Source organism: Archocentrus centrarchus, chromosome 15 (assembly GCF_007364275.1).
Source record: "Archocentrus centrarchus isolate MPI-CPG fArcCen1 chromosome 15, fArcCen1, whole genome shotgun sequence".
Taxonomy (NCBI): domain Eukaryota; kingdom Metazoa; phylum Chordata; class Actinopteri; order Cichliformes; family Cichlidae; genus Archocentrus; species Archocentrus centrarchus.
The window spans coordinates 27,252,920-27,541,277 of NC_044360.1; the positions used below are offsets into that span (position 1 = coordinate 27,252,920).

Consider the following 288,358-nt stretch of genomic DNA (forward strand, 5'->3'; position numbering starts at 1 on the left):
CAAAATGCTAAGGTAAGGCTTCAAAACAGATTTTCAAAAATCACCAGGTGATGTCACAGTGATGCCCATCTTTTATATACAGTCTCTGTTTAGCATTTTTCTTTCTTTCTTTTTTTTTTCCTTTGCCGGACACCAGAATATCTCACATACCTGTTTAATGATATGAAATAGGTGTTAAATATCTCTCACAATGTTGCCACCCTGCTGCCAGCCTCATTTTTTGGACATGGTCTGGTGCTCATTTATGAGGCTGAAATTTTCAAGCAAGCAGGCTTAATAACACCACAGTAAACAACAGCCTGGCCAGCAGTTTGTTCTCTTCCATCAATCACCAGACCTGCAAACTTGATAGCCCTCCAGCGCTGTCAGTCCACGTTGCACACACACTGTGACAGTGCCAGCACCATTACCCACTTAAACAATGACCCCCTTGTTCACTAACAGTCGCTCATTGGAGTTGATTAAATTTTTAAATGTCATTTAATAGAAGTGTAATGTACCTCCCGTGTATCTGTCAGCAACTGGGGGTGGGGGTGGGATGGGGTGAAAGGATACCTAGTTAACCTCCCGGTGTGTCGCAGTGCCTGCTAAATTCCTTGGTCATCACCCTTAGTGTTGGCAGTGCTGAGAGTAAATGAACCCCTCTGAACCTGAACCTGCAACCACTTTGTCTGACCTCACTCCTGGTTTTTCAAGGTGTTTGTGTTATACAGCAGGGAAGATGGAGCCCGGCTGAATCTCCAGTACTGCAGGGCGATTTTAGCTCAACACAATGTCAATGAATAAACAATGGCTGCACTGTTTGAGGGTTTATTTGTTTGGAGAACTCGAGCTGGGACTCAGGAAACCGATAATAAGTCCCACGCCGGTGCTGGATTAGAGTATTTTTAAGTAACCTCACATTCTTTGAAAATTCCAGTGGTCTGCCTTCGTCATCTCTCCGAAGCCGGGTCACATTTTCTCAGCATGTTGTCTAGTGTTAGCTGTTAATTTGACATCCTCGACTCTGGCCCAGCAGTGCAGCTGAGTAGCAGAGTCGAGTCTTGCTGTAAGCTGCCAAAAACACAGATTTATTCCAGACGTTCACCGATGTGCTACACTGCTTCCCAAATGTTGACCAGATCTCATTAAGCTGTTCCCAGAAAGAGGAGAAGATGTTTAGGCTGCTGGTACAACTTACCCTGACACCAGATGTTCTTGTGCCCTTTAAATGATAGGAGTCCACTGTGCCAGCGTAGCTCACATTTTAGATCATGCGTAAGTCATCTTTCCCACCACCCTTCACATGAAAAAACTAGCAGAAATTTTTTTTTTTTTTTTAAACAGGATAATGTGTGTGTGTGGTAGGGATTGCGGTGTTACTGTGGTCTTTAGTAATCATCTTTTCTGTGAGTTTTATTCATCTGAAAAAGCTATTCCAATCACTCATCCAAGTAAACTACATAAATTATACTGGAATATGCATTTGATGCCCAGTTAGTAGGCCACAGATCCTTTAAGAAATGTGTATGTGTGCACATGTTTGCAGGTTTGCGCATCAGCTCGCAAGTGCGTTTTTAAAAAGCAAAGGATCACAAGTGCATGTGCATTTGTTGCATTGCACGGATGCGTGAGTGTTTATTTTAATGCAACGTGTGTCTACGAGGGTGAGCTTGATTGACAACGGAAGAGTGGGTGCCTGGCCGTGCCTGTGGTCAAGGCAGGCTGTGGGAGATGGAGGGTGTTAAGTCGTCAGTATGAGGCATATGTCAGAGATCAGTGCTGGACTGTGGAGATCACTGAGATGAGAAGGGAGGAAGGGCACCAGGGGTTGAGAGAGTCAGAGATTACTGGCGGCTTGGTGCCTTGACCACAGGCCATTCTGGCTGTTTGTTACACACACACACACACACACACACACACACACACACACACACACACACACACACACACACACACAGATCTCTCCTACTGTATCTTCCTCACAAGCGCTAAATGCAGAGGTCCAGCTCTCCAGAGGGTGCATGCAAAGCCCCGTGTTAATAAGATTGTCTTCCACTCTGAGTGGTAGTGTATCCTCCTTTGTCTCTGGAATAATGATAGGGGGAATAAGAGACTGGCTCTTGAACCTCATCAAGCTTTTAAGTGTCAGCAACTGAAGGAAAACAGAATGGGGTGGGGTGGGGGGTGGGGGGGGGTTAACTGTTGGCTAAGTAGATGTGGAATGATAAGGCTGCAAATGGCTTCCATGAGTGCTGTCCCAAACAGTCATGTCAAGAAATAAAAGATTCAGTCAGATGCTTCAGAAGTAACCTCTCACACAGCAGCTGCTTGAATCGTCGGTGGTGTTTTTGTTACCTCACAGATGTTTACTGTCTGCTTGGAATGATAATGTGAAAAATCATTGTGGAAATCCTCCATTTTAACACACTGCACCAGACCTATTATATCACTCCCACCACATACTCTAGACTACAGCAGCGAAAAAATGCATTTCGATATTTTTTTTACCATTCAGTAAAACAATAAGCTGGAAACACTACATTTACATATAATCAGTTATATTAAGTTGAAATTTTAAGTGAGTAATAAACAGCTAGGTTTCATTTGGAGTTTTGCTTCTGGCCATCTAACCAGTGAAACTCTAAAATTTACCATCTGTTTTTGGTGTCCACCAACGCTTTATAGTTGCTTTTTGCCTGCTGAAGTCTTTGTTTGTTTGTCAGTCTGCTGTTTGGGCCTGCACATGTGGCACACGATGGTTCTTCACTGAAAAATTGATGATGAGAGCGGGAGACATTAAAAACCAAAACAAAGAGCTGAAAACCCACAAAAGACTTCACAGAACTGAAGGAAGACGAAATTGTGTGATTACACGAAGGCATTTGATCCACTGTGAACATCAAAAATATGAGTTGGTGCAGCTTTAATGTTTAACTAGCAAAGAAAAAGAGCTGAGGGGCGGACGTGTTTGGTGTTTATGCTTTGGAAAAGTACTGGTGCTCGGACCCGTGACGGGAGATTCCTGGATTCTAGTTGAATGTCTTCCACATAAGTTCAAAAAAGAGTCCAGGTCTTCTCTCATAATTTGTCTTATTTTCTGTGAAGCAGCTTTAACATTATTGTTAATGCCATTATGAAAAGTCCTATTACTGCATGTGTTGTTATTCATACTCGATACAACACTCAAATAGCTTAATAAAGTGGGCTTTAAACCTTGGCTTTCATTAGCAGAGTCCGGCTGGGCTGAAGAGATGAGTTTAACGCTGCTCCCTCAGCAGCTCGTCATACCACAAATATTGCCTCTCTACCTCTTTACACATGAAGCAGTGCACACATACTCAGCAAAACCCTTGTCTGGATAAATAACAGTGTCCAGATTCCTACAAATTTGTTTGTTATATCTGTACCTATTTCCTATTGCTCAGTGAGCTACACCAGCATTATGTTCACTTAGAGGTGATTCCTATCTGTGCCGTTCTCTGCGCCCCGACATTATTGGCTGTGCTTGTTTGTTTCGTTGAAAGAAAGAGCAAGTATGCGGAGTAGGTAGCGATAAGAATAGCTGTTTTATTGTGTGCCACTGCCTTGGCCTCTAATACCAAATGTGTTATCTGAGGGTGCAGCATGCCACACTAAGCTATGTGCATGTGACGCATGGCTGAGCAACATTCCTCCTCCTGAGTGCATCGCAGGGCAGAGATAGTAGGAAGGCAAAGCAGCCTGACTGCCAACAAAGAGGGAAAGAAGCGCGAGAGAGAAGAGAGATGAAGGGAGGGAGCAATACCGGGAACATGTAGTTAAGTGGAATGAAGTACCCTTTGTTGCAGATAAGATCATTCTGCTTCCCTGGCCGGCGTCACTAAAGCAATTTGATCACGACGAATGTAGCTGATTATGTTGTTGGCAGGCCACAAAATCCCTCACTGACATGCAGATAAACGTTGCTCCGAGTAATAAAAGACTGGAGGTTTTCCCTCTTTCATACAGCCATGATTTTACTTTTATTTTATGTTTAGAAAAAGAAAGAAAAACAGGCTTATGTGACTTCATTCTATAAGGTGACACAGTGAATAAATGTAGGGATCCTTGCATTATGGAAAATAAAGGCAGGCTAAAAGAGAGGTCCTTGACTGGTCCTGGAGTGTTCTGTGAAATACACAAATAACACACACACAGTGATGTTTGATATCTGTCAATTAAAACAAAGAGAAACATGTTTTTTTGGCTTTCAATTCATAATATATAATCAGATACTAAAATGTACTTAAAGAATATCTTACTATAATGAAGTCTATATGTACCCAGTCTGCTCCTTAACAGGTGGGACAGTCTGAATGAAACTTTGCACAAAAATTGTCACACATGCAGCAATTATTAACATCAAAATATTTATTTTAAATCCCAATCCTTTGATTTTCATGCCTATTATGTTAGTTTGACCATCTTCCTGCAAGTGCAATGTTTTGTTGTCTGTTTGCATTTGTTTCATGTCACGTTCAAAGTACGTTGCCCATACGTAACTTAACCGTCTACCTGCAGAGAGTTCTGTTGTTAATGGAGACAGTGTACAAAGAACACTATACAGCCAAAAATATTCACTCATCCATCCAAATCATTGATTTCAGGTGTTCCAATCACTTCCATGGCCACAGGTGTATAAACCAAGCACCTAGGCATGCAGACTGCTTCTACAAACATTAGTGGAAGAACGGGTCGCTCTCAGGAGCTCAGTGAATTCAAGCGTGGTACCGTGATAGGATGCCACCTGTGCAACAAGTCCACTCGTGAAATTTTCTCATTACTAAATATTCCACAGTCAGCTGTTAGTGGCATTATAACAGCAACTCAGCCACAAAGTGGTAGGCCATGTAAAATCACAGAGTGGAGTCAGCAGATGCTGAGGTGCATAATGCACAGAGGTCACCAACTTTCTACAGAGTCAGTCATTACAGACCTCCAAACTTCATGTGGTCTTCAGATTAGCTCAAGAACAGTGAACAGAGAGCTTTATGGGTTGGGTTTCCATGACTGAGCAGCTGCATCCAAGACTTACATCACCAAGCACAATGCAAAGCATCAGATGCAGTGGTGTGAAGCATGCCGCCACTAGAATCACACTTCTCCTTAATTCCAGAGAAAGGAACTCTTAATACTTCAGCATACCAAGACATTTTGGACAATTTCATGCTCCCAACTTTGTGGGAACAGTTTGGGGATGGCCCCTTCCTGTTCCAACATGACTGCTTATCAGTGCACAAAGCAGGTCCATAAAGACATGAATGAGGGAGTTTGGTGTGGAAGAACTTGACTGACCTCAACCTGACAGAACACCTTTGGGATGAATTAGAGTGGAGACTGTGAGCCAGGCCTTCTCATCCAACATCAGTGTGTGACCTCACAAATGCGCTTCTGGAGGAATGGTCAAAAATTCCCATAAACAACTGCTAAACCGTGTGGGAGTCCTTCCCAAAAGAGTTGAAGTTGTTATAGCTGCAAATTGTGGGCCGACAACATATTAAATACTACAGATTAAGAATGGGATATTACTCAGATTCATATGCATGTAAAGGCAGCTGAGCGAATACTTTTGGAAACATAGTGTATGTGGTACAACTAATCTGTGGGCTAATCTGTACAAAGAGCTGAAGTGAAACTGAGTGTTAAAGACAATTAAAAGTGTCCACTGCAGCCACTGTCTGTGCTTTTCATGCTGTATTTCTTGACCTTTGAAGTTTTTTCATGATTCTTCCTTTCCCTGTGAACTCCACTACCCCTCTCCCCCAGTCTTAGCAGAAACGTGTACGCTTGAACCGTCACTACTGTTTGTATCCGCGACAGAATTTTGTTCAACTAGCCACTAATGAAGAGCTTGAAATGCCGCAGGCCTGGCATTCTAGATGCTGAAACCTTTAAATGTCTACAGACAGGGGAGGAAAACAGAAGAAACCACCATGAAGTAATAAGGTACAAGCTTCAATGCATCTTAGTGTTGACTCTCCGAGTCTCTGCTACAGGAAGAAGGGAATGACATTCATTCAAAAGATATTTCCTCAGTTACCATGGCCATAGCATAGCATATGATTCACACCAAAACCTCAAAGATTCTTGAAAGAGTAGTTGTAAAACAGCTAAGTGATCATCTGCAGAGGAACGGTTTATTTGAAGAGTTTCAGTCAGGTTTCAGAATTCATCACAGTACAGAAACAGCATTAGTGAAGGTTACTAATGATCTTCTTACAGCCTCTGACAGTGGACTCATCTCTGTTCTTGTCCTGTTGGACCTCAGTGCAGCTTTTGATACTGTTGACCATAACATTTTATTACAGAGATTAGAGCATGCTATAGGTATTAAAGGTACTGCACTGCAGTGGTTTGAATCATATTTATCTAATAGACACCAATTTGTTTGTGTAAATGGGGAGGGTTCTGTGCTAGGATCAATTTTATTTACATTATAATACTGCCTAAGGGAATAAGGCAGTATTATTAGAAAGCATTGCATAAATTTTCATTGTTATGCAGATGATACTGAACTTTACCTATCAATGAAGCCAGATGACGCACATCAATTAGTTAAACTGCAGGAATGACTTAAAGACATAAAGGTATGCATGGCCTCTAATTTCCTGCTTCTAAATTCAGATAAAACTGAAATTCTTGTACTCGGCCCCACAAATCTTAGAAACATGGTGTCAAACCAGATACTTACTCTGGATGGCATTACTTTGGCCTCCAGTAACACTGTGAGAAATCTTGGAGTCATTTTTGAGCAGGATATGTCCTTCAATGCACATATTAAACAAATATGTAGGACCGCTTTTTTTTGTATTTGCGCAATATTTCTAAAATTAGAAACATCCTTTCTCAGACTGATGCTGAAAAGCTCATTCATGCATTTATTACTTCTCGGCTGGACTATTGTAATTCATTATTATCAGGCTGTCCTAAAAGCTCCCTGAAAAGCCTTCAGCTGATCCAAAATGCTGCAGCTAGAGTACTGACAGGGACTAGAAAGAGAGAGCATATTTCTCCCATATTGGCTTCTCTTCATTGGCTCCCTGTTAAATCCAGAATAGAATTTAAATTCCTTCTCCTCACATACAAGGTCATGAATAATCAGGTCTCATCTTATCTTAAGATGTCCCATTATGTCCCGTAATGCACTGTTTCTTTTTATTCACCTTTTTTATTCTGTTTTTATTATTGTTTATATTAATCTCTGTCTCTCTTCCACAGCATGTCTTTTGTCCTGTCTCTCTCCCCTCACCCCCATCCAGTCATGGCAGATGACTGCCCCTCCCTGAGCCTGGTTCTGCTGGAGGTTTAGAAAAACCTTGTACTGATTTGTAATACAATTTTACGTATTGAACCATAAGATCCCGTTCTCTGTAATAATTGATGGACTACAGTCAATGTTCTGATTAACAGTTACCTGAGAAAGGGTCACTCTTTTGTTTATCCTACAACTGCATCACACATTATGAACATTAAATCAGAGTTATTATATTTCTCCTTATGTTATGTTATATGTATACTGTTACAATGGCCCATACTCTTATTAAATATGATCAAAGTGTCAAATAATGAGGTCAGAATAAGTACAAGTAATCCCTGTGAGCCAAATCTTTGCTCAAAACGCTGCATTTCAGACAGTTTTTTCTACTATTGGCTCTGGCTGTGACTCAGTGAGAACAGATATCCCAAATATAGTCAGTTTCTGTTTGCAAGGAGCAGCAAATATGAAGAAAGCTTCCATTAAATCGTAGTCTGAGATAAATAATCCTGATTTGGAATTCTGAAACATGCAAAGGTCCTCTGGTGAGAGCAATAAAAATGTGGAGCTGGAAATTAGCAAATATGTCTCCCTTAAATATGCATTATTGAACATATTTTCTGATGTTTTTCTTATAGATCTAAATGCACTTTGTCATTTTGGGCACTTCTCCTACTGAAACACTAGAAAACTGACCACCCTTTACTAAAACCCTGCCGTCTGTGCCTCAACCCTCTCTAGAAGCTATTTAGAGCTTTTCCTCCTGAAGTTTTATGCACAGTTACAATCAGCTGGGCCTGCTACACTGGCTGTTCATTGTTTAGCTTTGCTGCCACTTTCTTCCCTTCACCGTTCTCTTTAAATTTGTCTCCTGTCTGTGGTTATGTCTTCCAATTCCATATGGATACATTTGATGTGTGCATGTTTTCTCTGCTGAATCCTGTTAGATAATCTTGTGATGTTATATTTTATTTACAGGAATTATCCAAATCCTGTTTTAATAACTAATCGCTTTAAAATCAGATGAATTTCTATTAAAAACATGTAAAAATATGATTATCATTTAATTTGATTTAATAAAGCACCTAATAATATATACTGGTTTTCAAAATTCTCTAATGCAGCTTAGATGTCAAAAAAAAATGTATGAATTCATAGTCTTAAATTAGTAATAATTAGTAATCATGATGCACTGGAAATGTTACAGGAGGATACAGAAAAACACAAGAAATGTAAATGAGGACTCACTGAGTGCACAGTGTGGAGCCGCGGCAACGTGGACTTGAAGCATTAAGTGATGCCTTTATCTGCTTTGGTCTGTGGGTTGTAGTGACATGGAGCAGGACCCTCTTTCTGAAGTAGTAAGAAATAGCAGCTAAGTACTCATGTATCTATCACTGTGATCAACCTCCAGGGTGGTACATACCATGACTAACACTAAATTACCATAGACTGTATATAAAGGATGGAGCCACTGTGACATCAGCCACTGATTCGTGGAATACCATGTTGAAGCCCCTGGTCTGATATTTTAAAAGCTGGACGTGACCATTTTTGTAGCAGGGACCCGCGCCAAGGAGTGAGTGCTTACTATTAGAACTAGTTAGCTAGCATCCACGTGACCCTTAGTAGCAGTGATGCTAGCCAGCTTCAAGTAGCCATTCAAGGAGCTGTGGTTTTTTGGCATCTTGGCTTCCTTTTTCAGGTAAGATAACTTTGGAGAAAACATTTTCATTCTAGTACTTTTGGTAATTCAAAACAGTACTCTTTTTCTGCACTTTATGAAAATTTCAGTGAGTGATAGCTTGTAGCATGAAGTTTCTTTATAGAATCAACAATCTAGCAGATTAAACTTAATTAATGTAACTAAACAGTTGCGCAACAGGTGTAGAATTTAGCCTAATTATTAATGTAACTATTATAATCCATTAAGCATTTTTCTTTACTCCAGTCCCCTTTTTGCAGTATTAGCAAATGCCAGTACTTTAGAAGTAAAGCAGACACAATCAACTAGTCATGATAGTAACTGATTTTCAGCAGTCATGGACACAAAACATCTATCTAACATTCATCTGGCAATAGGGGTTAAAATGGGATTTGGAAAGTGGGTTACAACCCAGTGTAGCAGTGCAACAGGCAGATATTATCCATCCATTCATCCTCTTCCACTTATCCTGATATTACTCAGCTTAAAATAAGAATTTGTACTGTGAGCTCTGGTGGACGTGCTTTCTTTGTGATCTCTGCTCTTTGTGCAATACAGCTGTATTCTGTAGTAATATATTAACAGATGTAACATGAGCTGCCAAACTATCCTGGCAGCTTTCCAAACCCTATAGTATGACACATCATTAGATTAAATTCAAACAAATGATTGTTGTCCTTGACAATGGTGTCCATGGTTTCTGAGTGTGGTGTCCAGTGAACACCACAGCCTGTTCTGTGCACCATAAAACCAGTTAATCCATTAATATAAACTTAACGCAAAACTGCGAAGTAGACAGTTTCATAGCCTGCCTTTGTTTACACTGTGCAGTAATATAGTTCTTTTATTGTCACACTATAAAACAACTTCAAGAACTCTTCAGTTAAAATATCCACAGTATGCTAAAAACAAATTATCCTAAAATGAATGATGACTGTACTTTCAGTAACACTTTAAAATATGTCTCACAACTAAAAGCATAACTCCCCTGTAATTAAATTAAATGTCAATGTGTTTTATTTAAAATTATAGTGTAATTATATTTGTCTACAAATACTTAAAGATAGGTACACTAGAACAAGGGGGTAACAAGACAGGAAACAAATAATTATACTGTAAGTAAATTTAAGTAGTGTGTAAGTAATTCAAGTAAGTAGACTCAATCAATATTTCCCCATCTTAAATTGTAAGTATGCTGAACATTTCAGAGTATGGGCTGTATCATGAAATGGCTTAACGTTGCCTGACTTCCAGGTATTCTATAGGAAAAGAGACACAAATTATACTATAAGTAATTTTAAGTACAGTTTAAGTAATTTTAAATAGTGTGTAATTACATGGTAATTTTGTGGAAAAATAAACAATATTTCCCCATCTTACACCATAAGTACACTATAATTTTGGGGCATGGGTCTCATTATGGAGTGGATTAATCTTGCCTTGATACATCTCTTTTTTTAGATCTTAATTTAATGTTCATTATGTTGATGTGCATGATAGATGTTCTATTATTCAACTGTAATTGTATTTTACCAGTTTAAATGTGATAAGGACTGTTCTCCCCCTTCCAATGTACAAGAAAAAAAATGTCCTTTTACTTTTATTTATAATCAAAACCAAAATTGAACACAACAGAATTAACAACAAACTCTTCTAAATTCCCACTAAATCCCTGCTATAAAGTAGGGGGATAATTATTTTATCCCCTGTTGAATTTTAGAAATAAGAAATAAACAGTTTCAATTTTTATGGTAGTTTCATTTTAATGGAGAGAGACAGAAAATCGTCCAGAAAAAAACACATTATATAAAAGTTATCAGACATTGAGGCTTTTTTCAATGCAGTGATTCTGAAAGAAATATAAATTAAGTTAAACTTGGCACCACAAAATTACCATGAAATTACACACTACTTAAAATTACTTAAGCTGTACTTTAAACTACTTACAATATCATTTGTGTAAGTAGTTTAAAGTACAGCTGGAAGTTGGGCAAGGTTAATAATACGGCCAATGCCCTGAAAAGTACAGCATACTTAGAATGAAAAATGGGGAAATATTGATTTTTTTTTTAGAACCAAAAAAATAACAAAGTATTTAAAATTACTTATGCAATACTTAGAATTACTTCTCTCAGTGGCTACATCCATCTTTTATATACAGTTAATTATGGTGTGAACATTCCCCGAGGCTAGTGTTACTATAAATTCAGATACTGCACACCATATCCTCTATCATTTTTAATTCCTTGACTCTTGGATGCATGCTCATGAAAACCTATTGTCGTACTACTCTGATACTCCAGTCATCTGAAGGATGCACTAACGATGTACACCAGTTCTATTTTGGGGTCTCATGTTCTTACATTTAAGACATACGATACATCATTTCACTCCTGTCTTTTTAACCTTTGCCAGCAGATGTGTGGTACAGCATTGTGGTGCAGAGATTCGCACTGTTGCGTCAGAGCAACAAGGTTCAAACTCTGACTGCAGCCTTTTTGTGTGGAGTTTGCGTGTCCCACCTGTGCCTGTGTGTGAATGTATGCCTAAATGTGGCTTGTAGTCTAAAGAACTTTGAGACTAGCATAATATAAATACTAGCCCGTTCCACTGCAGGTATGTTCATGGCTAGCTTCTGTCAAAACCCAGTCAGTCCTTCTCTCTCTCCTTGCCTTTCACTTCTCCTTTCCTGTTACCCACTAACACACATACTGGTCATCACCAGCGGCATGCCATGCAGAAATAGCTTCACCCCTCCTCCACTCTCCTCCCCAGACGTAAGGCTGTCGTCCTGTCCCTGAACACAGGATGAGCCTTTTTATTTTCCATCACTCTCTGATTCTGACAGAGGAAGACAGGATAGTACCTTTTCCTCGACTCTGCTCCTTGGAGCAATGGCAACTCCCATTGCGTGCTATTTGATCCCAGTTGCCAGCTCACTTGATCCTCGACAACCGGCCTGCCAGCCCCTCGGCGTGCCTGCCTGATACTAACAGAGGTGCTAATGCAGGTGTATTTCATGGGAGTCAGCGGGCAGCTGTGAAACTTGTGTGCATGTGTGTTTGGGCCAAAGCACTTGGCCTACTTTCCTACTGCAGCACAGTGTGTTAGAAACGTTCTCCTGGGTGGCGTAGGTCTGTGAAACCTTTGAACTTTGACCTCTTTTTCACTGGTTATTCAGTATTCCATTAAAGTTTGAAACCTTTATAGCATGAGGTGAAATCAGTTTGGCATATTCTGGGAGTGTTTCCTCCACTCTGCGTTTCTACATTCTTAATGTAATGGAGCACAGACACATGTGACTATCCCAGGTAACAGTTACAGTTCTGTCAAATTTTAATGTGCACAAGATTTCTCTCTTTTTTTTTTTAAATTAACAGCTTTTTTAAGGGACATTTTAATATAATTTTACTTCTGAAACAACTCCTCTTGTTTCAGAGCCGAATAGTTGAAGGTATCATTCACTACTGTGCATTAAAAGTGTAAATGGAAAGTAATAACAGTTCCGCCCACTGGGTAGATATTTCTCAAATATGTTCAGGGGATTAGCAAAGACATGAGATTTCCTCCTCTGGGGGTCCTAAATGAACGACACTGCCAGCTGTAGAGCAGGGACATTACAACTTTTGTGATCTACCACGACAGAACATTCACATAAACATTTATGCGATTTTTACTTTAATTCAGACGGGCTTAAATCTCAAGGCTTAAATCTCAGCTCGTGCAGTCGATATTGCAAAACAAAAGCACAACATATAAATCTAGGACACACGGTTGCCCCAGGAAGAAGAAATTAAATCAAATCAGGGTAAAAAAAAATGAATATACATCCTTTGTGTTGTGTTCCCAAACATCTGCAGCTTACTGGAGATTTTTTTTTTTTTTTCAATGTATGGAAATCAGATTAATTTTATTCTGAGCTATGAGCCCAGAGAAATGTCAACTTCGTGCACTGGGACAGACCAAGTTTTCTCAACACAGCCCATTAAGACACCTCAGCTTTGATCTGCTAATGTCTGCCACCTGTGGCTGCTTAACCTTTGACAAAAAAACTTGTCTTTTAGTCGCTGTGACACCAGCAACAGCACAAAACTGCTCCCAGCTCTGCAGCAATAACACCCTCGGGATTTCTTAGCGCCTTTCCTTCTCTATCAACACTTAGCAGCTGCCAGCACAGCTCAAATATCCATCCGCCACCAGCACAGACACTGCAATATGAACCAAAGGCGACTGGTCAACCGGTGCAGTGTCATAACAGGCCCTCAAATGGGGCAAATGATACAGTCAGACAGCCCCTGGGATCGGTTTTCATTTACCCTTGTGGTTGTCATAATTGTCTTGTGTACATACTGGTTCAACATTAGATCATCGCTTGTAATCAAAACCTATTGAAACTCTATTGTAAAGCAGCCTTTTTGTGGACAGTGGAAAGACTGAATGGTGTTAATAATTGGTCTTGGTGACCAGATCCTACTTACAGGCAGAAAGCTGATCCGCTGCACAGTCGACCGAAACATCACATGCCTGCGAGAACAGGAGATAAGAGGAGGAAGAGGGTGATTGGCTGTCAAAAAAATAAATAAAAGAGCAAATAACAATAAAGGGACAAGTGAGAGAAGAAAAGGATAAGGCAGTGTGTGATCAGAGGCAGAGAAAATGGGAGAGCAGATTGTTGGTTGCTCCTACATCTTTGAGCTGCGAGGAGATGAGAGAGGGAAGGAGAAGTCGGATGAGGAGGAAGGATTCTGCGATCAGGGGATGATTCATGGCTTGTCTGCTCCGCTGTGATCTGAAAGTTAAAGAGTGGCTGTTTGTCGAGTGCTTACTTGCAGGGAATCTTCTCCACTGGTTTCGCTGTCACACTGTAGTCACACGGCGAAGAGTTTATGTGCTGGCACAAGGAGAAAAAAGAAAGATAAAGAAGTGTTTAAATATATATGACAGTATCAGTATTGGTTGTTTTTTTTTTGTTTGTTTTATGAGTCTCATCCTGTTGCATTTTAAAGGGGAACTTACAGTACTTTAAGTAACTAGTTACACTGAAACAGACTTTCACAGTGGAACACTTAATAGTTCTTGCTGAGGTTAATAACACGTTAAGGCTACCAGAGGTCTATGATTTAAAGGTTTCTGCTCATAATGGTTGCCAGATTTGCCTTCAAGGTCTGAAACCTACACCAGCTAACCTAACTATTAAAAATTTGACCTTTGCTTTTTTTTGTAATTGTTTTGACAAGCAACCATTGATTCTTCTGCTTAGCTTCTACTCCAAGAAGTCACTGATCCCAGCTAAGGAATAGCTACAGTATCCAGCTCCAGTTAAAAGCAATACAGCTTGAGATATACTGCATCAATAACTTTGAGTTGGTGTATTTTTTTTTTTTACTTGCATAAGAGCCAGATTAGCTTGGTTTGATCCTATTTTTAGTGTTTGTGCTGAGCAACGTGAATTGTTTTCTGGTTTCAGCCATGCACAGTAAGTTTTCACAGTACTCTATGAAACCCTGTGAAAAGCTAATTACACCCTTACTGCTTCCACAGGAATCTACTCTAATCAAATACACTTGATCCTTAGCAAGTGTGAGCACCTCTATAAAAGCAGATGTTTTTGGCAGTTTGGCGGTCTGGAGCATTCAGGTGTGTGTTAACACAATGCTACAATTTACCCAAGAGTGGAGGGCCCAGGAAATTCACCCCGAGGTCAGACTGTGCAATACTCAGAGAAACTGAAAAAGAAAACCCAAGAGCTCCGTCAGTCTCTACAGGATTCACTAGGCAGGTTAAATGCTAAAGTTCATGACAGCACAGTTAGAAAAAGACTTGAACAACTATGGCTTATTTGTAAGTTTGGCAGGAAAACGCCTATTCTCTCTCAAAAGAACATGGCAGCATGGCTTAGGCTTGCAAATTGCATCTGAAAAAAACTACATGACTTCTGGAACAATGTGCTTTGGACAGACAAGACCAAAGTGGAGATGTTTGGTCATAATGGACAGCACCATGTTTGGTAAAACCAAACACAGCATATCAGCACAAACACCTCATGCCAGCTGTGAAGGACAATGGTGCAGGGTTGATGATTCAGGCTTGTTTTGCAGCCACATGGCCTGGGCACCCTGCAGCCATTGAGTTGACAATGAACTCCTCTGTATAACAAAGTATTCTAGAGTTAAATGTGAGGCCATCTGTCTAAAAGCTAAAGCTTAGCTCAAACTGGGTCATGCAACAGGACAGTGATCCCAAGCACAGCAGCAACTCTACAACAGAATGGCTGAAAAAGAAAAGAATGAAGGCGTTAAAATGGCCCAGAGTCCAGACTGTGGATGAATGTCCACAAACCTCAATGAACTGAAGCAACATTGTAAAGAAGAGCAGGCCAAAATTCCTCCGTAATGATGTGAGAGACTGATAACATCATCCAAGGAACAATTCAAAATGTTGCTGAAGTTGTACTTCAAGTTCTTGCTGCTGAAAGCAGTTCTACAAGCTAATGAGTCACGGGGTGTACTTTCTTTTTCACAACTGCACTTAAAGCAGGAGAATCAAACGTATGGTCCCGGGAAAGAACCGGCTCACCAAAGGATCCAGGGTGACCTAGTGGATGTCTTTTAGAAAAAAAAAAAAAATAGCAATAAAGGAAGACATAAAATGTGACCTTTAATTACATTTTTATCTCTTTCTTTAGTTACTCTTTTTGCGTTACATAATACTAGTTACATAATACTTCAGGATGTATTCACTGTTATTAACTTTTACTGTCTTTCAAGTAAAAGGAAAGCTAGAAAGCAAAGGTAGGTATAGTCAAAGTGGGCTTACTTTTCCTTTAAAATATAACAAAAGGAACAGTAAATTCAATTCAATTTTATTTATATAGCAAATCACAAACAGTTGCCCCATGGTGCTTTATATTTATCAGAAACCATGACCCTACAATAATTGCAGAGAAAACCCAACAATCAAAACAACCCGCTATTAGCAAACACTTGGCGACAGTGGGAAGGAAAAATGTCCTTTTAAAAGGAAGAAACCTTTTAACAGAACCAGGCTCAGGGAGGGGCAGTCATCTGGCTGGGGGGGGGGGGGGGGGGGGGTTAAATCAGTCTCAGTGCTGCCTTGTCTCTAATTCCAAGGGTGAAAATGTCAGGTCGCAGGCAGGATGCCTGGTACATCAGGACTTTCTGGGTGGAGTCAGTGTATTCATATGCTCCTGGTAGCAACATATCCCCCTTATGCACGCCCATGGTCTCGGTTTTTCTGCCTACACCTTTGAAGCCATATGTCTTTCTCACAGGGTTCAGTTCAGCCTCCTCGATGAAGTCTCGGATGTGGTAGGTTCCCAGGATGGGTGTGTTCTGGAAGAGTGGGAGAGTTTATAAGAATCTGTGACCACTGTTTCTTAATCTTGTAACTATTTTATAACAGTAAACATTAAAATTTTCATGTTTTACAACAAAATGTGTAACTAAGCATGTCTAACACACAAATGACATGATCAACCGTGGTGTCTAATACAATACCAGACAATATAGCGCTACTGCAGCTACCCATAAGTTCATGGATGCAGTAACCTTGTGAGGAACCCCTACTGAATTCCACTGTAGATCCCAATTTCAATATTTCCCCAGTATCCAGGACACTAGAAATCATTGATTAGTTGAAAAGACATAAAATTCTTAGGCAAATGGTACCAGCCCTTCAAAGGTACTAGTTTTCTACTATTACAGTCAACTGAAGATCTTTTGGTTTTCTGGTCAGATAATAAAACAACATAAAGTTCAAGGAATAAAAATAGAAATTATTATTATTTTCTGATATTGCATAGACTTAAAGGTCAATGTATTTTTAAATTAAATGATAATAATTTATAGCTGCAGCCTTATAGTACTTCAGTGATGGAATATTGCTGGCTTGCCTGGACAGAGATCCTGATATAGTTCATATTCTACTTGAATGATAAAAATTGCTCACAAATGTGCAGTTGATCCAGTTATAGGAAACCAAATGACATTCTGTTTGTGCTAAAATTACGTTCACATGTACACAAAAATTGTCCAAATCAACTTTGTTGCACAGTGGCATATTTTGCCCAGGTGGTAAGACACCCTTGCATAAACAAGAGTACACTACTTTAAGTATGCAAAGTTTGGAGAGTTTGAGAGTGTTTGGGCCTGCACTGAAGCCTGCACTTGGTTTCACAGACAGTCTGTGAAACCAAACGGCTGCACGACACCTACTTTCAGCGTTTCCAGCCACCAGCTCCCCCGGCCACACAGCTCCACCGTGTCATCCCCCTGCAGATAGAGACAAGTCACGGGTCACAGCAGACTGCTTCAGCCATGATGACATCGCTATGTCAACAATGTGTTGATTCGTCTCCCACCTTGTCCTCATGAAACCACACGCAGAGTTATGAGGGTTTTAAAGATAGAGCCTCACCTTATCTGTCCTGTGACCACTCCTGGACATGTCACCGACTTCAGAGATGACTTTGTTTCATCATCCTGCACTGCACTCACTGTTGTTCACTATCTGCTTAACAGGAGATCCAGTGACACCTGACCACCATTAAAACGATGACTGTTACTATGGCAGCAACTCCACTATCGATCAATTTTTCAACAAGCTGGCCTGGTAAGGAGCTAAGTTTAGACTCAGTTTGGCTGAGCGTAAGACACAACGGTAAACCAGCACCAAGGTACTGTAAATGCTGTTGGTAGTTGTCACTGTCAGCATCCATCCATCCATCCATCCATCCATTCATCCATCCATATTCGTCCACTTATTCAAAATTCATAGTCAGCGGGAAGCTTATCCCAGCTACACCCTGGACAGGTTGCCAACCTATCGTAGGGCTCGTCATATCTCATCATGTGATATATGGAGGAATACTGTGATATTAATAAAAATATACCGAAACTTTTGGTAATATGATAAAAAATTACAACAAAATAAAAGTGTCTTATTCATGAGTGTCTGCAGGCAAACTGTGTGTGTGTGTGTGTGTGTGTGTGTGTGTGTGTGTGTGTGTGTGTGTGTGTGTGTGTGTGTGTGTGTGTGTGTGTGTGTGTGTGTGTGTGCGCACGCGCTTACACCTGAGATTGTACTCCAGTTGAACTCTTCCTCCCTCTTTATTTCAGTACAGCAAAATCTGAGACCGCCAGCTGAAGTGAAAATCTCACTGTGGGAACAAAAGCGCTACATTCGGCCTTGTTGCCAGGCTACATGGAGCACATGGTTGGAAGGAGTCAAGAATTCATGTTTATGCCTCTTGTCAAGGAAGTCTCATGTGACCCGAGAGCGCACGAGGAGACACGCTCACAGAAAGCACATCTTCACCCTAATCCCTCATGTACAATCATCTCCAGTTTGGACCGAGGCATGAATGACAGACAGCTTCAGACTAGTGTTGCATGTGCAGCGTAATTAACAACTTTTTATAAGTAGGCTGTGATGACACTTCATCTGTGAGGTTTTTTTTTTTTTTTTTTTTTGAGTCTTGTGATAATTGGTTTTAACACGATGAGAGTTTCTTGTGTGATCGATTCACACCTGAGATCGCCGTGGCTCGTGGTGTTCCTTTTCGTTCTGTGCCTTGGAACTGAAGCTGGTGCTGCGTGAAAGTTAGAACCCACTCGTTTCTGTCGCTTCACATGACACAAGGAGAAGCAGAGTGAGATCAGGGCTAGTGCAGAATGATTACCTTTTCGGTGTACTAGTTGTTACTTCAGTGCATTTTGTAATGCTCTAAATGTTTAAATGTGCTTCCACAGGGAGCTCTGAGTATGCATGACTGACCAAGCCACAAACAACTGCAGCCTGCACAGCTCCCGAGGGACAGTCAAAACCATCACATAACTTCACACATTAAACAAGTTTCATCCAGTTCGGCATCATAATAAAAGTGGCACCAAATACAATCCCTGTAAAAAAGATTAAGGAAACGCCACATTTGGAGGATGTTCATTCAACTTTTACAGCAAATAAACAAATCACAGATGCAGTACTGTGCAAAGGTCTTGAGTCACCCTTTATTTCTTTATGTTTTGCTAAGAAAATGAGAAACAGGTGCAGCCAATTCATGACTCATAGTGTTTCATTGTGTGTTTTTCTATCAAGGTATGCTTTTACTGCATTGGCAGTGTGTTTGGGGTTATTGTCGTGCTGAAAAATTAAGCTGCTGCCAATCAGATGGTATTGCATGGTGGATCAAAATCTGATGCCACTTTTCTGCATTTGTGGTTTCAACAATTTTGTCAAGTTCTCCAACACTGCGGGCTGAAATGCAGCCCCAAACCATGACAGAGCCCCCACTGAGTTTTACAGATGGCTGTAGACACTCACTGCTGTACCTCTCCTCACCTCCTCCGTACATATTGACAACAATTTAAACCAAGAATTCCAAATTTGGATTCATCACTCCATCACACCTGTTACCAGAGAAAAGGCTGAGGTAATTTGGTTTACCTCAACCTTTTCTCCCTGTTTCTGTTCCTTAAGAACAGCTTCTCTTGCATCCCTCAGGTTTTGTGTTAGGATTTTTTCCTGTTTCTTAAGGGCATGACTTTCAGATACTGTTTATCTGCTCTAGATTTTACGCCCGCCACTTCTTCTTTTGACCTCCACTTGCCCTCAAATTTCTTAAGGACACACTGCACACCATGCCAAGAAATGTGAAGTGTTCAGCTAACCACTTTGGAAATCACCTTGTTGGTGCAAAAAACTATTTTATTTCTGTCAAACTGTGTATGTATCTTTGGCTTTTTTCATAGATGAAACTAAAGAAATGGGAATAAATGATGTGTTTTTGAACAGGCTGCTAGTAACAAAGTGAATCAAGATACAATTTGTCTGCTATGTACAGATAAAACACTGATTAATCCCTTGAGTTGGGTGCCTTTTTTATACTCGAATGAGTCATAGGTCAGTGTTAAATGGTGCAACAAGAAAACATTCCTCTGTAAACGGTCAGGTACAAGAACTGGACTGAAAATGAGTGAAAAAGCAGCCAATGTCCAAAGAAAAACTTTGAAAGGCTTCAGAAAGTCTGGAGAACTATTGCTCAAGACCACTTTTTTAAAAAACAAAACAAGGTCTGGATCCTTGGAAGCAAAACAAACGAATGAGGGATGGCTCGAGACTTTTGCACAGTACAGTATGTCATAAAACTGCTTTTAATACCTGAACATTCTGGCTTTGGGATGCATACATCAAGGTCAATATGTCATCAATACTTGTGAAACTAGTACTGAAAAAAAGACTATCAATTTCAAACCTTTATTCTATCTATGGAATGAGAAATGCTCCAAAATGTGACTGTTTTTTTTTTTTTTTAAAAACCTGACATGCATATTGCTTTCTGTCGTCTTCTCCCTGAATGTTTTCCTTTTATAACCTTCATTGGGAAGGTTATAAAAGGTTTGCACTTTCTCCAAATTTTAGACACAAAGCCGAGAACAACCAACATCTTCTCCTTCTCGAATAAGTAGTATGACCCTTTCCATCTGACAGCTCTCCTGCTGGGACCACAGAATATAAACCGGTTTATATTCTGTGGTTGGTACCATGCTTCCTTTCAATCAGCCAGGCGCAACAGCTCATAAAGGTCTGCAGACTCTCTTTTAAGCAAACTGTTTTGCATAGATTTGTGTAGGTATTTGTATTAGAAAGGCAAATCACAAGATGACCTCCCCCACCCCAAACGTGATCTGGAAATCAAACCATTTTCAATATGTTCAGCTATTAACATAATTAGTTCCGTGCAACATCTGTGGGTTACTTTCTGCAAAATAAAAAAAAATACATAAGCTGAAAACACAGCCTCCAAGTGTGGTGATTTCATCATTTTTGCCAGTGGCTGTAAAAGCAGCAGACAAAAATTTCACACAGGAGGCAGTGCAGAGGTCCACAATAGAGCTTTATTTTGTCATTCATCAAAATAACAAACTTAGTATCTCTGCAAGCTACTGTAACAAACTCATCTGAAATTAAAACGGGGGAAAAAAAAATCCCACAGTTACACCTCTATTTACACCATGGTTTCTGATATATGCTCAGTCACCCACACCTTATGATTGGGGGTAAATGCCACATAAGACACAAAGTAGTCAGTTCCTACATGGTGCTGTGCTGGCTCTAAAACACACAGCCTATGTAGTCAGATGGGTGAGCTGGACAGTACAAGGCTAATCTAATTTCAAGTACCATTGTGTGCACTTCAAAATAGAAGCCTTTGATCCCACTCAGTGCTTTTATTGTAATGACAATGCAGATCGATGTGAGCTTTTCTGAACATTAAGAGGCATTGGCTGATGCTCCTCAGTGCTGTGGGGGGGGAAGGGGGGGGGCAGGAGTTAACAGGGGGGGGGGGGGACACTTAATTGTTAAACATCTCATATATTCCAAGCAACAAGAAAAAGAAAACCTATCAAAACTGGAGCATCCTGTTTTCACTACAAAAATGGGAATTATTACAGGGTATACAAACTCAACAATCCATAACTGAGAAAACAAGACGATTTTCAAATATGGGTAGATTGTAAATTTTATTGGAAAACAAAAATATACAACTTGGAATGGATTATTTAAAAAAAAAAAAAGAAAAATTAATAGTGAGTAAAACATTAAAAAGCATGGTAAAATTAGTCATTTTTCTGGTATATAGAACAGCAGATACAAAAAGAGTTTGTACGAGTACCTAGGAGATACACCCGTGTCATTTTTTTTGCAGTAGTGCAATGCTGAGATTTCCATATATACTTTGTCCGTAGTCCATGCAGAGTTTCAACTCCTCTACATTGTTTCCATGCCAACAGTGTTGCCAAGTGCCAACCAGCTGACAGGTTTCCAATGTCACCATGCATGGAGGGGGCCCCGAGCACAAAACAGGAAGATACTAAGTTCTCCAGCTCCCGGGGGCCTCCACGGCATCTGGTTGTATGACCGTTCTGTCACTCCAAAACACCATGACAGCAAAAGAAAGGGACATGGGGACAAGAGCCTATGCAGTTTACATGCAGTTCCTTTGGACAGCAGAAGGGGCAGGGATGAATAGGGGCTATTAAGATTTTACAGATAAATTACACAAAGAAAAAAAGGCAAATTTATATACGAAATCTGTACAAGGCCTTCACTTCGCCGTCATCATTTGTACGAACTCTGCAGGGTGGAGGAGAAAAAAAAGAAAAAAAGTCAGCCCAAAAATGTATTAAATAAATGAAGCAAACACTGACAGAGCCATATACCAACCTTCATAGTTGACCTGTCCATCTCCATCAATGTCTGCTTCTCTGATCATCTCATCCACCTCTTCATCAGTCAGCTTCTCTCCAAGGTTTGTCATCACATGGCGCAGCTCAGCAGCACTGATGTAGCCATTCCCATCCTGAGAAATCAGGTCAGTCAATGAAAATTTATATAAAAAAAACAAACAAAACAAAAAAAAAAAAAAACAAACACACACACACACCACACCCTGTGTATGCTGTGGGAGCTGCAAGGAGCATTTACCTTGTCAAAGACACGGAATGCTTCTCTGATCTCCTCCTCACTGTCTGTGTCCTTCATCTTCCTGGCCATCATGGTGAGGAACTCTGGGAAGTCTATCGTTCCATTTCCTGAAGACAAAGGTTTAAAGAAAAAGAAAAAAAAAAGTGCACTGTGAGGTGCTGGCATCCAGCAGAGTGATTTTGTATAAGCAGCTGGAAGCTTTTGAGGTTGGACTGAGTTCTCACCATCAGCATCCACTTCATTGATCATGTCCTGCAGCTCTGCCTCTGTGGGATTCTGGCCCAGAGAGCGCATCACTGTACCCAGCTCTTTGGTGGTGATGGTGCCATCTCCATCCTTGTCAAAGAGTGAAAAGGCCTCCTTGAATTCTGATTGCAACAGAGAGAGTGGGCCTTTTAGTGAGAGAGAAATGCCACACCTGCAAGTCGATCCGGAAAAACTGGCAAGACAGTACAACAGTGAAACACCAGTTCACAAGACCTACTTTTGAAGAAATCTTCATTTTATCCTCAAGTGTCATTTAGCCAAAGCCTGAACTAACCCAAGCTTTGAAAGGCTATTGTATCACTCCTGTTTGAGTGATAAATCAACTCCAGCATACTGATGAGACCCCCTCTGTTTTGAGTTCCAATGCCAACAGTTTCTGGCTAAACAAGGTCAGTGACCACGAAGCTGAACAGCAGCAGAGGGCAGTCAGGCGACAAGTGACAGCCCTGTGCAGCTTTGGTGGAGCCGTGAGGGATGACGAACAATGACACACTCATCAAGCATGAAGACGCCAATGGGTGATGTGTAGTGGCATGCAACAGCTTGTCAGTGTCAGAGAAACCTATGAACCTGCCCTGCCATTTGCAGGGTCAAACACACAGGGCAACACCCTTTTATATTCTGACAAAAAAAAAAAAAAAGGCCTGCTGTGCGCACATGCATCAGCAAATAAAGATGAGTGAGGTGCTTGATTCCCATAAGCCAGGCCACTAAAACTCCTCATCACTGCGGTCACTTACAATGCCATTTGTACAAACTGACAAGCTAAAAACTGGCTGATGCGAGCAAATCTAAGGTTTCCCTATTAAAATCTGATGCCACGAAACAGCTACAGCAACTGACACATGAAACCTGGTAACAAAGCTGATTCAAGTCGTGCAGGAAGGTATGAGGAAACCACTACACTGGTACAACCATTATGTTTACACATTCCTAGACACTTATAAATCATTTACATTACACATTATTGTAGCACACCAGCAGCTCAAATTACTACCACAACTGTTCTTGTAGCACTCCATCTCATGAGCATATGCCTAGGGCAAGGGACATATACACAAGCAGTTTTTAAATTTAAAAAAAAAGAAAAAAAAATGGAGAGCACCAACACCTCACCAGAACATACAGTTCCTCTAGATTACATCATTTATTACATGGCAACCATGAAAATGCAAAGTTTTCCATGAGGGAGTCCTTTAGCGCTCTGGAGCCAGCTAGCAACAGCGGTTTCTTTCATTCCAGTTTTATGACCGGCAGGCCGCCCTGTGGACAGCCTTAAAAGGCAAAAGTATAAATCCACTGCAATGGGATGCAAGGATCCATGAGGCAGGCCACTTGCAGGTTATGAGGAAAAGTAGGAGACCAATGGAGCCATGTCTTACCAGCAATCTGCTCCTCTGTAAGTTGATCAGCCTGTAATATACAAGAGAAAACAGCTTTTAGTGTGCTAGATAGGGTGAAAAATATCAGTTAAATTTTTTCAGCTTGGTGGATGATCTGTTACAGCCACCTTTTAGCATGTCTCTCCATAGCTAATAAAATTGTGTAGTTACAACAGCAATAATAGATGCAATGGTAAAACTATGCATAGCGATAACACGCTTTTTTTGGACCCGTTATGGAAATCTTAGAGAGGACAACTTTGCGGTATGTAATGAATGGCGTACAATTTGGCGGTAAATGTTAGCTAGGCAGAGCTCCGCTTAGCTAGCTTCCATTACATGCCGGTTTATACACAATAGACAACACCATACGTTCAGCAGAATGACTGACTAACACAGCAACCTCCACAAGCAATGCAGCGTTTGACAAAGAGTCACAACACTGCTTTCTCAGTCAAAGCTTACTATAAGGCGGGACGCTAGCTAGAACGCAGTGCAACTACCATTAAAAGCAACGTTATTACAACACTCGCCGAACATGCAGCATTCTAAACCTAACTGCGCAAACGGCGCTCAAAAGACGTTAAGCTTTTGTTCAGACTAATCAGTAATTTTGTCTAACAAGTCAGCACTACCTAGCAACTGACAAGCAGACGTTCAGTCGGCTAGCACTGCGGTAGTTACAGCGGACAGGTTTCAGTTACGTTTTATTTCCGTTTGTTCGAACGGGAAAAACGTGACGGGTTAGAGGTCTATCAACTGAGCAAGACTGAAAATGAAAGCCAGCCTTCTTTCTCTTACCATTTCGATGTAGATGTAGCTGTAGCTGTTGGTTCACGATAAATTCGTAATAAGCCTATGTCGAATACACTTCCAGAAACCAACAATCTCTATGAACACACTGAGACAGAGGCAACTGGACTCGCCTTTAACGGCTACTCTAAACTCCTCCTCTTTTCAATATCAATCCGCCAACTTCCCTTTTATTCAGGTTCCAAATTTATAATTAAAAAAAATGTCACAATGACTGTCTAGACACCAAGAACAAGAAACAGCTGTAATACCCATGTATGGATGCTGTGTAGGTTTCGACTTTGATATTTGAAATCGAATCGCGTATCCTCCGCGGTCTACATAACAGCGGATGAATACTTTCTGCTACTGTGTGATGGGGTACAAGACGTAGCCGAAAGAAATCGCGCTTTCTGATTGGTGTGTTTGTACCTGCAATGCGTCACTCCCATGGTCTACGCTGCCGCTGCATCTTGTCCGTAGACATCCCAGTCAGTGCCACAGGCACAGCTCACAAGCTTGTTGCATAGTGTGTGTACATATGGGCAACATCCTCAGAGAGGCACAGTAACATAGTTCTAATAAGTAATTAGCTGCTAGTAACAAAAATTGTTGCTTGTAACTGAGCCAGCACTAACCCAGTTTGTGCTTTTATTTATTCTATTAATGCAGTTTTCTCATTTGTGATTGCATTACTTATGTTTTATTAGTATGTTGACATCCATGCTGTTTAAAATGGTTGTTACAAGGTTACCACAGACTGATCCTGTGTTCCTCCTTTCTGCTGTGCAAGTGTTCCTCACTTTGAATTTTATGCTTAATTAGATGCAGTGTCAGGGATGAAGTGTTTGAGTCTAATAGTTAGATGTTAAAGCTTGTGCATGTATGCAAGTGTGTGCACTGTGCACATTTAGATGTGTAATATGTGACTGGGTCTGCTGCTGTCAGATGATGCTCAGGACTAATTGTGCTGCTGCTGGTGTGGATGGGAGTATCTGATAGCCCGACTGCTTATGCCTGACTGCTCTCCTGTCTCCCAGTGACCACCTGTCTCTGCCCTGGCCCCGTGGGAGACGGTGAGGAAGAAGGTGGAGGATGATGGACAGACATGTGCAAGGAGAAATGTTTGAAGAACAACTCATAGAAAGTACTAGAATCTCCAATGTTCCTAAACAGCCTCAACCCTGTGCCTCCCTCCCAGTTCTTCTTCTTATTAGACACGGATGTCACACTATAAGCAGAGAGCAGGGTTTGTGAAAAGCTCAGTATCTCACACTTATGTGGAAGAAATGATGACCCAATGTGGTTCCAACTTCCATCGGGGCTGTTTACAGAGGTGCTGCTGCCTGTGCCGTGTGATCCGCCGAGCAGCCTCAGAACCAGACAAAAACAAACAAACTAATCTGGAGCGTTTTGGATTCTTTTAATTTAAATCTGTTTTTTTTTCTGCTATGAGCTTTTTGTCACTGTGCAGATTATGCAATGCCAGAGGTGACGGCACAAAAAGCCTAAATCTGTCACAAGAACCAGTTAAGCTGATGCACGTGCGAACGACTGTACACGGAGGTGTACGAATTAACTTTGCGACTCTCTGAAAATACTCGGCAAACAGTACAATGTGAACTTTGATGCACTTTTGTCAATGCCACAGACTTTTAACTGCACTTCTACTCGCACATTATCATGGACCGTCAATGGGGAATTACTGTAATAAAACCTTTTTAAACACAATGGTACACTGTTGGGCCATAAATATTTCAAAATTATAATAGCTTTCCACTTCGGCCTCCTGCCCGGTTTCTATAGCTACACTTTATCTAATATGCATAATCAGCTGTTTGATTGGTTGATGACACACCTTTCAATGATCCCCAGGTCTCAGAGGACCCGCGCTGGGTCAAAGGTATGTGTAGGCTGGATTTTAATAAGGATAGTGCATACTGGAACCAAAGAGGTGTTACCTAATGGTCTATAAAACTTGAAACCAGTCTCTATGATGTAAGCCAAGGAGGCTTTAAAATGAACTCTAGGCTTAACATGGAACACTATACAGTGCAGTGTTGTTTTGGCATTATGGGTGTCATGTTAACTCTGGGGTAATATTTTGATTATTATTATTATTTGCTCAGATTAATCACAATGCTCAAACCACTGCAGGGCACTAGCATATATTACTGTACGTCTCCCCTCTTCTTATCAGCTCTGTGAATATATAACTGCCTCACATATTGCTTCCTTATCAGACACTGCCCAGCCCGGAACATTTTTTTTTTTTTTTTATAACACTGCAGCTTTCATTTCTGCACCACAGGGGTCAAAGTTCGCTTTAGTTCGGCAGAGACGAGGTTCAAGTCAGCTCTCCATCTTCATTAATACATCGCCTCCCCCTGGCGCGTTAATGCTCTCTCCCGCTGACAGCAGTTAACATCTCCCCCCCATTCGCAGAGAAACCTACCATGTGGGTCAGCTCAATTTTTGGCAGTGGGGGCGGGCTGGCGCACGCAGCACGTGAGATACAGCATGCGGTGGTATCGCACAATCATGCTCTAAAATAAAGCAGCTTCCAAGCAAGTCTGAGCAACATGTGCGGACTTTTAAGGGACGCGGCGCAGGTGACAAATATGAGAAGATGTTTACCTGTGTAACTGAAAGACGTAGACGTCATGTTTAATGGATGAGGATTTGTAATGCACCTGCTGGTTCTGTGCCAAGTGGGAGGCTCGCCTTTCATGGGAGGGAACGGCTGTTATTTGTGCGTCAAGCCTCTAGTGAAAAGAGTTTCGCATTGTGTCAGTGTGCGCATTCAGAGCTACACCTGTTTGCTTTGGAGTGTGTGTTTGAACATCTGAATATAATGGCTTATGTATACATGCGGGGATGGTCAAACAGCAGGGGGAAGGGTGTGTTTGTGGATGCATTTTTTTTTTTTTTATACATGTGGCAAAGTCAAGGAAAATACAAGTATCTCAACAAGGTGTCTTAAATAGCTCCACTTGTCCCTTATATTGATTCTCACAGTCTGTGGTGCTGTGCTGGACGGATGCAGCTCCATTCTTCCATAAGACATCCCCTCTTTTAGTGTTTTGGTGAAGGCAGCAAAGAACACACTCTAACACCTCACTGGGTGTTCAGGCAGATCTGGTCCCTCTGAAGGTCATGACATATGATTCATATTGTTCAGTGTCCCCCTCATGCCCTGTTGTGGAACGGACCATCAGGTAGAAGCAGGATAAAGGTAATAGCTGTCTATTGATTTGCAGGGACCCTTCACTCTGAGGGGTGAAGTAAAACACCCCGCAGCATAGCATAGTCATTGCCCCCCCCCTACTTGTAGGCATCAAAGGTTTGGGTTTTTTCCTTTAATCTGTCACCTGTCTGTACATCTGACCAGCCTCTGTGAATAATTCCCGATTACTAGTAATAGTTCCCAGCACACACCGGCCAGACATCTGGTCCAGTCACTGGATAAAGCTGATGGCCTACAGCAAACCACTCCCAGTTAGCACGAATGGTTTTATAGCCATGCAATGAGGGTATTAGCCGTATAAGGTCCAACAACAGGCTAGCTGCTCATGAGCCAATCCCATGGGGCGCTCTGGCCTACCTGTTACTGAGAAAAGACTGGTTTTCCAAAATTACATCATGAGGCAGAAATGATTAATGGCTTCAAATCGTATAAGAGGATTTGGTCTGGGCCTGCTATTCCCTGCCTATTTCAATCATGTTGTGATGAAATGGATATAGTGTTAAGCATGCACTTAGTTTCCTACCCCCTGGCACTAAATCAAGTGTCCCCGAACCTGCACATGCTAGTTGTTTTATTTGATAGGATCTGAAGGACAAAACCACTTACTGGCTGTCAAATAAAGTCACTACTGTTTATCTTTACTCGCTGGCTTTTCATTTTCTCTCCTGCCCCCTCCTGACACAAACTCTTTTTTTTCTGACTCTATCTAACTCTGTCCTTCTCCCTTCCACCCTCTTCCCTTCATTGGCTTGCCTCCAGGTTGTCTGCTGCAGAGTTCAAACACTGCAGCCTTCAGCAGCACATGAAACAGTGTTACTTGGAACCATCCAGAAATGTGGCACTACAAAGCTCCCAATGCCAAGGTGATTTCATCCTCACCAGCTGTTTTTCTGCCACTGCTGGTCGAGCCTTTGCCTATCGCAGGGGTCAGTATCTCAGCTTGTCGTCGATGTTTAATTCTTTCCAGAAGTTCCTCCGTGCAATTGCTCTGTGTAGTGGTGTGGGTGTAATCTCAGTTTACTTTCTCATCCAATCCTGTAGAAAGTGAAACAAGAGGAATCGACAAGCACTGCAGAGGTTATGCAGGGGCATTTTTGTGCAAGAGCACGTACATTTAGTGTGTAAAGGAAGTGACGGGTCAGAGAGTTTCAGCAGCTATCTCGTCCTTGACCCTTGCAGGAGTGTAGGCCAAGTCTGTCTCCGCAGTGGCAGGGACCTGCAGGGGTGCCTCGCTCCGTGCCCCTCTCAGATGAGCTCATTCTGCAGGGGGTAGCTTTCTCCGCCGCATGCTGTGGCCACTTCCAGATGAAGGCTGCAGAGCAGGTGTCAGGCAGACGGTGTGTGTGTGTGTGTGTCTGTGTGTGTGGCTGTGAGAGTGCTGTTTCTGCTTAAACCCCACTCATAAACAAATGTGACTGAGCTGGTTTGCGTGAAAAGTCTCAGCTGTGACCCCTGGCGGCTGGAGCAGGAATTGCATGAAGCGGTGTGAAAGGAATACTAATTAGATGTGGTGGAAAATAACTGTGTATTTTGCCAAGTACTATATATAAATATGATTTTGAGATTCCACCAAACTTACATTTACTTACAGGTTTATAAAGATAAAAAGATAGTGAATAAATAAAATATAATTTCACTGAATTTAGATTTAAGCTGGAAAGGGAACCAATTACTTCTTTTATTCATAGTACAGTTTGTAGATGATACTTTGGAACTTTTACTAAAAAGTTTTAAAATATTTATAACAGAGTATGTTTACATTTATTTACATGCAGTGTTACAGATTATCTCTCCTCCTCCACATTAACTAACAAGCACAATTACTAATCTCTTAACTGGTGATTGGTTTAGTAGGTGTGGTTTATTGTTAGAGGCAGCAAAGATTAAAGAACTGCAGGGTACTTATGGCTAACCAGGGAACAACTGTCCACTCGCTTAAATTACATCAAACCAATGTCCCCAAAGACCGTCGTACTCAGTGGCATCCATGGCAGAAAATATATGATCAGTTAAAAATTACACTCTCCTGCTTACGTGCGGATGCGTTATGAGTTCTCTTACTTTGAAATTAGACTTAGAAAATTAAAACTTAACTTACTTCCATGAACACTATGAATGCAGAAAAGTTCATTTTAAAGAACTGCATCACCTCTCCTAATTGTGTACTTTAACACTGTGGTACTACTACCTTGACTTAAACGGACAGAGTACTTCTTCCACCACACTTTTAGATGCTTATTGATAAATAAGCATCTAGATTTGTAGCTTTAATTAACTGTGTAAACTGATCATTAATAAGGGAAAATGATGCATTAATTGTCATAAAAATCAAGATTTTATTTCAATCTCAGGTATATTTAACCACTATAATGGCTAATGTCCTGTTTCTCTTTGATTTGAGCTGGCAGGAAGATGCTTGCACATTTGTGTTGTATTTAGCCACACAATCATTCTGCACTCAGTTATAACAATGGTTGATACAATAGCAAATTCACTGCATTCTGCGTTTCTGCTCTTGAAATGATATCACTGCACCACATGGTCACTGTGGCCTTTTTATTTGCAATAAACTTACAAATGGTTATTACTTGCAGGCTCTGGGCAGTTTTACAACAGACAGCTTCCAGCCGCAACACTAAATTACTCTGGCTTTGTTAAATCTACAGGGACACAATCAAGTCATAAACAATAAATTAGGGTGTCACTTTCAAAGCAGATGAATGCTTTTTTAAAAACAGTGACACCTACTTTTTAATGGATTGAAGTCTTTGCAGAATAATAACACATCAATTAAATTCACTGCATTTTACAGGGTATGAGTGCTGCTGGTTTTCCCAGTATGAATATATCACTTAATTTATTGTTAATAGAGAGCAGGAGCCTGACATCAGGTATTCTGATAAATGCTAATGTTGCTACCAAACAGGCTGTTGGCCTGGTATCAGCTGGAAACCAAAGACCACTGCAGTGGTTTACTTTTCATCAGCGTCTCCAGCCAAGAGGTTGTCGAATTCTGCTGGGTAAGACTCAGACTCTGTTGCTCAGGTGGAAAAAAAAGCTTCCAGTTCAAACTTGGCACATCCGTCACTCAATGGAGAAGATTGGAAATAACTGTCTTTTAAAGTTACTCAGATTTAATTTACTTGTCTGTTACAGGACAAATGAAAATCAGTTATCTGACCACAATTAAACATATAGATGTTAGATTCAACTCATTGTCACTGTGCGCACAAGGCACACAATGAAATGATCGTTCCAGATCACTCATCCAGAGACTAGCATCTGCGGTCATGCAGCCAGAGACCGGCGCTACCATTAGGCAATGTGGTTTAAGTGTCTTGCCCAAGGACACAACGCACCGGCAACCCTCCAGCTGCAAGGCAAACACCTACCCACTGCGCCACTGCTACTATTATATATTATATTATTACTATTATATTATATTATATTATATAGGGATTAGCCACAACATTAAAACCACTGATAGGGGAAGTGACAGCCCGTTCTCATCCCTGAGATGTGAATTAATGCTGTTTTATCAAATCTGGCGTGGCACAGTTACACACAAGGTTTCCTTTGGCGTGGACACCTTGACACATGTAACATAAGAGACCCTGAGCAGGCACCCTCCCCCACCCCCACCCGTCATGTATCAGCGAACACCGCAATCTTTTCCCAAACCAAAGTTGCTTTTAGAGCCTAAAGTGAGTGGAAGTGAAAGTAAAAAGCCAGAAGAAAAAAATAAATTAAATGGAAAACATTAAGATCCCAACTCTAGAAATGATGCTACCAGAGCATCTGAGCACCAGCGCTAAAGGACACCTTGTGCACAATAGAAAAATGAAGGAGGGATCTGACAAAGCATCAGGATGAGAACTCTGTATCAGTATCATCCACCTAAACATTATTGCACCCCCAGCACCCCACTGATGGCAGCCTCGTCCCCAGAAGAAAAATATGCCATAACTTCACAGTAACGTCTTAAAGATCACAACAAAAAGATATACTCCTATACTCCTCTCACCCCAACCTGATTAAGAGTCCACAGGATGCCCTAAAACAGCCCAAATCCCAACAGCCTTAATGATCCACTGCCAAAGTCCCAGCGCCCGACATCACTGGACACCTCCAAAGGTCCCATGTCGATGCACTGATGGGTGAGAGGTGAGAGGTGATTCGGGGCATGAGAGCGACATACACATTTGTGTATGTGGATTTAATGTTGTGGCCGACTAGCTACAAAAGTGTGTGTGATGTATGCAGCTGTTAGTGTGTGCTATCTAAGGCGCTGCCTGGGTATGTAGTGGTCCAGGATCCGGGGGCTACAGTGGGTCATGTAGTGCAGGGCGGGGTCAGAATAGTTGAAGGGTGGAGGGTTGTACTGCTCCGGGATGTAGTTCTGATACAGGTGAGGGATTCTGGAAGGAAACACAGGAGACGGTCATATTGCGGAAGAAAACATGAAATCCCAGCAGTCGAGATTCTGTGTCCATATGTGTGCAGCTGCTGCTTAGACTCCTTAATAAGGAGATGATGCCAGTATCTTGGATCAAATGGGTCATTATTTAGTGCAGCATGGTTGCAATATCTACCTCTATGAATGCCAGGTGTTACATTTCTGTAAAGTCTGTGCTTTTTGTTTTCTCAGAAATTCTGGATCTGATTAGTCCTGTCTATGTTTCTCCATGCAACAGACAATAATTTCAGTCAAATTTATGGAAATGTTTGGATGGGCAGCAGTTGTTGTAGAATACTCAGTGACTCATGCATATTCATGCACGCTCTAGCCCAGATATCCCGAGTGCTGAAAGAGGTTGAAATCTGGGGAAAGCTGATTAAAAACATGAAACATGCATTCCGAATGCCTCTGTAAATTCACTGTTGTCTGATTAGCCATTCAGATGTTTCTGATGGTATATAATTACAGTTGTTCTTTGTACAAATATGTATATCCTCACTGATAATGAGGTGCAGGCTGTGGAACCTGCTGTACCATGAGTCATTCTGTGAATAACAGACCCAAAACAAAAACTCATATCTTGCCAAGCGATTCTTTGTAATGCTGCCAATTGAATGTGCAAACCTCCTCGGACCCTTTGTTTGGTTCTTTATTAGAGTTAATGTTGTGATGCTGCTCAGTTCAAACTGTAGTCAGAGCTCTGAAATTTTATATCCAAAAGCTGATTTTATAGGACATTTGATGCAACCTAATGGAAAGAGTGGAAAGAAGGAAACGCATGGTGCTAACTGTAGTGCCAATTCTACCAGAAAAAAAAAAAGAAAAAAATTCCAATTCACTGTGGTGAAAAAACTGAAGTCTGTCATTTAGTTTTAAGGGGATATCACATCTGCCTCCATCTCACCCTATCAGTAGCATCCTCCTCTGTCACACCAGCCCTTTGCATATCCTCCTTCACTACATCCATGAATCTTCCCCATGGTTTTCCCCTTCTTATCCCACCAGGCAGCTACATCTTCAACATCCTTTCCTCAGTATATCCCTCCTCTGGACAAGTCCAAAACATCTCAGCCTTGCCTCTCTAACATTCAAACCACTCAAGCTGAGCTGTCCCTCTGATGGACTCCTTGTCCATTCTGGTCACTCCCCGTGAAAATCTTAGCATCCTCAGCTCTGCCACCTCCAGCTTGGCCTCCTTTTTTTTTATCAGTGTCTACAAACCATACATCAGAGCAGGTCTCACTACCATCTTGTAAACCTTTCACTCTTGCTTCTACCCTTCTGTCATAAATCACCCCTGACACTCGTCCCCACCCACTCCACCCTGCCTGCACTCTCTTCTTCACCTCTCTTGTACACTGCCCATTGCATCCACCTTCATTACCTCTACTCCGTGCATCCTCACCCTCACACCTGCCTCATTCTGTCTTGCTCCTAATGACCTTTATTCCTCTTCTCTCCAGCGCATACCTCCACCTCTCCAGGCTCTCTTCCACCTGCTGCCTACTCTCACTACAGATCGCAATGTCATCTGCAAACATCACAGCCCAGAGCAGGGCTCTTCAACTCCAGGCCTCGAGAGCCGGTGTCCTGCAGGTTTTAGATGTGTCTCTGCTTCAACACACCTGAGTCAAATATAGAAGTCATTAGCAGGACTCTGGAGAACTTGACTGCATACTGAGGAGGTAATTCAGCCATTTGATTCAGGTGTGTTGGATCAGTGACACATCTAAAACCTGCAGGACACTGGCTCTCGAGGCCTGGAGTTGAAGACCCCTGGCCCAGAGACTCCTGCCTGAACTCATGCCTTTCTTATATAGGCTATAAGTGGCCACTCTAAAGCTTGTGGCCCCAGTCCCCAGCAGCTACATCTTACATCAATATGTAACATACATCAGAACTAATTACTGCATTTTACTTTATTATAATATGTACACGCTTCTACTTTAACGACAACATTTTGGCACCGACAGACACCAAACAACATCGCAACACATGTAACCTCAAAGCCTGATAAAACTCTGCCATTGTAAGATAGCCAACTAGCATTAGCGACTGACTATCCTCCTACTGCCTCCTAGTGACTGAAAATGGGCTGGTGGTCTCTCTTCTTTTGCTACAAAGAAAAGATGGCAAGCAGTGAGGGCAACAAGTGTGCTCTAACGTTTTAACCATTCCACGTATATCATCTGGATACACACTGAGAACTGCGTGCAGTTACACTGTGTAAATGAAAGCGCTGTTTTTGCCATTTTGCTTCAAGCAAATATGAAATATTTGTTCCACTGATGGATGCGTTCCCCTCATCAGTTCATTGGTTTACTGTATCTGTAATTATTTCTCAGTGTTACCGAAGTGCAGTTTCATAACTCAGACCAAAGCTGTTAGTAGGAAGTGTCTTTGTTTAATATAGCAGGAGAGTGGGCAGTCTGTGCTCCAACTGAGAAGTTAAATAGGAGGACGACAGTGCTGCAGCAGCAGAACAGCAGACGGGATTTAAAGCCTTCAAGTTGCTGCAGAAGATTGTCTCTGGGCAGACCTACTTGACTACTGTACCTTGAAATGCACAGTGTGTAACTGTGTATATGCGTGCAAGTAGTGTTTGTGTGTCTGGTCATTCTCTGCAGAAATAAATCTTGTACATCTTGTGATGACCTGTAATGAACCTTGCTTCACCCTGCCCAAAGGAGCCGCTGACCCACCTGAAAGCATGTTTTATATTTATTCATTAGAGTTTTAGTGCCCCGTGAAGGTCTAGCTAATTTGTGGGCTTTGTCCCAGCATGGCTTTTGTGAGGCTGTAAAGCTCATTACAGACCAGAACACATGACGTCTGATGCTTGGTGCTCACTGTGCAGCAGGAGACAACAGTGTCATGTGGGTAAAAAAAAAAAAACACACACACACATACTAGAAATTAACACTGGTACTGCAGGAGGGTTGTACTAAAAGAAAATGTAATAATACCATAAATGGTCCCACGGTGGGACTCCCACCTGAGGACCATTTATGGCACATCAGTTCCCAGGTATTAAAATATGGTATTAGCTGTTGAAAACATTAACCTTTTCAGTTTGCATACATGTTATGTCTAAATTGAAAACTGTACGTAAGCTCGTGTCACTCACTCTCCGGTGACAGTCTTCTTGCGGCAGCAGCAGAAGCAGGCCAGTGCAGCCAGGAGCAGCAGTAAGAGCAGAGGGATGCCGATGCCCAGAACCAGACCCAGGACCAAGTCTACCTCTGTATCGTTCACTTTGCCTCTGTCTGTAACACAACAGTCATTATTGAGCCAAACGACAAACTTTATCTTCAAAACAAGTCAAGAATGTTTAACAAAGTGAGAAACGCCAGAATAAATCTTATGGAGGCAAGATGCTACAACACTAAGGACTAATTTGATAACTGGATGGTTTATTATATCTTAGAGCCAGGACGGACACAAGCTGAATACAGAATATGCTCACCTACGACACAGGACTGGTTTTTATCCACTTCAGTCCCATTGCAAATACACCTGTAGCCACCGTAGGTGTTGATGCACAGGGCAGTGTGCCGACACTCGGCCTCATTAGTCTTACACTCATCCAGGTCTGTAGGAAGGGAAACAGTCTTACTAATACTTTAAAGGGAGCTTTAGCCCCAGATTTCAAAACACACACACACACACACACAGACACACACACGCATACACGCATGCATGCATGCACGCACATATCCACCCATGCATCCATCCACTCTCCTCTCTACTGCTTATCCGGGTCACAAGGGTCACAGGGAGGCCGGGGCTGTCATAGGAGAGAAAACACACACAGTGGGGCTTCTGTGCTTACCGACATATTAGGGATATCCTCTCTCTTTGACATCATACAGAGCCAAGTGTGGAAAAAAGATGACAGAAAATAAGGAAGAATAGGTCTACTTATATTGTTACATATAACAAATAAAGAGTATGTTACCATTAACGTCTACAGCACCGATGCCATAGTGGCTGCTGGCTCTGGTCAGGTAGTCTGTGATGTACCAGTGGGGGGTGTCACTGGACACGTTGAGTCGATATTCAAGCACTTCTGGTCTGGATTCCTGATTTTTCTTAGTGATGTTATAGAACTTGTTTTTGAAACCTTTGGTTAAAATATCAACCAGCTGAGAAAGAAATGGATTATCACTGTAAATTATTGATAAAGCTACATCATTTTTGCTAAACATTACAGATGAACATGTTACATGACGAACCTGCTGGACTCCATCCGCTTTGCTCTTTTTCCAGACCACAGAGACGTTGAACATGTTATACCCTGCCGACAGCAAAGACAAGCCATAAGTGTCCGTGCTATAATACAAGCACATGCTTACCATGAAACATCAGAGGAAGATGTGAGCTGTGATGAAGCTACAGGTGAAACCATATGGGAGCTCTTACCTGGGGGATTGGACCCACCTGCAGAGAAACAGGGAACAGAGAAGGAAACTGAGAAACTGGTGACACACTAAACATTTATGCTCTGCTGAAAGCACAATTACAGTTTTCACAAATGCGGAGACTACATCAACTTCAATTTGTGTTTTTTTTTTCAAAGTGTATTTTACAACAAACAGTTGCTCACAGGTAAACAGTTAATGTGAGATGCAACATTTTGTATCCTGAAGAAGGTACATTTGAAAAAATGTGGGGCTACCAAACAACAGCCAAAAGTATCCACACACCTATTCATAGTTCATCATAGATAAAATGATAGATTAGCACACGTGGAATTATCCATATAGTATAAACAAGGCAAAAGATGTTTTAATTATCATAGCCAGAGACATCCTAGTGGTTTAGGTTGCAAATGCTAGTGATGTAACTGCAGACAATAGTCTGTTTATGCTCATCAATGCTGCATTTGTGATGTTTACTGTTTACACAAATAATAAAAATAATCACACAAATAGAGGGGCTGTAAGTCAGCAGCCGTTTCTGGTGCTTGCTAATCATGCAGAATATTTTTTTTAATCCCTCACATTACATAACTCTGCAATTACACAGCTGTCTAGAGCTACATGAGTATTTGCAACCTGAAAACTGACTCATATGTATTTATAGATATCTAGACTTTGGCTGGCACAATAGTCCACTATATGTGAGGGTGTACATACCACATTCGTTTGTGTCCGTTTGTGATTTTGTATATCTACAGGTGCATTTATAAGAACCCTGCGTGTTCTTACACTCAAGCATGGCATTCTCACAGGCCATGAAATCCACACACTCGTCCATATCTGCAATACAGATACAAAGAATACAGTGAAATCATTCTTGAAAGACGTGTTATTATTCCCACTCAGGTGTTGAGCGCTCAGTACCTGTGCAGTTGTGTCCATCTCCAATAAAGCCTTTCATGCATGTGCAGGTGTAGCTTTGTTTTGTGCTGTTGCAATATGCATATTTGTGGCAAGGGAAGGGGAAAGGAGGGGTGCACATGTCTGGGAAGATACACGAAAGTATGAAGTCAGTTGTGGTGTTTTTTTTTTTAAATGCTGATAATGTGATGTGGCAAATAAAAAAAAAAAACTCCAAGTGTGACATACTCTGCTCAAAGCACTTGTATCCTTCTTTTCCTGTAGCAAAAGTGTTATCAGGACACGCGTCGCAGGTGAACTGGTCAGACTCTGACCGGCACCGCACTCCTTGGAAACAGGGTTTGCCTCGACATAAATCGGTGGTTTTCTCACAGAACTTCCCACTAAATCTCTTTGGACACAGGCACCCCACCACCTGGAAGGATGTGCACAGATTTACATATTCAATTTGTTAAAAGTACATTAAAAACACATCACACCTGTGGACTATCACACATAACCTTCCTATTTCTCCACAAACACTTGAATGCTGTTTCAAATGCCATGCATATAAAATTTGTAAAGGCCCTATAATAACAGTAACCACAATATGAGTGTTATAAGGCCGTATCTTTAGTCCGCTGTTTGCCTCAGCTGTTAATATGTGTTTACGTCTATTTACTCTGGACGAGGCTGTAAAACTTTGTGAAAGGAGTCCAATATGAGTGGATGAGGCAGTGAAGCTCACTTCTGTCCAATGACAGCGATACTGAGGTGAGCTGAACCTTCCTGTCAGTAAGTGCTGCTGTTTTTGCTGCTGTTAGCCAGCATTAGTGAAACCTTCTTTGAAGTGGATCTAACACTGTTGGACTCAGACAGTGAATAAACTCTAATATGATGTGAGAATGTAATCAAGCTGTTTATCGGACGGAAAGTGTGACTTTTAGGACGCTCGAGCCTAACATTAGCTGGTATAATGTTAGCTTATAACCAGCTGTTATTGTTGTTTAGCTCACTGTCAGCTGTCCGGAGGTGAGACGGTCACGTCTAATTGCAAAAATCTCAGTAATAAATACGTGTTTATGGATGTTTTCATGTGTTAGAGCCCTGGCTTCGGTTTAGGACATGAGGCTTGAGGTGAGGAGGATATTTTATCCAGATTCCGGTCCCGCTGTTTCTTTCCTTCCCATTTTTGTTTCTTTGGTGAAGCGGACCACTTCTCAGATGATAAAACAGATGATGCTTCATGTCTTGAGTCTGAAGGTGCAGACATGAATTAAAATTTGCCTTAATGGCACACAAATGCCTACGGGTTCCCTTCTCCTCCCCTTCGGTGTACTATATATATGGCAGGTCTCTAGCCACATACATAACATGTGCGTGTGAATTTATGATGGTGGAACAACATGGCGGCTTCCACAAGCCGACGCCCACTCCTATGTATTTTTGATGGATTCGTTCTGAGATATGAGAAAGCATCAATTTGTTGGAAGACGTAATTACATCGATGTATGAGTACAACACTGTACTTTTTTCTATTAAATAAACTCAAACAACTTTTAGAATACAGTGAGCTCTTGTCATGGCTGTCACTACGTCAGCTTCGGTTAAGTTCACTTAGGTAGAAAAACAAAAATTGGCTTTTGTCTACTTTAAATCTGCTTATCGCTGTTCAGGGTCAGCACTGGCGCAAAGCTGCAGTTTTATAAATAGAAATCATAAATGCCGTGACGAGAACTGCTGCAGTAGATAAAAGCATCAGCTCAACTCAAACAATAAAGCACCTGGAACCTTCCCTGCAGATGGTTTTCAGCGATGCTGTCATATTGGCAGGTCCCTCCATTGAGGCAGTTGCAGACACGCAGGATGGGAGTAAACAGCGAGCTGCTGACTCTGTTGCTGACCTTGATGATCAGCTGGACAGGCTGGGTGCTAAGAGGGGTCCAAGTCAGGTAGCCATTGCCTGGAGAGGTGAGCACAACAGACTGTAAAACTTGCACAACGCAAATTTTGGGTTCATATACAATACGCCATAACAGAACATCAAGAAGCAACTTAGTGGTCCTGGTGAGATTTAATTAAGACACTGTTTAATAATCACACATTTTAAACAGTATTTCATATTTATCAGGTTTTGGTGTATTTTGTGTCTTTGTGAATGTCTGTTTCAACATTACAGTCTACTGACTCAACTCTGAAATGTCCCATCTGCTGAAAGACTGCACTGCTGGCTACAGCAGCAGCCTCTCCATCCCACTAACAAATGTCAACAGTAACGTCATTCGTAACAGTGACGAATGGAGCGAGTTGGGATCTGTTTGGCAGGAAGTGTGTGTGTGCCTCACCGCTGCCGATCGAAGCTTGCGGAGGCCTGGGTAAGAGCAGTGAATAAGTGATGCTGTCTCTGCTGGCGTCCTCAGCCACGATCTGAACGCTGACCTGGGATCTGACCTCACAGCGGATCACTGTGGGCTCTGTCACTATGGGAGGCATGTTACCTGCCAGACCACATCTAATTATTACAGCTCAGTTATAAAAACACACAAATATTTTTTTTAAGACGAGCATAGACAAGTTTACCTTTGGTCAGGGCCAGATTTTGAAATTGTGTCTCAGCCCTGAGAGTCCACTGGCCCAGTTCAGGAATGCTGGATGCTAGTGTATCGTGGACACACTGGGTGCTGTTTTTACAGGTTCTTCTCACCTCTTCGGTCTCAGCAGGACTCGTGTTTTTCAGCAGGTTCTCAATGGGGGTGGACTGCAGTGGATCCTTTGGAGCTGAAGAGAACAGCAGGCTCTCTGGGCCTGGAACTGCCCCTAGAAACACACACACACACACATGCAGCAGTAAATAAATGGGTGCAGATGTGTGTGGAGACAGCCATAAGATTGTGTCCATCATACTGCATGATAATGGTAATTCAAATTAAATATTTTTTATTCTGTAGCAATTATCCAAGTAGGCTTTGGGGACCACCAACATAATTTGCTTTAAGTTGTAAAATTACACTGCATGGTTTAAAAGTGCATTCATACTTCCACTAATAAAACAAACATATTGTGTTCATTGTTTCCTCTTATGCTATCTTTGGGCCAACTATCTTTCTGAGATTAATGCGACACATCACTTCAACTTTTTTAGAACAGCTTATCGTCCACTCACAGGACAAACCGAAGAGATGCAGTCTTTCCTCTGCAGGGACGTTGACGTCCCTCCAGGGAATGACCTTGCCGTCAGACATAAGGAAATCATCAGAGCGGCTGGTGCTCCAGAGACCCATGAGTCCCACAGTGCGGTTGTAGAAGGTCTCAGGAACCTCCACTATGGCAGACAGCTGATTGCTGCCTACAGTTCGCAACACCACCACATGGAGGCCACCAGCATACACAGCTGCACAGCGTTTCAGTTCGGTGCAGCGCACAACAAAGTCCTTCTTACCAGTGTGCACAAGACCTGAACAGACAGTAAACAGATATGTGTCATATATTTAAGACTGTAGATAGTTTTGTTTATAATAGCATATAATAATATATTAGCTGTTTATACTTGCTTAGGTTAAAATTTTAAGATTTACTGTTCTTGTTATTTATTTGGTATGATTGTTACATAATTTTAAATGAGACCCATTATTACTGCTTCTCCGCATTTCCTTTCACTTACAGTGATGAATGCTTATATTAAACATGGTGAAAATGTTAAATAATGAGGTAATAACGAGCCAACAGGTTCAAACTGCTCAAACACTCCATTTCAGTCAGTGAGCATTAACCCTTGTGGTCATCTCAGGCACACAGCTCTGGCAGACTGCTCACCCACCAGCAGTCGATGCATAGCTAATCTATAATACTTCAAGAACAAAAACATACAGTTGGAATTGAGCCTCTTAGGTCCCCTTTAAGTCTGGTTAGATGTGTGTTTGATGATCATTACCAACTGTGACAGGGACCTCAACATCATCCACCAAAACTCGTAGCCCACTGTCCTTCTTTGAGCAACTCCATTCAATCTGAAAATAATACAGGGTTATGTAGAGCTGGGTTCATCCATACAGTATCAACAGTATCATCTAATGTCTATTTAAGCCTGCATGAATCTGTTATTGAAAGAAATTGTAGGAAAATGTGGATTTATTATTTGAGTAAAAGCATTCCCATCTAAAGACCCAACTCTCAGAAGTGAAAATGTATACTTCCCTAAACTGAAATATTCCTTTAGTACACACAGACTGTCTCCCTCTTATCCTGACCTTGCCGATGCCTTGGTAGAAGGCAGCTATGCGCACCACCACTGGGACTTCAGTGATCCCATTTGCGTCTGTGAGTAGCTTGTCAATCTGTCCTTGCAGGGTGAAGATATTAGAGCCGGTGGCAGATGAGAGACGCAAGATCACAAACTCTCCCAGGGACTTGAAGGAGTACGTCGTCCCATCGAAGGTGATGAAATGGAGGCTTCCGTACACCATTGCTGCAGGGGGAACATTTTTTCCATTTTACTCTACAGATAGAGCATCAGTATTAGTTTTTCTTTAAGTGGAGGAGTCCCTCACCTATACCCTGCGTCTCCTTCTTGGATCGGGTGGAGCCGTCAGGTCTGGTCCAGCTGTAACCTTGGCAGCGGTCCAGCGGCCTCTTGTTGAGGTAAAGGTGGCACAGCGGAGACTCAATACAACACCACTGGAAGGGCAGGAGATCTTCATCTGAACAGAGAAGTTTGATAACATAACAAAGACAAGAATGCTATGGCAAGGTTGCACGTTATTAGAGAGACACTAATCTTACTAAAACTTGGTGAGTAGTTGTACTAGTCCTATTTTTGTGGATGGTATGACCAAAAATCAAAATCTGTTGTATTACCAATATATTTCTGCATGCTGTGTCCGTAGAAGTAGCGTTCATTGTATCCAGCCAGCAGGGCACCATCAGGTTCATACACACACCTCTTCCCTGAGCCATATTTATTGGAGAGGACTGAGCGGAACATCCGACCCTGTGCACTCCCCCACCGCTGACCCCTCAGCCTCACCACAGTTGGACTAGGCTCAGATGTATCCAGCATAAATGACAGATCCTCCACAACCTGATTGTGGGTGCAGGGACAGGTAGGCAGCCCTATTGTCCACTCAGCAGGATAAGGCTCCTTCGTAGCCCATGCCTGGCACCTGAAGCCGGGATCTGCGTCTGATCCCGTTGGTCCGGTCAAGTCATAAACCAGCTGGCCTAAATTCCCCAAGGTTCCTTTCACTTCCTGAGGCTTATATCTGCCCCCGGGCCCATAGAGGTTTCCAGGAGGGACGGTGCTCTCCTTGATGGACACGTTCCCATTTGTGTAGCCGATAAGAGCATCATGGTATTTTCTCTGACCTGGAACCCATCTCATCTCTCCGTATCGAAGGAGGGCAAAGGAACGCGTTCCATCAGTGGTCAGGATACACTGGAAAGTGTTGCTCTGAAAATAACAAACATTAACTTTTTTTTTTTGTTGAGGCCCACTCAAGCTCAACATGTTGCCAGACATGGATCCTAATGAATTTAATCACGTATTCAAAGTGGCTAAATGATTTACATTTTTGTTTTAATGTACTTTTAATACTGTCAGTGCAAAAGAGCAACAATACCTCAGATACAGTGCAAAAATGATATAGGATGGAGACAGGTGGCAGCAGATATCACTGCACTCTGCATTCAAAGCCTTGAGGGTAGCACAGCCCCAAGGTGGCACCAAAGCTAAACAAAACAGCAGTTCCAGGAATCACGGCTGAATCCCTGCCTCCCATCGGCCCACAGTTCAAAAGGCTCACGTTGCATAAAAGACTGACATGTCAACGAGGTCAAGCTGGCACGTAACCAGTTACACAACTTTCATATAAGTTTTAAATCATAAAGGTGAAGCTCTTTAACTGTCCTTACAGAGCATTTTATCCAGTAAACACTATGAGTATGAACTGTTATCCATCACATGCATATTTAGTCCACTATTTGCAGGAAAAATGTATTACTGCATTTCTGTGAGAGGGAGTTTGGTGGTTTTGACAGCAACATAATAAATCTAAACTTTTACAAACATCAAAACCTAAACTGCCCGAACAGCTTTTCCTCTTTTCATATTGCTTTCATTATAAAACCACCGTTGCTGACCATCCAGTGCATTTGTGTGACGTGTCCATGTAAAATAAGAATGCAACTAATGCTGGCTGAAACCAACCTCTAAGGAGCTCATCTTCTGGAAGCAGACAGGCAGCACATTGTCCCACGTGATTTTGAGGATCCAGGCGGGGGTAAAATCCGGCTTGTTTTTCAGATGCTCAAATTTTGTCACTTCCTCCACTGTACGATTAAATATTACCTGGGAGTAAACATCTGACATATCCAGCATGTGATATTCCTGAGATATTTAACAAGAAAATGAGTGAGATAAAGGACAAGTCACACATTGTGGTCAGTTTGCTTTGTAAACTGCATCTCTGATAAAAACTAGGCTATTCTTTGTCTTGGTCTCTGGTTTTACGTTTTTCTTTCAACAAAACAAAATGATGAAAACGAACTCCAAAAGTCACGTTGATCCTAGCCAGACCATAGCATCTGATGACATCTAACCTGATAGAACAGCCGTCCGTTCCCTTGGGTGAGGTCGGCATCATCCCAGAACACAGCTAACAAAGTCAAGTTCATGTCATCAGGGAAACCACTGGCGAAAGGAGACGGGAGGAGATACTGCTCATTCTCAACAACAGACTGAAACTGGACAAGCCCATTATCAGAAAACTAAGAAAACAAAAGGGAGAGACAATGTCAGGCATACATTAAAATACCAATCTTTTGCCACTGAACCAGACATTTATGACTAATTTTACTGTATAAAAACATGCCATCCGCTGTGTATTTACTTCATTATGAAGAGCTGAACTGCATGAACTCCTGCTGCTGTAAACCCTTCATTAAAATCAACATTATTCGCATATTCTGTGGTTAATACTCTCCTGAAATTACTACATTGTATATGTAATTCAACAAATGTGTAAGTCAACAAATGTCACTCTCATTCCTGAAATGAAATGTGCTACATCTATTATATGGTATTGTCAGTGTTATCATTGGTAAAATATGTAATTAAATTAAATAGAACATGTTGAACCAAAGTACAAGGAATTAGTTTACCGGTGAACCAGATTCAAACATTTCTCAATATTTGCTGCTTTTTTTCACCGTTTAACCACATTATATTAAACTGTGCTGCATTTTCTTTCTAGTATTTAAAGATAAGTGTACTAAGAACTTACATAAATCCTGTCGTACAGTTTCCCCATGAAGGGGAAGCCCACTGGCGGTGTGATATATGGAGAATTTCCATCTTCTGCGTCTATCTTTACTTCATTATCCCCAACATCGTCTCCATAGGGGAACAAATTGCTCTCTGTGGGGAGGGGGATTACAGAAAATTAATCAGCTGCAAATTAAGGAGAGCAATGTTTCACCATCAATTAATCAGTTTGCAATTATTCTTTTGGTTGTCACATTTATTTAAATATTTGATGTGCAATTATCAGTAATCCAATGGGGTCACTGAGTTTTACTGCTACTTTCACTGCCTGTGAGCCAGACTGTTGCCCTTGCTGCTAATGCAACATGCTGAAAACTAGCAGCCTAAGCTACACTGTGACAGATAAATATGACTTTGAACCACGTCAGATTGAAACAGCAGAAATATAGTTAAACATTTCGGATGCAACACCATCAGTGGAAAATGCGTAAATGAAGGTAAGTTTTTGTTTGTTTGCTTTGCAGCAACATTAGCTTCATCAGTGAGGCATCACATGCATGCTAACAACCTTCCTAATGATACAAAGTATTTTCATTAAGTTACTTGGATAGCCTTCAAACTAATTTCAAGAAGCTTTGCTTTCTTTTCAGAGGGTATTTTAAGTGATAATGCCAGTTTTAAATGGTATTTGCAAATGTCTTGCTATAAGGGCTCGCTAACAGATGCTTGTAGCACTGTGAAAACCTTTCATTTTGATAATCACCCTGCACAATTTGATGAAAAAAAATAATAAATTCTGAGACCACGAGATTAGAAAATATGTACAATGTAAAGACAAGTGACAAAAGTAACTAAGATATAGCCAACCCGTCAACTTATTGCAAAATGTGTTGTTTCTTGGACAGGAGCAGGCATAAGACCCTGGTAGGTTAGTACAGGACGATTCCCCGGGACATGGTTGGAGTGACACACACTCATTCACGTCCACACACCCTTCTTTTCCATGACCGTTGTCACTGGTAGCCTTCCATCCATCATTGCACGAACATTTAAAACCTCCTACATAGTTGATACAGGTGGCTGCAGAGTGACATTCCCTGTTAGCCTGCTGGCATTCATCGATGTCAACGCACAATGGCCCCAGACTCATATAGCCCGGCATACATATACAAACAAATGACCCTGGGGTGTTGTGACACTGAGCGAGAGGGTGGCATGGTTTGCTCATCGCAGCACATTCATCCACATCTCTGCACCAGGAGCCATTTCCAGTGAAACCTGTTGGGCAGTGGCATGAAAATGAGCCGGGTGTGTTCCAGCAACGTGCCAGTGGGTGGCAAGGTGAATTTTTGCATTCATCAGTGTCAACACATGTCTGGTTCTCCTCGTGATACCCCAGCAGGCAAGAGCATTTGTACGATCCAGGCTGGTTTGTGCACACTTGGTCAAAGCGGCAGGCGGTCTTGTTTTTGCATTCGTCTATGTCCTCACAGCCCGAGTCGAGGGGTTTGTACCCAGGAGAGCACTGACAGAAAAAGGACCCAATGGTGTTGTTGCAAAATGAGTGCTCGGGACACGGGGTGTCATCTGGGTCATGACACTCATTCACATCCTGACACTCAGTACTATTCCATATAAACCCTTCATGGCAGAGGCAGTCATAAGACCCGTGGATGTTGATGCATACAGAATGCGGCGGGCACAGCGAAGAGTTTGAGCATTCGTCCACATCTACACATTCTGTGTTGTTGCTCCAGAATCCTTTGAGACATTTACAGTAATATGAGCCAAGAGCATTCACACATGTTCCACTGGAGCAAAGCTCCCCTAAATCTGTGTTACTGCATTCATCAATGTCCACACACATGTCATCGACGCTGGAAAATCCCGTGTCACAAAGGCAGAGGTAGCTCCCGTTAGTGTTGATGCACCTGCTATGTTCAGGGCAGGTAGAGTTATCAAGGCATTCATTGATATCCTCACAGTCAGTGCTGTTGCCTTGGTAACCTTCCCAGCACTCACAAAAGGAAGATCCTATTGTATTGAAGCATTTGGAGTAATTAGGGCACTGGATAAGTCCAAGGGAACACTCGTTTATGTCCACACACAGAGAGCCGTTGCCTGTAAAGCCGGGGTCACAGGTACATTTGTAGCTCCCTTCTAGGTTAGTACAGGTGCTGTTGTCAGGGCAAGTGAAATTTCCTGTTGCACATTCATCTATGTCCAGACAGTGTGTCCCATTGTTTTTAAAACCATTCCAACAGGTGCAGATGAAGGAGCCTTTTGTGTTGTAACAATAGGAGAAGGCAGGGCAGATTTGCCCTTGGAATTTGTCACATTCATCCACATCCCAGCAGTCAGTACCGCTTCCTTCATAACCATCTGCGCATTGACAGTAGAAGGAACCCTGGTATGGGAGACATTTGGCGAGTGGGTGGCAGTTGGCAGTAGCATTCAGGCAGGTGGTTTCATTCACGCATGTGCCCCTGTTGTACTTCACTCCCAAGATACATGAACAGGTGTAGGATCCGGGAATGTTGCTACACGTCATGTTCCTGCTACAAGCCGTGGCCAGCCGGCATTCATCCACATCATCACAAGTAAACCCATCCCCCTGATATCCATCCTTGCATCGGCAGCGGTAGGAACCATTGGTGTTGAGGCACAAAGCCAAGGCACTGCAGTTGTGCGGCAGGGTACTATTCTTCTCGCATTCGTTCACATCCAGGCAGTCAAAGCCATTTCCTTTCATGCCAGGCGGGCAGACGCAGGAGAATGATCCAGGTGTGTTAATGCAGCTGGCAGCTGGGTGGCATCGTCCGTTTTGGTCTTGGCACTCATCAAAGTCTATAATTTATCCAAAATGGGACAGTGTCAGCTAAACAGCTCCAAATCGTGCTAAAAGAAAGCTCACAAGAAAGTCCGCTGACTGGGGCAAAAGGACCAATAATTTTCACAATGGGCATTTAAAAATGAGGAATTGTTACTCACCAGAGCAGTTTTTCCCATCGCCCTTAAAACCGCTTAAACAGAAACAGGAATGGCTGCCCACTGTGTTGACACACTTAGCAAACTCGCTGCATGCTTGCTGTCCTGTCTCACACTCGTTCACATCTAGAAAGGTAACAGGCAAATGAGGAGGAAGGTAGGGAGAAAAAAAAGGAAGATAATTTAGATTACACAGTGAGGTAAATATAGTTCAAAACAAAGATTATGGAATAAATACATTCCCTAATAAATGCGTTATTGAGAATCTGGTTTATTTAACTGCATAATGAAAAGACATTTTGACAGAATAAATGTGAAACATATGAGGTTTGTTTTACCGTCACACTGCGTTCCATAGAGAGTGTAACCCTGTTTGCAGATGCAGGAAAATGATCCTGGGCTATTTTTACACTCCATTTCACTTTGAGGACAAACATTTTCCCTCTGGCACTCATCTATGTCGGAGCAAGTCAGTCCATTACCGGTGTAGCCCAAGTCGCAAACACACTGATATCCAGTCGGTGAACGGTGGCACAGGCCGCGACTGTGGCAGGCGGGGGCGCAGAGTGAACTGGGTTCCACACAGGTGTTATTCAAGGCCACTGTACGATTCAAACATGAGCAGACGTGAGCGCCAGCAGAGTTGATACACTTTGAGAAGGTGGGGCAGGTGGTATTGGAGAGGGAGCATTCATCCACATCTTCACAGAAAAAGCCATCACCTTTGAAACCCTCCTGACAAGCGCACATGAAGTCCCCTATCAAGTTAGTGCATATGCCCCATGTGTGGCACGTGTCCTTCTGCGAACACTCATCTATATCCACGCATTGAGTGCCGTTTCCTGCAAAGCCTCGCTTACAGGTGCAAGTGTACGAGCCTAATGTGTTGATACACACGGCATTGACATGACATGGTTTGTCTTCACACTCATCAACATCAATACAATTCAGGTTGCTGCCAGGGCGGTAGTACCCAGCCTGGCAGGGGCACTGGTATGACCCGTCTGTGTTTTTGCACTCTTCATTCACACCACAGGGATTTTTCAGTTCCTTGCACTCATTTATATCTTGGCAAAGAGTAAGGTTAATCAAGATGTAGCCAGACTGACACAGGCATGAGAAGGAGCCCTGATTGTTGACACACGTAGCTTTGTTTCTGCAACCCCCATTATCCACGAGGCACTCATTTATATCCCTGCACTGTTTTATCCCATCTCCAGAATAACCCACCTGACAGGTACAGTTGTAGGAGCCTGGAAGGTTAATGCAAAGGGCATTGGTGTGGCACGGCTTAGTCAGTGAGCATTCGTCCACATCTTCGCAGGTGAAACCGTTCCCCCTGTATCCTTCCATGCACTGACAAGAGAAGGACCCAGGTGAATTTGTGCAGGTTGCGTAGGAGCTGCAGTGGCTAGACACACACTCATCCAGGTCGCTGCACTTGGAGTTATTGAAGATGAAACCAGGGCCACAGTCACAGTAGTATGAGCCAGCTGTGTTCACACAGATAGTGGTAGAGGGACAGATGCTAGGTCTTCCACACTCATTTATGTCTTCACACTGTGTTCCATTTCCTGAAAAACCTTCTGGACAAGAGCACTCATAACTGCCCATCCTGTTGATACACACAGCCCTGGGGTCACACTTATTGTTTCCAATGCATTCATTTATATCTACACATGTCAGCCCATTTCCAGCGAAGCCACTGCTGCAGGTACACTTGTATGACCCTATGCTGTTTTCACAATTCGCAAACCGACTGCAGATGCCGGTTGCACATTCGTCAATGTCCGCACAAACTCTTCCATTACTTTCGAAGCCACTGCTGCATGTGCAACGGTAGGATCCAGGCAGATTTATACAACCTCTATAGCCAAGTCCAGACACACACACATTAGGAGTCTCTGAACATTCATCTATATCGAGGCACAGGTACTTCCCATTACCCTTATAGCCAGGATTGCAGTTACAAATGTGAGACCCTGGGGTGTTGATGCAGGTGGCGTTCCAGTGGCAGATACTTTGTCTTGTGCATTCGTTAATATCAGTACACTCGAAGCCGTTGCCAGTGAAGCCAGTTTTACACTCGCACTTTCGCCCGCCCTCGGTGTTAGTACAGAGGGCATATTCATGGCAACCCCCATTGTCTGTTTGGCACTCATCTATGTCCTGGCAGTTTATACCATTTCCAGTGTACCCACTGCGGCAGATGCAATTATAGCTGCCTAAGGTATTTTCACAGTTTGCCTGTTTGTGACACTTGTGCATGCCACTGCCACATTCGTCGATGTCACTGCACACCAGACCATCACCCTGGTAGCCCATTTTGCACGCACAGGTAAAGGTGTTTCTGATCTTCAGACAGTCAGCGTTAGGGTGGCATTTGCTGCCTGCTTCCTCGCAATCCGTCAGCTCAGCTGCAAAGAAATGAGCTTGTGAAAAAAATGCACCTGATTATGTGTCATGAAAGTATTATGGATGTATCTATTATCTCTGTGTTTGTTCACTGGATGGCTGATACCTGCACTGCAGTATTCCAGCACTGCAAATAGACTGAGCAGCCTCAGGAGAGAAAACCTGCAAAGGCAAAGAAAAGAAAACAATGAGATCTGCCCAGAACTATTTAAAGTGATACATCTAACAATGTACTTTTTACAGAAACATTGTAAGCACCCTATATACTTCGTGTATATGCTATGTACTTTTACTATATGTATTTGATCTTCATTGCTACTTATGAGGTATGGATATAAAAAAGAAGTTCATTCAGTTCATGCAAAGGTAATGACAGGTAAACAGGTTGTTTATGAAAGAAGACACCTGAAACACTTTATTTTAATTAATAAATTTAATAATTAATAAATCACACGTGCATATGCGGGGGACTCGGAGGACACAGCAGGCCTGTGTGTGCTCTCTCTCTTTGAGCCCGTGTTCCTGTCTAGCCATAACATCTTTATACTTCCTCTCATCTAAACATAAACGATCTCTGGGCGCTACGAGTTGACCTTCGTCATTCAGTCTTGTTCAACTGTGGTGAGTTACAGGGTTACAGTGTCTTTAGTGAAGACCTAAAAGAATTTCTGTTGACAGCGTTATAATATTTGGACATTAAGATGATAAGATTTTCAGCTTTTAGAGAATTTCAAGGAAGGAATATGAAATTAAGTTCACTACAAAGTTCAGTTCTGATAAACCAGATTTACTGGACACAAAAAAAAGTGAAATTCTTTACAGAGTTTTCCTGTTTTTTTTTTTGTTTTATTTATAGTTTTCCTGCCCTACGTGTCAGATTAATATGAAAACTTGTTTCCACCAATGAAAAAATATTTTTTTTTGCTATCCATAACTCAAAATTTTTGCTTATTAACTGAGAAAAAGAAGAAATGAAGTAGCAACATTATCAGTGAGCTAGCAGTGTATAGCAAACGTGGACAAATTTTGTCAGGTTTTTGACCTTTGAATCCCTTCTAGTGAATAAGGACTCCATAAAAGGTAAGGAATCAATGTTAAGCAGCTGATGCCCAATGCCTTCAGCCTTACCTTCCAGGTAATGACGTACCTTCAGATGCTTTTACTTTTTGAATTTTTATTTATTGGCGGTCGTAAGTGCTGCACCGATATCGGCCAATACCTAACAGTGGCTGATGATACTGACAGTGCTTTTATCCTGGGCCTTGGTGCAGATTATATTAGGGATATCTACTCTCACTAACAGAACCAAGAGTGGAAAACAATGTTTGAAAAATATTTGAGTGTTTAGGTCAGACTGATGTCTGTTTGGATCACAGGGATCAGTTGAGCACACACTGGCCTCATGGCACCATTATTTGAAACTTTGTCCCAGTTTAATGTGAGCATCTATTGCTGTAACAGACAGAACATAAGGAAAAATAATTGTCAATTATTTCCCATAATTCAATACCAATATATTGTATGTAGCATACAGTATATTGTATTGAGATGCTTGAATGAAATGAAAATATTGGCATAGAGTTTTGGCTTTCAGAAGTTTTGAATTATTAATGTTTAAACTATAGGGGGACCTGATTTAAAAACTTTTCCCAGCAAAGCCACAGTTTTAAAAGTCCCCAAAGTTTTTACTGGAAATGACTCAAGGCAGAGTTGATCTAAATTATGAGAATAATAACTGCAATCTTCTGTTTCTTCTGCTCAGATTACTATCGAAATGTTAACGCTATCTCCAGGGCATGCAGCATTATTGTCTGTCTCAGGAGAAGGCTCTGGATGGACAGTCAGTACTCAGGATGACTCCAATTACAGCCATACGGGAACACCGGGTGTAAATCAATATTAATCGTCTTTAAAGGAGATCAGCTCTGGGACAGATGACAGCTTCCATCAAGCCCATTGCCATGAGCAGATTTTTTTAATTCTTTCTTTGTTTTCTGTTCAGCCATTTATTACTCCAACTCTCTACACTTCAAAGAAATACCAGTCTCATGTTCATCGAAGCCATGGTGGATAGCCCCCGAGGGTCCAGGCCCAACCAAATAGTGCCCCCTCAGCCCAGTTCTGTTGACATACTATTCCAACTATACATAATTAAGTCGCATGATTCGGTTATGAAATGTTAAATACCAACATTATTTAGTTAATAGTAGCTTGTTGCACAGCCCAAAAAGAAAAGAAAAGAAAAGAAAAGAAAAGAAAAGAAAAGAAAAGAAAAGAAAAGAAAAGAAAAGGAAAAAGAAGAAATTAAGTTTTCATGGTGATTTCTTAAAGTGCAGCCTGCCAAGAAAAAGTCCAACATAAAGCCCTCTGTAAAAGCCAGAGCTGGCAAAAGTGTGCACATTTGTCACTTAGGTGTAAGTACAGATACTTGTGTTAAAAACTACTCTGGTAAAAGTTGAACTACTCCTTCAACCTCTTTAATCAAAGAGGCTCTGAAACGTAAAAACAGTAAAAACGGCTCTTTGAGGACATTAGCACAAAGCTAACTGAACCTCATGTCATAGTAATAATATGATAATAAAATATTAAGAGTCCTGTCCTCTGTTACATTTTTCTCCATATCTATATGTGAACATATAGATATTATCCTCTTTTTTTTTCCTCTCTCTCCCTGAGATGACTGTACCATTCGATATCGGACATGTTGTGTGACAAACTGCATGGAAAGAGTTTGTGGGTTTGCTGATATTTGCTGAGCTGGTTGAAATGTTGCACTGAAATAACCTGTCTCTTAATGAATATTGCTCCCTTTGCTCCTCTTCAGTAGCCCTAGCTAGATGCTGAATACCAAAACCATAACTTGACATCTGCACCTCAAACACCAGATCACTTTATCTTTATCTTTCTAAACATTCTGCAGTAATTTATATCCAGGCATTCACAACAGAAGCTTGACTAAAGTCAATATTCAAATAAAAAATCATGGCTTTAACACTTATTTGCACCTGTTTTTTCTTTTCTTTTCAAACAGTAAGAAATTTCTACCAGGTCAAAGATCGCGTCCAGTTACGACAAAAGTGTGTCGCGAAATGATCCATTTGAAGCAGGAGGGAACAGCCCGATCATCCTAATGAAGCTTTTGTGCTTTAATGATATTCAGTCTGACTGTCAATAGAAATATCAAGGGGTAAAGGTAACGGGAAATGCATGAATGATAATTTCATAAAGAATAATTGGTAACTCGGAGTCAAAATGGTGTCTTGCAACCACCAAAACATCTAAATAAGTGCAGAATACAGCAGCGGAGATCTTTCCTCACCTCATGTTTCTGAGTCCCCTGGTCCTGTTTGAGTCTGAAATGGGTTAAAGAGTGTGGACCTGCCACCTCTGGATCCCTCAGTTTTTCTATTCCTTTCTCCACAGGGTTGAACTTTAGTGCTCAAGAAGCTTCTTTAGCTTTCTTCTCCTCTACCTCTGCCTGGATTTCAACACCCGTCTGGGGACAATAGCTCATCGCACCGTCCTGCGCACTGCCCTGATATCTTAAACCCCTGGGAAGGGGAACACCCATATTACCCTGATGTGTCAGCTCATACACAATAAGTGGAACAGACCCTGGGGCCCTGGTTTGTCCTCTTCATTGTAGAGAAAAGACGACAAAATTATTTCTATTCACTTGTTCATCACAGGAAAAAGGGATCTGAAGCCTTCTGGTGATACCTTAGAGGTTTGATTGGATTACTCTCAGCAGAAGAAAGACATTTAAAGGCATTTTTCTTGGTTTATATATATATATATGAATTCTTAATACTGGAATTGTTTCATAAAACTGTGAAAGGACGTCATCGTGGGATTAATGACTCGAGCGGCAAAGACGATAAAAGAGAAAAAGCATGATGATTAAATTACACATTTCTATGAGTTAACAGATGTCCACAGTCTTTCAGAGGGATGTGCTGAATACCTGCAGAAATGTCAGGTAATAATGTTACATCCCATTTATCTAGAAATCAAAGACCTGTATTTACACAGTTTTTGCGATGGATGGCTAAACAAACCCCTGAAACAGTCTGGAGATCATATCCAAAAAATTCAAAAGGTTCTTCAGTTTTGATGCGTTTGATGTCACAATATTAGTCTGAAGAGCCTGAAGAAAAAAACAAAATGAAATATTTTTATTTATTTCACATATTTATTTACAGTGATTTCTTTGATACAGTGGGGATTTTTTTTTTTTTTACTTCTTTAACTTTATCCCCAACGGTGACAAAATATTCCAGCAACATAAACTCCTCAAAAAATTAAAGGAACACTTCAATAGGGTTTAGATAAAGTCATTTAAACTTCTGGGATATTGATCTAGTCAGGTAAGCAGCAGAGAGGGTTGTTAATAAGTTTCAGCTGCTTTGGTGTTTATGAAATCAACAGCAGGTGCACTAGAGGGTCAACAATGAGACAACCCCCAAAACAGGAATGGTTTTACAGGTGGAGGTTTGATGTGGGATGAATTTTCAGGGAAGCTGGGATTCTCTACAGGTGATGCTGGACTGAGGGAACAGCCAAGTCTTGCTCCAATGCAGGGAACATGGAGGTCAGGTACCCAGAAGAAGCTTCAAAAGGAGAAAGTCCTGTAGTGGAATAAGTTAGTGCATTGTGCTTTCTACTCACACACTGATGAACACACCAGAAGAAATGTGAGGTTCAGTATCTTGACCAAGGATACTTTGGCACACACCAGCCACCAGCCTCCAATTAGCAGATGACCTGTTCTACCTCCTGAGCCGCAGCCACCCCACAGTGTGATGCAGTTTGTCATCATAATCCTGTAAAATCAAAACTCAGTTCTACCTGGCCTTCATTATTCTCTGATCTCAGGTCAGCCATGAGCATGCTCAAAAGCATCACAGAAGATATGTGATATTGTAATTTGTGCAAGATAACAAGATAAGCATTTTTAAGGTCATTTGGAAGGAGGATCATCTCAATCACTTTTTCTCCCCAGCTGTTGAGCCAGGACTTCTGCCCACATTGTGAATTTTAATAAGTAGACAAATGGGTCATATATACAAGCAAGGACTCCATAGATGTGACACATAGTTGTGGTGTGATGTTTCTATATTCACTCAGAACTGAATCATCTCCTGGAACCAAACCATCTTTAAGCAACTTATCAGCAGGTTCCCCAATGCAACAACAACACGAGGTTCTCAGTAATGAACCCATCAACCTTTGGGTCATCCTCTTGTCTGCCACAGGTTAACCACCATCCTGGTTCTGTTTCTGCTGCCAGGCCCCTGATTACAAAAACATTAAATATTTTTACTTTATTTGAATTATGAAAATGACCACAAAAAAAATTAAAGTTGTATTAACATTTTGTTTGAATGTATTACATTAGAAGGCACTGATTTAAAGGAGATCCAGTATTTGGTTATTCAAACATGTTGAAAAACCCTCACGCGTTGTAGGTTCTGACTTCCAAAAACACTAGATGGACTCAAACATGCACATTACAATTTAAAAAAAATGAAATCCATCATCTGTTTTTTTTAATCTGTAAATATGAGAAAATGCAAGGAAAAGTGTCTCATTATAAAAATGTGACCCACACCGGCTGTTTATTGGCCAGTACTACAATTCTGGAACCAGTCACATGGTGGCGCCATCTATGAGCCATCTTGTTTACGGCACAGCATGACATGGCAATAAATCCTTGGCAGTAAATACTAAACTGATAAACAGCCACATATACTGAGCAGGTTTATTCACCCCGTCCACTGGTGGGAACACTGGGACAATTTTATGGACTCTCATAAAGATCTGATCACTTTAGACTGCACAGATTTAGATGTAACCCTGGTTACATCTAGTGTTGACAGGCTCAGTGTCTATATGTGTTTCTATACAACATTGCTGACCATCAGAGCCAAATTTAGCCGTCAGCTAATTACTACCAGCTCACTTAAACATCAGCTCAAAGGTTTGAGTTACTTTTATTTAACTTAAACTCGATCGGTACTTCTTTGTCTTGTTGGTAAGATAAGCGTGTATTTCCCAAATGTGAAACTATTCCCAAAAGAAAAAGTAATCAAATGATTGTAAAATGAGCCATCGGTGCAACTCGGAGTGAGATTCACACACACATTTCCACCTACTATAAATCAAAAATGGATAATGAATGTCAAGAAAAACCTCTTTGCTCATGAGAACTATCTGCCAATCAACACTATTGATGCTATTAACCCCAGCAATGCAATTCAAGCCATGACTTGAGCGATGGTGAAATCGTATATGGCTGCCAAACTGAGCTGGAAGAAAAAAGTAGGTCTGATAAAAATTGTTATAGTTTTCAGGCATGCCTGTGCCTGATGTTAATGTGTGTTCACACTAGAAAATACAATCAACCATTCCCTTTCCGATTTCTAAAGGAAATATGCACCTGTTAGCCACTTCATTAGGTACACGTTCAACTGTTTGTGAATACAAATATCTAATCAGTTCAATTTTGGCATCAATTAAATGGCAGCAACTTTAGACATGTATTTAGACACGTAGACTTGGTCAAGATGACCTCCTGAAGGTCAAACCAAGCATCAGAATTGGCACAAAATGTGATTTGAGTAAATTTGAATGTGGCGTGGCTGTCAGTGTCTAATGGGCTGGTCTAAGTATTCCGGAAACTGCTCATCTACTGGGATTTTCCCACACGGCCATCTCAAAGAGAATGGTCCGAATGAAAGAAAAGTTCTCTAGGTGATAGTGCTTTGTTGATGTCAGAGGTTAGAGGAAAACAGCCAGACTGCTTTGAGCTGATAGGAAGGAAACAGCTACTCAAATAGCCACTCGTTACAACCGAGGTTTGCAGAAGAGCATCTCTGAATGCACAAGATTTCAAACCTCGAAGCAGATGGGCTACAGCAGCAGAAGAACACAGGTGGTGACACTCCTGTCGGCTAAGAACAGGAAACCGAGGGTACAGGAAAAACATTGTCTTGTCTGATGAGTCACGATTTCTGCTGCGGCATTCAGATGGCAGGGCGAATTTGGCGTAAATAACATGGAAGCCTTGTGTCAATAGTTAAGGCTGCTGCTGGGGGTGTAATCATGTGAGGGATATTTTCTTGGCACGCTTTGGGCCCCTTAGTTGAGCATTGTTTAAACACCACAGCCTATTGTCTCTTCCCATCTCCTGATGGCTGCTTCCAGCAGGATAACACACCATGTAACAAAACTCAGATCATCTCAGACTGGTTTCTTAAGCACGACAGTCAATCCACTGCCCTCAAATGGTCTCCACTCAGCACCTTTGAGATTTGGTGGAATGGGAGATTCACATCCTGGAGGTGCAGCTGACAAATCTGCAGCAACTGTGTGATGCTGTCACATCAACATGGTACAAAATCTCTGAGGAATGTTTCCAGAGGCCTTGTTGAATCTCTGCCACCAAGAATGAAGCAATTCTGAAAGCGAAAGGGGGGGTTCAACACAGTACTAGCAAGGTGTACCTCATGGAGCTAGCAGTGAGTGTATGAATATTTCTGTTGTTAATGAAAATAACTACAATTTGAGAAAATAAACACAATATTAAACCTCTTGGGGGCAGCAAAAATCATCTTTGCAGGTTTTACTTGAAAGGTAAAGAAATTTTGGACATATTTTAGGTACAATAGAATCGATGAAAAGCTCACAGTTGTCTTAATTACAGGCTCAAGCCAGCAGTCATTCATGTTATTAGTTACATCTGTGTAACTAATAACATGTCATCTTTGTGAGCTGTTCTTTTGTTCTTGGTTTCAGTGTTATTTCCGTAATTACTCAGACTGTCGCTCCTTACACAACAACTATTGTTACCTGTGTGCTGCTCCTGCTGTGACAGGTGTGAATGTCTGCCACGAGCTGGAAATACGGCTCAGAGTTTATCAAACTGTAACGAGAGTCACGAGGTTACAGCTGATATGTAGAGACATGAAAAGCTTTGAAATTGATGTATTTATTATGAACAATGTGGATATGAATTTTTGTTTGTTTGTTTATGAATCTGCCTCTTGGCAAACAGCTATGTCCCCATCAATTTAGTCAGTAATGCAAAATATCTCATTTTTATTGTAGCTACTGTGACTTTCCTCATTAGTGTGAGCCATATTCTGAAGCCTTGTTTTTTTAAGCCACATGTGACCAAAAGGAGATGAAATCCATCCATCCATCCATCCATCCATCCATCCATCCATCCATCCATCCATTCAGTTCTTGAAAACAATGCAGCTTTATCTGAACCAAATTGTCTCTGTGACAGTCACTGAAATGAGTATTGATTTGTTTTTAATAAAGCATTTCTAAACATGTTTCAGTGAAACAGCAAAAGCTAAGTTACAACCTGACAGCACGTGAACATCCAGTTGGTGTCAAATGATCGCACATCATGCAGCGCACGCTCACACAGGGGAAGAGTCAGCGAAGTGACTTATGCATGCTTTTCTAGTGTTTCTAATATGAGGTCATATCCATGAGAGAGGGAGAGGCCTTGGCCAAGGTGGAATCGAACCCAGACCTTTCAGATGTTATTCTAACTGTGAGGCACCAACGCCACCGTGCTGCCCATGAGGTCATATAATTGCTTATATAATTCAGACCCCTGCTGCCTCAGAGCTACGATCCCTTTTGAGAGGAGTCTGCATGTTCTCTCTGTGCCTGTGTTAGGTAGGTGTGGATGCACGTTAGATTTAGCGCTTAAATTCATAGAATAAAGTTCTGTATGAATATACATGAAAAGGTGAGTGTGGCGTGGTTTCCGTGTCAGGCCTCACAACATGGTATGTAGTCTATAGCCTAATCAGTGCATTTTGATGCTTGTTGCATTAAAAAAAATCTGAATAAGAGTTGCCCCTCTTCTCCACTCTTGAGAGACCGCTTACCCCCTCAGCCTTGCTCAGATGGGATGGGGCAATAGTACTCGCACCACAAGCAGACTTTATCCAGAAATCACCAAACCTCTTCTTCCCTGCCTGCAGATTTTCTGTATTTAATTGCAGGAATCTGTTTCTGTGTCTAAAAGTACAGCGAGTGCACCTGTTAGTGTTTCTAAAGCGCTTGTTTGTTTGTTGTGGACTTAAAAAACATGGTGTGGTGTGATGGAGAAATATAAGCTGTCGGTCACTAGTGAGGACAACAAGCAGATTAAAAAAGGAAACGTACAGCTATATATCTGTGTTTGTGGCTTTTTACTGTCCCAGAAGTGACATAAATGAATCTGTAAACATGCTCAGGGAAAAGAGAAAAATCAGTGTGTGAAGTCTGAGTAAGACCTTTTCCCAACTTAACTCCTACTTTAAAAGTGTAACCTTGTAAAATGACACTTTTTTTTAGCTCACTGGATCATAGATTGGCATCAGCTGAGAAAGAATTTGTGCATTTTAAGAATATTTCTCGGACAGAAACGCGAGGCGGTGACTCAGCTGTGAGAATATGACTCACAACACTCTCTAGTTTCTGTTGTGTTACCTGCTGGTGACGTCATCGCGTCGTAGCGTTTCACAAACAGAAGTACAGTACCTGCAAGTATTTCTATGTATGTGTTTTAAAGTGAAACACAAGCAGATAGCTTCAAAGCGGCAACACAGGATTTCCAGTTAACTGCTGCAAAGTACTGCGGGAATGTTATGATGGCAGTCCACAATATAATAAACTGGGAATAAAAACAATGATGTGTTTATTTGTTTAAAGACAAGTATGAGGTACGAACCAATGCCTCACAATATGGTATGTAGTCTATAGCCTACTTTGCTTGTTCTTACATGAAACGCATGTAGCAACCAGTACAGGAAATACTAAAACGGAAAACAGGGGGAAAAAACCCCAAAACTTAACGGCACCTGCTGAACAAAAAACTCTAACAGGAGCTGAGCAGCTAAGGTTAGTTTATATAAGTATTCATAGGTGAATTAAATGAAGTGACCAAAATTTAAAGCAAACACTTCTTTTGGGTCATGTTAGAGGAATATTACACGGTATTTAGAATACATCCCCCTGAGAAAGCGAGGGGGAAAGTATCTGAAAGGACGTGAAACTGTAAAGTTTGTTTTTATGTTGTGAAAGAATAAAAACAATGAGACAGGGAGGACAAATATGGTCATATCCGAAACAGGTGCGCCTATGCAAATTAGACTGACGTCATGAGAGTAGTTCTCTTATAAATTTGACTTGTGAACCTTTACTCTGTCAGTTGGACAACAACAAGCAAAGGGAGTACCATCGAGGATAAGCGCTGCTTTGAATTCAGCTTGAAAGCGTGTGCTCGCGCTCTTTTGGTTCCTAACCTCACCTCTGAGTGCGCGCGCTTGAGTTCCTCTCTCAAACAGGTTTGACCGGGACACACCTGTGCCAGGTAGAGGAGTCTTGTTGGGTTCGTCGACGGTACTCATTCTGCCTTTGACCTCTGCTTACGACGGACGGATAAGAAGCGGACAAAGAAAAAAAAACTTTTTTTATTAATTAGTTTTCGGTTTTACGAGTTTCACCATGAAAATGTGGATTGTTGCTGTTCTCGCCGCTCTCGCGGTCGGAGCCTCAGCTCAGAACTGTAAGTAGCTTAAATTTGATTTAAAAACTTTATTCCGCTGAAAAATGTGCAGCTCAGTTTGACATGGACTTATTGGAGAATTGTAGTGTGTGGGGTTTTTTTTTTTTTTTTTAAACATTTTAAGAATTTGGGGCAGCTTTAGTTGCACAAAAATATTATCCTTACGCGGTGTGTAGCTTTGCTTGTTTTATTTGATAAAATAATGTAATTAGCCGTGAGAATCTGACAAAGTGGGGGCAAAAAGCTGCGTTTAATGTCAACACCCAGCGGGTTTTGTTGAGTGGGGGATGGGGAGTTTTGCTGCGCTCTGTGGGGACTAGACTGGAGAAACCAACGCCCAGGTGCTCGATAAACCTGCCGGCCTACCTGTTGGACTGAACCCTCCGTTTATTGCTATCAAACAGACAGAAGAATAAATGCTTTAATGAAACACAATCACACCAAGCAGAGGGAAAATTAATATTTAAATTATATTGCAGTTTTGTTTAACACCAGGAAGCCGCAGTGCAGTAATATCATCTAATCGCTCCTGTTTTGTGAATCACTTTGTTTTGTTTTTCTCTAGGTCCAAATTCATGTGACACTATGAAGTGGGCCACCTGTGATGGACCCCCGTGTTCGTGTTACCTTTTGGTTGGTGACAATCAAAAACAGCAACTGAACTGCGCAGCACGTAAGTTTAGAGTGTGTGTGTTTCCTTCCTGTTCATGTCCTCTGTTTGCCAGTCTAACCTGCTCATGGTGTCTTTTGCTTCACCCTCAGTGATCCCCAAGTGCTTCTTGATGAAGGCTGAAATGTACAGAGCTAAAAAGGGTCTGGATACTCGTACTGTCGGAGGGAAGCCAGTGGAGACGGCCTTTGTGGACAATGACGGCATCTATGACCCTGAATGCGAAGCTGATGGTAAATTCAAGGCCAAGCAGTGCAACAACACCGAGGAGTGCTGGTGCGTTAACAGCGCTGGCGTTCGTCGCTCTGACAAGGGAGACAAGAACATCAAGTGTGAGAAGCTGGTGGAGACCTAGTAAGTCATTTCACTGCTGTGGAGGACTGACATGAGGGTGATTAGCTCAAGTATTCAACACTTTTTTTTCTTTTTTTTTTTCCCCCTCTTTCTTCCAGCTGGGTTCGTCTTCAGCTGACACATAAGGATGGAGCCCCTAAGTCTTTGGATGAATTAAAATTGAAGAAGTGAGTATATTTCCACAGCCCTTATTAAAAGTTAAAGAATCCTGAGGCTGACATTTCCATATTCATTTTTTTTTTCTTTTTTTCTGAAAACAGTGCCATTGCAGATGCACTCAACAGTCGTTACCAACTTGACAAGCAACTGATAGACAAAGTTCAGGTGAGTAAGAGTCCCAACTTGGAGCCAAATAAAACTGCTTTTAATTTACAACAAAGCAAAACACACTATCAGATGGGTCAAGTGTCCTGTGTTTGCAGTATGACCCAGCTGCTCGCCTGATCGTGGTGGATGTGAAGAAGCCAATGGGAGACCGCACAACTGATCTATCCAGAACAGCCTACTACATGGAGAAAGATGTATGTGGAAGATGTATTTTATTTATTTATTTTTTTTAAAGTTAAAAATCAGGCCCTTTTCCTAACCTTATTCCATGTGACTGTCTGCAGGTGAAGGTGCTGCCACTGTTCAGGGCCCAGTCAAAGTTTGAACCTGTTGCCGATGGCCACAAGCTGGAGATGGAGAACATCCTGGTCTACTACGTGGACGAGGAGCCCCCGACTTTCACCATGAAGCACCTGACAGGCGGGATCATCGCTGTCATCGTGGTGGTGGTGCTGGCTGTGGTCGCCGGCTTGCTGGCTGTGGTCAGTTCATTTGCATGTCAGTGACGTGTTGGTGGTTGTGTTTTGACATTTGCAAGTCCTAATTTTTTGTTGTTGTTTTTTTTTTTTTTTTTTTGTTTTTTTTTTTTTTTTAGTTCTTTGTCCAGAAGCGACAGAGGCGGTACAAAAAAACTCAGGTGAGATAAACTTCCTGTTCTTTTGGTGTCGTCTTTCTAAACAAAAACATTGACAACATTTAAACTTTTCTTTTTTTTTTTTTTTGTCTTTCCCACCAATTCAGCAAAGGGAGATGGACAACATGTAAAGCAGAGGGAGTGTGAGAGGAGTCGGCGCATAAATGATCTTTTTGGATTACCTTTTCATCTTTGCTTTGGGAGTGTGCCATTTTTATCTTTGACAATTGCAGATTGTAAAGCATCAATTTTTGCTTTTTGTCACTTCTGCTACAGTTTATTTATAAATCATGTAAATTCTTAAAGCATCATTCTGCTCTACATGCCATAAAGTACTGTGCTTTTTAAAGTGTGCCTGACATGCGTCATTTTAATGTTAGTTTGACCTTAAATTCCACATTATAGATTGTACAGTTTCTTACTTTCAAATGTTTGGATTGTTTTTAATAAAATGTTTCAAAAGACTGTGTGAAGCAGGTTTCTTGATGTGTGGGTTTGTCAGTGTTTACTGAGCCTTTGTCACAGTGGAAAAATACAGCAGGGGGGATGGGTTCAAGATGGAGGAAACCACTCAAATTATTTCACATTATGTGGCTTTGATCAGGTTGTGTGTGTGTGTGTGTGTGTGTGTAAATTTTTTTTTTTTTTTTTTTTTTTTCTCTCCTCCTTTCCCGCCGACACATTTTCTCAGAAGCATAACGCTTCCTTTACCTTTTCATAAGATGGTTCCTGTGAAAATGGTGGATTGTAAATGGGCACCTGGTTTAGTGGGGGGGCAGGTCCAGTGGAGGTTTTCTCTTTGCATGGGTGTGGCACATACTTGATTGTCCTTGTCCTTTCTGAGGGAAGGCTTTCTTGGATTTTCAGCAATAAAGAGCTTGTGACAGTAATGCCACAATATGGCTAAGATGGTGGAAACTGAGTGGACTGTTTTGGTCGTACTACCTGAGACGGATACGCAGGGTGACAACACCTGTTAATGTGGGAGGACGTAGGTTTTTCTAGCTGTCCTCAGGAGCCATTTAGCTTTGTGTTCGACCTGTCCTTCAGGTTCTGTCTCATAAATGCGTGTTTGTCCCTTTAGTTTGAAGTGACAGCAGGTTGACTGGAACATTTTACTTGACTTATGAACAGTCAAAGGTCCAAGTGGACTAAAGCAGCAGACGTTTCATGAAACAGAAACCACAAGGTGGGCAGTATCAGTTAATCTGGTACCACAAAAAAAAAAAAAAAAACTGGTTTCCTGTTGCAACATGTTTGCAATGCAGTAATCGTGGTTTTATTCAGCTGTGCTTCTTGAAGGTGGATGCTGTCCTTGTGTACGCTTTGTCAGAGCGATGAAACTCATTTTAAAGTATATTGACAAAAAAATTGACTGTTCATCCTACATATTTACATTTATTTTGAAAGTATTAACAGTTGACTTCCTTTATCACAGTTGTAATAAAGTACATATTGTCTGCTCTACCTTAGTTCCCTCTGACCTCACCCAGTTTGAGTCCCTGTGAGCCCCCCCCCCCTTTCTATCTCCATAGCAATAGGAGCACAAAAGCAGCTCCCTAACCTGTTCAGCCAGGTTAGGTATCATATATCTTCCTCTGATGCCCCTCCCCCAGCCCTCACCTCTGTGAAACACTGCAGGAATGAAGGTGTGCCACTTGCTGTGAGGTACCTGCTGCAGGTATCAGCATGTCAGTTTTGGTTTGCGCCAATGAGAACAGAAACCAAGAATAACAGTTTCTATAGATCTGGATAGTTTCCCACACAGCAAGCATATTTCTGTGAATGACAGGGATTTCACAGCAGTGACTCAAGAAACGTTTATTTCCAGGATGATTTAAATACAATGTATTTCATATCACAAATAAATAGAACCTGACTTTTCTCTCTGTATACAGGATCAAGATGATACTAGGAGGGAAAATGATCTATTTTAAAGTACCTTATATTAAAAAAAAGTCATATTTTTCCAGTTTATCCTTTAGTCACTGTGTCAGATTAGGTTTCATTTTCTCTTACAGCAGGTAACAAAGAAAACAGAACATTAAATTTCTCTGGAACCTGTTCAACGGTCAACTTTCCAGCAACATGTCCGAACAACATTTCCTATATCCTCTTAACCACACCTTTCACAACTCAGACTGTTTTCTCATTTAAACTTGACAGCCATCAAAACTCTGTACACATCCAAAATGGAGCAACATGACAGCTGTGTGTCACCGGCCGCTGTCTTCCAGTTTGACAGGTTTACAGCACTTTTTCTTCTGCCTTTGCTCTTATTCCTCACCTGCACTGAGGAGCTCTTTTCTCCATGGAGGTGGAAAGTTAATGATCCAATGAAGGTTGCATGCCAAGGCTGGAAAAAACAGGAACCTCCAGGGCAGAAAAATGAATCCCACCTGAGGCTGGATGCAAAAGCGAGTCAATCCCCACTGACTCCTGTGTTAAAATGCCCACCTTCTCGATAGTAACTGCCCCCTTCACAACAGCTAAACAAGGAGGAATTTTTTTTTTTAAAATAACTGGCACATGTAGATTTTGTTAATACCTAATTATAAGCGAGGCAGGTGTAGCCGATGGCCACTAATCTGAGTCAATGAACTGGTCCCCTGGACAGCGTTCGTGATCTTGGTGCCTCGTTTAGTATTTTTAAGGCATTATCTGCTTGCTGCTGGGTGCAGTCTGTGAAATTAATCAGATACCTGGTGCACTACTCACCAGGTATCTGTGTCTGTGCAGTGCACACATACAGTCTATAGATGCAGCTTGCTAACCAGGTTTCCTAGCCTTAGCTCAAGAATCAACATGACACCCTGTTGCCCAAATACAGTTACTTCTGGCTGAAAACAAAAGAAAACGTGACACTGGCACTAATGTTGAGGCTTTGACATAACCAGAAACCAAAAAGGTAGCTACGCCCTGTTAATGTACAGGCTATGAGGTGTGATCTTTCTAAATAACTGTAGTATATATATGTGTATGCCTAAAGAACATGTGTAGTTTTTTATTACATTATCTGAACAATGCAAAACCACTCCACTGTGGCTCATCAACTGACACGGCAGAGATGCCCTTCTTTTTCTTCTAACAGTTCCTGTTTCTGCTAAATACAGAAATAATCCACACAGAGATCCATACTGTCACATTGTTTTTTAGGTCCCTGCGTAATGAGTGCCAGTTAGTGTTTGTTGTGTAGTCTGAATGTGCGTGAATCTTGCGTGTTGATATAGAGAACAGTTTTTAAACAGTTTTTAAACAGTTTTTAAAACATGAACTCAATACAGAGGACTGTATGTCATTATATTAAAAAAAAAGTGTACATTAAAGCACATACTTCCCCAAAAGCTGTCATGTACCATGCTGAGTGGAACTCCCCTGCTGATTCTAGTCATTCACTTCACTAAAAAAGGCCTCGTGCATGATTAAAGTTTTACCACTCTCCTGGCTGTTCAGTAACCAGGAGCACAAAAGGGCCAACCTGGGTCCTTCTTATAACACAGCTCACTAAAGCCGCAGCTCTTCTCTCACATGCACTGCGACAAGGTGCGTCCAGCCCTGGATGAGTTGCCTTAAACACATTTTAAGCAGCTGTGCTCCACTGCCATCTGGTTACCTGTTATTGCCTCCCGCTTTCATCATAATGTCCTTCATTATACATGACTGTAGCACTAAGAGTTGCACTTCCTGCTGGAACCACTCTGCCCTACAGGAAGGCAGGAAAAAAAAAAAAAAGGTATCCTCTAAATGATTTGTTAACAAAGCATCATTACTGCCTCTGTACTGTGCATTAATTTTTAAGGCAGGACTACAAAAATTAAACTTAACAAAAATGGCAATGTACCAGGTAACACTGATTGATGAGACATTTCAGACCATTTGCTCAGTCTGTCAGTAGACACTGCTGACTTTTCTCCTTGGATATGAAAGCAACACAATCATCAGGGAGACTAAAATGTTCTTAAGCAAAGCCCCTCAGTTGTTTCTAGACCAAAGCTTATAGCTCCAGTCTCAGCCACAAATCTCATGAAGTGTTCTCTGAGGAAGGTACAAAGGCACTGCATGGTGATACCTGCAAATTGCTGCAACCTCAGCTGGTCTGCGATATTGAACTACACTCAACAGATAAGTTTTTGTTAGTGCCCAGCTTGTCACAGAGAGGTGACCGGTCCACTATTCAGAATTTAGTCTGGCTAAATGAGGCAGATGGAATCATGCAGCTGTAAATAAATCCTAAAATCCTACATTTTCTAATGTAAATAAGATCAGGATGTATATTTTTGTGCCATCACAGCAGTGTGGGGGCCTTGCTGGGGCGTCCCAGAGCTGGTGGGGATTTGCTCCTCAACTCTTTGCTCTTCAGGCTGACGGGCTGGGCCACCATCAGGGCCGGGGCAGAGAGATGGTGGGCGGCGGCCTTTTGCTGATGTGCGCTGTTGATGTAACTGGAAATGAGGAGGGTGATCTCCCTGATCTGTTCACAAAACAAAAACAGGGATTCAACTCTGCTTATTCACAACTCTGAATTCATTTTTTATTATTTGTTACATTTCTGTCTCTCTTCCACAGTGTGTCTTTTGTCCTGTCTCCCTCCCCTCACCCCCAACCAGTCGCAGCAGATGGCTGCCCCTCCCTCAGCCTGGTTGTGCTGCAGGTTTCTTCCTGCTAAAAGGGAGTTTTTCCTTCCCACTGTTGTCAGGTGCTTGCTCATAGGGGTCTACTGATTGTTGGGTTTTCTCTGTATTATTATATGGCCTTTACAATAAAGCATCTTGAGGCAACAGTTTGTTGTGATTTGGCACTATATAAATAAAACTGAACTGAACTTTATTTTCAAGTTGAAATCCATGTTAAATTTTGTTTCAGATGATCTTTTTATGCCAGTTCCACTCGTAGTTTCATGCTGAAGTCATGTCCCGTGGCAGTGATGTTACATACTGATTGCTATGGAATGAAAGGCAGCCGTGTACCATAATGTTAACTTAGATAAAAATCTCTCATTTACTGCTACTGTTACAGCAAATGTAGCCTCCATTGTAAGAATACAGTCCAACCATACACTAGTAAAATCTCCTCGCCTGTCTGAATAGTCACCCATTAGACCCCAGGGCTCAGGCACAACCACAGCCTGCTCTCACTGACCTTGGAGGAGTCCATAGCAAACAGATGTTTCTCTGTAGGTTTGTCTTTGCTGGCATTAGCACTGATGCTCTGACCCATCACCAGCATGAAGTCCTGCTTGCAGCCTCCAAATGTCATCAGATTCTTGTAGGAGTGGGACACCAACAGTTTCTAAACACACACACACACACACACACACACACACACACACACACACACACACACACACACACACACACACACAAAATGCAATAACAAAAATCTGATAAAGGCACAGAAAGCAAGTTTTTTCCAGATAAAAGCATCAAATGTTACAGCCTTCATTTTTACATTCTTCACAAGATTTGGATGTCAAAAATTGGTTAAAGCTATGTGCACCACATTCTATTTAAAATAATTTTAGGCCATATACAAATACTTCCAGCGACAGAAGAAACACAAGCTGACTAAAATAACTGTTATATAGAAACAAGGCAGCAGAGCAAATGAATCTTTTCTGTACAGGTTTCCGTGTGACACAGAGCTGCTTACAATCGAGTTGTGCTCCAGAACGCTGATACCATCTTCGTGAACAGCCAGCCAAACACGTACACTTGGCTCCGGAGAGGGAGTGATGGACTAACAACAGAGAAAAACAGCATTTTCAAAGCTGTATATGGCAGGAAAAATGGGACTCTTGTTAAAGCGCTCATGCAATCAGATATTGTTTGCACTAAAAAAAAAATGTCAATAAAACATAAGCGAAACCTACTTTGAGGTTTTTATTCATTTTTTTCCTCTTTCCATTATTTTGAGCACACTGACAGTTTATTATTTTATACGTTGGCCTCCATTTGTTCAGCAGTGCCACTGGTTTTTAATCTGAGCGCTAATTATCATACTTTGTAACATCCAGTCGGTATCTGAGCAGATGAGAGGATAACCTTTATTTCCACATACTCACCTCTGCTTCAAACAGTTTGGCACCAAAGAAGGGCCACTTCCTGGCTACGGTCAGGTAGATCCTGACGCACTCTGACGAACTTCGACCCCTGAGCGAGGCCCAGCGGGCAGAGAGACGCTGCAGCAGTTGCCTGAGGGGAAAGAGAGGGCCAAACATCTGCCATGTTACACAGCAATCTATCTTTAACACAGAGTCTAATGGTCAAAAAGGGACTTCCAAAAGTGTAAAGACCTAAAAAAACAAAACAAAAAACACTTCACAGTTTTAGAGATCTGCTAGGACCCAGTTAATATGACTCCTGAGAGAACACCTAAAAAGGCTAGCAGTCACAAAGCAATTTCCTGGGATGAAAACCTTGAGGTTACAACTGTAATAAAAGACTATAAAAGCATAAAACTTACCAAACACATAAGGCCCATGCATTAGAAAGCAGGACATGTGAGTTCAGAATTACCTGAGCTGCTCCTCAGATGTGCTCCTGCGGTAATGTTTAGGGTAGAATCTGTCCAGCACCTGCTTCAGGGTCTGATTGGACTTAGTCTGCGCTGATCCAGAAGTGGAGAAGGGACGCTCAAAATCTCCGAATTCCACCTGAACACAGACGTGCAGTGAAGACAGTAAATATTCAGAAACGTACACGTTGCATATTCTTCATGCTCTGTTACTCAAACTTAAATAAAACAATGGATACTACATATGTGCCACATTTCAGCTATAAATTGAGTCAGTGCACATCTATATAAAAAGAAAAGCGTGGCAGATATAAGTGTTTAGAGACGAGGGTCTGAACTACCAAAATAACACATGAAACTTTACAGACTGCAGTTTCATCCATTAAAGTCGGGGCACATTACACATGGCATAAAAGAAATATGAAACGCAAGTAGTAAGTAAAATGAGCAACCTGGGCGAGCAGGGCGGCCATTTCCAGAGCCAGTTCCTTGTTGACAGGAAAGTGTCCCGCTACAATGGCTTCATTGGTCTGATATGCCAGCAGTAACCTCTCCCTCTCTGATTCCCCCCTCACTTGGAGAGAGAAGTACAGTCTGGGGACGGAGAAGAAAAGTTAAAGGCGGCCAGGGGATAAAGTGATGGGAATATTCACAATCCCCTTGAGGGAATTTCAGGGAAACATGTAATCCAGACAGTAACCCGAATCCAAATTACCCCCCTTTGAGGTGTGACAACAAAACCTGATCTTTATATGGAGTCTGTCCTCTGAGCTGCCATCTTATCTTTGCTCATTCACTGTGTCCCATTTTAACTTACAGACCATCAAACATTAACAAAGTATTTTTAACACTCAGTTTCATTACGAAGAAGTGAAATATTATGACTTCCTTCTTAAGCTGAAGGACCAAGAGCAGTGGAAACATAAACAGGAGCTGCCCACATTAACGGCTGCCCTACATATTTCTGCCACAGGAGACGACACGCGGTGACATGTTGGTAGCCACACAGATGTTTGTAGACTCATGTCTACACCCTCGATATGGAGAATGCAGCCAATAATTCTGAATCTGAAAAAGGTCAGACAGTGTTGGTTTCCCAAACATTCACTGCTGAAACTCCATGAGCCTGATAAGCCGTAATAACCATACGGACTGCTGAACCTGATGTTTGAACACATGTATGGTGTGACAGCGTCCTCCTCTACCTGTTCCTGTAGGTGAGGCGGACAGTCCTGGTGTTTTCCGACTTGCCGGTGTGATCCTTAGAGGCCTGCTCCCATTTGGAGATGATGTCGCAAATCTGCGCACGAGACGAGATGAGATTTGAGTTGGAAATCTTCAATCTTCCAAAAGTAATCATCACATGAATAAAAGATGCACCTTGAGGCCTCCCTGCAGACAGTGTTCCAGGGACCGTCCAGTGGGGTCATCGGTGTACAAGCTGAAACCAGAAAGTCCGGTTTTTCTCATGCCGGTGTCCTGGTTGAGACGACACTGGAACTCGTCCACTGTGGTTGAGGCGTCGAAGCTGACCACCTGCAAACCAGGAGTTGAATGCACAAGTGAGAAATGGGAGAAAAGGCAGGGATGCTTCAGAGATTTCAACATAAAACTTGAGCCCGAAACAGCGACACATCTAGCCCAAAACATTTGCACATTGTTAAACTGTTAATGCTACATATAGAAACTGTAACATATTAACAGTTAATGTTTGACAGCTATTGTGACCGCCTGATGTGGAAAGATGAATTTGTGTATGGCATGTGAGAGAATGCATCTACTTCCTGTCACAGCTATGGGTTTCTTCCCATTATTAGCGCTGTGAGAGCAATCATCAGGTTTTTTTGCTCTCTGAGGACAAACTTCACAAAAAGAAGTTTATTTTTGTGATGCTTAAAAAAATAAACAAGCGCTATCTTCTATTCTATTATACTATTATATTCCAAAACAAGAAAATGTGTAATAATAAAAAAAAATCTTCCATTTCATAACTAGTAAAACAACAAATAAGATTTTATTTTAATCCTACATTTTACTGTAAATTGCTTTGATGTACTTATTATTTAGTTTTGATGGAAAAAAGTGTGACATCAGTTCAAGCTTTCTTTTATGAATTTATGAGAAAAATAACATGCACAGCTTTGTTAGGGAAGTACTGGAAAGTGTCTGATTAACCACAGCAGTAATAATTCCAGGACACGGGGGATCATCATGATCAGTTTGTGTCTTTGGGGCTTCCTCTTTTTGGAAGCAGTGGTCATAAAGCAAAATGCTGGTTAAAACTAAATGAGGAGCTTAAAAAGGAAGCTGGACAAAAAAAAAAAAAAAAAGTTTAGGGTTCAAGAAAACTGTTCCATTTCAGTCTGAGGGGAACATGAAGATCTGGACCAAAAATGATGTCAGTGCATACTAGAGCTGTTCAGACATGTCACTAAAACCCAAACAAGGCAACCTCGGCAAACCTGTTAGTCGAGAAGTTAGGAAAGATCCTGCACGGTTATTAGTTAAGTTAGTGGTGTTTATGATCCACAGAGGATCATAAACACCTTTGTGGCAACTATCACGTAAAGACGTCACAGTTACAGATGCGACATCAAAACAAAGGTGGCACTTTGACCATAATGATAACGGCAAATAATTATCTTAATCTTGAAATGATTTTCTATAATGTGAAGTATTTGTGTTTTGAGGTGTTTACGTTAGTCTCTCACACAATATGGCCGACATGGACTTCAGACAGAAAGCAAACAGATTCTTGTAGTTAATACCTGTTAGGATAATGATCTCATCACTTCCTGTATGTGTAGGCTGAGCGAGCCAAGCAGCAGGTAGAAACAAAAAGGAAACACCCACCGAGGGAAAACATGCCGGGTTAGGTTGATACTGGGTGGAGCAGCGGCGCCATGACCGTGAGCAGGGTAGGATACAAATGTTTGTGTGACTCGATGGCACAAAGAAATATTCAAATCGTTGGCATGAATGCTGCAATTGAAGGTTTTTTTATCGTATCGTAGCCTTTTTGTGAGAACAGAGCAGCATGGGAGAGTTAGTCAGGAAGAATCAGGAAGCTAGCATTTCACTCAATCATCATGTAAAGTAGGAACAACAACGGGATGTGCTGGGCTGAAAACAAGCGGAATTAGGGCACCAGTTCCTATTTGGACCACAATGTGACATTTTGAACAACACTTCAGTATACAGCAGGGCCATCTTATAACCACAGCAAACTGGATCTACATACGTACACAAGTCTGTATGGAATATAAGAGCTGACAGTGACCACAAATGCATGCTTTACGCTGTACAAAGTGCTTCATAGATAAGGAAACAAAGGAAAAAAAGGGAAGAACCAGTTGAAATGAAGCACTAACCAACTAAAAAGAACATAGCTGCGGAAAAGTGACGTTCAATAGCATACATCATACTCTGATCATGTGGGGTTAAACAGTCTATCCTGGTACAAAACATCCTTCAATAGAGTGTCTGTCAGTGGGGCGAGGCAGGAAAACTCTGTTGCCTCTGTTGTGGTTTACAAAAAAATGCAAAAGCAGTCAAGGACTGAGACTTCAAAAGATAATCACAATCCTACACAGCTGTAAAGTATATTCTTGTAATGGAAGATCTGGACCAAATAAAACTGGTCCAGATCAGTTTTATGGGATCATCTAACATATGCTTCAAGTCATATGACTTGAAGCATATGATTTAAGATGGCATATATGTTTGATTGTCAGGTGAAGAGCAGCGGTGCAGCTCCTGATCTTTTAAGCCGTCTTCCTGTGCGGTGTGTGGCTATGATCACCTGGTATGTACTGTTGAGGAAGTGAACGGGAACGCTGAAGGGCAGGGAGTGGTGATAGGGATTCCTCAGAAGAATAGACAAGATCTCCATACGAGAAGGCCTGGCCTGCCTCTCGCCCTTCTGCTGGGTCCTCTCCATGGAGCGCTGGCAGTAGATGGCATACTTACCCACCTCTGTCCTGAGGACAAAAGGGAGCTGCTCTTTAGTTACGCATACCTGTATGTTTTCACATCCAGAATTCACTCAGAGCAGCTCAGATCTCAAAGAAAATCAAATCAAAGAGCCAGAGAAGAAATATGTGCTGTTTTAATGGCACAACTCTCTTTAACAACTCTGAAATATATTAACTGAGTTGATTTCCTCCTGGATAGAAGTGGTCCAATGCAAAGACTGGATCCATGCACAGTACACTTGCTTTGTTTTGTGCCTCATTTCTTTGTGTCAGGTGTTTCCTCACCTGGCGTCTGCATGTCTTTTGAGGTGAACCTGGAGCAGCCACAGGAAAGGGTGCTGAGGCAGAAACAGTCCCACACACAAGGCTAGAAACTGCCAGCCCTGGAGGACGACATGCAAACAGTCACCACAACCTTAACAAACCACCGCACACATGAGTCAGTGAATTTGGATGTACCGCTGAAAATTGCTTCCTTGTTTCATATGAATCATAAAGCAAGTGGCCATATTGGACCGTGTTAATCAGCTACACTGAGTTCATTGGTCTACATAAATGATTGAGCTGTGACACATTGTGTTTGTTTTTTTCTAGCTGGTTGAGACATCAAACCTAGTTGGAATCTAAGCTCTCTTTTGACACGCTTTTCTTTCTGCCCTCTGCTGGTTTCTGGTATATCTATTTACTAGTTATGGAAAATCACTACAGTGTGACGGTGAATATTTCCTATTTCTGCTCTTTTGTTTTTCATACCAGCATAAGGGAGGCGAGACTCTTCAAAGTTTGGTTCTAAACGCTACGATACAGTGATAGACACTCAAAGAGCTGATCTTGTCTAAGCAGTTTCGGTATTCAGGAAGTCGGTGAACCCTGATGATACCACACCTTTTTTTTTTTTTTTTAAAGACAAACTGTCGTTCAAATTTCAAATGGCAGCCTTTCCACCTAATGCTGCAGACAGCTGCTGCCACAGTGTGGTGAGAAAGCAAACCTGCAGGGGTCCCGGGTGGCCGTGCGGCTGCCTCTTGCGGGTCTGCTTGATGAGCTGGGAGAAAAACTCGTTCTGAAGCTCGGGATGGGCCAGGCACACCTGCAGGGCACTCTGGGCCAGGGAGACGTGGTAGTCAATGGCTGGAGCATCGATGGCCACGTTGATGAAGAGCTGACAAGTCTGAGAGGAGGTGATGGACGGAGTTTAAAAGAAAAAAAATGTGTGCAGAGTTGCGGCCCTTTGTGATATAATTCCCTACTTAAACCAATCAGTTATTTCATAGAGGAAACCTTCAGTTATGAGGTTTTTTTGTGTGTACCTTGAAGAGTTTCACTGCCTCAGTCTGCAGCGCCTGTGAGGGCAGGGTGGTGAGAGGAGATGACAGGGCTTCTTTGCTGAAACACAACATGGGGTGTCTCCAAATCTGAGAGTCTGAAAGGCAGATAGACAGGCTGCTAAGTAACAAGCAGAGTGGGTCATGAGAATAAAAGATGAGAGGAGCAGCTAAAACAAAACAAAACAAAAAAGACCAAAATAAAACAGCTAGACAAATAAAACTTAAAAAGGACACACACAGATTTCCATAATTTGTCTACTGTGGGCTTGCAGCTGTTGTGCTGTGACATCCATGCAAAATAAGGTGCCTTTAAAGTCACAATAAAATGACCCGCGGATGACAAAAAGATGAAACAAAACTGTAAAACACAACAGAAGAGAAAATAGTTTGTACTCACTTGGATCTCCATCCAGCTGGAAGAGTTTTCCCACCAGTTGTTCGAATTCAGTGCCAACTTTGCCCACCGTGGTGCCTGCTGCCACCGACAGATGGTACAGCCATGAATCCTACAGAAGCACGCACATTAACATTAACGTCATATCAGAGACACGTGAAAATATCACAACAGGAAACAAGTTTTCACTTTCTCACAGACAACTTCAACTTCACAGCTCTACTAATACACAGGAGCTTAACAGAGCCCCTGTCAGTCTTCATGTCTGGATCTTTAATTTAAAAAAAAAGAGCTCAGGAGTAGCAGATTTCTCACAGCACAGGACAGATGGGCACCGCACACACACACACACACACACACACACACACACACACACACGCACACACACATACACACACACACACACACACACACAAACTCAAACCTCATGAACAGAAAATATAAGTCCTGCCTGCTGGTCTCCTTGACTCACAGAAAAACTTCCAGCTTTCAGTCTGATGCTGACCTTTTCATGGCGGGATTCAATGAGCAAGTAGGTTGGCCCTTGCTCCTGTGGGTGGACGGCGATGGTGAAGGGTGCTGCCTGTAAGCCTCGCCCACATGCCTTTAGGTCGTCATCTGAATCTCTTGACCTGTCCACCTCCTCCACCCGAGCCTCCCACAGCTTAATCTGACCCAGTGGGAACTGGAAACAAAAACAGACATGCGCTCCACCTTCAGATACAGAAGTAACAGCTGAAGTCAGTTTTATGTTTATCTTCCTTTCACCTGCTGATGATAAAGGTTACAAATTTAGTTCTATTGGCACACACCTTGTCCTCTTGGCCGCGAAAGTAGTACAACGTTTTGCCTATCAGCGCACACCAAACCCGCTTAGAGTAGCCGTGCTTCACCTGCAACAGAGAAAGTACAACTCAAAGAGGAAAACGCATAACTGCAGAAAACATTTTGTTTTCTTTACAGTTTTAGAAACTGAATAAAAGTTTTATTTAGCTCGTGCACAGTTTAATCTGTAAGCTGTGGCGACCTTGATGAGCAGTCCCTTCATGCCAGGGCGGATATCTGGCTGAGTGAAGAGAGGACTGGCCGCTTTCACCCTCAGCACGCTCTGCAGCACCCGAAGCCACTCCTCGAGCAGGTTGGGAGAGTCAGCCTTCAGGTAGTAAACGTGCTTTCCTGTCACTATCTACAAACAAGGATTAAAAAAAGAAAAGCCCCGGCAGAAGGGAAGATGGGACAGGAAATGATTTAAAATCAAATAAATGAATGTCTTTAATAGGTGTAGATATGTTAGATGATTGTGGCTGTTTATGGAGGACTGAATACCTGGAGAACTTGTTTCCCCTCTCCACGGGAAATGCTGGTGCTGGCGCTGACCTCGATCTGACCCTGAGGTTTCCTGATCACATCGCTCTGTGGAACAATGATAAATACAAATAATAAGCATTAAATTTAAATTCCGTGATAACAAATAAAGGATAAGTTCATGAATCCCATCAGGGGTTGTGTCAGGAAGGATATCTGAAATAAAAGCTGCCAAATCAAACATGCGGAGCGACCCGCTGAGGCGACCCCTTGTGACTAAGGGAGCAGCCGAAAGTAGGTGAACAAACATACCGGTGATTTATAGTAGAGCAGCTCTCCATCTTTGAGGACAAACCAGTGTCTCTTCCAGGTCTTCTTCCAGGTCTTCACCATTTTCAACAGGTAACCCGACTTCTCCATTGGCTCCTAAAGGTCATGACACTGTTCAGTTTTATGCAGTACTAAGTACAAGACAGAGTACCAAAGACAACCTCTAATGAAACAGGTGTGAGAAAAACAAACATCTTGTTATTGATTCAAGGTTGGCTAATGAGCCTCAGTTTCATTTAATAGCAGTGGACCAAAGTGATGAGCGTGAGAGCGATGAAGTGAGCTGTGACTCACACTCTTGCCGTTGTCACTGGGTGAAGAGCAGGTCTTGGGCAGTTTCTGCTCAGGTTCAGAGCACTCCGTGTCAGTGGAGTAGGCATCAGGAGGGATGGCATAGTCACTCTCTGATGTCATCGAAGCCACAGACACAGCTTGGAGAATGCAAGAACAGCAAGTTCACACATAAACGAGAAAAGATCTCGAACATTACAGGAGAGAAACTGCAAAGCCGCCCCCTTTGCTAGCAGCTGAAGTAGCTGATGTGCACAACGCTGAACAACAGGTCAGAGTGAAGCTCATTAACATGGAAGTATTGAAGTTCTCATCAATGTCAACCTGCTTCAGACAAAAAGCCTAAAAACTTATAAACTATGTGTATTGCTGACATAGAGAAAGTGCCGTATTAAGATTTAAAATATCATGTCACATGTGACCTTTGACCTCTCCTTCAAGGTCAATAGATTGATCTGAAGATAAAAGTGAAATGCTATATAGAGCTATTTAAAACTATGTTTCTTACTGCCATTGTTTTTATTGACAACATGTATGCATTTAGGAAATGATATATGGGGATTCTAAATATTACATTATAGTTTGCATCCAAATATCATGTCACATTTGACCTCTGGCCTCACTTTTACAGTGAAATTATTAACATGTTACTAATCCATGTCTGTGTGACGCACTCAGGCAGTCTATGGATGCACCTTGCTAATTAAGGCTGCTAGCTTTATCTGGTTACTTTGCACCTTCTCATCCAAATATAATCAGCTTGGGTGCTAAAAAAAACAAAATGGGGAAAGTCATAATACAAAACTAGAAGCTATGTCCATCTTCTGCATTCAGGAGTTGTTTGTACCTCTCTTGAGAGAGCGTGGGCTGCCCGGGCTGCTGTCTTTTCTGGAGCTTGAGGAGGTGTGGGAGCTGCAGAGGGAGCCGTCCTCGTCTCCTGAACTGGATGACTCCTCGGAGCTCGATGACTCATCTGAGACGGGACTGCTGCTCAGCAGAGTGGCTTTCTGCAAATTGAAAATGGCACACACTCATAGCCATATACCACATATTAAAATGCACTTTGCTGGCACGGCTGCAATTAATTTAAACTATGGCACAGAGCAGGTGTTTTCTTGAAGTTCACAGAGTGATCAAATGCACAGTAGGACCATGCACAGCTGTTGTAACACTTGCACTTACCCCCTTCAGAGTAGTGTAAACTGGTGTGGTCATATTTTTATAGATGAGCGACGTGTACATTACAAAGGCTGGATAGGAAGACTGCAGGGAGGGGTCTGTGTCACAAAATAGACTTTGGTTAGTAGAACTCATTACAGCAGACTGAGGCAGCAGCCTGTTTTCTTTCCCACTTTCTCACCTTTGCTGGACAGGTCTGTGCATGACGTGTCAGACAGTCTGATTCCTGATTTAGCCACAGCATAAATGCGACTTTCCTGGAAAGAAAATGTGCTGCATCATTGCTCAGCTTCAAAGACACATGAATGCCATTGAGCAAATACGTTTCAGTAAGCAAATGTCCAAAAGTTGATTGTTGTATGTATTTATTTTTGCATGAAAACACTTCAGGACATGAAGGCAACTCCTGCTCTGAGCAGCAGCTCATCTTACAGTTTAACAGTTCGCTGACTCTCTCAACTGTTTAGCCACAATGATTAGCTAATATTTCAACAACCTGCCCATTACTTTTATTATCGTACTTTATTACCTTTAGTGAGCACGTAGTTATTTTCAGTTAAAGCAAAAATGTTCTCATATTGTTAGCTAGCAATTTCAACTGCATACTATTAGCAGTTTAACTGTTTCTACGCTATTATCTAACAATTTTACCCATTCAGTCAGCCATTTGAACTTTTTGTTTATTTAATTATTATTTATCCAACCATCTATTTTTACTGTTTAGCTTTAGGTTTGTGTTCATTTTGGGTCTAAACATGCGCAATATAGTTTTAATTTGCTGGTGCCCTCCTGTCTTCTATCCGAAACTTTTCTGTTTCTGCACATCAACAGCAGATGGCAGCGCGACCAACAGAATTACAAACTGAGACGTTCCTGAACTCAATCCAATATTTGTAGAAGAAAACAAGGTGTTAAAATGGGAATTTGAATGTTTTTAGATGAAGTGCTTCATTTGTGTTTTATGGCAATATTGTTTCAGTAATCTAGTAAAGCCAAATTTAGAAAAAAATAAATAGCATCAAATGTCAGAAGCTTTCCAATGTATTGAAGATAAAGTTCTGTGAGAAACAAATGATTGACTTTTGATTCCTTCATTCAGACTTAGCTTAACAGAGCTTAGCATTTCCCTGGTTTGCTGTAATGGAAGAAGACATGTTTCAGTGCAGAGTGGCTCACTTATGACCTAATCGGATTTGGCTAAACAGAGAATGCCTGTTTTGGGATTTGCTGCAAATCTGGAATTTACTAATTTTTCAAAAAGAAAAAAAAAAAACAAACCCAACATGAACTCTGGACAGTCTTACCCAGGAGGGGAGCCTGTGTAAAGGTGGAGTAGGAGGTTTGTTGCCAGGTGTGGAACTGTCACAGTCTGACCTCTCTGAGCCCGTCTCTGTCCCAGGTTCAGATGAAGTCGGTGTGGACGAAATGGTGGGTGCTCTTCGTGAGCTGGGAAGGATTTCGGGAAGTGTGCCCCTGCCCATTTCCATGCCAACCTCCTCCTGTGGCTCAGTTTCCTGTGGCTGGAGGGGGCGCAGCATGCTGAGTGCATTGCGTGTTTGGCCGTGTGTTGTCTCACTGCTGATTGGCGGCTGGCTTAGGTGTTTCTTGGCCAGAGACACACTCATCAACCCGAAGCCTGTGGGAGTCCTCAGGCGGGGCTGTTTGGGTGAAGCGGGGTTGTCCTTTGGATCCTGGGGTGGGTTGGGTCGTTTAGGGGTGAGAGCTGGTGTAAGGATGGGGCTAGGGGTGTTAGGCTCGCTGGAAGAAGATGAGGAGTCAAGACTGTGTGACTGGAATCGTTTGTTGAGCTCCTCGGAGGTGGAGTCCTCCAACTTAGCCCCGCGTTCCTCTTCCTCCCCATTCTTACACCCTGTTAGTGTTCCATCTGATGACTCCAGCAGGCTAAAAGTGGGGCGCTCCGCACGCTGCATGTCATCATCAAACAGAGAGCTGCTGTCATCAGAAGCTGTCAGGTAGGTCTCACTACTGGGCCGGCTAAACTCCAGACCACACACTCCACCTCTGCCCTCACACACTCCTCCTTCCTCCACTGATGCAGCACTGGAGAGCCCAGACAATACGCCGTGGGACTCGGGTCCACGCGCATCATTAACAGAGCTCTTGGGTGCACCGTCATCCTCCAGCGGAGGACACAGAAGTCCAGTTTGGCTTGGTTTATGGATTTCTCCATCTGTTACTGATGAGACTGTCTTCTTATTACTCTTATCTGCCAAAGCAAACATAAAAACATGCATGGCACCAATTCAGTAATACCTGTATAATTTCACAGCAGGTGAGTAATATGAAACAATTTCACTGCTTTCTAGAGTACGCTTCCCTTTAAGTGGTTTTTCATTATTTCAAAAGTGTCTGCATTGTAGATTAAGGTCATCCAAACTTTTATATTTTAGATTCTTCAAAGGAGGCACCTCTTGCTTAGATGACAGCTTTGCACATCTTGGCTTTTTCTCAGTCAGCTTTATGAGGCAGTCACCTGGAATGGCTTTCAGTTAACAGCTGTGCCTCATCAAGAGTTAATTTCTTGAATTTCTTGACCTCTTAATGTGTTTGAGACCATCAGTTGTGTTGTGAAGAGGCAGAGTTGGTATATAGTGAACAGCTCTATTTGAGTAGTGTTCTAAATCATATTACGGCAAGAACTACGCAACTAAGTAAAGAAAAACAACAGTCCATCATTACTTTAAGAAATGAAGGTCAGTCAATCTGAAAAATTTGAAGAGCTTTGAAAGTATTCTCAAGTGCAGTCGCAAAGACCATCAAACCTTCTGATGAAGCTGGCTCTCATCAGCACCGCCCCAGGAAAGGAAGACCTGAAGTTACCTCTGCTGAACAGGATAAGGTCTTCAGAGTTACCAGCTTGGACCAAGGAACACAAGGAACGGACATTAGATCAGTGGAAATCTGTCCTTTGGTCTGATGAGTCCAAATTTGCAATTTTTGGTTCCAAACACCAAGAAAAGGTGAGCAGATGTTTCCTACATGTGTAGTTCCCACAGTGAAGTATAGAGGAGGGAGGTGATGGTATTGGGGTGCTTTGCTGGTGACACTGTTGGTGATTTATTCAAAATCCAAGGCACACTTAACCAGCATGCTGAGCACAGCATTCTGCAGCAACATGCCATCCCATCTGCTTTGTGCTTAGTGGGACCATCACTTGTTTTTCAACAGGACAATGACCCCAAACACACCTCCAGGCTGCGTAAGGGCTATTTGACCAAGACAGAGGGTGATGGAGTGTTGCATCAGATGACCTGGCCTCCACAGTCACCTGATCTAAATCTCAGTGGAGATGGTTTGGGACGAGTTGGACCGCAGAGCAAAGGCAAAGCGGCCAACAAGTGTTCAGCACATCCGTGAACTCCTTCAAGACTGTTGGGAAACCATTTCAGGTGATGACCTCATGAAGCTGACAGAGAATGCTGAGAGCGTGCAAAGCTGTGATCAAAGCAAAAGGAGCCGACTTTGATGAATCTAAAACATATTTAGTTTTAAGTTCACGACATGATTCCTTGTGTTCTTCATAGTCTGGATGACTTCAGTATTAATTTACAATATAGGAAAAAAAAATAAACATTGAATGAGAAGGTGTGTCCAAACTTCTGACTGGTACTGTATGTAGTTATATAAAATAATGTCTGACTGACCATCTTCATCAGCTCTCACATGCAGCTCTCTCCCTGGATGTGTCTTCTCGTTCCTGCCAGTGGGATAGTTTCCTGCTCTCTCTCTAACTTTGATGCCATCTCTCTCTCTCTCTCTCTCTCTCTCACCTATTTTCTGGTGAATTTTGAATCCTACGCTTTTCACAGAGATAAGGTCACAGTTGCAGATATATCTGACTGCTCAGGTGGAGGCAGGATTCATCCAGAGGAGAGCTGCTTTATGACAAACTATTCCACCATGTATACCTGAAATCTGTGTTACAGCTGACCTGTACAAAACATCCTTTACTGTCAGGTCCTGACACATACTGAAATACTGAAATGAGACCGTAACTGTGTCGTGTCCATAAATGCCCACAATGCTGTTCTTTTTCTTTGAGTCTTTGAGTCCTGTTAATTGCAGCATTTTGACAGACATTTTAATGTTGTATAATAAAGACCGGAGAGAATCCATCGGCTCATTTTAAACAAATATCTCTGCATGCGTTTTGCTTTACGGCTCCCTTGCAGACTCTGAAAGTGAATCTAAACACATATTTAATGAGGTTATTGCCAGTAAACACTATGTTCACGAGCCAGATTTACTAACGCTGCACCAAAAGAGCAAAACCCTCTTTTGACATTAAAAAGCTGCAGTCAGGATTTAATGAAGAGACGTAGTGTCAGTTTTGTGACTGAAAGGGGGGGGGGGGGCAGATATTCCCTGTCAGCGCAAAATGAAACTTTGGGAGGAGACTATTTAAATGAAACGCACATGTGATCGGTTTATTGCACGTACTTTAATGCTAATTATAATGCTGATAACAGCATGTGTTATTTTGATTATGGGATTTGTGATAGCTGGAGCGTTCATACATTTTCAACGAGAGGAGGAAATTTGATCAGGAAGAGTGTAACTGTTGCGGGCGGATGGCTCAAAGTTGGGAGCACAGTGCTAAAACTTTGGCTCGGTCCTGTAGCTCCTCAGTCCTCACGCTGCGTGTTTAGAGCTGAGTCCCTTTCTGCCACTCAGTAATGATACTAGGATTGTATGGAAACCAAGCATAACTGAAGTGTTTCAGATATTTTTGTTGCATTTCTGCACGGAGATCAGTACATAATCTGCAGGTCTTTTCTCAGTACTACACACACAGAGCCGCATCTAAAACCTGTAATTACACTGTGTTACTTAGGTTAGGTTTGTGGATTACTCAATCATTGGCTCTGCTTGTTTTTAAACCGCTAAATCTGTGCTGGTCTCGGTAGAATGCTGGTCATTATAATGTGCTGGCTGTGTCTTTGTCTATAGACATTATTAGTAGATTACCTGCAGAAGTCTTCAGCCCCACTGGTGATATTCTGCAATTGTGGCATCATACTAATTTGCCCTGGTTAGTAAATCCGGCCCTATGTGTGAATGCCTTGGCCCGTGGCTTCTAGTATATTAACCCCAGCTCTTCAACCCACTTTTAGTGCACTCTGTTCAGGCTTCTCTCCAGTGTTCCAGCTCTCAAATTGTAATCTGCAGTAGCTCACTCTTTGTGCTTTTTCTCCTGCCTGGGAACGACATCTCTCAATCTGAATAAAGCTTTTAGCTCTCTCTCCCTCTGCACAGTACTTGGTTTATGATCAGACACCAGGAAAAGTGAATGCTGTTCTCATCGTCCTCTGTTATGCTTTGTGTTTATAACTAATCAGTGACTGTTAGCTTTCTAACACGCTAAACCAGTATGGCAAACAATGTAAATATGATTTGTGCTAAACATAATCAGCACCACGTTAAATAACCCTGCAGAATTATGACCCAAGAATATGATTCTGTCTATAATCTTAGTGTCTCAGACCAATAAAGATATTGTTTGTTTACATTCTTACTCTAACAGTCAGTGATGTTAGTGTGTTGTAAATCCATCGCACACCTTTTCATTCAGGCTTTCAGTGAAAAGTCTCTAAGTATCTCATAAAATACTCCAGTGGTAAATAGTTTCCCTAATACAGCATGCCTATGATCTCACTAAGAAAGTCACCGTTCTGCATCCAGCTCTGTCCTCAGTACCATTTAACCACTCACAGACGCTGTTTTCATTATCCGTGACGTAGTGGGGACTTACCAGCTTTGTCCCGGCCTTCTGTCTCTCCTTGGGTGCTCAGGGTTTTCTGAGATGGTGCTGGTCCAGTCAGGACCTGCGGGCTTTTCCCTCTCACCTGAAAACAGCCAAACGTCAGGCTGCTAAGACGCTGGGCCTCACCTGGCCTACACAGGACTCCTGGTCCAACTCTGCACTTCTGCTCAAAGGCTGCAAAAGCAGTGAACAGTGTCATGCCTGCAGCATGTGCTCATATGTTATTAGTGTTTAAATCCATATTTGCTAGTAGCAAACTGGAGTTTTAACCTGCTGTACATCCTGCAGGTACACGTGTCCCAACAAACAACTCAAGGTACAAAGATTTTTACCTTGTATTTGTTTCTGGAGCTCCAAAATCTGAGCCTCCTGTTGCTTGTTGGTTTCTCTTAATGCTGCGTTCTCTACCTCAAACTGAAGCACAAACATGTTCTCACATAAAACAACAACTTGGTGCACGGAGGGCTGACATATTAAATACTTTAACTCGTCTTCCAGCTTTCACTCTCTTCCTGATCTGTGTTGTTTTAGGATCCTTTACAGCCGATTTACATATAAATTTACCTCTGACAACTTCAGCATCACCCATTCTTTGATCTTAGCTGCCTTCTCCTCCACCGCTTTGGCATCTTGAAGGCGGAGCTGTTTCTGTTGAAAGAGACAAAGTTGAGCCATCTCTCTCTCTCTGAGTTAATATATTTTGGAACAAAAAGAGCAGATAGAGGCAAATGGAAACTGGAGGAGATACAGAGAACAACACAGGAAAACACAAGTGAACAGAAGGTGAAAAACACCTTCTTACTCTATTAAATGTCTATTTAAAAGACATTTAATAGAGATGCCTATGTCTGTGCCATTAAACAAAAAAAAATGGATTATGAATTATTCTGCTGGCACCACATCTGTTGAAATTCTTTGTGTGCATGTATTTTTACCTGCTCCTCCAGCTGCTGCTCCAGCTGTGCGATTACGTCCTCCTTCTCCTGCACTAACGCCTGCAGCTCCTGGCACCGTTGAAACAGACGCACCTCTGAGTCTCCAGACTGGCCGTCTGCAGCCTTGAGCTTCTCCTCCATCCACTGCACCTGCAATCATCAGCCATGCACACACATGAAGACACTCAGAGAATGCCACCCACCCTGAAAGGTAAGGTAAACAACTCGTGTTTCTGGTCCTTACCTGCTGGTGAGCAGTGAATGCCCGTTTTTCTGCATCGATCACCTGCGTCTCCAGTTGTTGAATCTGGAAAAGCAAATATTTTATTTCAACTGGACCTTTTCTTTTGAAATCCTAATCCATGCATACATAAAGCATACAGTAATGCTAAAATTAGCCTTCAGTTTCCCTTCAGTGTTTCAGACTGGAAATGTTTGCAAATGCATGGAGATGAAATATCCACTCCACTTGAGTCTGAAGCCAAACACAACAGCACCAAATAAAGACAAAGAAAGTCTTGCATGCTTAATGAGAACTCCACTCAAGATAATGCTGCTACGCTGGAAAGGAGCAGATGCTGTTCGGAGGGTTCTGGGATCTCTTACTTGAAAGAATGCTTCTGTTCACATAGATTCAGTCATCTGCAGCCATTTTTACCACAGTCCCGGGAGATTCCTGTTGTTAATTCACTCTTTTTCTATTTTAAATAAAATACTCACAGTAATGCAAAGTGAACTATAAACCCTAAAATATATTTTTAAAATAAAAACATAAAATCATATTTTACAGTTTTTCAAAGGCAATGAAATTAATTTTTCAGTCTTTGTGATTTAGTCATTTATGATGGAGTATCACAACACTGGGTGGCATCTATAGCAGTGTACGCAGTATCGTCACTCTGCTGAGTGCCTTTCTAGTTTAACTCTGTGAGGTGCTCTAACCTTAACCCCAAACCATAACTGTCCTGCCAATTAGGGGAAAAACATTAACATTATGTATTTTTAAAAAGAAATGCATAAAAAAATGTTATTCTGTAAAACACAGAGCAAGGGTTGAAGTCCTTAGAGTTAGTGAAGTATTATCAGTTTAATCATTTTATTTATTATTGTGAAATTAACATAATTAGCTCATCAGCCGAAAGTCCAGCTTTGTTTCTCTCACATCCTCCTGTGTGAGGCACCTGTGTGGAAGTCTTTGTTGGAAATCTCTGAAACCTTCAGTTCTTCGGGTGATAGAAAAAAAATATTAAAGAACACCTTTAAGCTTTACATAATGATGATGAGGTGCCAAAGTTACAAGCAGCCCTTTGTGTGCTGAGATCACAGCTGAACATGTGGAAGCTAGCAGGAGTGCGGTAAAACAACACCAAAAGGTCACAGAGACTAAACACACAGACAAAAGCAGGGATACGCACACTACACACCGACATGGGATAAAAAAATTTTTAAAAAACCTGTGGGAATCGAGGGGAGAGAGATGACTTTATGAACAGCATTCCTCTGAAATTCCTCAGCTCAAAGCGGCGGAAGAAGCGGAGGAACCGCTGTCTTCTGAGAAAGCGCTCTCAAACCCCAGAAGCTTTGAGAAGGAAAATATGCAGGAATGCAGATGGAAAATCTGTGTGTTTTTACCACCATGGCAAAAATATTCTTCTGCATGTGCACATTACACATATGTTCAAAATGGACTGCATAAAAGGAAACTTTCAAGAACTAATCTGTGAATAGCATATAGTGTACAGCATATACATCACTGGTATTTTTATTAACAGTAACTAAGAGAACTAAATGTCATGTGGCCATCAATTTAGGTTACATACACAAGTATACTGACTCATTAAAACAAAGCTTTTTATTACAGTAAAGTCTGGCCTAAACATTTGCTTTTTTTTGTGGGGAAAAGGGGATTCTTGGCTGGGAAAATCCTGATATTGCACAGAAGTGGGTGCAAAACTTTGAAAAGGAATGGGGTTTCTGCTTCTGATACTGAACACAATGCAATAAAACATCTGCTTCACAATCAGGGAATTCTGGAGTTTTACTGCATGAAAGAATTTTAGGCTTAGCTTGAAGATGTCTCTCTCAATCAGATGCAAAAATAGGTTTTACTAATATTACTCTTTTTATAGCTTCATGACGGGAAACAAATTAGTTGTTTTTATGTATTTTAAAAATTATTTCTTCCTTCAAAAGGCTAATTAGTTATTTTGACAGAGTATAATTATATTTACAGCCAGCACACACACTTGTGTGTCACATCATGGTGTCAGCTACTTGTTGTGAATAGTTCCTTGTGTTATATTACGCTGTAGAAATCAACAAATTGGCACTTAAATTAGTAGCTGCCATATCCAAACTGCATGGAAACCACTGTGAAGAGCAACATCTGTATTTAGCCTGACTGCGGATGCAGCCGTTGCAGACAGGCATGGCTGAGCTCCATTTTTCCCCTTCTTCTGTCAGAGAGCAGAAAAAGTGGACCAAGCTCCGGCCAAAGGGAGCCACACCCTGCCAGACACCAACAATGTTTCCACTGCACATTTTCTGGACCAAAGTGGAAGCAAGGCCTTTCCGCAGCCGCTGTTCCACTTGACATTTTAACAACATTTCAGAGAACTGGATTCTAGGAAGAAGAATTTATAGGATTATGTCACTGCGTGTCCGCGGCTGGCCTGGAAACGGACTGTGGGTGTACTCGGTTCAGTGTTTGGACAGTTCAGGTTGAGCTTTTGCACATCTGGTTTTGTGCTGGTAAAATGACAAACTGGGACAAATCCAACGATGACACAGATGCAGCAAACTCTCTTCACCTACTACTGTAGTTCCTTTGAACCTCAGAAACATCCACAAATGACTTTTACTAAAGGAAAAAACATGTGCTGATGAAAACCAGACACGGAAAAGGTCAATGCATATCGCACACAAACACACAGCCTCTCTCGTCCCTATATAGATTCTCTGCTGTACCACAAAAGGCCGACCGCAATAACAGATATAGCATCTGGCAGAAAACAGCATGTTAATTACAGGGCATGTATAGCGCAGGCTACAGCTGGAGACAACACACACAAACTCTTATACACACACCAGACATAATCGCGTATGAGAAGACCTAAACACATGATCTCCTGCATATCACAGTACGCCAGCAAGTGTGTGTTTGCCTCAATCTGTTATATATAGGATGACCCAAGCCTGCGTGTGTGTGTCATATCCTGTACAGCTCACATAGGATGGGATAAGAGCAACGCCTTCTTACTGTCTTTGTCCTGACACACAATATGAGCACTGGTCTTGCTGCTTCGCTGCGTCTGGCCCTGATACACACATACACATGATCTCTGTCCTCTCCCTCAGCCGCCACAGTGCTCTATCACCTCTGCAGTCAGTTTCCTGTTCACATCCAAAATCCAAAATCCAAAATCCAGTTCAACTTCCATTCCTGGAATTCCACAACTGACGCCCTGTGGCCAACCTCCCCCTGAACTCGCTGCATCCATCCCTCCCCCACCACTCCATCCGCAGGCCAGACAGCCAGCTCACAAAGCCTCTTTCTGCAGGCTGTGACCCACAGTGCTTACCTTACAGTTTAATGCCAGCGATGGGCTCTTAATATGGTAACTTGCAGTGGGGACTAATTCTCAGGCACAGAGTTTCATCAGCACACTACAAGTATATTGTTGTATTTAAAGGGGGTGTATTATGTTCACTTCCAGATCTATATTTTTATTCTCGGACTCTACTACAGTAGATTCGCACGATACACAGTTCAAAAGGTTCAAAAGGTTTCAGCTTCTGCTTCCACTTTGAGCTATTTTGTTCTGACGAGGCGGGTGGGGGGCTGTGTGTATGAGATGGCCATATCAGCTCTCGGTGACCTCAAACAGATCCAAGAGTAGGAAAAACTTCTGAAAACAGAGCTTTTAGAGGAGTCTGAAGCCTGAGCTTTTGGCTCACAGGGATTATTTATACACAGACTGACCTCATTATTTGAAACTTTCTCTACTTTCTGTCAAATATCTACTAGATATTTGACAGAAAGTAGAGAAATGCATAATAGGTGAGCCTTAGGTGGAGACAATCTGAGCAACAAACTCACTAAAGAAACAAGGTTCCTTTGGCACAGGCATGCAGGCACATACCATAGCTGTGCAAATAAAAACACAGACATTTGCAAAGTGGAGATGGACACGCAAACATGTGTCTGAATATGTTAAGGTTAGCCGTAGGCATCTATGTGGTTGTGATCGGGCAGCTGGAGAGCAAAATTGCAAGCGGATGTTTGTGTGCAGCAGAGGGCGAGTGGATAGCTGAGACTCCCTTATATCACACCATTGACTGGTTTCCCGAACGTGTATTTTGAAGAATCAAAATGAGCATTTTGGCCACCGCGATGTTTTTATCTTTGAAGCCAGAAGTGAGACTTCATTCATACCAGAGGCTCAGAGGGTGGTGTGCTAAGTTACCAGCTAACATTAGCAAGCTTGATTACTGCAGACACACACACACACCTGCTAATTAGCGCCAAGCAACAGACTGATTAATAAAATACTCGAATTTCACACACCAAAATCTAAGCATAAACTTCTTTGAGGGGCTGTACTTAGGGTGACCAGAGGTCCCATGTGGGACTGCACAGCCTTTTTTTCCCCTTCTGCTCCCATCCCATATATCGAGACAGTGTCCATATTTTCACTGGCTCAGGTTTATAAACTATAACACACGTGAGTTTCACAAGAAACATGGCACAAAAAAAGAGATGGGCAGATATAACCATTAATCCAAAAGGACAGAGTTTCACCTCCTGTGCGTTTGTTTTAAAGTTGTATTTTAACATTTTTTGCTGTTAGCTCTAATGCATTTTAACATGGGAGTCTATAGGCATCGGCTCTTGCTGCTTTTTAGCCTCTTTCCATGTAATTTTATTTTACTAAATTTTTTAAGGGAAGTTCACAATTTTTCCTGACAGACACACATGCAGATGGACAGAACAGAAAAAGTGAGTGAATGTGAATGTATTAGTTCAAAAAAGGGGCAGGCTGAGTCACAGAAAATGTAACACACACAATCTCTTTGTCTTCACATTGAGAAGTGTAGCCTACTGTTTGAGCTGGAGGCCCTGCTGGCCAAAACTAACATGCTTCCCAAATATCAGTGCCACACGCACAACATCAGTTTTCACTTTTGTGACAACAAGGTTGAGACGTAAATTTGACTCGACCTGGCATTGCACGGAGGTTCACACACAGACTAACTGAACATTTCAGCTTGCAGACCCCCACCCCCCCCCCCCCCCCCCCCCCCCCCCCCCCCACACACACCACACACACACACAACACTATTTACTAAACTGGGTATTTCCCTCCCCTGGGCAAGTCAATCCTTATACAAGGAATCATTTCTCTTTCTTTCTTCTTTCTTTCTTTCTTTCTCTTTCTTTCTTTCTTTCTTTCTTTCTTTCTTCTTTCTTTCTTTCTTTCTTTCTTTCTTCTTTCTTTCTTTCTTCTTTCTTTCTTTCTTTCTTTTCTCCCCCATTTTCTCTCTCAGATCACCTCATACAGGCTTTCTAGGATTTCAGTTATGTGCCAAGTTGGCCCAGATTCCTGTCAATTGCTTTACAAGTGTCTCAGTCTGAAAAACCTTCCTGTTTCAGTGTTGAAGAAAGACAAGTTCAAAATCTTTGTGATCCACTTTTAGGGTAATTCCTCAAAGAAGGTACAAACGTTTAAGAAACACAAGAAATTATTGCTGGTTGTGTGATATAAAGCCCTCCAACACAGCGTGTGCACTGATAAAGGCTTGAAAGTGCTGCAGCTGTGCTGCAGCTGGAAACTCCGCCAGCTGACTGACACTCGCTTTTATTTCCTCATTCATTAAGTTGCTGTCAAAGTGCATTAATTTGCAAAATTTTAAGTTTTTACAAAGACTAAAATCCCAGTTAGACATCAGTTATTTTTCAGTTTAACATGATCAGTTTTATAACCAGTAAGTTGTGAATATTTGAATGAAACTGAGGCTAAAATGACTTTAAAACAGGAATAAACGTGTGTTAAAGTGACTTTTTAAAAGCAGGCTGCAGACACTCATTCTGAGGGCATTTTATGTTGAAATATGTTCACATGCTGAAACACAGTCACTGCATGAACAGACGGTCTAACTAACATCACAGGTACATAAGTGAACTGCGTCTGATCTGTTACTCCATATTTTTATCCTCAGTTTCTGTCACCTACATTTTGTTGTGGTCAGATCACAAGTGAATGATTAGATTTAAAAATCATGTGTAAAATTAGGATTCCAGATTCATCTAATGATTCAAATTCAAGTTGGATAAAAGAATTATATATTTTATTGTCTATGATGATGACAGAGAGAGTGATTCCTTTCTCCCCTCCAGGTTTTAACATAAATATGACAGTCAGCATGGACACACACATTCTCTGGTCCACTGGATTAAAATTGAGACTCTGCTCTTTATTTATCCATGGCCATGGTGAATCGCACACGCTTAGCTCAGACTGAACTAATGCTGATCAGTTGCCCTTCAAAGTCAGAGCGTCCCATCTCAGAGGTAATCAACTCAGAGCTCAGGGGATAGACTCAGAGTTTGTTGAACCTGCTTTCTGGAAAAGCAAGGCAGAAACGTTTTTGTGATCTTATAGTATTACCACTTCACTTCAGCTCGAGCTATATCACACAGACTACCGTTTAGACTATGAACTGCAGAATGAATCTCTTCTCAGAAAGACTTCTTTTAACCCAGTCCAAACTGCTTTATGAGTCCACCTCCATGGAGCGATATTAGGGGGATTTTGCAGTGACGTACATCCGCCCCCACGCAGCTTTAAAACAACAAGCTTTCGCTGAGGCGGTGGGAGCCACTGCAGAGAAAAACATATCAGCAGGGGTCTGGATGTTAACACGATGAGCTCAGAGCATTACGAGGTCGGTGAAAACACGATGACCGGTCATTATACAACAAAGCCACACGAGTAAAGTCACTACATGTTACATTAGACAACTGCAGTAGTACAGTCCACATACTGTGATAGTGCTTCCAGGCTGTGCTTAAACTTTCTATCAAATAAGTGATTAAAGGGTATCTGAATGAGGCCGGGAATGTCATGGATATGGGTGCTTCTTTTAAAAATTGAATACTGGTCATAAAGAATTATGTTAGCATGTTAAGATTAAACTTGCTTGGGTTTACTGGAATATTGCCATATGCTTTTTTCAAATGATTGTTTGTATTGGTCTTTGAGAAAGACTGCTGACCTCTGACTGAACTCTGGATCCTTGGGAAATTACATCAGTGATCTTTGGTATGCAGTCAAGACTAAAGGATTACTGCTATTCTTCATCAGATTTAGAGCAGTCATAATGACCAAATGTTACAGGGTGCTGAGGAAAACAGTGTGCTGCAGGATAAGGGCTTCATAGATGGGTACCCCACGTTGCCTCTGCCGTCCCCACGAAGACCAGGAAGCTCTGCTTCTGTTCTCAGATTGCTGTACTGACATCTTAAGAGAACTGACGCTGAAGAGGGCCTATTATGAACATGTGAAGCTCAGCATTTGATTCTATTACACCATTATAACAGTATATGACAAAGAATAAGAAAAGGCATAAAGGATCCCCTTTAAAATCCCTCTGGTTATGCAGTAGAGCCCTTTCATTGGAAAAAAAAAATCGAACTTAAAAAAAACCCAGCTGCGACAAACCGCCGACCTGTCCACGGTGTACCCCGCCTCTAGGTCTATGAGAGCAGGGGTAGGCTCCAGCCCTCCCGTGACCCTGACTTAGATAAACAGTTAAGAAAACTGATGGGTAGGCCTATTTATTTCTAACTTTACTGTAATTTCCTCTAGTTTTTAAAATTTTCTGTCACCTTATATTTTGTTTTACAAAGCATGTAACCTCCAAATAGCAAAGCTTGGACTGAGCAAACACACTAAAGAAGAAAAACACACTGGGTGTTATCCTGTGTTTAACAGTGTGTTTTAAACTGCTGAGTGGAAAAATCCTTTAAACCTGTCAAATAGGATGGATGGAGCCAAAAATACACAGCAGAAACTTTCACATGTGCTACGTGGGCTGCAAAAACCCACCGAAGCCAATCTTTCTTCCAAGTCTCTCCGGGAGTTTGTTTTGCTGTCCAGCTGAGCTTACTTTGACTCTGTAATTGACTGGAGCTGGGTCAATCCCATCATGCAGTTCGTGCCGGAGCCCTGTGGTCAGACTGCTGTTTACATTAGAGCTCTAATCAGCATCCCTGGAGAGCCGCTTTAGATCTAGGCCACTGAACAGTTTGGGCCGGCCCAGTGTCGGCCAGCTGGGAGGGACGGCCTGTTCTGTGCCCACCAGACACACCACGACTTTCTGTGTGAAAATGCCCATCTTCCTATACATATGAGGACCTTGTTTGGTGCATGTGGACAAATCTTCCCACAGAGCATTTGTTTTAAACACTATGTCCAAAGGTTTTGTAAGCAGCACCAATTCCTTTGTCTGTGACATTGAACTCGAGTTTATTTGGCTAATCTTTGATACTCAAAGAACCAATTTTCATTGTTTCCATCATTCAAGTTCACAGTGTTTTATACCTGGGCAGCTTCCTGTCTAGGAACATATTGTGCATGAGTCGGAAATGGAAAAAAACATAACATTAAAAATGTGCACTAAGTATTGTTGACACAGCATTGACTGTAAAGTCCACAGGATAAACAAACCACCCATGGAAACAGGATCATCAGTGGCTCCGGTGCCTATTAGTAATGTGTGTTTTGATTTTGCAGCACTGTTTTCAAAAGAGTACCAGTTGGGTTGGGCAACGGAACAAATATGTTGGCTGTAGGCGAGTGGCTGTGTCCACTGACAGTTGTTTCTTGGGTCAGTTTGTCTTTTATTTATTTATTTATTTTTTTTTGGGGGGGGTATCTTGGAGAAGTCAACACTATAAATAATTAACCTGTAAAGTGCACTTCAAAGATGTTCTTAATGCTGATTTTTGTTTTGCACAGAACAGGGCGATGCCTAAATGACATCTAAACCTTCTTTGGTGGATGCTGTCTAGCTGATTCCCTGAAAAGCACCCTGATCATAGGCTATATGTAAAGGATGTACAGTTGTTGTCAGAAGTTTACACGCTCTCATCATGGGCATGAATGTCATGGTAATTTTAAGCTTTCAATGATTTCTTTGAACTGTTCTTTTCACAGGGTGGAACGATTGTACAGCATACATCTTAAATGACTTCATAAACAAGAATTAGATGCACAAGTTTGAATTTATTTTGGATTTTGCCTAATCCACACAGGACAAGTGTACATTCACCCCCACTACTATTTGGTTAAATGTCCCTTAACAAGTTGCACCTTGACCAGATGCTTTTGGTAGCCATCAACAAGCTTCTGGCTGGATATTTGACCAATCGTCATGGCGGAATTGGTAGAATTCTTCTAAATTGGTTGGTTTCCTGCATGAACCCGGCTTTTAAGCTCAGTCCACAAGTTTCAATATGGTTGTGGTCTGGGCTTTGGGAAGGCCATTCCAGAAGCTTAAAGCTTAAAGATTAAAGATCATCAGTTCAAACAACTGTATGTAAGTACAAGTTATTCAGATGTGTCACCAATGTCCCATGGTCTGAAAGGAGACCCAAACTGTCACCCTAGGATGAGAGGAAATTGGTTAGGATGTTCAAGAGCAACCCAGGAGCCACCAAGGCTCAAGCCTGCCATAAAATGGACCACCAGCATCACTGTCCACAGTGAAGTGAGTTTTACATCACCTTAGACTGAGAGGTTGCCAACTAAGAAAGAAGCCCCTGCTCCAAAATCAACATCTTCAAGCTCAACTGAAATTTGCAGCTGCCCACATGGACGAGCCAAATCCCTAGACAGGTAGACAGTTGAAATTCAGACACAATTTAGACAATGATCCCAAACACATATCAAAACTGGTTTTGGATAAATTAGGCTAACGTTAAGCTTCTGCAATGGCCTTCCCAAAGCCCCAACCTCAACCCAATTGAAAATTTGTGGACTATGCTTAAAAGCCAGGTCCATGCCCCAAATTACCATGACATTCATGCCCGTGATGAGTGGATGTAAACTTCTAACCATAACTGTCGCTTGCTGGTCTGAAAAGTGAAAGTGAAAGTGCCTTAAACCTGCACTCTTTCAGGCCCTCGGCTCCTTTGCTCCATAACACTTTTCTCATGAGTTCATGGTCTCGCTCACTCGTCAGTCTCCTGGTTTTTCAGTCAGATCCACCTCTTGCTCGTCCAGTTTCAAAACACCAAGATAGTGAAAATACTCAACTCGTGGCTTAACCACCAATGGACGACTTTATAATTGCCTGATTGTATTCTTTGAAAATGTCACGCACGTGCTGCATACACATCTACTATTAAGGAGGCAGTCGCTGCTTGTTGGACTGATGATGGCCAGCTGGAATATATTAACATATCATTTCCATATAACAGACTTTGAAGCGTTGCCATTATTCAGCTTTCCCCTCACATCTGTTCCACTCTTTCAGATAACAAACTGTATCTGTCTGATGGTCGTCAGCTAGCCAGTTGTGCATGGTTTTTCTTTAAAACTCATAAATATTTGTAGCCATCAAACATGGGAGATTCTCAGTTTCATCAGAGATTTTGCAAGTGAAGATATTCCATTCATAAATCAGTTTACAAACCTCTGTAAGTGTGCAGACCTCACAGGAGCGTGAGACAAGCTTCAAACTGGCACCAAATAAAAGACGAACCTGTTTCTTTGACCTTTTGGCCACAACACATTTACAAAGATGAATTCGCTCGAGCCAACCTTGTCTGCTGTGAGTTCTCGGATCTTGATGATCTGCACTCTGAACTTCATGAGCAGTGCTTCCAGAACCATACACTTCTCCTTCCAGTCCTCCTGGCTCATCGCCTCCTCCACCTCCGCCATATCGCGCTGAAAAATACACAATGCGTCATAGTAAAGTGTGTGTCTGGTGAATGACAGCACAAAACATCTTTGTGCAGGTATTTAACAGGTTTTGTTTTTGAACATTTTGCATTATAGCAGATGAAGAAACAGACACGAAAAAAAAAAAAAAAGAGCCTGAAGGCTTGCTGTTGACCAGATGTTTTGGCACGAGCCATCCAGCACCTGAAACATTCCAGGGTGGAGCCCGGCTGGACCAGTGTGGGCAGTGGGCGTATCACTCACAAACAGGAAAACACCTCTATTGGTCCAAAACGCTTCTACACCCTCTCTAAGAGAGGCTTGCATCACATTTTCCAGGACTAATGTAGGAAAACAGGCAGTAAACTCAAAGAGGGAACGAGAGAGAGAGAGAGAGAGAGGAGAAACGCAGATGAGGATCTCTGATGTTGGAGACGATGAAGATAGAAAGCCTGGGTTTCTCTCTTCCTAGTAATAGCCTCTCATTACCAGCCTGGCCTCCTCACAAAGAGACTGCAAACATGTGTGGAGGAAGGCCATAAACTAGTTTCCACTGGCTTATTTCTGCTGCTTGTTTGCTGTGGTAAACACTGACGAGGCTACAGGAATAAAAGAACTCTCACCCCACAAAACCAAACAGCACAAGGGACCCGAGGATGGAGTTTAATATGACCAACTGGTTTTAGAAAAAACACACAAATACTTAATATCAAATATTGCCATTAATGCTAAAGAAATTCTAATTTTACACTCAACATTTCATACATTAGGCTCTGTTAACACTTTAAGCTACAAGTATCTCTTTAAACATGCTGGAGTTTGATGTCAATAACGGGAATTGTGTGACATTTAGTGTTTTTATTGCAGTTACAACATTAAGAATGTTTTTCCATGGTTTGCTGCAACACTACCCTTCAGTCTGCCAAATGTTGACTGAAGTTAAATAAATAAGATCCAATTAGAATATTAGTCATTTTTCTATAGAGATGATGAAAGGATGTGGTTATTTGACCCTGTAACCCTGGCTCCCAGCATGTTCCTTTTTAATCTTTCTCTCTGACTTCTGCACACACACACACACACACACACACACACACACACACACACACACACACACACACACACACAATAGGGGCTCTTTTGAAAGCTCGTTTGGATGTGGCCTGCTGGTGAAGTGAGCCATTATGTGCCATAAAAATAGTTTTACTATGTAAAATTGACTCCGATTGAACAAAATCTTAGGGAACTACTGAGAAATAATTTAGGAACTCACTGAGCATTTCAAATTTCAGTGGTATATACACTGATGGGTCACTTCATTAGGTACACCTTGCTAGTACCAGCTTGGACCACCTCTTTCCTTCAGAACTGCCTTAATTCTTAGTGGCACAGCTTCAACAAGGTGCTGGAAACATTCCTCAGAGATTTTGATCCTTAATGGCATGATAGCATCACACAGTTGCTGCAGATTTGTCGGCTGTACAGCCACTATGCCAGTCTCCTGTTCCGCTACATCCCAAAGGTGCTCTATTGATTGTGGAGGCCATTTGAGTACAGTGAAGTTATTGTTATGCTCAATAAACCAGTTTGAGCTTTGTGACATGGCACATTACCCTCCTGGAAGCACCCATCAGAAGATGGGATGGACATGGTCAGCAACAATACAATAGTGGTGTTTAAACAAAGTTGGAGCGTTTCAAGAAAATATCCCCCGCACATTACACCAGCACCCTGAACCGCTGATACAAGGATGGACGGAGCCATGCGCTCACGAGTTCCTGGTATTTACACCAAATTCTGACCCTACCACAGCAGAAATCAAGACTAATTGGTTTCCTGTTCTTAGCTGACAGGAGTGGCACCCGGTGTGGTCTTCTGCTGCTGTAGCCCATCTGCTTCGAGGTTCGATGTGATGCACACTCAGAGATGATCTTCTGCAGACCTTGGTTGTAACGAGCAGTTATTTGAGCTACTGTCGCCTTTCTGTCATCTTGATGCAGTCTTGCCATTTTCCTCTGACTTCTGGCATCAACAAGGCATTTTCGCCAGGAGAACTCCCTCTCACTGGATATTTTCAGGTTCTGAAATGCTCAGACCTCAGACCAGTCCATCTGGCACCAATTAACATGCCTCATTTAAATTACCATTCTTCCCCATTCTGATGCTCAGTTTGAACTTCAGCACATCATCTTGAGCGTATCTACATGCCTAAATACATTGGGCTGCTTCCATGTGATTAGATTAGGCTTCCATGTAATTGGATGAGATATTTGCATTAATGAACAGCTGAAGAGGTGTACCTAATGAAATGACCAGTGAATTATGTCATACCAAAGGACATACAAAAAAGCCTTGGGTATTTGTCTCATGTTAATTTACAGCAAAGCTGTAATGTTCAAATACAGTTAATGTCGTCAGATTGATCAACAACAACACGAAAATTAACCTATTTGAATATTTATTTATTTGTTGTTCTCAAATTAAAAACCAAATTCAAAGTCACTATAGAATTAAAAAAAAAAAAAAAGACCATATTTAACTAATAACAAACAACATCCTTAACTGAGTCATCGTGCCAATCCTTCCATCCATGCCTTAGATTCTTTCACCAGGAGTTTCTTTCCTTTTTTCTTACTTTTTGGAAAATACCACTAAAAAGATTTCAAAAATTATTACAGTGTTTTTGTTTGTTTTAGCATACTATGTTCACCCTATATAGTGTCATTGAGACAACTTGCCCCCAACTGACAAATGTAATATTAGTTAAATCTCAAAGTTACCTCAACATAGTACTGGAGTTCACATGCCACCTTATTAAACAAAAGTTTATTACATCAAATGCAACTTTTGTTTTACTTCTGAAGATCAAAGATAAACTCTGACCATGAGAACACAAAACTGAACAATATGATTTCTCACAAAGTGCCTGTTGACTTGCCTAGTCCTCCTGACTAACAAGAATCATCTACTTTCCCCAGTATTTCTAAAGACTCTAAAGACTCAAATCAGTTTGTAGCAGTCAAGAAAACTGATGAGGTGTCTATGGTGGCATGCTTCATCTTAATCTATAGGATGTGGCATAGGAATATTTTAAACATTTGGTATGTGAACGCATTAACAGGAGAATAACTTTCCAACTCAGTGATATTTATTAGCAAAAAAACACACAAATAGCACTACTTCTGTTGCCTACAAACAGATTTTATTAGTAATGCTAAACAGTGCAGACTATTCCAATTCATTAGTCCATTTAAGTTAATTATCAATTTTACATTACTGTTAACGTAACCGTTATTTAAATACAGAATTCATTTCCTAATAATTAAAACCAGTCATTTTCATCGACTTACCCTTGGGAATATTGATCTAAAGAGACTTTGCGGGGGACTTCACGCCATGTCGATTCCAGCGCTTCGTTATCTGCTGTTATTCCTGTAGAGAAAACGCTAATTGATTACTTAAAACGATGAATTTCTGTCTTTCCCAGAGGTTTTCATTGCATTTCTCGGGCAAAAGTTGGTGACGGGCTGCCTTTTTTTTAAGGGTGTGGCTTCATCAAATACGTCCAATCACAATCTAGGTAGGCGTTTCTCAGCCGAGCTAAAACGGTACGTCTGTCTTTGATTGACGTGTATGATTCACCAATAAAAACCCGGAGCGCCACTTCACGGACAGACCCGTTTCTGAGGGCGGTCTGAAACAATTTGTCGGAAGTGACGTCTCATTATGTGCGGCATGGCCCCATGGGTGCGTCAAGTTTGCGCAACAACACAGAAAGCGGAAAAGATTTGGTGTCATAGTAAAAAAAAAAAAAAAAATGGCATAAAAAATAAACATGTGAAATCAAATAAACTGTAATTCTTAATCTTGAAGTGAAATAAAAATAAATTAATTAATTAAAACATGGATACAGTTTACATATGAGCCGTACATTTTGTTTTATTCTGAAAAACCGTTTCGGAAGTAGTAGGTTTCAGTCAGCGCTTGCAGCTACCGGCTGAAACAGAAGGGCTCAGGTGAGTAAACCACATGCTGAATTGAGCTGAATGCTTCTCACATTTTTTCTGCGCGTGTATTAAGCTGCTAGTCTTTGCGGTTTGTTGTTTTGTTGTTTCAGGGTGTGTTGTGTCTCTCTGGCCGTTTATTTTGTACGTGTAGTCAATCTCGGGCAGCTAGCAGTAGTTGGCTAACGTTAGTCTAGCAGCAGTACTTTAGTTTATTCAAGCTAAAATGAAATAAATAGTCCCTACATACAGCTTCTGTGTGTATTAGTGTGTGTCTGTCAGACAGAGAGAAAGTGCGGTGTATAAACAACAACAAATAAAAAACATATTTTGCATGTCCAAGTGTGTCTTTATGCCATAGACTGTATTAAAGCCACACAGAATATAGTCTATGCTTTAACCCAAAGGGACTAGTGATGTGATGAAGACTCATTTCCGGGTTCAGTTTTGGTGTGTGAGACAGTGTTTCACAGCATCAGATTTTTATTTCTTTTAAGGATGTTTGTATTGTTGGTCCTCACACAGAGGCAGAGCCATGGTGGTGAAGAAGAAGACTTCCAAAGTAGAGGCTGTGTCGTTGGGTGAGGAGAAACTGCACAAGCTGTTAGGTAAGGGAGCCAAAGCACTAGTAACTGTATCTAATGATGTAATAGGATAATATAAATAATACTGTACAGAAAATAAGTCCTAACATGCATTGCAGGTACAGCAATCAGTGTGTGTGCACCCCCAACTATATGTTTTTTGTTTATTTGTTTTTTTAACCTGCTCCCAGCATCCCTCTCGGTTGATGATGGAGAAGATGGAGTCAGGCAGGTTGCCCAGACCCTGCAGTCTTGTCTGGAGATGACAGAGCCGGTGCAGCAGATCCAGCTGGTTAAAAAGGTGTGTTTAGTATAGAGCAGAGTATTTTGTAGTCCGTATATAGAGAGGCTAGGATAGATTAAATATTATTATTGTATAATGTACTTGAATCTACCACAGCATTAAAAACACCTGTTTGATATTCTGTCAGCTGCCTTTGTGCTGCCAAAACATCGACACATTGAATCTGATGCCCTCTGTGGTTTTAGCAATAAAAATGTGAGCAGCAGATTGTTTCAGTCTTTTCATAGGTGGGAGATCAATGTATGATCTGAAACCTCTGTATCTGGCAGTTTGAACTAGGGTAGCTCTTTTGTGGATTTGAACCACCGGAACCAGCTTTTGCTCAATGAGCCTTAAGTACCATGACCCTGTTGCAGATTCACTGGCTGTGGGCACTAACCATTGCACTTCAAGAACACCTCAAGAAACTTGTTATTTTGGTGATGCTCTGACTCGCTTCTAGCCAGCACACTTAGACTTCTGTCAGTCTCTCAGATCCTTATGCCCACATTACTGCTTTCGAGACATCGCTTCCAACAACCATGTGTTCATTCACTGCCTGGTATATCCCACCCTTTGACAGGTACCTCTGTAAATGAGATGATGAACATTGTTCACTTTTCCTGTCAGTGGTTTTAGTGTTTTTTTTTTACTTCATCAGGCAGGGTCCCAGCTAGAAGCACTGAGTGAAAAGCAGCAGGCCGGAGTCCTTTTAGATGCTTGTCTACACACCCTAGCTGTGGTCTACACCTCCCTGCAGGCCAAGAACCCCCTGCGAAGAGCTGTTGCAAGGTACACATATCCATCATATTGTTTTATTTCTATTCTTGGACAAGCCTGAGCTTAACTTCTGAAAAGCTGTTTGTTTGTGCTTTTAAGGGAGAAGCTAAAAAGTCTTTACAAGTGGCTAATTTAGCTCTCACCTGTGTGTTTGTTTGCTCCCAGCAAGCTCTAAAGCTCTCAGATAAATAACTTGTCTGTGTTGCACTTCTCAGTGCCTTAGGTTCAGTACCAGCCTGGCTTCAGGAGCAGACTGTGAGCTGCTTGTCTGCTGGCTTGTCTGAGTGTCTGTCCAGCCTGTCTTCAGATCAGTATCCCCACATCGTAGACACCATCACTGCCTGTCTGGATGGCTTCCCGCTCGGTGAGTGGTTACTTTTGCTCTTTGTGCGATGACTACCAATATGAAACTAGTCACAGTTCCACCAATCATGGCAACATTGTTCATCTACAGGTGAGAGGTGCATTAGCAAACTACTACATGAAGGTTAGTGTCCACCTTACTTTAACCTTCTTTAAGTTAATGTATAATTTTGAGGAAAGCTTCTGTTTTCTGCCTCGATCTCATTGAGTCCTCTTCTTCTGTGTGTAGTACTGGAGTTCCTTCACAGGGTACTGAGTGAATACTTACAACAAAACAGGTATGGAGGCATACTATTATTCCTTCTTTCTACGCATTACATGTCAGAGCTGCTCAAAAACACCTGCTGTCTCTTTCATTGATTGGAGTCCACTTGGTGTTCAATGATGTTAATAACACGTAGGTTTACATCCTGTGTATGAAGAAATCCTCATCTTTTCATTAAATTGTGTGCCTTTGTCGCCCTCTGCTGTTCTCCAAGTGATCTCGTGGGCCGTCACATTGCCCAGGCTCAGCTGATGCAGTCCTGTCTAGGTGCGGTAAAGACCTCCATGCTGGTGGTCCAGAGGTCTCAGGACACCATAAGCGTGGCTTTGCAGGTTCAACAGGATTCCTGCAAGCTGGAGGACACACTGAGCAACCTACTGGGCTGCTACGTACACATCCTCACTGATGGTAAGAAAGTTAGGAGCTAAAAAGATGGAAGGAAATGGATGCACATCCACTGTTTCACTGGAAAACAAGCAGCTGTCCTTAGCAGTCACTGACTCTAACGCTTTTTCACAGAAGTATTAGAGAAAGCCATTCTCTGTGTGTCAGAGATGTCGATTTCAGGGGAGATGCAGGACACCGAGACCCTTCTAATATTTAGAACACAGTCATGTCAACTCAAAACGTTTTTTTTTTTTTTTTAGCACATCAATTCAGAATATTTGAAAGTTTTGATAATTGTCTTCCATAACATCATCTCACCGACATCAGTTGTGCCTTCTAGCTTTGACCACACATAATCCAGTGACCATGTGCCTCCTCTCCCTCATTCAATATGGCAACTTTTCCCCATGATATTGTCAGGATTTGATATAACCAATGACCCAGGGCCACTAATAAAAGTATTTTGGGTAAGTTTATTGACCGAGTTGATTAATCCGCTTACAATGCTGATAATGTTTCCACCAATCCCTGAAATAAGTTCAGCTGTGATGCAAACTGGCTGAAGTGAACTCTCAGTGGGAAGTCTTTTCAAAGGGAAAGTAGTACTGACATAAAGAGGGTGTTATTAGAGGAATTCAGAGCAATGTAAGAAGGTGTGTGTGTGTGTGTGTGTGTGTGTGTGTGTGTGTGTGTGTGTGTGTGTGTGTGTGTGTGTGTGTGTGTGTGTGTGTGTGTGTATTCAGGGGCATGCGTACAAATAAAAAACATTGCTGGATTATGTAACATTCAGCTCAAGCAGCCTCTGTTTTTCTCTACAAAGATAACGGAACAGCAGTGAAGATGTCATCACTGTTATAGTTTATGGCAAAGCTAGCCTCTCTTCCCTGACACACACACACACACACACACACACGTGTGCACGCGCGCGATGGATTGGCTGAGACAGTGTTACCAGGTGGATTGACGCTTTGCAGGCAAAGAGTTAATCCACCTGTTCAAAAAACTGAAATGTTTATTAAAAGGGATTTTTCACCTGCTTCCATCCACCTCTGATTTATTTTCCATACCCTAAAGAGCTGGATAAAATAAAAGCTGTCTGTATAAAGACAGACTTCTAGCCTAGTCTGGTTCTTCAGGGCTGCCTGATGGCTGTAAACTTATCTGCAGGCTGACAGCAGCCACCTCCTCTACCCTCTGTAGCAACAGCATGCATGAGGCTACAGGGTCGACTGCACTACATATGTTTAAAGCTTTAGTTACAAATTGTTTTGTGTATTAAGATTATTATTATAGAATTTAAATAGTAAGGTATGCTGCATTATAACTATGGATAAGCCAGCCAGCTATACTTAAAGTAATTAAAATTCCACTTTTTTTCCCCCAGGCCTGTGAAAATTATACAGGGAGCCCAAAGAGCTCTGATTTACTGACCTGTGGGTGAAAAATATGAAGCTGGTCTCTGATTTTGCAATCAGTTAGACACTCCACTATCACAACAATACCACTTACTGTATAAGAAATAGAGAGTGACTCTCAGTGATTAATGGGAGACATACTGTTAAATTCATCATCATCTGCTTTTTTTTTTATTTTTAAAATGTGAACTTGTTTCTTCAGTTGGATTTTATAAAACCCAATGAAAAGTATTCAGTTTCCAAATAGAACGGCCCAACATAGAAACGTGGGTGATAAAGTTGCTTATATTATAAACTTCGTTAATGAGTTTTGTTTCCAGTCATTTCAGCACGTTCATATTTTCAGGTGAAATAAGGTTCACAAACATTTTCCTTGGTGATGTTGGAGGAGTACATGTTTTTTTAGGATGAGTAACATTTATAGGAAGCTTGAAAATAATCAACATGAAATGAATATAGCCATGGAGCTTTTTTTTTCCTTCACTGATTTTACTCTTCTGTTCCTCTCTGCATCTTTAGAGGAGTTCATCCAGTCTGTGCAGAGTACAGCTGGCATGGCTGTTGTGTTATTGATCAGGTCTGTTATGGGCTCTGGAGACAATGTTGCTTCAGTGGTGAGTGAAATGGACTAACTTCTATCAATGTATGTCTACCGTATTACACTGATAGACCAAAATTGTATTGTTTATTCATGTGCAAAGCTAAACTTAAGTACCTCACAGTGATTTGTACAGTAAAATCCATATTTAGCTGCTATATGACCTGATTATTAGAGACTCAGTAAATCATAATGGACTTCAATGGGACCTTTTTATACTTGTAGGTGTGCAGTTTGCTGCGTAGGTCAGTGCAAGATTTGGATTCGGCCCCTCAGTGGCTCAAGCAGAGGTGTGAGGGTCTGTGTGCCAGTGGATGCCCACCGGGTGTCTCTCTGTATCTGTGTCACGGTGCCCTTGCTATGTTGAGTTGGAAGGCTGCCCTACCAGGACCACAGTGGGAACAGCTGCTGCTACTGGTCCCAAACACGCTGCTGGATCTAGATGTTAGGTACCTCTGCTCTGATACCCTATCTGTATCCTGAATGTATGTTTTTTAGATTGTGATAAAGTATAATGTGTTGTGGTGCAGTTTGCAACTTTTATATTTAACAGCCATTTCAAGTTTTTTTTTTTTTTTCTCTCTGTACAACAGTATAAAGGAGTCGAGCACAGCCATGGTGGTGGCTCGGGTGCTGACCCTGTGGAGTGGTGCTGCCCTGGACTGCCTGCAGGGGCAGACACAGTTGTGTCCTCCCAGCCTCCAGCAGTCCCTGAGTGGAGGCTCTGAGCTACAGCAACACCTGCTGGAGCACATCTATTCCCACTGGGAGCATCCGCTGGATGGTGTCCGCCACCAAACCCGCTCCCTGTTCCGCAACCTCCTCCTCATCCATCAGCACACCAACCCATCTGTCTCTGAAATGTCTAAGGATCCTTACATCACAGACCTGACTCATAATCTACTAAGGCTTGAGTGGCATATGAGGGGGAAGTACGGCTCCTTGGGCTGCCTGGTGGAGCTCTACGGGGCAGGGTACCTGCTTGACATCCAACCTCAACTGCCTTCATGTCTCCTGGGTTTGATGGGTGACCAGACCTTGGCTCCTTATGCCAGTGACCTGCTGGAAAGGCTGTTTGTCAGCCACAAGGCACAGCTGGCGAGTGAGGCTGGTGCTGCAGCAGGAGAGACAGAGACTTGGATGGAGTGCTGGCACCAGACGTGGGTAACTCCTCTGCTGCATGTGTTGTGCCGATCCAGGGTGAACCAAACGACGTACATCCTGGACTATTTTCTGCCCAAGCTGCTTCGCTGTAGCCCATCCAGTCTGGCACACATGGTGCAGGCCCTGCAGGACACATCACCCACAGGTAAAGACACACATGCAAAGCCTTATATACACCATACATTTACAATTACTTTCACTTACCTCTTATTTGTCAGATGCATATTAATGTCCCTCAACTTGTCAAAGTGTTATGAATGCCGTCAAAGAGTATATGCTGTCACAGTCACAACTAATAATGAAGAATTATCTACTATTTTGCTGTTCTGAATAGGTCCTGCAGGCAGCAGGGGAGCTCTGGGTGCGCTGATGACGTGCCTACGGGCAGCCAGGGCCCAGGGAGTACTACCGTCCTCAGAGGGCGGTCTGTGGGGAGGACTGGTGCCGCTGTCCCTGCTCCAACAAGCTCTGATACACAAACATGATCAAGTATGTCTGTATCCTCAAAGCATGTAAAAGTCCTGTAAATATTTTTCTGTTTTTATACATTCATGTCTCACTGCTCAGGTGAGGATGGATGCTTTGGGCTTGGTGTGTGAGAGTCACCGCAGCACCGAGGTTCTGACCTCACAGGAAATGGACCTGATCTGCTACTTCCTCCTGCCCAATCTTAACAGCCAGTCACCGGGAATCAGACAGCAAACCGTCAGCCTGCTAAAGAAGGTGAGCCTTTCACCTGACTCTGTATTCACTGTTTGATGTTTTATACTGAACATAGCAGCTTGTGGGTTCTTATGGAGGAAAACATCAAAATCAGCACCTGAATGACTCTTTGAATCTTCTGCTACACAGTTGCTCTGCAGAGTGAAGGACAGCACTCAGCTGCTGCAAAAGAGGCTGACCCAGAGGAAAGACCAGGAGGAGGGAGACAGAGACCAACAGACTCTACATCAGTACAAGGTATACACTCAGTCGTCCCTAAATTTGTGTTGATAAATTTAGTTAAAGTCTTTTTCATGGTATTTGCTTCATTGCAGGAGTTCCTGCACTGGCTGTGTGAGAGGCTGCTGGAGGTTCTGCTCCCCGGAGCCTCCTTCTCTAAATGCCTCATGTCTCTCCACCTGCTGGGTCTGCTGGGTCAGCTCTTCACCTTCAGCACTGGTACATCTGCTGCTCACTGCTTGCAGTTTTGACTAAATTGCTAACTACACTTAACAAAACATCACTGATATGTAAATATATTGTATCGTACAACATGGATTACCGGGATTTTAATCTCAAAAAAGGGAAAATGTTAGTACAATGGCCAAAGACTATGTATACATAAATTTTGAAAACATTTTAGTAACTCATCAGTTGACTTCCATGGTAGTCATTATTTTAAAAGAAAATTGTCTTGCTCTTTTCCTGCTCCATATTTTTATTCAAGGACCCTACTAGTATAGCTTTGCATGATTCACAGTTCAAAAATAAGCCTTATTATTCTGATACTGGACTGTGGTGCACCTCTGTCTGAAACCAGCTCATCTTCCCTTTAACTCAGCCTTCTTTACAGACAGACAGAAAGTGGATGCTGTGCTTAGAGAGTGAACTGTGTGCCTGAGAGGACCATATAGAGACTCAGTGGTATCACACAGAGCCAAGACTGGAGAAAAAAAAATGTCTGAAAAGGAGTGCTTAGAGCAGGCTGAAGCATGGGCTTGTGATTCATGGAGATTACTTTCTCATGCATTGACCTCATTTGAAACTGTGGCCATGTTTATTATGGGCGTCCATCATTGTAACAGTATAAATATGAGAGAAATGAATGAAAAGCAGAATAAGGCTCCTTTAAGTTCAACTTTTAATCTACTTTTTTAGGCAGTGAAACAGAAAGGTTGTCTTCTGGTCAGAAAGGATGTGCATAAGTGTTGCTTCAGAACATGGTGTCGGATTCTCACATACTCAAAGCAGTTTGGAGTCCAGAGCTGTTTTCAAGGACACCGTAACAGTGATTCTTGGCATAATGCATGCATGTATGTGCCTGAGCCAGCAGCCTGTTTGGCACTGGCCATCCTCTTTATTTTGATGCCAGCCTGATGCTCCAGCTGTGCCAGCTGTATACGCTGCCTCTTGTCACCAACTGTCCACTCCTGTGTTTTCTCACCTCTACCTCTCTGTGTTTCTCAGGGCCTGATGTTTTTGCCCTCGGCGAAGTTGTGACCTCTGCATACGCTCAGAACGTCCTCTACTGTGTCGCCAGCAATTTCCTGGAAGTCAAGCAGCTTGCCTCATCGTTAATACAGCAGCTCCCTCCTTCAGCTGTTGGACTTCAGGTTAATATGAGACCAAACTTTGGCACTCACCTGAATAAAAGCTTCTGTTATGTAATTTCAATTACTGTTTGTTTTCTTTGATTTAGTAATTATTTTTGTTTAGTGCAGACATTGAACTCTGGCCTCTGTGTTTCCAGGTGCCTGAGAGGATGCACTCCATTCTTCAGGCTGCTCTGGACCTTAGTACAAGCACCAAACCTTTTGACAGTGTTACAGCTGCCCACCTGCTCAACCTGCTGCTCCACCAGCCACACCTGATCCAGGCTTTACTGCACTGTGCTCAGGAACAAGGCTTCGACTTCCAGCCTCCCTGCCTACCAGCCAAGGCTTCTGATACGCTCATTTTGGAGCTCAACACTCTGGCAGGTGCGATCTACATCTAAAGGCCACCCTCAGAATTTTGTGTCTGTATTCCATGTATTAAAATGTGTTGCTTTCTGTCCTCAGTGATTCAGTTCTTGCTGCGCTGCCTGCAGTCGGAGGTGTCGAGGGCAGAGGCTTCTCTGTTGCAGGCAGCTGCTTCCTGTCCTCTCTACGGCAGAGCCCACTGCATCACTGCCGTCCTGCAGCATCTAAACACAGAGTGAGCGCATGAATCGCAACAAGACAACACTCAAATCAGCCATTCCCTCTTTTAAAGTTGCAGTGTGTTAAATCTCACCACTAGATGTTGTAGATTACAGATTGCAGTCAATTGGATTCTTTTCTTACCACTCTAAATTCAAGTGCATAATCCTAGCTACGGTGGCTGCTGTAGGACAAACAACTCTGGCTGCTGTTCATCTGTAGTGAGTGTAGGCTGTCAATCCACTGTTTACCTCAGCTGTCAATATGTGTCCACGTCTATTTACTCTGGAGGTGGCTGTAAAACTTATGAAAGGAGTCTAATATGAGTCGTTGAGTCAGTGAAGCTCACTTCTGTGCGATGACAGCGATACTGAGGCGAGTTGTTGAGGATATCCTGAACTTTTCTGTCTGTAAGGGCTGCTACTTTTGCCGCTGTTAGCTGCTGCTAACCGGCGCTAGTGAAACTTTCTCTGAAGTGGATCTAACACTCTGAAGCTTAGCTAATAAACTCTCCCTGACTTCAAGTTCAGGACATGAGGCTTAAGGTGAGGAGGAAGAAGATGACATTTCATCCTGATGCCGGTCACGTTGTCTCTTTTTGTGTTTTCACTTCTTTGGTCATGTGATAAAACATAGGTATGGACCTTTATATCTTGTGTTTGATGTTTTGCATGTATTGCATGTATATGTGTGTGTTTTTAGGAGCTTGAGTCAGACTGAGCAGTTTCTGGTGTCAGAGCTGATTGCTGTGTGCTACAGGATGTCTGACGTGGTTTCCCCTGTAGTCCAGAGCTCCTCTCCAGAAGGACTCATCCCTATGGACAGTGACTCAGGTCTTCTACTTTCTCTGTGTGGTATAAGTACAACTATATACACAATATAATTCAACAGGAAAACAGGTGCTGAAATTACAAGAACCCTGAAATGCAAACCAGTAAACTTACTGTGAAAAGCAGGGATCCGGGAAAGCCCTTCAGCAAAAACACATTGTTCACACATTTGTTGAATAGTTCAGGCTTGTGGAACATTTTGTCCCTGTTGCACAAGCACAAACACAAGGTAACACGAAAGTGACATTGAACTTGGCTATAAAAAAATCCAACATGCTTTCTGTGTGTTTGAGACAGACACGTGCGCAGGCCTGCAGAAGATCCTGCAGGAGATTCAGCCCAGGGACACCAATGACTTCTTCACCAGTGCCAGAGAGCTGGACACACAGCAGGGGGACGATCACACGCACACACCGTCAACAGGAACAGGTGAAGGTGAAGTCTCTGGCATCTTGGCTGTTACGTGTGCAGTACCTGTGATCTCCTGGTGGGGGAAGTGTTTCCTGTGGTAAATGTACATAATGCACAGTCTGGGCCCTTCTAAGAAAATTCTGTAATGATTACCTAAACAAATGCAATTTCACTGTGATACGGAAAATCTAATGGCCTGGTGTAATGTGTATTTATGTATAATGTGTAACAGATGTGACCAAACATAAACAATGAAACTCTGCACTTTGTGAGACTTCTCTACTGCATACAAAGGCTTTAGTTTGATGCATTACATAATAAGACAACTAAACCAGTGGGTGATCAAACCTTTCCCATGTCCCCCCGCCCCCCGTGTGTAATGTGCTGCCTGCAGGTGGTGAGGGCTACAGGGTGACAGCCCAGATGGTGCTGGTGTGCTGCTGGCGGAGCATGAAGGAAGTGGCCATGCTGCTCGGACAGCTGTGTCAGAGCCTGCCTCTGCACTACACCAATGACAACGTGCACACGCACACTGGTCTCATCACGGAGCAACAGGTGAGACCCCGGAGTACTAAACACACAAATGCATACATCACTCACTTTCTCTCTCTCTGTTTGTCTCATGCACAGCAGAGGGTGGTTAGATTACAAGCTGAGCAGACTCTCAGATTGATAATCTCAGAGTACCTGTCAGGTTCATTATGCTTGTCCTAACTATGAAAGGAAAATTGTTACTCTTGGCTGGTAAAAGTTTTTGATAATATTTTAGTTTGCAGGTTATGTATCAGGGTCAGTGATGTTGAAAAAAATCAGGTGATTGTCAATCCAAAGCTATAAGTATTAATCAAGCTAGTTACATTTCTTAAGTGTTAATTATTTTCAAAGTTACATTACAAACCATTCAGAGATTGGCAATAAAAAGAGACCTCTCAATTGCATCCCTGTGGAGTGATTTATATTGTATGTCCCAGGTAGAGTGTTCACATAAATTAAAAGGATGTGAGGCTTGTGCTCGTTCCTGAGTGATTTCCCTTAATATACCTCTTTCTGTTATTAGCAGCAGCAATGAGGAACACTAGCTAATAGTAGCTTAGAAACTAGTCAGAACACATATTCCTCCAATCCAAACTTTGCATAACAAACTGTGGGTTAGATAGCAGTTCGCTAGCACCAGCATTGGTGGCAAAATAAGATAAGGTCTGCGTTAGCAGGCAAGCTAATGTTAGCTAGCATTGGTCAGAAGCCTGTCTGGTAAAACTGGAATTTGACTGACATCAGCGGAGCATCCATGGAGGAATGAGTGGGTTTTCGGGATCAAATCCGACCCTGAGTTGATGCTATTCTGCCTGATGTTGGCTAGTGTTACATTGCCTGCTAACACTGATGAACTGGAGGATGTCTGATGTAGAAAAATACTCTCCACAAGGTCGACTAATACTTCCAAAGCCCCCTCAGGCTAGTCTGGTAATTTAGTTGTTCATAATTATTTTATGACCATCACGTGTTTGTGCAGTATAGCAAACTTACAGCTACTTTGCTCACCGTTGTCATGCAAGATACATGACATGCAGTACACACAGTAGTGTAACACAGTCATAGAAGGCAGTCTTGTATATATCTCAGCACTCTCTCTTGAGTATGAGCATAAACGGCGAGCAACACATTGCGAGCTGGAGTTCACTTAATAGCCACAGGTATTATTACTAGCAGTGGTTTTCTGGGAGTTACTGTGAAACACTAAGCTGGTAGTATTCTGTACTTTCCTAATAAACAGTCTCCTTAAAAAAAAAAAATAAGACAGAAACCTGACCCTGTGTTTATCCAAAGCCACACATATCTCATTCATCTTTGTTAATATAATGCTACATTATTGTTCAAAACTACGTGAAACATTGAGTCGGACTGTTGCATCATCATCACGTGCACACGCTCACTAACATTTTTGTGCCATTTTAGTTCGTGACCCATTTTAAAGATGTGAAATGTCAGTTAGACAGAAACAGGCTACAAGCTCGGAAGTGGGAAAGTATTAAGAGTCAGACAGACTATCACTATTTCTCAGACATGGATTAATTGTAGTCCTAGACTTAAAGAAAAATTGAGTGAAGGTCTCCACTGCAAAAGTTTATAGTCTAAGACGAGGCTTAAGGCACGTCTGGGAAACCAAGCATGCGAGTTTCAGCTTTTTCATCTGCTTTCTTGCCAATTAATATTTCATATGAACTTTTCCCTTAAAAATGAACACTATAGGTTGAAAGTTGTTTTTTTGCAAAGTGCTTGTGGCATAATGTTTTAGAAATATAAATGGTGCTTGATGTTGGATTTTCAGTACTATCAGGCCAAAGTAAACTGCTGACTCATATCAGTAGTGATGCCCTGAACAACTGGATTTTACTGGTGCCGCTTGAGAAACCTTAGAAACCGTGTGGTGGCAGTCAGGTGCTAATTTGTTTAAAAAGTTGAGTTGAATGGAAAAGGGAATCAAAGTGGAAGAGAAAAAGAAGGCTACACAGCTGCAACATGTAGATGCTGGTATGCAAAGCTCTGGGCAGCACCTACCACGAAAGTTATCTTGGCAAAGCCTTCAGTTTTTAGTGTCACAGTGATTGAAGATCCTCATGTTCAGCCAGACTGTGAATGCAGTGAAAGATGAGCACTGATATTAGTCAGTGCACCCCTACATGTCAGTATGAATTGTATAAACCTCTTAATCCATCTGCTGTGGTTAACCAGTACAAGAAGTGGAGGGAGCAGCCATTTAAAATAGCTTAGGTTATTTTAAATGGCTGCTTCCTCCAGCGTATTTATTGTATGTCAGGACCTATGATGCACATGTGACAGAACGTCCTCAAACATCTGCTGCCATGTCCCAGCTCTGTCACTGTTCTTAATACTTTACATTTTAAAAATATGGGGTGACTAACGAGGCTAACCAAGCTATAACAGATAAGCTATGGTAGTGTAGTGTTGAGCACAGGCCAGCCCCCTCTGTAGATACTGATTTCATACAATGACACTCAGGCAATCTAAAAACAGACAAATGCCTGACACTAATGTGGACTCTGATGGTGCGTCATCTGGGCTCTAGAAAGCTATTTACACCCTGCGATCCCAGTTTGAGTTCCTTGCAAAAGAAGTGTGTGTGTGTGTGTGTTTGTGCTTTTTCAATTTTATGTGTATTTACTGTGCATGGTGTAACAAAGAATGATGTGCATGTCCGTGTGTGTGTGTCCATGTGTGTGTGTGTGTGTGTGTGTGAGACCCCGCGGCAGGAGGCTCTTCAATTAGCATCCGCCCTCGTTAGCATCGTGCTTTCATTTGAGTCCCAACCCTGCTGGTTTAACGGCTGCGACGCCTCTCCCTTTCCACTGCATTCTTTCCAAATCACTTCCACCACCAGCAGGAAAAGACAGAGAGCACTACACACACACACACACACACACACACACACACACACACACACACACACACACACACACACACACACAAACTCATACAGGAATAGTTGTCTGAGTGTTTCAGCATGTGAGCGTCCATAATAACAACAGTACCAGACATGGGCTGTGTTTGTCTGCGTAGGGGGTAATGAGTGTGTGTGTGTTTGTGTTTGCTTGTTGACAGTGTATTTACACTGAGAGAGAAAGCAGGAAGGATCAGAGGCTATTATGTGCTGAATGGGTGGTTTTTCTTTGTTTTGGACCACAGGCTACCTGCAACATCTTGAGCAGTGTTGACTAGCAATTACATGCAATCTGTGGCAAACTGTGTGTTCTAAAGCAGCTTGTGGATTTCACATTTTGGTTCTAGTTGTACATTAAAAAAAAAGAAAAAAAAAAAAAAAAATATATATATATATATTTTTTCCCTTTTTTATATATATATATATATATATATATATATATATATATATATATATATATATATATATATATATATATATATATATATAATCAGCTACTCTGGCATTCAATGTACCGGTTGTTATTGGGGCTTTGTGCCTAATTACGGAGTGTGGGAATGATGATACCCCCCCCCCCCCCCTTCCCCCGACCTGACGTTCTGGCTCCCCCTTGCCGTAGCATTTGTGTTGTACCTCATCAATCTGTAGTTGCGATGGCAGTTGCTTCCATGTGATTTTGGAACACTGAGCTATGAGTTGTTTTGACGTTTGTCTAGATGTTTGGTGTCAAAGAATCCACAGATCCCACATCCTCTTCATGGAACCCCCTTCACATAGATGTATAGATGTTACATGTATAGTCGCATCGCAACAGTTTCCTATTCTTGGCACACTCTGGGCCCTTTAGTACCAACTGAGCATTGTTCAAACACCACAGCCTACTGGAGTGTTGTTGCTGACCATGTCCATGCCCTTAATGAGCTGAGTATACCCATCTTCTGATGGGTGCTTCACAAAACTCAAATCATCTCAATCTGGTTTCTTGAACATGACAGAGTTCACTGTACTCAAATGGCCTCCACAGTCACCAGATCTCAATCCCAATAGAGCACCTCCGGGATGTGGTGGAACAGGAGATTCGTATCCTGATGTGTGGCCAGCAAATCTGCATCAGCTGCATGATGCTGTCATATTAACATGGACCAAAACCCCAGAGGAGTGTTTCCAGTGCTTTGTTGAATCTATGTAATGAGGAGGTAAGGCAGTTCTAAATACATACTATAATTCTATTATAAGCATATTAATTTTTGCTCTATGTGGTAACTATGGCAGTGAGGCATAGTTAGTACCTTGGAATCCAAAAGGTAATTGGGAACCATGAAGAAGCCACAAATTCTGTTTTAAGTTTATACATTTTTGGTGTGTGTGGTAACTATGGCAGTGAGGCTTATTACATAACCAGTGATTTACCAAACTCATGCTGAGGAACAGGCAGAGAGGAGGAAAATCTGAACTTGTGCCCTTTATCTTCATTCATTTGTCATCAGTTCCATATTCTGTGTGTACGCACATGAATAGTGCGTATGTAAACACTGGCAGTCAGTGGGGTGATTCTAATCGTGTTTGGAAATTTGGACCCGCTGAAGTCTTTGCGTACAAAGTCATTCTGCCCTACCGCAGCGATGACATGCATGTGTGTAATGTTTGTGTGACCAAAACACATCTCCTTCCAAAACGTTTGTGAGCTCAACACCTCGTGTGGTCCTCAACCAGCATCCGGTGTGACATCCCTGTCGGCCTGGCTCGCAGCTCTGTACCTGTTTTTGTCAGTGGATGGAACCATGGCAACAGTGTAATTTCTTTTTATTCCTTTCTAGTTTAGGCTTAGACTTTTTTTTTTTTTTTTAGCTTTTTGACTGTTTCTGTTTTTGATGATTACAAGAAGTAAAGGAACAATGAAGGTGGCTGGCTGTACTGAAACAGCATCGGTCTCTGTACCTCATAGTATTTTTAGATTGATAAAGTTGACATTTTAACATCTCTCTCAGCTAGGGATAGCCATAATTTTCAGGTATTTTAATATTTTGTGTCTTAAAATATATTTAAAAATAGTTTCCCTTGTTTTTATGGCTCCCTTGTGGTATGTAATGCATCTCTGCTGCCAGGAGGTGGGTGTAATTTAACCTAGAAGCTGTTTGCCAATCAACCTTAGAGAGCTAAAATAGAAGAACACATTACCCACCATCAGACCAAAAAGGAGAAACATGCAAAGTCAAAGACCAACACAGCTGATCTTTGAAAAAGTCAATGTAAAATTGGCATGTTATATCTACCACAGCCATGCGCAGTCATTTGACCCCAGAACGATCTTCACAGAATAGCTGAACAGGTTTGAGTGATCTCATCTTTGCTTGAATGGCCCAGCCTTAATCTCCACCAAAACTCCATCCATTATTCAGACCTTTAATTCTGATTAAAGAGCTGCTGAGATAGTCGTGCTTTTGGTGCGTTTGCTATAATAGTGACGTCTTCCCCAGTAACCAAGATCCTGCTTGCTTACTTTGTCCAGAGAGGCGACTTTAGCTAAAGCTAAACTGATAGTTTTGTACATTTATCCTGATTTATAGCCAATTTTCTCGCGGAGGTCTATAGAGAATTCACTGGATGTGATGGCTTGCGTTTTGTATTAACATCCAGTGTGAACTGTGAGACTTTGTATACACACAATTTTCCCTTTTCTAAACTGTGTCCAATCAATTGTGTTTGCCACAGGTGGCCTCCAGTCAGGTTATTAAATCAAACAGGATATGTCTGGCCACAACTTGGAGCCACATCAGAGGGTCTGAATGCTTGTGTAAATGAGAGATTTCAGATTTTTATTAGGTTTTCCAAAAAAAAAAAAAAAATATCCCTCTGGATTACTGAGTGTACACTGATGACAAAAATGTCATCCTTATCCATTCAAAATGAAATCTACAACACTTGAAACTTTGCAATAAGTGGAGCAGTGTGTGTGTGTGTGTGTGTGTGTGTGTGTGTGTGTGTGTGTGTGTGTGTGTGTGTGTGTGTGTGTGTGTGTGTGTGTGTGTGTGTGTTTGACAGACCACCAAAGTAGCTGGTCAGCTGGAGTTTGACAGCCTTGGTGTTTATTTGGCATAGCTCGGCGTGGATCGGTTGGTGCACTGGTTACACAGAGCAGGCAGACCATTTGTTTGGCCTGCTCTGCAGCTAAGAGGGAAACACACCCACATCCCTAGACACACATACACACACTGCTAGTATCACATTAGGAATGCATTGTCTCCCTATATTTGCCCTCTAGTGCATAATATTTACTTTGCACTGCTTTATTTGAAAGTCTAAATTCTAAAAATAAATCAGAGTTCCTCCTCAAAGTTTCACACAGTGGAATAAAAATATACTCTTTAAAATCCCCTTTACCTGTCAAAGGTTGTGTGGTTTCAGTTTAGGGCTATCTACAGAGCAAACTCCACTGAGGTCGCAAATGTGGACTCAGCACTTTAACAAAGTAGCAGATATGAGGAGATTCCAGAGAGCTTTTTACCAAAGGAATAAAACCGCTAATTTTCAATAAACTGAATCTTTCTGCTTTTCCTTATCTTGTCAGATATATACTGTAGCGATGACATGATATCAGAAATGTAGTAGTCAGTGCCAAAACCAGTAAAATGATATGATTCTTGATACCCAATTTGATATCATGGTTAAAAAAAAAAAAAAAAAAAAAATCATCCCATGTACTTAAACTCCTTCATTAAAAATATTTGAGCATTGCAAAAATGGCTTTTCTGTAAAAAGAAGCAACAACAGTGCAGAAAATGTCAACATCATATTTTTGTTGAAAGGATACAGACTGAAGTGCTAGGATAGTTGCTGAGTTACTACAAGGTATGACATTAGTTACATCGTTTTAGCGTAAGCATTTATAGAACGTTATCCATTTCAGATATTTTGGCCTGTGGAGCATACTGTAGCTGATTTCACAACAGCAACCTGCCAGCTGTCTCAGACAGAATGGTAACAGGTCTTCATAACATGAGAAGGATAAGACTCTGGAAGAACGTCCTCCCTGAAAAGCATGATCGCATGATTTGCAAATCAGTTATCAACTCTCAACCTTGCATGCAAAGTACTTCCATACCTGGCTCTTATTACCTTTAGGGTCCTGTATAGTAGTTATGTGGGAGATTGGTATAGGGACTTCCTAACAAATGTAGTAAAGACTAAGATTAAGAAAAATGTGGAAGAGGAGAAAATTACATGTCTCAAAATCAAGCAGGGGGTGTGTCCTGGTTGCAGAAATATTTGATTGTAGAGAAGAATGAAATATGCTCGTGGTTAAATTCAGCTAGGCAATATAGAGGATAACAGGGTTCGTGTTAAGGTTGGCCCACAGTGTGACTGACAAATTCCTGCAGTGTGCACTGTGCTTGTTCCAGATTTAAAAAAAAACAAAGACTGCAGGAGCCAAAATGCTCAAAATGCCTTAAATGTAAATGTGTGTTCAGTCTGTGGTCATGACAGTGGCAACATGCAGAAAACTAAAGTGTGTGCTTTTGGTTCAGCAGTCACACCTAACAGCGTTACACCCTTTTATATATTTCTTTTGCAATAATATAGCAAAAAAAACCAAAAACAAAACATAAATGTCACTTAATGACTTTTTTTTTTTATTACCTGTGTCATTTATAAATCACTGCTTCACAGTTCCTCCTGATGCTTGCAGCTGCAGCAGCAGCAGCAAACATGGCCAGAGTGCTCTCTAACCCTGGGCCATCAGGGGAGAAGTTGGCTATTTGGGTCACTGTCACGGCCCCGAGCCATACGTGTAATTAGACTTGGGAAACTTCTCTCTCCACACATGGAAGTTTTTCTGGGAAAATGGGCAGGTTTGCAAACAGGAAGTTGACATCTAAATACAGTGCACCCCCCCCTACCCCCCTTCCTGCCCCACGCAGGAAGCTTGCTTAGCGCTTTTAAACAGTTACACAGACGGGAGCCTTTGAGAGGGAAGCTTTAAATAGGCGAAGCCACGGCCCGGCTCGGCCCAGCTCAGCACCGCAGCGGTCTGGGCGCCGGCAGCCGGGGACCATCTAACGGTGACTGCTGCTGCCATTTTTACCCCGGTGAGGTCAGGCCTGTCCTAGGAGTCCACTCTGGCCACCAGTGTGATAAGTCATTGGGCTTGGTACGGCTGTGGTTTACACAGTCCGTACTTTGGTGTTCAAGTTAGTCCACTTTAGGTCTCCAGGGTCAGTTGAGTTTATTGACCAGTCATGTGGTCAGAAACGGGCTGTCTAAGCCTTCCATCTTTGCTGCCTTTATTCTCTTTGTATGGTTTTCATGTTGCACACGTTTTTCATGCATGTGCATCTTTTGTTTCATCACAGCCTCCTGCTGTTTTTCTCTACCAAACCATCTTCATGCATCATTTTCTCTTCCTTCAGTGACATCAGGGCTTGTAACTGAAGTTTACAGTGACTGGCATATTTCTGGTTCATGTGTGGGTCTGAGTCTGTGTTAGTTTAGATGTTGTGTCTAACCCTACATCCCCTAAGGGGCTGTTGCCCCCCCCCCCCTTTTCACACAGGGTATTTTCTTTCTTTTTTTCTTCTTTGTGCTTTGGGCCCTTGCCACTCCTCCCTGTGCCCTCCGTGCCACCCCTGACTAAGTCGGGGCCTGGCTGCCTCTGTGGTGGCGGTGATACCACAGCCTTAATGACAGGGCTCTGGAGCTCTGCGTCCGCCTCGCCCTGCCGCCTCACCTGCAACACAGTCACCAGTTTACACTCTGCCACAGAAACAGCACTGACTTGTGTGTGTATGTGTATAGTTAGAATAATGCTGCTAACACTATTACTAACTGGATGGTTTTACTGACAGTGGCCATTATGTGGATGTCTCAGCATCCTTATTTGAACACACTTGTCACGCTACTGACATGCCGCTCTCACGCTTGACGAGCTCTGTGCTCACTGGCTGAAATCTAAGTGGTGTCTCTAAAACAAGAGTGTAGCCAGTGTTGCAGCTTTGCCAAGTGAAGAAAATTCTAGAGTGGGATTAGGTAATGTAGCAGAGAACCAGCTTTTGTATACCATGCTGCTTTTCTTTTAGCTGGAAGCTGTGAGACACTGAATGCTTGTCTAATGCTGGTATGCTGGTTAGGCAAATGGTTCATTTTACCGTGATGTCCCTGCATGTGATGAGACATGAGCAGAACTGTGTCGTTTTGAGGGGTGGAGTATGGTGGGTGGGTAATTGTTTTGAGATTGTATTGAGTTTATTGCATGTATTTAGACATAATTACTTGACTTTACAAAGTGATTCATGCGCTAAAACAAAGAAAACAAAGAACATCTAAATGCGTTACTGTTTTATTTTTGTTGTTCCAATGAAAGATAAAAGTAGGACACTAGAAAAAAACATTAAGACCTTCTTCTGCAAGGCTTCAGTGTGGACACCTCCAACTGCAGGTGAATCTGTTAGTAAGAAGTTGATCATTTTTGAATTTATTTTTTTTCTTGCACACATGCAGCAGCTCTTTAAGTTCCACGTTGATATTTAACTGATCAGTTGATTCCTCTCTCCAGTAATGATGAATATTGCTACCAAGGACAGTCTAAGACTGCGCAGCTCCTTCAAGGCTGAAAATGCCACGGCAGTCATTAATTGAGTGTCTCGATTTGGTTTAGTTTACGATATTTTCTTGAACATCAAGACGGTTTCTACCACTGTTTCTAATTTCACTTTGAAAGGACACAAAATGGCCAAGTTTGTTCTGTCCTACAACAGTCAAGAATCCCAAAATTCCTGGATTTTGGATGTATTCCAAAAGTTCCTATATTGGACTCAGTCACGGATCTGCTCATTTTTTAATGCAGAGTCATCCATAGCTTTTTCAGTGATCTTGCTAACAAACCAACCAAAGAAAAAAGAAAGAATGGAAGACATTTAACCTCCTTGACAGAAGCAATAAAAGTTCTCCTTCTGTTCTCAGTAAATGATGGCACCTTACATGCAATACTGTCTACAGTCAAAATACGAAACAATTGTAGTCAAACTGATGCTGCAGTCACTGAAGCTGATGCGTAAACTTGTTGGCTGGCTGTAGTTTTTAATGATATGGTACCATGGCGTATAAGCAAGAGATGAAATGGTAATTGATGAAACTGATGCTTCTCCATGTCACAAGATCCCACCTTGACACAACAGTTGTTTTGTGAATGAAGGTTTTTAATAAAATGTTTCATGTCAAGACATTTCCATGTAGACCTTTTTACTGATTTTTGTAACATGAAGAAGAAAGGCGAAATATTAACATATGAAGCAATCATGAATAGATGAGAAGACCCAGGCTTACAATTTATGATTGAAACTCATCCAAATAATATACATGGGTATAAATGTAAAAATAAGAGTATGTGACTAAAAGCTAATGCTCTTTGTTATATGTGAAGGAAACTCTGCCTCCTCATTGTTCAGTCGGTCTTGACTGATGCACTGATTCATGGTCTGTGCTGCATTGTTAAAGCTTCAGGTTGCATGACTGGGAGCGCATAATTGTTCTGACTCGTTATGTCATTTTGACTCTTTCCAGCAGGAGGCTTGAAAGTTATGTGAACATAACACACACTCACACACACCTGCAGCAGAAAGCACCGCTGCTCCTGTTACAGTTCAGCTGCTGATTCCCTCTCTTCTCTCTGTGTGTTACAGGTGGAGGGGGTTGGCCTGTACTTCCGTCAGCAGCTCCTGCAGTCCCGTCATCGTGGCGCCTTTGAACTGGCTTATGTCGGCTTTGTACGCCTCACAGACATGTTGTGCAGGTGTGTATGTGTGTTCACGTTGAACATAAAGGGCCTGAAAGGTAATGCTGCCGGACGGCCACGGGCATTAGCTTCTATCATGACAGTGAGCGTCCGTGCGCCTTGTAATTAGCAGTAGGCGAGTCCCCTCCGTATCATTCCTCAGGTATAACACACCACAATTACATCAAGGCTGGATAATTGGATCTATTCAGAATCTGGTGCCCCTGGACGGCCAGCAGAAAGGCTTGGGTGTGAAAGGATCGAACTGGTTCTGACAGAGTAAGGCGGTGTTTCACAGGAAGCCCTCGCAGGCGCAGGGAGGCGCATGCAAGTTCTATCCAGAAAGGCCCAGACGTTCTATGGTACAATAATAATATCATTAAAATAAAGGTGGAGCTCATTTAAAGTGGACTAAGGCTATTAAATACTCATATCAACAAACAAATCAACATTTCGTATATATATGTCACAGAAAATATGATAAAGGAGGCCCTGAAGTCTTACATTAAGCAATAACAGAAAACGCTGGTCTCTTCAGCTTCAGTTTACAAATGCTGTGAACTGGTAAATACAGCTGACAGATCAAAGGCTCAATAATTAACATATCATCTTGATTAATGAATCTCAGACACAATCAGTAAAAACATAACCCATAACATTTTCAGACTTTTTCTTGGAAAACAACATTTTATCCATCTGCAAATCCCTTCTTTGCAGTATGGGGAAAGGAAATTATAGTTTTCCTACACTTAAATTGCACACTGAATGGTGATGGACTGGTCGGGCCTCAGTGCCAGCGTGCTGCCAGGAGCAGCGTTAAACTTGGCCGGAGTGTCGTGCGACACCAAACTCCTCTTCACCTGTGCTATTCATAGAAATAATCTCTCTATTATTCTCCTGAGGGGAAGAAAATATTTGTTTTAATTCTAAGCGACATGAAAGAATTTCTCACTTTCATGTACCTCCCAGTTTTCCTCAATGGTGGGTTGTGGAAAACGTCTTTAGCCCCGCGGCAGGTCACCAACCACAAAACCGTCACAGCAGTGTTGACTTTGAACCACCCAGTGCTGAGCAGTTAAAACAAAACTCACTTGTTTTGTTCTTGTGTAGAACGCAGCCTCTCTGTGTTGTGTAACATTTTAGTGGTTGTGTGTGGGAGTACTGGGAGTGTGTGTGTGTGTGTGTGTGTTCTCCTCTTAGGCTGTGTGGATGCAAATGTGTGTTTTCAGGAGGGAAAGAGCAATGTGTGGATGGTATGCAGGCCGTGTGCTGGGTTATGGGGTGTTGATTGCGGGGTGCTTAACCACGGCCTTTTGATGCTCTGCCTCAGGATCTGGCTTTGGTGTGTTTCACTGTGTTTGCACTCTTTCGCTGTCTCTTTGTCTCTCTCCATTCTTCTCAATTTTCACTTTCATTTACTCTTTCCATTTATCATCACTTTCTCTTTTCTTGTTTCTCTTTGGCTAAATTCTTTGGTTAGACAAGTGCATTTATATCTGCAATTGTTTATAGGAGTGGTTCCCAGTTTTTCTTTGTTTTTCTGAGGCATGCCCCCCAGCAGTACTGTCAGATGAACTCCTTTACCCCTTCATCAACACAACCCACCATGCTCCAAGTGTCTTCATTTCAATAGTTTTTAATCAACGTGTTATCTAACTATTAATCATATTAAATCCGGTGTTCTTACCATTTAAGTTAACTGTTCATTTTTACTGAGACTGATTAAGTTTGCATTCATTTAGCTAAAATTTAATGTAGCAAAAGCTGGATCCTTATCCACTGCTTTTTAAATGTAAGTCATTATTATGTCTTATAGCTATTTCATTCATTTATCCCCACTTTTAACTGCTGATTTCATAATTTATTCACTGCTTTTTACTATTTCAATCATGTACTATGCTGCAGCTGCATTTTAATCCATCACTCATAGGTAACCCAGTATACTTTAAAAATGCATCTGTCCTATGTTCTGTTAAAACAAATATTTAGATTGTCAGTTCATGTCAAATGTCATGTCTAAATAGCAGGAGTGGAGTGTTTTTAATTTCCATGAGTATACAGTACTGGGTAGAAGTATCCCTCATGTCTTTATATTTTCTAGGAAAATGGAAACTAAGTGCAGTGAACATACATGGAAACAGTATGTAAGGCAAAAACAGTGTTTTTACAGTTCTAACAAGCTTGAAAGTCGATATTTGGTATCATCTCCTTTATTCTTCAGCACCGCCCAAACTCTCTTTGGAAAACTCTCTTTGGAAAACTCTAACTTTTTAAAGCAGTCTTCAGGATAGTTCTCTTCAAAGCTCTTCTTTTGATGTTGGCTCTCTTTCGTTCTGCTCTCTGTCAAGATGATCAATCAACGTGGTAATGGCCGGGTCGCTCGCTAACTGTTATGATAGCGATCTGTTCTGCTAGCTAAATGCTGAAACTCAGCCCGGCGTGATGGTATCTCAGCAAGGTGCAGCACCAGCTCTGCAACATGACTAAAGATCCAATTTAAACTTGGTTCTTGCAAAGTGTCTTTTTTTTTATGCTTGAATGATTTATCGGTCAGTGTGAAGAGGCTTAACAAACAAAAATGGTGGATTGCTACAATGACTGAACTGAAAATGAGTGAAAAAGTAGAAAATGGTCAAAGTAAAACTTTGAAAGAACTTCAGAAATTCTGGAGGACTGTTGCTCAGGAACTTGGAACTAAAATATAAAGAAATGAGGGGTGGTGTAAAAGTTTTGCACAGTATTATAGCCTCAGCATTTGATTCATTGTCTAAGCTTTTAATATTTTACTTATTAATGTTAGTTCAATGATTGCATTTACCCATTACTTTAAAAATTTTCAACCGTTATCATTGCTTTTAGCTATTTTAATATTTATTTTATACTTTCTGCTATTTCAGACCATTTATTGAATAATTGTGGCCACCTTTATTAACATTTGTCTATCATTTTAGTAATTTTCACTATTTATTTTTGCTTTCGGCTGTTTTATTCCTCACTTTTGTAATTTAGTTATTTTTGTACTGATCTTAGCTAGCATTTCAGCCATCTACTACTATCACTACTCATGGAGCCACTTGGGCTAACCATTACAACCATGTTCCTCTTACTTTTAGCCATTTTATCTATCTTTGTGTTTTGAGCTATTTTATTGTTTCTTTACTGCTTTTTTTTACTTTTCTAATCACTTTTTCTCAGCTAGTCTTATTTTTGACCATTTCCTTTCAGCTGTTTTACATTAGACATTTTTGAGCTGTGCATTTTAACCTTTATTCACAACTTTTTACTATTTTAGTAATTTATCCATTGCTTACAGCTACCTGTGTTTAATAAATAAATGAATAAATAGATAAAATGTGTCTGTTAGCTTGTTGTTTCAGCTAGCCAGTGATTTTAGCAGACTGTTCAGTGTGACTTGCAGCAGGTGGTGTTGCTGTGTTATACTCTGTTCAACATGTGCATGTTTTTAAATTCAAATTTAATATTTTTATTTTATTTTCATTGAGCTCTGTAATGTTTTCCCCACAGCACCAGTAAACTGTATGAGAACCTCTGGATCTTCCAGTACCCTGAACAGAGAACTGGATTGCAGCATGCACTCACTGTGTGATGTTTGCATCCTCATTGAGAGGCTGCATTATGCAGCAGTGATGTTGTTGTTGTTGTTGTTTTAATTTGGCCTCTCTTTTGTCAAACAGCTGTGACAGATCAGTGTGTGTCCACCAGATCTGCCTCAGAAATGACAGTTTTTTTTTTTTTAGCTGCCAGTTTTGGCACTTTTTCAAAAAAGGAAACTCTACTGTGAGATCTTTCTGATTGTCAAAGCAGATATTAACATGCTAAAATGTGTTTACAGACATTATGTGATCCAGGTTTGATGAGAGTGGAGTCTTTGGTGTATTTGGACACGGATGCAACACTGTGCAGTATGACTTTACTAATAGGTGCACTACTGTACACAGGGACTCTCAAATGATTTTACCATTGCTGCTTATTAACATGCTTGTTTGTGTGTGCGCGTGTTTGTGTGTGTGTGTGTGTGTGTGTATGTGCAAGGAGTGGAAGTGTGGCCCTGCAGCAGCTTCCTGCCCGCTGGCTTTCTGAGGTTCTGGAAGAGGTCAAATCCAGTGACCCATCGTCTAAGCTGTGCGCCACACGGCGAAGCGCTGGAATACCTTTCTACATCCAGGTGTGTGAGCAATATTTTGAAAGATATAAACAGAACAAATGGTCTAAAAAAGGATCCAAATGGTGCTTGTAATGTTTTCGTTGTGTTGCTGACTTCAATTTTGGCAAGAGCTTAATGTTTAAATTTCAGACACTTCAGAACCCACAGGGCCTTTTCAGTAAACAGCACATTCCTCCGATTTAGCTTCTTCAGAGTGTGTGGTGGAGCAGCGGTCACACCAATTTCTTCCTGAGTATATCCCTGTCAGGACACAGTGACCCTTTGTTGCTGTTAATTGCTTCTCTTGCTTCATCTGATAACAGAACAGAAACGTGTCGCTGCCAATTTCAGTGATCGTCCTGAAGATGAGAAGTGAAGACCATGAGCAGTTTCCATTTGGTCAGAATTAAGGTTTTGCAATAGAAATCTTGTGTTTTTGTGTTCCTGATTACTCCCAAAAGTAGTGCAATAAGCAGTTCTTGGCATAACAGTGAAGCACTCATGCTGGAAGAACACTGCGTCCCCCCCCCCCATGCACATAACACCCTGACATCATAATCACACACACACAAACACACACTGTCTTCTGGTTGTCCCTCCAATCACGAATTGCACAAACAGCTAACAGTGTGTTAGTCTTTGACTGCTTCACACTGTATTCAGCCTCAGCTCGCCCCTTCACTTCCTTTGATTCCTGATATTGAAACTAGACATGACTGAGGTGATGTGTTATCAGCAGTAATTTGGAAGTGGGTTGCTCTTTCTTGTGGTTTTGGTCAGACAGCCGCACCGCTGATGTCGCTGACTCTGTTTTGTTTTCATGTGATTGTATGCCAGGCACGTGTGCTGCCTGAAAAAGGTAGCTGGATTGAATTGGATTCTTCACATTAGTTTTAAATGAATTTCCATGTTTCAAAAGCATAGCACAGTCTGAGCATTTTCTGTGAGCATCCCTCATGAATAAGAAAGGAACAGAAGTGTAACGGGGCAGGACAGAGCATGACAAGTAACAAGGCTGGGTGACTAAAGCTGAGGATGAAGGGGGATGGAGAGACAGAGAAGATAAGATAATGGTGAAAAAGGCAGAGGATGTCTGAGGAGAAGCAGAGGTTGCCACCTTGGCAGAGCTCCGGACTGCATTCCTCCACACAGACATCCGGGAAGGCTGGCTCCTGCTCTCACCTCATGCTGGTCCTGACGAGTTCATAGGAACCAGGCTAGCCCTCCTTTTCCTCTTGCCTTTCTGTACTTCTAACCTCAAAGAGTTCATAAGAGCCAGGCAGACCCCCCCCCCCCTACCTCGCTCCATCTCGTCCTTCAAGGTCTCAGTCTTTACCATAAGCCAGTTCAAGACACAGCTGGCTCCCATCAGCTCCAGCAGCGAGATGACTTTTTTCTCACACAGCAAAGTGCCGTCACCTCCACACTCCACAACACTGCACACATTCCCATTTCCCACTACAAGGTCATACAAATGATCTCATCCAGCCAGCCTGTCAGAGTAGACAAACTTATGTAATTTTATATCTGTCTTTTTTTATTATTACCATACCAGCCTGGCTCAGTGTAGAGGTCAACAATAAAAACAAGAAACAGACCGTTTAGTAGATGGATATAGCCATTGTGAGATCACCCATTGGTTCAAGGTCCTTTTGAAGGCTAGTGCTGACTGTTTTCCCCTTCACAAATCTGTGTTTGGAAACCGGACCTTAAGAGAAACTATGGGATACTGTAAGTTAGCAACTTGTCAATCATAAAGTAAGCCCACCCTAAAGCATAACTTTCTTTATCCTCCTTTTTTATTATAATTATAGTCTCTTAATGTTGTGTTATGTATGACTTGAAAGTAGCATTGGAGTATAAGCTCATCACAGGAAAGTATTTAGGTCATAAGTCAAGTGAGCAGTGGGGATGCTTTCCCATGGACTTCTTTCAGAAGAGCCAGCACCTGCTGGCCATTGGAATGAATGCAGGTTTCAAACACTTAAAGCTACAGCCATCTTTTATATTTAGTTTATGGTAAGAAGTAACCTGCATCAGTTTCCTTTATTTAATAATTAGTATAAGTTGTGTACCATAAACTGTATTATTGCAACTGATAATTTAAGGTGTGATATCAGTTAAAGGTGTCAATTGATGGTTTTTCATTATTTTTGCAGCTGCACAGAAAGAAACACTTAAAGCTTCTGAAATTTAACAAATTCCCAAACTTCTTAAAGTAAGAAGGATTGTAATTTCTTTTTATCCACTTGAGTTTCTTACTATAATATGGATTGATGCAGTAGCTGGAAAAGGCTGTTTGCTGTGCAGCAACAACCACAGCACATCACACTTGCAGTGATAATGTGATCTTGTCTTTTGACAAGTCTCATCAGGAAAAACAGAAAACCAATACAGGTGAGGTCCTCATGAAACTTTGTAAAAATGGACTAATTATGTCCATTTCCAGCTCCATAGTTTCCTACTAGAGTAGCTTTGAATCGATTCTGTTCGTAATTTTATGGACAGAATTTCTAGGCGTAGCCAGGTGGTGCAATCTCATTTCTGCTCTTTGTGGGTGATGCGTTGTTGGCTTCATCAGGTGTCCTCCAGCTCGCAGTGGAACGGTTCGCAGCCGAGTGTGAAGCGGCTGGCATGACAGTTAGAATCTCTATGTCTGAGGCCATGGTCCTCAGTCGGAACAGGGTGGAGTGCCCACTCTGTCTCAGGGATGAGTTGCTGCCCTAAGTAGAGGAGTTTAAGTGTCTCGGGGTCTTGTTCACGAGTCACGGGAGATGGGAGCGAGAAGTTGACAGACAGATCGGGGCTGCATCCATAGTGATGCGGATGCTGCACCGGTCTATGGTGGTGAAGAGGGAGCTGAGTGTGAATGCAAAGCTGTCGATTTACTGGGCAATCTACATCCCCACCCTCACCTATGGTCATGAGCTTTGGGTAGTGACCAAAAGAATGAGATCGCGAGTACAAGCGGGAGAAATGAGCGTCCTCTGGAGGGTGGCTGGCCTCTACTTTAGAGAGAGGGTGAGGAGTGCAGCCATTTGGGAGGGGCTCAAAGTAGAGCTGCTGGTCCACCACATCGATAGGAGCCAGTTGAGGTGGTTCAGGCATCTGACTAGGATGGGTGCCTCTTGGGTGAGGTGTTTCGGGCATGTCCTACTAGGAGGAGGCCCGGGGGCAGGCCAGGACACACTGGAGAGATTATATCTCTCAGCTGGCCTGGGAACTCCTTGGTGTTCCCACAGATGAGCTGGAGGAGGTGGCTGGAGAGATAGAAGTCTGGTCTTCTCTGCTTAGGCTGCTGCCCACCGACCTGGCCCCCACGTAAGCAGAAGAAAATGATGGATGGGTGGATGGATGGCTTTCAAGCCTCACAGTTCAATAATAATCTTTATTGAGCTCATACTGAGTCTTTGTAGCCCATCAGTTCATACCCTGTTGGAAAGAAGCAGTTTAGCCTCCCTATAAGCCAACTGTCTTTCTGATTGGCTGTTCCTCACAACCAGAAGGTTGGAACAGAAGGTGGGTGGGGCTTCTGTGATCACAGCTTGATAGTTAGATGACCATATAAGGATATCCACTCTTACTGTCATTATAAGTTTGTTGATTTTTCAGTTGTCAGTGCCACAAGTTAAAATATTTTTTTATTGGTTTATTTTTGTGTACATAGGTCAAAGATTTGTGTAATTTGTTGTAATTTTCTACCTGTATGTATGTTTTTCCCCAGGCTCTGCTCTCCTCTGAGCCCAAGTCCTCCAGCTGCAGTCTGTTGAAGATGACCATGAGAGAGCTGATCGCGTTAGCCATGCCCTCTGCTGACAGGAACACTGACACCTCCACTGTGCCTCAGGTTTCACCACCTAGCGCCTCAAATCATACCTGTAGTCAGATCTTACTTGGAAGTGAGATTTCCTAAACACAATGATATAGCATAACTGCACAGAGGGTAATTTTTATGATCACCTTAATGTTTCTGATGCTGTATTCGAGGCTGAATTTTATCTCTGGCCCTCAACCATAGGTCCATGCCCTGAACATCCTCAGGGCTCTGTACAGGGACACTCGTCTGGGGGAAAACATCGTTCCTTTCGTCTCAGAAGGAATGCAGGCTGCAGTGCTGGGCTTCACCTCTCCTGTCTGGGCGGTGAGTTCATGCCTTTTGCCTCATCATTACCTGCATCATCCTGTCATGTTGATAATTTGCTCATAAATATTCTCTCTCTTTGTATTTGATTTTCTTAACTTCCCTTTGTTTTTGTTTCCCAGGTGAGGAACTCCTCCACACTTCTTTTCAGCACTCTGATCACAAGGATTTTTGGAGTGAAGAAAGGGAAGGACGAACACTCGAAAAAGAACAGGTCTGCTGATTCTCCTGCTCTTGAGCTCATCTGCCCAGTTCTAGTTTAAAGTCCTGTGCATCATTGAATGTAAAGTCCAAAAAGTTACAATTATTGATATAAAAAAGAAACTTGTTTAACACTGTGCATTATGTAAAACAAACAAAAATCGGTGGAATTTTTCACATAATTCAACAGATATACACTAAGACATATAAATCAGATATTTATCCTACTAGACTTAAAGGTTGTGTTTCATGGAATGTAATTAATACAGATTAACATTATGTTTTTACTACAACAATAGTAAAACTATCAAAATAAACATTTAATATTCTTAAAGCCAAGGTAATAAAAGAGGCACCTTTAAACACTTGTTATATTACACCACAAGGGGGTGCTGTTGTAACACCATCTTGGCGAAGGGGAGTTTTTCACTCTGCTCAGACTTGCTGGCTGTAAATTATTGCTGTGGAGATGCAGGTTTTCCTCTGTTCCTGGATTATCAATAAGGAAATGACACGGGAAGCACAGAAAAGGGGACGTCTCGCTTAAAAATGTGAAACGCAAACACCAACTCTAAATTATAAGTTAGGCTTCTCAGAGGAGGTCAGCAAAATAACAGAAAAGGTGCAAAAAGGTATCATTCTGGTGCTTTTGGGGGGGGGGGGGGGGGTGCTTATAGTTATACATAGTGAACAGTGTGGTGAATGATTAAACACACAGAGACAATGCAGGTCACTAAAAGTGATACTTGAAGCTTGAAACTTGATTTACTAAAACTGAAAGGGATGGATCACATGAGTATGAGTCACACCTTAGTTATACTGCTTTAGGCTTAGACTGCTGGGGGGGGGGGCTTATTCCCCTTCTTTCACTCTCCATATATATTATTGTCTCTCTTCTCTTCTGTGGTTTTGTGTTTTGTCCTGTTTCTTGTTTGCCGTCTCTCTGTGCTCATCATGTCTGTCTTCTCTCTCTCTTTTTTTTTTTTTTCTCAGCACCAAGCCAGTGTTGGCAGTTGGTTTCTGTTCTTGTTGGTCTCTTCCTATTAAAAGGAAGCTCTTTCTCCCCGCTGTCACCAAGTGCTGCTCATAGCAAATTATCTGATGTCTGGTTCTCTCTCTCTGTCTAATATTGTAAAACTAGCAGTCCCAACAACACAGGTGATGAGCTGTTAGCTGTTCAGTGTTTATATACTATGATATATTTATATGCTGGGTTTTGGGTTGTGCAGATGATGGATCTGTTCGTTATTTTAGCTGGAAGGTTATCAGCTCCGCTGTCAAAGATTGTTTGAAAGATTGTGGATTGTTCTTGGGGTTTCAGAAAGAGTCTTAAATTTTAACAGGCTCCCAAAGCCTTGTCAAACCACCATCCAAGTGTTTGGAAACCTTGGAATTAAAAATTATAGCCTGCGCTCATCAAGTGTTCTTTCTAAGTATGTTTTATAATCTGTTGTCTCCAACTTGAGTGCAGAATAACAGGATAGACTCACTCAACAGAGTGTATATAAAAGGTAGATGTTGCCACTGTGATGCCACCCACTGGTTTGTGAAGCCATGTTGAAACCTCGGTTTTAACATTTTGTCTCTGGCCGTCTTGGATTTTGGGAGGCAGAAGTGACAATATTTGAATGCGAGGAGTGCTAACACTAGCAAGCTTGGCTAACTGTCTGTTGTCTGTTGTGGTGAAGCTCCCTGGAGTTGTTAAAAAAAAAATGGAGATTTTTTTTTTGTCATAAAGCCACAAGTTGTAAACTTGTATCTCCTTGTATCACACTGTGTCATTATTTATTTAACAAAAACTAAGCCAAAATGCAGAATGTTTAAGTAGCTTCTAGAACCACCTTTAGCAGCAACAACTTGAAGTAATCATTTTCTGTATGACTATCAGTCTCTCACATTGTTGTGGATGAATTTTGGTCCACTCTTCTTTACAACATAGCTTTATTTTATCAAGGTTTGCGGGCATTCATTCATCCACAGCTCTCTTAAGGGTCTGCCACAGAATTTCAGTCAGGTTGAGGACGTTGATCGGGCCGTGTTTTTCTTTTTCGGTCATTCTGCTGCAGATTTGCTGCTGTGCTTTGGATCATTGCTGAATAGCAGAGTTTTACTAGAGCTTCAGCTGTCATGCAGATTGCCTCATATTTGACTCTAGAATACTTTGGCATTCAGAGGAGTGGTCGACTCAGTGACTGCAAGGTGTGCAGGTCCTGTGGCTGCAACACAAGCCTAAATCATCACCCCTCCACCACCACGCTGATAGCTGGTAGCTGGTATGAGGTGTTGGTGCTCATCTGCTGTTTTTGGGGTTCCCCAGATGAGATGCTGTGCTATAGGGCCAAACATCACTTTGGTCTTTTCTGTCCAAAGGACATTCTCTTGTTTTTTTCAGATGCTGCTTTACAAACCCAAGCCATGCTGCCACGTTCTTTTCACAGAGAAGAGGCTTTCTCCTTGAAACACTTCCAAACAAGCCACACTTCTTAAGTTTTTTTTTCTAATTGTACCACCATGAACTTTAACATTTAACATGCTAACTGAGGCCTGTAGAGTCTGAGATTTAGCTCTTGGTTTTTTTGCACTTTCTCTGAGCATTGCACGGTCTGACCTTTAGCTGCTGATCTTCTTAGGAGTGGGCATCCTGTCTTGAATACTTTCCATAATAATCTTTCTCTCTGCTCCAGGCAAACTACCAAACTTCTGCTTTTATAGAGGTGCACACACTTGCTGTTGATAATCGACTGCCTTTGATTCCCACCACCTGGCTGCTAGTTACTCTCTTCATGCCTATAGAAGCAGGAAGGGTGAACTTTTTCAAACACTGCTTCTGCATTTTGGATTAATTTTGGTTAAATAAATAATGACAGTGTAATGTGTCATGTGGTGTTGTTCATCTGTGGTTGTATTTATTTTATTTTAAGACCTGCTGAGGGCCAGTTATTTTTATTATATCCTGATATGTGAATCCTTAGAAGGTGTGTTTTTGTAAACCATGACTGCATGAACATTTGGGAGGTTTCCATTATTCAGTGGCTGCAGGCTTTTCATTGTTACTGTGTAAGCAAAATCAGCCTGTCAGCAATAGTAGCATGCTAGCATTAGCGTTCAAAGCTAGTATGGGTAGCCAGTATAGACTCTGCGTCTTGTTAAGCCTGTTACTTCACTGCTGTTTGGAGCCTGCAGAGTGGCCTTGTACAACTTGAATCTGCAGTAAATCGCTCACATGACTGATGGCTTACGTTCCACTGGTGAAACTGATACACTGATCCATCTAATATTCAGAGCACATTAAAACAAACATGGTAATAATATGCTTGCACTGTTTTGGTTGGTTATGTGACAGTTATGGTCAGGGTCTATATTCAGCTCCGAAAAGATTTGTTACTCCATGTATAATGCAGAGTGAAGTTTCCCAGGGTTTTGGGTCATGCTCAGTCTGGTTTCTTGTGCTGTGTTTCTACTGTCTGCTTTACTGAAGCCTCTGAACACCATAAACCAGCCAAAGCTGCTGCTTTTTATCTTGTCTGTTTTTGCTTGTGTTTTTAGTCTAACCCTTTGTATATGCTCTCAGTTAGTCACTTCTGCTTTATCTTTTTTCTTATTATTAATGTGTGGGATTGTTTTTATGTGCCTGTGGGAGTGTGTGCATGCTGTTAAAAAAAATATGAAGTAATGGGTAAAAAAAAATTAGCATTTGAACTCTTTAATTTTTTCTTTAGTTTGTCTTTAAGAGGTTTGCACATGTTTCTCTTTTAGTCACTGATTATTTTTCTGTTCTTGTAGCACGTCAGTCTCAATATTTGCAGGTCAGGTTGGATTGAGCTGAGATTGTTAAAGAGCTGTGCGTGTAAGCACCAGAAAGCTGCATCTCATTTCTAATTGTGTCTTTGAGAATTGGAGTGTTTTCCAAAGTCTGGTCTCTGTTATTACCATGATTTTACAGTTGTGATGTGTGGCAGCAGAAAATGTATTGTGACAGCTTGTCCACTCTAATATTTGGCTGTGTGTGTTGCTTGGTTGACTGAAACTGGAGCTTAAATGCATCTCCCTTTCTCACACAAACCAGTTTATTTACAGTATTATGTGTATTTGTGTGTTCAGAAGGACCGCACTTCTTGGTGTCTGTGGGAATTTCAGCTGTGTATTTTCCAGTTACTCACATTCAGACGCTGTGTTTGCTTGCCGATCATCGTTCCTCTAAGCTCCGGACTCGGGCCTCTCGCCTCTCCCTGACCGCACATTGATGCTGATCCGATACAGTTTGTTGAGATAAATGCAACCATAAACAAAACTGACAGAGTGAAGATTGCTTTCTGCATTCCAAGCAAAAACCCTACCAGCTGTACCAGGCTGTGGGGTAGAACCTATTGTCACAGTTTTAAATTTAAATGAAAGTTTAAAATGTTAAGGATAAAAGTACCTGATATGAGGTGCAGCCACAACATTTTATGAGTCTGCCCCTAAAAATCAAACCCCATGCCTGAGTTATTTCTGGTCACTCTCCCCTTCAGGGTCATCTACTCGTGCAAACTCCAGAGAGACTTTTTTTCCCCCCGGCCCCTCTTGAAGTTGTGCATCTACTGTTTCACCAACTTTAGCAAAGAGCAGGCATCAAGTTTTCTATCGAACTATTCCAGCAAACAGCAGGTTTCAATGGAGGAGGCCGTATTCACTCAGCCTCAAGTCACGAGTACGATCTGGAGCACGCTGTTTTTCTTTCAGAGAACATTCACCACAGAGGACCTGGACTGTGTGGCGTGCCATTGCGCCCCAGGAAACAGTGCTTTTAAACTCCACCTACAAAATGACCTGTTTACCACTCACCCTACTTAGTAGATTTCATCCTCTTCCTCAAAATGTAATTTAAGATGAAGGGTCACCATCTAGGCTCACTGAAGGAGAGCCAGTGTACGTTGCAAATATACAAGTGCAAGCGGTCAGAATGGGAAGTCGTGCAGAGTTGCAAAAGGAAACTACCTATTAGGCGAGCTATATTTAAATTAGGTATGGTTTTTATAGGCGGATGTGTGGAACTAGTGCATAAATGTCAATGTATCATTGTGCAAAAAGTGTTGTGCTATTGTAGCTGGTCAATTGGTCAGAGTCCAATGGTTCCCAACCTAAGGCTCCTACAAATGGCCAAAGGATCATTCTGAGGCACTGTGTCATCAATTTGGCATAAGAAGCCATTTTTACTTCTTTGTGAGATGTTGGAAAAAAAACTCCACCTCTTTGGGTGTCCAACACTTCTTTGAATTACAGCGTGGCAGCAGTTTAGTGTCAATTTAGTTTAGATCAAATCTTGTTTATAAAAGGAACTGATTCATATCTCATAGTTAAGTGGGATGTAACTGATAAAACAATATTCTGCTGTGAAACGTAGTGAAGAAGAATAAAAAACTACTATAAAACTGGTATTTATAGCATATGTACTCAGTTACTTTTTTCCATCACCTGTTAGTGTAACAGCTTTTCAGGTTTGTGTAGCGTACGAGTGTGGGCACACAGCCATGAGCCCACAAACGGGACCAGGCCTTTTCACTTACACCTCTGCCTTTCTCCTCGCTCCTCCTTTGTGACCCTCACATCCTTTTATCCCATGTAATCTGCTCCGACACAGCCTTTGACCTGGATCCTCCAGGCGGCACAGTCCTGTCAGACTGAGAGACTCTTGTTAGGGAAAGTAGAGGAGGAAGGGGGGGCACACGCACACACTTATATAATACAACCATTCGTGTTTTTTGCACAGCATCCAGTAGACATGCTAATCAGGTCAAAAGGTGTGTGTGTATATTTGTGGTCCATAATCTGTGCCAGTTGTGACTGAAGCAGTATGCGATCTCTCCGGTCTTGTGATCGAGTACTTGGCAGAGCAGACCTCTTCCCTTTAGGATCGACTTTATTTAGATGGGCAGAGTTAAATAAAAACTTTATTGGCCCTGAGGCTGAATGGTGGTTGCAGCAGAGAGACCGCCTTCATTAAATATAAAGTTTGTCATTTTATTGACAGACCTCTCTCTCTCTCTCTCTCTCTCTCTCTCTCTCTCTCTCGCTCTCTCGCTCTCTCTGTGTTTGTACATAAGCAGAAACATGTGACAGGGTGCATTATATGTGGATCTACAGACAAATTGGGACTGTTTATTTCTAGGCGTAGCAGGGTATGCATACATTAAGGCTTGATTTGTTTAGAGTATTTGGCATGAGAAGATCTCCTTATCAGAGCTTCACAATATTTGACAGGAGACACACACTCACACACACACACACAGACGGCCTATGGCTGTTTCTTGGTGCTGTTTGCCACTTTTATAGAAGGGGAGTGTCTAGGACATGGGAATTTAATCACAACTAAAAGTAATTTAAGTAACTGAAACCCAAATTAGAACAAAATAAAACTACCAGTTTCCTTTTTTTTTTATTTTTAAATTTCTCCTCTAGTTTAATTGTTGAGACATTATACTTGATTTTTTATGAATCTGTTTTTAGTTTTAAAACAACCTCCTGTTTTGCTTTCCAGCTGCTTCTTATCTTTGACTTTAGCTTAGTGGTATCTCTTTAATGGTATATGGTAAAGTCTTTTTTCCATTGGGGCTACTTTTCTTTAAATTCTCTTTTACATTATGTTCCTTTACTCTAGATCCAGCATCTTTTTGGACCTTAATATTTCAAACCTCATAGAAGTAGACAAGTATTCCAAGCATGAATAAACTTTCTAGCTTTATTCCTTCTTTCTGTTTTAGGTTTGTTGCAATAATGTTTCCCGGTCTACTGTAAAAGGTGGACTCCACATACACTATATTGCCAAAGTATTTGCTCGTCTGCCTTCACACACATATGAACTTGAGTAACATCCCATTCTTAATTAATAGGGTTTAATATGATGTCGGCCCACCCTTTGCAGCAATAACAGCTTCAACTCTTCTGGGAAGGCTTTCCACAAGGTTTAGGAGTGTTTATGGGAATTTTTGACCTTTCTTCCAGAAGCATATTTGTGAGGTCAGACACTGATGTTGGATGAGAAGGCCTGGCTCACAGTCTCCACTCTAATTCATCCCAAAGGTTGAGGTCAGGACTCTGTGCAGGCCAGTCAAGTTCTTCCACACCAAACTGGCTCATCCATGTCTTTAAGGACCTGCTTTGTGCACTGGTGTGCAGTCATGTTGGAACAGGAAGGGACCATCCCCAAACTGTTCCCACAAAGTGTTGGGAGCATGAAATTGTCCAAAATGTCTTGGTATGCTGAAGCATTAAGAGTTCCATTCACTGGAACTAAGGGGCCGAAAAACAACCTCACACCATAATCCCCCCTCCACCAAACTTTACAGAAGTACTGTTCTCCTGGCAACCGCAAAACCCAGACTCATCCATTAGATTACCAGATGGAGAAACATGATTTGTCACTTCAGAGAACACGTCTACATTGCTCTAGAGTCTAGTGGTGGTGTGCTTTACGCCACTGCATCTGACGCTTTACATTGCTCTTGCTCGGCCATGGAAATCCATTCTATGAACTGTTCTTGAGCTAATCTGAAGGCCACATGAAGTTTGGAGGTCCGTAGTGATTGATTCTGCAGAAAGTTGGTGACCTCTGTGCACCTCAGCATCCATTGACCCCGCTCTGTAATTTTGGGGTGGCTGTGGCTCAGGAGGTAGAGCAGGTCATCTACTAATTGGAAAGTTGGCGGGTCTGCATGCCAAAGTATCCTTGGGCAATACTGAATGATACTGAATCCCAAGCTCCTCTGTGATGCAACCGTCAGAATACGAATGTGTGTGAATGTTAGATAGTAAGCGCTTAGCTGTAAAAGAAAGTGCTTGTATCACTGGGTGTGAATGGGTAAATGCAAACGTGTTGAATAAAGCGCTTTGAGTGCTCAGCTAGAGTAGAAAAGCGCTCCATAAGAATTAGTCCATTTACCATTTATGCGGTCTACCACTTCAATAGCTAAGTTGCTGTCGTTCCCAATCACTTCCACTTTGTTGTAATACCACCAACAGCTGACTGTGGAATATTTAGTAGTGAGGAAATTTCACAACTGGACTTGTTGTACAGGTGGCATCCTGTTCCAGTATTATGCTCAAATTCAGTGAGCTCTTTAGAAAGACCCATTCTTTCATAAATGTTTGTAAAGGCAGACTGCCTTGACATACTTGTGGCCATTCAAAGTTTAAGAGGTTTAGCTCAGTACTTTTGTCCATGTACTGTATGTGATAGTACAGTAAATAGAAGGTCCTTAAACAATCAATGGGGTTAAGGACAGGATGGGTATCTGCTACTTTGTACAAAGAAGAACAGGATGAACACTGCCAGAGCTACAAAATGACCAGCCACTGGTGTGAATGACTCTGACCAAACAATCAGAAACAGACTTCTAGTGGGCCCTGTGCTCACTGCCCGGCACCGTGGAGCCCCATTGGCGTTTGCCATAGAATATCAGAATTGGCAGATCCACCACTGGTGCCCTGTGCTTTTCAAAGGTGAGAGCAAGTTCACCCTGAGCACACGTGACAGACTTGAAAGTGTCTGGAGAAGCTGTGGAGAACATTATGCTGCCTGTAACATCGTTCAGTATGATTGGTTTGGTCGTGGGTCAGTGATTGTCTGAGGAGGCATATCCATGGAGGGACGCACAGACCTCTACAGGTTAGGCAACAGCACCCTGACTGCCATTAGGTATCAGGAGGAACCCAGGACCCATTGTCAGACTCTAAACTCTACGCTGGTGCAGTGGGTCCTGGGTTCCTCCTGGTGTACAACAATGCTCGGCCTCATCTGGCGTATGTATGTAGGCAGTTCCTGGAGGATGAAGGAATTAATACCATTGACTGATCCCCAACACCTCTGGGTCATTATGTTTCAGTCCATTGGACACCATCAGGTTGCACCTCAGACTGTCCAGGAGCTCAGTGATGACCTGGTCCAGATCTGGGAGGAGATCCCCCAGGACATCATTTGTAGGTTGATAATTTTCGTTTCCGTGAACCGATGTGGCATCCTTTCATTCTTAACACATTACCCAGTCCATATCAGTATAGATATCCAGCATGATTTGTTTCCCCATTGAGATCTGATGTGTTTTCAAAGTGTTCCTTTTCATTTTTTTTTGAGCACTTTAGGTCTTAAATAGCAGCAAATCCTTACATTTCAGCACTTGGAACAATAAAGTGTTTTGCATTTAATCAAATTATTTTCTGTGTATGACAAATCATGCCAGAGTATCTTTAGGTTTCTGTCAAGGCATCATATTTCAGAGCTTGCAAATAAAAAAATACTGTGCTATAAATACCTGAAATTTGCACTTATGGTATTCACTTGGTTAAATCTGTCTTGTTACATTCAAGCTGTGTAATCAGATCTTTACATTTCTGCATGACTGAATGGCATTCCCATCAGTCTCAGCTGTACTTCGCGCTTAAATGTGATGTTAAAAATGATAAAGATAACATCTGCTAAATAGCATTTCACTGTGACAAACACTGAGCTTAGAGCACAGCCTCACAGAGCTGCAGGCAAATTAGTAAAACTAAGTTTTTTTTTTTTTAAAAAATCTTAAAACTATATATACTGACCTTCTACTTTATTAGGTACACCCTGCTGTTACCAGGTTGGACCACCGTTTGGCTTCAAAACTGCCTTAATTCATCTTGGCAAAGATTCAACAAGTTGCTGGAAACATTTCTTAGAGGTTTTGGTCCTCATATCACACAGTTGCTGCAGATTTGTCAACTGTACATTCATGATGTAAATCTCCCATTTTACCTCATCCCAAAGGTGCTCTATTAGACTGAGACCTGGTGATTGTGGAGGTCATTTGAGTACAGTGAACTCCTTGCCATTCTCAAGAAACCAATTTCCAGCCAATTTTTTGATGGCTGGAAACAGCCATCAAAAGATGGGCACACTGTGGTCACAATACTCAGGTGTGCTGTGGCATTTAAATGGATTAGTTCTTATATAGCGCTTTTCTACTCTGTCTGAGCACTCAAAGCGCTTATACAACAGGTTTACATTTACCACATTCACACCCATTCATATAAGCACTTCCATGATTAACTAAGCTAAGTGCTTTTATAATCTAACATTCACACTGCAACGCTTGTGTCGGAGAGCAACTTGGGGTTAAGTATCTTGCCCAAGGATACACTGGCATGCGGCCTGGAGTAGCCAGGAATCGAACCGCTGACCTTCCGATCAGTAGGTGACCTGGTCTACCTCCTACAGCCACCCCTATAAAAAATATGCTCGATTGGTACTAAGGGATCCAGAGTGTGCCACCAGCCTGAATCGTTAATACAAGGCAGGATAGATCCATGTTTTTATTTCGTTCATGCCAAATGCGGACCACATCTGAATATCACAGCAGAAATCAAGATTCATCAGTCCAGCCAATGTTTTTCTAATATTCTGTTGCCCAGTTGGTGACCCATGTGAATTCTAGCCTCTATTTCCTGTTCTTAGCAGACATTAGTGGCATGCAGTGTGGTCTTCTGCTGCTGCAGCCCATGTGCTTCAGGGTTCAACATGTTGTACGTTCAGAGATGCTCTTCTGCATACCTTGGCTGTAACGGGTGGTTATTTGAGTTACTGTTTCCTTCCTATCAGTTCGAGGCAGTCTGGTCATTCTCTTCTGACCTCTGACATCAACAAGGCAGTTTCACCCAGAGAACTGCTGCTGGCTGGATATTTTCTCCTTTTCAGACCATTCTCTGTAAACCTCAGAGATGGTTGTGTTGGAAAATCCCAGCAGATCAGCTACTTCAGAAATACTCAGACTGGCCTGTCTGACACTGACAAGCATGCCACATTCAGAGTCACTGAAATCACTTTTCTTCCCTCTCTAATGGTGAGTTTGAATTTCAGTGGGTTATCTTGACCACGTCTACATGCCTATACGCATTGAGTTGCTGCTGTGTGACTGGCTGATTATTAGGCATCTGCATTAATGAGTGCTCTAACAGGTGTACCTAATGAAGTGACTGAGTGTGTTTTATATACAACAACTACTCTAAACTTCAGTGAATATATCAAAGATGCCATTGCATTGCTGGTTTGGGAATCATTATTTCTGTGATTAAGTGCCCTCCTCTGCTTCTGCCTGCAGGATGACGGGTCGAGAGTTTTTCACCCGCTTTCCAGCTCTCTATCCATTCCTTCTGAACCAGCTGGAGGAGGCTGCAGCCACAGTGGAAAGGTAAGGTGGAACTCTTGAATCCACACACATGCACCTCGCCGTGGCTTTTCACACATCCTTGATCCTATTATAGGTTTAATTTGACTTGCATTTAAGCTGTACGAGACAGCCTTTTTGTTTTCTTAAGCTGATTAAGCAGTGGTGCTTTTGCACTGGCAGGCTTCCTGGAGTAACATGGTGGAAGAAGTGAGGTTAGTGCAACTTTTCATCAGTCCAGAACTGAGGGTTTTCTCAAGATGGAGCTCAGCTATTTTCCTCTGCACTGAATTCTCGTGTGGGCCTTTCGAAATTGCTTAGTTGACAGACTATTTGCTCAAAGCACAGAGCTTTACAACTGAATAAAATGAATGTCTTGTTGAGATTTTTCTATGGCTTTTGGAGTGGAGAGTTGGGTCCACTTGGGGTCATTGCTCTTATCTTTGTCAGCTCACTCCAGACTCCCTTTTTAAAAGCGTATGACTCATCCAACAGCTGCTCAGGCGGCCTTATCTTAATATGGATCCAATTAATCGAAAGCTCTCTCAAGCCAGCTCTTTCACAATTCCCCTCACTCCCTGTGACCCTTGTTAAAACATTTGCAAATTTCCCACGGAACCAGATCCCGGCTGTCTGACTTCCCACATCATCTCAGCGTATCGCACCACCCAAACAGACCGACCGCACCAAACTGTAGCCATACGCTGCAGGACGGGAGGTAAGAGGGCTGCTGTTAGTGGTTTTAAATAGACGTGAAGGAGTAACAGTGGAAGTACATTTCCAAAATAGGCCATGGTATAGGAAAGATTATAGAAGTAGGATTTGGACCTGTGTTAAGACTGTATTTTTGTGGATTATGCAATCCACCCTTCTTGCAGAAATCCCTCTTGAATTAAAGCTATAGAGAAGGGAAAACAGCTCTGTGCCCAGAGGTGTGCAGTGATTCACCAGCTGACATACATAAGCACAGGACAAACAAAAATACATGTAGTAATACATGTAGTTCGAGTATATACACTATATTGCCAAAAGTATTCACTCATCCACCCAAATCATTGAATTCAGGTGTTCCAATCACTTCCATAGTCACAGGTGTATAAACCGAGCACGCAGGCATGCAGACTGCTTCTACAAACAGGTTAGAAAACAAACCATTGAATCTATTTCACGCATTTACAAAACAACCTCCAGCGGGCTACTCATGCACATGTTTCCCATTAACCTGTAAGAAACAGACGAGCAGCAAATGAGGTTCCAACATCCGTTAATGAGACACATGCTCACAGCCCAGCACCATGTAGTCCAATTGCCCGGAAACACCAGAACTGGCAGATGCATCATTTACACCCCATTCTCTGCACAAATAAGAGCAGGTACACACTGAGGACATGATGCTGTGGTGAACATTAGAAGAATGCACAGTAGTACCCTGACTGCTGTTAGGTGTGGGGTTTAAATCCTCAGATCCACTCTCAGATCTTATCCTGTTGCAGTGGGTCCAGGTTCCTCCTAGTGCAGGACAGCGCCTGGCCTCACAAGTTGGCCTGTGATTTCCTTTCTTTCTTTCTTTTTTTTTTTAGCCCCCCAAGGGTTGATTACTCGGGGTGCCACTGGTCACTGTTGCGTCATTTTGTTCCCAACAGATTACAAAGTGTATGCCAGTAAAGATTTCCAGTTTGAATATTTCGTTCAGCGTGATGCAAAGTATTCCTTTAATTATCAGTGAACAGACCACAAGATTCCTTAATCCAAAAACACAATCCACTGTAGTCTGCACCATACTGTAAACAAATATGTGCAGATATGAAGCAACATACATCAACTTAAATCTTTTAATAAGTGGTGCTGAATGCTCTACAGTGCCAAGGCCTATTAACTTCTCGTTAGTGATCATGATTGACTACAGCTGTTAGTTTCTCCTTTCCAGCATAAAAAGGATTTATTTTACAGCGCTCAGTGGGCTGACCAATACTCAGAACAATGGGAAAGTCCAACAAACTCAGTGAAGATCAAAGGAGAAATGCAGATTTACACAAGTTTAGAAGGTCTCTTGGAGCCATTTCTAAACAGCTGCAGACTCCAGGATCATCGGTTCAAGCAACTGTCTTAAGAATAAACTGTTCAGATGTCGCCACTTTGCCAGGTCTGAAAGAAGACCAAAGCGTCACCTTCAAATGAGAGGAAATTGATTGAGGGTCAAGCCTGCCATGAACCAGAAACTGCTGGAACACCAGCATCACTGTTCACAGTAAAGGGAGTTTTACATCACCATGGACTGAGAGGGTGCTGACCAAGAAAGAAGCTCCTGCTCCAAAACCGACACCTTCACGCTCGATGGATGGAATAATAGAAAAGGAGAACTACCTCCAAATTCTTCAACTTCATCTCAAATCTACAGCTAGATGGTTGAAACTTAAACACAATCGGGTGTTCCACCAGGACAATAATCTGAAGCACACATCAAAATTGGGTTTTGGAATGAATAAAGGAGGATAACATTAAGCTTCTGGAATGGCCTTCCCAAAGCCCCAACCTCAACCCTGTTACAATTTGTGGACTAAGCTTAAAAGCCGGGTCCATGCAGGAAACCAACCAATTTAAATGAGTCTTGCCAATTCTGCCAAGACCAGTGGTCAAATATCCAGCCAGCATTATTTCCAAAGCTTCCAAAACATGCTAAAGGACATTTACCAAAACATTAGTGGGGGTGTATGTAAATATATGGGTCTGTATATATATATCATTTTGACCCTGTGTGGATCCACAATAAATTCAAACTTGTGCACCTACTTTTTTTTTGAAGTCATCAAAGATGTACAATCATTCCACCCTGGAAAAACAAGAGTTCAAAAAATCATTAAAAGCCCCAAATTACATTCAAACCTGTGAGTGTATGTAAACTTCTGACCACAGCTGCATCATTAGAATTAGGAGCAAATCAGAAGTAAGTGCCCAAACAGAAAAGACTACCCTGTGTTAGGAGGAATCTGTTGTACTCATTTCAGCCTCTTTTTATTTTTACTGATTTTCTGTACAATCTGAGTCGTTTTGCATGATTAACAGTCCTCATTCACCCACTGTTGGCCGGAGCTGGCAGCCTGGGACTGCCATATTAGGGATATCCCCTCTCCATGGCATCATTAATATCCGAGAGTACACTAACTTAAGTTTTAGCTCAAGTGTTGTAAGTTTTTCTTCACTTATTTGTTATTTTTAATGACCTGTGAGTACATTTTGTGTAGTATTTGTTCTCGGTATCCTGTCTTTTGCCTCAGCCTTTCTATAGTCTGCACAGATGGTCCTCCAGTCACACAGTGTCTGCGCCCACTCTAAACACACGAAATTTAATTTTGAAAAGAATATCTTGGGGGCCCAAGCATGCTCTCATACATGCTCCGAGACTGACCTGTTGTTTCACATTTCTAATTTTATTGTCTCAGTGTAGCAAACCAGGTTTATCTGAAGTATCTCAGGTCACCACCCATATTTTAATCTGCTCTGATTTGCAGCAGTACTTCATCTTATCTGCCTCTGCCTGCACTTCCAAAGAAAACAGTTTTCGTATCATATTCCAAGTCATTTTCTAAACAGAACGGATGATTTATTTGTCTGAGAGTGGAATAAATTATAAGCTGCAGCTTGAGTTTACTTTAGAGCTTCTTTTGTGTCTCTTTGCTACTGTGTCCCCTTTACTCCTTTCTAAATGAAGAATTTAAATACTTAAGGTCAGCGCTCTGTTTCCACTCTCTTTAAAAGATGTAAAACAAAAATAGTCTTTCCGTCAAACACCCGGCTGCTGGGGATGATTGAGGAGTTTGGGGAGAGAGGGCAGACGTTCACGGAGGAATCTGAGCGCTCCTTTAAATGCCACAGTGTTTCTTTTTCATCCTGTCAAATGTTTCTGCCTCCAGCTGTGTCCCAACGAGGCCTCATATGCCTGCAATTCCCCTCAAGCTGCCCCCCTCCTGTGTGTATGTGACATCACATCCTGTCCTGTTGTGCTTGACTGAACTGTGACATTAAACACATTAGACCAGTTACTAATTGGGCCGCTATTACGTTTCCCATCTTGCCGATCTATGGCAGTCCCACTGGACGGTTCTCTGTGAGTGTTTTGTTTAACGAAGTAATGAAAAGCATACGCTGTTTTCTCGAGGGGTGGGGTGGGGGGGGGTCTCTTTTCTATGAGATCCTCATGACTAATGACAGGGCCCAAAGGACATACTGCTCTCCTGATGCATGCAGGCATATAAGCAGACCTTACACACTCGCAGACCTTCACAAAGTTCAGCTGTAAGCACTCCCTCCATTGTGAACACTTTCCTCTCATGTTTCCATATTCTAACACAACAACTGCACGACAGGAAAAATAAAACTGTTGTGAAGGCAAAGCATGGCTGTATTTCATTTTAGATACTGCGTACAATTAATTTAGTTCTCCAAGTCCGTGTCTGTTTCTTTCCCTTTCTCCATTTTCCTCCCTCCTTCCTTCGCTGCGAGTGTGTCAGAGTGAAACTGTGAAACCGCTGGCAGAGAGAGACAGTTTCCACTCTGACTCAGCTGGCAGTGATGAGATTTGGATGGAGAAGAAGAGGGAGGTGAAAAGCTTGGTTCAAGGACGGATTGAGGAGATGACTGTTTCAGAGCGTGGGTGGTTTTTAGACATGCAGAGTCTATTAAAAAAGCAAGAGGAATTTAGACCAGTTAAATTTTGCACAGTAACTTTGGTTATTTGTGCTTTTCAGGTGACTTATTACTGTCAGGAGCTTCACCAGACTGTCGCCTGTGTGATGAGCTCCAGGTTGCTGTCAGAAGCTTCTGTCACTGCAGTTGCACCTTAGTAGTTGCTTCATATCAAACATTAAAGCTCCAAATAACAACTAGTCAAGGGGATCGTGTAAAGTAGCTATATGTTGAAAATGTAGTAATAAAAGAGCTGAAAATGCTTTTCCTTGTTTTTCTGTCATATCAGCTGCTACAATGTTATTCAGATGCCATGAATGTCATGTTATTATTGATCATAACAAGTACTGTTAAAGCTAGTTGTTAGCTTTGTCTTCCTGTCTCTATGCTAAGCTTAGCTAATCATGTGTGTGCCTTTAACTTTATAGTTAGTCTATAGACATGAGTGATATTGCTCTTCTCATTTAACTCTTAGCAAGAAAGTGAAGTCAACAAAACGTCTTCGTAGAGTGGGTAATGTTTATTCAGGACAATCAAGACTGCTGAAGTTCAGCTTCATAGAGTTTGACAGTAAACTCCACAGAGGTGTTCAACAACCCCTCACTGGAGAACTGGTTATTCATTATTCTGGTTATTCATATAGCCTATGTTTCAGGCCCCTTTGTTTGCTAACAACTTTATTTGTATATATACAAAGTCCCACATGAAGAAGGTTATCCAGAACTTTATCACATCTCACCCCTTCCTGTGACAGCAGGCATGTTGCCTTGCGGTCGGGTGTGGCCGCCCTTTTGCTTCTCTCTGAATCTTTGCATGTTAAGAATCCTAAAGTAGCATTAAAGCCGATCCAGTATTCATTCATTTAACAGCTTCACCATTGATTATTTACTACATTTACATTTTAGATAACATTAAATGTGTGTGTGTGTCTGTGTGTACATGTTCAGTGACAGCGGTCAGGTGAAGCTGCATCCCAGTCTGTTCTTACTGCTGCTGGTTCTTAGTCGGCTCTATCCTTCTCCCATGGATGGATCCTCTTCTCCTTTGGGGCTTGCGCCTTTCATGCCCTTCATCATGAGGTAGGTGTTACACACACACACACACACACACACACACACACACACTGGAAACAGTGGAGTCAAAGTGTCTGAGACCATTGCTCAAGATCTTTTACAAATGTGGGTTAATTTCATGAACAGCAGCAGTCAAGCTGCATGGATTCTACAGGTTTGGCCAAACCGCAGAGATGCAAACCAGAGGGGCTGGCAGCTGTTTGTTGGGCCAAAATGTTGCAAGTGTCCAACTTGAGAGAAGCAAAACCCCTCCAGACTCAAATAATCCCACCATGTTGGTTTGATACACCCCAGTCTTATTTCCCTCCCCTGTTTGGCTTCTTACATACACCATAAATGTGATCCTCTGGTAGACTTTTTTCTGTGAAGTGGAGAACGCAGGGGAAAAACAGTTTTGCCTGAGACATGGTTTAGAGACTCTTCGTCCTCTGAGATCAACACTAGACAGCATTCCTTTGATGTGATAATCAGTTCAATGATGTTTTTAGGTCATTGTGTTAGGTCACACACGTAGCTTTGTACGCCATAAAGAGTCTGCATGCAGTGCACATACATACAGGGCCAATGGATGTTAACTGTGATAAAGAGCAGTTGGCCCCTGGTGGCCAAACCCATTAATTTTTTTAAATGCTGTATTAATTTTTGTTTAAAATGATCCACATGTGAATTGAAAAAGGTTCCTGATGCTGTCACAGGATGCAATATGATGATTTTTACCAACCTTAACAGGGTCTTATGCTCATTTCCAGCTCCAGATTTTATTCTTGGAATGTGATTGAATAGATGTGCACAATTGACAGTTTTCACAGTCAGAGCTGTGTGTTTGAGATGGCAGTATTAGGGACATCAGGTGATGCCAATAATAGAGAAAACTGTCAGAAACTGAGTGTTTCGAGCAGTCTAAAGCCTGTGATTTTGGCTCACAGACACACAAGGCTGTCATAGAATATATTGTAAAAACTCGTACAAGCTCCTTTATATCATTCCTGTTTTCCCTGTCTTGTGATGTTGTGCTTAGAAACGAACCTTTTAGCATCTCGCTCATTCTGTCCTGCTATTCATCTGTCTGCTCATAAAAGTGTGCTTGTACCAGAATTTCTCCTGCAATTCATCATTACTGATGATGCTTTTCCAGTCACTTATGTAAAGTTTGGGGAAAAAGTAACCAAGGGAATTCTGTCAGACCCAAGAGTCACACACCTGCTCTCTCAGCCACGATAAACCTCTCAAACAGCGTTTATCTCAACTGCAGTTCTTTCGATTCACAATCAGCAAGACAGAACAGCTAAAGTCTAAACATTAATGTGATACGATCTAATGTTTCAATATAGCTACGAAAAAGATTTTGTGTTTATCTGCTTGATTTTGTGTCTTTGCACACTTAGACAAAACACCCATCTAGTGTGAGTTTGTCCCCGCAGTGAGCGTGTCTGCTTGTGTTGTCTTTGTGTGTGGCAGCGGTAGCTTTAGATTGTGCCTGAGCTTATCTGAATGTTTACCGGGGAGTAAACCTCCAAGGCGAATGGGAAACTTTGGTCACAGCCTTCATTTTTTTTACATTCCTCACATGGAGAAATCGACAAATATTATTGGAACATGTTCATCGGCTGCACCTGCAAATAGAACCGTGAGCTTCAAACCTTCTGCACACGTGTGGCTAAATGCGTTCCATATCCACAAGATTTAGCATCCCAAGCAAATACCTGATCTCAACATTTAACTCGCAGTCTAAAGCCTAAAAGTCTACGCCCTCCAACCCTCAAAAAGGTGTATAAAATAAAACCAGGACAGCCTAGGTGGTGGAGACTAAAGCTCATTTTTATAAATGTTGTTTTCAGCGCAGCCTGGAATGCCAACACACACAGCTGGTGATGCTTTGTGGAGTGGAAAAGCTGGCAATGAATAGGTGGGTGTGAAGGCTTTTCATTTTGCAGAGCAAATCACTATTGTGTTGTGTGTACAGGGGAGATCCTTCTGATTACATTTCTTTAAAATATGCTGTCACTATACCTGAATAGTTTATCTGATGTGTAAATTGTCCAGTCAGATGATTGATGCAGTATTTTTACAGCTGGATAGCGTGTGCGCGTGTGTGTGTGTGTGTGTGTGTGTGTGTGTTTGGGAGGATATAGGGAGTTAGGCTTTGACCTTGAGGTTGGAATGCACTACTGATGGTTTAGATAACAGCACTTGAGTGTGGGCGCTGGGCGCTGCATGTTTGTTGGTAGTGGTTGGTATATTGGGGTGTTGTAGCATGCCTTATTTTAGTGTTAGTGCATATGCCATTCAAAAAGAGCGTAACTCAGGCTTTTTGTAATAGCTACAGTTTACAGATTTCCCCCGAATGTATCACATGCACATCTGATACCTGTTTGGTTTTTATGAAAAAAGAGAAAAAAAAGACTGCTATGAGGCGGAAATACTCGGTGATGACGTGTGTGTGTGTGTCATTGTCACAGTGCGTATGTATGTATTTTCTCTACCGTCACAAATGTAACCAAGAGGCAGCTTGCAGGCTGTAGCTCTCTTGAGAACTGCCGATGCAAACTGCTAATGGGTGATTGAACGTCTTGATCCACGCTCAGTCATCCAGGTAAGGAAATCCCAGAGAGTCGATTCTGTCCTAATTCTTGATTCTGTTCACACTGAGGAAGGCACTCAGATCATCATCTGATGAGTGACAAAACTCAAATTATAATCTGAGTTTTGTCACTCATCCAATGTCAAAGTTGGCCTTTACAAAGATAACCAAAAAATGTGTGTGTGTGCGTGTGCGTGTGTGTGCGTGTGCGTGCGTGCGTGTGCGTGTGTGTGCGTGTGCGTGTGTGTGCGTGTGCGTGCGTGTGTGTGTGTGTGTGTGTGTGTGTGTGTGTGTGTGTCTCTCCAGTGCCAGCGTGGGATTGGCACTGAAGTAACAGGGTTTTGTGTGAAAATGCTGTGAAGTTTTGTTTAGATGTTCATCAGTTACAGCTTTTGGAAGTGTCAGAGCGTGCTACGCCAACATGGTGAACACTACAACATCGCCATGTTAGCACCTTTGATTAGCATTTAGCTTTGTCTGTACTGGTAACAAGCATGTCTGCAGATTCGTAGTCTTGCATATATGACTTTGGGTTTACTTTGGGTGACTTAGGAACTCATGGACCAACATTATTTATTATAAGAACTAGCTGTACATATCGTTACACTTAAGAGAGGCTGCTTTGGTGCATCTGTTACTAATCCTTTGGTTTTCCAGTGATGTTTCCGGATTACAGTTTAGTATAGTAAGTAGTAATGTGTGTAAATCCTGCAAATCTCCCTTTAAAACAGAGAGAGGGGTTGTTTATACTCTAGTCAATTTTAACCCTGTTTTATGATTAATGCTCATATAGTAGGTGTTTGTACATAATATTTGTAGTTCAAGCTTATATGAATATATATGCTTATATTTTTGGCATGTTTTTGTTTTCAGATTCACAAGTTGGCTTCATTAAACAGTACTTGCAATAAATTTTAGCATTTCCTGCTGGCAGTGTACCCTCATTGTAGAGACGTTTGTTACTGGACTGCAGATACATGTCAGAAAGCTTAGAAATGTGTGGATTCTTTGGTGAAGTCTGAGCTGACAGGAGCGTCTAATTGTGGGTATTGGACAGTAACTGAAGACCTCCTGACTGTTACCCTTTTGTTGGTCAACCCTTCTTGATTCGCTCCTTCCTTCGTTCGGTCTTTCCTCCATCTGCACGCTCTGACTGACAAAGGCTAAGCTGTTGAGGGGTGGTTCTGTAAATGTTTCTAGTCTGATTCACATCCTCAGTCATATGTTGCGAAACACTTGGATAGATCCCTGTTCTCGTAATAAAAACAGGGCGCTAACTCACATCTGATAATAACTCTGTTGAATGAATAATTTCATTCCCATATTTATCCACAAATGTAGACAATTTTAAAGGTTTCATAAACTTCTGAGCACCATCAAGTTGTTGCCAAAATTACGGCTGGGTCATAAACCTGAGCAGTTACCATTCGGACTTGCAGATGTGCAGAGTTGCCCTTATTGAATGCATTCTTCAAATAGTAGTTAAGACATGTTTAAAAAAAGAACTTCTGTATCTTAGTGAGACCCTTCAGTTATACCTTTAGAACTCTCTTGTGGGTGAATTTAAAAGGGCTTTAGGCCGAGTCTGTTACTGTCAGAGAAGGTATGCAGCACACACATCATGCCAAATGAAGCCCACATGTTGAAGATGTTAAATATAGCCCAGCCACAACTTCTTTGGCTCCAGCCATGTTTCTCGGCACTACTCCCCCCTTTTCCATCCCCCAACCCATCTGCCCCAGGCGTGTGCAGGACGTGTCTGATGAGGCCGATGACTGTCACTCCCCCCGCCTCCAAGGGTCAAATGTTGTTTTGGCTTTGCCTGTTGACAGGATAGAGCACCATACTCAAATGCTGTAACTCATTTACACCACGTAGCATTTTTTTTTTTTTTTTTTTAAATCTTCATAACGTACCACCTCCCCTCACTAGATTTGGAACATTCCCTCGCTGTATGGCCTCTGCAAGCATCACACCTGCGTGCATGATGACGGAGTAAATGATGATGATGATGATGATGGTGATGACGAGAACAGAGGGGAGGATGACGAGAAGTAGACATTTGTTATGATAATTAATGGCTTCATTCCCATCCGCAATGTCTTCAAAACTGTTTGTCTTATCTCCTTGGAGCTTCTCTCTTTTTCTCTCTCTCTGTCTTAACAGTAAACCCTGCGAGTGTTGCAGTAGTGATTTATATCCCGTGATATCCAGGCCAGGCATTACTCCTCACCCTGCCTGCATGCACCACTCCCTTCCTTTACTTTTTGGCACGCACTGTCTCGTATCTCATTTCTTTTGAAAGGGCACAGAAATGCCTATAAACTGACTTCAAAAGGAACTACTATCAGTTTTTCCCCCCAAGATGCTGCACATTTCCCCATGATGACAGTGACGAACAGTGAACAAATGCCCTGAGAAAACCAAGCTCGCCATCAGTGCCTGAACCCCGAGCAACATAAAAAGGACGTGCTTTACTGACATGTTGCATGATTAAATTTCATTATGTAAACTGAGCCTGTACCTTGTGTGGTAATCGGTCCTGCTAAGAGCAGCAAGAAGTTCATTAACAGTTCATTAACAGTTCATTAACAGATGATACAAATAAAAATATTGTTTAATCAATTCACTTGTGACCAGTTTTTAAACGCTTTAAACCTGCTAGTATAGATTATATATATATATATATACACACACACACACACACACACACACGATGTACTACAAACTGACAGAAGCATAAACAGCAGTGCGAACATGATTATGTTTACATGATTATGTTTACATTACACTGGCTGTCTGCCTAACCAGACATGTACAGATATGTGCAGACATGATTGTGCATGGTTGGGTTCATACCGCACGTTTTCAAATTCTGCACACATTCTAGTGGTTTTCCATACAGCATCACAGTCAGGACAAAAAAAACAGAGTTTTGGTGGTAAAGTAAATGAAGGGTTGTTTTTAGACAGCTACATTGTGTCCAAATGAATAAGTAAAGGAAGCAAAATTGTTTAACTGCCGCTCTTTGCTTCCTAATTTTCTTACAGTATATTCTTCGCTGATCGGCTTTGACTCTGAGGCCTGTTGAGCCAACAGGCTCGAGTCTCTGTGGAGGAAGCGGTTCTCCCAGCTGTCTAAAATGAGGCCCAGATGAGCCTCATCCAGGCCAGTCAACAGTCTGCCTACTGACCCCCACAGGGGACGTCCCTGTTCCTAAAATTACACCCTTCCAAACTGTCATTTCCTTTTGCAAAAGACTTTCAATGGGACAAATTAGCACAGATAGTTAACATATGGGCCCCAAATGGGGGCTTGGGAGCTGTGGAAAGTGAGGACTTGGCATGAATTTTGGTGGGTTTGTGTGTGGGACGTTTTTGCTCATAAATTCACGTGTATGGGCGTGTAGAGCTCAGGAATGCAAACTGTTGTCTGTGTTTGATGCAGGGCCTTTGGGTGTCTGTCTGGCTGTGTGTGTGTGTGTGTGTGTGTGTGTGTGTGTGTGTGTGTGTTCACAGCAGGTGGAATAGCATTTGTTGACAGTTGGTCTGTTGCTCCAAACAGCCCTCATTTAGTTTCAGTGTGTCCTGATTGGAAGTTTCTCGTCCCTCATTGTCTCCGTCTCTCAGTCAAATCACCAGGAGATTCAGCATTTATTGGCTTTGCTGCTTCCTCTTCACACACGCTGTTTATTATTAACATGTGCTATCTCAGTATCTACTAACATATTTCGCCTGCACTCAGAACCAAAGCCAAAAAGACAAGCTTCTTTTTCATCTCCACATGCCTCTGCAGCAGGATAGGTGTTTCACATTTCTCTGGAACCTTCTCTGAATTTTCCAGAGCGGAGCCGAGCTGCTTTTTTTGGCCTCGGGAGCCAGTTTTAATGCCACGACTGGCCCTAAACAGCCTGCATTATAAACACATCATTGTGTGTGACTTTTTACTTTTGTTTTACATGTAAATGAGTGTGCATGCTTGGCGCAGACACCATGACCTCACCTATTGGTTTCTGGACTCCACATTTTGAAGCCTCGGCATCAGCATTTTGGCTGGTGCCATATTAGTTTATCAGAGCCAATAAAGTGACCATAGTTGGATTAGTGGGTAGAAGGGGTAAGCTGTCAGCTAGCTTGGAAGGAAAGCTACATCCATGAACTGTATGGGTGCAATGCAAAGACAGGTTTATTACATTGAAGTAACAAGTGATTACTCCTCAAAACTTGTGATTATTGCTAATAATAATAAAAAGTTCTCTTTACTGTCACCTTAACAGCTGTGCTGCTTGCTGTTTCTATCATGCTCCAGGGTTTGTTTGGTTTTTTTGTATGTAGTATGATAAATAGTGTATCTATATATCCGTTTGCTTTTTCCTCCTTATCTGCTGAAGGCAGCCTGTTTAAAAATTATCAGTTTTCTTGCAGACTGGTTTTCATGGAAGTGTGTTACATCATGTTTTTGTTTTCTTTTGAAGAAGTGTCCTCAGCTATCTGTGTCTGTAAGTAGCTGAACTCTTACTCTGCTCCTTTTGAGCCGTCTCACCCCTCCCCCTTTTATCTCATTCAGGTCTTGGTCATGTCCTTCCCTCATGCAATGACTCTGTTATGACATTGGAGAAGGAAAGATTATCAGCATGTAAACAAGGTTAATTTTAGCATGCACTCAGGGGGACTGGCTGAAGCCTCCATCACCGATGAACACTGTAGCTGACCGTGGGTTGGAGGCGTCTGCGTCTGTGTGTGGGCGAAAACAAAATGTAGTAGACCGTTTCCTGGCTGGTTAGGTAATGATTCTAAAATATTTGATTCAGGGTTTATCGGTCATCTGCTGACCTGGGAGCAGTTTGTTTTTCTCTTTGCAATAAAGGAGGGAAACAGGAGAAAAAGATGTTACGTAACCCACGCAATAAAATAGCATCCGACTGTCCAAACCAAATAACTCACAGGTCATCATTGAGAATCTGTCCGTGACTTAATGTGGTCGGAGAGCAAAATAATGATACTTCATAATGATAATATACATGGTAATTACCTTATTTGTTATAGAAGAGTTACAGTAGCAACCTTTGACTTGTAATAGTGGGGAAACATCACAACTTTGTCCACTAAATCAAATAATATATTACATAATGCAAGATTGAAAGATTATCATAACAATGCAGCCATCCATTTCCACAGTTTTAGTTTTTCCATGATGCTAATGTTGTTTCTTCGCTCCACAGATGCGGCCACTCGGCTGTGTATCGGACCAGAGAAATGGCAGCTCGTGCTCTCGTCCCCTTTGTGCTGGTCACGCAAGTCCCGTCCACTGTCCAGTCCTTACTGCAGGAACTTCCCCTAGAACCAGGACCCAAAATCCAACAGAACCACGTCCATGGGACTCTGCTGCAGGTGTGCTCCTATACACACTTTAGTATAAACCAGCACGCACATACTGTGTATAGATAACACTCAGTAGGGGAGTACTTTTAATGACCACAAGTGTTCCTTTAGAGTTGGATTTGAAACCTCAGTCATACAGCTGTCAGTGCAGGGCTCCAGTGTGTTCACACGTTCTTGTTGTTCTCCTTACAAATCAGCAGATCCACACAGTTCTAACATCACAGTCTTAGACGGTGTTGTTTTCTTGGACAGATGAAAATGAGTTGTTAGCCAATGAGCGTGCCCGGGATAATCCTCTTTCTGAAACTTAAAATGAGCAAAATTCACAAAATGGAGTCAAGGTTGTATTCAGTGTGACCTGAAATGATCACTGAGCCCATAAACTCATTGGGAAAGTGTTTTCAGAGTTCAAGCTCAGCCTCAGTAAACTCGTTCCAAGTGATCATTAAACAAATGCAACTTTAAGGCATCGTCAAAACTCGCATTGTAGTCATAAGTGAGTTTTTTGTTAATCTGACCTGTCACACTTATTGTTGCTGCACAGAACACAGCAGTTTATAGTGAGATGTGTGAAACTGTGGAGCAAAGGCAGTGATGGAAAACGCCTGCATGGAAGGCTTTTGATGATTTTGGAAAGGTCACTGTGTGTGCTTCCAGTTTTTGAGCTCGGTGATGTTTATGGATCAGAGTTGGTCCTGAAATGTGCCAAAAAGCTTCATGTTCAGACTGTGTGTAAAAAGCATGTTTAACACGAAGAAGGCACTTTAAGGCTTCCTCTTTAACTGGCTTTGTGGTTTTGGGCATTCTCCAAAACAATCGTGTAGGTGAACAATGTTGCAGAATATATGCACACGCACACACACACACACGCTGTTTTAATCTTGTGTGTGTGCCTTTTGTCTAATGTGACTGAATTCTTTCAGACGTTTGCTGCGTTAAAAGACCCACAAAGGTTATTAGGGTCGGCCTTTTTAAAGAAAAGTGACATGAAGCCGACATGTTCACATGCCAGAGTGATTATAATGTATGTAGTTTACAGATTGAGTTTGTTGCTGGGCTTTTGTAGCTCTAAAGCTGTTATTATTTGTTTCAGTTACTGTCACTGGTTTGTGAATGAGAAGGTTTCCATGTTCACCCGTGCATGTGGTTATGTCAGCTGTGTCCGTGGATTACCAATCAGTAATGGCGGTAGTGGGATATGCAGCTGTATGCTGCAGAAAATAAAAAAGAAACTTGACTCCAAGTTAAGTAAACACGGATGTCAACACTGTCGGATTTAAATATTTCACAAAAAATGAGCTTTTCAATTATTTTATGAGGGAGGAAATGTGTTCATCACAGTTTTTTGGCCTTCAAGGACACACAGTGGATCTCCATAACATAAACTTTATTCCAAATGAAAACATGACTATCATCACCGCTCGACTCCAGCTGTGATTTGTGTCTCCACTCAGCAAAGAAAAGGGGCAGAATGCAATTACCAAAGCAGTTATCCCAACGGGTGTGTGTGTGTGCACGCCAGCGGAGAGGTTAGAGATGCGATGCATCACACCTTAGCAAACGCACACATTATCTGTCAGTCCCACACAGTCAGTTACCACACAGAGCCTGTCCAGACAAGGCGGTTATCGCAGAGTAAATACCAGTGTTTAGTTCTGTCATCACACTCTGACAAACACAACCAAACAGTCTGCCGGTAATATCAACACACACGGGGAAAGGGGTGGAGGGAAGGGAGTGGGAGTTTCCCCGGCCTTTTTATTGAACGCCGCTGATGGGGTCGGCGAAGGAGCCGGTGGGCGTGGAGCGGTCAGAACCTGGGGTCGAGACAAAAGAATGAAAAACGGCACGGTTTTCTTCTGGATGAGATGGAGCACTTATGGTTTGATAGCGGTCTGGACTGCAGGGAGGTCCGCTGTGGGATGAAGGCATGGATGGAGGAGGGGAGGTGGGCCTCTTAAAAGCTTAGGAGATTTCAGGAGGAGAGTGGTTTACTTTGCTTTCCTGTCATGGCTGCCACATGTGGAGCTTCCCCAGATGTCTCCTGATCTAGCCTCATCTATCTTCATCTATGTTCCCTCTGTTTTTGCTCATCTTCTCTTTATTCTTTTTTAAAATGTCTCTTTTCCCCTCATTTCACCTCACATTTCCCTCCAATAGGAAAGATCTTATTGGAAGACTTGAGTGTGATGTAATAGAAGTTACCATCTTTACATATATCACCAGCAAACCGTTTTGTAACACACAAACATAGGTCAAGCCTCTTTGTACACAGCATGCTTTATACAAGCAGCAGCTTCTGAGGCTGAAAATTAGGCCAACACACAAGTGCCAGAAACTGCAGTTCCCCCAAATGGCCACAAAACTGCTTTGATTGACTAGTTGATCCTAATGCAGAAGACTGTGGTCACTACCTGTCCACCAGGTTTGACCTCACATGAATTCTTGTTCACCTGCGCTAACTAAAAGGCCTTATTGTAACTAAAACAGCTTCTTCCTACACTTTGTTTCCTTGAGCATTAGCTGTAGTATAGTGGTTTCTACAGTTACACCAAGAAATTAAGAGATTTGTGTCTCACGGCACCCCTATGGCTGTTCTCAACTGCTGCTATGTGAGACTGCTTTTAGTCAACACGGTAGTAACGTCTACATCTTTTTGTATAAGTGGGATAAACGGCTCTAACACACACTTTTCCAGCTCTGTAGCTTTATTTTTTGTGGGCATGGGCAGTAAAGCAGGGGCTTGGAGATCGGGGAAGGCCCCTTTGGCACCTTTTTACTCACACTCCTGCATCAGAGCCGACAGTTTGGATTTAACTGTGGAGAAAAACGGTTTAGAACTTGGGACTGGTTCATTCACGCTTACGCTTATTTGGCTGTTTGGGTCAGTTTCAACCCTGTTTCTCTCCTTCCTTCTTTCTCTTGCATTTTTTGGTACCCATCCTTAACCCTACAGCACTAACGTGAGTTTTGTAACACTCACTTTCACGTGGGTGAAAATCAGCCGATGTTTGTGTTCTTGGGTTAAGAGAGATTTCAGATGTACCCTATGTCGCGTTCGCACAGACACAGAAATCTCTGTATGGGATATAGTACAGCCAAAGCCTGCAGGCTTCCTTAGACGTTTAATTTCCTTTTTCCTTCCACTGAAAGCACACCAGGCCATTGTACCTCACACACTGTCTGCTCAGCTGCACCGCATCCACACTATGAATACATATTACAATAACCCATTGCAGCACATATGCAAAATTTTTCCTATTTTTAACTTACGCTTGTGTTGAAAATCAGCTGTTTTACGTTTAAATTGTTAGAAATTTGCATTAACTTCTTAAAAGTCCATTTCTTTGTAATAATGCTGTTATTACTATGCCTGCTTCTTTTTGCTACACAGTTACCCCACCAGTGTTATTGTGTTACTCGTACTTGTGGTAGTAATCTTATTTATCCTAATTAATGCTAGGATGGTGTATTATAAGCTCAAGTGGGCCACAAACTCTTCCTACTTGAATCCCTCCATTGCTCATTCAATAATTCTCTTCTGTGTTAATGAGTCGTTCCAGTAGCTGTGGTGTCTCCTGTGCTTCAGGAGTTCACTGAAATGATCAAATGAGTTCAGTAACACTGAATCACCGATCAAGGTGGGGATTGAATCTATATCTAGGCTGTAGATCGCAGGTGAGTAGGTGTACGCTAATGTGAGAGCACAATGAGGGCTTTGTGGAGATGATGGAGGCAGATATGCAAAGAGCTGCAGAGCTGAATGCAGGTGAAGTGGTCTAAACTTAGTAAGACAGAGATAGAGGTCTCAGTGTACGTGTGGAAAGGAGCATCTCTCACACACACACACACACACACACACACACACGAGTCAGTGATAGAGGAGATGGTAGCCTCCCTGCTCCGTGTGTGAGAAATGAGGATGTGTTTAGACTTGAGCTGGAGAGGCAGAATGAGTGTGTATACTTGCATGAAGATGCATGAACGTGTGCATGTACACCACACTGTGGAACTGTGTTTACACGGAGCTGATGAGGACGCTGTGTTTGGCCTCGGGACCTGTCTGATGTATGTTAATGTGCTTCGTTGTGTGTGTTTGTGTATAACAGGTAGCAGATGTTTTTGCTCGAGGGAGAAATGACTTCCTCTGTTATTGTCAAAGAACAACTGTTAGTGGGCCAAGTGTGGAGCTGGGAACCGTCACCGCTACTGAGGCCGGCTCTACCACCCCACTGACTTGAGTGGAAATGTGTAAAATTTTAAAGAAAAGCACATGAATGAAATATTTATTGATAAAAGACAATTATGGTAAAAACCCTCTTCATCTGCAGCTCTTTGAATGGCACCTGAATGGAGCATTAGCTGCACCAGCTTCTAATTTTCATCAGGTAACTCTTAGTGCTCACAGTGATGAATAGAAAGAACATTATTTATTCTTTTATTCTTTTTGTGCATTTTTTTTTTTCCATAAATTAAGTTGAAATCTGTGCTTGACTGGAATCTGGCTTTAGCTACGCTGCATACAGTTAAATCTAGTCCCAGCAGAAGGTGACAAAGTAAATTAATGTACATGTGACACAGCGTGCGAAAAGTCAAATACACACACCGAGAATTACAGCTGCGCACAGAAGCAGCAAAGCTGTGACGCAACCAGTAGATTCCAGTATGTCATGGCCGGGGAGGAAACGGGCGAGGACGGGCAAACACAAAGGACTCCAGAGGTAAACATAACTTAAAGGAGGTTTATTAAGGCTGGGAGGAGAATGAACACCAAAATCCTACGGAGGGGTGACGAAGGGAAAACACAGGGAACACTGGAACATGCGGGCACAAAACATCAACGACGCGACAAAGAACAGATAGAAACAGAGGGCTTAAATACACACTGGGTAATCAGGGCAAGAGAAAACAGCAGGGAACAACAGGTGAGGCAAATGAAACTAATTACACAGGGGAAGCAAAGCTAAACACAAAGCACAGGGAAACTAGACTGCCAAAATAACACAGGAAGTAACAAACCAAGGTACATGACGACTTAACATGGGGAACTGGCACACAGACTCAGGACAGAGACGCAGACCTTAAAATACAGGGGAAGACAGGGACAAAGGGAACAAGGATCAAAACGTGCTGGGAAGACAGACTCGGAAAACACGAACCAAACACAAAACGCTGGGCAAACAGCCCAGGACATGACACAGTAGTTCCAGTGTTTATCTTAACTTCACTTTCTGCAAATATCTTTCAAAACCATGTCCAAAAATAGTAGTTTATTGAACAGTTTCTGCATAAACTGCAAATAAACAGCTCACTAATTTGCCCCAGATCCTCGTCCAGTAAACCTCTCTGCTATGAGGGGGAAACCCCTTCTCAGCTTAGCCACATACGTCTGGGGTGCGACCTGACCAGTCAGCCAGCGAAATATGCAACTTGGTGGTGGCGACTTTTCCGTCTTTAGCCTGCAGCGATAACGCTGCGTGGATTGTGCCTGATCAGCGGTTTCTTGTAGGCCCAGTGGAGATTTTATCAGAAGTTTAAACATTTGTGAATGTGCGATAAATAACTATTTATCTACAGTCGTGGCCAAACGTTTTGAGAATGACACAAGTACTGGTTTTCACAAAGTTTGCTGCTTCAGTTTTTAATGATGGCAATTAGCAAATATTTCAGAAAATGAAACCTATTCTTGGACTTAAAGTGACTACAGGCAGACTAATGGCTGGCAACGCAAAGTGGGTGAGACGCGAGGGGAATTTATCTCAGCTTCCTGGCAACCAGTTAAAGCAACTACCAATGAGAGCACCTGGTACTGTTGATTGACACATGACCTGGTCGCAAATACATTAGAGGGTCTCCTAGAAAACCAACCAGCGTCAGCTTCAAAGCGATGCACGAGGAGTGATTTGCCTCCAGTGTGGACGCAGCTTTAGATTCTCTTAACTGGTGAGATTACAATGATTACAAAGAGCTGCCAGGATCGTTTTGGTTAGCAAGCTATCTCATTTACTCCCTTAAATAATAATAAATGTAAAATTGCATTTTTCATAAATGCGTGCTAACTGTTGGAGCAAAATGACTGTGCAGCTGTGTCAGCTTCCTGCATTTTGATGTCTCAGTTCCCTCAAAAGCATAGACAGAATATAAAGACGGATGTAGTTAATATAACGTCACCCACTGGATTGTTGACTCGGCATTTTCAAGACCCAACATTAGCATTTTGGCTGCTGCTGTGTTAGTTTTTCACGGGCAGAAGTCCCCATATTTGAAAGGGAGGTCAGAGTGCTAAATAGGTAACAGTCTAGATTAACCAGCTGCATCCTGCTGCCTCGTGCTCAGTAACAGATTAAATTACTGGTTCATTCACCAAATCTGAAGCAAAAACTTCTCGAATGGTCTGAAGCACTAAGAAGGCATCAAAACGTGCTATCAGCACAAATGCATATTCACTTCCACGTGCATTATAATTATTGCAACATATCTTAAAGTAGCCTAACAGTAATATCAGTGTCTGTATATAGTCAACAACTGGGTGTTAAATAAAACAAAGAACAATTCAACAGTATTTCAGCAATGTTATATTACTATTTTTTACAGTGAACTGGAGGGTACTGTAATTATAAAATGATAATGAAATGTTTTTTTCTCATTTCAAGCAAAATAAGGTTTGCATTAAAAAAATAGAAAAATAAAGTTTTCTTCGAATAAAGCTTCATTTAAAATAATGAAAAGGTTTCGTTTGAGCTTCCCTCTTTTCTCCTTTTTCCTTAAGTTTCACATGGAAACCCTCTCAGTGTTAACCCTTCTGTTCTCCCCATCTGGATGAGTCACATGGGATGAGTTACACAACACGCAATTGGTCTGTGTGTTTCCTGTGGACATACACTGACTACCGTGAAGACAAAGGAAAAGTTGCACAGAGTAAAATAGAAGCAGTCTGTCAAAATCTGGTAAGAAGTCTGGATCGGGGCCACGGTCTGCCTAATGATCCGGGATTTATAGCACTGATATTTGAACACGGGAGTCTGAGGGATTTGTTTTTGGAGCCAGCCAGTGGCAACTGGAGAAACTGCGGTTTCTGGCATTTTGTATTTGTTTTGTTTTTTTTCCCAGGAGGAAAAGCTTATTTGACTAAAAGATACATGCCACAGTCTGCTCTCAGTTTATAGTTAGGATGTTGATATTAACATATCAAAGTAACATGATCAAGCAAGATCAAATTAAGAGATCAGAAATGGGCCTTTTTCACACATGCACTGCAAGCCCTCAGCTTTTCTAGATATACCCCAACATATCTGTGTGTGTGAAAATGTACCCGGTCTCTCCGCATGTCAGGACTGAGGCAGAATTTTCCTGCTGTGTGCTACATGTAAAAAAAAAAAGGACAGCTTCAGCGTCCTGGCCTGGTTCTCCCAACGGCGTCTGGACTTGGTGTGTAAAAGCTGCTTTGGACTTGGTCAGCCTCATTAACTGGTTGAACTCGAGGCAGCGCTGTCCTCTGCGTGGCCTGGGTAAGACCCTTCTCTGTGATAAAACATCTCTGAGAAACGCTGGAATCACTTCAGTCACCCCGTCTCGCCCCAAACCTCTGTTGATACAGTCTGAACCAAGCTTAACAAGCCCACCGGACAGACCGGCACTAACCCAGTCCGACACTGGACTCCGCTCTCGACACGCGCCAGCAGCAGCCCTGGCCCACAGTGCCGGGTACAGGCCAGACATATAAAGCTGCGGCCTGTGGTGGTTTGAGAAGGGCCAACTCGACAGATGTAATCCTTTGTGTATTTTCACAACAGAGGCTAAATGAGACTGAGTAGGCTCTTGAATTTGGAGTATCGTCGTATCCTTGTCTCTGGCAGCAGTTGCGTTGGTGTAGCTTTCCTCAGCGCATTCTTCTTTGCTGTCTTCAAATAATTTTCTTCTGGCCTGCTGACTGCTGCCTGTAGCCAGTGATCTGCTGGGCTTTCTGAGAAAATCCTCTGGGCTGAACCAGAGAAAGAATGTGTGGGCCTGAGTACACAGCCAGCATGCTTTTAAAATGCCAGGAGATATATCTGCCCCAGTGGGAATCCCAGGTGTTCTCACAGTGGTGTCAGACATTTTATGCTATTTGAACAATTTATAGGTTCCAACTGGGCAAAATGGACAACTGCCCAAAAACACTTAGTCTACATAACATTTGATTTATTGCACATTTCTGACAGTGGCAAATTTAATCTACGGTAGGTTTAAGTCCTGAATTACATTAGTTGATACTGAATCCATGTGTCAACACACACGAACCCTCAGGAGTTTGTGTGTTGATTACTTGAACTCTTGCCATGGCAAGGCATCAATCGGTCCACAATTCACAAGAGTCACTTCTCAGTAGAGCTTCTATCAGCCGCTCCCTTATTCACAAGGTGTCGTCATAAAGGATGGATCCTCACACATTTTTATGCCAGATTCCCTTCCTGACATGACACGACACACAGTGATCACCTAGTGGGTCTTCACCCAAAATGTGCATGACGTCAGTGGCATTTTATGGCCACCAACCTGTGAATTGTGATGGCTTGTGACCCAGATGAGTTCCTGTTATTGATGTTGACATTTTAGTCGGCTTCATTGTTTTATTTTGTTTACTCAAGAACCCAGAAAGCAGCAAATATTAATCCAGAGTTTGGGACATTTTCATTTGAGTTCAAAATTGTGCCCATTAGCTCTGGGCCTGCAAGCCTGCATGACTGAAAAAATTAATGACAAAAGGTGGACTTGAAGAAAGTCTTTTTGTCTGGGGCCTCTTAAATAAAAAGGTCTGTTATGCAGTGTGGTTACAGGCAAAGATTAGGCAAGCGGTAACACAACTTTAGGTGTGCTTATTCTGTGCAGAGGATTCTTCTTTAGTGCTTAAACAGCTTCCTGTTACCTGGTATATGAACGCTACCCGAGCCACCTTCTGTCCTCCCATTGCATCATTTAATATCGTCAATGTTCACATTTATCTAGTACTGGTTCGAAAGTACTTGTAATCTGTATTTAGTTTCATCAAACATTTGTCTGCAAACCCCTTAATTAGGAAATTTGTGTTCCCGTCATGATTCATCAGGATGTCCTGCCTTAGTGTTGTCTCCAGCATCTGGAAAATTTCACTCGCAAACTTCTTATATTTACAGCTACAATTTCAATTCAGTCATTTTAAGTTGATCAGTTTTTCCCACGTATTGTTTCAGCGTGATCGAAAGCTGTTCATTTGATATTTGTTATAAGGACATTAAAAAAAACAGGGCTTAATTATATTTTCTCTTCTGTTATGTACAAAGTAAACTCAGCCCTTCATTGTTACTGCTCTTTTTGGAGCTCACGCTTTACTGCTGCAGGATACTTGAGCAGCAGTGATGATAGGGGACAGTTGAGTGTCAGTCTTTCACACATACACACCTCCTATGCTGCTAGTACCAATATATATACCCGCCTCTGGACATAATAAAAAAAAATAAACCGCTCCTTCGGGGCTAGCTGAGATGCTCTGTAATAACTCTAACAGCAGTGTAGTCATGCAGGTCTTGTTTATACCACACAGATATGCACATAGTGCACTTATGAGCTTTGTTTATGCAAAAATATGGCTGCACAGGGCGAAAGAATGTTTGTGTTTTTTATATTTAGCTCATCTTTATTGGGATCTCTTTTTGTCTAATTGGGCGCGTCCACACTCTGCCCAGCCTCTATCTGCTTTTATGTGAATGCCGATTTATGTGTTTCTTTGTGGATGTGTTTTACTAGACGGAGCACTGGATTGCTGTGCAATTATTTGCACTTGCTATGTGTGCGTCTGTGCGTGTGCGTGTGTGCGCATGTGCTTGCAACAACATGTGGTCAGTCTGTGGTTGCGGCAGTGGGAGGGACAGCAGAGCAGGCTGATAACAGAGTCTGAAGGGACCTCACATGCACCACCACTATTTTTACCAGACCCAAAACTGGAGTAAGGCTTGTTGCAACACACACACACACAAAAAGGACACACACACAAGCAGTTAAACGACTTCTTAGAGAACAGGGCATACAATTTTCATATTTAGCAGGTTTTTTTGTTCTGTTTGTAGCACATTTAAACACTGTGTCAGGTACTGGGTGCTGGTATTACCCCTATTTTTCAATGATATAGTCAGTGGGAAATATCCAAGGTCTTACACACAACTTAAAGTTTATATATATATATATATATATATATATATATATATATATATATATATATATATATAAAATATTCTTAAAATTATTCAGTTGATGCAAAAGTCCATCCATTTTGTTTTGAACTGCTTATCCAGTTCAGGGTCAGGAGCAGAGTGGGGGTTGAGCTGGTGCCTCTCCCAGCTGTCACAGGGCAAGAGAAACACCCTGGACAGGTCGCCTGTCCGTCACAGGACTAAAGCATTGATTATACTTTTTGCATCCTTGAGTCCACTCCGCTCAGGTCCAAGTGATGTCAATTTCGTCATCAGACGGTGAGCGGGAGGGTCTGTGCGAATGTCCACGTGCCTGCGTGTGTTTTGTGACCAAATGGAGTCCTCTGCAGAGAATCTGCACCACAATGCACAAACTATGCATGCTCCCCAGTCAGCAGACTAAAGAGAAGTGTAGCAGGAATGACTTATCTGCCAGTGTCCGCAACGAGTATAATCATGGCTTAAGACAGAGCGAGAGACAACCATTCACTCTCACATTCACACCAGTGGATTATTTAATCTGACATGGATGCCTTTGGACTGTGGGAGGAAGCTGGAGTACCCGGAGAGAAACCCACATCGGCACAGGGAGAACATGCAGACCCACAACTAAGTCAAAAACTGGTCGGCCTGGTATAACCTAACATTTACTTTCCACATTAATAGCTAACATAGGGCGGTAAACCAGCTAGCTGTAACTACAGACAGTATAAAAGATGGATGTAGACATCAGCCATTGGTTTCTGAAAACAAGATTAGTGTTTTCACCATCGCCATCTCGGTTTAAAAAATGAAAAAAAAAACGGATGTGGCAAGGAAGGGCGGGTCTGACTGTGAAACTGCTCGCTCATTGGCTCAGCTCTTGTCAGTCACAAACTCAGCAGGAAAGTGTTGCAGAGGTCAAGACAAGCAGCCATTTTCCCACAGACTTCTATAGGACCGGATGTCTTTTTTGCAACCACAGCTCTCACCATCTTCAGATAAAACGCAGGTTTAAAACACTCCAAACTAGCTTCATTTTTCCAGCCAGGAAGGACGTGTGTGTGCTGTGCTGTCTGTGGCTGCGACTTTCAGCTCTTTTTGTTGCTGCAGCGTTCAGCTCTTTGACATTTGCTGCTTCATCACATCCAAGTTAACTTTGACGTCATTGTATACAGTGTATACACTCTTAGTTGTTTTAAAAGATTTGTGGAATCCAGGATATACAAAAGTGCAAGCTCCTTTAAGCACTTTATATACAGTACACTATACAGTACCATACAGTACACAGAGCTGATGTTCTTTGTTTTCACATTAAAACCGGTTTAGTTGATGATAATTTTCTTACAAATGTGGAAGTAGTAGCAAGAAAGCAGGAAATCCACATTTAGACATTCAAGGAAAAAAAAAAATTCTGAAAAAATAAGCCTGCAGAAGGTCTCTGTGCTGCACTCTTATCGTCTCCCATTCATTTACGCTTGATCCGGTCCCAGCATCTCCTCCCACATGGGGTGTAGTTCTGGTCTTTGGGAGGAGGAATTCTATAAATATTTCGGTTTTCTCCGTGCCGGGCTGGATTGAGCCGGTTGAGTCTCCCATGCAGGGACTTCCCAACCCGGTGGATGAGGTGTAACTGTGGAGTGCAGCAAGAGAGGGAGAAAAGAGAGAGCACTCTGCCATGGACACTGGAACCAGTGCTGGAACTGGTGATGCTGCTTAAGCAAACTTTTAATGAGCAGATGTGTGCCTCCCAGTGTGTCGTCCTAATTTCCTGACTGGATGTAACAGACCGCAAAGCATATCAGCCGCCTTCTGGAGTACTTTTTTTGAACTGCAAGTTTTTAACAAAGTAAAGTTTAAGTTTAAATGTTTAACCACCCTTATATCAGTATACCACTCAAGGCCACATTTGACTTTTTCTTAAAATGAAACCCACAACCTTTCTTTAGAACTCAGCTATTTTGTAATATCCTGTGTGGCTGTGCACCAGAAAGTTTTAAAAGCCAAACACTTGCTGAATTTTCTAGATTAACCCCACCACCACCACCAGAATAGATTTGACATTTCATCATCCATTCAGGTAGACAAGATTATTTTAGTCTGGCATCTTTGCTTTGAGCAAACTAGGTGATGGGTTTCTGTTACAATAATTTCCTTTGGTAAATATCATTTGTACCTAACTTGTTGGAATTGGCACTGAAACTGAAGACATATTCTTGTATATGTCAGTCACTTGATAATAGGAAATGAATACGCTCTGGGAATATTTTCAGAGACTGCTTCACGTGCGACTTATTCTCCAGAGCCAGTGAAATCACTTGGAAATGTTCAATATTTGGTTTGGGAATCGTCTCCAATGCTGGCTCGCCGTAGGTGGAAAAGCCCTGAGAGAGTTGACAGTGAGAGGAAGAAGGACCTGGAGGTGTGGAAGCTGTTTGTGTGAGCCAGTGGGTGTTGCCTGGGCGTGGAGACTGCAGGAGATGAGATGGGGCAGGCCAGAGCTCAGTGGCCAGGCTTGGTGCTACGTGGTCGGCCTGGTTTTCCCCACGTTGCCTTCCCTGCATAGCGTAATGAATGGCTTCCTACTGGTCTGTGGCCGTGGCCCCAGCTTAAAGAGTATACTTACCAAGGCCCAGAATACACACCCCAGTCAGCCAGCCAGCCAGCCAGCCTGTGTCCTGGCCTCTGAATACTCCCAACCACCAGTCCACCTGCTGCAGACTGGCTCAGTCTCTCATTGGCAAATCAGCCAAAGTGAAAAGAATGATTTAATCTTCACTGGGAAACTTCTTGTTTTCCAGTCCAGAGACCAGAGGTCACGTGCCAGGAAGGACGCTCCTCCAGAGTAAGCAGCATGTTGACCTGTTAAAGGATTCTTTGGATCTTTACTGGAGAAGTAGCAACATCAAAAGGGACAACGCTGACCATCTTCTTGTCATTTAGGTTGAGCAACTAGTGGTTGGTGGAATTGCTGTGCACGATTAACATGTTCACATCCCTGGCTGGTTGACTCAGGCCCCGTTTACACGACAGTGTTTCCAGTGGAAACTGTGTCGTTTTGATGCGTTTCGGCCTCCCATTTACATGAGAATGGAGTGAAAGCAATACTTTTTTGAAAACTGCCTCCAGAGTGGAGCGTTTCTGAAACGCTCCGGCCTCCATCTCCGTTTAAAAGGACGAATACGATGCTTTTTGGAAACCATAGTGCGCATGTGCGAGTGCCCCCGTTTCCAAAAAGCATCGTAGTCATCTGTTTACATGGAGATGGAGGCCGGAGCGTTTCCTCCAGAGAATTTGTTTGTGTTATCTTGCAATGACTGATGATGCAAGACTGATTTGTGAATACAAAACTAGACAGTTTATACACAATACACTTCATTTATACTTCGTTTATGAAGGAAGTGAAAGCCTGCCTGGTTTTGTCTCACCACTGAGTGCTTTCTTATGCATCAGCACCAGATTGTGGTTATCTATCTCACCCTTTATTCCAACATTTAGAAGCTCAGTCTCCCACCAAATGCAGTCGGATAGCAAACAGTAATTTCATGATCCACAGCATAGTGGTTTTGATGCTTCATTTAATAACACATGAAGCAGAGGCATTTGTGTCATTGTTGTCCTCTGAACTCATTAAGACTAGATGCAACATGTTTGCTTTTGCAGTATCTCTTTAGGGTGTGATTTCACTGTGTGCTTCATCCTTTAGAGCCTGAGGCAAATCAAGCTTATTTTCACTGGTAGCATATCATGCTAGTGGCAACGTCCAGGGCTGACAAATGAAGCCAACACCAAATGTCAACAACTGTTCCTCTAGGGACCCATTGAGCCTCTTTTCCAAAAGCGAATCAATCCCCAAAGATGAGACCGAACTTTATAGCTTTAAAAAGCGTGTTTATAGCCTGGTACCAAAAACAGTTTTGGCCTCAGTCGATAGCCCCCCCTCCCCCCCAATAGCAGCTGTAAAGTGGGGGAACTTTTTATAACTCATCCATCTGGATGAGTTATCTTAGAAGTCTGTTTGACCCTCAGATCCTGTGATCTATGACCTTGGAAAACACTTTTCTGATGACTTTATGTTTCAAGTCTTATTGAACACAGCATGATGTTCAGTTTGAAAGTTATGGTGCCCATTAGTATTCAGAAGGACGATAAAGAAGCGTATGCTTTGGGGCGGGCTTATCTTGTGATTGACCATGAGCACAGTGTTTCAGTCAGAACCACTGCATGTTCATGATGTCTGCTTTCAAAAAGCTAAGATGGTGATAGTGCATATACTCAGGTTGGGGCTTCAGAAACAGGACTTTGCAACACAGTGGGGAGAGCACAGTGGCTGTGTCCATCTTTTTATACAGTCTGTCTGAGGAGCATGGAAACAAAAAGCAGAGAATTTACTGCTCTGCATCGTAGCTTGTGATTCGGTAGGTACAGTCTGCATATATCAGCCTTCATGTCAGCTTTATTAGAGCCATGCTACACAATGTAGATTACAAAAAAAAAACAAAACAAAGGAACTTCCAGAAATCTCAGTTGCAGGCACTTTTATACTTATACATTTTACACTCATATGCTGTTCAGGGCAAAAGATGTTGGAGCCTTTCCCAGAATCTATTATACAACTGAGCATCAGTATATATCACACTGTCAAGCTGTAAAGACGGGTGGAGTTCAGTTTCTGGTTCACTCTACTGTTGGGCTGTTCCACTTCCAGTTTCCTGGATGATTCTCTTTGACTCTGACTCATGCATAAAGTAATACATACTAGTCCTGTGTTTTTGAATCCGTGTGTGTGTGTGTGTGTGTGTGTGTGTGTGTGTGTGTTGGTCTGCAGGTGCTGTTTCTGCTGCGCTCCTACCAGACTGACTCACATAGACCCCTGCCAGCAGGAAGTGGCATTGACGAGGCTCTCTGTCAGCGCATGTGGCTCGCTTCTCGGTAATCCTAAACACACACACACACACACACACACACACAAAACACAGACACGCACGCACAGATAAGCATCCATCCCTCTCTTCAACTGCCTCACCAGAAGAATAGCTCCTTGTCTCACCGTACATCCCCTCCCTGGCCCGTGTCCGCTTCGTGTCCTGCCCAGGCTTCCATTTCAAAGAGACCGCCTGCTGACCCGTCTGTATGCAGCCCTCCCTTCCTTCTACCTCTTGCCCTCCCACTAAAAATCCAGGCCTCAAGTTGGGGCACAGTTACCCGGCACCTTGCCCCCCACCGCCCAACTCCTCCTCCTCTGCCTGAGGTCAGATTTAGGTCTCCTGTGCACAGGCCCTACAGCAGATAACACAGGTTAGCAACACTAGCCCTACTAGCTCCGCTTGGTTACACTGATGAGACTTTATTAAGATGACGAGGTGAATTCTTGCTCACTAGAGCGCACCTAGCGTCTGTCTGTTTGATCACCCAGCGCCGGATCTAAGGACATCACAGGTCAGAGTATCTTTGTTTTTGGGAAAAGAAAGCCTTCCTAACTCATCCAGAACACCACTAATTTGAAGCAGCCGCCTTCCAAAAAGGACGGAATGCATTGTTCGTCTGGTCTGAGTCAGTGTTGGTTTTTGGCCTCACACCGATCCTCGTGTTGTGTCATTTTGGACTTTCTCTGGCTCCACGAGGGTGTCAGCGCTGAAACGATGACACTGGCTTTGTGAAGAAGAAGAAGAAGAAGAAGAAGAAACAGCCTTTATTGTCCCACAGAGGGGAAATTTGGGTGTAACAGCAGCCGCAGTTATTATAAATATAAATAAAGATATAATAATTCACACTATTAAGAAAAGAATATATATAAAATCAACAAACAATATTAACCTTAATACTACTACTAATAATAATAACACTATATACAATGTACATGATGTGCCTGTGTGTTGAACCTTAACAGGCCGGACTATTTACAGTATATTATATATTATCCTACATTGTGTAGGCTATTGTGGTTTTTGTTGGGAGCAGTGATGGTTATAAAGTCTTACAGCTGCTGGGAGGAAGGATCTGCGGTAACGCTCCTTTGTGCATTTAGGATGCAGCAGTCTGTCACTGAAGGAGCTCTCCAGTTCAGCAACAGTTTCATGCATGGGATGGGAGACCTTGTCCATCAGTGATGTTATTTTGGTCAGAGTCCTTCTGTCTCCCACCACTTGCACTGAGTCGAGAGGACATCCTAGGACAGAGCTGGCTTTCCTGATGAGCTTGTCTATCCTCTTCCTCTCAGCTGTAGACAAGCTGCTGCTCCAACATACTGCTGCATAGAAGATGGCTGATGCCACCACAGAGTCATAGAAGGTCTTCAGGAGTGTCCCCTGCACTCCAAAAGACCTCAGCCTTCTCAGCAGGTAGAGTCTGCTCTGACCCTTCCTGTAGAGCGCATCAGTGTTATGAGTCCAGTCCAGTTTATTGTTTAGGTGAACACCCAGGTACTTATAAGAGTCCACTATCTCAATGTCCACTCCCTGGATGTTCACCGGTGTCCGTGTGGTGGGTCTGCGCCTGCGGAAATCCACCACCAGCTCCTTGGTTTTAGCGGCGTTGATCAGGAGGTGGTTCCGCTGGCACCAGTCCACAAAGTCCTGAGTCCACTGTCTGTACTCTGAGTCATCCTCACCTGTGATGAGGCCAACTATGGCAGAGTCGTCAGAGAACTTCTGCAGATGGCAGCGTGGGGAGTTGATGGAGAAGTCTGCAGTGTAGAGGGTGAAGAGGAACGGTGCCAGCACAGTTCCCTGTGGGGCCCCCGTACTGCAGACCAGCCTGTCAGAGACACAGCCCTGTGTCCTCACGTACTGTGGGCGGTCAGTGAGGTAGTCCAGTATCCACTCGGAGATGTGGTGGTCCACTCCTGACAGTTCCAGCTTGTCTCTCAGAAGTCCTGGCTGGATGGTGTTAAAAGCACTGGAGAAATCAAAGAACATGATCCTCACAGTGCTTCCAGGCTTCTCCAGGTGGGTCAGAGCTCGGTGCAGGAGGTAGATGATGGTGTCATCCACCCCGATGCCAGGCCGGTAGGCGAACTGCAGCGGGTCCAACGAAGACGACACCATGAGGCGTAGATGGTTGAGGACCAGCCTCTCGAGGGTCTTCATTAGATGCGATGTCAGGGCTACCGGCCTGTAGCTGCTAAGATCCTTTGGATGTTTGGTCTTTGGTACCGGTACCACACAGGAGGTCTTCCACAGTTGTGGTACTTTCCCCAGCTTCAAGCTCAGGTTGAACATGTATCCCATGATGCCACACAGCTGATCTGCGCAGCACCTCAGGAGCCTGGAGCTGATGCCGTCTGGACCAGCAGCCTTTCGCACCTTGATCTTACGTAGCTCCTTCCTCACATGATGAGTTGAGAGGGACAAGATGGAGGTGGGGGATGGGGGTTGTGAGATGGAGTCCTCAGAAGTGAAGGGGGTGGGTGATGGCTGAGAGCTGAGAGGTGTGAGGTCCCAAGAAGAAGAAAGGTTGGCAGTCATTAAAGATGGTGGGGCTGACAGCAGGGGGGACTGGGCTGGGGGAGGGGTGGGTGGCTGGTCAAACCTGTTAAAGAACCCACTCTAAGTCTCCCACAACCCTAGGGCTTGGTTTGTGGCCTGAAATTGAGTTCAAACTCCTCCAAACCCCACTGATGTTGCTCTGCTGTAGCTGGTCCTCCATCTTCTTCCTGTAGATGTTTTTTCCATCCCTGATTTTCCTTCTCAGATCCTTCTGCACGGCTCTCAGCTCCTCCTTATTTCCTGATCTAAAGGCTCTCTTCTTCTCCTTCAGGAGAGCCTTTATTTCAGAGTTGATCCAGGGTTTGTTGTTTGAAAAACACCGTACCCTCCTGGTGGGCACAGTGTTTTCCACGCAGAAATTGATGTAATCAGTGATGCAGTCCGTGATGCTGTCGATGTCCTCCCCATGAGGGGCACAAAGCTCTTCCCACACAGTGGAGCTAAAGCAGTCTCTCAGAGCTTCTTCAGTCTCCTCAGACCATTTCTTCACTGTGTGTGTCACAACTGGTTCTCTGTGTACCAAGGGTTTGTACGCAGGCTGGAGATGAACCAGGTTGTGATCTGAGCCCCCCAGGGGAGGCAGAGGTGATGAGCTGTATGCCTCCTTGATGTTGGCATACAGTAGATCCAGTGTGTTGGTATTCCTGGTGTGGCAGGTGACATACTGGGTGAAGGTGGGGAGAGTGGAGGACAGGGAGACGTGGTTAAAGTCCCCTGAGATCAGAAAGAGGGCCTGTGGGTGCTGTGTTTGGAGTCTGCTGGTAGTAGCATGGAGGACATCGCAGGCTGCAGCAGCGTTAGCAGAGGGCGGCACATACACAGTTATCACAATAACATGTGAAAACTCCCGAGGAAGATAGTGCGGTCTCATACCAACAGCGAGCAGTTCAATGTCCTTACTGCAGAGCGTCTCTTTGATGGTTAGATGTCTGGAGTTGCACCATCTATCGTTTACAAACACAGCCAGACCCCCGCCCCTCTTCTTACCACTCTCCTTGGTTCTGTCGGCACGTTCTGAAGGCCCAGCATCAGCCTGTTAGGGCCTTCTCCAGTGTATAGTTTGGATTGTGTACTAATATTTCAACTCCTTACAATGTGTTTTATGATGTTACCTCACATTCCGACACACATAAAAACACACAGCCTTCTTCACAGGACTCATTCTTGCCCAAACTCACACACAAGCACACACACTTCCCCTGCCATCTTTCCCATGCTCCATCTCGGGTATTGTGGATGTATGCGTGTGTGAAGCATGCAGACTGGTGATGTGGGGGCATGTGCGTGTTATTAATATCTGAGTGATGAAAACATGACGTCAAGCTTGCACACTGTCTCTGTTGTTCCCTCGCGCACACACTTGTGGTCTCTCCCAGCGCTGTGGTCACAATCTTGATGGAACGCACACACTTGGCAGCGGCCACACAGGGAGATATAGAATTATGTCAGCGTTCACAAATAATATAACAGCAGCAAGAGCTTTACAGTGTAGACCACTGTGCAGGGCAGGTTGAACTAGTTATCGAGTGTTTTTATGAATGAGAAGGAAAATAACAAGAAGTCGTTCGTGTTTTGAAGCCTTCAGTAAATGAATCCAGTTTAGGATGACAGAGCTGGGGGCAACTCATATGATGCTCGCCTATTCTCAGCCATCAGGATTCATCAAAAAAGAAAACACACATCAATGTCCCATTCATCATCTTATCCCGTGAGCTGCTGACCTAGTAATAACAGTAACTTTTTGTCTGTGTTAGCACACTTAAGTGGCTTATGTATCATCCCGTGAAAATGTTAATTTCTGTTTTGCTTCTTGTATTGCTGAATTGTGTTTTGCCTTGTTTTGAATCAGAAAGCTTCACACAGAGATCGTTACATTTTTAAAACAGCTTTTCCACAAAAACCTTGGTCATAATTTGAGAACGATGTGACCTGGGATGTTCAAATTCACACCATAGATGTATCTAGTAAAAATCTCGGACGAGTTAGAATCTCCGCAACCTTGACCTGATGGTAAAGGTCAGAGGTCAAGTTTTCTGAAAATCTTTTGAGTGCAATAACTCGATAATGATGTCCTCTAGGATTTTCAGATTCATCACACAGAGCAGGAGAAATGCTTCATTTAAGTTTCATATGTTAAATAAATGGTGGCTGCAGCTCAGGAGGTAGATGTGTCTGTAGGTTCTCAGTCATCCAGGTCATAGCAGTCTTTGGAGCTTGAAAAAAAACTGGTGAAAAGGCAGAGAACTGAAGAAGCCTTTCGGATGAGAAGTGAAACGTGTTCAAGAAACTCAGGAGGGTAGAGCAGGTCACCTACTAATCGGGAGGTTGGTGGTTCAATCTCTGGCTGCTTCAGTCTGCGTGCTCTCCGATGCAACTGTCGGAGTATGAATGTGTGTGAATGTTAGATAGAAAGCACTTAGGCGTAGAAATAAGTGCTTGTATGAATGTGTGTGAATGGGTGAATGAGGCATGTTGTATTAAGTGTTCTGAGTGCTCACAGTAGAATAGAAAAGTGCTATATAAGAACTAGGGATGGCACGATACCACTTTTTTATGTCCGATACCGATATTTTAAATTTGGCTATCGCCGATACCGATACAAATCCGATCTTTTTTGTATTATTATTTTTAAAAATTGTTTTTAAATGCCTGGATCAATTTTAGGTAAGTCAACAGTCTCTCACACAACAAAATCAAAATCTTTTAGTTGTCCCACATACAAGACTAAGGACCGGGGGGCAGAGCTTTTCAGGCAGTGGCACCAAAGCTCTGGAACTGTTTACCACTCCATCTCCATTTAGCTGACTCTGTGGAGTCTTTTAAAAAACAGCTGAAAACTTTTCTGTTTAACCAGACTTTCTGTTGACTTTATTTTTATTCTTTTTCTTTTAATATGGTAATGTTACATTTTAACATGGTGTTTTATCTGTTTTTTGGGGGGGTTTTGGACATTGTGTTTTAATTATTGTACAGCACTTTGTGACTTTTTGTCTGTGTAAAGCACTATATAATTAAACTTTACTTACTTACAACAATCGCTCTATCACCTGAATCCTGTTGCTCCTATGTGAGAAGGTGATGCATTGGCTTATGGTAGGTTGCAAATTTCATTAGGGCTGCAACTATTGATTATTTTAGCAATCGAGTATTTTATTGATTATTCCATCGATTACCCGAGTAACTGGATAAGAAATACTTTTTTCGTATTAACAGTTCATCTGCATATTTTAACTTCCATACTGCAGTTTTTCCCTGTGTGAAACAGGGTGGATGGAGCAGCTACAAAGTTCTCTTTTCTTCAATTACTGATCAGGTGGTTGATGAAGGACCTCCAGCAGTTTCACAGTAAAGGTTTAATGGAGGTTACAGGGAGAAAAGCTTCATTTGGACACTAGAAAAACATTTAGTCCACTCCATCTGAGCTCACCGGCTCCGCCTCTTTGCTTGTGCAGACAGACTGCACGTAAATCAGCTGACTGCTGCTGTTGCGTCATCAGTGTTTATGTTGAAAAACTAGGGGCTGCATGAGCGCAATCTTGTAATACTTTATAAGCATTCTCCTAAATACGTTTCTACTGCAGGTCTATATTTAGTCACTAATCAGGGATTAAAGTATAAAAAATATTTTGACGGAGAAGAGGTCCTTCCGGTACCGGACGGTCACCAGTGCTAATAGCTGCGCTCGCTAGCTGTATGTCCGGGAGCTGAAGTACAGAAAGAAATAACAGCTGATTCTCAGCACAGCGAGCACAACACACAAACACGCAGAGAGCGGTGGAGGCGTGGAAAAACATGTCAGCGATGATCCACTCAGTGTCAAAGGGAATCCGTCGCAGCGACGGAGAACTTCATAGAATCTGAGGGTTTTTTCTAACTCATGATCCACTCCATTCCAGTAGGTGGCGGTAATGCAGCTCTAAGCTGGTTTGTTCAACCGCAGACAAGAAGAAGAAGACGACCGAAAACTGCAATGCAGCTAATGTGGGTCGGCTCAGATTGCATTTTTTATTACTGTGAATGCTGCAAAGCATTCACAGTATTGTTCTTGTACTCCGAAAACCTTCGGTCACTAAAAACTTGAGCGGCGTTTGGGCTACGGACACCGTTCTGGTGTCAAAACGTTCGGCCTGTTCTGGAGATGTGTGCTATTACTTTTCTTTTTTGTAACCTTTATACTTTTTAAGATATTGAACTTTTTATAATCTTCATTTTTGCCATTCAAAATGAATGGGGAAGTTTCAAATCCTTTTCAAATCCTCTCCTGCTTTCAAATCTAATAACTTCAGCATACTTTCAGCTAGAGACACCATTTAAGATTTAAAATAAACCCAAGCCTTCCAGCTATTCAGCTATTACTTTTTGTGTTAATATCTTTTATGGTTTTTGAACAGTTACAGTTTAAGTTTAAGAAGGTTTTTTGCTCTTTTCAGCGTTTATAATGGGTGTGTATTGGGCCGTCTAGAGTGCGCATTCCAACCGTTAGAGTGGGAGACTTCAAATTCTTCAGCTGAAAAATTTCTCTCTAAACTGCTGCTGTGTCCACACTCTTCGCGCTACAGCCATCATTTTGTGATCAAAACGTAGAGCCGCTTCTCTACTTTAAACAATGTGTCTCTCAGCCCTGAGAAATGTAAACTTTTTAAACTGTGAGGCTTCAAGCAGAGGGAGCACCCTCCAACTCCTCCATTAGCCTCCATAGTAATTTTTGGGAGGTGGTGTTCTCAAAACCAGAAAAGAGCCCTTTTTTAAACTGCTCCCATGACCACATCTTTAAACACAGGAAAATAAAAATTACACCACTGTTTAGAGCAGGTTCTTGTGACGCTCACAGTTTGAAAATAATTTTGATAGGAGCTACGGTTTTTGATTTAGAAGCAGTTGTTCGGGAGGTGCTCCAAGACAAATTCAACAGGGCTTTGCAGCAAAGTGTCTGCACTTACACAGGTGTTTCGAGTTGGCAGAATTAAGTGTGTAGCAGCATTCTGTCATTTGTCTTCTGCATGCACGTGGTTCAAAGTTGGGCTGCTGGTTTTGCTTTAATAACTCCAGCACCGTTCATGGTACAGAAACCGTTCTGGTATCAAAACGTTCAGCTTCTTCTACAGAATACTGCTATTACATTCAAATGACTGAGAAAACCTTCGAATAATCTTCAAATCCATTCCTACTTTCAAGTCTAATAACTTAAGCATACTTTAAGCTAGAGACACCATTTAAGCTTTAAAACAAAGCCAAGCCTTTCAGCTGTTCAGCTGTTTAACAGCTGTTCAGCAGTTTAACATTTCTTGGCGTTTCAGCTGATATCTTTCAGCATGCAGCATTCACAGTGCATTTTCTTCAGGAAATGCTTTTTCTAGTTGCTTTCCGATATCCGATCCAGTAATTTAGGCCAGTATCGGACCCGATACTGAATATCGGATTGGCGCATCCCTAATAAGAACCACTCCATATACCATTCTGTACATGCAGATTTTACAACTATGCTAGCACTGATTTTCATTTTACAGTGTGTACACAACCTTGAATAATCTTGAATGTAAATTGGTTGTAAATTGTGGCTGTCTAATGGCAGCTTATCTCGCCTTTTTAAACCCACAGTTGCCAAACTATTTTTTGCTGTGGTGATCAAAACTTATTAAAAGTCATGTATACACTTTTGATGATAGCTTATTAACCCTGGCCATTTCTCAATACACAAGTTTGCACGGGAGTCCAGACCTCCCGAGGACGCAGCACGATCATGCTACACTCGATAACATTACAGCTGAGCTCAGTTCCAGTGGTTTTTACCGCCTTCTTAATTTCACTCTGATTAATATTTACAGTGGAAGTTGCCCACGGACGGAATGCATTGTTCGTCTGGTCTGAGTCAGTGTTTTTGTGTCATTTTGGACGTTCTCTGGCTCCACGAGGGTGTCAGCGCTGAAACGATGACACTGGCTTTGTGAAGGAGTTCTTTAAAAAATACATTATCTAAAAAAGTGTTTTAAGCACTTTGGCAAAATACTTGGCTATAAAAAGACCATCAGTGTGAAATAATTTGGAAAGATTGGGCTAATTATTAGCTAATGATTCACAAATACAGTACCTGCCAGCTGCTCCCCAGTCTTTCTTTAGTAACTTAGTATGTTTTTGTCTGCTTTCTTGTAAAGTACCAACTAAGTCCTATCAAAATGTGTGAGAGCCTTATGTCCATAATTATCCTTTGCTGTCACAGAGCTGCTCAGTTTGGTCTGCAGATGCTGCACATGCTGTGATCTTTAACCACAGCCTAATCCAGGAGCGTTTGGCTGCTTCCAGAATCTGAACAGCAGAAAAAAGCACTTAGATAACTACCACTGCTTCCCATCTCTCTACTATTTACAATGTACAAAATTACCAGTTTATTAGGAACACCTAGCTCACACTGATGCAGTGCTGTAAATCGTCCATTCGTGGAGTTTTGAATGTTCACTTTTCCTGAAACCTCGTTCACAGAGGCGCTGACTCAGCTGTGTGGTTGTTTTAGCTCCTTGTTTTCGTTGCTGTGATTTCCTTTATCTGGTGTATTTTTATACGTTTAGCTAATATGACTCATGAACTCGAGATCTCGGGGTGTGTTTTGTCTTTAGCTTATCTTTTAATTTTATGGTATTTTGTGTATTTTTATGTTATATTTATGTGGCAGGTTTGTTAGTTTGCTCATCTAAAATGAAAGCTTAAATCTTGGACACACTACAAACTCAATGTAAACACTTTGTGTTGCATGCATTCGTCTATGAAATAAACTCGATCTCAAAACATATCGTGGTTGTTAAAGGTGGGAATAAGGGCAACTTAAGTTAAACTGATTTTTATCTACAGTACCTTCTGGTTAGGAGATCTTACAGTACTGCGTAAGTGCAGCATGAGCCATGGAGACCACACTCAGAGAACATGAAGATTCTCACAAGCAATAAATTCACTGAGTTACCCATGCCCATTGCCCTAATTCAGCAGTTTGTGGTGAGACATCAGCCGGTTTGTGAAGAAAATCTTCGTCTGTGATCTTAATGGAAAGCAGATGATCAGTGACTGGAGGCAGCGGTGTTATCTCTCTAAATCGATAAGCGGTTTAAAAACATTTAAGCAGCCTCCTTAATAAAAGAGATCCTTCATTATTAAAAGTTCTTAAGCACAAACTGTGTTTTTTCCCAGCATATCCAAATGTTTCTACAGCTTTTCTGAGGTTAAACCGATTTTAGTCAATTTTCTGCGCTAGATCAAAGACGGGCTCATGTTTCTCTCTCCTCAGACAGAATAGCTGTGTGGTGACCAGAGGAGCCTTTCTGGATGTGTTGGTGTGCCTGTGTGGGCCTAAGATCAGCATTCTGGAAGGTGAGTAGTAATTGTGGGATCGCTACTTTTCACCAAAGTTTTAATGAAGACCTGCAGAAATATGCTCTGCATATTTCTGCAGGTCCTGTCCACTACCCACAACCACGTGGTGACACAGACACAGTGACGTGTAAAAGTTCTGTCCAAATGTGCTCGTTTTAGGTACTGTGAGTAAGCGAGTAAAATATGGGCTGATTGAATCCAGTTTTTCCTCTATCGGTGAAGTGTTCACCATGCCACTGGCTAAATCATGACCCCCATGCTGAATAGTTGGAGAGGGTTTCTATTCATGGGATTCTAAAACCATTTTACACCAAACATACAATTGTTCAACTGTTCGTTAATGTACGTATCTAATCAGCCAATCACATGACAGCAGCACAGTACATTTAAGTATGTAGGCAAGGTCAGGATGACCTGCTGAAGTTCAAACTGAGCATCAGAATGGGGAAGAAAGGTGATTTAAGTGACTTTGAACGTGGCGTGGTTGTTGGTGCCAGACCAGCTGGTCTGGTTATTTCAGGAACTGCTGATCTACTGGGACTTTCCCCCACAGTCATCTCTGGGGATTAAAGAGGATGGAAAAGAGAAAATATCCAGTTAGCAGCAGTTCTCTGGGTGAAAGTGCCTTGTTGATGTCAGAGGTCACAGGAGAATGGCCTTTGTGCTTTGAGCTGACAGGAAGGCAACAGCAACTCAAATAACCACTTGTTGCAACCAAGGTATGAAGAAGAGTGTTGCTGAATGCACAACATGTCGAACCCTGAAGCAAATGGGCTACAGCAGCAGAACACCACACCAAGTGCCACTCCTGTCAGCTAAGAACAGGAAACTGAAGCTACAATTCACATGGGCTCACCTAAATTGGACCTGAAAAACCTGGTCTGATGAGTCTTGATTTCTGGTGTTATATTCAGGTGGTAGAGTTAGCATTTTGCGTAAACATCATGAAAGCGTAGATCTATCCTGCCTTGTATCAATGGTTCAGGTTGCTGCTGCTGGTGCAATGGTGTGGGAGATGTATTCTTGGTACACTCTGGACCCATTAGTACCACTTGAGCATCATTTGAATGACAGCCTACCTGAGCATTGTTGCTGACCCTGTCCATCTCTTTATGACCACAGTGTACCAGTCTTCTTATGCAAACTCCACACAGGAAGGCCTCGGCCAAGGTGGATTTGAACCTAGGACCTTCTTGCTGTGAGGCAGCAGTGCTAACCACCACGCTGCCCTTTTGTATCACCTTGTCCCTAAAGAGGACTGTGAATAGGCTATAGCCCTGACAAACTCGTTAAGCTCTGACACTCCTGGAAAAGTTACCTTATCTTAGAGCTCAAAGCTATTTCACATGAGGCTCCTTTACTTTTATTCACTCTAAAATTGTGCAAAATAAAACATACCACCCTTTCATAAAATGCTGAAAATAATTCATCTTTAACTTCATGCCTTTTGGATATCTGCTACTTTTCTGTGTACTTGAAGAGTTCACAACAGATTTAATAGAAGTTGAGTTTTTAAATTTGTGTTGTAGTGACTCTCACTTAAAATCACAGCAGAAATCAAGGTGCTGAACTTTTAGCATCTAAAGACAGATATTCCTTCAGCATAATCTATTTCTCTATTGTCCTGTTGTTTCAAATGCTCTGTGTGCCAATGATTAAACTACGGAAACAAATCCCCACTTTAACAACCTTAATTGAATTGATCTAGTAGCGCCCCGTTTACACAAGAACGTTTTCAGTGGAAACAGTATTGTTTTACCGTTTTCGTTTACGAAAAGTGACGCGTTCAGATGGAAATGGTTCAAAAACGATCCCCGTTTACATGGAAACTCAAGACGTTGAAAGCGCTGCAGTTCCCATTGCCAGGCCACAAGTTGGCGGTGTGGATGTATAGTCGCAACCATTGCGCCATTACCCCCATTTTCAAAAAGTAGCATTTTTGCCCGTTTACATGGAAATGGAGATCGGAGTGTTTTGAAAATGCTCCACTCTGGAGCCCGTTTTCAAAACGTATCGTTTTCATGCCGTTCTTGTGTAAACGAGAGGCCGAAACGCATCAAAACTTTACCGTTTTCATCTGAAAGCATTCTTGTGTAAATTAAATGAGGTCTTCATATTTGGCCTACCTGTTCACCAAGTTTCATAAACTTTCCATTGTAGTTACAAATAGTCAAATATCATTCAAAAAACTTTTTTCACTGCCAGTCTGTACATTCTAGTTCTATAAAATGAGTATTTGAGGTTTGCTGCTTGTCACACTGTTGCCTGACATTTCACCAGCTCAGTAAGCAGCAACTGTGTTCAGTCCATTTGCTTTGAGTTTGACTTTGGAACTTTCATCATCTGAATGGACAACCGTGCAGCTTTTGTTAGCGAGGCTGTGCACTGCTGCGCTCTCCATTTAGACTTATCGCTGACAGGAGTCAGCTTCATGTATCGGGTAGTTCAGAGAAGCCCCCTGGTGGGTGGGTGTTAGTGTGTGTGTGTGTGTGTGTGTGTGTGTGTGTGTGTGTGTGTGTGTGTACGTACGTGTGTGCGGTCATGTGCACATGCATGCAGACCTGTGGGGGTCTCCACAGTGGAGGAATGTGAAACCAAAGGCGGGCGATCTCTGACAGATGGTGGGGTTGTGCCTATGACCCAGTTTATGGAGGAGCACTGTACAGAGAGGAACGAGGGAAAGGGGAGGAGGGCACTTGTTTTCAGTGGGCCATGTGCTGAACACATGTTGGTCCTGACAGTGGAAATACCGAGGATTTCTCCAAACAAGCCTGTAGATTGGCCTGACTTGGCTCTCCTCCTTACATAACTAAATAAGCAGCCTCTAGCTTACACACCTCTAATGCCTCGATTATTATCATAAGTCTGTCTTTGGCTTCACCTTCTCCGGTGGTGGTTGAGCCACCATCGGAGAAGGTGGTCTTTTTATTTCTTCTTTTTTTTTTCCTGCTCCCTGCCTCTAATCACTCGCCCTGTTCCTGTTGTGTAATTGCACTTCTCGAATCGGATTTTGAATTAAAAAGCCACAGGTTGTGGAAGTTCATTTGAAAGCAGGAGGCTCTTAAGAGTGCCTGCACCAGGGGAAAAGAAGGTGAACAATTCCCTTTTTCAATATTAACACCCACCCACCCCTGCAAAAAACTGGCTCCCAGCATTAAGTAGGAACTTTGCGTTTACCAGCCAATTCCTTCCAGCTCTGAACACGGGTCTTTGTTCCTGAGTGTGTATATGTAAGTGCACACACACTTCTCTGCCCTGGCTCTTTGATCCATGCTGACTCATAAAAAAACCCTCTGTCCATTGCTTCATCTCCACCTCTGCCAGTCTGCTGTTTCTTTGCTTTCCAGCCATGCCAGTAAAATAAGCTGAAAGGTTTGGCTAGAGAGAGAGAGGGGAGGGTGAGCAAAAGAAGCCTGACACTAACAGAGGGTAACATCAAACAAAAATGAGCATGTTTCCATTCGTGTGCTTTCTGATGATGATGATGATGATGGTAAAACAGCCACTGTTGCTCTGACTTGAGGCAGGATCCTGGAGTTGGCCTTAATTTGTTCTGTTCTGGTAAATTGCAACAAATACTTTAATTGTTTTCAACCCCATTAGTACTCATGCTGTATGCAGACATGAGGTTCCTTTGAGTTTTCTAGTTTGTTAAGATAAAAAGAGGAAAAAATAGACTCATCGATTAGTCAAAAAGTAAGAAAACAGCCCAAATTGAGCACAGTTTTATAGACAGGGTTAAAGATTGTCCATATAAATGTTGCATGTTTAGTTAAGAGTGGCAGAAATGAGCTTACTCCGAAGGGTGGCTGGCCTCTCCCTTAGAGATAGGGTGAGGAGTGCAGCCATTCAGGAGGGACTCAAAGTAAAGCCATTGCTCCTCCACATCGAAAGGAGCTAGTTGAGATGGTTCGGGCATCTGACTAGGAGCGTCGTCACCCCGCCAGGCGGCTGAGCGGACGGCCAACTTTCAACTTTGTGAACATGATACCTCGAGATTGATGTCATTTAGGACTTTCAAATTAATACCAGAAATGCATCTACTAAAAATCTCGCATGAGTTCAAATCTCGGTGGCCCTTATCTGAAGGTCAAGGTCAGAGGTTAAGTTTTCGGAAAATCTTGTGAATGCAGTAACCCAAGAAAGATGTGACCTAGGATATTCAAATTGATGCCATAGATGCATCTACTGATACTCTCAGACGATTAAGTTCTTACCATAATAATGCCAATCACAGAAAGTGACAGTGCTCTCAGTGGTTTATATTTATTATGGTTTTAGAATTTCTTATTCCTGGTTCTTACTTACATGACAAGTCACTAAAGTTCATATGCACGCCATTAAAATCTACTGAGACCCAGTAATTATGCGTCCTAGAACTTGTGCTTCCAGGGAATTTGTGCTACCTAAAGACTCTACTGCCAGCAGGCTGAGGGATAGCACTTTCTTGAAGTGGTATTAAACAATAGTTCTCCAGGCTTTCTGAAGGTCTTCCCAGAGCCCGGACCTGAACATTATTGAAGCAGTGTGGGATCATCTTGATAGAAAATCGAACAAAAGGCAGCCAACAATCAAAAGCTTGCCTAAGAGAGTTCAGACTATGTTGAAGAATAAAGGTGGGCATACCAAATATTAACTTTCTGCCTCATATACTGTATATCCATGTGTGTTTGGATGTTTCAATAAATTACTGCACTTATTTCCCATTTTCATAGCAAAATATAAAGAATTTAGTCAACTAGCACACATCCTTACTACTACACTGACTGCAGTACTCATTGCTGTTTCTTTGGTTGGTGCAGTTGTTGTTTTGTGCAAAAATGCATTCCTGACTTTAGCTCAAAACTGTGGAGTTTAGAGTTTGGCTACTAGCAGTGTTCCTAAGCATTGAGGACTCTATGAAGCACAGTAAGCAAGCAAAGAACTTGGTGTTTAAACTGTTTAAATCAGCTGTGCAGATGTTCTGTGAGGAAGGAAAAGTTTAAAATGTAAGAGACAATCAGTGTGTTTCAGTCAGAAACACCGAGTCTAAATAGAAATGTTTGTTTTCAAGAAAACTCCTGGTGCAGCTTTGAGCTAATGAAGCTTCATCAGTGTGAGTGTGGGGGGCAAGCAAATGATTATCTTCATCCTGGTCTTTCCAGACTGTTGGCTAATTGCATTTTTCTTCTGAATGCAACCAGCCGAACACATCCCAAATCTGGAAAAAATGAAGGGACCTACCAATAAGATAGTAACTTTACAAAGTACCCATTTTTCAGAATTAGACAGCTGCAGATTATGGATATCCTGCAGTGCCGTTACAAAGGGATCTCTTCCCAGTCATTATGGAGAAGAGGAATCATTATAGCATCCTGTCACACTTGGTGTACATGTTTTACATGTGTGGTGTGTGAGTCTTGTATTAAAAAGAAAAAAAAATCCAAACTCATCCTTGAAGTTTATTCTTAGCGCTTCCAAAAAAACACGTTGTCATAATTAGGCTTCCAGAAGGTTTAGCACATCTGATTGATGTTCATCTGTGACAGCTTGGTAAGCCATGTGGCTCCATATTTGGATACTTGCACTCATTTAGCTTTACGATGTTCTTTTTTTTTCTGGGGAATTGGGCACCATCTGAAATCTAGTGTCAAGAGAAGAACTTCTTGTTTGTCCTCCTCCTTCATAATATAACAACAAGGTTATCAACTAGTGCTCTACAAGATTCGGGGAACGAAGATTGAGCATTTTAAACCTGTCAGATGAACACACTAAATATTTAAACAGTGGTTGTTTCATCCTGTGGATGGACTAGCACCACCACTGTGGACTGTAGCTGGCGGCTATAGTTCTTGTTTTGTTCACTGAGCTCCGCGTAGCAGCATGTGAACCAATTATCCACCTCCTGCAGTTTTTGGTCAAAGTACACCCCCCCCCCAGCAGAAGATGGACTACTGACTCCAGCTGCATTCAAGACAGTGAAGTTAGGAAAATTCCGAATAAGCAGCCGAATGATCTCCAGGATCACGACAACAGTGACCTGGGATGCATTCGGTGTCCTCTGCCTTTTAATACAGGCATGGTTTATATACGTGTTACTGCTGATTGGGTAACATTTCTGACCCACCCACCAAATGAGAGAAAGTGTACCTGGTTCATTATGGATGAACCTGTCTAGAACAGGTAACCATTATTTACCACCTGTGGGGAAGAAGAAACTCACAAGATAGTTAACTTATGTTAATTTAATAATAAATCCTTTGATAAGGGTCACTAGTTGTGCCTTAATGTTTTAATAAAATATTTGCATTTGGCTCTAGTGTACTAATTATTATTTGCAATAGGAAGCAGCATTTTATTTTGTCCTTCTCTAACTAAAAATACAAATTTTAAGTGGTTTTAACCTGTTGTAATGTGCTAAAAATGTATCATTTGTTTTCTCTTTTGTGGGTGTTTTTCATTTGTATTATTTAACAGTTAAGTCATTTATTTTATGTTGCTTTAATTTTTTTTTAGGACAGATGTATATGCAGGGCCTGAGCTTTAGGCTAATTTGAGGGAGGGCCTGTAACAAACTATATAGCTTCATCAGCATAAGAAGGTCAGCTCTCTCTCACTTGTCAGACACACACACACACACACACACACACACACACACACACACACGTAGCGTCTGGGGTTTGTTTTTCACAGTTTGGGTAATGATGGTGGAGGCTGATGTGAAATCCAGCTGTGTGCTTGCGTGTGAGAGCACGTGCATGCATCTTGCCAGAGTTCTAGCTCGACGCAGCAAAGTGTCTTTATGGCCAGCTTTTAGTGGGCTATGGGAAATGCTAATAGAGCAGCAGCACGCTTTTTTCAGTTTTTATGGTCCTGCTCTTAAATGACTGTATAGAACACTCAGCCATCCCTTCATCATATGAGCTCAAGCATTGCATAATAGACTAAGTCAGTATATTTCCCTGTGACACATCCTAAATGAGCTCTGTTTAAAGTGGTGTTGGAGTGGATGTAGCTGTTGAGTTAACCCTCTGCCCCAATCAGTACCTGTCCTCCCACAAACTGCAAGGTTGGCCCAGGTTTACCTAAACCAGATGTTGTGGTTATATTTAGTTCAAATATTTGACCTTTACTGTAAAACAGACCTGCGTGCACACAGGATAAGCAGTGTCTTGCCCTGAGACCATATGAACTCAGTGTTCTCTACAGCATTGCTTAATGGTGAGTCTTCATTTTCCTGCATGTGTAATTACTCTGCTGTTTTCATGGACTGCCAAATTTTGAACTATATTAGCACACAGAGCATTTGTACTCTTTGAAATTTGGGTGTCTTCAATGAAAAGCTAATACCACCAGGGTAAAACTGGATTTTTCAAGTCTTCAGTTTCATGTACTAAAACATGACGGCTATGCAGGGGAAAACAGCCTAACCACAGACCTTGATCGATGTTTGCTTTACTGTGGCTAGTATTCTCTTTATTCTTATGTCTTTTCATGGTTTGATCCCAGAAATTGAACTGTTCTGGTGGTCCTGCTCAGACAGAAGTGATGGTGAGCCATTTCCCCACTGTTTCCCTCCCCTTGAGGTGGTGCTTTAAGCTGAATGTTAATGTTTAACAGGAGAACCATCTTGATTTTGCATGCTAATATTTATTGGTTAGTTAAAGATGGACATTGCCACTATGATGTCACCCGGTGATTAGTGAAGTCGTGTTATGAAACCTGGAGTTGAGCGTTTTCACCGCTGCCATCTTGGTGTTTTGGAGCTGGATGTGACAAGTGAAGGAGGGCTCTGTCTGACAAACCACTGACACCACACACTTACTGACAAACACCGTGGGACTGACAGATCCTTAGCCAGTCGTCCTTCCTGTCTCTCAGAATGATGATGATCGCAAAATGAGCTTCACATTTTATTCAGTAGGATCTGAAACTAGTGCTGGATCAGTTACAAAGGTGGCTGCATGGTGTAGTGGTTAACACATTCAGCTAAAGATTCCCGGTTTAAGACGAGGAACAGACAAACGCAGCATGTTCTCAGTGACGGTCTCAAGCCTGGAGAAATGGGAAGGTTGTGTCAGGAAAAAGCATCCGTGTATATGCAGGTCCATCCGCTGTGACAACCCTGTTGAAAATAAGGGAGCAGCTAAAAGTACCTTTAATGCTGGATCACTTACTTAATCTTAGTCAATAAACAGAAAACTAATGTAACTTTTTTGTCTGATAACAACTTGGCTTGGCTAGTTTACCTCACTAAAGGGAACTCTAGACTGTAAGAGCCCTGGAAAAAAAAACCACAAGTTCATTTATTTCCACCAGCTTTGTCAGTTTACTTATTTACAGGTGTGTTATTTGCACCATTCATGCAAGATATGATGTAACTGAATCATTAGCTTATTAAATAGCCCTCTCTTGTGGAGAGGCTTGTGTCAAAAAGGGTTAAAAAGTTTAAATAAACATACCCACTCAAAGGTAAGTTTAATCACTTCAGCACAGGAAGTGTGATTTAATGATTAATAATACCTATCATAGGGTTCAGCCCGTCCCAAAGTAATGGACATATTCAAACCTGGTCATTCAGGGCGTGCTCGACCTTCAGAGTTCATAGTCTGACAAACCTGCAAATTCATTTAATAGTTCTTAATATTTCAGACTTGAACCAACCTGAAACACGCTGCTAAATGTGCTAAAGTTCACATTCTTTTAGGTCTTCTTAGTCTGTAAATGTGTGAAATCCACCTTCACTTTGCACTAAAGCGCTCCGCTAAGACCTGCATCTACATAACATTTATTAACACGCTGCTCTAACATGAGCCTCATCCCAGAGCATCCCGAAATATCAAATGGTAATCGCGGCTTAATGGAGTTTGGGTACAGTCCAGCTGCAGGTTTGCACACGAGCGCCATAAAGAGACACAAGTGCTGCAGACACCGATTTAAATAAACACAGCTGTGGGAGAACAATGGCTATTTATGATCAGCCATGAAAAATCACAGTGAAATGGCCCTCACAGGAACGCCTTTCATTTACTGGAGGAACGCTTGGCTGCTCTCGCCTCCTGCACCACTCTAGTTTTAATAAAGACCGTCATAAAAAAGCAGCTTTGCATCCTGACTAATGATGTTTTTCCTCTCTTACTCTCTATCCTTTCCTCCCTCATTTGGGACTTTTTACTTCTGGACTATTTTTTTTTTCCTTCCCTTACTCTGCCTTTCTGTTTCTCTCCTCTCGCTTTCAGCGCTTTGAGTTCAAAGTATTTTTGCGCTTTCTTGCTTCTCAAGTTGCTCTCCTTCATCGCGTGTAGTGTTCTTGTGTGTCTCGGATCAGAGCATCATACTTGACTATATCAGCATGTGACAAGCAAATGGCAACGTGCTGTTTCTAAAACCCTTTGACACACACGCACACACAGATGTTCACACACACCATGTTTCTCTTGGTTCCACCATGACAGAGAGCTGTTTTCTCTTTGACACGCTCTCATCTCCTTCAGTCATACTCCTCTTTTTCCTCCCTTCATCATCGGTGTCATTGCTGTGCCCCTACCCCCCATTATAACCATCAGACTACGCTTATTTGGCCTCAGACCCCCCTTTGAGGATCAGGTTCCATAGTAACCTAGGGGAGGATGGGCCCGTCTCTGCGGTAACCCGGCCTATCTCTGGAGGAATGCGGCATTTCCCGCTCTTTTGTCAAGCCGCATTTTGAGCAGCGCTGAGGGGCCAGATTGAGTTGCACTGGGTTTCATAAGCTTTCCGTGTGTGTGTGTGTGTGTGTGTGTGTGTTTTAAACTAATTGAGTTGGCTGTCAAAGCAGGGCCTGTGTGGAGTCTTGAAGCAGTACTGTAGGGAGGAGCACAGTTTTAGAATGGCGTTGGGTTACTATATTGCTGCCCCGCCTCTGGATTATTCTTATATTTCACAGGAAGTCCGCATGTATGTGTGCACATGTGTGTACATGTGTGTCCATCACTCCCCAAGAGTGTATGTTCACAGGTGGCCGAGCTGGCACAGCCACGGGCTTTTCCAAACAGACACTGACGCAGCCTTTCCAATAAAAGTCAAAATAGAAAGGAACAGAAGACACTTCAGCTCCGTCTGTTGTTTGCATCTGTTCACATCACAAAGGGTGTGTGTGTGTGTGTTTAGCTTGTCGAGAGGTTGAACTGTAATGAAGCTGCTAAAGAATTGCAGTAAGCCTGACAATAATGAGTGTGTCTCCGCGGCAATATTTCCCAGCTCCTCCTGGGGTGGTGGTTTCAAGGTATTCCCAGGCCAGTGTTCTGGGTCTACCCTGGGGTAGATATGCCCAGAAAAGTAACGGTAAGGCCAGACACCTTATAGAGGAAACATATCAGTTGCTTTTTTCAGAGGTTTTGTGTTGTTTTGTTTTCCTTCAGTCTCATTCTTTCAGCCGTGATCCAAAGTTTATGACCACAGCAGGTAAGAATCACAATCTAGATAGAGAGATACACTGAATAATTTGACTTCCAGTTCAGTTTCTTCTTCACAGCAACAGCCCAGTACAGCCCCTGTATGACTGCTGAGGCCTGATGCTTCTTTCTCATGTAATCAACCCTGTACACTGTGTCTGTCTGAAAAGATGTGCCAAATGAGTTCATAGCCTTCACAGACAAACACAGACTAGTAGGGCATTAGTGTGTTCTCCCTGTGCCTGCGAGGGTTCTCGCCGGTTACTCTGGCTTCTTCCCGCAGTCCAAAGACATGCTTCGTTTAATTGGGGATTCAATATTGGTTTTAAGTGTTAATGTGAGCATGAGTGGTTGTCTGTTTCTCTGTGTTTACCCTGTAATGGATTGGCATCCTGTCCAGGGTGTACCCCGGCCGGCTCTCTACCTATGACATCTGGAATAAACTCCAGCTTCCAGCAACCCTCGACTGGATTGGATTGGATTGGGATGGATGGATGGATGGATGGATGGATGTCCAATAAACTCCTCTAAGTCTACACTCCTATTACACATGCATACAGTTTCACAATACTAAAGCTTCTGAAATGTTCGTGAACCTCTGATTTGTGCATGGATCAGCGTTGTTAACACCTTGCATTAACAGTGCTGGTTGTTGTGCCATTGGATGCAATGGCACAACAACCAGCATTTCAGGGTTTCAGAATTCTAGGTGTCTATCCAGGATACTTTTAGTGCCACATCTCCTCCTTATATGTTTTCTCTGACGTCTCCCTTGAAAGGAGAGTACAAGCATCAACTACCAGGAACAAGAATGTCAACAAACAGCACTATGAAAAATATTGGCTCCAAAAAAGACCAAGATAATGACTATGGACTCTACCAATAGGTTGTTTTAACCAATAGGTTGTGTGCAGTGGGGCAGGTCCATAAGTACCATGAGATTTTGTGACAACCAAACATTATTTTTGCAACTGCATAAAAAGTTATAAATTAATTGTTCATTTTTACTATATAAGTACTGAAAACCCAAAATAGCCACTCATATGAATGTGTTTAGCTTGACTGGTGATCGTAAAATTGTATGTTGGTTGAAAATGGCTAATGCTAACTTGGTGCCAATCAAGATAAAGAGGCTCTTGGAAACCAGATATCCCTTCTGACGGAAACTTTTCAAATGAACGCTGGATCTGAACCTGAGGCATCAAGACCATTTGTTATTATATTATAAAAAACATTATTATAGTTTGTGTGAGTCTATCTGGTTGGGCTATTTTTGTATCACTATTGTGTCATTTTAAGGTGTGACAGACTTCTGCAGGCCTAATTAAAACTGGTATTTCCAGTCATTTGTATCTCTCATCTGGTTCCTGTTTGGACACACATCATACTGTTTGTTAAATGCTCGCTGGGTAGTCATTTAGGAGCCAGCTGGCATTATTAATAGGTTGCTCTGGGTGGGATTGTGGCACCAAACCAAAGCTTTGTGGTATGATATCATCACACGAACAATGAAATAAGATAACATTGCCAGTTTTATTTTACATGGCAGTGTTTCTAAAAGGTTCCTCTTCATAATAGTCTTGATGTATATGTAAGCCTTTCAAATTTCAAATTTAATATAGCTGACAAACTTTGTTACCATAGCTTGGAATAGAAATGGGTTTTAAATGACTTCTCTGATGTGTGTCTGTTGCTATCAGCTAATATTAAGTTTCATGTGTTTGTTAGATTCAGAAGCCAGCACACTCCGTCAGAAGACTCTGTCCATCCTCACGGCCTCAGAACTGGTCACCTCTGACACTTCCTCTGCCACCTTTGAGCCTGGCAGCACCCAATACCTCCGCAGCCTGGCTCGGGTGGGCCTCAGCGCCAGTGTAGAGTTCCCTGAGCTCTGGAATGGGCCCCAACTGATGACCCAGCTCCTGGAGCATCTGCTGCAGTGCCCGCAGTACGAGGTGAGGGAGCTAGCAGTTGAGGGGCTCCTGAGGACGCTGGAGGAGGAACAGAAGAGGAGGCCTCAGTGGCTGGATGAGACCACCTTGTCTAACCTGACCAGTCTTGCTTTTCATGAGACTCACCCCCAGTGTCTGGCCAAGGTAAGACACAGATTTACACAAAATCATTATAGGAATTGCAGTTGTTTGTTGTGTGTCTTTGTTTGAGAGACTGTATATATGTCTTGTTGGTATATAGATGTGTGTGGGATCCCTGCCGCCAGGAGCAGCATAATCCTAAAGCTCCGGCATCACACAATGTTGAACTCCTTCCAAAAATATATATTTTTCCTATCTGACACAATTTCACTGAACCACAGTGATACTGGCTGCAAACTGATTCGATGCCCAAATCCATCTTTCAGAGGCTTGCGTGAGAAGCTAATCGGCCACAAGGGGAAACGCCAAGCACACGGCAGTATGAGCTGTCTCACTTACTCGCTCACTTACAGACACTCTTGAGAGTCTTGGTAGGCTTCCACTCTAACAAGCTTTGGAGAGGAAAATGCAACCTATTTCCTGTTTGGGGACATGAGGTTGTATTTCTTCCCAAAGCGAGGACAGGCTGCCAGCAGAACTGCTCTGTTACTTCTGCACGTTTCTATGCTGCTGCTGCTGCAGACTGGCATGTGTCTGTTTGGGTGTTCATTCTTCACCAGGCTCTGCTTTACAGGCCAGCAGTTAATGTTTAATGTGTCGGGCCCGTTAAGTGGAACCTCCTCTGCGCCAAGGACGCACCAACCCAATGGGCCACTTGCCATAGCTTGCCCTGGGCTCCAGTGAAGCATTATGAGAAAGCTGCTGAGAGAAGGTCTGAAGGGAAAAAGCCTGTTCTCTTCAGTACTTATGAATATACATGGACTCTAGTCCAGTTTCTTGGACCTGGAGAACAGATTATAGGCACAATCAGCTGGAAACTACAATAAAAAAATCAAATGATATGTGAAAGGGCACATAGATGTGGACGCTGATGCTGGCCCATGATACAAAAGCCTAAGAAATGAAAAATCTTTTTGGCCCAAGATGTCAATATGGCTATTGGGAGCATCAGTGGAGGGGCTCCTAAGGAAGCTGGAGGAAAACAAGAGCTGGACAGCACTGCAGTGGTGGCAGGGTCGAGTGCATGTGCCTGTTCACACAGGGTGGGCGTCACTGTTTATTTGCATGTTACAGCTATGAATGTCTGTTCGCCTGACCTGGCATGTTTTCCTGTGACTGTGTATATTTGAGTATGTGGGCAGCCGAGTGTGTCACAAGACGGGAGCTCGTTAAAGCGGGCTGTAAAAGTCTGAGGCAGCAGAGATGGTCGGAGCAGCTGTGTCGGGGCCAGCAGACAGATGGGTGGATGAACGGTGAAAAACACACGCAGGCGATGGCTGCCATTACAACTAAAATGTTATATTAATGAAGAGAAATGCTGCGGCCAAATGGATAATGGCACTGTTGTCTTGGCATTCCCAGCCCAGTGATTTACTGGCTTTCATTGGAATTGAAAGGAACCAATGGACTCAGTGAAATATTGTCTAAGAAATAGGCTACACCCCCCACAACCTCCCTGACAAGTGAAACCGCTATCGCAGCAAGAACTTTTCCACAAAGCCAGTGAGGACAGTGATGCTGCAGCTGAAGCAGGTTACGTGGTCAGTGGTCAGCCAAAGCGGGAAAGCCATTCGCTGAAGGATTGCATGTTGAGAGTTGCTGATATCCTATGTCCCAAAAAGAAGAGTTTATTCAACAACATTGCTCTGTCGGCAAACACTGTGACTGACCGGATTAATGCATTATATCTCCACTCGTCACAGTGTTTGCCGACAGAGCAACACTGTCAAATAAACCCGTCTTTTTTATATATATATATTTATATATATATATATACACACACACACCTACACATATATATATATATGTGGGTGTGTGTGTACACACACACAACTCAAACAATAAAGTGTCCCTCAATGTGATGACAGTGCCAGCAGTGGCCCCCTGGTCATTTGAGTTTGAGAGTTAAAGTCTGATACTGGCTCTGATTTAGTTTCAAATGATCTGCTTCTTCAGGTAAAAACTGCACAGTGTTCACCATTAGGCTAGCTCCCAGTGCTAACTTAGCAAGCTTAGCTGTGTTTTTACCTGCTACAGCTCAAAATAAAGTTAACAAAATCTATTACTCTGGGCAGCACAGTGGTTAGCACTGTTGCCTCACAGCAAGAAGGTCCTGGGTTCGAATCCACCATCTGTGTTCACTCCAGGTACTCCAGCTTCCTCCCACAGTCCAAAGACATGCAGTCAGTGGGTTAATTGGCGATTCTAAATTTCTCACAGGTGTGAATGGTTGTCTTTCTCTCTGCTGGTGACCTGTCCAGGGTGTACCTCTTGTGCTATGGCAGCTGGAATAGGCCCAGCACCCCCTGTGACCCTGAAAAGAACAAGTCGAAGAGGGTGGATGGATCTGTTAATGTAACATTAAGTAAACTGCATGAATGAAAGCTCAAGAAAGTTTGCTTGTATGCGTAATGAGTAGATGTTAAAAGTCCAAAAACAAAAGCTAAAACAAGCTTCACAAACTGCAGAGTTGGTCAGTTCTTTATTTATTTGTTGTTTTATATTAAAAAAGCACTTGTTGACCTTTAAAATTTCATAAATGGTAGAATAAGAATAATTCAATGATGTCTCATCAGCTTTTTGTGTACAAGTTGTGTACAGTACATGGATATATGTAGCTGAAAAAAGGCTAATAAAATCTGTTAATGGAGCTAACTATCAGCCCCATGATCGTTAGAGTATAATTGCAAATGAAACAAAGAGCAGAAAAATGCTTCACAGAGTTGATGGAAGAAGCAGAGTTGGCTGATAATGATCTGTGAGTTTCACTATTATCAACTCTTCTTGCACCACACAGTGTTTTTATTTCTAGTTTATATTAAAAACGATTTGGGCCGCTTTAAGTGCTCACAGCTATAAAGTGCAGCATAAAGGCAGATGTTTACGCACAGACACTGCATGCACCCGCTCGCCCTGGCCTCCGCCCACACAGATTCTATAAAGTAAGCTTTATTTTAAAGCTCTAATAACAGGTTGGAGCCTTGAAAGAAATAATAATCATTGAGATATGCAGCTGGAATGTCAACACGGGTTCTCGTCTGGATGTGTGCGATTTAACAGGGGTCTAACAGGTCTTCTCCGCCTCGCGCTCAGTGAGCTGCCTCCCTCTCTGGATGAGTGACTGGGCACAGGAAACAGCAAGAGGTTAAGATGCAAAGAGTAGACACAAGACCTCTCAGTGCCTGCTGTGCTCACCCATACCCTTGAAGATATTTGTGTGTGAGTGTGTGAAAGTGTGTGAGGCAGCTGTGTACCCATGGTTAGGGTGTGCATAGGGAGGATCTGACTACAAGAGTAAAAATACCCTTGGGGCAGCTTGCCAGCAGCACTGCAGAGAGGACACCAAAGCTGTGCTGATGGATGGCACTGAGCAACGTCCCCTACCAGTAGCTCTGATAATGTGTGTGTGTTTGGGAGAAGCAGAGAGAGAGGTGAAAAAGGAGTGACTGCATTAGTGTGTTATAAAGTATCTGTTTACTTACTCGCTCTTCCTCCTGGCTCCGCCTTCTCATCCCTCTTCTCAGGTCCTGCAGGTGTTGTGTGTGCTGAGCTCCAGCGAGGAGCTTCTGTGGAGGGATGAAGCAAAGGTTTTGTCCCAGGAGGTGGTTTTGGTGCACCTCCTAACTTTGGCTCAGAGCTCTGCGCACAGGTCAGTAAAACTCAAAGGCTGTATATAAAAGATGGATGTAGCCCCATGATGTCACCTGCTGGTTTTTGTGGAGCCCCATTTGAAAACTTCAGAGGTGACTGTATTTCATAGTAATAATACATTTATTTATAGGCACATTTTGAGACACTCAAGGATACCTTATAAGCAATTAAATAACAAAATTACAGTAGGCATAAGATAAGAATTAGAGTAAAAGTCAACCCATCATAGAATTAAAAAGTCAACAATACAAAATCAAAAAAAATAGGCTTTAAAGATAGGAAGAGGATGCTAGTTTGTACTGCAGATGTTAACAACGGTAATAATCAGTCTGTATTAAAATCCTCATTGATGGGATCTTAAGCTCATGTGGTCCTCTGTTGCTACTAGAACAAAGAGAGAGAGCCTCAAGTCCAATATTTATTTCACTGCTTATGATCTGACTTCAGCTCTTATCTATTTTTCTTAAATCTGTTCAATCTGAATAAAGACTCAGCTTTGAATCTTGAACTTAGACATGATGACATGTCCTCTGGTTCTTGTGGCTTTCATCGCCCTGGCATCCATCTATAACATGGGTACAGTGAGACTTCAGTAGAGAGACTGCATGAAAAACTGGAGCCCTGTGATCACGCGCAAACCTCATTGTTTTTCCAGAGTTTACAGCTGTTTACACTGTGTGAAGTCTGCATCCTGTAACTGAAAGTACTTATAGCCTCATCCAGCCCTGAGGGGCTGGGAGTGAACTGCCAAGCTTCTTGACTGTGTGAAATTCCAGATAAGTTCCCGGCAGTTCCAAGCAAGTTTTCTGTACTGCATTCAAATTTCCCTGAACAGCCATGAACCACAGAAATTTACACTGCTGCTAACCCTTAAAATCCCACTTTTAATGCACCGAAATACAATGTTTCTCATTCTTTAGTTGAGCTATGTTCGTACATGGTATCGAGACAGTGAGGTTAAGCTTCCCGCTGTCTGCAGATCTTCACTTTCCACATTCATACAGGAGCTGCCGGGTCCCTCTCAAACTTATGTGTGTTGGCAGCTGTGTGACTCCCAGCTGAAAACCTGCTGTCTAAACAGTTCCCAGGTAATCCCAGGGCAGCTTTTAAATGTGATGGATGGAGACTTCTACTATAGGGCAAGATGTAACCACACACTCGTCCTCCTCCATTTTCTGTTGTTTTTTTTTTCCCCTCTCTGGGTTGTGAAAGAGCCCTCACTGCTGTCGCTGTCAGGACTCATTCAGAATCAGACTCCATGAAAGAGTGACACACAGGTTCACTGGCTGCACCTTAACCCTGCACCTGGGCACACCAGAAGTGTACTTTCTGCAGGATGTTTGCATGGTTACCTACGTGTTGCTGCAGTATTATGATAACTTAAGTGTCCCCCAGCTAGAGAGACCGGTAGTTTAAAGTAAAAAAAAAGTGGATGAAAGCTGATATCTGTACTCTCAAAGACCTTCATCACACCATTATTCCTGCATTAGATTATTCACACCTGTCAGGCTAAAAGCATTATTTTTGTCAAAGATTATGAGTCATCAAGCCTCTCTGTCTTTGACCACAAACCGATTTGGCACATGCTCTTGCAATTATTTGTGTGTGTGTGCGTGCATGTGCGCTCATACTCTAAGCCCCTTTGACATGCATTGGCATACACACACACATCCCTTCCTTGACAAGCCACTGCTGTACTTTTCTCACCCCTGACAAGAGAATACAGGCTTGAATAAGGATTGGATTACAAAGGGTTTTAGTCCTGTAAAGCCTTTTCCTGGCCACAATCTCTGGACCTGAGGATCCACTTTCCCTTCGGAGTGGCCCCAGGGTTATGATTAGAGCCGGGGAGGGATGAGATTGGGTTGCCGGCTGCCCTTGTCTGCCGTGTGATTGAATGGCACTCAGGCTATTGTGACTCATAATGTAGTGGTGAGTACCAGCACACTTCTTTTGTGTATTGTAAGTCAATACAGTTGAGAGATATGCGTGTGTATAGCTGACGGCGCCGTAGCGTTGGCTAATGATTTCCACAGAATAACCTGAGGAGCACGTTATCATTTACAGATGCTGTCAGTGTGCAAGTATGTACAATTAAAGGGTTGTTTCACTCAAATTAAGAACAAAAACTCTTACTTCTGTATCTATAGTGTTAAAGTAAAAGCTGCAAACTGTTTATGGTTTTGTATTTTCAAGTGTGGAGCTCCACTGTGCTGCCCTGATGCTGGTCTCACAACTGGTGATTCAGCTGGTGAATGCTGACCCGCAGGTAAAGACCAATTCTTCATCATCCACTCCGTAGTAATGATTTCTGATCCTGCAAAGAATCTGATAGTTGCCTTTGGTTAAACAGAAAGGGGTGGAGGTTGTTGCCACCCTTCAGCCTAGTCTTGGTCAATTTTAGCTGCAACTAACAGCTACTTCAGTGCTTAATGCTTTTACTACAGAGCAGTGGCTCCAATATTGGGGTGGTACTGGTAACATTCAACCGCTACGTTGTATTGCTTCATAGATTTAAAATGGAACACACATAAGAGTTGGGGTGCTGTTGAATTTAAATATCCATGATGCTTCCTCAAGCTGTGCACACGTTAAATTTGATCCCTGCAGCATGTTTCATTAAAGTTATGTTTACATGTGGAATACCTCTTCTTCACCTCTTCTTTTACCAGCAGTCTGTTTGGGAAGTGAGCAGATGAATTGTTTTTTGGTTATAGAGGATGTTTTTCCATTCTTGCTTACAACGCAGTCCTTATGTTGTAGCGCCAAATGTGTTCAGTGGGTGGAAGTTTGGATTGCAATCAGACTAGTTGAAAACTTGGCCTCTTTTTCTATGAAGCCATGATATTGGAACACATTCAGAATGTGGTTTGGCATTGTCTTGCTGAGATAAGCAAGGCCTTCCAAGAAAACGATGTCATCTAGCAGCATAACCTTTATGTTGTTAAGCATTAATGGTGCCTTTGCAGATGTGCAGGTTAACCATGCCATGCGCACTGATGGCTGCCTCTATCATTACGGATGCTGGCTTTTGAACCGTACTATGGCTACCATTCTGGTTCCTCTGTGAGACTTTGGCTCTCTGGGAAACTTGTTTTTATGCTCCGACATGCTATTAAAAAGCCTCGTTAGCTGTGAGATCTTTCATCAGACGTTGTGTGTTTTTAGCACTGCACAGCCACTTCATCCTTTCTTTATTAGTGTCCCAAAGTGTTGCTGGCATCAAATTTACAGTGAGCACTAAAGTTTCTGTTTCAACATTTGATCCGTTCACCTGCAACTTTATTAGGTACACCTTGCTAATACCGGGTTTGTCTCCCTACACTCTGTCACGTGACTGGTTGATTAGATATTTGTATTAACAAGCGGCTGAACAGGTGTAGCAAAGAGTGTAACAAATAGTCCAGTGAGTGTATGTTGTCTTGTGTTGTCTGTTTTGTGTTGTTTGTGGGGGCCAGAGCTTTGTCATTTTCCACCATGTCCAAACTTATCTGGGTTGCAGCAAAATTCAGCTTAGATCAGCGTTCCTAACTTAATCTTTTCAGGGCCACAGGGGGGCTGAAGCCTATCTCAGCTGTTATTAGTTATAGTTTGTGAGTCAAGCTACAGAAAAATAAAAGGATGAAAATATTTGAATTAACAAGTTTGCAGTCAGCATTTTTTCTTGACTGTAGATTTTCCCTTTAAAAGATTACTTTCACCTGTAAAATAATGGGAATAAACTGGAAGAAGTGGGCTAAAATTCCAAATTCACATATAGATGAAGTGTGTATTTTTCCAATGAATCTATCGTCTAGAGTTTGAGTGCAGTGGCTCGTTTCGCTCAGTGGGGGGCGTTGGTGTGTTCATGCTGCAGCGAGGAGCGACCAGTGGAGGTCAAGCTGACGGCCGCCAAGGTGCTTGTCAAATGTACATCCACCCTGCTGACCAGCCCTCATCTACCACTGGGTGAGCCTCAATGATGCCACAACTTAACGTTTATCTTTGATGTGGTGGGCTGCTTCTGGCTAAAGAGCTCGTGTGTGTGTGTGTGTGTGTGTGTGTGTGTGTGTGTGTGTGTGTGTGTGTGTGTGTGTGTTGTGATAGGTCTGTCCACGACAGTTTCCCTGTGGAGGAGTCTGTTCACGTTGCTGCAGGATGAAGACCACGAAGTCCGAGATTCAGCGTCTGACTTCATCTGTAATGTGCCGGCTCACCTGTTCAGTACAGGTACACGTTAACGGCGATGCATAAGCATGCCCCTGCAGACTAACTAATATAGCATCTCTGCTCTGCACATGTACCCAGCACTATTTAAAAACATTTAAAAAAAAAAAAGGCCCAGAGACTGGAATGGAGGTGGGTGGATTTTGTTATTACCTGCAGTGCTTAGTGACTTTAATATCATGCAGAGTGAGCATGTGGGTTATTTTTAACTCCCTGGCCAGTAATAATTACAGCCACATTTAACTGCTGTTATTCTGTAACCTATCCGGCCCTCCTGTAATTTAAAACCCATCCCGGGTCACGGCCTGCTTCTTTAAAATAAATCTTTGAGCTCTTTATCTACTTTTTCTAAATCACCTCACGGTGAAATTTAACTTATGTAAAAACAGTGGAAATGAAAAGCAGGTGTAGCTGCTGCAGGTAAATACTACTGTTCACTTTGAGCCTTTTTTTTAAGCTGGTTTGTGTTTACATTTTGTCAAACCGATGTTGTAATTGAGCTGAATTAGCTGGTTCCAGTGTACTAATGAATGCAGAGACACTTTCAGAAGGTTCTTGTGATACTGAAGAAAACTCAATGATCAAATGATCCTCGGTCAAGTTCTCAAGTGTATTTTTTTTCTATGATTTCTTCATTGATTTATAGACATTTATCACAATTGCCATTAGAAATATTTATATCCACAGGAAGTGTACATCACTCTGAGTATCATTATGTGTTTCTGTGTTGGTGTTCAGATTGGATCTTTTCCTTAATTTCTGTTATCATGGTGAGCACGCACCATACTTAAAACCTCAGTTTTAAGTACTGAGATTATTTCTAGTACAAACACCTGTGAGCCAAAAGTTCAGACTGTTCTGAACTGTGTTTCAGACAGTTTTTTTTTTCCTACTCCTGACTCTGTACGCTGTCACTAAGAGGAACATCTCAGACACAGAAGCCTTCCCACCTGATATTCAGATGTTTGGGAGCCCAAACAGCTCATTTCAAACAGTAGGTGAAATGAGGCTGCATCGAGGCCCTTTATGAGATAAATAAGGATCATTTTGAACTGTGAATTATGCAAAGCTACTCTAGTCCAAGAACAAAAATAACTCAAATCCACCTCATAGCTGTCACCCACATTTCTCTTACGGTCCAGGCTTCTCCATGTTGGCTTCAGACTGTATCTAATAAAAGTTAAATTACTGGGCCCTAACACCAAAACAACAATAATACATAATGCATGTGTGTATATATATGTGTATATATATAAACAGGCACACACTAACAAAAGTACCACAGACACATGCTAATGTTAAAAAGGGTTGGCATGACATCATTTTATGCTAAGGGTTGGGAAGCATTCCTGAAGTGACGGGCGCTAATTCTAGATTGAGAGACTTAGAAGTGCGTGTGCGCGTGTGTGCGCGTGTGTGTGTGCGTGTGTGTGTGTGTATGTGTGGTCATGTGTCACTGTTGCTGGAATGTCTGAGGTCTGTGTTCTCAAGAACTGCATGACGGTGGCCTTACTGAACAGATTCGCTCCCAAATTAAACGGACTGGTTCTTATAGAGCGCTTTTCTACTCGACTTTATACAAAGTGCCTCATTCACCCGTTCACACAAGTGTTTTCTGTCTAACATTCACGCACATTCACACTCCGATGACTGCATCGGGAGCACCTTAGGTTTCAGCATCTTGCCCAAGGATACTTTGGCATACAGACTGGAGCAGCCAGGGATTGAACCACCAACCAAACTTCCTGAGCTACAGCCACCCTCACATACACCCCCCCACCCCCAAATGCCACTCTTATCCTCACTCATCTAAGAGTACTGACAGCTGCCTGCTCTGAAGTGCTCCCTCACAAACAGCCTTACTGTGACTTCCTGTCCTCACAACACTCACTTCCTGTATTTTCCCAGCTTCCCTGCAGGAGCCACCCTTATTGTGTCTTTCCCCACTGATAGCATCTCATAACACAAGACAGCAAAAACATCTCCTGAAACAGAAAAAAAGAAAAGAAAAGGTCTCATGGCAACACTGTTTGTGGATTTGAGGGGAGGGGGGGGTATAGTCATGGGGGAAGACTCAACTCAAGCTGCGGTTTAGCTGAAGGCTGAATAGTGACGAGTTTCTCTTTTTTTTTTTTTCCCAGGTTGTGGCCACCGTTTGATTTCATTTGGTGGCCATAAAAGAAAACTAAGTAAAATATTTTTAATTTTCCCTTAAAGGCAGAGTCTGTTTCATGATCTCAAGACCCTGGAAAAATCCTTGGAAATGTTTTGATACCAGTATTTATCCAAAGGGTGAGTGTGTATGTGCGTGCGTGTGTGTGTGCCTGCGCGCTATAAGTGTTTATGTACATAAGGCCAGACAGGGTCAGATAAGCTGTCAGCTAAAAATCAGATAGGAGGTCAACAACATGACTAAGATGGAGAGGTTTTCTTTCTCTGCCACAGGAAGAGAACACAATAGGCATAATTACAGAGTGGGTGTCCCAATGTGTGTGTGGAGGAAAGAGTGGGACATTCTCCTCTGTCCATCCATATTCCCCGTCATTTGGAGAATGACAGCTTTTGCATGTGGGGGAGGCACTGAGTGTCACGCTTACCGTAAAATACCTTACATTTCCTCATGGACGATGGGGAAGGGAAAAAAAAAAAAAAAACAAGCATCAGTGTCTGCCTCTTCTTCTGTGTGACCTTTCAAGCTCCAGCAAAACCATTAAAAAAAATCTACTCTGGCCGCCAAGATGATCATAAAAAATTCCACAGAATTCCTAGTTTATTTAAGCACGTGTCGTACACGCTGCAGGAATGCAGCGCACAGCGCAGAAAGGGAAGAAATGAGACGGTAAATTGGTAATCTTGTACCAAATGATTGAGAGACTTGGCCAGGAAAGTCAAATTCCTCATGTAAATGAAAAACGACAGAAAACCCTGAAAGGAGTCACATCCCATTGATTATAATAATATAAAAAAAAAGACCTTACTTGGGAAAATATGTCATCTTTCTTCTTTTAAAGCTTAGCAATTTTCTAAAATTATATCCGCAGCAGTTAGCTTGAAGGACCTTTGGCAGTACCAAGGCAAATTTAATGAAGTCATCATGACTGGAAGAGCACATGCACTGCTTTTCTGTGTGTTTGATTGTGTGCCATTGTTAAAGCAAAATAAAAGTTGTTTTTTTTTTCTCACTGTTTTAATGCATCGACACTCAGCAACATTTGCAGCTGCGTGTCGAAGGCGATGCACTCAGGGTTATCTAAACTATGTTCAGCTCACAGGGGAAAAAAGTGGAAAAGTCTTTACTGTTGCTTTGTGTTCTTGTAGCATTTTCAATATTGCTCCATCTTGTTCACTTAATCGTGGGAAGCTGAAATTGCGATTGAGCTTAAAATTCAATTGATTGTGCAGCCCTTCAAATTATCCATGTTATCCACACCAAGCATAACCCCTGCCTTACACTCAGCTGGTAAACTCCTGTAGCTGGTGAGCAACAAAGAGGAACCTCTAAAGCTCACTGAGAAATTTGAAAATAACTATTTGTAGTTTCCTAAGCCAATTTGTGCTTTGGTGTCATTTTGGCCAGTCATGCACCTCTTACTGTTGGTTTTTACTGCAATTTGAATCAGTACAGAAGCTTTCTTTGCTTCAGGCTTTGACTTCTTCTCCTCCTGTAGCAGCGCTGCTGTGGAGGTTCTGTCTGAGTGGGGACACCGATCATTGAGGAGAGTGCTGCAGCCAGTACTCATGCCCTCATTGCTGGTATAAATGGTGCAGAGCTGCGGCGACATCACTGTTTGTGTGCAACACGACCAATGCGGGAAGCATAATGGGCTCTTAAGGCAGCTTTCAAAGTCACTGCTGAAGTGGTGAAGTTCTCAGCCACCGCTCCAGAGACCTCATGCTGGTAGGTGATACCTTTGGCTCGGTGACTGATATATAATAATGTCTCAGGCCAGCAGAGTTAGCCCTGCAGTAAGAGTGCCAAGGAAATAGAAGTGGGTTAGTGCAGCATGCTACTCCACACCGAGACACAGTATATAGTGCACTTCTGTGCCAGTGGAAAACAACTTCACTTTGTGTCTGTGTGTCCACACACCGTGAGAGTGTGTGTTTGTTTGTACCTTTCCCATTGCCTTCAGGCCAGCCCATCTTACATGAAGGGCAGCATGTGTGTGTTTTTACGGCCTGCCATTGCAGAGTCAAGTATCTGAGGTGTTAGCTGCTTCAGATGGAGGCGGTGACTCCTGGGCCTTTGATATGGAGGAGGGGCAGAAATGTGGGAACAGAGGGTTCAACAACACACATGAAATGACTACATGCTAAAAGTGCTTTCCCTGTTTATAGAAGCAGTTTCAAGATTGCAAATGGGCATATTTACTGTGTATCTCAGTTATAAACGCTGTCAGAGTAGTTGTAGAGTGTCACTTTTAATAACATATATTATTTTATTGGTAGGTAAGATTAGGGTTTTCACTCAGAAAATGATTTTGTTTCCACTCTGATTTTAGACCATTAAAAGATAAACCTGTGGAAATGCGTGTAGATTCACTCTAAGTAAATTGAAGTGCCTCGTCCCTGAGCTGTGACCCACAGGGGAGCCATTGTCCTGGACAAGAAGAGCAAATCTCATTGAGACCCCCACACCCCCCCTGGCATCCACCGCCACCACCACCTTCCAAATACCTCCAGACTAATTAGGTCTGAAATCAAACTCTGCTTGTCCTCGCTGGACCTCCAGCACTGTGACAGGCTCATGGCAGGAACAGAGGGATGACTTTATATATAGAGCATCGAGGGGTTTGGATTATAAGAGGGCTTTGATTAGAGTTCTGATCAGCAGGCAGGTCAATCTAGACATCAGATATTTCATATAAGTTTCCTTATTTTTAATATAAAAATGTGCTGATTTTCTAAAATTTCTTACCAGGGTTAGTCATGATTTTTGAATAGTCATTAAAAAAAAGTTTCTGTGACTGTAGCTTGTCTTAAAATAAACCTGGATTCTTTGTAATGGCCACCAGGGGGCGATAGCTGTGGTTGCAGAAAGGCTATAGAAGTCTGTGGGAAAACGGCTCTCTGCCTTGACTTCTGTAAACACTTTCCTGAGGAGTTTATGGGCTCAGTCACTCATTTAGGATTATATGAAATAAAACATAACGTGGATTTTGTAAATTTTGGTCAATCTGCAGTCAGTAAGAAGGATTGTCGATTTCACAGTCTGATCCGTCCCCTGCTCGTCACATCTGGCAGACACGCTGATCCCAAGAGTCCATAACGGGACTCCACTGAACAGTGGGTGATGTTGCAGAGCCCACATCCATAGATGCTGCTGCACAGACAGGGGAAACAAAGATTACTACAGCTGTCAAACATTTGTAAAAACTAAACAAAAAAATGGTCCAGTACAAAGTCTAACAGGTAAAGTTAACATATTACAGGTCTACCACAAATATCTTCACAGAATAGTCAAATAGTATTTTGCTGAAATACCCGTACAGAGTTCTGAGTTGCGTTTATTTGTAATGAATGAAACAGACCTCAGCCAAGGCCGGCACCGTGCCTTACAGCTTTTTAAAAGATTTAGAGGTGTTTCCTTTTACCTAAGCTCCACCAAGTTTCAGAGAATTTGGCTTGGTAGTTTTTAAAACCTATAATGCTACTAAAGGGGTCCAAAGTGTGCGAAGAAAATATCCCCCACACTGTTAAACCTCCAGCAGCAGTCTGAGCTGTCGCTACACGGCAGGTTGGATCTGTGCTTTCATGTTGTTTACACCAGATTCTGACCCTGCCGTCGACATGTTTAAGTAGAAATCGAAACTCCAATCTTCTGTTGTCCAACCCATGCAAATTGCAGTCTCAGTTTCCTGTTAGCTCACAGGAGTGTCTTCTGCTCCTGTAGCTCATCTTCTTCAAGGTTCACCGAGTCGTGCATTCAGAGATGCTCTTCTGCACACCTTGGGTGTAACGAGTGGTTATTTAAGTCACTGCTGCCTTCATATCAGCTCTAAGCACAGAGGCCATTCTCCTCTGAAGGTATTTTCACCCAAAGAATGGACGCTCACTGCATATTTTCTCTTTTTTGGACCATTCTCTGTGAACTCTAGAGATGATTGTGTGGGAAAATCCGAGTAGATCAGCAGTTTCTGAAATACAACAACCGTTCCACCTTCAAAGTCACTTAAATCACCTTTCTTAATCATTCTGATGCTCATTTTGAACTTCAGCAGGTCATCTTTACCATGTCTACATGCCTGAATGCGTAGAGTTGCTACCATGCAGTTTAGATATTTCTGATTAGATGGGTACTGGTCAGCAGAAGGATTTTCTTACCAGACTAGCATTTTCTGCCGACCGTAATTCTTTGCACTAAGGTAACCTGATGCTGGCGTCTTGTTTGCATTAAAGATATCAGGTTGGTATCACTCATGCTGCTCTGCACCAGAAAATGACTGAGCATTTTTCCCAAAACATCATCGTCATGATGCAAACTTTCCACCTCTATATAAGTCCTCTTTTAACCCTTTATTGCCCCTTCCTTCCTTATACTGTACACTCCAGTGACATGCTCGTTCTCCTGGCCATTCTCAGTGAACTGTATTCAAACAACTAACCTGGAGTAACCTATTTTGCTTACTGTAAAGACAGCAAAGGGCTGTTCAGAATAATGCCATTCATGCATTCCCTCCCCCGCAGTTCATTTATTTACATTGGATGATGCAGTTGATTGGACGTGAACGACCTGACTGAGCCAAAGGACGCTCGCTCATTAAACAGGCCTCGTCCTATTTTAGCAGAGCACTCACTCGGGCCGTTAAACCCGGGGTTTGTGTCATTCAGCAGACGTCGTAAAGCGCACAGAAAGTAGAGGAGAATTACCCAACGTTGGATTTGTAGCGCTGCTCTTTACATTTGGAATAAACAGGCAGTTATTTCACCCTCCAGTGGAAGCACACAGACAGAATTGGTGTTTTCGCTGCTTTCACTCCAAACAGCAGCACGGGGAATGAGATTTTAATCATTTGGTGGGTGGTGTGAAATAAAGTCACATGTCTGCAGTAATGACTAGTGTCTGCAGACTCAGTTGCAGTGTGTGTACAGTGTGTTCTTACTGCAGTATACGGCAGTGGTTGTGATGTGCTCTTAAGATAAAACAGCAGTGCACTGTGTCAAATATAGGTATTTCACAATCTAACCTTATCAGACAGAATCGGCCTCATTACGCATCCTCCTCTAGTGTGAAACATTTGTAATCAGACCTAGATCTGAGAGTGGTTATGGGTCAGTGTTTACATCAACTCCTAAGGGAGTATCTGTGGCTGTGTTTACTCAGAGCATGATATGCTCATTTTGTTTGATTTTAAGGCCCAAATAGAATAAATAAAAATAGAATTTTTCATGGTTACAAGGGAGAGAGTGAACCTTTTTCATAAACCAGAAAAAGAAAACTCAGCTGATTTTTATTTGTGGTGTTCACGGCTTCATTGGCTCTAAAGCTTCTTTTTGAAGGTTTCTTTATTTAATATAACTCCTGATGTTGTCTTATAAAAGGTGCTAATGAATTGCATTATGGAAATCTTTTGAGTTTGGCCCATACTGGAGGCAGTGAAGCTGTTGCTTCCTTTGCTACTTTGTTTTTTTTTTTTCTGTCTTATGAGAGTTTCAAAGTAATTAAAGTGCAGTACTGTTTCAGTTCTCTTTGCCCTCACCTCCCAATACATCCGTTCCTCTTTAAAGGTCAACTGCTGTTCATAGATCACTGATCGTTGGCTGTTACATTGTAGGGTCTTTACCTTATAATAGATGATTGTTGAGAACTAAAACCTGAAAGACTGCTGAAGCACCCCCTCCCTATTGTACTGAAATAGGACTATAGCCTCCTCCCATACCCCCACCCCCACTCCCACCCCACCCAAACAGTCACAGAGCAGAATATAAAATCATCTTTAGAGGGCCTGATTGTGAAGTTTGCCTGCAATCTCTGTGTTATCTCATGTGGCAGAAATCCACCCATTTACTTTGGCCTGTTAAAACAAACATGAACAAAGATCTGTACGGACGGTGTAGTCATACTGCACTGCCATGAGTACTTATTTGCAAGTCTTCTTTAATAGGCGGGGTGGGGTTTCCATGATAGGACTGATAGGAGCCTGTTTGGCCCCTTGGTGAGGCGGCCTTTGACTCGTGTTTGACTGAATAAAAATAGTGGAAAATGCCGTGATGATGAACTCAGGCAGCCGGAATACTCTGAGACCATCATTTCCGTGTTAATGTTCACTGATAACTGGGTTTTAGTACTCTGTCTGGTTTCCTCTTGTTGTTGTTGTTGTTGTTGTTGCTGCTCTTGATCTCAGCAGTCCCTGTTTCTCGTCAGCCACCAGAGGAAGTCAGGGCTGTAAAGTGTGTGTTTTTATTTTACACCTCTCTCGCTATCTCACACCTTTGCTTCCTGGAGTCTCCGCTCCAGTGCAGCATCTGCAGCACACACTGAGAAGAAGAGAGATTTTCTTTCTTCTCAAGGAGGTGGTGCGTGTTTCACCTTTATTGGGTAAAGAGTCTAGTTTTTAGATTGCCAGTAAGAACTCTGGTAGTTGCTGAAGCCTACAGTACTCTGAACGTATTTCTTTATATTTTGCTAGGAAAATGGCAAATAAGTGCTGCGATTTATTGAAACGTGCAAACATGCATGGAAATCCAAGCTATCAGGAAAAAAACGTTTGTATCATTCTAACATGCTTGAAAGTGTTTGGTATGATCACCTTTATTCTTCCACACAGCCTGAAATCTCTGATTGACACAACACCGGTTCATCCCTTGAGTTTGGTGCCTTTTTATGCTTGAATAATTCATAGGTCAGTGTTAGGTGGCTTAACCAAAAAAAAAAAAAATTCCTTTGAAAATGGTGAGGTGCACGGACTGGACTGAAAATGAGCAGACAAAGCAGCCAATGTCCAAAGAAAAACTGAAAGACCTTCAGAAAGGCTGGCTCCTTAAAGCAAAATCTTAAAATGAGGGGTGGCTGAGTACTTTTGGACAGTACTGGATATCTGATTAAATCTTTGGTGTATAGATGTTTGTGCCCCCCCCCCCCCCCCCCCCATTAGACAAACAGACAGACAGGACTTTGTCCTGACTGCACAGAATAAAGACCAGGCTGTGGAATACAGCAGGTGTAGCTGAGGGACCCGTACGTTGGTCTGGAAGCAGGTTACAGCCGCCAGGTGGATTTTGTTAAAAGGGCGAGTTAGGGAGGAGGGGGGGCCTGAGTGGGCATCTAAACCAGATCCCTCAGATGTGGGTGGCTGAGCGAAGGAATGAACTCCCACTAAAGTGAATGTGATGTTGGACGAGTGCAGGGCGGGAAGTGTCCAGGATTTCTCTCATTTCACTGTCCTGACACCCCACTGATAATCCCCGTCCCACTCATCCGCCCCTCATCCGCCCCACAATGGGAGACCTGACACCCCTTCACCAGCTGCAGAGGCTCAGTTTGGACTTACTGGAGAGCCTCGTCACCTCATTCAGTTCTGTGGCTGTAATGTTAGATCAGACACAATGTGGCTGCAGCAGGACAAACGGACCATACTGTTCTTAATTGATACTTTATAACCAATGAATTTGTCCCTTTGAGCACATTCAGTCATGCAAAAATTTGGAAATTTATAAAGAAAATTATACATTTTCTGAATTTTCTAGATTTTTCGGTGACAAATATGGACACTTTGATACCCTGTCCTTAGTTTGAGTTGATAAAAACAGACAGTAATGTGAAGAAATAGATTAACATATAACCCTACACTTACCATGATAAGCAAGGCTGCAACAGGGAAGGAAATGAACTGGTACAATGCAAGATCAGATTACATGAGTTTTGTGTGAAGCAGTTTTGAGTGAGCTCTCATCTTCTATTAATATTATTTAGCATTGTGGGCCTTCTTCAGAGGTTGGCATCAGGTTTGTGAAGCCTCAACTTTAGCTTTCTAACCATTGCCAATCCGGATCTTTTGTTAGCTAGAAGTGACCATTTAAAGTAGGAGGTGGAGCACTAAGTTATTGTCTAATGCTGGCAAGCTCTGATAGCAACAAGCATCCATAAACTGAGTGGGTGCTGTGCACAGACACCTGCTAATTAATGCTAAATAACATTACTTACCAAAACTAGAGCCCAGACTTCTTGAATGGTCTGTTAATGCACTTTGGAAGAGGCAGCAATATTTGATTCATGAGGTCACCGTTGGATGGAGGCTGCTTCCATGCCACTGTGTTTACTTTCCCACCAGAGAAGATATTATGTGCCTGGTGAAGGGTTTGTTTTAAGGTTTGGTTCAATCAGATTTACATATAAAGCAGTTTCTAAAACCAGTGGTTGCCACAGTCTGTAACAAAGCAACCAAAGAGCTCAGTGAAGTTTTTAAAAAAAAGTCAAATGTTTAAAAAGCTCAGAATGGTTCAACTGTTACACTCTTTCCACAAGTGGCACAAGGTTAAGTTTTTCCTTCGCTCTCCTGCTCTGCCCTGCCCAGCTCAAATGTACTGTAGAAGTGCCAGAGGATGGAGAGTGTGCCAGTGGATGCCAACTGCACGGCACTCCCTCGCTCTCACACACACACACACACAAACACACACAGACACACACACACCCTCAGCCTCACCCCATCCTATCCAAGCCCATTCTTCCACCGAGTGATATTGTCATTTGCGGATTGCCTCGCAGTCTTTCAACACCAAACACTACCTGATTAAAATGCTTGCATCCAACACGCTCAGCAGTCACGGCATGAAAGACAATCCCCTTGAGAAAGAGGGACATTTTGCGCCAAAAAGCTTGAGAGGGAAATCAGGTTAAGCGACGTGTGAAACCTCCGTAGAAAAGTAGATAAATTGAATGCAGCTAAAATTTCCTATTATGTCTCCTAATGTCGGGGGGAGGACGGGGAGGGGGGAGGGCTTGACTTCAGAGGCAGGGCTGTCCCAGAGAAAGGCGGCTTCTTGGTAAAGAAAGGAATTTGTCACTCATGCTTTTAAACTCTTAAATCTCCTCTAATACACTACAATCAGCAGGCTCTAATGTTCACAGAGCGGGTTTCCCTCTTCGCTCAGACTCCAGGCCCTGCTCCGATTTTACGCCTCCTCTCTGAAGATGAAAAACAATCTGGGGTCCCAACCCTGTACTGTATGTGTGTTTTAAACTGTATGTGTACTCATAGGGGTCCATATGCCTCCTCCCTCCCTCCCTCCTTTCCTCTTCTCTTCCCGTAGTGGTAATGTTTTGGCTAGTGGCTCTCAAAGCCTTTTGAAGTGTCTGCTGTTATCTGGGTGTCAGCTGCAGTGAGGATGGTCAAGGTGGCAGAACAATACACACAACCTCTGTGTCAGATAGTTGCAGCGTGGACAACTGGAGTCGTTAAATGAAGTCATATGCTGTGTTTCCCCCCTGTTTGAAGTGTGTGTCCTTGCACTTCCACTTCCTCTAAAGTCTTACAGCACTGCAGAGGAATGGCTTCATGACAGGCCTGCCTTTGGGGTATGTGTGCATCACGGCCCATTTGTCGAAGCCTACAAATAGCAAAAAATTTTTCATGTGGATTTCATGGAAGCCGCTGGATGTAAAATAAGACACATGAACATTGCAGTTACACATCTCAATCATCGAGACAGTCCTTTAATTTAACATGCGAGAGTGTTAGGAGCAGCGCTGCAGTGTGAGTGCGTGCGCAGATTAGTGCAAGTATATTTTTGAATCTGCTCATACACACCCTGATGGCGGTTGGTTGTATGAGATGTAGTTTTGATTCCCAGAAGCACGTTCAAGCCCAGAGAGGACACACACACACACACACGCACACACGCACACTTAGTGGACACTTAGTGTAGAACACAGTGGCATTCAAACATCGCGACTTCACAAGCACCAACAGCTACAAGCCCACAGCGAGGTAACGGGGAAACCCGGTCAAGGTGGAAAACGTGTTTTCATGCAGCGGTCAGAAAGCCCCGGCCCTACCTGCCGTATTTCCATCCACATCTAGATCATTTACCGCATCTAAGATTTGATCGTTCTCGTGCACCGAGATGCGTGCGCACATTTTTCCTCGCAGATCGTTTTACAAACGGTCTACTGTTGAGCTTTTATTAGAATGATTTACTTCAGCTCAAGTTTTAGTCAGACTTGGGGTTCGATTATTTTGGATTCAGGAACACTCCACTACATGTAATGGTTTTTCCTTTCATGGCACTCAGTGGGCTCAGCCTGTGGGCTGCGCTGTCATAAAAACATGCTATATTCTGTACATGGCTGAAAACTCATGCTTTCCTTGTAGTAATCTAGGTGTGCCTACTATTTTTTCTTAACCCTTACCCTGATAGGGGGCACAGGGTTTCCCTCATGATTTTAATAAATCTGTTTAACCTCACCGACTTGACTAATAACAGGATAATTTTTAGTTTTTAAAGAAGTTTTAGACAGGTTTTTAAAACATTTGTGTCTAATAGATTTGTTAAACACTGTATTTCTAAATACATTTGAAAATGATAACATGGTAGACCTCATAACATTAGAATAAATGATCAAATAATGACGGTTACATTAAAATATACTGAATATTCCATTTTTAAGCTAGCCTACGCTTCATATTCCAGTGTTGTGTATTAAAACTGTTACCCCTGAAAGACCTGTTCCATCTACTGTTCACTGAAGCCTCATCAGGAATACTGTTTCACATGTTAAACAAACGCATGTTCTCTTCTGTCCTCAGATGCAGCAGGTGTGTCCATGTGTCCTCCAGCAGCCCTGGGTTCAGGCGTGGAGCTCCTGTGTCGACTGTTTGAGATGTGGGGGCAGGTACAAGCTGGGGTCCTTGTGCTGATAGAGTGGCTGCTGGGAGAGGATGAGGACGGTCAGGATGCAGCTGCAAATGAAGCTGCCAGTCTGGTGAGTTTTGTTCACACAACTCTTGTTTTCTCATATGATTTTCTTTCATTTGTCACTGCGACCTCAGTGCAGATGCTTATTGACAGCTTGGACTGTAACACTGTGGTAAAAGAACATCACGCCCAGTTCAAAGGAACAGTGTGAGGTGTTTGCCAGTCAGTAGACTACATAAACTATCAATGCTTTTCATTAAGTGAAACTGATGTCTCAAGGTTGGACTTTCTATGGCCGTTTGTGAAGCGTCAGGGTGGAAAAATCATTGATACGCTGCTATGCAGGGACATATTGAATTGAATTTTATAGTAACATACTGACTCAGTAGTAACCGTATGATTCATGTTTGATTAACACGGTGTGTGAAGTGTGAAAAATCAGGGACAATTTGCTTGCTGCTCTGATGTTACTCTGCTCCCACGAGAAGTCAAAATAGTTGAGTTCTTTGAGAAACCAAGGTTTCTGCGCTCTACCCACATTTTGTTTAGCCGTCTATTTAGTTTTGGATTCTGTTTAGTTGCTCATGTGTTTTTGAACTTTGGCTGATTACTTAAATACAACCCAAGGCACTGTATTCTTAAAGCTGCCACTTTTCAGTATTCTGAGTCATATAAATATGTTTAATGTGAAACCTGTTACTCATACTAACCACAGACTGTATATAAAAGACGGACTTAGCCACCAGCCGTAGACTGTATATAAAAGATGGACTTAACCACCGCCCATTAGTTTGTGAAGTCTTGTCAAGAAGCCTCAAACTGAGTCTTTTAGCTGTGGCCATCTTGGTGTTTTGAAACCAGATGTCAGGAGCAGGGGTGGATCTGACTGAGGAACGAAGGTATCTACCATATAGCAGCAACCTCTCAGTCTGAATGTATGTTGGTAAGACACACGTTTGGAACGCTTCAAATAGAGCAACCAGCTAATATGGGCAGAGCGTGAACGAGTAAATAAATCTGTTTCTGTTCTGTGTGTCTGAAAGAAAAAAATTTGACCAACTTATCAGATTTATCAGTATCGGTCTTAGGATAAATCTATGAATTGCCAGTTACTATCGGCATATAATACTATTGGTCAGCGACATCATCATCTTGAAATGACTGGTCATGTGACAGCATAAATGGTAAATGGACTCCTTCTTATATAGCGCTTTTCTACTCTAACTGAGCACTCAAAGCACTTATACAACATGTTTACATTCACCCATTCACACCCATTCATACAGGCATTTCCATGTGTAACTAAGTGCTTACTGTCTAACACACATTCACACTCCGACGCTTGCAACTTGGGGTTCAGTATCTTGCCCAAGGATACTTTGGCATGTAGCCTGCAGCAGCCAGGAATCGAACCGCCAACCTTCCAATTAGTAGGTGACCTGCTCTACCTCCAGAGCCCCATAAGAGCTGTCCATGATGATGGCTAGTAACACGGGTGACAGGCTCCACCCCAGTGATATATACTGATTGCATGGCAGCAGGTAGAAATTAGACACCACCCCTTATCCTAACAGCCTCAGGGTTTGTATTGTTCTTACTCAGGTCTCCAGCAATACACCACCATGTCCTGATATGCAAAGAACAACTGGGACCATAAACTCATCAGGAAAGTGTTTAATGAAGTCATAGTGACTATCAAGGTTGTTTTACAACGGTTTGCAATATAATCGGACTTATTTTGGCAACCAGAGGCGTCACCCCCTGTTGGCCATTATAAAGAATGCAGGTTTAAGGCACTTCCACGTTGACTTCAGTTTTCAGACCTGGAAACTGTGTCCATCTTTTATATACAGTTTATGACCACAGAGCATAACCACAGAGAATGATCACCCAGTGTTTTGGTTTCAGACTGCTTCTGAAAGGAATGCCTCAGAATAAGTAAGGCCCTCCTGGCAGCAGATAAAGCACAGCTTGAGAGTTATTGTGACAAATCAGCAACATTGGCAAAAGTCTCTGTTTTAGGGTTGCTAAAATCCCAGAGCTGTGTGGATGTGGCTGTATCTAGTACTAAACAACAAAGTTAGTCATTATTTTGGAAAAGGTAATGGAGAATTTAGCAGCTAAAATGTGAGATATTTCCTTCAAGATTTGGTAGAAACTGGATTAAAAGGAGAGTGAAGATTGGACAGGTAGCACACAAAGAGCTCTAGGTGGGGGGGACCTTCTTTAAATCCCCTTCCAGTGAACTGACTTCCATTTTGTTTTTGACCAGGACGATGAGGACTTCCTGTTCGAGAAGGGGGATCTGAACCTGTGGGCTGAGCCCATCCAGTGGGTGAAGCTGCTGCACAGGCACCTTTGCTCCCTCATTCTGACCTTCAAGGACACTCAGGAACCAGGAGCTGCCGGGCTGGACCGGGTTCACCAAATCCACGCCCTGGCCCAAAGCGAGGCCCTCGGCTCCCAGCAGGCCCTGGACTCCCTCCCAGCTCTGCCTCAGTTCTCCTGCAGCATGGAGCACGCCCGGCTCACGCTGCGTCAGCAGAGGGCCGCTCTGGCTGTGGAGGTGCTGGATAGGCTGAGATAGAGACGCTGGAAGGGATTGGTTTTAGTAGAACTAGTTGTTTATTTTAGATGGGAAAAGAGTTCCAAATATTTCAATTATCACATAAATAGACTTTAATAACCCGACACAGGAGACCACAGGCTGGTTTTGTGGTTGAAGTCTTTTAATGATCAAGTCAAGGGAATGAAGGAAATATGTTTTTTTTAACTTCATGTCTTACAAATGTTGCTCTCATTGATTGCCAGCAGTTTTATAAGTGTATGATTACTGTTCCCTAATTAGTGTATTTTTTAAATCCAATGTTCCCATCTCCTAAAATGGAAAAAAATAAAGCATAATTGCCTGTTTTTTTGTTTTGTTTTGTTTTGTTTGTTTTGTTTTGAACACTAAGATGTTTTTAAAGAGTCTGGAGATGATAATTGTAACACTGCATGAACATGTGTGCAGATTTCTGGCAATTGTGAAGCCATAACAATAATTCAAACCGAGCTCGTGCGAAAACAACACACGATGCACTGTTCTGTTATCAGCGGGAATGTGTCACACGACAAACTTCCAACAGTGTCAGCATTGAGCTCGCAGTGCGTCCCGCGCTCCTCACATCCACCAGGGAATTTGAAATCGGAACAAAACAACTCGGGCGCCTCGGAGCTTTCGGGCTCCGGCTTGAGTGCTGCGACTGTGTCTGCGCTCGACACGTCACCAGAGTTGTATTTCAGTGTACGCGTTGACTCCTGTGTGTTTATACGAGGTGTTATTTTCCTGTGATATTTAATTTACTGCAGGACTCTTCCCATTGGACTGCGTTTTTATTCTTCCCTCTAGTTTTCCTGGTTATGTAATTAGGAGGCAGGCACAATGCACTACTGTCCTGCCTGTGTGTGTGTGTGTGTGTGTGTGTGTGTGTGTGTGTGTGTGTGGATTCATGCTGCCCCCTCATACAGCTGGACCCTTCAGTGCAGTAGCCATGTTCCCTGTTACAGTAAAGCTGACGTAATGTTTTGGAGCAGCTCGACATCCCCCAATAAAAACAGAGCCGTGCGATGGGAGAGCGGTTTCTGCGGGACAGGGATGTGTTCGAGGGATTTCTCAGGAGCCTCGCTGTGTCTGTCCTTCACATTAAACTATTTATCACAACATTGCAAATAGTCCTGGGGCAGCCCTCAGCCTAATTTTAGGGTTGGTAGTAGTAGATTCCAAGCTCTTATGTCACTTGTTTTTCGCTTGTTGCTATTTTCCTTTTTTTTTTTTTTTTTTTCTTCGCTCTTCTTCCATCTCTAACCAAACCATTCAGCCCTTAACAGGACACTGAATCATGTCACAGAAGGAAAACTTTTATAATCATGCTTCCAATTATAATAATATATGGAAAACCAAGTGCTGCAGAAACTAGTCATTTCTGGTGATATGTGTTGCATTTTTTTATACCCTCCTGACTGAAATATCTGCCTTTCAGAGGCCTGATATAGAGCTCCCGTGCTCTGCTGCCAACTCTGCAATCTTTCCACTGCGGTTTTTAAAACTTGACACAACTCCAGGAGCAGACTTGAGAGTAGTTTGACATTTTCATGTGAACATTTTGCCATCCTTGGAAGGTCACATCACGCTGAGAGGGGGAAGCTTATTGCGACCGCACCGCACTCTTTGACTTTACAGCAGAGGGACTTTATTGTTAGATGGAGGTTTTGTTAAAATGACAAAAACAACTAAAAAAAAAAACAAAAAAAAACACGTCTTTTTGTGTCAGGAGATTTACTTTAACTTCTTTGTGGTGGGGAGGGAAAAATGAGACCCAAAGAATCAGTTAAAGTATGATGGTACTGGATGTACCTCTAAATCTTACCCAGCTCTGCTCAGCAGGTGGCGCCTCAGTCCTTTCCCCTCGCCACTTCCTCTGTTGCTCTCAAGGGGGCAGTGTTGCTCCGTCGTTTCACACGAAAACCGCATTCCTGCACAGTCTGAGCTCTTGAGGTTGGAGGAGGGTGAAAAACAAGTTTAGAGAGGAACTCAGAGGAGTGCTTTAAAAAAGACTGAACCAAAACAAATCTATTTACTGCCATTATGACGCTGCATGTTGTGCTTCAGAAGTGACATATTTCTAACTTTAAAAGGTGAAAGGCAACTGATAGTTGTGACCAGATTAAAGTAGGTCATCTTAACTGGCCGTTGCTCCTGTGTAGACTGGAGACTGTGGATTATGCAACCAGTGGATGCTAAAAATTGTGCTGCACTCTGCCTGGACTTCTCTCTGCTCATACTTGTGGTCTCACCCCATCCACAAGGAGAAGGAGAAAGAGGGAGAGGCAGAATTTCCCTCCATTACAAATACATGTGTCAGCTTCTAAGTGTGTTGGTGCAGAGGCTCTAAAAACGACTGCTGGTTCAAATCCCAGGACTTGAGAAGCCCCAAGCTTTCACTTTGGTTCATGTGCTGCAGGCTGGCGTGCATTCATAGTAGAGTACTACATTCTTTCTCAGCGAGCCCAAAGAGCAAAACCAACTTCCACAAAATTGTGATTTAAAAAAAAAAAAAAAAAAGTTTCGAGGGGTGTGGAGGGTAAGAGGGCGGTGATGGTGGTGGCGGGGTTAGGCTGGGGTTGTATTTCAAGGCGTGGTGTTAAAGAATAGGCGGCCAACCGGTGAATGGAAGTTTTTTTTCGGGGAGGAGGCGGCTCCTTGCAAAAGTTTGCGCCGACTCGAGCTCGCCCCTCCCCGGCCACGCAACATTTATACGAAGCCTACGGCTCCCAGTGAAGCACTCTGGCTCAGCGCTTCTCAAGGGGAGGAGATAAAACTATCTGCAATTCAACAACACAACCCTAACACCTCCCCCCTCCCCTCTGTTCAACGGACTTAAAACTGCACAAACTTTTTGAGCAACTTTTCAAAACTTTATTTTTCTTTTCCACAACCAAAACCAGTCGTGGCACAAACTACCGCTCGTCGCATTCAAGGATCCTGCTCGGTCCTCCATGAAAGAGGCAGTGCGGCAGCAAACTTGGGGAAACGAGATGTCAACGACCGTCTTGTCAGCTTTCTACGACATGGACATGTTTTATAAGGTAAAAAAAAAAGCAAAATATGAGGCTTTTCTTGTTTTGAATTCGTTTAGTAGTTGAAATTATGTGCTAACTTCTGCGGAGTTAGCATGTGTTCGCCTGCAACAAGTTGTAATGTTGCAGGCGAAGTTTTTAACATGCCATGTGGTCAAAAGTGTCCGAGTCGCTAAGTTCGTGTTATTTCTTCCCAACAGCAAGATAAAAGCATGAACATGAACGCCCTCCACATCAACAGCATGCTGGACAAGAAGGCGGTGGGCGCTCCGGTCGGCGCTCCGGGCTCCGGGGGCGCCTTCACGCCGGGATATTACCGCAGAAACTCAACCAGCAACGTGGAGGCGATGAACAACGGCAACAAATTCTCCATTGGCACCTACAGCAGCCTGAAGGAGAACGCGCCGAGCAGCAACAGCAGCGCCACGGCCCTCATCAACAAGGAGAACAAGTTCCGCGACCGCGCTTACAGCGAGAACGGAGAGCGGAGCGTGCTGCAGCAGAAGCCCGGCTCACAGATCAACTCCACCCGCTACAAGACCGAGCTGTGTCGGCCCTTCGAGGAGAACGGGTCCTGCAAGTACGGCGAAAAATGTCAGTTCGCTCACGGTTACCACGAGCTGCGGAGCTTGTCCCGCCACCCTAAATACAAAACGGAGCCGTGCCGCACCTTCCACACCATCGGTTTCTGCCCGTACGGTCCCCGGTGTCACTTTATCCACAACGCTGACGAGCGCCGGCCCGCTCCGTCCGCCAACGCTAACGTGCAGACGGCGGAGCCCAGATCGGCTCGTGAGCTCTGCGGCTACGGTCAGAGGGACGTCCTGCCGCCGCAGCAGCTCGGCTACACCCAGAGGGACAGACCAAAGCTTCACCACAGTCTCAGCTTCTCCGGCTTTTCCACCCACCACGGACTGGAGTCTCCCTTGCTCGACAGCCCGACGTCCCGGACCCCACCGCCTCCCACTACAGCCTCCTCCTGCACCTCCGCCGCCAGCTACTACGACGACGTTCTGTCCCCCAACTCCGTGCCCTGCATCAACAGTGCCTTCTCTTTCCCCGGACAGGACCTAAAAGCCTTACTGGCCCCGCTGACTGTGCACACCATGAGCAGCTACGCCAACAACCACTCCACCGGTGCCTGCTACGGGAACATGCAGAGCAGCGTGTGCCCGTCTTCCCCTCCGACCTACAACATGAGCCACTTGCAGGCGCTGCGCCGCCTCAGCGAGTCGCCGGTGTTCGAGCCTCCTCCCAGCCCGCCAGACTCGCTCTCTGACCGGGAGAGCTATGCGAGCGGGTCCCTCAGCTCTTCCGGGAGCCTCAGCGGCTCCGAGTCCCCGAGTCTGGAAGCTGGAAGACGTTTGCCAATCTTCAGCAGGCTGTCGATTTCAGATGACTAATCACGTTTTTGTTTTGTTTCATATGGATTATGGACGAGTCAGGGGAGGTGGGTTGTCAGTGAGTGAGATAGACTGTCGTTCAAGCAGAGGATCCCAGGATCCCCCTGCCCCATTTCAGCAGCATCCACCCTGCTGAAGTGCCTTTGAGCAAGACTTTAAATCCCTACCAGCTCTAGGGGTGCTGACCCTGCTCTGACCTCGCTGGAGGGGGGCAAGAGGAGAGTCTCACCCACAGGGATCAATAAAGCTTCAGTTTATAAAGTGACCTTGACCTGGCATTAGTGTAGTATTTTTTTTTTTCTTTATATGTAATATAGCTGTATTAAAACTTAGATAGCAAACAGAAGGCATTCCATCAGTGCCTTGCCCAAGGGCTCATGGCAGCCCCCTTCTCCCTTATTGTTGCTCTATCAGGCAAGCCACACTTTTCCTGGGATTAGATTGTGTGCGTGTGCGTATGTGTGTAACATGACTTGACAAGAAGAAGAGACTGTAAGCGGTTTCAGATTTCCTCTCATCCTGCCAAGAATATGCCTCGACTTAAAGTAACATTATTTTTTTTCTTCTTCTTTCCTCTCTGAAAGCTTCAACTTCCATTCCAGATCTGTCACCCAGCGCCACCCAGTGGTTCGTTTGGTTAGTGTAGTTTGTTGCTTGGTTAAAAAGCACTCTTGAGTTGGGTTTGTTTGGGGAAATCACTGCTGATGGTTGAATATATATATATATATATTTTTTTAGCTATTTTTTTTTTTTTGTTTTTGTTTTTCGAGTGATTTACATAGCGGTGCATAACTAGCTATGGACTATTTAACTTATTTATTATCTTGTGAAAAAAAGTATAGGCTACATTGGTAATTTGTGTCCATACTGTATTTATCAAGTATGATGAAGCAATAGATCTATATTCTTTTATGTTTAAATTATGATCGCCATTATTAATCTGCATAAAGTGGAGTGTATGTTCTTTTCACAGTAATATATATATTGTTTTGTTTTTTTTCTCCTTTGTTTTTTTTTTTTGTAACTTCACTTGGTTATTTTTATTGTAAATGAGTTAAAAAAAAATCTTAATTTAAGAGAACGTATGTGATATTTATTTCATTAATTTTGTTTCCTTGTTTACGTTTATTAAAAAAAAAAGTTTGCGTGATTGCTGTTTGCTCCTGAGGTTGTGTGTCAGAGCTGTAGAAGGCTTTTTTTTTTTTTCTTTTGGTCCCTATTTAGATGTTTCTGTAGAATGTATAAACAATGTGGTTTGTATAGACCGTCCAAACCTTCGTTCATCTTTTCGTTGATCTAGATCAGACTTCAGTGACAAAGAACCCGAGTCAATAAATTAACCAAAAAGTATTTTTTTTTTTTTTTTTACTTTTTTTTGTTTTCTCTGTTTGCACGAGGTCACACTGTGATTCCAGCCACGTGCTAAAGAATGTAGCAATCCCTTGTGCCCCAGTATTATTGTGTAGTGCCTATGGGGTTCATAATCTTGACATGCCTTAAAATTAACCAAATAAAGTATTTTTCCTACATGGCATCTTTTTATAAATACAGGATGAACTGAATGTAGTGTTGGTTTCTTTTTATTTTTTTAAAGGTTGTTACCACTCAGACACTCTGACAACAAAAAGAAAAAAGACAACCGTAACCTTTCTCTAAGTCCCCATTCCTCCTCCTCCTGTTTTTCCTTTTGCTCTTTTTTTTTTTTTTTATAATTAAATATTGAGATCTAGTGTTGAGTTTGCTGAAGAGGGAAGTGGATGGACACGTTTGGTTTGTACATAGTAGGTACAGGGGGATGCGCACTATGTACTTTTGACTACTTTATCAGAAGTAAAGCTTTTTGAATGTAATAAAAGAAAACAAAAAAAAAAGATGGACAAAAAGACAACGAGAGTTGTTATTTTTGAGGGGAGAATCAGTTCACTACAAATCGAGTGTGAGACTGTTAACTTTGTACTGTACATTTTTTTTGTAGTTCTCCCAATAAAAACAAAACATTTTTGAAAAAGTTTCCGACTGACTTCTTACAGATGTGTGAAGATGAGAAAGATGAAGATGAGCGAGTCGATGCTGAGCAGCTAGTGTTCGGGCAAAGGCGTGACCCAGAATCCCACTGGGATACACCCCACCCCACCCCAGATCTGTACATGTTCTCTGCTAACATGGAAATGTGACACACAAACCCAAAGCCCCAGATAAACTCGACATGGCGTTGCATAATGTTCTGCTGCACAGGCAGAGCGATGAGCGGCTTGTGGGAGGAGTGAGGGCTGGAATTTTCAAAGTTGGGCCACAGGAACGTCGGCTGGACGGCTGCCACGAGGAAGATTTGAATCTTTTATATGTTGAGAATTCTGATTTGTGATCCACACGTGCGCCCTCGATCGTCACACGGCAGAAGAAGGATATGCTGCTCGTTTCCAGCTCCGTGTTCTCACTCTGGCACTCTAGAGTAGCTTTGCATGAGTCCTTTATGCACCTTGTATGGGTTTTGGCAGAGACTCCAACATCAACAGCTACCTGAAACAAGCCGTTTCAGCTCAGTTTCCCCTTTAAGCCAACTGTATCCTGATTGGCTGCCCTTCACAAACAGAAAGTTTGACTGAGCTGAGCTGGCTTACAGGGCTACACAGGGCGACCCCATTAAATGACACTTTGTCCACACTGGTCATCCACCACTGTAACAGTACACATGTAAATATGATTAACTAAAGAAGCAGCCCCTCTGTCTCTGCAGCCTCTTACTGACAGAGGTTTCTGCAGAGTGTAGTCCAGAGTCACAAGTTAAATCTTAGGGGTCACAATGTGACTGATGGGGGGGGGGCAACACGTGTGCTGTTTTTGTTTTTTTGAATTGATCATAATTTGTTTTTTAGAGCTAATACTCAGATACCAGCACAACATGGAGAATAAAGAGTGAATCATTGACCCTTTGTGTTCTCTAGGATTATACCACAGTGACACACACACACACACACTCACACATACACACACAAGTGTTTGTACAGGTAATCCCCATGAGCCCGTAGGCCAGTGATCTAAAGGTCACAAACACAGTTGGCTTAAAGGAAGAAGGAAGGCAGCTAAAACTGCTTGTTTCAGGATGAACTCTGGATGTGAGTGCAGGATGAATAAAGATTATTTGGAACTGTAGTAAAGCCCATGAATACAAATATGGAGTCTGAAATGAGCACAGTAGGTAGATCTTTAATGATTCTAAACATTTTTTCACTGACGAAACTTCCAGAGCGATCCACGACAGCGGCGGCGCTGTGAGTCATGTCGCTGCGCTCTCAGGTCACAGATGACCGTATCAGCACCAGCCGTCACACCGTAACTGATTAACTCTGCAGCTGTAAATGTGTTTCTTCTATCAGTCACCTGAGCTGGTGAACTGCAACGTTCACCAGCATCCAGAAAAGCATCCAGTCTCACCGGCTTCTGATTGAAGTGCCACATTCGCTCACGTCTAGACCGAGCTAAAGGCCCTGGCCTACATAAGTCCCCCTTGTGGTGCCTGGATTTCCAGGAGCCTTTCAAAGAAGAGCAGTTTTCTGAAGGGCTGTTCTGCAAAGTTATAGGCAGTAAGAAAATACAAGGCCTGGGAGTCATGCGGTGCCTGGAGTTCATGCCAAGATAAGGCAGGCCGATAAGGGCCTCGGCAAATATTTACTGTGTCCTCAGGATTTCATAATGAAGTGTTTATCAGAGTAGAGCCAAAGGGCTGTACAATGTACTGTGGCCCTGCCAAGTAGGATCTGTGTACCTGTGACTCCCTGTGTGTGTGTGTGTGTATGTGTGTGTGGGAAAACCAGTGTGTTTGGCTGGGTGTCACTCAACGAACCTACATATAGGGTTTGAGTGAATGTATTACCGTTCATATATGTTATGTCTGCAAAACATGAACTTTTCCAGTGAAGGATGTGTGCGCAGTCGCGTTCATGTGTGTGTGTGCTGAGGGGTCTTGCCGGCTAATGGGGTCTGGAGCTCCTACAATGAAAGGAAACACTCTCAGACTTGTGATTAAGGCAGGAAGAGTCCGGCTTCCTGGCCGCCACCCATTTCCACCTCTTCTTCGTCCTGCTGTTTTTCCTCCTCCTTCAGCTTCCCTTCTCCCCTGCAGCGGCGGCCCGACGGCTTCTAGAAGTTGCTATTTGTGTTCCGCGCTGCTGCTCTGAGAAGCCGGGCGCTCGTCCTGGTATTGTTTTGGCATGCTCAGCCCAGACCCGGGGTCAAGTGGTAACAGCGTGTAACTTTTTAGACTTTGTTGTAGAATATATGGGTGCCAGATGGGTGGAAGCTTGCCAAATAAAAAACAAAGGTTCTTAATCATTTTTATGTCACAAGCTCCTAATTAGACTCTGATAAGACCTTAACTGCCACGTTTCCCCCCGCAGGTTGATTTCATTATAAAAGTGGAAGATTAAAGCAAAATATATTTCTTTATTTAATGAGATATAATTGCTACTTATAACTGAAGTGAAAGTAAACATTTTCTCATTCTAGCAGGGATCCTCCCTCCACCCTCTCCTCCCACACAGCTCCGGGGCTTGGAGTCACACTGTTGTTGTAAATCAACCCTCAAAAGTCCCCGTTTGTGATTGTCAGCTTTTTGTGACCCTATTCTGATTTCACAATGAAACAATGTGTGCATGTGTCATTGTGTGTGTACGAAACTCCACCCGGGCTGACAGTGCGGCTCAGACGGCTGTCACACTTTCCAGAAGTGCCCAGTTAGAGGTTAAGTTGTTTATCTGGTTATAACTCAGGGTAATATTGAGGCAGATGATATCCGAGTCCTTCTTAAGGCAACGAGAGCGCAGACAAGGGATTCATTCTCTCAGTAATCTGAAGTCCCGTGTGGCCTGTGACTATTTTACATTAAGATAGCAGCATCACAATCATTTTAATGGTACACTGACTAATAATAATGAGATGGACTCCCTTTTCTTTCCTATAAGAAAAGAGCCGTTATAAACCACGTGGAAGTGGCAGTTTGGTGTGGGAGCTACATTTTACATTCACATCTTCATTCAGCATTCAAAGCTTATTTAGAATACCTTTCCTCTGTGAAGGTTGGCCATTTGCCATGCAAGTGATTGCATTTGAAGGTGAAGGCGTGATTTAAAGTTTATCGCGTTAAGATCCGGGTGAAGGCAGCGGCTCTCAAACCGTTTCTTCCTCTCCACAGTTCTTATGAATCAGCAACAATAAAAAAGGATCCAAGTTCGAGTTTTTTTTTTTTTTTTATTCCAAAAAAAAAAAAAAAGTTCATTCATTCATTCCGTTTTCTTGGATGCTCCGAGTAAGCTGCCACGTTGCCAAAAAAGCAAGTAATGTAACTGTGTCATGGGAATGTTGGTGGGAATGGAGGGAAATTTGTGTGTCTTTGTTTAGCGACTGATGCTTGTGTCCTTGAGTCTATAGCAGCTTCATCACATGTAAAGATTACAGAGTGCATGGGAAGACCTTGATTTTCATGCATAAGTAAAATGATAATGTCAGGGGCATAATAGTATGGAAACATCCAGCATGTGTTAATTCAAACTCCCCACTGTTATTACCCACCTGAAGCCAAAATTTGGCTCCCCTCTCTGCAAAGCTTGTCCACAAACACAAACTTGACTTTACTTTCAGGAAGCAGCCTCTGGCTGTACACTCAGATGGAGCGATCTCCCCTGCAGCTGCAGCAGCACAGATGCTGAATAAGGTAATGTTTTTTTTTGTTTTTGTTTTTTTGCCTGGTTGATTTCAAGCCCGGGGATGTGCTGATGTTGAGGGTGAGGGGAAGAAGTGTTTTGGGTGGAGGGAGTTGGGCGAGGCCAGTCAGTCACATTCCGCCTGGCCCACCATGTCCTCCCTTCAATGCATGCCGAGCTGTAAATATTTACAGAGCATCCTGTGAGAGGCCCGAGTGTTTACTGCTAATGCTTGTGGCTCCACATTGAGAGTGTGTATGTATATGAGCAATGCAGAAGAGATGCTTCTCTCAGTCCTCACGCTGTGTGTTTGTCGGATGAGATACTTCCCTTGGTCTCCCCACAGACTGCTAACACTAGCTCCTGGCTCCCGTTCAGGCCTCCGGCTCTGAGCTCCGTCTATGAGTCAACAGCGAGGGCCGAGTACCGCTCTGCTGTTTCTGCAAACGACAGAGACAGAAAGATGGGAGAAGTGTTTGTGCACCTCGCCTTATCCTGTATACAAGGCTGCGGCACTGACATCACGTCTTTGCGGCTGGAACATTCTCATAAAACATGTTTTCTTTACTTCTTTCCCAATGTAAATAATGCAGAGGGTGTAAATACCGTGAAGAACCCGGGGAGCCGTTTGTCAGACAAGTCGGTCTGTGCAAAGATGGAGTCGAGCACGTGGGCAGAGGTTTCACTGTGGCGTTGGTTAATGAGGTACACAGACATGTTAGCCTGGTCGTTGGCTGCTTTTTTTTCTCAGAGGAGATTCTTGGCTGTCCTGTAATCTGCAGGGCAGAAATCCTGACCATAGCACATATTTAAAAATTTAAAAAGTGGTCTTGAACAATGGTTCTCCAGGCTTTCTGAATGTCTTCCAAAGCTTTTCTTTGGACACTGGTTCCTTTTCTTTCTTGTTTGTTTGTTAAGCCCCAGAACGCTGAGCGATGAATCATTCGAGCATAAAAAGGCACCTAACTGAAGGGATGACCCAGTGTTGTGGCTACACATAAAAGGCAACTTAACAAAGAACCATTTTTAATTGTATAATTGTATCTTTATGCGCTCATTTGTTCCAGTTTCTTTTGTTGAATCTTCCAAAAAAAATTCCAACAACAAAATCATTCCCAAAGAGCTATTAGCTGAAAACTTGACACTTCTTGGCATGCTGTGCAGTGTGTCCTTAAAGCACTTGAGGAAACTGGAAAAGTGGAGGACAAAAGAAAAGATGTCAGGCCTGAAAAACTCTCTACAGCAGATGAAGAGCATCTGAAAGTCAAATCCAGCAAAGAGCCGACAGAACCTGAGCGATGCATCCGGCCCTTCAGCTGATTCACCTGCTGTTCACTGAAGCCTCATCAGAAATGGTCTCAGTGGAAGGGTGGCTGTTAAGGAGTCATTCTTAATGAAGGGAAACGGGGAGAAAAGGCTGAAATGACACAAGAACTGGAGTGAAAATCAGCAGCAACGGGTCTGATGGAGGGATGAACCTAAATTTGAAATTTTTGCATCAAATCATTGGTAATATTTACAGAGGAGGTCAGGAGAGGTACAGCAGTGTCTACAGTAAAACATAGTGGAGGCTCTGTCATGGTTTGAGCTGCATTTCAGCCACTGCTGTTGGAGATCTTCTCAAAAATGATGGAATTATGAAGGCAGAAAAGTACCGTCATTTACTGCCAATGCAGTAAAAGGATACCTGGATTGAAACAGACACAGTGGAACACTATGACTCATGAAATGGCCTCCCCAGAGCCGGGACCTCAACATTACTGAAGCAGTGTGGGCTCATCTTCACAAAGAACTGAACAAAAGGCAGCAACATCCAAAGAAGAGCTCTGAATGTCCTTCAGGAAGCCTGGAGAACTATTCCTGAAGGCTGTGAGGAAGAATAAAGGTGATCACACCAAATATTACATTTTTACCTTGTTAGAATTGTACAAACTCAAACAAACCTTTTGCCTTATATACTGTATTTCAAAGTATGATTGCACATGTTTAAGCAAATCACTGCACCAGTCCTGTAAATTTAGACTCGCAGTGATGCTGTGACCAGAGGCCTGAAATTCAGCCTCTTGTAGTGATAATAGTTGAAATATCCATTAGCAAGGCAGAGTGGGCGAACCAAAGGTAAATACACGAGCTATGAGGGATGCTCATAACACACTGCTCAGGTTTATCTCTGCTAAACACAGTGTACACGCAACAGACTGGAGTAGAGCCAAAAAAACAAACACTCCTGCATCAGCAGTGTGCATAATGTAGATATCTGCCTAAGGTTTGCCACAGCTTACATTTGCAACCTTCTTGTCATAAGTAGGAAAGGTTTTGTTTTCTTTCTCATGTGAAAGAAGATGGCACAGCAAGCATCTGTCTGTGGGCTCTCTGTCAGTTAGTGGCTTAGAAAACAGATTTGGGCAGCAGCAGCAGCAGCAGCAGCAGCATATACGCTGAGAGGAAGCTGAGAGCTCTGTACGTGTCATTCACACCACCTGACGAGAACAAGATGTGAAACCCGCACCAAGAGAAAAGGAAGAGAGAGAGAGAGGGGGGCAGGCGTGAAAACCTCAGGCGCTGCTGTTTCAGATGCGCAGCTGTAAAATGTAACGTCCTGACCACTTCTGTAAAGCCCTCAGAACACGCCATGAGGAGGCGAGCTCTGCGAGGGGCAGGGCAGGCCCTGAATGCTGTGTGTGTGTGTGTGTGTGTGTGTGTGTGTGTGCCGACACTATGTGCGCTGCACTTTTTGACCAGCGGTGTCACACACGTGAGATCTCGCTTTGCGGTGGATGAAGCCTCACGGTTAGCGCTGTGGTTTGAGAGGGGGGAGTGAGATTATGGAGTACGGCAATAAGTGGGGAGCTTGACATGAAAATATTTAATGGGAGTGTTTATTTGGAGAGGATGTCGGCAGCCGGCGTGACCCTGAATTCTATCATTGCTGCCTTATTGCTCAGTAAACACTTTGCAGCGTGGAAGAGAATCCCAGAGGTCAGCGTGTGTGCAGGTCTGTGTGAGTCCGTGTGTGGATGTCCGTGCTGCACCGGGTAATTGCATATAATCATCCAAAATGTTTATACTGTACAAATAGCATAACTATGTTGAGTGAGTGGCTGTGTGGGATGGTTGTAGCTGACGATGTGAATGAGCCAGGCCCGCTCGGTGATTACCCAGGCTCAGGGCCAGGCTTAGATTGTTAGGCAGCGACACAGAAGGCCCGCTATCATTCTTTATGAGCACTATACATGGCATCATAAAGACACACTGTATAATGTAGTCATCATGTCTTATGACCTTAGAACTGAGGATATTGCCCTACATTTATTACACTGACTACAAATCATTGTCCCCCGTCACAATTCTCAAACCAATCAATGCCCATAAAGAGCCCACGCAGACAGAACACACAGAAAGGCCCAAGCCAGGCACTGGATTTGAACCCATTACCTTTTTTTTTTTTTTTTTTTTTTTTTGCAGTGAGCAGCAGTGCTAACCATCTCACCACTGTGCCACCCCTCCCAAAAAAGTCTCCTTCTCCAAATTCTCCAAAACAGAGGCTTAGGGTTCGAGTTATTAGACCTCAGAAGGCTGAATACGTGGTACTTACGATCTCGCCCAAGCTAAAATATCACAGGTATTTGACGGATTACCACAAGACACACGTTAATGCATCACCATCTACTCACTGGACCAGCTTGAAAAGATGTTTAGAGTTCATGAAGCTTTCAAATTTTGGTGATCCGTAGAATTTATTATGCTGCCATCAGCATTTAGCACTTGTATCCTCAGGCAGCCGTTTGTATAAATAATGTTTTTTCATGTTAATTTTTATGCATCATTTGGTGTCCTTCAGACAGCGTGAATGCATGAATGCTGGTTGTAGTGCAGATGAAATAATGCATGCAAGGTAGAGAGTTCAGTGCACCTTTGAGGTGTGACCTGCATCTGGCAGACATTTAAAAGGGGGCTAAGGGTCGCTTGTTGCGGATGTGGTTCTGGTAGGGCCATGTGTGTCGCTCTGTGTGTGTATGTGTGGTAACAGTGGAGGAGGGGTGCTGCTCAGTGCTTCTCTTTCTCGATGCAGTGCTCTTACTCACGTCCATATTTCATATCTGTGGCTTTCAAACAAAAGCCATATGTTGATACAATCTGCTGGCCAGCCAAAGGAAATGAGTGTTTGTGCGCTCACTAATGATGTTTCTGTTTCTCTTTCTAATTTGATGCTGTTCTTTTTTTCCACTGAGCTCATTAGGTTGCTTTGTTTCATTTCTCAACATAACCACACATTTCTTCTTCTGTTGGCAGAAAGTTTCATCATAGTCACGTGATGATGAAAGACAAACTTTGTCGAGGCAGACCGTGAGTGTTGCATTCGTTGTTGTGAGCAGATAACGCTGCTGCTGGCCAGAGGTGAGTGTGTGAGCTTTGGTGTTCACCTTAAACGGTGTAACACCACGGCGTACAGACTCAGTGACATCATCCTGCCTCATTAGGAAAATCAAACTCTATTGACGTCCCATAGCAACGCATTACCGAAGGCTGCATTGCTTTGGTTTTTTTAAACCATGCAGTTTAAATGGAGAATCACATAATCACGATCTGTCCCAGAACTAACACGCAACATTTGCCCCTTTCAAACCAAACAGTTCTGGACACTCCCTGAGGGTAACTACCTACCTGGGAGCTCCCCCGAGGAGTGGCGGGTGGTATGTGACCTGCATAGGTACAGAAAAAACTGGACTTTGTGGTTGGTCTTTGACTGCATGTGCTTCATATTTTTTTAGATGTTTTTTCATTTAAAAAAAAAAAAACTAAATTAATTTGGGTCGATTATGTTCAGATGTTTGCATCGGACCTGGCCCAACATCTATCTATCTATCTATCTATCTATCTATCTATCTATCTATCTATCTATCTATCTATCTATCTATCTATCTATCTATCTATCTATCTATCTATCTATCTATCTATCTATCTATCTATCTATCTATCTATCTATCTATCTATGCCAGTGTGTCACTGTTAGTATCTCCGACCTATTTCCACCGTCCTGTATCCGTCCATCCTCTGCCTGTGTGCTGCAGGAGGATGCTGGTTCTGCAGCCGAGCCGGTCCTCCCATCAATGCCTCCTTTAAGGGTCAGAGAAGCAGAGCTTCAGCACAGACCACCTTTATCTAGCACTTTCAGGACACTCATTCATACACTAGAGAGGTGCAGCAACACACACACACACACACACACACACACACACACACACACACACACACACACACACACACACACACACACACACACACACACACACACAGAAAGTGTGCAAAGCCCATGTATGTGTGTATTTGCTTACTCAAACACCATTGGGGAGTGAGAAAACACACCTCCTGCACTCATTTACACACTCTGTATATACATCTGTGTGTACATGTGTGTTTTACATCTGGGACTATGCACACACACACACACACACACACACACACACACACACACACACACACACACACACACACACACACACACACACACACCTTTATTTACTGTAAATAAAGATAGATTTCATTTTATAAACAAACTTGAGTTTATTTGAATGATCAATCTGAAACTGGTGCTTGTGTGCAGCCATTTAGGAGGTTTTTTTTGTTGTTGTTGTTTTGGTTTTGGTCAGCGCCATGCGGCTGTACCGCCACATTGACGAGCAGACGCTGTCAGCTGTTTCCCATGAAGTTTACCCGGTAACAGCCTTATTTCTCAATGGTGCACTTCACTCTAATAATACAGAAATCTGGTATTTAAAAGATGAGTCATAGCCACCCCAGAACATATTCTCTATTGGGTTTGTTTGGCTTGGACACACACAGTGACCAGCACACACATACATCCCTCTGTTGTTACTGCAGCTTGTGGAATTAACCTAAATAATCTCTCATTTAAAAAGCTGAGTCACCTTATAAACACACAGTCAGCGGCCTCAAATCACCCCAAGTCCAAACAGGAAAGTGGATGTTACCAATCAGGAAAAAATGTGTCCTGAAACAAAGGAAAGTGGATTTTTTGTTTTTATACTCGCTCTGATTCATTCATGCGTTTTCAGTTACATGTCATAAAAATCTGCCTCACTCTGACTTGAATTAGGAGGCAAAGCTCGTCGGCACAGTTCACACAGGCAGAAAAACTTCGACTTCTGGAAATCGAATTCCAGCCTAAAGCACAAACCGATGCCACCATCAGCGAGTTAGGATGCAGTGCATCAAATGCTGCACGCTGTAACGATAGCTGATGGCATTAATGTGCATAAGCACCCGATGGTGACTCAGGCCACCGAGTGTTACGACTGCTCGGACTGAATCTCGGTCTGCCTCTCTCATCCCTGCGTGTATCTCACAGACCTTATGCAACATTAATTTACAAGAGAGACTGTAAATATGTTTCCTAACAACACATGTAGCCTATAAAAAACAGTTATAAAAAACATGGATAGTCTCATATTAACTGTATTTTTGAATACACATTTGAATATTAGAAGTACGGGCGTGAGTGCCTTCACTGACGTCTCCAGACACAGGCAGCTGTAACTGGTGTTGGCTCGGCTAGGCCGCAACTAATCTGAGTCACTGAAGCAGACCTCTAGAGTGTGTTTTTGCTTTTTTTTTTTCCTTTGACTTTTTCTTCATTTTTTGTTTGTTTTAGAGATTTTTAGTTGAATTTTCTCATAATAATGTGGGCTCTCAGAATAAAATTCTAGCATTTTCTCAGTTTGCCACTTAGCACTAATTAGCAGATATGCGAGTCTGTGCAGTTTATGGATCCAGCTATATCAAGCTTGCTAGCCTTAGCTGGAAACTTAGTGCTCTACCCTCGCTTCCAAATATGGCAACTTCTGTCTTCAAAATGCCAATATGGCTATAAATGCTAACAGGCTTGAGACTTGAATCTTCAAATGGGTGATGTCATTGTGACTGCTTCCATCTTTTATATACAGTCAATGATATTTTAGAACATTTTCCTAAATGCTAAATCAGTTCTCTAAACAAAAACAACAATGACAGCAGCGTAAATAAATGCAGATGCTTTAAAATCAAACATTTATACATTATTATCATAAACTATTAATTACAGCAACTTTACATGTCCAGTTGTTCTTAAAGCTCGTCAGACCTGCCATGTCTAGTTGCAGATGAAAAGATATCGTTCAGAGAAGTCATTTCCAGATGGAAATAATCACAGCCATAGATGACTAAAGTAATAGTGATGGAAAGTATTATACCCTCTTCGCCTCATATTCAAACAGAAATCCCCAAGGATGCCTGCTCTCCAGAGGAAATGAGGTCTGAGATCTGTCACTGTGTTTACACAGTGGCACGTTTTTTTGCAGCTTCCCAGCACCATCAACCAAGCCAGAACTTCCAATTTAAGTCTTTTCCTCTGCTGCTGTTTATTAGAAAAGTGTTGGATAAACAGTTTTTTTTTCATTCCCAGAGAAATCTATGAAGTCATTCATTACCGGTCAGAGTGTTTCAGAAGCTCTCTGGACTCAGTGTTAATTCCTTGTCAAACATCTTGGCATGTGAATCCATATCCACAGGAGCAGTTTTCAGTGCTCAGGTTGAAATTTACTGATGTTTTTACAGATTAAAAAAAAAAAAATTCTTGTAAAAGTCTTTACAGAAGAGGCGATGTTGTCATAGGAATTTAGGCCAAGAAGCGATGTGTGAAGACTTTATGCCGGATAACTTCCATGACACAGATGTGTTAATGCCTTTACAACAGACCGGCATTCTCTGCAGACTGATTTGCCACTGATTTGGTGCAACACTGAACAAACACTGACATGAAAATATGTGTGAGTGAGTTGTGCTGATGATGGCAGAAATGGCTACACCAAAGAAAGGCATATTCTCGAGCATGTTCTCTGTGCTATGACTCTTGAAGATCCGATCACCGATCAGTGTTTTCCTCAGCATCCATCACTGCTTTATTCATTGTATTAATTTGGCCTTTAAAAAAGTGGATTTTAGTATCACTCCATCTTTCCACCAGTGTGTTTCTGAGTGTAAATAAAGGCTCAAGTGAATGAATGAATGTTATCACTGCTTTGATGTTTTTGACATCTCCGGTGAGTTTTTTAAGCATTTTTTCAAAATAAAACTCAGCTTTGGAATTGCAATTGTATACAAGCTAGTGCTAAGATAGTAATCACTCAGCTGAATCAAAGGCCTGTAAGTCAGTGTTCACAGACAAAGAATATTCATTGATAACGGATAATATAGAGGCTCTCTGTATTGCTCTGTACATTTTAGGAATGGCCTAAATACCATATCATGTTATTGTTATCTCTGGAGAGCTTTAGTGCCCTAAAGCTAATAAATTCCACCCACCAGCAATCAAATCCTGGAGGAAACATTCAGTTGCTTTGAGTTTTCCAGGAATTAATGCTGCTCGTGATCATGTGATCCCTGGAAGCACAGTGATATAATCAAGTTTGGTGGGAAAACTGTAAAATGGAGTCTGGTGTTGGGTTTTAAGACGATTACCTCACCTCTGCTCTCATGACGGCGAGTCGAGTTTAATGGTAAAGCTTGAAGTCACATTCAGTCACACTTTCTATAATAAAACAAGCAGCTCACATAAGGAGAACAAGAGAAAAGACCGACTGGGGTCCAGCAGGATAACTGAACAAAAACTGAACTTGAACGATGGGAGACGCACTCACTGGGATCTCGCTCCACCTCTGGTTGCTGCACTGACCTAGATTCACAGTTGAACATTACCTCGTGTGTGTTCCCATCCACGTATGCAACACGATAGGAGACGCAGGTGTCCGTGCTGGTGCTCTCAACCGGCTTCAATACGACCACAGGCCAAACACAGTACCGTGAAACTGGGCCTCACACACGTACACACACACACACAGACCCACACACAGTGTACTGTAGTTATTGAGTCACTAATGCCAGAAGCTCCACTGTGCAAACACAAGCTGTACACATGATGAAATGTACACAGAGTAATCATGTGACCTGGAAACGGTGGAAGCTGATAAGAAATAAAAAGAGGAAAATTTAAAGCTCAGGAAGGAATTTTTTTTTTGCAGATTATTTGACAAAAGCAATTTTTTTAATGGCCGATTCAGGGAGAGAAACTGGAGCATTATTAAGGGTCAAGAGTCAAAGACAGACAGGTACATGCAGGCATTCCCTTCACACACACACACAGAGCAGTATTAGATCCCCAACAGTGCGGCAACATGTTAGAGTGTTTAAATTCCTCACTCCTGCCCCTGGGTGCACACAGAGGAATCTATGGTCCATCCAATAAAACAGAGTGTGTCTGTACCTCTCCTCACCACTGAGGGCTGCTTTTCACATTACCAAATACTGTACATTCCTCCAGATGGTAAACACATCCCCTGTCCCACGCAAACACACAAACACACACTGAAATATTGCTGTGTTTGTGTGTGCTCTCACACAACACATAAATCTGGTGAGTCACTGATAGATGAGAGAGTGACTGCGCAAATGAGTGAGTGTGAGCACGCGTGTGTGTGTCATTAACCTACAGTACCTGAGAAACCAGGTACGTAGGGAACAGCTGGAATTAGGACGCAACATCTGTCTGTCGTGTTGAACTGCAGTCTTATGGTCTGAGTGTGTGTGTGTGTCTGTGTGTGCGAAGAGTTTGCATCACCACGTGCACCCATCAGCGTGACCCTCTAAACTCTGATGGCCTTTCAACCCCCCCTCAGGCGACCCTCACAAGTGCACGACCCCCTGCAGGTCGCTCTGGGGTTAAAGGCATATCTGCCCTCGGCTCCTGATACTGTTATCAGCCGGAGCGTGTTTGGTTTCTGCTGGGAATGGGAGCGTGCTCCGGGCAGCTGCAGGTTTCCAATCAGAAGGAAATAGCTATAAAACTGTACCACAAAGACTGGGATAACACTCTGCTACAGCAGCCAGGGAGATCAAACATCTTCCTGTCTCCAGCAAGGCATAATCACAGTACTCCTGACAGCAGTTTGCACCAACATTTTAATGTTATGAAACCAAAGATATTGCTTTTTTCTGCTTAGTCAAAGGAAATTGTAGTCGCCCTTTTAGAAGTTCAGTGCCCTCTTTAAATGTACTTTCTTTTTGGAGGGATTATGCTTTTATTTGGTAGGAATAGCAGAGAGAAATGGGAAATGTGAAGGAGCACTGGAATAACATGCAGCAAAGGGTCTGCTGAGCCAGGAATCAAACCAGGACATCTGCTCAGAGCATTTCAGCCCATGTGCTAACACCTCTGTTTTCTCTCTAATGCAGTTTTTGATTACTGTGAATAAAGGTGTTCATACTGTAGTTGGTTCATAGACTGTATGGATGAAACCACTGTGATGTCACTCACTGGTTTCAATAATATTTTTCAGATGTTTCCATTAAATGATCCACAAGGCACCAACAGCACAGAGTCGAGGGGTCCAAGTGGCCTGTTTCTCTTTCAGTTATCACGACTAAATAATTAAAAACAACCTTCGTCGTTATTTGTCAGAAGATGAACATTTGAGCAACCCTATAACTGTCATCAGCTCTTAATTTAAATGCTGTTGAACTAAAATATGTGATTCCAAACCAGGAAGCTGCCACACATTATGCAGGAAATCCTACCCTGTTTAGAGTCACACTGCAGGCTGGCAGAAGAAGTAAGTATGTAAAGACTGCAGAAGGTGATGCAGTGAAAGAAGAACTATGCACTAAATCTGGTGATTTGATCTATGTGGTTGTGAGTCCTCAGTTGACAAGTTCAGATGTTGTTTGCATTCTTTCTGAGGCCTGCTGACCACACTGACACGATGCAGATGAACATGAAGTTCTTTTCCACATTGTGACCTTAAAGTGTCACTTCACACAAACCACAAAAACCCACACATGTTCTTAGCCACTGCTGGAGTTCCACTGAATATCATTTCACTTTTACATGAAGTTCTGTGACATCTGTCACTGATAGGTGAAGGGTGACTGCAACAGCATTTGTGCTCCTTGATGTTTCAAGGTAATGTTACCAGCAGATGATGAGTTTAAAATGAACGTGCTTTAGAAATAGTACAGACATGGTTTTAAATTGGGTATATATATATATATATATATATATATATATATATATATATATATATATATATATATATATATATATATATATATATATATATATATATATATATATATATATATATGTTGATGAACAAAAAGCCACAACTTATTACTATTATTGTGCCATTATTTATAAAAATGCAGAAGCAGTCGTGTGAAAAACTAAGCGCACCTCATGTCTCAGTAGCTTGTAGGCCCACCTTTAGCAGCAATGACTTGTAAGTTTCCTGTATGACTTTATCAGTCTCGCACACTGTAGTGGAGGAATTTCGTCTCACTCTTCTTTACAGTGTTGCTTCAGTTTGCAGGCATTCATTTATGCACAGGTCTCTTAAGACTCATCACACATTGGACTCTAGAATACTTTGGTACACAGAGCAGTGACTGCATTGAGCCCAGGCTGCAACAGAAACCCAAATCATCGCCCCTCCTCCATCGTCCTCGACAGTTGGTAAGAGGTGTTTGTGCTGATAGGCTGTGTTTGGTTTTCCCCAAAGCGGCACTGTGCATCACAGCCGAACATCTCCTCTTTGGTTTCTTCTGTTCGTGGTTTGATGAGATCCAGTGTTGCAAACCTAAGCGGTGCTGCTGTGTTCTTTTAGAGAGAAGAGGCTTTCTTCCCAGAATGATGGGCAGTAACGATTGCTTCTCTAAGATCATTGCTGATGTCTCTCCTGTTGTAAGCATCATGTTAACACACACCTGAATGCTCCAGACCTGCAAACTGCCAAAACTCCTGCTTTTCTCGAGGAGGTCACAGTTGCTGATGATCCATTAATCGAGTGCACTTGATTAGCAGCACAAGTTGTGTTTGGTTTTGCAGAGAGTCCTATGAAAACTTCCTTCTTCACGACTGTATGTAAAGACAGAAGAAGGTGATGAAGAACTGTGCACTAAATCTGATGTTGATCCATGTGGTTGTGAGTCCTCAGTTGACAAGTTCAGTTTTTATTCTTTTATAAGGCTGCTGACCAAACTGTCATGAAGTTCTTTTACACGTCGTGACCTGAAAGTGTCACTTCACACAAACCACAATAAACCCACACACATCTTCTGCCCTCTTGCTGCGATTCTACTGGAAATAATTTCACTTTTACATAACAGAGTTCAGTGAGAGCTGTCACTAATAGCTAAAGGGTTATTGTAACTGAATTTGCACTTCCTTTCTTTTTGGTATGACAGCTGGCATTAATAGATGTGTTTAAATTGAAGGTGCTGCAGAAATAGTATGTCTGCATAAATTCAGACTTGTGAGTGAACCGAGTATCTGACGAGGCTTCTGTTTTTGCTGAGGCATCATGGGAAATAAGCCCGTCTCTGTGCATCGCTCGGCTGAACTCTCTTGAGGCCCGGCCACATCACCTTGCATTCAGCTGTTCTAGGAAAACCACACCACATCCATTCAGTCTTTATCAGTACATCACTAGTCAGGAGAACACATGGGTTTCCTCACAGTACAGGGTTCTCTCTCGATCATATTTCTCTGCCTGTTCTCCTTTTCCCCCACTCGATCCCCACACTCAGAACAAAAGAAAATGGCTCTTCAGTCCTTGGGAAGGGCTGTGTTTGGTAATATAAAGACCCTTTTCGGAAAGATTAACTGGTTACAAAGGTTGCTTTTTCTTTTTTAAAATGCTATTGGCCTTTTTATATGAGATTAATGGTTTTCATACCTTTTTATAGAGCCAATTACAAAACCAAATAACCACAGAAGAGCTCTTCCTTTCTTAAAGAGACGTTTCTGACATACAGGAAGACTGTTTTTACCTCTGGTTAGACTGATGCCAGACTCTCATATGGCTCAGGAGCCGTATGGGTTGAGGGTGGACAGCCATACTGTTTGCCATCCTGCTACCTATTATTTTTGAACACCATGTGCGCATGGATGATTTTCAGGACGCATGACTTTCGAACGACTGTTTTTATTGGTTTTGGTTTGTGTGTGAGACGGGGAGAACGTGTGTTTGCTTTGTGTGGTTTTCCTCCGGCTGTGGAGGGCTTGCCTCAGCCTCCCTTGCTGTAACACCAGAAGGAAAGGAAGAAATGGAGAGAGAGAGAGAGAGAGAGAGCAATTTATGTTCTTTTTGTAGAGAAATTAAATTGATCAAACTGAGAATCATGTAGGTTAAACTATCCTCTGTTTTATCTAAATTTAGTTTTCCTGTCACATACACCACACAGAGGATATTAGCTTGATATCAAACACTTTAATCAGTTTCCATGGAGGACTTGATTTGATTTGCCCAAACCAATCACTACAGACCAACTTCTTTAGCACCATCTTAACACTGATTCATTTCAGCATCCTGGGTTTAAAGAATGGAGTGGAGCAAAGGGAAAAAAAACAGTTCAGTATGTCTGTGTGTGTTACACAGTAGCCATGCCTCAACGGTGCCTAAAACAACAAAGACAGTGCCATACCAATTAATATAAGAACATAGTATGTGCATTGTGATTTTGATTTAAGCAAGTGTGAAATGCTAACATCAGGGATTTCAGCCTGGCTAGCTAGCATGTTACGCTATTTGTATTCTAAGCTAAAGTTTTAGATTAAGATAAAGACACCTGAAACAGACAAACACATCTACTATAAACTATTTTCAATTATTTATTTTTGAAGTCTGTGGTTAAACACATGCACTTCTAGATTTTTGCAGTTTCTAGATTTGTGATAGGCTCCGCCTCCATTTGCTTACTGCTACCAACAAACACTAAGGCAGCACTGAGCGTTAAAAACGGTCCAAAAATCTCCAATACAACGATCAATGTGTTTGTTCTCCCAGGTTTTACAATAAAATTTTAAATCCAGGCATCCATGAAAAAGCAGATTTACAAGATTTAATGGAGTTAGAAGTCAGCTCATGACTTACCATTTTCCCACTGAGGGATTTCTAAAACATACACAGCTCTGACATTACGTTGGATATAAATGAAGACAGAAACTAAATACGACTGATGTTTGTAGGGTTATTAAAGTTGGACTAGCTGCAATATAATAATGCTCTACCTGTTGACTTGCTATAAAGCTATGGTTAGGCTAATACACGGCTCAAAAAAATGAAAGGAACACCTGACTGCGATTAGGTACCACTGTCAGACCCTACGCTGGTGCAGTCGGCCCTGGGTTCCTCCTGGTGCACGACAATGTCTGGCCTCATGTAGCTTGAGTGTGGAGGCAGTTCCTGGAGGATGAAGGAATTGATACTACTGACCGGTCCCCATATTTGCCTGACCTAAATCCAATAGAACACCTCTGGGACATTATGTTTCGGCCCATCGTGCACCATGATGCACCTCAGACTGTCCAGGAGCTCAGTGATGCTCTGGTCCAGATCTAAGAGCAGATTCCCCAGGACACCAACAGCCATCTCATTAGGCACATGTCCTTAAGTTGTCAGGCATGCACGCAAGCACATGGGGGCCACACAAACTACTAAGTACCACTGTCTGCTTGTTGGCGTCAAGCATAAACTGAAAGACTTGAGATATGTGGAGAGCTATGCAAGGCTGGAGTAGTTAGGGTCAGGAGGTGGCACTGTCACTCCCAGCAGGTGGGAAAGAGGCACGGTGTGTTTATTCACGTACATTAGAGGTCAGGGAGGTCAGAGTGCGTTTGCCTGGATTCCTTCATACTAGTATTTCTATGCTGGGTCACTGCAGACCCTGTGCTGTGTTTTTAAACATGACAGCTGCTAATCTCTTGTCCCGATGGCCCTGACTGACTGGAAACATAGATGTTTCTGCATATGCCTGCGGTGTGATACGGTGTCCTTCATATGTGCACTCCACATGCATGAACTTGAACTGTCTGTTCAAGCTGACACAGCAAAGTAAGCTCAATTAGCTTTGAGATATATTTGCTTTTCCCTTAGGACAGCTAAAGATATTAGAAACAGGATCCAGTGGAGCTGATCTCCACAGGGTAAATGCACTGAGCATATGAACATCTGTTGAGCTTATCACATTTGCTCTATAACTACCATACTGTGCAAAAGTCTCGAGCCAACCCTCATTTCTTTATATTTTTCTAGGAAAAATGTGCAGTGATTTATTGGAACATGTGCAAACATACATGTAAATACAGCACAGAGGCAAGAACAGATTTGTACAGGTCTAATGCTTCATTCATGGTACAACAAATGTGTCATTTGCAGATATATTTGCCTATGGAGAGCCTACAGAGAGATACTGTTCATCTGCTGTAGATAGTTTTTTTTTTTATGCCTGACACATCTTCTTTTGTCCTCCACTTTTCCAGTTTCCTCAGATTGTTTAAGGGCACACTGCACCACATGCCAAGATATGCCAAGTTTTCAGCTAATAGCTCTTGCACAGTCGTGCCTCTAGCCTGGCTGCGCCAACCTTGTTCAACTCATCACGTTTCAAAACTTGGGAGGAGCACAACAAGCTGAAGCAATGCTAGGGAGCACCACATGCTAACAGTCACGATGTCACTCATAATGGCAAGTGTAAGCTGCCTGCATCCCTGATTCAGTTTCATTGTTGTAGCAGCTAACATGCAGCTGCCAGGAACATATTAGTGCTAGCCAATCAGAATAGCATGTTGCCTGAATTTGAAGGTTCAGTTGCTCTCTTACGTTCCGGTTTCTTTCTCTTGTTAGGACTGCATATCACTCAGAGAGCAGCAACTGTGCTACTGCCCCATAAGCTGATTGTGCCTCTTTAAATGGTGGTTTGACCTGGATTTTTAAAGAATGCTCCTGATTTCACTAACTGATGAAGGTCTTCTGTGTTCATCTACTCGAGGGTGAGTAGCTAGACTAAGCCATTGTAGTAATACAGTACGTCATTCTTGTCTTATCTGAACTCCCTGGCGGACATCCAAATTAAAGCCCTCTGACTTCACTGCTGGATGTAGGACACTTTACTAGACAGTCAAAAGTTTGATTCCAGCTCTTTACCCACAATACTGGGTTTCACATCTTTCTATGCTTGTTCAGCACAGAACTTAATGACAGCCTAAGTGTATATGCATGTTCCTCTCCCACAGTCACTCTTTAACGGGGCCTCTACATGACGCGCCTGAACGAGTGGCATGAGTGGGGTGACTGGGTTCACTGTGTGTGTGTGTGTGTGTGTGTGAGTGTCTGTGTGCGTGTGTGTGTGTGTGTGTGTGTGAGTGTCTGTGTGCGTGTGTGTGTGTGTGTGTGAGGGAGAGACAAAAAGAGAGTGAAAGAGACAGAGAAAGACAGGACAACTGGGGTCGACTGACCACAGAGGAATTCTCCCTGCAGGCCTCAGGGGCCACAGCTGATTGCAGCACATGGTAATTAGTGTACCTCAGTGTGCACACACATGCACGCATACGTGCTCTTACATGGCAAAAACACATCTTTTTTTTCCGTGGATAACTTTTGCAGACTTTCCTGAAACCTCTCAGATGTTGCGTGTCCTTGGGGGGAACATGGCGGCTCAGGACTTTATCACATTTTGATAGCGCCTCGTGGAAGTGGGTCAGGCAGTATTTGCAAAGAGCAATGTTTGTTTCAACATGGGAAACCACATGGGTGGAGTCAACTAAACCGGGACAGTGGAGGATCATTGTCAGAGACGGTCACGTTTAGAAAAATACACAAAGTTGAGAACTCGAGGTTTTATTCTTTTCTCTGAAACAGCATTCAGGGGCCACAGATATTTTAGCAGATGCTTTTCAAGGTTAGATACGATGCTGCACTCATCAACAAGCACGTGCTCGCTCTACAAAGAACTGTGACTTGTTTCAGATGCTCAGTTTCTCTCTCAGGATATCTGCTGTACGTATGGTTTGCTCTGTAAATATACACTTTGTTTTGAAACTAGATTATATGTACCTAGCTAGGTGATGTGTGGTATTGAGGTGTTGACCATCATATGACTGGATCATCACTGCACTGTAATAAAAACACAGCCACATGACACCCCCCCCACACACACACACTGGTTCAATGGGAAATATCACACCACCCCTTTCTCTCTTGACTTTGCTGCCGCACCCGCTGTCGACATAGCAACCCTCAGTGAGTCTGACGTCACAGCCACCTTGACTGCTCCCTCCTCCTCTCCCGCTGCGTGCTGATCGATCATGGGACTATGGAAACGCATAAGAGGGCAGAGGGAGGAGAGAAGGAGACACACATGAGGAAGGAAACATGTGGAGCGAGGTAGAAAAAAAAAAAAAAAAAAAGGAAAGTCCCCCCTCCGGATGAGTTAATTTAGATTTATTGAATCACTCTTTGACGTCTTTTTGTCAATTATTGCACAAACTCCAGGAAACTTTTGTGGCTTTTGAGAAATGGCTCTAGATTTCTCTGAGAAGTTTATGAAAAGAAATCTTATTTTTGATGAAATGTAATAATAATAATTTCATATCTTTTTTTTTTAACGCTCCAAACTAACAAACAGCAAGGAAAATAAGGTCATTAGTTCCTTCTCGGGACTTCCTTGTGACCTAAATTGTATGCTTCATGTTAAGTTGTGCAGAATACACTGCCTGAGAGCCAACTTACACAGTCCCATGAATATTGCTCTTATCCCACAGGCTGGTGCAGGAGCCTTTGAGAAGTCCTCTGAGGAATCACTTTATAATGCACCCCGATCTATGCAATCTGCTTATCCATGTGGTGTTGTTTAGCTTGTCACAGAAAACACATGACTCAGCGTGGGCGAATGAAGGTTGGAAGGTTTTTTTCCCCCTGATTTTTGAGGTATTCATCCCACAGGAATGAATTATTGTGGTACTTTTTCTTTTTAAATCACATAGAAGTAATTCAATAGAAACTTATCTTTCTATAAAGTGTACTTGTTAATTACAAACCTAGTGTAAATGATCATCTCTGTGAGGGGAAAAAACCCCCAACAAACATGAAAATGACCCATTTTTCAGAACAAAACTAAATGAAAGAAAACAAGGAGGAGAAAACACACACACACACACACACACACACACACACACACACACACACACACACACACACACACACACACACACACACACACACACACACACACACACACACACAAAAACATGTTCCTTGGGTTGACAGTTTATGTTTGAACACAAATTAGCATCTACTTTAGCGGTATTAGCGGTATTGATGTTAACAGTTGAACAGAAACTTCCATCACTTTAATAACGACAACATTTTTTAGCTCTGTTGGAAATGTCCAAAAAATAAAGATCTACTTGGAGCCACCATTTATTAAAATAATATTTTGCTTTCTTGCTGAGTGTTCTCAGGCCTTTACATTAACATCTGGCTATAGCAGTCAACCAAAAGCTAGCTAATGTGTTCATTGGAGTGTGATTGTTTGCGAGAAAGTGCTGGTGTGAATGGGTGAATGAGGCACGTTGTATGAAGGGCTGAAGTAGAGTAGAAAAGTGAAGCCAATCTATAGCTATCAGTTTTAAATTATGTGGCTGTTCTACGCTAATAAATAGGCAGGTTTTTGTACTTGTCAGCTGAATATACTTAACCCTCTCAAGTCTCAGAGTCTATTTTGCTTTAGGTTATTATCCCTTATCATCTTCTTTGCCTTTCTTTAGTTCCACAGTCACTTCAAATTCTCCCCTATCCGCCATCTTTGCTACCTGTGGCAAGCTAACAGTGGGAAAACAAAAATGCTGTCTTCATCCTGATCTGGTGATTCTGATGGCAGAGTGAAACTGAGGCTTATAGAGAGCCAGTCAGAATGCAGATGGTTTTGTTATACTGTAGCCATTACACTGTACGATCAACACTGGCTTCATGTTGATAAGTTAAAGAAAAACTTCCATTTTGAGAATGTGCCGTCCTTACAGAAACACACACACACACACACACACACACACACACACACACACACACACACACACACACACACACACACACACACACACACACACACACACACACACACACCCAACCCCGTACAGATGGACATTAAGCTCATCAAACAGTCTCGATTTTTGAAAACTTCCACTGTTGTCATTACTGTAAGTGTCACTCTCAGGTCAGAATGCTGAACTTTGGCCTTTTGGCCCAATAAACTTAGCTAACATGACCTCTCCGACAGACAGTGATAGTCACTGCTGATCCAACATGGACTGTACTGCACACGCTGACCTTTAGCATGAGGCCACAGGAACTGAAAGAAATGGAACTGTGCAAGTGTGCAGTGAGAAACAAATTACTGGAACTGAAGGGTCACGTACATGTATGTGGGTCATATGATGACATTAGTCAGGCTGAGTAAACTTTGGTGCCTCTGAACTTAGTGGTAGGTTCCAAATGCCTTTGAATTCACACATGTGAATGGATGCAGTTGTCCATTAATAAGTTTCCAGACCGCTAGCTCTGTTTTCAGACTGACCTATTCCAACATCAATACATAGAGTATTATTTTCATACCGTAAGTGTGACACATACAACTATGTTACATTTCCATACAGTAAATTTGCATGTGAAACTACCGGGACTGACAGCATGGTTTAACCCTCAAAGCACTGACTCATATTAGCTCACTGGGGAACTGACTTTGTCATGCTTTTGCAGCTCTGCTAAGAATCTCACTTTCATCATCCTTCCCAGAAGAGTCTGGACTGATTTATTTGAAACAGTATTAAGATTAGAGTGAAACTGAAAAGGGCTCCTGTGATAAAAAGCTCTCTGTGTCTTATCTGTCCCTCTGCTGAACCTGCTTTCTGACTCAGATTCTGGCTCCTCTCTTATTCATGCCTGCACACAACAATGAGTGATGATCCATGTCCCAGCAGATAGCTTCTTTATGGTGTTTGGTTTTTTTGGTAATTAAAAAAAAAAAATCCTTTGTTATCTTTATGCAGACTGAGAAGACAGAACTGCTTTCCATGTTTCTGCTTCTGCTGATAATACAAATAATTAATAACAATGCAGGATATTAAAAATGCACTCAGGGTCAGCCAAACATAGATACCAGGTTTGTATGAATGCAAATATTACATAGTGGTAAAATATGTTATTCAGTCTTCAGGCACTTTACAGGATACCTTATGTGGGAGTATTTTTAAGAAGAACATATTGTACTACAAATAACAGCTGGTTTCTTATTTTGTTGGTGAAGATTTTACATACAAAATATACAAATATATAACACTTCATCAGGTGCACCGTGCTGGACTCCATTTTGCCTTGAGAAGCGCTTTAAATCTTCAAAAAGGTGCTGGAAACTAAATAAGGTGCTTTATTGGATTGGGATCCTGTGACTGTGGCACGTGGCATGTGAGTACAGTGAACTCACTGTCATGTTAAAGAAACCAGTCAGAGATGATTCAAGCTTTGTGACATGCTGTGTTATCCTGCTGGAAGATGGGTACCATGTGGTTAAAAACAGATGGACATGGTCAGCAAGAACACTCACGTATATAAGAAAATATCTCCCACACTATCACACCAGCAGCAGCAGCAGCCTGAACCACTGATACAAGGCAGGATGGATCTGTTGTTTATGGCAGATTCTGACCCTACCATCTGGACGCCGCAGCAGAAATCGAAACTCCAGTTTTCTGTTGCCCAATTTTGGTGAGCTCATGTAAACTGCTGCCTCAGTTTCCTGTTCTTAGGTGACTGGAGTGGCAACCAGTGTGGTCTTCTGCTAGTGCAGCCTGTCTGCTTCAAGTGTCACAATATTAAAAAACAACAAACTTTGCGTAGTTTGAGCTCCAGTAACACGGAAAATTGTCATTGTATGAAAGTTACATTTTGCATGGCTTCAGTAAAAGTGCTGTAACATCACCTGATCCTGAGTCAGGTGGGAACTTAATCAGGTTTAACTGATATTGGGGCCTTAGTGGTTTGTGGGGCTTCAGGCTTCACAGAAGTGAACTTTTTCCCCCCATAAAACACACCAGGACACTTTTACTTCTGGGCTACTTAAAGGCTTCACTATTTTCACCTCTGACTGGTAAGCTGTCGAGCTCATGGTGAAGACAGAAAAATGAGAAGATGGATAAAGACACATGAAGATCTTTAAACTCAGTGCCCATTAATCCGTTAACATCTTTCCTTATCCAAGATGATGGAGTACAACCAGCAGCTGTTCTGCTCATTAAAAACTTACTTGACAATCCGTATAAAAACACAGTACAAAGTAGAAGCTATATGTATACTTCTATGAGCTTTTGTGCAGATTTCCGATGACTCTTCATCCACATTTCCTGTGTTTCCCTGCACCGTGCCTCTGTCTGTACCTACAGAGGCCTATTTGGGAGCGACAGCCCTCAGGCTGTGGAATGAAAGTTGTATCTGTTTGTGGTCAGACCAGTCATAACCCATAATGTAGAATGAGGAACATTTCTGGCCTGCGGGGTAAAAGGTTATGAGATGACTGCTCCTGCTAATGCTATTTATTGTGGCGAGCAGCTGTCTATCTGGACGTCTACCTGCCTGTCTGTCTGTTTGCATCTAATATTACATTTAAAATAAATAAATAAATCTGCTCCCGCATACCTGATCTGCAACTTGTTTATGGAAACTCTGTCTTCCCTGATGTGATTGCTTCCTCGTCTCAGGCCTTCCAGTCATGCCTGACTCACTTTATGAGTAGTCTCCACGGACAAACACACTTTCATGCTCCACTTAATGCTTTTTATGTGTGTATTGGGAAAGTTTTACTCATTCCTAATTGTTTGTGAATGTGCACACAGGCACGTCCTGCAGATAGCGTTTTTTTTTTTTTTTTTTTTTTCTGTTTTGTTTTTGGTTTAAGGGACGAATCCGTTTTCGGCTCTGCTGCATGTCGGGCATGTGCCGTCGAAGTTTACACTATTCCCCACATATCTGTGAACATCTCAGCACCACAGAACCAGTTCAGTTAGAGCATTATTGACAGACAGTTTTACACTATTTGATCTTGGTTTGGCTGGCACACAGACACCCCGAGGTTTCTGATGTTGAGCTCGGTGTAGTATACTGATAAGAACACCGGCAGGAGATAAGCTGATATCAGCTTATATTGTTTGTCGGTTTTGAGACTGATTTCTAATCATCAATCATTTAGTTCTGCTATGTTATATAAGAGTTATGCGTCACATTAGACTCACAGCCTGTGATCTCAGCTGTTGTGAGCTTGTTGCTGAGCTTCTATGGTGTTATTAGAAGTGACCTGAGCTGGTACATGTTAAGTTAGCTGACAAAGAAGAGTCGGTTTCAGTCCAGAGTCCAGGCCTGATGGGCGATTTAAAGATTTAACCCTGCCCCTATTATTTAGTAATACAACTCTTAGCTCAGCATTTAAGTCACATGCACATACAAGTTAGTGGTTCTTTTGGAGTTTAGCAGACCTTGAGTGCACAGATGTGCACACAGCACTTTTGGTTAAAGTCTAACCGACATCATCTGCAGTGTCAGCTTCCATCTGTCACATCACTGTAAACTGTAAAGAAAGGCGTTCAAAAACAGCACAGGCTCTAATGAAGAGACCCATAACAGTCGGTGTTCCCCCCTCAGGAGTTAAACGGTTGTAATTTAAATATGAATTAATGTCCCAATGATGTATCGGGTGTGCATTGTGTTAAAGCCTACACATGATGGGACCCACCATAAGTTGTTGCAAAGGTCCAACATCTGCAGCTTCCCAGGCAGGAGCAAGAAAGAGAAAAGATGAAGTGATTTATCTTATCTATGCTTAAACACACAGCGTTTCCATTTATAATAAAGACAGCAAATTCAGAATGAGTCCATACATTCCCAGATTAACAAGCACACTTTGGGAAGTTTAAAAAAAAAAAAAGGGTGGGGGTGGAGGGTACAACACCATAAGCTGCTTTCACACCGAACAATTCTGAGGACATCCCGGGGGTGGGTACTGGATGGAGGGGTCCCACTTGAACTACATAACTTCCAAGCCTGTTTTTTTTCTGCTTGCATTCACATAGCTAATAGGAACTGAAGTGACATAATTGCCAGCAATTGGTAATACCGCTTCAACTCTTGTAGTCTTTTATTTTTTTTTGTAATCTCTTTTCAGGCTCCTCTCTACATTGCGTGGCTGCAGGGTGGATGTCTGGCTGCAAACTGAAGAAAAATACAAGTGAAAAGTCTTCTGTTTTCACTCTGATGTGTTCCATCAATCCTGGGCCTCGTTTCTCCATATTTTGTTCATTTTTTTTTAGGGCTAACACTCAGAGCTCTGTTTACACTGCTAACCTTTTAAAGCACAAATCATGATGACTCAACATGAAATGGGGCTGCTGAATGGGGTCATGGACAGCAAACCCAACCTGATCTAACCTCATCCAAGCGGCCTCTGTGACGCAGCACTGCAACCCCATGCACTTATTCATCTCCATCTGCGGTGCACTGCCAGGCCGAGCTTCAGGCAGAGCTCATAGTGGTTAATATGCAGGTGCTGGAAAGATGGACGTATGAAGAATGGATGAGGTTAGAGTGCAGGGGGGGCAGGAAGGACACCGATGGAATAAAGTAGGTTGGAAAAAAGCGAATTAGCCATGTTTATTTTAAAAAAAGGTTCCCTTGGGTTTAGACTGCAGGACGTTATCGGGGAAGTGCTCAGAACTGCAAATAATTTATAGGAATGACAGATAAAAGAAATAAAGCTGGCTATACATAGATAAATACTGAGGAAAAGAAAGGAAGTAGGTCAATGAGGTTGAACATTTCACACCTATTTGTCACCCAGTCATGGCTGACACTGACCATGTATGTATGAACCCATATATAAAGATGATGCTTTGTGTGTGTGTGTGTGTGTGTGTGTGTGTGTGTGTGTGTGTGTGTGTGTGTAGGTCAGGTATCTCTGTGTGTTTTTGGCTGCAGTATGTGAATGAGTGTGAGTTTGTGTATACACTCCTGATGACAGCAGTGTCCCGGCTGTGATGTGGACGACTGGGTGCTGACAGGCCACTGTTATTTTGTGGTCCTGCTGGGGGGTGTCGGGCAGGTTGGGGCACAGTTGTTCCTGCCTGCTCCCCCTCTATCCCTGGGTAGCCTGGCTTGTTGGTTAAATATACAGCCCTCATACGCAGCCTTCACTACTTACCCTGTAATGGTATTTAGCAGGAGCGCATGAGGAATTTGCACTGGAGCTGAATTATCTTTAAATTTAAGGCTGCAGTATGTGATGGAATCAGTCTGCTATCGGTTTGCAACTGAATGGGGTCAAGTTGCCAATTACATGCAATCTGTTTGTGATACAGAAAATCACAAATCTGTTGCCGTCCATGTACACAGAAATTCATTTTAACTACCCACATTTAGAATCTAGGTAGAAACTTGTGCATTTGAAAGAGAAATTCAGAAATTCCTCCATTAACAGAGACAGTGGTGATTTAAAGGCAGAGGCCCTCAGTAACCTTGTTTTCATGTAGAAATATAACCAGGATACAACCAATCCCCCTATTGCAAAGAGACACGTCACAGATGTGTCATGCTCATCATTGCAGGCTGACTCAGTTGAGAGATTATTTGCAAACCTTCACTGATTTGTCTGAGAGTGATTGAAACTGTCTGGACAGAAATCGCCGCCCACCAGGTGCCTGGTGTTTGGAAATGGTCATCCAGAAGTTGAGGGTGTTGCACGCTTAACTTCTGGGTGACTATTTCCAAACACCAGGCACCTGGTGGGAGGCGACTGAAACTGCTTGGAGAAAAATCACCTCCCACCAGGTGCCTGGTGTTTGGAAATAGTCATCCAGAAGTTGAGGGTGTTGCACGCTTAACTTCTGGGTGACTATTTCCAAACACCAGGCACCTGGTGGGAGGCGACTGAAACTGCTTGGAGAAAAATCGCCTCCCACCAGGTGCCTGGTGTTTGGAAATAGTCATCCAGAAGTTGAGGGTGTTGCATGCTTAACCTGTGGGTGACTATTTCCAAACACCAGGCACCTGGTGGGAGGCGACTGAAACTGCTTGGAGAGAAATCGCCTCCCACCAGGTGCCTGGTGTTTGGAAATGGTCATCCAGAAGTTGACAGTGTTGCACACTTAACTTCTGGGTGACCAGCTGGTTGCCGCAACTACTTACAGTCAGTTGCCACATGTGGAAAAAAAATTAAGGCAACCACCAATTTGTTTGCATGGAGGTTGCCATCCTAATTTCACGCTAGTGTGACTGAACCATTATAGACAAAATTATCTAACAGCTAGTGGTGCAGTCAGCCGCTGAAAGAACAGATGGTGGAGACCAAAAACAGAGAAAAAAATTTAATTAAATTATAACAAAGAGAATTTCTGTGCTTACATGCAGGATTTTGTGACAAAATATTTAAGTCATACTTTAGTTATGCATATGCAATATACTACATTTGAATGTGAATGCAGGGCAAAGGGTTGCTAATAATAATATATTGGACCAAAAATTAAAATTTCAGACACAAAACGCACAAAAGTAGCTGCACTGTTTGGCATCTGATGCTTTTTTATGACAATTTCTAAATGATTGAAATCCCTAGATAAGCAGCACGCGATTACACATGAGTAATTTCTCAATTGTTGCAGACTGCTGGGTAAAATCCTTACATACTACCCTGTACTGACTGTCAGATACATAAAATACAGTTACATTTTTCTCTTACATCTAAGTAAAATGTGAGCAGTAAGAGAAGATCCTCCATCATATCAGATGTAAAGGAGCCTATTTTAAATAAAAATGTCTACATCTGCAAACCAATAATTCTTGCGAACATATGGCATCCACATTTGTGCTGTTATTGTGTAAGCTATCTGTCCATGTGAACCTGGCTGTGTGTTAGCCTTTGCCCCGTCTGTCATGTTTATTGTATGTTTTGCTGAAGGTTGTTAGATGTTGTAAACGTCAAAGTCGTTTCCACCTTTACTGTGAAGGCTGCAGGGGGATAAAAAGGAACCTTGGAAATGGATGTGTAGATTCCTTCTGTGAGGACCATTTTTTTTTTTTGTTAATGGAAAAAAGTGACCTGTGCATGTGTGTGCAAATGTGCTGTAAGAAGGCCAGCAGTCTTTCCATATCAGTCATATCCTGTTATGAGCAGGAAAAGGAGGAAGGAGCTGATAAATGTAGAGACGTACACAAACACACTGAAATGTTAATAGGTCCGTCTGCAGTTTTTCATGAAATGCGATCACGCTTCGTCACTAATTTCCTGAATTTTTGGTGTTTCTCAGGTGCCGAGTTGATAAAAGGACCATTTCTACAGCTCTTTCAGTTTATAGCTGCACTAATATAACAGAGTATGTCTGCTTGTGGATTTCTTCTCAGACTTTGGTATATTACGATAAGCGAGCTGTCATCGCGGGCTGTCAACCCCAACTGTCCTGGATGCAGTGATGTGGCGGGAGCGTGGAAAAAGAAAGAGAGGAGAAGGGAATGACGACAGATATTGAGAACCTGACTCACGAGAGCCAAATCCAACATTTGTCTCTGATTGAGTCCACTTTAAATCCTTTTCTCAGCTCTCCTCTCTTTTCATCACATTTCCATATTTCCATCCATTCCTTTTTCACTCATCACACTCCAGTGCTTCTTCTTTTGGGGCGAGAGACAAACCAAGGCTTTGCTTTGCTGAAGTTCTCTCTATCATTTGTCATGTGCATTTTTTCATTGTTCCGTTTGTCTCTCATTTCCTTGCCTTCTGCCATTGGAGATCTTAGCCTGCTCTGAATGATAGGAAAAATGTTAATTATAGCGAAGCAGGGCATTGTGGCCGAGGACTGCCTGCCATAATAAACACTTGGGCGCTGACGCACACACAAATTGTGCCACCCTGGTGAGGCTATCTCAGCAGAGATACTGAGCGGTGTTGTTTGAAAGATACGATAGTGGCTCTTAGGAAAGCTAAACCAGGCCTTTCACCCATTCTGAGTGTGGTGGTAAAATGCACACTGGTGGATGATAAACTTTTATTTCTTTATGGATCTCCATGTGGTAGCTGTGTGCCAGCGATGCTTTCCCTGAATTTCACAATCTTACACCCTAAAATTGTTCTCTTGTATCTGAAAGTGTCAGTTATTAAGTAAGTATGGGATCTGAACTGTCTGACTGGTACACTTGGTGTGTGTGTGTGTGTGTGTGTGTGTGTGTGTGTGTAGGCAGGGTGGGAGGTGACATTGTAGTGAAATGTGTTTCTTTTTGGAATGCAGCCCAGGAGTCTGGCAGGCCATCTGGATTGAAGATTGAACTGTCATACCTGTGAATGATTTACAGTGTGCTGAAGTCTAGGACACACACACACACACACACACACACACACACACACACACACACACACACACACACACACACACACACACACACACACACACACACACACACACACACACACACACTTCACTTGTATCATTTGTCATACATTCACAGGTAGGCACATACACGTACACACACGTTTACACTCTGGTGAGACATTAAGCTTTATGGATATATAACGAGACAGGAAAAAGTACTCAAATATTTTTACTCATGAGTACTACCACAGTAAAGTAAATTAAAAAGTAAAAAAATAAAAATGCTCATCTGAAAGGAAAAAACTTAATTATAAATAAGAAATTCATTAACTGAGCTGGTATAATGAGCAGAAACATTAAAAAGTCTCTGGTAGCAGCTTTTTAAATGTAATTGAATATTTATTCATTTCCCCAGTTTTCTGTTAAAGTAAACTCAACATCTCAAAATAGAATAAAAAAAAAATAGAATACGCTGTCTTTTAGTTTATTATTAAATACATCTTCAGAAGCCAGAGGCTTTGATAATTGTTGGCTCCTGTGATGGAATAACTCATACTCTCATGTACTTTTCTGTGATTAAATCACTTGACACATGCAAAGCATGTAAGCAGAACGTGGGTACACTGTGGCCATAAAGGGATGGACATGGTCAACAGCAGGCGTTTAAATTATGCTCGATTGGTGCTAAGGGGCCCAAAGTGTGCCAAGACACACAATCACCTTTATTAGATTAAGGATAAAGGACCACTGTGTAATAACATAAGAAGGTAACCAGATTTAGTGAGAAGATCAATAAAAATGTAACAAGTTTCACCTCACACCTCAAAGAAAAGTAACGTTTTATAGATTAGACTTAAACTGTGACTCAACAAACCTATTAAACAAAAACAAACATTTAAATCTCCATTTTTATTCCTGGTGTTTACATCCGGGATGCCAAAGAGATCTAACTGGAAAACCACCAGCAAAACCAGTGAGGATCAGTGACAGGTTAAGGGTCAAAACCACACTGAGAGGGTGAGAGGAGGAGGAGGAGGCAGAAGATGACAAGAACAGAACGTCCACGCAGGGTTAGGACTGTGGAGGGAAATGAGAGAAACAGGGGAGCATGACACACTTCACTGTGTTATTGGTGGTGTTGTGTGGAGTGTGTGTATGAAGTATGTGTGGTTGACAGAGAGAGAGAACAACAGACACAAAGCAGCTAACTAAACAACAGCAAAAGGAGAAAGCTGAGTAAAAGTGCAGCTCTGCTTTAGAAATAGCAAATGGCCTCAGTGCAGGAAGCAGATGGGCGCGAGGACTTACAATCACACACGAGTTCAACTGGCATGGTCCGGGTATATCCTCTGTTTGAGCGGGATTTACTCGGAAATTTTGATGGTCATCATGTAAGTCAAAGACCTCATAAATGCATCATGGGAAACTGCATTGAGAAGAGGAGGATGCTGGGAAATGAACAAAGCTCGGCGTGCCACCGGCCCCACCGCATGCACATACGATATAGTAGACGGACAGCGCTGTCAGTTCTAAACATAAACTGTACAGCATGTAATATAGACTGTGTGTGTGTGCGTCTGTGTGTGTTTGTGTGTATCTTTGACCGTCTGTTCAGTTTCAAGGACAGGTTAAACACTGCTGTCTTTTTATAGCACCAGCGGCTCAGTTAGTCAGTTAGTGTGTGTGCGTGTGTGTGTGTGTGTGTGTGTGTTTCTGTGTGCAGCGAGGAACTTAGTGAGTGAGAAAGAAGTTGTGTACTGGTGTGTGCGTTTGTGCAGAAAGATACTTATGATGCTATCAGTTCTGTGATAATGAGAAAACTGGGCGGGAAAAAAAATAGTTGTTGTGTGTGTGTGTGTAAGCATGTATGTGCCTGCGTGTCCTTGGGCCTTTCAGCACAGCTTTGTGCAGTCATAAAAGAGTATGAATCAGCCTGTGTGTGTGTGTGTGTGTGTCTTTGCTAACACACATACACACACCCACACACACACACACCCACACAGACACACACACAGTGTATTTTTCCATTTAAGTGTGAAAAACCAGACAGCACTGTTAGGGAAGAGAAGATGACTCACCTGACCTACATTTCACACTTGTTGCACTCGCTTGGCAAACAAATACATCAGTGTTATTTTCAACGTGTCCATAGGTCTGCTCGGGAATAATGGAACCTATTGGAGAATATATGGAGCGCCGTCATGGGTTCAGGTGGTCGAGTTGGGCAGCTCTTTGAGATCTAACCAGAGAGATTATCAGAGAAACACGGCTCTTAAAGAATACTAAAATGAAATCTATGGAAGAATTTTGCAGCCTCAAAGGTGATGGTAAAAGTATAACTGTCATGGTCTTGGGCCTTTTAGCCAGTGTTATCATTGTAACTCCTTTATGCTCCTGGTTTGCATATGGTTTTGATTCTTAGTTATAAGTTTTCTAAACCCTGTTCTTTGTTATAGTTATTGTATATAATTCCTGTTTCCCTTTTGTTCTTGCCTCTCTGTGTCCCAGAGTCTGTGAATGTGTGTGTGTGTGTGTGTGTGTGTGTGTGTGTGTGTGTGTGTGTGTGTGTGTGTGTGTATTGTCTGAATTTTCCCTTGTCCTTTGTCGCTTTGTCGTTGATGTCCCCCATAGGCTGTGTGTCCCTTCTTTCTGAATTTTCCCTTTTGGTTTTCTATGGTTTTGGATTATGATCTTCATTCCTGCCTTGACTTTTGGGATTTAGGCTCTTTCTTGTTTTTGGAGCTTTGCATTAGGTCTCAGCATTAAACCCGTTTATGCTCAGTTCAGTCTCCGGCGTCTTCATTTGGGTCCAAATCTGCCTGCACACACAGCCGACAGATAATAATAACTTCCAGAGAAAAAGAAAAAAACAATCTAAAAATGAGAATAACTGCCCAAATAAGTACCTGGAAGCATTTCTATAAAGCTTCCAAGTGGCAAGACTTGCACCACACTGGAAGCTTAATGGCTATTTTTATATTGGAATCTGGTGTTTGGTTTAACTTATAATGCTGTTTTGTGAGATGACACTTTTTCCCATGCTGATTAGCACAGTTAGCATTCGTATTAAGTCCAGAACATCTTTAACACAATCTGTTATAGCTTGAGGGTTATATCATAATTTCACGCATGTATCAGACCTACAAGTAATAACTAGCTTATGCTTATTTCACTTACACTGTTGCTTATCTTGGGACTTCCTTTCACATCAGATATTCTGATTAGTAATTTAATGAACTAGTCATGCTACCAGTGTTCCCATTAATGTTAAAAAAAAAAAAAAAATATATATATATATATATATATATATATATATGTAAGAATTGTTAAAATTCCCCCCAAAAATACATTGTCGTCACATTTGTCGATGTAGGATTGAAATGTAGAGTATTTACCGTATTTTTCGGACTATACGTCGCTCCGGAGTATAGGTCGCACCAGCCAAAAAATGCATAATAAAGAAGAAAAAAACATATATAGGTCGCACTGGACTATAAGTCGCACTTTTTTGGGGGGGGGGGGGGGGGGGGGGGGGGGGGGGGGGGGGGGGGTTGAAAGAATCCGAGACTCAGAGCAGAAATTCCATCTTGAACGGCAATTTAAAATAATAATGGATTAAAGAACAGGACGAACACGGTTACGCCTACGTTATGCTAACGTAGCACATTCAGCTACATGACGCACAACGAACACGTGTTCGGTATGTTAACGTAACATTAAGTTATTCAGATAACCATAGCATAAAGAACATACTAACAAGTTAACCAAACCATCAATCCATTGAATTCTTCATCCTCGGTGTCACTTCTAAACAATTCCGTACACTCCGTAGACGAAGCGCCGCTTCCTCTTCTGTGTCGCGTTAGTCAGACTCGTCGTCAGCTGCAGTTCCAATTATTCCAGCCTTTCTGAATCCCAACAGGATGGTTTGTCACTGAAGCCCATGTTTTCTTGATCCATCCAATGACTTCCAGGAAAGTTGGGTGGCGCATTCTCCCAGTTGCCGTTAAGCTGTGCTCTCCGTCCACCATCCACTGCGCCCACAGGTTACGCAAGACTGCCTTAAAGCTGCAGTTCACGGAGATGTCAAGTGGCTGGAGTATTTTGGTTCATGTGTTATAAATGTCACATATACGTCGTTCCGGAGTATAGGTCGCACCCCCAGCCAAACTATGAAAAAAAGTGCGACTTATACTCCGGATCTTTTTTTTTTGCTATGAAAAAAACATCAAGCTGGGACAAGGGGATGTGCCACTGCAGCGGTCCTTTGGTCACCAGTGCTGGTGTGCACAAACATAGCGCAAGATGCACTGAGGCCAGTGCTGCTAGGATCGAGGTAGCTGCCACGTTCCAGTTGGAACATGGTGAACATGGCTGCTCACGTGAGGCAGAGAGGCAACTAAGCTTCAACAAATTCCTTCAAACAGATGGAAAAAGTTAAGAAGCTGTAAATGTGTGCAGAGAAGTTAAATGGCCTATTTGAGATCACAGTGACTGTTCAGAAATCGTCAGCTTGTACTTTATCCATCCATCCATCCATCCATCCATCCATCCATCCATTTTCTTCCGCTTATCCAGGGCTGGGTTGCAGGGGCAGCAGCCTAAGCAGAGAAGCCCAGACCTCCTTCTCTCCAGTCACCTCCTCCAGCTCATCCTGGGGGACCCCAAGGCGTTCCCAGGCCAACTGAGAGATATAATCTCTCCAATGTTTCTTGGGTCTGCCATGGGGCCTCCTCCCAGTAGGACATGCCTGGAACATCTCACCCAAGATGCCCAAACCACTTCAACTAGCTCCTTTCGATGTGGAGGAGCAGCAGCTCTACTTTGAGCCCTTCCTGAATGGCTGCATTCCTCACCCTATCTCTAAGGAAGAGGCCAGCCACCCTTCAGAGGAAGCTCATTTCTGACACTTGTATTTGCAATCTCGTTCTTTTGCTCACTACCCAAAGCTGATGACCATAGGAGAGGGTAGGGACAAGTCCCCAAAACACATGTAGACTGGATGGGCAAACTCCCATGCACCATCGAATATCCTCGAGAGGATGGAGAGCTGGTCCAGCGTTCCACGACCAGGACATAAACTGCATTGTTTCTCTTGAACCCGAGATTCGACTAACGGAAGGACCCTCCCATCCAGCACCCTGGCATAGACCTTACTGGGGAGGCTGAGGAGTGTGATCCCCCGATAGCTGGAGCACACCCTCCGGTCTCACTTGTTAAAGATGATGAAAACTGCGGGTGAAACTGAATTAGTAACTGAATTGAAATGATTGCTAGTATTGATTTGACCTTAACCCTGCATGACATATGAATGAACTCACTGGAGTGTGATTTTTGGTTGTAATTTTTGAAAAAAGGGAGAAAAGAGGTGTAAAGTTAAAAAAACAAAACAAAACAAAAAAAAACAAACATGTATTTTACTAGAAGGAGGTTCACTGATAGGATATGATATCAGTGATCAATCAGTGAACCACACCCGACTCTGTGTCAGCACTCTCATTGTTTGAGTTTCACCTTCACACCAGCCTTACTGCGGTCAACCTGAAACAAAGCAAAGGATGGAGGGCTGCTCTCACTATTTCTAGAGGCGTGGGACTCTCAGCCACTCCCCGGGTTTGTCTGTTATAGTCTGCACACACACTGGTTGGATAGCAGGTAACAGCGTGCATCTGGCTTTAACATTCAAACTTTAGACTTTTTTTTCAATTAATTTCTAAACTATTGTCACATCAACTGACTTAAAAAAGAGGGAAAAAAACTTTATTGAAGTAAAAATTGAAGAAATTCAAATTACTTCTAAGAAAGTTAGATTTCACAGACTGGTGGGAACCCTGGCTGCTCTGTTAGCACTCGTAATATTAGAGACTGAACAGCAGCACCACAGTGGAAGGTAGTTACTGCCATTAACTCCTGAGTTTTTCTGTTACAATGCTGCTGTTTTGTGATTCTGTGAATGTTTGTGGTTTTTATCTTTAGAAAGACAACAAACTGTCAACATCAGCAAATCTTTGATGTTCGGTTTTGGTGATCTAATGTTTCAGGCGGCTGCCTCTCATTAGGGTCATCATCGGCCTCAGCAACTTAAGCGTCCGATTGATGATTACTTAGATTTTAATTGCGCCAGTACTTTTGGAAGATAATTATTAGCAGGTTACACCTCTGTAGCAGTGCTACACTTCTCTTCATTAAGTTTTCATTTGTGCACCTTGGAAAAAAATAAAAATAAACAGCCCTCTGTTGTCTCTGCTATGGCTGGAGTGACATAAATGACTGTGTGCCAGTTAACTGAATCACTACACCCATTTCTCTAGGCGTTACACAATCTCAAGCACCACCCATTTAATTAGCCTATTTGGCCAATTGAATTCACGAGTGACATTAGAGCTTCAAGCTGTTTTTCTTTAGAATATTATTTTAGGAAATCACTGACAACTTTTTTCCCCTCCCATTGTCTTCGACTCCTTATTGAATGTCCCATTAGGTTCAATGGCTGTTTACAGTTTTGACATGTGGCTACAGATGTTACAGATCACAGCTTCTCACTGATTTATGACTGTGTGGCAGCTACCTAATGACAGACCCAGGCATTGTACTGAATGTGATTACACTGAAAAATACAAATCAGACCCAGCCAACCACAAGTTGATGCATGCGCCTTCAGAAACACACCCGTTTAGTGTGTTTCAATAGACTCCAGGTCTCGGCTAAGTCCAGACCTCAGACATTGTCATGGGATTGAAACACGAGCAGCTGGAGGTATGTCCCTGTGAAGCTGTGTGAGAGAACACTGTGGTTATTAACTTGGCCTGATAACAGGAATGAAAAAAGGATACTTTATTACCTTCTTACTGAGAGTCATCTCATTTTCCCATTCTTGGCTTTCGAAGCGGTGTTTTTACTGTCCACGTCTATTCTGTGAAAGACGGTAGATCAAATGGGTATGGCAAGATGTGAAACCAATCAGCAGAAAAATCTAGAAAAATCTAACATCCCGATCTTTGCTCATGTGCAGTACTCAAGTTCAGCTCTGAGGTGCTTGAGTTTTCCCGCTGGATGATGGGCCTGCTTTTCACTTCTCCTGCAAAGACACCATAGTTTTCACTCAGATGCAATGTATTGCCTTATTTGAAAGCTGTTTTAAGTAGTAACTTTGCAGATTTAGATTGCCATAACAAAATACCCACAAGTAATGGTATGACAGACTAATCCACCTAGCAGTACACGCCAATCAGAAACAGTTTTTAAACCTTAAATTGTTTCGGTCCCCCTGTGTGCCAACAAAACAGCTCTGTGGAGGACCTGCTGTGGTACTTCAGTCTGATATCCAGTCTGACCTATTTTCAGTGATGTTACCATGTTCTGAGATCTCAGCAATTACTTTGACATGTAGATTTTTGTGTAAAATTTAAAAAATTTTACACATTCGCCAATTTTACACATTCGCCAGAGATGTTAAAATAAAAGCAAATCTGTACAACAGCGGTTTTTCTTCAAGGACTACAGTTCCTTGGACTCGCTACACCACACTAAACATAATAACAGTCAGAGAAAGTTATTCATCCTTCACACAATATCAAATTTAGACTGTACAGATGTCTTGTGATAGAAGACATGGGGAAGATAAACTCTCGTTTCTCATGACTCATGACAGGTTCCTCATTCAGATGACTATTGATTTTGAAAATAGCCCGTTTATAGGATAACAACATAAGACGCGAGGCATTAACAACACACTGCTTATTGTGCCCGAGGTCAAAAGGCGCTTTGCTAGAAAGAAAAAGCAGTTTGGTAAATGACAAACTATCCCCAGAGGTCTGTTATTGGTTAGTAAACTAATGCTCCCATGGCGGACCTTCAAACTGCCTGCCTCCCGTCACACACAGAACACACTTTCAAACTCAATGTTATACACACTGACAAACTGGCGCGTAAAGTTTATGCATGATCAAACTCAGAAACTGGCATGAACACACCTAAACACACACACGCAGGCAAAGACTTTGTTTGCAACCAGTGTTGCATGCCAGTGAAAACAATGAAGGTTTGTGAGAAACAGGAGGGAGTCAACCTATCCTTGATATGACAGGTGCTACAGCAAAGCCTATCGCATTGCACCTGTAATCATTAACTACTTGTAGCTCGCTCTGTGTGTGTGTGTGTGTGTGTGTGTGTGTGTGTGTGTGTGTGTGTGTGTGTGTGTGTGTGCATTTCTGTACATGCATGGTTGTCTCAGTCAATCACTCGGCCCTTCTCGGTTTTCTTATGCAACAGGTCATTACTTTTGTTGACTAATGACCTTATCAGGCCTGTGTACATAATGATGTCATTCTCAGGTGTGTGTGTGTGTGGGAGAGTCTAAGGGTGGTGGATGTCTGGTTTACTTTGGTTTGGGAAGGAAAGCACATTCATTGATATTTATTTGTACTTCAAGGAGCACTTGCTTTGGCTGATAGTCATAGAGGTCATTCATATATTTGCAGCTGAAATAAATGTATGAAAATACATTTTGAGACTCTCAGTAAATCAAACTTACATCTATTGCACTCTCCCCTTTTTAAAGGCATGAATCACTCTCAAAGAAAACATGGCTTGACAAGTTCACAGTATCCACACTGTTATCACACTACATGGAAAAATGTGAAGAACAGGAATGTTGTTTTAACCCTTATGAAAACTCTGCTGTCATTTTAAAAATGCTCATTGCCTTAGATTGATCATCTGATACGGAAGAACTCATCTCCGTGATATGATATAATAAAGTAGTTTTAAGTTAGAGTATCAATCTTAAGTTGTTGTGCCCTGATGTGCCCTCACTTTTTAAAATCTAAACCATCCATCCATTTTCTGCCACGGGGGCAGCAGTCTAAGGAGAGAAACCCAGACCTTTGTCTTCCCAGACACCCCCTCTAGCTCAATCGGGGGGGGGGCACCAAGGTGTCCCCAAGCCGGCTGAGAGACATAATCTCTCCACTGTGTTCTGGGTCTGCTCCAGAGCCTCCTCTGGGTAGGACATGCCCAGTACACCTCACCTAGGAGGCGCCCAGTAGGCATCCTAGTCATATGTCTGAGCCACTTCAATGTTTTGCTCCTTTTGAAAGAAGCCAATTGGTGAAAAATGCATTTGGGGTAACCGTAGAGGAGCTCAAAGCTCAGTGGAAAAAAGCGTTTTATGTTCTGTGTGAGCCTTGGGGCTATGCTAGCAGAATGAATCAGTTCACCACATTTTACATTTTTCTATTAGCCTAAGCTGTACCTTTTTACTGTTTTTTTTTTTTCCCGACTAGTTAGCAAATGTTATCGTCATAAAAAACACCCACCAGCATGTACTCATGGTCTCTTGCATGGATGTTAGATGCTGTTGTTACCATTAAGCTCAAAGCACACCAGCCTCCCAGAGCTACCACGAGGGAGAACACAACAACTCAGGATTTCAGCTTCTTAACTGATGAACGAAGAAAAGCTGGAAGCATTCGCTACATTTCTTCAAATACCAAGCAAGCAAATCATTGTTAGCATGTACTGCCTTTAACCATAGACTAAAAGGTGGACATAGCTATCTTGAGGTCATCCATTGGTTCCTGAAGTCCCATTCTGAAGCCTCGACATTGGCATTTTCATTGTCACCGTCTTGTTTTCAAAAAACCAGATGTGACGAGGAGGGGTGGGTCTGACTGTGAAGCCGCCTGCACACCCTGGATAATTCTCCTTTTTGAACCGTAGCACAACCGAGATTTACAAAATAGATTTATAATTTAATATGACCCTACATGAGTGCCTGAGCCCATGAGCACAGCAGCAAAATGGTTACAGAGGTCAAGTCAAATAGCGGTTTTCCCATTGACCAAAGTCTTTTTGCAACCACAGCTTACTCCATTTTATGGCCTTCACATAAAATGCAGGTTTATGGCACCTCTGCACTGGCTTCATTTTTGAGCCTGTCCTTTAAAAAGTGACCTCACAGGTTGTTTGTGCGGGCAGGTTTTTACGACTAATACATATGTCTTAAAATGAAGCGACCTCTAGCGGCCGGACACAAAAGGACGTGTGAATAAGTGGGGACTAAATGGCTTTAGATGCCACAGGAAAAGCTTTAACATCAAGTAGACTGGCAGTTTTTTACTATACTCAAAGCAGTTTATACAACATGCTCCATTCACACTCATTTATTCAAGAACTTCAGTATCTTGCCCAAGGATACTTTGGTATGCAGACTGGAGCAGCCAGGGATCAAACCGTCAACCCTTCCAATTAGTAGGTGACCTGCTCTACCTCCTACACCAAACATTATTTTAACAAGTGGCCTGTAGTTTAAGTCACAATACTGGGTTGCGTTGTTTCCTGCCTCCTGTAGGGGTGCTCATTTTGGAATAGCTCATGTCATAGTATTGTTCGGATTGAAGGACACGTTTTAATTTTATGATCCAGAAGCCATCTTTGAACCTGTCTATGGCTTTAACAGTGGACCTTAGCTAAGTGTATTTTAGTCTACCGTATTTTTCGGACTATAAGCCGCTACTTTTTTCCCACGTTTTGAACCATGCGGCTTATAGCCCGGTGCGGCGTTTCTGTGGATTTTTCTTTAACCACCAGGGGGCTCTTTAGCAGGATATGAATCATGGGATGTCAAAGTTGGAAATCAAAGAAGAAAGCGCCAACAAGTGCTAGCAGCAGGCACAAAAGAGATTTTTTTCAAACTCCCTCATCATGGAAACCACAAAAAGAACTTCCTATGATGCCGCTTTTAAGTTGAGGGCTATCGACCTGGCACTACAGGAGGGAAATAGAGCCGCTGCACGTAAGCTCGGCGTGAACGAATCAATGGTGAATTGACTTGTTATAACTCAAATTTGGGGTTGTCTGTCCCCCTCTGCTGAGTGCCGAGTAATTGTGGAAAACCGAGAGCGGCGGAGATACCAGCGGCTTATAGCCCGGTGCGGCTTATATATGTACGTTTCCAGTTTTTTCCAAAAAATTTGTAGGTGCGGCTTATAGTATGGTGCGCTCTATAGTCCGGAAAATACGGTATTTTTGGCTTGTGTTTGCTGACATTTCTGCACCTTTACGGGTAGTTAGATATAAAGGAGCTTCAATAAAGAGAGATCATTAGAAAGAGTTGAACTTTATTTATTGATATACATAATTCAATTAAGCTATTTGGCGATTAGAACAGAATCCCAGCGATGATGGGAATTAGTGCAGGATCCCCTGGAGTCTAGATGCTGGTGGTGGTGCAGATAAGGATGGAGGATTGGATGAATGATTGGGGTAAGGTGGAGATGGGGAGGAGGTGGGCTGCACAAATGAGTCTGTGAGGAAGAATGACAGGTAAGCGGTGAGATTAAAAGTATGCAAAGTGGAGACTGGCTTAAAGAAGGTTTGCAGAAAGACGATTGGACGAGAGCAATGATGTCAGTTTTGAGCTTGACAGCATGTGAAGGCTGAAGTGATGAGAAGAATAAACTAGCAGTCAGATACCTGGGAAAGCAGACAGAGGAGTGAATACAGCTCTTCCTTATTGAATTTATGCATAGGCTCATTGGTCCCAAATAATGTGCTGCAGAACCGTCCAAAATGAATGCATTTCTTAGAGAAAATGTGACGTCAGTAATACATTGGAAGGCTGAATTCAATTTTAAATGTAGCAGTGGTGCTGCTGCCTATAGATACTCATCAGGTTTCTATCATGACTTTCAATCAGCAGCGTCAACTGGCACAGCTTAAAGCACTCAGTACTGCAGGTGCTGCACCAGTTATTTTCTATCCACTTAGAAATGGCATCTGATTAACTTGCGGTATGAGTCTAATGTTAGTCTTGGAGCAGCATGGGGGAATCTCTAGCTGCCCAACTTTGTTTAGTCAAACATCTGCTCATTACAGAGCACAGACACACACGCACGCCCGCCTTTTTCGCAACACATGATCGCGCACAACTGAACTGAGGTGTCGAGAAATTCCTCTCTAATTGTAGAGCTCAGGTGAATTGAGTATGACAAGCACAAACCAGTCTCTCTCTCTGTCTCTGCCCCCCCCGTCCGTCTCCGTCAGTGTTTGCCTTCGCTTGGCCTTCGTTCAGCTCTTACGTAACTGTCGGTGAGAAACTGCTGGCTGTTCAAACAGGTCGGCATCACAGAGGATTAGAGACCGACAGGCACGACCCACATACTGAGACACTTCCCTTCTGGTAGCTGTCGTTCTGTCACCCCCCACCTTTTTTTGAAAAACACACACATTATATATATTATTGTATACACACTTATACATGCCCACACAGACAAACTTGCTCCTGTCACATTTGTGGATGATGGTATTACAGATATAATAAATAGCTGCCACTGGTTAAACAGGTGCCTGCGGTGATCCAGGTCTGACTGTGAAACCTGTCTCAAGGCCACGGATAGACTTTCCATTGTTCTGCCTCATCTTTTACTGACACGACTCATTCCAGATAAGTGGCTATTTCAGGTTGTGCTTTGTGACTATTGTGTTGCTTTTGTTATCCACAGAGGTTTCTGTCAGTCAGGTTACACACACAGTCACACACACAGCCACACAAATACACACACGACACACATACTGTACATAGTGTACACTCAGGTGGCAGTTTATTAGGTAAACTTAACTAATACATCAGGCGCTAACGTTTTGCCTTCATGAAAGCATGTATATGCTCAGTGGGCAAATTTTTACAGCTATAATTTAAACTTTAACACTCTTTAATACAACAACTTAACTATAAATTTTAAGTTGTAAGGGTATCATGTTAATATTATATACTCTTCAGGTTGGACTTTGAAGCAGTGTTGAACTGGATTGCACTGCATAGACTAAAGGATTGTGTGCTTTGCCCACCACACTTATCACAATAGGGGAATGAATATTAGAAACATATTTAAAAATCATCTGTATGTAGTACAACCCCCCTACCAACAACCTCAACAGTTTGAGCTCAGCTACCAACACAAATGTACTTAAAAGCAGTTAGCTGAAGAAGAAGTCCAGCACATTGAAGCTATTTCATATATTATTATTTATAGCATCAGTAAAGCTCAGAATTGTACTGTACTTTCTGCCAAATTTTTTATTTTTAGGTTATTATTTTTTAACAGTGGATTCATGCCGTTTTACACCTGTGATTGCAAAAATAAAATCATATTGTTTCCCTTTGTTTCCCTTGAGCTATAATCTCAGTAAACATTTTCTGAATACACTTTTGGTTTTCATCAAGACTCAAAAATAAAAATAAAGTAGGTTATACTTTTGGGTGTGAGACTTTTTTAATTATTTCTTATTAGTTCTAAAATAAATAGATCTATATCCTTTAATAATTGTACTTGTGATCAATTACATTTAATAACACACATTCAAAAGAGGAACAATCATTATACCTGAAGTGACAGTTTTTACTTCAGATTGTGATCAACTCCATATTTCAGCAGTTTAAATGACCTTGGTCCAACCATAACGACAAACTGGCACAAAAGAAGCATAACACATAAGAAGCATGAGCCATAAGGTGTTTGTCCATGCTCTGTGTAACCCTGCCCAGGAAGCCAGATGCATGGGGCTTTAACGCGCTGTGTCACAAGGAGTCTGGATAACCACGGGTTATCTGTTATGCTAACTTCATGCAGCTGGTACTTCAGGAAGGGTCAAATAAAATGCCAAGTCACGTCTGATGAAAAGCCCGCTCAGAGAGCAAGTCCTGGATCATCCCAATCGCCGTGACAATGTGTGCCCATCGGTGGGTAACCACGGCGATGAGAGAGTGGGGCACAAGCACTTACCGTGCCCCGCATGACACAGCTCACGTCCACACGACCTGCTGAACAGATGGAGAGCAGTGAGGGCTGTGCGGCGCATGTATGTTTCATGTGCGTTTATCTGCTGTATGTGCATTTATGTGTATGTGTCTGTACCAGGCTGAAGGCCCTGCATGTGCTCGGTAAAGAACAGCACATCACCTGCTGCCAGCTAACCCAGCTTCCTGTTTCCCATAACAACTAGCAACCTTTGCATCTTAAAAATGATCACCTTTATTACTTAGGTTTTTGAATATCAATTAAAAAAAAACAACTCGGGGAAACACCTGCTTTTGTGAGAAGCATACCATAAGATATACCTCTAGAGAAGAAATACTCTAGACGATCACTGTGGCTCACAGTGGCCGTGGCTAAAGAGGGAGAGTGGGCCGTCCATTATTTGGCAGATCAGTCCTCGGCTACTTAATTTCAAAGTGTCCTTGGGCAAGATACTGAACCTCAAATTTCCCCTGGTGTGAGTATGTGACAAATAAATACATGCAAATGGACGCGTGGCTTCATTTATAGCATCAAGTGCTTTGAGTGGTCAGTAAGACTTGAAAAGTACTGGGTGAACGTTACCCCTAACGCCACAAACTGTCTTCTTTTTTTGGTGTTAAGAACTGAGTTTTTTAGGCACTCCCATTTTGGTCACCATTATCCAAATCGCTTAGTGTCCTGGCTCCTCATTTTAAGAAATATTACAACAAGATAACAGGGAGCATGCATATATTTTATGTTTCCCCTGTTCTACCCGTGGAAGCCACTTTAATCTCAGTTCTTTTATTTAGCTTGTATTTTGTATAATATCTTGAGCTAGCTCTTTGATTCATGGAGCTCATGTTGAAGCCAGGGAGCAGAACTGAACACATGAGTCAACAGTTCTTTACTCTGTTGCCTGTTTTACTTGTCAGATGTTTCTAGAAGATTTAAATGATTCGTTCTCCTTTGATAGGAGAAAGTTTGGGAAAAAGCATATTTTTTTTATACGTGCTGTTTTGATTTGCTGTAGTATGTTTTTCTAATCTGATACGGAAAAAAGATCCTGATGGCTTCAAAATAAAACAAGTGGCACAAAAAAGTGATAATTTCTGACATGAGAAATGCTTTTTACCGCCAATATTCCTCCTTTGCTTATGAAGTTTTTGTCATTATCAGGCTAGCAATTCAGATAAGATTGAATACATGTTCAATGTGAAATGCTACTTTAAAATAACTCTCATTTTATGTTAGGGATAGTAAAATTTGTGCTCAATCTGTAGCTCAGGTGGTAGAGCAGGTCACCTACTGATCAGAAGGTCAGCGGTTTGATTCCCGGCTCCTCCGGGCTGCATGTCAAAGAATCCATTGGCAAGATACTGAACCCCAAGTTGCTCTCTGACACAAGCATTGGAATATGAATGTGTTTGAATGTTAAACAATAAAAGCACTTGGCTTAGTTACTCATGGAAGTGCTTGTGTAAATGGGTAAATGTGAACGTGTTGTATGAGTGCTCACACAGAGTAGAAAAGCACTATATAAGAATTAGTCCATTTACCAAATAGTTATGCCTGCAAAAATCAAGTTAATTCTACTTAAGAAAAATCATTAAATACATTTAACAAAATGAAAATTTATACAATGTTTTTTTTTTGTTTGATCTACATAATGAAATGAAGTTGCTTTTACTTGCAAATTTCATTTACTAGATTGAAAAAGTTGAGTGATTTATACAAAGTTTAGTTTAATCTAAACTTAATCTACTTAACAAAATTAAGTTCACTTTACTTGGATTTTATATTTCATGTAAAGAAATAAGTAAGTACTTTAAACACAGAAAAGTCTTGATCAACATGAATAAATTATGCAAATAGTTGCCTTAATTTTATTATGTATATAGGGCAGGATATTTTTATCAGTGTAGGCTGTCTTTTTTGTCGGGTCTTCTTATGAGGGTAACTTGTTAGTGTGTAGGATTGTAAACAAGCTAAGTGGCTATTTGCCCTTTCCAAGTGTGGTCGTACACACATACGGAATGATATGAATGTGTTGCTCCCAGAATTTCAATGTTCTCAGTCTGTAACAAGTTCCCTGAAACTGTGCTGTAATCACTGTTTAACAATCTTCTCTAATTAAAGCTAAATTAATTTTATTCAGATGCTAAGAAAAAGGTCAAGTCTGAGTCAAGCATCCATGCTAAATACCCCATGAGAGGTTGTCAATTAAAAGGTCACGTAAATTAAGATTAGACGGGAGATTTCCAAGTGTGTGGGTGTAATGGGCCCGGCACAAAAACATTTCAGCGTAGCCTGTGCAGTACTTATGCACAATAGCAATACTTTCAGGGACAGGAGGTAAATGCTCGTCACTGCTCTCGGTTTTGATCCTCATATTGTTTCTTTGGTTTGATGAGATAGAAGAGTTGGTGTAATGGTTAAACGAAAACCCACTTAGACTCATTTCAAAACAAGAGCTATACCATATCTTGGAACTGAAAGTATCACAAGCTATATTGACTTGTTCTGTTAACAGCTTCCTTTAGGGTTAAGGTTAGGGTTTTAGAGTAAAAAAGTAACTCAGTTTTTTAAAAAAATCTTTATATTTTTGAGGCCATGAATGCAGACACAGGGACATAAAACAGAACAACAGGTATTGTTTTTATATTACAATCACTGACAATGTGAAAAACATCCATACCTTTGTAGTGCAACATCAGTGTTATGTTCACCGTTTGTGTGATGCATGTGTGTGTGTGGACCCTGCTGATAGTGCACAGATGTCAAGAGGCTGTGCGTCATTGCGGGGTCTCCCAGTATGCATACGCTGAACCAGCTGAGCGCAGCGTCCAAACCGCAGACCTGACTCACCACGCTGTTGTTGTTCTGTGACCCTCACCTTTGGACTACTTTCTCCCCGGGGTGAGCGAGCATCTCTGCGTACTTGCGCTCCCTCCCTCTCTTTTTCTTTCTTTCGTATTTTTCTTCTTATTTTCTTTTATCTCGAGTCCGAGCGGGCTTCCTGCCTAACAATTGGAGGAACCCGGGAGTCAGAGGTGTCGCGCTCTCTCATCCCGCAGTATCTCTGTCGCATGCACAGATAACCCACTCACGTGTCACAGCTGGCGAGATGAGGGAATTCTGCAGGAAGAGTTGGTTCCTGTTCAGGGGTTCATGGAAGTTGACCGAGTCACTGAGTGTGTTTGAGAATTCAGTTTAGAATACCTTTAGTTACAATAGCTTCAAAAGACTTCATCGCTGTTTATTGGTTTTTAGCAAGTTAAAAGACAAGTCCAGTTTATTACAGCCAGCAAATCTGGATGTTCAGTGAGCAGAACCTCCAGGTTAGCTAGGAGTACACAACTGAGGAGAAGTGAGGAACTGAGCACCAAATGCTTGGGGGGAAAAAAAATTGGTTTTAATCCACAATTTACAAAATACAACAGTAGCATCACAGCGAGTACACTGTTACTAAATAAATGCAATCCTGTTTTGATCATTGTTCTCATTGTGTCTAGCAAACACGACTGATAGAAATATATGTTCAGCAGCATCAGCACATGAAATTGAGCACCAGCTGGAGAAGAGTCTTAAATATTTAAATCATTAATGTTCCATTAATGTGCCAGTGTGATAACTTTGCATTTTTCACCTCTGTTGTAAGGATTTGAGGAACTGAGGAGCCACAGAATACAACATGAATCAGACCAACTGAACACAAGCTGACTGCACTGGGGTTCTCCATCTGGTTTGCACTTGATCTTAATAATCTGTCCTGGGTTGTAGTTTTAATAATGGTAATATCTTTTTTAAAAACACACATATGGATTGTGACTTTAAGATTCAAAAGCTCTAACTTTACTGTATCAATGCCACAACACATACGATAGCAATTTTTGGAAAAGCTAGTCAACTATAACATGATTCCCATGAGCTTTTATTATGGAATATAGTAATACAGCACCTTTTTCTAACTCTGGGGCCAAAGTAAGATGGCTTTCTGCCTCTGTCTTATGTCCAGGGCTCTGGCTCCTGTCACCACTTCCTGCTCTTTAATATAAAAGTTGCTTTAGGCTGCAGGCTGTTCTGTTCAGTTTGAAAAAAAAAGTAATGGTAAAGAGAATCACAAGCTGTTCGCCAACGAGCATTCCCTAAATAATTTGTCTGACACATGTAGTGACCGAAATTTACAAAATGGGCCCAAAATGAGTACCTGAGCCCATAAACTCATCAGGAGCGTGTTCACAGAGGTCAAGTCACTCTGGCTCGACTGTCTGTTTGTGTCTGACTTTTGACTTGTGTCTCGCTGTTTTGTCGTGATGCTGCCATGTTACCAGCTATTATTTTGGTGAGTACAATGTTTCAACCAATATAGAAGGATGACCACAACTATGGAAATAAGTCCCAGGCCAAAATTATCGTTTAACATTTCATGGGTGACAATCACACAGTGAGATAGAGGAGCTAGACAAACAGAGATATAAAAAGACCTGAGCTCCCACTGTGTATTCAGACCACTGGGTGAGGTTAGGGGAAATCCTAAGGCCGCTTTATTGGACGGCACTTTGTTTATTGGACACATTTTCTGCAGCATTCTGCAATGTTCATGGTGACTGTGTAAAGTTTGTCTTTTCTAAGTTGTGGCTAACCGAGTCCTTAACTGCCAGCTTTCTGTGTTTGTGTTTGTCTCAGTGCCATAAGTGATTATACTCTTTTTTTTAAAAAAGGTTACATATGCTCTTTTATAATGATTTCATGGGAAAAAGGGACAGAATTGTAACAACCCATGACTGACCTTACCTAACACAGTCACACAGAATCAGTACACACATTTATACGCGCACAGTGGAAAACAGCGGGATGTTGCCCTGGGTTCAGTGGTCTGCTGTGTTGAGTGACAGGTGCTTTAACGTGCTGTGATTGGCTCTAATCTCACCTGAGATGGGACTGGTTGCTAACCACCGCCTGCAGTAATAATACTTGACACACATGCACACACACACACACACACACACACACACACACACACACACACACACACACACACACACACACACACACACACACACACACACACACAAATTCAGTCGTGGATACACACACCTAGCTAACCCCCTGCCTCTCTGCCCTAACAATACCAGTCCACCCCCAACGTCTCACACTGTGTCCTGCAAAATTTCATCCATTCTGAGTTCATTTGAAATGAAGACATTTTGTTTGATCTGCATAGGAATTTCCCTCTCTACCATCTCCAGGACAGAGGGAGAGAGAGTAACACAATGTGCCAGTAAAAAGAGTTGGTCTCCATTGAAACTGGGCCCTTTAAACTCCTTCTAGAGCCCCTGGGCCCCCATTACAGTTCTGGCCTCTATAGATGGAGCTGCAGCACTGAACACTGGGCCTCCTTGTATTCTCTTGGTGCCCCAGCCGAGAGCCATTGACAAGCCCCACAATGTCCCGAGCGCTCCTTTACAGTAGAGAAGGGCTCTTTTCTCTAAAGGGTGGCTTGGGACTCAGAGAGGGGGACCTACTTTTTCACAAGGAGCCCTCTCCAATAGAGGCATCTGCAATCTGTTGCTTGCCCCACAGGCTGGTCCAGCCCCTTCTGCCCTTCAGCTCCTTTTTATTGCAAACCGGCTGCAAACAAGGACAAATCGACCATGAATTCCTCAGTGCCTGGCAGCCGCTGGCCGCTCCGGCTCTGTAAACCCTCTCGTTTTCTAGGCTTTTCTCTTGTTCGCTCTCTATCTCTCTCTGAGTATTCACTCTCCCTCTCTTGCCCTCTAACTTTGTCTTTTGTGTATAAAAAGCCCCGTAGGCCTGCTTTTTTCCCTAGACTACCTTTTAGACTACTTTTTTTCTCTTCCATTCCCTCCTCATCTATATCTTTCAACTGCTTCCCACTCTGTCTTTGGGAGTGAAGTGGCGAATGCAGGAGGTGAGAGGGCTAATGAACAGAGTTCCCAATAAAAGGGCTTTATACAGAGCTGCTGAATGGATCTGTTTTAAAGGGTATCTACCCATCTACCAACAACTTCATGCCATGCCCCTTTTTACCATGTGAGATAAACAGATAAAAGAAAATGAGGAGACAGAAGGGACAATACTGAAATTTTACCACACTGGAAGCCTTTTATATTTGACTTACCGAATTTGCCTGAAAAAATATGTAATAATGTCAACTGAAAGTACAGAGGTGAGAATTAAGCTGTGCAAGTGTCAGTTTGCCATCTTCCTACAAGTCTAAAGAAACTTCCATAGTGGCTTGGCCACTGCGAGCCACATAATAGTGACTGTATAATGAGCCTGCAGGCTCAAAGGAGGCTCATTCAAGCCAGAACACCATTTTAACCCACCTGTTTTCCTCCTACTCTCCATCCTCGCATCCTTCCTTTCTAAAGGAGCAGAGTTCAAGTTCACGGGCTGTGTAGCCCTTTGGTTACTCTCTCTCACACACACATAAACTGAGTATTATACATGAAAAAGAAACCTGCATATAGGAACTTTAAAATCCAACTGGTGTTGGCAGCTTGGGTATTTAGACCTGGCCTGTCCTTATCAACACCTGAAGGAAATATCTGGCTCTTTAGCCACTGCCTGAGGACTTTGCATCTTGGAAGAAAGGCCAAAATTTCAGGGCCGAGACTTCTTGTTTCCTTTGATGGTCAATGTATATAAATTCAGATAAATTAAAGCATATTAATATAATACTAAATTAGACAGTAGTCATTGTTTTTTAGATTGCATTTCAGCAACCACATTTCCTCATTTGCTCTTCATATGGACTGTCTGCTTGTAAATCAACAAAGCCTGCTCAAATGTGATTGGTCAATACTTCTCAGACTAAATGGAAGCCAGAAAGCTTCTGGTTTGAAAAATCTTATCCTTTGCCTCCAGATGTAATATACTCCTCAAAGAAATTAAAGGAACACTTTAATTAGAGTCTAGCATCAAGTCATTTAAATTTCTGGGATTTTGATCTGGACAGTGAAGCAGCAGAAGGGGTTGTTAATCAGTTTCAGGAGCTTTGCTGTTAATGAAATTAACAGCAGGTGCACTAGAGGGACAACAATGAGACAACCACCCAAAAGAGGAATGGTTTTACAGGTGGAGGTTACTGACATATTTCCTTCCTCATATTTTCTGCCTGTTTTTAACTAGTGTTGCATTTGGCTAGGGTCAGTGTCACTACTGGTAGCATGAGGAGATACCTGGACCCTACAGAGGTCGCACAGGTAGTCCAAACTCTCCATGATCATCATGGCACATCAATACGTGCCATTGCCAGAAGGTTTGTTGTGTCTCCCAGCACAGTCTCAAGAGCATGGAGGAGATTCCAGGAGACAGGCAGTTACTCTAGGAGAGCTGGACAGGGCCGTAGAAGGTCCTTGGCCCATCAGTAGGACCAGTCTTTGCTCCTTTGTGCAAGGAGGAACACAGAAAGAGCTACAAAATGACCTCCAGCAGCCACTGGTGTGAATGTCTCTGACCAAACAATCAGAAACAGACTTCATGAGGGTGGCCTGAGGGACTAACGTCCTCTAGTGGGCCCTGTGTTCACTGACCAGCACTGTGGAGCCTGATTGGCATTTGCCATAGAATACCTGAACTGGCAGGTCCACCACTGGTGCCCTGTGCTTTTCACAGATGAGAGCAGGTTCACCCTGAGCACATGTGACAGACATGAAAGTGTTTGGAGAAGCCGTGGAGAACATTATGCTGCCTGTAACATTGCTCAGCATGATGGTTTGGTGGTGGGTCATTGATGGTCTGGGGAGACACATCCACGGAGGGACGCAGGTGTCAGGATGAAATCCTTGGACCCTATGCTGGTGCAGTGGGTCCTGGGTTCCTCCTGGTGTATAACAATGCCCGACCTCATGTGGCCAGAGTATGCAGGCAGTTCCTGGGGGATGAAGGACTTGATACCATTGACTGGCCCCCATGCTTGCCTGACCTAAATTCAATAGAATACCTCTGGGACGTTATATCTAGGTCCATCAAATGCCACCAGGTTGCATGCTCCGACATTATCAGCCATGCATACAACCATGTGGGGGCCATACAAACAACTCAGTTCCATTTTGAGTTGCTGAAATTAAATTTCAGCTAAATGGACTTTGATTTTTGTGGTGTCTGCATATTCAGCCCTGTGTAGGTTGTTAATTTTCATTTCCATCAAAAGATGTTGTTGTTCATTTCATTCCTAACTTTACCCAGTCCGTATCAGTATAGATTTCAAGAATGATTTTCTTAAAAAAAAAAAAAATGAGCAGCATATTTAATTTAGTCATTCCAGATATGAGTATTTTGTTGTAGTTATTCTCTGTGTGAAATACGAGGTGTGATAAGTAAGTTGTAATGGGCCTAAAATAATCAAAAATTTGATTTAAATTTGGCTCTTCTCCCATTCAAGATCTTGGACTGTTTTCTGCATGACTCCTGCTTATAGATCTTAAGTTTCCTTGCAGCTGTGCATTTGAGATACATGGTTGGTCTCCTCCAATGTGTCAATAAAGTGATCCTTCAACTTGATTTTAATTTTCAGGAAATGAACTATGTGAGGAGCTGAATTTGGCAAGTGGTCCAGATGGTGAGATTTGTTGGTATAAATTTTGTTAGTGTAGCTTTAACACTCCAGGATTTTTTAATTTTTTAAGCACTACAGTAGGCACAGTTTATACTGTTTGCTTGAGTTTTGGGTCTGAGGTCCATGGTGAACTTGCAGAGCACAAAGTGCAAATGGTCAGAATGGAACATCTTCAGGCAGATGACCTTGAATAAGAGACTGGCTAAATTTAAATCATACGAAATTCTTGCCCATTCTTCCTTGCAAAACAGCTCGAGCTCAGTGAGGTTGGATGGAGAGCGTTTGTGAGCAGCAGTCTTCAGCTCTTTCCACAGATTCTCGATTGGATTCAGGTCTGGACTTTGACTTGGCCATTCTAACACCTGGATACGTTTATTTGTGAATCATTCCATTGTAGATTTGGCTTCATGTTTTGGATCATTGTCTTGTTGGAAGATAAATCTCCGTCCCAGTCTCAGGTCTCTTGCAAACTCCAACAGGTTTTCTTCCAGAATGGTCCTGTATTTGGCCCCATCCATCTTCCCATCAATTTTGACCATCTTCCCTGTCCCTGCTGACGAAAAGCAGGCCCAAACCATGATGCTGCCACCACCATGTTTGACAGTGGGGACGGTGTGTTCAGGGTGATGAGCTGTGTTGCTTTTACGCCAAACATATCGTTTTGCATTGTGGCCAAACAGTTTGATTTTGGTTTCATCTGACCAGAGCACCTTCTTCCACATGTTTGGTGTGTCTCCCAGGTGGCTTGTGGCAAACTTTAAACAAGGCTTTTTATGGATATCGCTGAGAAATGGCTTTCTTCTTGCCACTCTTCCATAAAGGCCAGATTTGTGCAGTGTACGACTGATTGTTGTCCTATGGACAGACTCTCCCACCTCAGCTGTAGATCTCTGCAGTTCATCCAGAGTGATCATGGGCCTCTTGGCTGCATCTCTGATCAGTCTTCTCCTTGTTTGAGATGAAAGTTTAGAGGGATGGCCGGGTCTTGGTAGATTTGCAGTGGTCTGATACTCCTTCCATTTCAATATGATTGCTTGCACAGTGCTCCTTGAGATGTTTAAAGCTTGGGAAATCTTTTTGTATCCAAATCTGGCTCTGAACTTCTCCACAACAGTATCTCGGACCTGCCTGGTGTGTTCCTTGGTCTTCGTGATGCTCTCTGCGCTTTGAACAGAACCCTGAGACTGTCACAGAGCAGGTGCATTTATACGAAGACTTGATTACACACAGGTGGATTCTATTTATCATCATCAGTCATTTGGGACAACATTGGATCATTCAGAGATCCTCACTGAACTTCTGGAGTGAGTTTGCTGCACTGAAAGTAAAGGGGGCCGAATAATATTGCACGCCCCACTTTTCAGTTTTTTATTTGTTAAAAAACTTTGACACATCCAATAAATTTCATTCCACTTCACGATTGTGTCCCACTTGTTGTTGATTCTTCACAAAAAATTAAAATTTTATATCTTTATGTTTGACGCCTGAAATGTGGCAAAAGGTTGAAAAGTTCAAGGGGGCCGAATACTTTCGCAAGGCACTGTATAAAGTCCTCTTTCTGATGGAAACATGTGGTAAATGCTGTTTACTGATAATTGAATAAGAGCAATTATACGCTACAAGACATTGTGGTGTGATTTAACTAAAAATAAATCGTTGTTGCGAACTCTGGTTATTACACAGGGGACGAATGCCACATAAACACACATCCGCTAACATGCACATACACACTTTGATCTGTACTGCGACACCTTTACTACAGTAAATATAAGCTCTCCACAAACACAAGACCTTGGTCACACAAGCCCTCTGTCAAGGCCACTGTCATCATCTTTCCTCCCCCTCACCCTCTGTAAAGCCCAGGGGATCCAGTCATCCAAGGCCACTCCTCTGTGCACATCTGCTGTGCTGGACAGCCAGGCTGGCAGGCGAAGCAAGGGGCCGATTTGGGGCCCGCTGGTCAGGGTACTTGGCTTTGGAAAGACTTGGGGGGCTGTCGACTGGATGGAGGGGGAGTGAGATGCCTCAGAGCAGTGCGCGGGCTTCCATGGAGATACTGTCTTACAGTGTTTACAACCTCCAATAGCGTGTCCGACCTCTCCTCCCCATCCCTCTATTCCTCCACAGGCCCACTGTGTCCTTCCTCTTCTAATGTAAATGTTGGGGGCTTGGCAGGCTGACGACTGTGTGTGTGTGTGTGTGTGTGTGTGTGTGTGTGTGTGTGTGTGTGTGTGTGTGTGTGTGTGTGTGTGTGTGTGGATGAGGGTGGGTAGCTTGTTTTGGTGATTCTCTGCCTTCCTTCTGTGTTCCTGTTGGAGCTCTGTTTTACGGTGTCAGCCTTTCATTTTATAACTCACTCTCTCCCCTTTCTCTCAGTTTTATAAGAGGTTCTGTTCATCCAGGCCTGCTGCCCGCCAATGGACTGGTGTCGGTGCCATCGGGCTTTCACACTGCCACCTATTAAAGTGAGTGAAAGGTGGCAGGGCTTAAGAGTGCTGTCTGGCCCACAGCAGAAAGCACCTGGTAGTGTTCATGTGCCAGCTTGGAAATCAGGCCAAAAATAGCCATCTGACCAGCTCATTTAGTCTAGAAGTAAGTCCTTTCTTTAAAAAATAATGTCAGCAGTGAGAGATTATATCATTTGTTTTGAACTTAGGTTGTCATAAGATTAGTCATAGTCACAGTCAGAACATCAAAGGTTTGATTTCCATGTCAAAACAAGTGTTTATTATGCAAGACTTGGAAGTCATCTGCAGCACAGATGGAAATACAAGCTACAATGGTGTTGTGGTTGTTGTGGACTTGTTTGTTCATCTCTCAGAAGTGGTTAAAAAAGATTTCCATAAAAACATCATTTAAGATTTAAAGATATTTTAATGTTTCACGTGGATGTGACTGACAGCTACTGAATGGAGCACATTATATCACACACCTTTACAGGGTGACTGTTCTCTAGCTTTCACTCTGTGAGTGATTAACATAGATTGCTAATGTGTTGTGCTAATAACAGATTCTGACTAGACATTATTTTCCATTTCTGCTCTTGTTAGACCGGCTGAGTCCTCATTAGTTTCTACACACTCACTGTTGTGTTCATTCTGGGCTATGGAAAGGAGAGGAACTAACTAGCATTAGCCATTTGACCTTTAAGTGTCCCGCTGTGGTGATTTAGCCTTCCATGACTGTCATTTACTTAATAACAGAAAGTTACTAACATATACACTCACAACAAAAACTAGATGAGAGGGAACTCGCTGAGTAATTTATGCTAACATGCTAACTCACAAGAAGGGTATGTACAGGCTGACTTCAGCCAACCATGAGTACTAAAATCACTAAAGTCTTTGTGTTGGAAGAACTACCTGAAGTGGCATTGGACCATTGGACCAATCACACAGATGTCTGACTTTGCAGTAAAAATGACTTTCAGTGTAAGTTTGACCGTCTAAAAATGTTACATTTCAGCATCTTACCTTTGCACATGGACCTACACGTGAGCATGTGCTTCCTGGTAATCTGCTCATCTCCGTGTTTTTAGGGGTGTTCATTTTCTTTGAATAAACCAAAGATACACGTCTTTGATTTTCAGTACATAGCCTCCCTCTACCAAGAAACTAATCAACAAATTAAAGATTTTGCTACACAAAATCAGTCTGTGGGCTGAAGATAATGACTCACTCTGTGAGGAACAATGAGCCAAGTGAGAAACTGTTCAAAATCCAGCGAGTCATCTCTAACCATGCTGGATTAGACAGCTAAGAGTTATTGGCTTCACAATAACTCACCTACAGTCAAAGGGAGAAAAGGAGACACGCACACACACACAGACACATGCACGCACACACACACACACACACACCTTTCAAGCAGCTAGACAACTAGCAGACTGCTGATTGATTTCTGTGGGTAAGAACAGAAGCACCTGACCATTAATGGAAAATGAGGGGGGGGAGTCTGAACAGAGGGGCTTTTTACAAGCCCACTGTGAATGACAACAGCAGCAGGAAACTGTGTGTGTGTGTGTGTGTGTCTGTGTGCGTGTGTGTGTGTGTGAGACAAAAACAGAAAGAAGGGGAATCGTTAATGTTAATGTGTGTGCAAGTGTGCATTTCTGCGGTGTGTTTTCTTGTGTGTGTGGGTGACTGTGAAAAAATGAGGGACACTTTCACTGTGTGTGTTTGTACACCTGCATGAGTGTGCATATTTGTGTGTGAGTGTGTGTAGCAGGAGAAAGGAAGAGACTCCCATCATTCCAGCTGTGCCTCTTTTTATCCTCACTTCCGAAGCCCGTCAAGTTTGCTTTTTCACGCCCCCTCCCAACCCTCACACTGTCCCCGAACACACACACACACACACACACACACACACACACACACACACACACGCACGCACAGCGACACACACTTCCCCAGCGATTCATTTGACAGAACCTCGGTCTGCTGCTGCACATCAAAGGCAGAGAGGTGACAAACAGCCTTGTTGAAGGAGGGAAGAAGAGGAGAACCTCCTACTCTTCCTCCTTCAGCCTCCATCTCAAGACCCCCCGTTCACCTCTTTTGTTGTATAACTTTTTTGTCTTTTGTCCCCCTACTACTCATTTAAGAGACTGTTAAAAAAAAAAAAAAAGAAGATTGCCAAATTCATAATAAGCCCCTATTCTGCTCCACTCAGGGTTCCATTGTGGGACTTGGAAGGTGGTGGAAAAATCAATATGCCCGCACACTGGGTGTGATGCTGGGTCAAGGAAGGGATCGAGTAAGAGAATAGTGTAGGAATGTGTAAAGCAGAGTACACTGCTGTCAGGATAACCAGGGGTAATAAAGTGATTTATAACCAGATAAAGTTGAAGTGATGAAAGGAACTGGACAGTAAAAATATATGTACTCTGAACTACTCTACTCAAACTGTTGATGCTGTTTAAGAGTTTAGCTGTGATCAAGCTTATGTTATCTCCAGCTAATAAAATACACTCGTCCGTGGTTTCATTTGTCATTGAACCATTACGTTCATGGCAAAAATATTTAGCTAGTTTATCTCATGTGATAACATAAGCAGGCGTTTCCAGCTGTTCCCAATCAGCCAGCACATCATGAATGCAGCATTAGCCAAATGAACACTAAAAAAAAAAAAAAAATCTTTGTGGAAACATTTAGAAAAACATTCCTGAGATTTTTTTTTCTTTATTTAATTTTTGTATACAAGGCAAGTACTTAAATGCATGTACATTGACTTCATTAGGTACACCTTGCTGGTACCAGGTTAGACTGCCAGGTTAGTTCTGGAAACATCCCTCAGAGATTTTGATCCATATTCACATACCATCATGCAGTTGTTGCAGATTTGTCAGCCACACATCTACGATGCCAGACGCCCGTTCCACCACTTCCTAAAAGTGCTCGATTAGATTGAGATCTGGTGACTGTGGAGAACGTTTGAATACAGTGAACTCACTGCTGTGCAAGAAACCAGTTTCAGATTATTTTCAGAGTTTTGGGACTTGAACTTGGGTGCTTTATCCTGCTGGAAGTAGCTGCCAGACATACACTGCCTTGATGAAGGAATGAACATGGGCGGCAACAATAATCAAGGAGGCTGTGGCATGTAATCTATGCTCAGTTGGTACTAAGGAGTCCAAAGTGTGCCAAGAAAACATTTCCCACACCATTACGCCACCATCAGTAGCCTGAACCACTGATATAAGACAGGATCTGTTGTTTACGCCAAATTCTGACCCTACCATCCAGATGTTGGAGCAGAAATCAAAACTCCAGTCTCCAGTTTCCTCTCTGTAGCTGAGAGGAGTGGCACCCCGTGTGGTCTTCTGTGGCTGTACTCCACCGGCTCCAAGGTTCAAAGTGTTGTGCATTCAGACGTGCTCTTCTGCATACCGTGGTTGTAATGAGCGGTTCCTTTCCTGCCAGCCTGAGGCTTTCTGGTCCTTCTCCTCTGGCCTCTGACATCAACGAGGCTTTTTCACCCAGAGAACCGCTGCTCAGTGGATATTAACTCATTTTCAGACCTTTCTTTGGAAATGTCTGGTGTGAGAAAATCCCAGATTAGCATTTGCTGAAATACTCTGACAAGCCTGTCTGACCCCAACAACCACGTCACAGTCAAAGTCACTTAAATCACCTTTCTTCCCCATTCTGATGCTTGTTCCAATATCAGCAGGTCATCTCCACCGTGTCTACATGCTGCCTAAAAGTTGCTGCCATGTGATTGGCTGCATTAATGACCACTTGAACAGGGGTAACTAATACTACTCATGCTACCTACTTTACCAAATACAGGTACTGTATTAGGTGTGCTTATTTAGCCACATCTGATCTAATTTAAACAATTTGTTGGAGCCATTTTCAAACAAAGTTACACTACATGTTTGCATTTTGGTAAATTTCCTACAAAGCCCAGTTTGCCACTTACCACTCTCATACTTGGTGCTAAATTAGGCAAACGTGTTCAGAGTCTATTACTACACTGTTGGTGTAACAGCAGCTATTTTGAGGTATCATAACAGGAAACTAATCTAGAACCATCTGCTTATATCTTACATATTCATGTATATTTATAATATTAGCACACACAGTTCTGAGGCAGGCATTTTGACTTGATTTAATGATGACTTAGGTGCGCCAATTCCAGCTAACACTTAATGAAACTGAGGTGTTATTAATGATATTCACACCTGCGCTTTTACAGCCATAATTAATGTTACTAATCACTCCTGGGTGTTTCCTGTGGTTTACATATCAAATGGTTATACTGAAAAAGGCTGCATTAAAACTGTTTATTATTTCATTATGATTCAGGTAAACAATTGTCAGGCAGGTCAGACTGCTTTAATTGGTTTATTTATAATAAAAATCAAAATCCCTGTGAAATATGAGACGCAGATATTCCGGACAGTAAACGATGTAATATTTTGGAAACAATGTGTTTCCAAAATGGTCTGAAGCTGTTTTGGGAAAACGTGCAGTGGTTACTGTAAACAAGTGTTGCCGGGCTCGCCTGGAAAGTATTAGTTGATTTCATAGCACAGGCCCTAATAGATATCACCCGTTTTTTTTTGTCCCTGAGATGAAAAACTGATGATTTCCTATTAATGGCTGAGTCAAATAGCTGTTCCAAATAATGAATTACTGTAAGCGAGGGAGTCTGTGCAGGATGTTTGCAGTGTGTAGGAGATATTCAAAAATGTGGTTTTGTCAGTCAGGCTGCACCTTCATCAGCTACAACACGGGGCGTTTATGTGAAATATGAAAATAAAAACCATCAAAGAAAGAAAAGGAAAGAGGGGGGAAAAAAAGCCTGTAAGTCATATGCTGTTCAGTCACTCTCACCTCACAGCTCGTGCATATCACCTGCGGTGTTTGTCTTCGCATCACCAGAGGAAACCTCCTTCGAAGATGGTTTGGTTTCTTTGCAGCAGCAGCAGCAGCAGAGGTGGAGGTGGCTCTGCAGCATGCTCTGCTGTGTAAACACACGTTTTGAGAAAGAGACAGATAAGAGTGACAGAAAAAGAAAGACGGAGAGAAAAAGAAACTGCTAAATGAGGCTCTGCATCCCAGTCATAATGAACGAGTGTTGCAGGTGGCGTCTTCTGAGGTGGAGGCATCGTGGCTATGGCTGAGCAGGTGTCACTGTGGCTGTGCTTAATGCACTGGAGAAGGTGGCTCAATTCAGTTCAGTTTAATTCTACCTTATTTGTATAGTTGTCGCCAACAGTCATAAAGTTGGAGAGAAACGCAGGTTTTTGAATCTGTGGAGTGGGAGAGCTCCTCTTTGAATGATAATATAAATGTTACAGAAAATGCTGTTTCCACTGAAACCGCTCGCATAAGACATGAAGTACGAGCCTCTTTCTGTGCTTGTTCCTTTAGGAAACATTAATAAATATCGTAGTGATTTCTTCTTCTTTTTTTTTTCAAGAGGAAATAGAGAAAGCAAGCCAAGGAAACAGAGAGCGATGAAGATGGGTTACGATAACATCAGAACACTAAGTTCCTTTATCTGTTGGTAAGTCTGGTTGCTGAGCAGAATGACTGGAAACCTCTGTGATGCTGCATGGGTGAAACCACATCACACACGAGCACAGGAGCGCCTGCCACTCAGTGATGTGGTGGAGAGGACGGCACATGTTCTCAACAGAGCATTCACAAACATCACGCTGTTGCATTTATACAGAGTCGCTCGCGCTGCTCGACAGAAGAAGTGGAAAATAACAAGAGTGAGCACAAGCATCCACGCAAACACGCACACAGACACGTGGATGCATATGAGCAGATATTGTACTGATACCACACCGCATACAAATCTACAAAGCTTGCAGGAAACACTACAAACACAGGCACACTTCCTGTACCTGTGCTGGTAAATATGGCCTAGCGTGATTACTTCTATGTGCAGGCTGTGAGACTTTTGTGTGTGCGCGTTCCCAGGTGTGCTCTTCCTGTGTGTGTCATTTCTCTGCGTCACTTTGTTTGGTTATGTGTACATCATATGTATGCGGTTGTGAATGGTTAATGCACACATCATATATCCATGCCATTACAGTCAGTTTTAACCGTGTGGGTGCTTGCTGTCAGTCAGCCCTCACTGTGGGAAGCGTTGAGAATGAGAAGCGTTTTGCCACCCCATGGGAAAACACAGAGGTGATGTGATGCCCCTGGTTACTGGGCCTCTGCTAGCTCTGTGCTCTTAGGGCATTGTTGTGAATGAGAACGCTCTGTACTGAATCTCAGCGTAGCTGGGATAGCTCATTCATAACGTGCTACAGGGTTAAATGTGAGATGTCTGTGACGCAGGTGGGATTCACACATTGGTGCGCTGCGGTTTTTGACATTCAGCGGCTAAAACAATAATTTGCATATTTCCATCAAAAACAAATATACAGTGTTTGGCTTCAAGAGGAAGGATTTTTTTTTTTTCTTTTCTTAGTGACTATTACTATAATCAGGACACAGAAAAGCTTCAGTTATTGCCAGACATCATTAAATATGAACCACAGCAACAACTTAACTTGGGAGTGTCGGGTGACACTGTTGGCTCAAAGAGGCTTTGCTCTCTCTGCATGTCACTTCCCGATGCAATGCTGACTCACAACAGCCCTGTGTTTGCCACGTGCATTGGTTTAGGGGCCAAGCTTTCCATGTGCAAAGCTTTCGAGGAAAGCTTCCAGGGAAGTTTTTCTAGTTTTTCTTCTGGGTCAAAGTCGAGTCTCCTGAAAACTGAGACCTCAGCAATATGGCATGGATCCTTTCAGTCCCAGTTCTTTGCAGTATTTTTGTGTTTTGCAGTCTTACACAGAGAATCTTACTAAGGCCTCGGTCACACAGGTCTTGAGACCAGTCAGTGAACCCTGGTAACCACCGGTCACTAGTAGAAAGTGTTTTTTTTTTTTGTGACCAGTTGGTGAGTGGTTGCTGGCAGTTGCTAGCATGAAACTGGTTGCAAAATGATAAATGTTGTTGCGCCGAAAACCTCCTTGTGGTTGCTTTGGTCACTAGCAGGTTGCCGTCAACACCGGTAGTTTGCACAAAAGATGCCAACTTGTCTGCAAACTCTGTGTGTGATGCAAAGCAGATATGGAGAATAATTCAAAATAAAAGCTTCACCTTTTGTATGGTGATGGTTGCAGCAGTAAGGCACAACGTTTGGGTTTGCGCTGCACTTTTTCAAGTGTTGCTACAGCTTAGAGAGTAAACTGTGAGCGTCAGCAGACAAGCTCGGCAACTACGAGCGACGGTTGCAAGGAGGTTTTTGGTGCAGCACATTCTTTGCGAACAATTTCACCAAGCGACATCCAGCAACCTCCACCAACCACCCAGAAAGCAAAAGTCGGATCTAAAGTCAGCAGAACACCAAACAGCGGATCTCCTCCGGACCCACGGTGGACTCGCTCAGCAACTTTTTTCCCCTTTTTTTTAAATTTTCAAATTTCATCGGCTGCTCGCACACAGAAAGCGCCGGGTCAGACGGCATCACACAGCCGGTTCTCCAAATTCAAATCTTAGAGCACAGCCATTAGATTAAAGTGGGTCTCATCGGTTGAGTTGTTGTTATCTCAGAGTTTGAGCCCCAGTTTCGGCAGAGAGTTGATTATATTTACCTCACCCACTGACAGGTGGAGGGAGGTTGTTTTCTGCTGTTTGGTCTGTCTGTTAACAGGATAACTTGGAAAACTATGAATGAATTTCAATGAAAATTTCTAGAGTTGTTGGAGGAGGTACAGTACAAGGAACAAGTGTTTAAATTTTGGTGGTGATCAAGATCATGATCTGGATCCATGATTTTGTAAAAGGATTCTTTACCATTGTGAGACAGGGACAAAATTCACATATTTGCATCTAACCCAAACTGATTACATTAAAAAAGAAGTCATGCTAATTAATTTGATTGAAAGCCCTGCATTGACTCAGTGGGCTAAAAACTGGACTAACAGCAGTGTTTTGTGTGCAGAGATGTAAACAGAAGCCGAAGCAGTTTCTGTGGGGTGGGTGGGATGTATGTGGACACACTGCGATGAGATGCTGAGCAGTATATTTCCTAAACACCTTCGCAAGTTTAAGTTTAAGTTAAGCTTATTAATAGGGAAAATCTGTCAAGCACATGGTCAAAGTCCAACGTAATGCTAGCCAGTCTTTTATGATTCACCTCATTTTTGTCTTAAACATCAATGTTCGTCTTAAAAAGTTTGTTCGGCCTTTTTCTGATACATAAACTCCACCTAGCTGATACATTAATGTTTTAATATGCAGTCGGTATGACACAGCTCTAACCGGACACCGAGAATGACCGGTGAGCATGGCTACCTGCTGCACCTGGATATGATCCTGATTGGGATCGAATCAGAATAGCAAACTCTATTTCCAAGACTGTTATCAGCAAAGTCGGGTGACAATCACTGTGGGCTCGCAGCTGTAAATGGCCTCTTTTTGGATTGCGTGTGGTCGTTTGAGCCGCTGTTTACATAAAATATCGGTTAATGACATCACAACACTGGACGCAGTGTTCCACTGCAGAAAGAAGAGCGGCCACTGTACAGTAGGCAGTACAGACACATACTGTGTTCATGCAAAGTTACAGAAAATCATCACAATCCAAGCACTTCCTTTTTAACAACAGAAGGGATGACAGAAAAAAGTGACCTGGTCAGAGTCATGAAAATGGATAAAAAGCACGACCGTCCTGCACGTTCTTAATAGGCGGCTTTTAGGTGACGTACAGTGAGCTCTGCAAAGCGTATAATCATGCACACTTTTGCCAGAGAGTGTCTGAGAGTTGTATGGATGTGCGATTGCATGTGTGTATATGACAGCTGGTGTGTGCTAATCAAAGCGTCTCATCTCCCTCACATCAGCACACTCAGCCTGTGTACCTGTCTGCTCTCTTACGTACACTGTGGTTTGTCAACCAGCCCTGCAGTTCGCACACAGCCACAGATAAGAGCTGTTTATCTCGCCACGGCGGCTTCCTCTCCAGCATAAAAACACACTGAAGTGCCTGTCTTCCTCTGCTTCTCTTTGACTTTCTTCTCTTGTTGATGCAGCTCAAAACGCTGCAGACTCAGACGTGTCACGTTGAGCTGCTGCTCTTCAGGTCTTGTGCCATTCTGTCCTGTCTCACATAGATTAGTGAGTGCAGACAACTGACGACGGATATGTTTGTGATGGTGTACGCCAGCACACCAGAGAGCTGCAAGAACCTGCAGGCATACTGACATGGTCTGGATGCATGCACTGACAAGCACCCTCAGAAACTCCAGGAAACAAATACACACGCACACAAAGCAAGAGATGCATGACAGGAATCCTCTTACACAACCTCCCCACATCACATGCTGCTCAACATGGGAAAATCTATGCTAGACTTCAAGATTGCAAAACAGAGCTGAATCCAAAGGCCATTCAGTGTACTGGTGATTGACAGCCGTCTCCTCCCATGCACTTGTCCTGAACCTGCTGCACAGAACTGACTGTTCGCTCTAATTCACTTCTCTGCAGAAGCTGAACTTGGTGCTGTGCAGATAAGATTAGATTTCTGATGATTAAAGGTGATGAGGCTAATGTTGCTCAGAATCTGTTTAAGTGGTTGCCGTGGATTGAGGTGGCATTGTCTCCGATTACATCAACATCAGATATGAACGCTTTGCATTACACGGCACTTAGGATGTTACTAAGTAAACATTACTCAGAAAATAAAACTAACGACTTGTCATTTCATTATGCTAAGTATCCTAAAGGCAGAAAGGCTTCAGGGTATTTTAAAATTGTGCTGCAGGATTTTAAAGTCACTGTGATCACAAAACCACATTTTGGTTTAAACGAGTAAACAGATCATTAAAATATGTCACAAGATGAGATTTCCCCCTTGAGCTGGAAAAATGGGAAGAACTGTAGTTTGTTTCTGAAGTAAAAATGGCAGATTTATAAATAACCTGAAAAGAAAAGCACAAACCGCTGATGTAGAAGGTCGAGGGAATGGTCAGTGCAAACCAATGCAAAGTCATTTGGAGTAATAACTTCATCATGACAGGCTAAGACTCCGAAGGCCTCCACAGCCACCAGATCTCAGTCCAACGGAGCAGCTTTGGGATGTGGTGGAACGTGAGATTTAGATTATGGATGCACAGCTAACAAATGTGTATTGATTGTGTAGGGTGTGAACCAGAGCACGTTTGAGAACCAGTGGGTTCTAAGAAGAACTATAAATGCAGCTTGCATCACGATTACAAACTTGCAAGTTTACAGTTGTAAATTCCTTTGTGTGCCACCTTTATTGAAAAACACTGTTTTCCTCAGCAGTTTTCAAAGATCGCCTGGAAACGGTTTTCCCTCTGCGAAAGGCGACTTCCATCTGCAGATCTGGGACTAAAATTTGTAGAATTTTGTTTGACCGAGTTGAGACTGATCTCAAAGAAAGGTCTGGCTCATCACTGCCACATCATGGAGTGCTGACAGGAGACAGGAGGAGGGGAGGGAGAGGGGAGGGAGGAGGAGAAGAAGACAATGAAATGA

The 288,358-nt window shown here is 42.4% G+C and overlaps 6 protein-coding genes across 9 annotated transcripts; 3 read left to right on the top strand and 3 right to left on the bottom strand.

The window, feature by feature from the left end:
* Positions 1-1,638: 1,638 nt before the first annotated feature.
* Positions 1,639-17,426, bottom strand: stpg4 (sperm-tail PG-rich repeat containing 4). Its single transcript, XM_030748655.1, is given in 7 exon segments — positions 1,639-1,704; positions 8,504-8,608; positions 13,439-13,484; positions 13,787-13,851; positions 16,073-16,312; positions 17,195-17,251; positions 17,397-17,426. Coding segments are annotated over 7 exon segments (609 nt in total).
* Positions 17,427-21,483: 4,057 nt separating this feature from the next.
* On the bottom strand, positions 21,484-25,062 carry calm2a (calmodulin 2a (phosphorylase kinase, delta)). The gene is made up of 6 exons (XM_030747552.1): positions 24,917-25,062; positions 24,116-24,146; positions 22,691-22,834; positions 22,467-22,573; positions 22,206-22,341; positions 21,484-22,115 (listed from the first exon to the last, which is right to left on the bottom strand). Exons 1-6 carry the CDS (start codon positions 24,917-24,919, stop codon positions 22,087-22,089), a joined length of 450 nt encoding a protein of 149 aa, XP_030603412.1. The 5' UTR covers positions 24,920-25,062; the 3' UTR covers positions 21,484-22,086.
* A 35,757-nt stretch (positions 25,063-60,819) lies between these two features.
* On the top strand, positions 60,820-63,621 carry epcam (epithelial cell adhesion molecule). The gene is made up of 9 exons (XM_030748168.1): positions 60,820-61,171; positions 61,737-61,844; positions 61,934-62,195; positions 62,294-62,362; positions 62,456-62,519; positions 62,618-62,716; positions 62,807-63,004; positions 63,118-63,159; positions 63,264-63,621. The coding sequence occupies exons 1-9, from the start codon at positions 61,111-61,113 to the stop codon at positions 63,285-63,287; spliced, it is 927 nt and encodes a 308-aa protein (XP_030604028.1). The 5' UTR covers positions 60,820-61,110; the 3' UTR covers positions 63,288-63,621.
* A 1,341-nt stretch (positions 63,622-64,962) lies between these two features.
* Positions 64,963-99,669, bottom strand: plekhh2 (pleckstrin homology domain containing, family H (with MyTH4 domain) member 2). 2 transcript variants are annotated; one of them, XM_030747777.1, is made up of 31 exons: positions 99,490-99,669; positions 96,017-96,145; positions 85,435-85,497; positions 85,191-85,340; positions 84,820-84,903; positions 84,588-84,669; positions 84,244-84,429; positions 82,136-82,285; positions 79,775-80,697; positions 78,652-78,727; positions 78,474-78,568; positions 78,139-78,298; positions 77,295-77,431; positions 76,983-77,096; positions 76,692-76,778; positions 76,393-76,551; positions 76,178-76,258; positions 75,871-76,050; positions 75,369-75,477; positions 74,954-75,066; positions 74,635-74,814; positions 73,929-74,026; positions 73,472-73,649; positions 71,050-71,205; positions 70,875-70,969; positions 70,122-70,263; positions 69,672-69,808; positions 69,218-69,347; positions 68,806-68,892; positions 68,296-68,445; positions 64,963-67,627 (listed from the first exon to the last, which is right to left on the bottom strand). In XM_030747777.1, exons 2-31 carry the CDS (start codon positions 96,137-96,139, stop codon positions 67,442-67,444), a joined length of 4,611 nt encoding a protein of 1,536 aa, XP_030603637.1. In that variant the 5' UTR covers positions 96,140-96,145; positions 99,490-99,669; the 3' UTR covers positions 64,963-67,441. The 2 variants fall into 2 exon arrangements, with proteins under 2 accessions (XP_030603637.1, XP_030603638.1); XM_030747778.1 differs by lacking the exon at positions 82,136-82,285.
* Positions 72,429-215,877, top strand: thada (THADA armadillo repeat containing). Of its 3 annotated transcripts, XM_030747775.1 has the most exons (39): positions 72,429-72,587; positions 85,203-85,401; positions 100,669-100,751; positions 100,919-101,028; positions 101,672-101,802; positions 102,006-102,154; positions 102,245-102,277; positions 102,383-102,431; positions 102,633-102,826; positions 104,740-104,834; positions 105,044-105,267; positions 105,412-106,127; positions 106,317-106,471; positions 106,550-106,705; positions 106,835-106,942; positions 107,020-107,143; positions 108,152-108,297; positions 108,435-108,663; positions 108,745-108,880; positions 109,567-109,697; positions 109,992-110,129; positions 110,500-110,660; positions 121,242-121,351; positions 125,387-125,519; positions 129,223-129,345; positions 129,517-129,639; positions 129,762-129,853; positions 140,943-141,032; positions 146,639-146,770; positions 154,567-154,735; positions 169,739-169,842; positions 179,671-179,753; positions 191,897-192,264; positions 195,786-195,910; positions 198,109-198,181; positions 199,710-199,860; positions 199,999-200,121; positions 212,865-213,040; positions 215,246-215,877. In XM_030747775.1, the coding sequence occupies exons 3-39, from the start codon at positions 100,679-100,681 to the stop codon at positions 215,558-215,560; spliced, it is 5,748 nt and encodes a 1,915-aa protein (XP_030603635.1). In that variant the 5' UTR covers positions 72,429-72,587; positions 85,203-85,401; positions 100,669-100,678; the 3' UTR covers positions 215,561-215,877. The 3 variants fall into 3 exon arrangements, with proteins under 3 accessions (XP_030603635.1, XP_030603634.1, XP_030603636.1); XM_030747774.1 differs by lacking the exons at positions 72,429-72,587; positions 85,203-85,401 and adding an exon at positions 100,112-100,155; XM_030747776.1 differs by lacking the exons at positions 72,429-72,587; positions 85,203-85,401 and adding an exon at positions 100,112-100,155 and having other exon boundaries at positions 109,992-110,123.
* A 2,430-nt stretch (positions 215,878-218,307) lies between these two features.
* zfp36l2 (zinc finger protein 36, C3H type-like 2) lies at positions 218,308-221,883 on the top strand. The gene is made up of 2 exons (XM_030748047.1): positions 218,308-218,601; positions 218,793-221,883. The coding sequence occupies exons 1-2, from the start codon at positions 218,512-218,514 to the stop codon at positions 219,993-219,995; spliced, it is 1,293 nt and encodes a 430-aa protein (XP_030603907.1). The 5' UTR covers positions 218,308-218,511; the 3' UTR covers positions 219,996-221,883.
* Positions 221,884-288,358: the final 66,475 nt, after the last annotated feature.

Bases quoted from the DNA above. Each gene is read 5' to 3' on its own strand.
- zfp36l2 (XM_030748047.1), top strand. From the start codon at position 218,512: ATGAAAGAGGCAGTGCGGCAGCAAACTTGGGGAAACGAGATGTCAACG. The intron at 218,602-218,792 runs GTAAAAAAAAAA...TCTTCCCAACAG, and splicing joins ACATGGACATGTTTTATAAG to CAAGATAAAAGCATGAACAT.
- epcam (XM_030748168.1), top strand. From the start codon at position 61,111: ATGAAAATGTGGATTGTTGCTGTTCTCGCCGCTCTCGCGGTCGGAGCC. The intron at 61,845-61,933 runs GTAAGTTTAGAG...CTTCACCCTCAG, and splicing joins GCAACTGAACTGCGCAGCAC to TGATCCCCAAGTGCTTCTTG. The intron at 63,005-63,117 runs GTCAGTTCATTT...TTTTTTTTTTAG, and splicing joins TCGCCGGCTTGCTGGCTGTG to TTCTTTGTCCAGAAGCGACA.
- calm2a (XM_030747552.1), bottom strand. The intron at 22,574-22,690 runs GTGAGAACTCAG...CTTTGTCTTCAG, and splicing joins CAATGAAGTGGATGCTGATG to GAAATGGAACGATAGACTTC. The intron at 22,116-22,205 runs GTTGGTATATGG...TCCACCCTGCAG, and splicing joins TGGACAGGTCAACTATGAAG to AGTTCGTACAAATGATGACG.
- thada (XM_030747775.1), top strand. From the start codon at position 100,679: ATGGTGGTGAAGAAGAAGACTTCCAAAGTAGAGGCTGTGTCGTTGGGT. The intron at 108,881-109,566 runs GTGAGCGCATGA...GTGTGTTTTTAG, and splicing joins CTGCAGCATCTAAACACAGA to GAGCTTGAGTCAGACTGAGC. The intron at 213,041-215,245 runs GTGAGTTTTGTT...GTTTTTGACCAG, and splicing joins CAAATGAAGCTGCCAGTCTG to GACGATGAGGACTTCCTGTT.
- plekhh2 (XM_030747777.1), bottom strand. From the start codon at position 96,139: ATGGCGGAGGTGGAGGAGGCGATGAGCCAGGAGGACTGGAAGGAGAAG. The intron at 77,432-78,138 runs GTACAAACAACT...GCATTCTCCAAG, and splicing joins CCCACGCTCTCTCAAGAGAG to CTGTGTCTGTGGCTTCGATG. The intron at 70,264-70,874 runs GTAGAGGAGGAC...CTCCGTCCCCAG, and splicing joins CGCCTCACCTACAGGAACAG to ACTGTACTTCTCTCTCCAAG.